General features: G+C 40.2%; 1 protein-coding gene across 7 annotated transcripts; it reads left to right on the top strand.

The window, feature by feature from the left end:
* The first annotated feature begins 26,331 nt into the window (after window positions 1-26,331).
* BTRC (beta-transducin repeat containing E3 ubiquitin protein ligase) lies at window positions 26,332-203,946 on the top strand. Of its 7 annotated transcripts, none has more exons than XM_032882023.1 (15): window positions 26,332-26,627; window positions 89,781-89,888; window positions 127,093-127,170; window positions 142,881-142,970; window positions 178,791-179,022; window positions 182,648-182,834; window positions 187,240-187,336; window positions 188,141-188,278; window positions 188,756-188,874; window positions 190,531-190,780; window positions 191,521-191,639; window positions 193,112-193,222; window positions 194,636-194,714; window positions 201,526-201,718; window positions 203,613-203,688. In XM_032882023.1, the coding sequence occupies exons 1-14, from the start codon at window positions 26,580-26,582 to the stop codon at window positions 201,685-201,687; spliced, it is 1,818 nt and encodes a 605-aa protein (XP_032737914.1). In that variant the 5' UTR covers window positions 26,332-26,579; the 3' UTR covers window positions 201,688-201,718; window positions 203,613-203,688. The 7 variants fall into 7 exon arrangements, with proteins under 7 accessions (XP_032737914.1, XP_032737887.1, XP_032737878.1 ...); XM_032881966.1 differs by lacking the exon at window positions 26,332-26,627 and adding an exon at window positions 27,023-27,039; XM_032881996.1 differs by lacking the exon at window positions 201,526-201,718 and having other exon boundaries at window positions 26,441-26,627; window positions 203,613-203,946.
* Window positions 203,947-228,067: the final 24,121 nt, after the last annotated feature.

Genomic DNA, 228,067 nt, shown 5'->3' with positions numbered 1-228,067 from the left:
AAGGAAGGAAGGAAGGAAGGAAGGAAGGAAGAAAAGGAAAGGAAGGAGGGAAGGAGGGAAGGAGGGAAGGAAGGAAGAGGGCGCCTGGGTGGCTCAATTGGCTAAGCAACTGCCTTTGGCTCAGGTCATGATCCTGGAGTCCCAGGATTGAGTCCCACATCGGCTCCCTGCTCAGCAGGGAGTCTGCTTCTCCCGCTGACCTCTCTCCTCTCATGCTCTCTCTTTGTCTCTCTCTCTCTCTCAAATAAATAAATAAAATCTTCAAGGAAGGAAGGAAGGAAGAAAGAAAAGACTGACTCTCCTCCTTCCTTCTTTCATTGAGTCAGCAAACATCTACTGAATGTCTCCAATGGGTCAGGCATTGTCTCGGGCACTGCGGCCACATCCTAAACAAGTGAAGAAAGAGCCCCTTCCCCTGAGGGATTCACAGTCCAGGGAGGGAGGCAGACAAGCAGATCAGATCCCCTTGGTGCTAAAGCTGTCCTGTGAAAGTCACCTATGAAAGTGGCTCATCTGGGGCCATGTAAAATTCTCCCATACTTTCCCCAGAAGGTTCGGCTACCAGTGGGGTGGGAGGAGAAACAGCAAAAGGGACTTTATGAAAGGGTCATAACTGGAATTTTTTTACTGGTGCTAATAAGGAGCATTTACTGGGAATCAACCATGTGCCAACACCTCTTCTCATGTAATGCTCACGATAACTGTGACACTGAGGCATTATTATCCCTGTTTTGTAGATGAGGAAACTGATGCCAATTGAGTTTCTTTTTTTAAGATTGTATTTATTTATTTCAGAGAGAGAGAGAGAGAGAGAGCACAGAGGGGCAGAAGGAGAGGGAGAAACAGACTCCCCACTGAGCAAGGAGCCTGACCTGGGACTCGATCCCAGGACGCTGGGATCGTGAGCTGAGTTGAAGGCAGACGTGTTTAACTGCTTAATGGACTGAGCCACCCAGCCGCCCTGCCAATAGAGCTTAAATAGCTTGCCCAATAAAGGTCACACACTTGGCATACAAGGGATGCTCAATACATATTTATTGAGTGAATTAATGAATGAACGAGATACTAGTAAGTAAGAGGAGTCAAACCTAGGTTTTCTGACTCCAGAGCCCCTGGTCTTTCTACTATTTATTTTGGGCAACTATTTTTGGACTCTCAGGGTCTGGGGTGTACTGGGCAAATAAACTGAAGTTGCGCTCTAGACCCGTGCTTCCCCCGACCCAGACCCTAGTCTGTCTTCCCGTAGCCTTCCCATAGGCCCAGGACACCTCAGGTTCCAGGCCTGGCCAGCAGGAAGATTTGGTTTAGAGAAGGCCAGACCTGAATCTCTCTGGGGAGATGCCCACCAGGCGAACCCTTCCCAGTCCTGTCCTGTCCTTCCTCTAATGGTGGGACTTGTGTGTACTCGTTAAGAAGTCTGGGGAAGGGCGCCTGGGTGGCTCAGTGGGTTAACGCCCTGCTTTCGGCTCAGGTCATGAATCCCAGGGTCCTGGGATTGAGCCCCACGTCAGGCTCACTGCTCAGCGGGGAGCCTGCTTCCCCCTCTCTCTCCCTGCCTCTCTGCCTACTTGTGATCTCTGTCAAATAAATAAATAAAATCTTAAAAAAAAAAAAAAAGAACACAAAAACCCAATTAAAAAAAAAAAAGAAGTCTGGGGAAGTCTTTGTCAGAGAGGCCACGTCATTCCTGCATGTATGGAATGAACTGTGGCTTGTAATATGTCCCTTTTGGCTAAGCATGTGACCCTTTCTCACCAGTTCAGAGATGAAATGTCACTATGTGGACATGTGTGTAGACACACGTGCATGGCAGAATGCTCCTGGGTCAGTGATCCTGTCCTTTCACTAGCTCTCCCGTGTCCCATGACACCCACTTTCCAAGTACGCAGACCCCCAAGCCTGTACCCTGAAGTTTCCTCCCCACAGACGTCTTGAGATATATGTCTCCAGAGCTGACTTTACCTCTTGCTTCTATCCTCCACCCTACAAATTATGTAACCCTCTGGCTATTGCTGACAAGCCACGGAGCGGGATTCTGTGCCACGTGCTCCCTCTTATTTGGAGGAAGTTCTGCTCCCTGGCAATGGGTAGTGCTTTCCTTCTCAAAGAGCTAATGCATAGATGTATCATCAGGGAGAAAATATATGCCTGGCACACAGTAATCTCTCTGTTCATGTCAGATATTAACATTATTATAGCTCATTTGTTCTCCCTGACCAGAAGGCATCCCTCCTTCTTTCCACAGCCCTCCTAGGGCTGGAAGTTCAAATGTCCCTGTCCACTCCTGCGGGGGAGCCGTGTGAGGCTTCGTGCACTTACAAGGATCTCCTGGGTTTAGAGGGCTCCGGGCCATTGTCATCTATATCTCTCACTAGGACAAAAATCTCACACACCCCTGGCAAGTAGGAGTCACTCATATTTTTAAAGTAAAAGAAGTCTCTAGAGTCTCTTTAGACACTGCATCCAAAACCTTAAACTCCCAAGACACAAATTGTTTCCTAAACCCATTCTTCTGCGGCTAACACCTTTTCTCCTGGGCAGGACCTGCGGCCAGACGACCCCCCACCCCCCACCCCCAGCAGTCTCAGCCATGACTCCTGATACTCCTCACCCCTTTCTTTTGGCCCAGGTGGCTTCGCCTTCTAGCTAGTGATCAGTTCTGTGGCTCTGCCAGGAGCTGACATTCTAAACCAGATGCACTTCTTCAGGTGAAGCAAGATATTGAAGTTGGACGGATACAAAGCAGGGCCTGGGCAGGGGAAGAGTGAGATGGGGAGAACACGGCAACCATCACAGAGAAGCCGGATTCTCCAGACATTATCTGTCCTTCAATTGGCATCAGGCTTTCCTTTCATGGTCTGTGAAAATCGTGGGGTCTGTGCCTAGGGGTGTATTAAGTTTTGTTTGACTGTCTTTGGACAGGCAAGAGGGGGAGGAAGATTCTGTGGAACATATAAACCAGCAGAGGTTGGTGATGGATTAAAAATTGGAATCCAACCCTGCCAATGTGTTCATTGGATTTCCACATTTTCCTACCCCCTTTATTCCCACTCCTCTTTCCCCTTCCCCCAGACTGACATAAATGATACCCTGAGGTCTATTTCAGCGGCAACCCTATATGCCCAGGGAAGTCTGAGCTCTCCAGCTGCTGGCCAACTCTGATCCCCTAATCCCAGGGAGACCAGCTGGTCAGAGTTCTCAGGGATGGCAGACCTCAAATGCAAATTTGGCTTCTGCTACAACAGACGAATCGTGGCCAGATTACCAAACTTCTCCTTGCGTTGGCCTTGATATGAGCTTCCTGCTCCCCCTGCACACACATACCACTCCAGATACAGTAGGAAGCTTCCTGAATTTCTTGAAACACTGTTCTAGAAATTCACCTTTCCATTTCCCATTATGATTGCCCGACCAGAATATAATCCCCATGAGGATTAGCTTGATCTTGAGTGGGCCAGTCTCCTTCACTGTTGGCCTGGACAGCTGCACCGTCATCGGCCAGCAGGAGAGAAAGAGAGTGGGTCAGTGAGCTCGGCCTTGCTGCTGAGTGCATGACCCATTAGGATAATGGCAAAGGTAATTTTCCAGCCTCTTGGCTTGTCTGAGGGCGTTGTGAGTACCTCCAGATACTGCATGGTTTAAAACTGGATCAGTGGAGAGCAACAAAGGGGCTCCAACCTGCTTGGCATTCAGTGTGATAGCGAAGGGATGCCTGACATGTAGATAACACTGAAAGGCCCTCAAAATGGTGACTAATTGATGACTTGAAGAAACAGGCATAAATTCCTGTTAAGTATGGTTCAATTCCCTTGCTCTCCAGGCCCCCCTAAAACCAGAAACTCGGGTTGGTTGGTGGTCATTACCTGTTCAGTGTCATTAAATCCTCCGGTAATCTGGATGGGTGTGTAATTATGCTGTAGTTAGTGGTTGTTGACTAAGTAAACCCTTGGTGTACTTACCATGTAAGTCAACAGTATTTACAGGATATTTTTTCTGCCTGTAACTCAAAGCCTTACCGAAACAAATTGGAATTGCCTTCTGGAGGCCGTTGTTATAAATTACAGACCCAACATCTGTCCACATCTGCAGTGTCTAGACAGCCTGTCTCAGCTACAAGAGAGGAGAGAGATGAACAGGAGAAAGCGAGGGAGACGTGAAGGGTGGCAGGGGAAAATCTCAGATTTGCACAATTTTTCCTCTTCTGAGGTTTACCAAGATGAATCTTGTGCCGACTTCTGAAAGGGACCTGAATCTTCAGCAGCCTAACGCCAAGCTCTAGAGAGTTCGGGACCCGGTCATCACCCCTGGGTGTACTGGTGACGCAGCTACTTCTGTTGGGGTTGCATCTCCGCCCTGACGGGCTCTCAGAGGTCACAGCAGGGCCTGGAAGATGGAGTTACAAATACAGAGACTGACTACGGCCCAGCCCGGCCAGCTCAGGAGATCTGGCTGCTTCTCCCAATTCCTTCCATCCCCTCTCCTGCTCCCTGACTCTTACCCCCACCTGGCTTTTCAGGGCAAAGGCATTCATTTGCCTGCCTTTCCTGAGGTCCCTCTCCTGCACCCACGATAAGGAGCCTGCCCGTCAGCTGAGTGATTGTATTTTTTTACAGTTCCTAGCACAAACCTTCTCATTTATATGTAAAGCAGCCATTAGTCATAGCTCCGTTCCCACACACTGCCTGATGTACAATCACATTTCGCAGCGGATGAATCTTTCCACACAGCTGCTCTGCTATGAATAATCCGTCTCCAGGCCCATAAATCAGAAAAAAATCATGCACCTCGTTCGCCTGATCCTTACACAAAGTCATATATTTTACATGAGGACGAGCTAAATATTCATGAGTCTTAAAGGCTTTTTTCATAGGCACTTGTTGGGGTTGTTTTCTACTATTGGGGGGATACCAAGGTTGTATTTAGGAGAACCAGGGCTTTTGGAGAGGAGAGAGGAAGAGGAGGTGGGAGAGAATGTGTGTGTGTGTGTGTGTGTGTGTGTGTGTGTGTGTGTGTGTGAGAGAGAGAGAGAGAGAGAGATTGATTGAGATTCCAAGCTTATCTCTTAGTCTAGGCGTCATGTGGGACAAAGGATGCTCATGTGAGGTCTTAAAAACATGATAAATACTTGTTTACCAAGCTTCCATCCTGCACAGAGCCATGGTTATTGCCTCCCTAAACTTCAAGGTCATTTCATGAACCTTTGCCTTCTGACCCATGCAGGGAAGGCCTTCCCTCTGTGGGGAAGTGGCCGGGACCCACCTCAATCTGATAAAAACAGAGTTTGGAGTGAAGGAAGGGAACTGGTGGAGTAGGAGATGGCGGGAAAGGCGGGGAGACAGTGGGGAAGGAACAGATGTAGAGGAAACACTCAGATGCTAACAAAGCCTCTGCTCTACACACAACTTCAGGCTTCTAGCAGCTTCCTGCTAATTGTTTATGCTCTATTTTCATTTCAGAGAGCTCTTAAGGTAGCTTTCCTCACCCTCAGGTTTATTTCCCTTCCCAGGTCTACCTCTTTCCCCTCAGACTCTGATCACTGCACTGTCCTCTGCTTAAGACTTTTGCTCAGATGGTCCGTGCTCTGCCAGGAATCCTCTCCCTGCCCCACTCCCCAGACTCTCTTCCCCCAAATGCAAAATGGGACCACTCCAAGAAGACATCTTCCCTTAAAAAAGGAGTTACGTGCTTTGCGCCCTCCCCCCCCATCCCATCTTTCCTAGCCAAGTCACTCATCATAGCAACCCCTCCGCTGGCAGGTGCTTTTTCATTTTTTTCTGGCATTTCGCTCAGCGTATGTGTGTTCAATGGTGCTGTCTGTCTGACTCATTCATGCCGTGGTCTGCGGTGGGGACGGTAAATGTGTCCTCCCTTCCCTTGGAAGGGTAGAAAATTCTTCTTGCTGGATTTCACCGACAAGATTAAGAACATATTTCTAGATATTTCTTGGATTTAACTCTAGTTATGGAAACACAAGGAAGCCCTGAGACCCTTTTAGCCTTTGGTAGGTAGTGATAATCACCAGGTCCCAGGAACTGTTCTCAGAAGAACTGTCTCAAAACTATGGCAGTAACTCCATGGGGGAAAATCAGGTCTTTATTTGACCGATGGGCAGACTGAGGCACAACTCTGGCAAATCACTTTCTCAAAATCAAATCAAGAGGAGAGGATAGGAAACTGCAAGTACGTCCCAGTTAACTTTTGTGATATTGTTGCAAGGCACCAAGCTTTTCCCACCAACTCCCAGGGCCAGAGGCCAGGGATCAAAGCCTTTCCCCATTTCGCTCAGTTCTTTGGGCTCACCTACTACTCTGCTGCCTCTTTCTCCACCTGCCCTCAACCCACTCTTGCTAACGTTCAGAAAGAATTGAGTAAAAAAACCCGCCAGAGAGGAGGAAAAAGTCCAAACAATCACAGATGGCAGTCTCGCAAATTTAATTTAAAATCATTCTTTATTATCCAAAATATTAAAATTAAAGCTATAATGCCCAAAGGAAAACACAGATTAAAACCCCCTATGTTTCACTGCCTCTTCCTCAGGGGGTCCCAAAAACACTGAGTAAGAATGCTTTGAAAAGAAAGCGGGAGTGCAGGAGCAAAGAGCCAGCTGTAGGTCACTGAGCCAAACACTCAGTGACTGACCCAATCAGCTTCCCTTAAAGCCAAACACCAACTGTTTCATATGCAATTAATGATTGCCCTGGCAAATGCAAGGGCATCAAGTCATCACAGGCATCCTCGAATGAGAAGACACACAGCAGTCACAGGTAGCTCGTCCCTGGTATCGACATAATGATATTACCAGGCTAATCTAGGCTCAGAGATTTAATTCTGCAAAACACCATGCACTAAATATTTATATTCATAAGAGGGCCAAGGGAAAAAATGCCCATGTGCTGCCTCTAGGCTCCCCATTTGTCTAGAATAGGTTGCTGGATCATTTACTCTATGGTTGGGGGTCAAGAGCATCAGTCAAGTGTCAGTAGAATCCCAGTGTTTCTGGCCCACAACTTCACCTTTTGGAAAGGGATCATTGCTAGACTGGGCACTGAGGGGCATTTTGGAAGGCGATTGTTGCTAGACTGGGTACAAGAGAGTGCAAAGCTCCTTCCTTCTCTGGAGCTGTCAAAGCCGAAAAGGAGATCTCCTTTCCGGGGGGCTGTCGAATGGATGAGACAGTCCCCCATTTTCTGGCACAGAAGATCAAAGTCCAGGGAGAGACCAGGGGCTGTTACCCTCACCCTCTACCACATTTCAGATTCTCAGTTGTAGATACTTGTCAATTCTTTTTTTTTTTTAAGATTTTATTTATTTGTTGGAGGGGGAAAGAGAGAGAGAGCACGAGTTGGGGGGAAGGACAGAGGGAGGGGGAGAAGCAGACTACCTGCTGAGTGGGACTTGATGTGGGACTTGATCCCAGGACCCTGAGATCATGACCTAAGCTGAAGGCAGATGCTTAACCAACTGAGCCACCCAGGCGCCCAATACCATTCCAATTCTTGATGCCACCATACTTGGAACTCTAACATTGAAGAAGGACTCTTCAAATAATCATAAATAAACCAACACGGATGGCCTTTTGGATTTATCTCTGTTTCATCCTAATTCTGAGCCATAACCCTTACTCCAGTGTTCTAACTGCAGCACACTGCTGGGCTTGAGTGCCTTCAGCAGATGGGGCAGGGAACCCAATCCTGCTTAGCCTCGCCCCACCCCTCATGGGACTGCCAAGATCATTTCTGCATCTCTCTTGGAGACTGCTCCCCCCTCCCGCTGACATCTCAAGCCCAGTTCTTTCAATCCAGCCCCCTCTGCCCTTTCTCTCTCGTTGGCAGAAAATGCAAATGATGGAGCCTGTCTATTTCCTGTGCACACCATGACTTGGAGCCTTCAGCAACTTTTCCAGAGCTTGCGTATTATAATCAAGATGGGATCAGCTAATAAAAATTACATTGGTTACAATCCAAAAAGATTAACCAGCCTTAAGGGTTTCGTGGCTCTGCATTACACTTTTCAATTTTCCTACAATTAAGCTAACAACAAATAATATTGACAAATAAACTGCCAGATCTGCTAACTGAAGCCCCGCAGTGGGAAGGAGGGTTGTTCTCAAGTCCAGCCATTGCCTGCTTGCAAAGTCCAGCCTGTGAGTTCCAGCATCCTGGGGCATTGGCACTTGAGCTGCATGGGTGGAAGGGTGATGAGGAATGGGCGCTGGCCATGCTCCTGAAAGACAATAAAAAAGATCTTGACTCTGACCTTGCTGCCCTCTCTGGTGATTTTTCCTGGTTTCACTGATTTCTTAATCTCTGGCTCGAGAAAAGCCAGGAGGTCTATATTCTCATGAGGCAGAACTATATCAGCTAATTAACCAATCTGGAATCACAAATCCAGGACCTAAAATAAATTAGACCTAATAGCACTAATAAAATTGAGGGGTGTGTGTGCCTTTTTTAGACCAAGAGTGCCAGTGGGAAAGCTCTCCCACACAGATGCTGATAGAGGTCTGTGGAGGCCAGACTTCTCCCTGCCTGGCTGCCCTGGCGCTAGTCAGTGGGGGGAGGCTGCAAGATACTTGGGACCCTGTCCGCTCCAGTTATTTCTATTACTCAGTGTTGGAGAAGACCGGGGGAGGAAGGGCTGGGAGAAGAGGACTGCAAAGGGAATAAGGATAGTTGTTACTATTGAAGGAGAACTTACCAGGTGCCAGGATCTGGGTTAAGTGCGTTTCCTTGGTAATTTACTTAATACTCATCACCTGTGAAGTCGATCCCATTATCTATGCCTGTTTTACAGTTGAAGAAACTTCGAGAAGTTAAATAATGGCTCCAGGGTTCGAGCCCAGGTTTTGGTTCTAGAGCCTGTGCTGTTAACCAGAAAACCAATGAAAACTGCCAGATGATTGTAAGTGCCAAATAAGTGTCCTTCTCCAGCAGGATATAAATTCTGATCTAAGCTAGAACCGTCTAGCCCCAGAGTTATGCTCATTTTGATACTATGTTTGATCTTTAACAAATACTGGACAAGAACCCAGGATCCTGGGCCGTATGGGAGAGTGAAGGGCTGTCCTGTGTTTCTCAGATTATGACTAGAGAACAATCTTTAATGAAATCATCTGGGAAGCTTGCTAAAATGCAGGTTCATGACCCCACCCGACCTTCTGGATCAGAGTCTCTGAACATGGGTCTCAGAGTCTGCTGATTAATAAGCCTTCCAGCTGATTATGCATCCAAACCTGGGAAAGCGTCGGTATAAACTGTGAACACTGGCCTCCAGCAGTTTCTAACCAGACCCAAACCCCTCACAGGTGTGAGGCCACCAGTCTGATCCTAGGCGGCCCTCACCTCCCCTCTTCTCAGTCTCTCCATGTATGTCTTTCATATTGCCAGCTGTGTTCTCCTGTCTTCCTTCTAATACACTCTGGTCCTTGCCCCCACCTCTGCCTTCCCCTCCACTTCTCGCCTGGATTTGAGTTTTACACACCTGGGCCTGGTGTGGCGTCTTTCTCTCCCCCCACCCTCTCTCTTTAATGTAATTTTTATTTAAGTGGAATATACATACAGAAAAGTGCACAGAATAATAAGGTTACAGCTCAATGAATTTTTTCAAAGTGAATATACCCGTGTAGCCAGCATGAAGTCTCTCTCTTTTTTTAAAACACAAATTTGACTCTAAATAGCACTGAAGAGTAATTTAAGTCTTAATCTCTTAAAGGGATAGCAAAAAAAGGGAAATTCCGCTATATAGCACTGCTTAAAGACCTCTCCTTGTAGAAGCTTCTCCCCCATCAAAAGCGTTCGTTCTCCCTTCTTCTGTTCTTTCCTTGCACAAATCCTCATTGACACCTACCGCAGTAGGTGCTGGGTTGAAAATGTCAAACAAGATACACCTGAGACCTGCTTTCGGGGCCCCTACAGCCTCATGGGGGGGACAAGTGAAACACAAGCAAACGGTAATGATCTATTCTGATGAATGCTCTGAAGGGACTAGCTACCCAGTGAGGAGGACCAGTCAGTAGAGGAGAGAAGAGCGGCTCAGGGGAGAGCATGAATAGCAAGGTCAAAGGCTCTCGGGCGGGACTCACCTTGGCTCAAGAGAGAAATTCTTTCCTTTCTCTTCTGACTTTGGTGACCTTTCTTCAGCCTCTCCACCCACATTCAGAATCTGTTCCTTCTCACCAGAACCTCTCTACCCTGTGTGCCTCTTCTACACAGAACAGTTGACGACGTTCTCTTGGTATAATAAAGGTTCAGCACACAGGGTGCCTGGGTGGCTCAGTGGGCTAAAGCCTCTGCCTTTGGCTCCGGTCATGATCCCAGGGTCCTGGGACCGAGCCCCGAATCGGGCTCTCTGCTCGGCGGGGAGCCTGCTTCCCCCCCTCTCTCTGTCTGCCTCTCTGCCTACTTGTGATCTCTGCCTGTCAAATGTAAAAAAAAAAAAAAATCTTAAAATAAATAAATAAAGGTTCAGTACAAACTCCAGTTGCTCAGTGGCCTAGAAACGGGGGAAAGAATGTGGACTTCAACGAAGATTTTTTTTTTTTTTTTTTTTGTCCCAGAAAAGTTTGGGTAGGATTTATCTGCCTACTCTTTGGAATCAACCTTCAGTCCATCTTCGATGGAGTTGTCCCCAAACTAAGCCCAGAGGTGGCGTCTGAGTTGCCCCCTTCCTCAGGTTTCTCATAGTTATCACTGGGAACCTCACAGAGGAGTTCTGCTCAGGTGGAATCGAGAAGTCTCATGGGTGGTCTTAGCAGCTAACTGCTTTGTTCCTGAGGTAACGCTCCACCGATAGATACCCCGGGATGGAAGGGAGGGGGCGGCACAGTCTGTGCCATGCAGGGTTCAGCTGTGAAACATTCAAGTTCTCCCCTAGTTCTGATGTCTTGAATAAAAGTGTTTTACAACCACAAGGAGGCCTGAAGATTCCAGAGTGGCTCAACGGCTCTGTCATCTGGCTTCTCTTCCTGCCCAAGGCTGTGTAGAGCCAACATGTCCTCTGATCCCAGAGAGAGGCAGAACGTGCCCTTCTACTTGCCTCTTCTCCCCCTGCACCCCAAGCCCATCCTCAGATTATCTATTCACCCTTTCTTCCAGGGTCTGACCCCATCTCTGAGGGGCTCCCTCAGTCAGATGCCCTGACAGGTGACTAAATTGGAGAGACTGTTAGGAGATGAGCCCTCATAACAAAAGCCCAGCTGTCCAACCTGTCGCATGTCTCCAGTGTGATGTGACAGAGCGTCTTCTGTTAAATCTCCCATCTTCTGGAGAAGGTAAATTAAAACAAACAAACGACAACCAAAAAACTACTCTGATTCAGGTTAAGTCCTCAAAGCTGAATTTTGGTACATAAATCTTTGTCAAGTCATCTCTGGGCCTGAGTCCTTAACAGGATTTGGTCAGGTCCTTGTCACCACCATTATCGGCAGCCCCCCGTGTAATATTCACTAAGTCCCTGAACGAGCGGGCACCTGGGCACAGTGGTTGATATGCACCTCCTGGCCCTGGTGTGGCTAGCCTGGACTGCTCAGCCTGAGCCAGGACTCAGTTTCTCCAGGGCTCTGCTGTGAATAGGCAGACCCCCGGGGGCCGCACTGGAACCAGCTAGTGGAACCAAGGGCCTGGAGTGAAGTTGAGGCAGGTCATTCTCTCATGGTTGGGACATGGTTTGCAACAGTTACTCTCACAGACACTGGATAGTAACATTCAGTCATGTGTCCATTTATTTTTTTTTCTTAAGATTTTATTTATTTATTTGACAGACAGAGATCACAAGTAGGCAGAGAAGCAGGCAGAGAGAGAGGAGGAAGCAGGCTCTCCACCGAGCAGAGAGCCTGATGCTGGACTCGATCCCAGGACCCTGGGATCATGACCTGAGCCAAAGGCAGAGGCTTTAACCCACTGAGTCACCTAAGCACGCCTCATGTGTCCATTTAATAACTATGTTAGAATGATACTAGCTTAGGATAAAGGAGTTCTAGTCTCCGGAAAGCCTTGAGATCAGAAATCAGGACTGAGCTTTATGACCTTAGACAGTGCAAGCTCTTGACGTATTCACGATTACAACAATATATCCGAGATTTGCATCTGTATAATTCAGGGGATAGAGGAAAGAAGTGGGTGGGGGTACACATGAAACCAAAGTGGCCATAAAGTAACCGGGACGCAGGGGGGCAAGAGTTCTCAAGCAGACCAGGTTCAGCTGCTGACAAAACCCGAAGGCAGAGAGATGAGCGGTAGGGAAACAAGAAAGGGATTTATTTCATTGAGGCCAACCCTGGGAAGAGTGGACTAACATCTCAGAGACTGTCTCCAAAGTGCTGAAAATACTGTGTAAGGACCTATTTAGCCAGAGCGGCCCTACCTCGGTTGAACAGACATTTTGTTGTTTATGCAGTAAAACTTAAATTGACCCTGCTCCCCCAGGGGAACTTACTTAAAAGCAAGTTCGGGAAACCAGTCCCAGGTAACAAAGCCCAAATACAAGGGTGGGTCAGGTCAGGTGGAGACATCCAATCAGTAGAGCGCGCATACTGTCTTCCTAGCCACCAAGGAGTGTGGGCCCCGCCTTTTGGGTACCAATTCTGACCAAGATGATAGGCTAGTTCAAATGTCTACTATAGGGTAAATCATAGTTCAATTGGCCACCCGTGTGGGACCTAGCATGACTGTGCAGCTTTCTTTGTGTGTTACAATCTCATTGGCCACCTATGTGTGGTCAGGCCCAACCACATGGCCTTTGCTCTATAAAAGTTAGTCTGGAAGGCAGGGAGGGGCCGGTCAGTTTGATTCTTGATGCTTGGCGCGAAATAAAGCTTTGCTTGACCTTCGCTTTGTACCAGTCTCACTACTTTGACCATGGACACATTACCAGGGGACCCAACAACTGTACTTTTTTTTTTTTTTTAAGATTTTACTATTTATTTATTTGACAGAGAGAGAGAGATATCACAAGCAGGCAGAGCAGCAGGCAGAGAGAGAGGGGGAAGCAGGCTCCCTGCTGAGCAGAGCGCTGACGCGGGGCTCGGTCCCAGGACCCTGAGATCATGACGTGAGCTGAAGGCAGAGGCTTAACCCACTGAGCCACCCAGGTGCCCTGAAAATACTGTACTTTATATAAGGAAAATGTGGGACAGAGGTTGGTGGGTACAGGTAGGTGGCAGCAAAGGCCAGGTCCATCATTGTCTTAGGGTCAATCACAGGCAGGGTCTTGCTGGCTGGGGGCAGTTCTGATGGCTTGAGAGGGATAGTTTCACTTCCCATCATGGGCTTTGCCTATAGGGTCTTTTGCCTGAGTTCAGAGATAAGCCGGAAAGAAAAACTCAGAAAGCTGGAGGTCAAAATGGAGGTAAAGTCCACTTTACCTCCATTCAATATTTTTGAAGCTGAGTAACAAGTAAAAAGAGTTCATTATATTCTTCTCTTGACCTTTGTATATGTTTGAGAGTTGACATAATTGGAAGTTAAATGCACACACACACACATACACTATGCCTTTTCCCCCTTTGTGTGTGTGTTTACTTCTGGGTGTTTGCTTTTTCTCGGTTATTTTGTTTTTGCTTCGGAAGTAATATATATTTTTTTCTTTTCATTTTAAATGTCAGCCTCTTACAGCTGTGGAAAGGACAAACCAAGTCAGATGGGTTTTATTTGCATTTGGGCCGGTGACAAAAGGGCTCCTAGGATCCAGGCACAGTGGAAGAGAAGATTGTGGGAGAACCCCAAGAAGACACAAATTCTGGGATAGGGAGGCCAGACCTTCTCGTAGAGCTGTCCTTGCACCCTCCCCAACATTCCTACCCTTCTTCAGAACTGTTTCCCTCAAAAATGGTCTCTTCATAAGTGGAGGAGACTGTAGTTTATTTAAGGGGCAATTTCCTGACATCACAGTTCTGCCTTTCCCCTACCTTCTGTGCGAGTACGCTCCCAGATCTCTCTGAGGCTCACAGCCTGGCTGTCTGGGCTGTTCTCTGCCGGCCTACTTATGATGTGCCCCATGTGGAAGTTGCTTCCAGCTGAAAGTCCCTCTGGATTTTTTCCTGGGGCTTCCCTAAATGATCTTCCCTGTCCAGATCCTAGATCTCATCCACCCCTAAAGTAGTGTCATGTGGAGATCTTCCATTTGCCCTTCCTTCCAGAGACCTTCTCCATCCTTTCCCACTCTGCTGTGGACCCAGGGAAACAACCTCCATGAATTGCATCTTGCCCTCTGGCTCCTGTTGGACCAACAGGAGATATAAGAAGATTAGAGGGTGGGAAGAGAGTGATGCTAAGATATGAATCATTCCATATCCTTCTTTGTTGAGTCACAGGGAGGGCTACATCCCCTTGTGAAGGCCATAGCTATTGTCAATGGTCCCTACCCCAAAGCTAGCGTCTTAGTATTTTGGTAACCACCCCCTCCCCTCATCCCTTCAGACCTAAGAGTGATAGAGTCCTTGGTGTTGCAATACACTATCCCTAAATACTGTTCATACCTTGGGAAAAAAAGGCCCTTAATTAATCCCTCCTCAAATTAATCAAGTTTACATGTGCCAGGACCCTGATGGATACAGGCCCATACGTTACTAAGAGAGCCCTGGCTAGTCTATATTTTTATGTTGTGTTTCCTTTACAAAAGAGAAAACTTCTTGAAGGCAGGGTCCACCTCTTATCTACCTACAGAGTGATAAAGATGGAGGGAGGGTTTAATACTCACTGATAGAACTGATCCTGGCCCTGATCACTCTTTTTCCTCAAATGACATTTTGGGGGGGTGGGGTTGCGGGAGGGGGAATTGAATGAAAAATAGCTTTTGATAGTGTAAATGTTTGCGAAATGACAGCAGTCAGATAAAGGAAATCATCATGCTGAAGGAATAGTGGTGATGGGATCTGGACAAAGGCCAGTGAAGGAGAAATCTGCTTGTATAAACTTCAACTGAAACCTGCAAAATCAATTGCGGTAAATACTGTTGGTCAATGTCTAACAGATCTAAGCAAAGACATCATGGGAAAGACAGCTTTGTCTGTACAAAAGGCTGATGAACTCCCGAACTGAGAAAAATATGCAGCAAATATATAAAATATCTCTTTATAACTGAAGTGAATACTTGTTGTCCCTTTAAGACAGGGTTTCTGATTTGGATACTGCCATTAATAAATGAGATATTACGACTGTATTTAGGTGCTGGCGTTGCACTATCTATGGGAGAATCTGTATTGTTGTATACTGCTGCATAACAAATAACCCCCAGACTCAAGAGCTTAGAACAACAAACATTATCTTATGTGGGTCAGTAATTTAGGAACAGCTCTAGCTGAGTCTTCGTCTAGTGTCTCATGATGTTGGAGTCAAGATGTTGGCTGGGGTTGTAGTCATCTGAAGGCTTAACTGGGGCTACTGGATCCTCTCCATGATGGCTCACTCATGTTGTTAGCTATTTGGTGCTGACTCTTGGCAGAAGGCTTCAGTTCTGGAGCACCTGGGTGGCTCAGTGGGTTAAGTGGCTGCTTTCAGCTCAGGTCCTGGGCTCAAGCCCCACATTGGGCTCCCTGCTCAGTAGGGGGCCTGCTTCTCCCTCTCCCACTCCACCTGCCTCTCCTTGCTCTCTCTCTGTCAAATAAACAAAGAAAATCTAAAAAAAAAAAAAAAAAAAGGAGGCTTTGGTTCCTTCCATGTGGACCTCTCTACAGGGCTGCTTGAGGGTCCTCACAAGATGGCAGCTTATTTCCCCCAGAGCAAGGGGCGTCAAGTGAGTAAGGCGAAAACACAAGAGCTTTTTATAACCTAGCCTTGGGAGTCACCCTCATTTCTGGAATACCTTACTGGCTACACAAGTCAGCTCTATTCAGTACAGGAGGGATGTGAAGACCAGGAGGCAAGAATTATTGGAATTACAGGTAACAACCACATCTGTTTTCTTCTCATTGAATTCTATCTGGGGCACACAATTGCAATTTGCCCTGTTCTGAGGTTCACTTAGATCACTTGATCGAAGTTTTGTCTGCCAGGCTTCTCCACTGTGAACTTGCCTTTTTCTTTCTCAAATCATTAAGTATTTGGGGGAGGGAATACTATGAAACGATGTGTCCTTTTGACATATCTCCGTGATTCTTTGAGCACTTCCTTGTGTTCTGGCACGAAATGTTCTGGGCTCATCTTGTACTTTCCTTGTCCTAGCCCTGGAATCAGCCATTTCTCCAAGGAGTATTGATTTATTTTAGTGGAGAATGGCATTTAGAAGCTAAGATCTGGATGCTACATGTACTCATTATACTCATTGTAATTGGGTACTGCTGCTCCAAGGCCCTCTCACTGGGCAGAGCTAGAAACGAGTGTGTGTGTGTGTGTGTGTGTGTGTGTGTGTGTGTGTGTGTGTGTAGCCTATCTTCCATCCCTGATGCTAGGCTTCTTCTTCCACATAGATGCCCTCACCACACCACTGGGGCTCCAGCACCCCATGCCAGACTATCTCTCAGCATAGACATCAACCTTGTTCTGCCCTATATAATGGTTTTAACCTAAATTGTTCGGGAAGGAGAAGGTACAAGTAAATCGAGCCCATCTTGATTGTATTGATGCACATTATGTGAAATTTAGACTTAGTTGCTAACAGTTATTGAGTCCATATTATTGGCAGGTAATATTCCTTTTTTTTTTTTTTTTAAGATTTTTATTCATTTATTTGACAGAGGCACAGCGCAAGAGGGAACACAAGCAAGGAGAGTGGGGGAAAAAGAAGCAAGCTTCCTGCTGAGCAGGGAGCCCGATGTGGGGCTAGATCCCAAGACCCTGGGACCACGACTCAAGCTGATGGCAGACGCTTAATGACTGAGTCATCCAGGAGTCCTGCCAGGTAATGTTGTAAGGACTTTCTATGAATGCTCAGAGCAGCCCAATGAGATAGGAACTATTATGGTCCCCATTTTACTGACTGAGTAATGGTGGGGGGTCATGTAACTTGCCCAAAGTCACACAGTTACCAATGAGATACAGCAGAACTGTTTTATTGGACTTCTAGATTGTATCCTTGAAAAGAGTCAGATATCCTATGTCCTCCAAAACAACCTCCTGCTGCACAGGCTTGGAGCACAAATATTGCTAAATGACCCCTAGGGAACAACATTGCCCCCAACTGAGAACCACTGGTCTAGAGCAGCATTCATCTAATCTAAGACAAGCTACTTTTTGATTGTGCTAATGAATGAAAGAAAGGGGATAACAAAATCTAGAAGAGCAGAAAATGCAAAAAGCTCATTTCTTTATGTGGCAAAGATTGCTAGTTGCCATTTTTTTTTTTAAGATTTTATTTGTTTCTTTATTTGACAGATCACAAGTAGACAGAGAGGCAGGCGGGGGGTGGGGTGGGGGAAGCAGATTCCCTGCCGAGCAGAGAGCCGGATACGGGGCTTGATCCTAGGACTCTGGGATCATGACCAAAGCCGAAGGCAGAGGCTTTAACCCACTGAGCCACCCAGGCACCCCAAGTTGCCTTTTTCAACACCCATCAGAAGGGGACTTCCTTAATCTCTCTCCTATAACTCCATACCAAACCTCATTTTGCACACATATTCTCCTTCTTTCTTTCTGTCACAGGAGGCTAATCCCTCCATCCTGATTGATCTTATTCTGTCTTATCTGCTCAGGACCTAGCTCCATCATTATCCCGTTTCTTTGTCTTTTACCTTCAACCTTTCTTGCTAATGGATCCTTTCCATCAGCAGTTAAATATGCTCAAGTCTCACTTCTTTCTATTCCCTAAGTTTTCATTTTATTATTATTATTATTTTTTAGAGACAGAGGGTGGTTGCATGCATGTGTGAGTGGTTGAGGGGCAGAGGGAGAGGAGGAGGAGAGAGAGAATCTTAAGCAGGTTCCAGTTCTGTGTGCGAAATCAAGAGTCGGTTGCTAAACTGACTGAGCCACCCAGGTGCCCCTTTTATGCCTAAGTTTTTATTTTGGAAAATTTCAAACCTTTAGGAAAGTTGCAAGAAGAGTACAGTGAAAACCCATAACCCTTCACCTAGATTCATAAATTACTTTTTGCCACACTTGCTTTAGTTTTCTCCCTCCCTCCTTCTCTCTCTCTCTCTACACACACACACACACACACACACACACACACACACGCCTGCACGCGCTTCTTTTTCCCTAAACCACTTGAGATTTAGTTGGAGACATCATAACATTTCATTCTAAATACTTTAGCATATATCCTAAGGACCGGGACATTTTCTGATTTTCACAATAAAATTCTCACACCCAGGAAATTTAATATTCATATAATACTATTATCTAATATACAGCCAACATTCTGTTTTCCCTGACTGTCCCACTAGTGTCTTGTACAGCTGTTTTCTCTTCCGTGTGTCTGCGTGTCTGTGTATGTGTGTGTGTTCTTCGATGGTCCAATCGGGGATGAGTCACTGCATTTAGGTGTCATACCTCTTCAGTTTCCTTTGAACTAAAGTCCCCTTTCTTTTATTTATTTTTTTAATTTTTTAAAAGATTTTATTTATTTGACAGAGAGATCACAAGTAGGGAGAGAGGCAGGCAGAGAGAGAGGGGGAAGCAGGCTCCTCACTGAGCAGAGAGCCTGATGTGGGGCTCAATCCCAGGACCCCGAGATCATGACCTGAGCCGAAGGCAGAGGCTTTAACCCACTGAGCCACCCAGGCGCCCCATCCCCCTTCTTTTAAATAAAACAATGAACATGGTCTCTAGACCCTGAGCTTCTACCTCTAACCATTGCGCTCTCTCTTCACTCCTTTCCTTGAGAGCCACTCAGTTCACAACTGTATGGTAACTGCCTCTCACCAAGGAAAGAAAAAAAAAAAAACCACACTTGCTGGTTTTTCCCTTCTAACTCTCTGGCCGCTTCCTAGGCTCTTTGGCTAGCTCCTCTTCTGCACATCCTGCAAACCTCAAGGTTCTGCAGGTCTCTGCCCTGGACCTGCTGCTCTTGATACTGCTTACACTTGCTCTGGGTGATGTCATTCTTCCAGGGCTGGGGGTGGGGGGTTGCTGCAATTACTGGTATATGCTGAAGATCCCGATCTGCAGCCCAGGTCTCTTTCTCCAGTTTCCGTCCCAAATATTCAGCTGCTTCCTCAACATCTGACTCCGCGTGTTAGTCTTGCCGGCACCTTAAAGCATTATGTCCAAAAAAGAACTGATTATCCTCCTACCCCCTGTTCCTTCTATTGTGTTCCTTGTCTCAAATAACGGCACTCCTCATTCATCCTGTTTCCTGGGCCAGATACCTAGAAGTCATCTTTGACACATCCCTTTGACATTGTCCGTAACATATCCAATCTATCACCAAGTCCTATAGATTCTCTCTCCTCAATATCTCTGGAATCTATTTACTTCTTCCTGTTCTCGTCATCTCCCTCATCAGGCCTCCATCATCTCTCCCAGGAGGATTTCAGCAACTTCATCATCCTTTTCCCAGCTTCCAGCCATAAATGATTTTCTAAACATACAAATGTGACCATGCTGTAGCCCTGCTTAAAATTTTTCAGGAGTTTCTTGGGGCGCCTGGGTGGCTCGGTGGGTTAAAGCCTCTGCCCTCGGCTCAGGTCATGATCCCAGGGTCCTGGGATCGAGGCTCGCATCAGGCTCTCTGCTCAGCAGGGGCCTGCTCCCCGCTCTCTCTGCCTACTTGTGATCTCTGTCTGTCAAATAAATAAATTTAAAAAAATCTTAAAAACATTTTTTTTCAGGAGTTTCTTAAAGCCCTCAGGATAAATTCTAAATTCCTTAATGTGACCTATAAACTGGGGTGAAAGTCAAAAATTTTGTAGCTGGTAGGGCATAGGTTATGACCTCAGTTTGAAAGGTTGTGAGCTGGTTCATCTGACCAGAATATGCTTGCATAGAGAGCCTGATGCCATTGTCCTCTGCAGTCTCATCTAGTCCCACTCTTCCCCCAAAGTCACCTGGGCCTGTTTTGATTCTCAGAATGCACCATCAAAAATGCAATTACCTTTGCCTGGAACACTTTCTCGTGGGACCAGCCCCACCCCACGCCATCCCCACTCCTCAGAGCTGCCATGAAGGGGACTGATTGCTCTGTCTAGATAAGGATAACCTAGGACTGTGACAGTGATAACAGTTGTGGAGGGACCCAACTCTGGATCACTTGTAATAGTGACTCCTTTTATTTAAGTATAAGAATATAGAACCCCAATGGGGGTCAACAAACTCAGAAGTCATTGACTCCTGGCCTTTTATGAGAACAAGGAAGTAAGGGGAAGGGAGAAGTTCTTCAGCCCAGAACTAAAACAGGGTCTTTCCTGCCAACTGAAATCAAGTAATCTTTCCCACCTTCACTGGATGTCTTGACCCAGGGTGGGAGGAGAAGGAATTCTAGAGTTTTGAAGAGAAGTTAGGAATGGAGGGGAACTCTCAGTAGCCAGAGGTCAGCAAGAAGGCACTGGGCGTCTGAACTCCACGGCAGTGCTCTCAAATCTGGCTACAGATTACCCTGGGGACCTTTTGCAATTACCATTGCCAAGGTACCTGGGGAGCAGAGCTTCAGCATTAATATTTGTTAAAGCCACATCAGGCTCTTTGCTCAGTAGGGAGCCTGCTTCCGCCTCTCCCTCTGCCTGCCTCTCTGTGATCCCCTAGGCAGCTGGGGAGACTGGATGGCTCAGTTGGTTAAATGGCTGACTCTTGATCTCAGCTCAGATCATTTTTTTTTTTTTTTTTTTTTTTTAAAGATTTTATTTATTGATTTGACAGAGAGAGATCACAAGTAGACAGAGAGGCAGGCAGAGAGAGAGAGAGAGGGAAGCAGGCTCCCTGCTGAGCAGAGAGCCCGATGCGGGACTCGATCCCAGGACCCTGAGATCATGACCTGAGCCGAAGGCAGCGGCTTAACCCACTGAGCCACCCAGGCGCCCTCAGATCATTTTTTTAAAGATTTAATTAATTAATTAATTTGAGAGAGAGAGAGAGAATGTGTGCATGAGTGAGGGGAGAGGAAGGATGGAGAGAGAGGGAGAGAAACTCAAGCAGGCTCTGCGCTGAGCGTGGAGCCCAACATGGGGCTCAATCTCACGACCCTGAAATCATGACATGAGCTAAAACCAGGAGTCGGAGGCTTCCTCAGCTGAGCTACCCAGATGCCCCTCAGCACAGGTCTTAAGCTCAGGATTGTGAGTTCAAGCCCTGCACTGGGCTCTACGGTGGACGTATAGCCTACTTATAAACAAACAAACAAACAAATAAATAAAGCCCCTCAGGTGAGATTAAGAGTCAGACATTCAACAAGCCACCCAGGCACACCGCCCCTCACATGACTCTTAAGTGCAATCAGGGCTGAGACCCCCATTGGGTATAGTAGAAGGGAATGTGATGGAATGAGAAAAAAAGCAAAGGCATACATGGATTATTTCTGGCTTGAGCCTGCTATGTGTTACAATCACACATTACGGGGATAAAGATTAGAAGAGCAGAGCAGTGTGCTTAAAGAAGGGCATAAGCCTTTTGGGCTTGCTTTTTTTTTTTTTTTTTTTAAGAGAGGGAGCATGGGGGCACCTGGGTGGCTCAGTGGGTTAAAGCCTCTGCCTTCGGCTCAGGTCATGATCTCAGAGTCCTGGGATCGAGCCCCACATCGGGCTCTTTGCTCAGCAGGGAGCCTGCTTCCTCCTCTCTCTCTGCCTGCCTCTCTGCCTACTTGTAATCTCTGTCTGTCAAATAAATAAATAAAATCTTTAAAAAAAAGAGAGAGATGGGGCACCTGGGTGGCTTAGTGGGTTAAAGCCTCTGCCTTCGGCTCAGGTCATGATCTCAGGGTCCTGGGATTGAGCCCCACATCGGGCTCTCTGCTCAGCAGGGAGCCTGTCTCCTCCTCTCTCTCTGCCTGCCTCTCTGCCTACTTGTGATCTCTGTCTGTCAAATAAAAAAAAATCTTTAAAAAAAAAAGAGAGAGAGGAAGCATGAAGGTATGGGAAGGGCAGAGGGAGAGAAAGAGTCTTGAGCAGGCTCCACATTCAGCACAGAGCCAATGCAGGGCTTGATCTCATGACCTTGAGATCATGACTGAGCCAAAATCAAGAGGCACCCCCCTGTGGGCTTTCTTAAAGAAGGTAAATGTATAGACTGGCAAATTAAAAAAAAAAAATAGAAAGCTGGATGATGCCGAGTGCAATGGTACAGTATGCTGGAAGTGTAGACTGTTCTGGTCTTTCTGTACTTCAGTTTGGCACTACATGTCCAATTCAGGGTCCTTAATAGCCTATGAACCAGCAAGTGTGATCTTAGATATGTATTCCCACAGATACTCTTACTCAGGGGATATGTAGGAGGCTGATTGCTGCAGCATTATTGGGGGTGACTGGGAACTGTAGGCTTTGCTGGGAGAGTGGACAGGTAACATGGGGCAGACACATCATCATGCTACTATGCAGTGTTTAGAAGCAACAGGTTAGATGTACGCATAACAACATGAATGGATTTTAAAACCATAGGCAAACCCCCCCCCCACACACACAAAAAAACCCAGAGGCACCCGGTGAAAAAAGTATGAAACATAATGCAATATAAAAAATAGTATTACAGGGGTGCCTGGGTGGCTCAGTGGGTTAAGCCTCTGCCTTCAGCTCAGGTCATGATCTCAGGGTCCTGGGATCGAGCCCCACATCAGGCTCTTTGCTCAGTAGGGAGCCTGCTTCCCCCTCTCCCTCTGCCTGCCTCTCTGTGATCTCTGTGATCTCTCTCTCTGTCAAATCGATAAGAAAAAAATCTTTAAAAAAGACAGTATTACACATATAATATAGAATGAGATATATAAACAATATTTAATAGAATTAAAATTGTAACACGTGAATAACTATTTTGCAAGAACCATACACACAAAAAGGCAAAAATTGTCTATGGGGGAAGGAAAAGGGAAAAAGCTATGTACTAAAAGCGAATAATTAATTAGACAACTATTTTTTTTAAAGTAAGCTCCAAACCCAATGTGGGGCTTGAACTCACAGCCCTGAGATTAAGACCTGAGCCCATATCAAGAGTCTGGTGCTTAACCAGTTGAACCATCCAGGTGACCCTAGACAACTATTTTTTTTTTTTTAAAGATTTAAATCGGACCTTGAAAGATGAATAGGAAAGAGGGAGAAAGGGAAAACTTCTAGAAGTCAGAAATGAATACAGTAAGCTAAGGCCCGGGGGCAGGAGTATGCTGAGCAGGTGTGTAGGAGGAATGTCTGATTGGAGCCAAGGGACATACCAATGCAAAGTGGGAAGTAAGGTTGGACAGGGGACTGGGTAAGATTGTGAAGTTCTGAAAAGCGGGATAAGGAATTTAAACAAAGATAATGGAGATGGGAGAGACAAAGAAAGATTGAGTAGGGAAGAACTGTGATGCAAGTGAAATCTAAAAGACAGTATCAAGGGCACCTGGGTGGCTCAGTCAGTTAAGCATACCCACCTTCAGCTCAGGTCATAATCCCAGAGTCATGGGATCGAGCCCTACATTGGGCTCTCTGCACAGCGCAGACCCTGCTTCTCCCTCTCCCTCTGTCTACCGCTCTGCCTGCTTGTGCGGCCTCTCACTTTCTGTCAAATAAATAAATAAATAAAATATTTTTTAAAAAGTGTCACAAGTGGTGGAAGGAGAGCCTGGAGTCACAGAACTGGACTGGAAATAAATATAGAGAAGTAGGCAAAAAAAATGGTGATAGTCGGGAACAGACTAGTATTGGAGGTAGAGGACAGAAGAGACATTTTGATAGATTGAAGACAGACACTAATAGACAAGAATGAGCCAAAGAATACTCTGAGGTCTGAAACCAGGAGGTTGGGATCATTTAAGTCCAGTAGTAGCTGTGATTTCTCATATTGGAAATCCAATTTTTCAGTAAAATGAAGCTTTAAAAGGTTCTAGTGATTCAAGGTGTTCTCCTTGAGCATCTGCCCTGTAACAGGCTCATAAGTGCATCCATTTTAGAGTTGGCAGAGATCTTTGTTTTCCAGATGACGAGAGAGGACCAGAGAGGTTTAGCTAATTGTCCAGTAAACGAATTAGCTGGAGAAAGGATGGGCTAGAACCAGACTTCTTAACATCCAGTCCAATGAACATTCCTAAGCTATGCTGGATAGGAGAGGCTTCAAAACCAAGGCAGTTTATACTTGGATTTCTCAGTTGGACTGACCATAAGCAGTCTATTTTCAAAAAAGAGGATTTACGCTTTCTGTCCCTAGTCCCTGCCAGCTCACTTCCAATCCATACCCATATGAACTATCTAGCTGATTGTGTTTTCAAACAAGAACTCCTTGGATTTATTTTACTAATCCTTACCTCTACGTGGCTGGACAAAGTGAGGACTGTCACTGACTGCCGGCCTTATCCAGCAGTAGTTTCATACTCCTCTATGGATAACAAAGTCAAAGGAATGACCTCTCAACAAAATAGAGTCTTAGGGTTTAAAAGGCTTTACCCTCCCACCCAAACTGAAGCCCTCTAGACATTACTTGACAGTAGTCATCTTGCTTCTATATGTTTTCAGGAATGGGTGGTCCATTCCTTTGCCAGTACAGCGCTGATTATTAGAAAACTTTGAGTCTGTCCTAGGACACTGAACTGTGGTTCAGTGAAAATAGCACAGGCCTTAGGACTCAAGCAGACTTGGGTCAGAATTCTGACATTGTAATTTGCTGTATGACTTGTGCAAGTTATTTATCTTCTATCAGTCTCTTCTGTAAATTAGGGATAACAATGCCTATTTTACAGAGTTACTATGAATATTAGAGATTGTTATGCATATTAGAGATTATGTAAAATTTTAAAACAGATCTTATTCATGTATTTGAGAGAGAAGAAGAGAGAGAGAGAGAGAGAGAGAGAGAGAAAGAGAGCACAAGCAGAGGGGAGGGCAGAGGGAGGAGCCAGTTCCCTGCTGAGCAGGGGCTCAATCCCAGGACCCCAGGATGATGACCTGAGCCGAAGGCAGAAGCTTAACTGACTGAGCCACCCAGGCGTCCCATATTAGAGATTATGAATATAAAATTCCTAGTACATGCCTGAAACAAAGAGCTAATAAAGGGACAGCTGTAATTATTGTCATATACTATCTACAAATGCCTTCCAATACTTTCAAACATTTGAATTTAATTGTCATGTTATTTCTAAGTGCTCTTTTTTTTGGAGTAAGCATCCACCAGTATTTTCTCCTGTGGTCATCCTGGCTTTGGCTATGCTCCTGCATACCACGTCTGTAGGACATGGTGCCCATAACTGAACAAAGTATTCCGGGTGTGGTCTGACTGCTTCGAAACAAAGACCATAAGCCTCTATTCCCCTGACACTACTCTTCAAGCTGCCTAGAACTCCTTTAGCATATTTGGCAACTGTGTCACATACCACTTTATCCTATGAAAACTTGTAGGTAGTTTTCATGTATATGACTTTGAAATCTTCTCCACTTTGCACTTGTGTAGAACTTTTTTAAAATCAAGAATAAAACTTTTTATTAAGTGAAAGCCCATTATGTATTATGTATGCTGAGTTCTGTGGATATAGAGTTGACTAGAACAAAATATCAACATACTAGGAATGTGAGCTCTACAAGGTTGGGTCTATCCTGTTCACCAGTGAATCCCCATTTCTTAGGATCATGTCTGGATACAGTCATGATCTAACTGTTCGTTGAACAGATGAATAAAAGAGTTTACAATGGAAAATGTTACTGTAAGTGAAAAGGCATTTTCCCAATTCACTTATTTTATCAATTTGGATATTCTGTACTAGCCTATCACTTTTAGCCCAACCCTGGTGTTGAGAGATTTAGGGCAGACCCAATCTCCAAAATAAAATCGTACTGTCCCTTTCAAGGCCAAACTGAATACTTAACAAGCTTTATGTGCTGGATGGCCGTTGTATCCGATCACTGAAGGCCCTCAGTGCAAGGCTTCAGTCCCAGGGTTAGCAGTACCAGCCATGCCTTCTGAGCACTAAACACCCAAGAATTTCCTGAGGTGAGTTCTCTTTGGCCCTGACTTCTTGTGGGGGGAGAATAAGGTCCTCAGGAGAGTGTGGGGGTGAAAGGTTAGAAGGACCCTGAAATTCTGCATTGGTCTGTGAGGTGCTGCTCGGACCTCTGAGTCCTCTCACAGTTTTTTCCAGTATTTGGGCTACAGGTGAGGCAATGGTCGCCATCGTGCTATCAAATGCCAGGCAAGCAGCCACTGGCGTCGCTCGGTAACCACGGAGACACCCGTGCCTCCTCCCGTTTCCCATCCGTAGAGGCTGCAAACTACGATTCCCATCAGCCGATTTTCTCCACTTGATGGCGAGTTGTCTAGATTTGGCTTTCGGCCACCGCGACCGTGCCGCAGTGAACCTCGGGAATTGCGGTTCGAGTCGAGGCCTCACTTTTTGCCGCCGGAAACTCCAGCACTACAAATCCCGTGAGCCAGCGGGCTCACGCATGTGCACGGAACAGCGGGTCCTCCCTGGCCCCCTGCCGGTGCCTGAGAGGTAAGGGAGGGCGGGGGGAAGGAAGAGGAGGCGGATCCGGGCGCTGCGTTGGCTGCGGCCTGGCACCAAGGGGGCGGCCCCGGCGGAGTGCAGACCCAGTGGCCCCTGTGATTATGGACCCAGCCGAGGCGGTGCTGCAGGAAAAAGCGCTCAAGTTTATGGTGAGGAGAAGGCGCAGGCCGGGGAGCGGTGGAGGTGGTGGCGTTGGCGACGTCGCGGAGGCTCCGGCCTGGGCCGACCGCCCGCGGGAGGAGGGGGCAACGGGATCCTGGGCCGAGGCGGGTGGCTGGGGCAGTTGAAGGGACGGGACGGGAGCTCTAGGGAGGAGGGAGGGGGTTGCGGAGAGGACCCGGGGGTGGGGGCAACAGCTCCGCCATCTTGTGGATGAGAGGCCAAGTGACAGCGGGAGCTTAATCGGGGAGGGGGCTTTGGGCGGCGCGCGGAGCCCTGGAGGGAAAGCGGGGGCGTGGGGACAGTTACTGAAGAGCCGAGGAAGCGGAGAGGAGAGACGCGGTGAGGTTGCTGGCAGGGCCTTCTCGGTGTCAGGGTTACGGGTAAGGCCCAGCAGAGGAGGTGCGTTCAGGAGTGGGGAAGGGGAGCGCAGGATAGTGGAAGGAGAGATATAGGGTGGGGGCGGGGGGGGGGGGGACGGGCTAGGCGGGATGCAGATGGGATCTAAGGGTGGGGGAGAGAAACCCAGGGCAGGTGGGAGACTTGTAGTTTTGTCGAATGTGGGGGTGGGGTGGGGAGGAGGGGAGATAGCCTTTGCCTTCAGGGTACAATCCCAGTTTGGCCGAACTAATGTTGACAAACTCTGGAAAGGTAGAGACCTTACTTAGGAGGTTAAGGAGACCTAGGACTATGGTGATAGTCTCTAGAGAAGGAAGGGGGTGTTGACGGTAAGCCAGAATTACAAATGTCAGAAAAAGGGATACATACTCTGCTTTGAAAAGAGAGGGTAAATATTGTAGCGAGGACGAAGTGAGGTGATAAAAACCAAGAGGTTGATCTGTCAGGAAAACATGGGTACAGGAGCTTGGGGAAAAAATTAATATCTCATAGGGTAAAACAAAATAGTAAAGAAAATAAAATAAATAAAGTATGGGGGCTTGGTGCTATCACTTTCTTAGAAAGGAAAGGCCATGGAGATTACCATTGCAAGACTCCTAAGAAGTGATAAGATCCGTGGGGAAATTCAGGAGATAAGGGAAGATCTAACTAGTGGGGAATAGGAAATGTCAGAATTGGTGGTAATTTACCAGTTTTAGGTTGAAGCACAGTATGAACTTGGATTGGAATTTGTTGGGTGTATTGAAATCCTTTGGAGCCTAGTTTTTTAACTTTGTATCTGCTTTTCTTTTGCTATGCTTGTTTGGCAAATTTATGTAGGCTGATATTTGATGCTTTTAATCTGATGCTTCTTGTATATCCTAGGTGTAAAACCAGACTTTGTGGTTACAGCTAAAGAATGATGGAATGCCTAGACTGCTATTTTAACAGGTAGCTTTAGGGATATTAATATTATTTACAGTGGAGTCTTACTTTTTCAAAAGTAATTGTAACCTGGCACTCCAAATCTCATTTCTTTGATAGTTATTTTGTTTTTGCCTGACAAAATTGTTTTGCCAAAACAAATCTAAATAAACATGGGCATTATCCTAGTTGAAATTTTGCTTTAAACTGCCCCACTTAAAAGAATATATTCAGAGACTGGTCATATTTACTAAAACTTCATTTATTTTGTATCCGTGCTTTCAAAAACATCTAAAGTTTGAATATATCATTAACAAAATCCCATTAGGTTTGAAGAAGGTTCTTGAGTTTCTGCCAGTGTTGAAATTCTAAAATATTAAATTTTTTTGGACTTTAGGAGTAAGAAGAAGTTGCTTGATATTTTACATTATTTTTTACATGGAATAATCTCTATGCTAAATAACTTGTATTACAGCTTCTCGATTTAAGTCAGAAAATTAGCAGCCTTTTATTTTTGTTTTCTTACTTAGAGGTTGACTAAGTCCTAATCTTGATACTTGTGTCAAATTTATGGAATAATGTGATTTATAGATCATAAAGAGGCATTATGAGATCATCTTCTTTACTCCCCATTAGACTTCAGCCTAGGAACATTCTCAACTACTTGATCTCCACTTTGTACCAGTCAGTTAATGTTTCATAATGGTCTCCTGATTGAGTTAAAGTGGACCTGGAGATGGCCATGTAGTAGTTTGCAGCTTTTAGGGCACTACACATTATTAAATGTTGAGTCACTTTCTATAGGAAGAAACCATTTTTACTTTTATTTTAGTAACTTTGATTTTTGACCTTGCTTGTTATTTTGGCTACTGCTTGAGAAAAAGACCAACTAGAAGAGGGTCACCAAGAAGGACACCTTAATAACTGAAGCAGAGAATGGAGAGTTAGAGATTTTGTATTTTTCAGCTCAGTTAACAGTCTTATTATGAATCTGAGTAAGTTACAACTTGACTTTGGCCCCATTTACCCTGCTACAACATGTCTTTACTCAGTTTTGAGATAGGAAGGTATTTTATTTGAGCTTGTACCAAGTAATTAGTGCATAGTACACAGGGAGGAATGATCCTTTTAATAAAATTGGGATTTTTGTGTAGTATTTGGCTTTGTTTTGGCCTTACCCCTTTCCCCAGTTTCAAATTATGAATGGCAGTTTTTGTACAGATGCCCTGATTTCCATGTTTTAAGAAAATGTAAAATTTATTTCAAATGCGAATATGGAATAGATATTGTCTTTCATGAATTTTGCTTATTACAACATTAATGGGGTGCTTTGATTAGGAATTTTACAATAAAATCTTATTACCAAAACTGCTAATTCATAGTTGACCATAGTTCCCATATGGTCTAGATTTAAAGTTTACCCTTGGATACTTATGAAAAATAGGCAGAATGTTTAACTTCTAGAAACAAATGATATTAGAGCAGTAGTTCACATTAAGTAACTGTATGCTAATATCTTATTTAGCTTTAGCAGGTCCTCAAGCCCCTTCTTAACTAATATTTCCTTGGTCAACAAAATTATAATTCAGAAAAGATAAATGGAAACTGGAAGAGGATCTGAGAAGAGAAATGAAAATGATTGAGGGAATGTAGACACCATTTTATAAGCAGATATTAACAAAATACATTTGGGGGATAGAAGGATGAACTTGAAGTTTATTTTTGAAAACAGGATAAAAAATCACAGAATATTAGATCTGAGGAAACATTTGAAACTTGGATGAAATAATTTTAGGGCATATAAAATTCTTTTTTATAGAATTGATAGATAAGTGGGACAGTATAAAAGGTGACTTGCAGTGTAGCAGACCACTCCACAATTTAGTAGCTTAAACAATTTATTATTTCTCTCAAATTTGTGCTTGACTGATGGTGTGGGCTGGGGTGTTGGCATACATACCTGGAATGTTTAAAATGGCTACACTCATATAGCGGACCTCTGGCTAAGAGTACAGTTAGTCCTAATGACCTTCATTCCTCCTTTATGTGACCCCCCCCCCCCCCAATTCTCCACATGGCCTTTGGATTCACTCGAGCTGGGTGGCTGGATTCTGAGAAGGAGCATTCTAAGAGACAGGAAATAGAAGGCATAACGCCAGTTCTCTTGCTCCTTGGATTGGAAGTCTGAGAATGTCACTGTTGGTCCAAGACAGTTGAGGCCAGCCCAGAGTCAGAGGGAGGGGAAAAAAATATCTACCTGTAGGCAAGAGGAAGGACACGCACAAACTGAGAGGGAAATTGCTGGAGGCCATGTCCTTTTGAGACTGGCTACCAGGGATGCTATTGTAGTTGGGTGTTCATTCTAAAAGTACAAATGGGATTAGCCAAATTTGTGAATAACAACATTGGGTTTACTTTGGCAGCATCTCTTTTGAGGTTAATTTCTTAAGGTGATCTCCTGCATGACTTGCCTTAATACTGTCACTGCAGAAATAATACTGGGTGAATTAATATGATTCAGTAACTTTTCTTACTTGCTTGAGAAATGTGTGTATCTAAAAGCGAGAAATTGCATTTTAAAATAAATACTCAGATTTTTCACTTTTCTTTGAGTCAGTGAGATTGATTACCAACTGGTTGGATGAACATTTGAAACTAGTTCTTGGTTTAAGTTGTTGGAGTTTTTATGTATCTCTTACCTGTTCTCAATTTTAATTAGCCTTCAGTTTCTTTTCTGGATATTCTTATATACCTTATATAGGTATTAAGGTATAAAATTATGAATTAGTGATAATTCTTTGTGCTAATTTTTAAAATTTATGTTTGTAACAGATGTACATATTATCTGAAGTGAATTATTAGATGTAGAGAAAATGCTGCTTTGAATGATTGTCAGAAATTTTTTATTGCTAAATTAGAAAGTGAAATTTCAAAAGAAACCACTTATTATTCTATATTATTTGTGTAGTGTTTAAATCCTGAAAGAAAGGAAGCAGATGTGAATTTTTTTCCCTTGCTGAAGGGAGATGGGACAATATGTAAGATCTTGATCATGTATAGAAAAAATTATTTTATGGTAAATGGCATTACAGTAAAAAAGAGCATGAAGAAAGAAAAATATCTTTGTGCTATTGAAGTATTTTAAAATTACATCTTTTTTTAAAAAAGATTTTATTTATTTGAGAGAGAGCGCACTTGAGTGATGGGGGGAGGGGCAGAGGGAGTTGGGAAAAGCTGGCTCCCCGCAGAGCATGGAGTCTGACTGAGCCTGGAGCTTGATAGGAGGGGGAGTGCTGGATCCCAGGATCCCGGATCATGACCTGACTGAAGGCAGACACTTAACTGATTGAGCCACCCAGGCACCCCAAATCCTATCTATTTTCTAGCAGTATTTTAATATAGCACAGAAAGTGCTTTCTAAGTGTGAATAATAATTCATTGAGGATGAAGCGGAAAATATTTACCAATGTTTAACAAGTTGGTCACTATAAAGAAAACTGATTCTTTCACCAGCATCCGTAAATTGGAAGTAGAGGAGGGGGCAAAAATATGGGAAAGTTTCCCTGGATCTTACCATTTTGACTAGTATTCCACAAGATTCACCTTATACTTTGGGACCCTTTGGATAATTCCCCTTACTTTCCCAAAGCCTGACTGAGACAGAGGTAGAACATTTTACAGAGAAGGCTCAGAGATAACAAGTGGAATAAATACAGAGAGTAAAGTTGACTTAAGACTGTGATTTGTTCTCCGGGTTGCTACCATCATAGTTCTTGGATTGCCTTCATATGTGGCCAGGGTGGGAGTGGGAAGTAAGGGAGCAAAAGCCTCAGAACCCTGAGACAATTTCTTCCTGCCTAAGATGAACCTTCTGAGTTGGAATTTCCTTCTAAGGTTTTGGTCCTTCCTGAGATTTGGCTCTCCCTTCAGGATTTACTTCCCTTCTTAGCTTGTGATCTTACCTGACCTGACTCTGTCAATAATGGGATAAATGGGAGAGTTGTGTTTTTTTCATTTTTGTTTTTTAAAATATAGTTAGCCATGAGTAGATAACAGCTCCCATTTATTTAGTGTTTACTATGTGCTATTCTGAATTCTTTTTTTTTTTTTTTTTAAGTTTCTTTCTTTCTTTTTTTAATCTCTGCATTCATTGTGGGCCTTAAACTCATGACCCCTGAGATCAGGTGATGCATGTTCTTGTGACTGAGTCAGCCTGGTGCCCCTAAATACTTTACATGTATTATTTTATCTAATCCTTCCAATAGTAGATTCAGTATTATTGTTACTCCCATTTTCAGACAAGGAGACTGATTCCAGAGAGAATAAGTAATTTGTACAAAGTCACTCTGTTAGTAAGGAGTCTGACATCAAACCCATGCAGTCTGGCCCAGTACCCTGACTTACATTATATTTAATCCTTGAAGAGCAGAGAAACAATGGACTATGATGGCATATTTCTTTGCAAGTCACATGGTGGCTTGAGTGGAAGAGTTACTTGTCCAGACTTACATGTAGATTTTCTAATCATTTGAATTATTGAGGAAATGGAGTAAGTCTTTATAGTTGTCAGAGTGTCATTTTATCAGTCAGCTGTTGTTAGGTAATAAAACCCACACAGTATTGTGGCATACAATGATAAACATTTATTCTCATGAATATGTGGATTTGCTGCGTTTTGGATGGTATAGACTGGACTTAGTTGGGTGACTCTGGACTTGGCTGTTCACTGTTACATATGATATTCTGGAACTCAGACTAAAGGAATGGTGACTTAATCACGCAAAGCTGTTACAGCTACAGCAAAGGCACAAGGGAGCAAGTCCAGTTATTCACGTACCTTTCAGTCATTGGTTCTGTCACACCTGCCAGTATTCCATTAACCAAAGCAAGTCACATGGGCAAGCCCAGAGTCAAAGGACAAGAAAATATACTCTGCCCATAGAAGGCATGTGGGGAGGGAGTAATTTGTATAATAATGTACTACAGTAACAATTGTCTATATTATAGTCTAGTATACTTGATTTATAGAACAGTGAAATGCTTACTGTGACAGCTGTTGTGCTTTCATTCTGCTCATTGTTGTGCTATCCTGACTAGTGCTTTCTCACTTTGGTTACTGAACAACACCCTTGGGTTGGATACTTTTAAAATCACTATTTAATAAAGCAGGTAGCTTTGCATCATGTTACATAAAATTTTTAAAAAAGGCATAAAGAAACAATTAGGTTCTTGACATTAATCCACAGTGATGCCCTGAAAAGTTCATCAGTATTACAAGCTATTCTTCTGTCCTTGGGAAGGATTAAAGTTGATGTCATTCCAGTGACATTTGTAACAGAATTTGAACTATAACAGAATTTGAATCAAGGTCATACATAATGCTCTAACAACTCCCTTGGTAGTTTTAGAGCTCTTAAATCCCTTCTCTGCACCTAAATTTGAGGCTTCAAAGGTATGGTACTGATATTTTCAGATGTCTGGAGGACAGTCAGGCTTTCACTGAAAAGTCACGGAAACAGACATCCAGGAATTATATAGCACACGGTTAATACTGTTGGAACACAGATGCACAAATCCTTGTACTCAGGAACTAACACATCAACACTAATCTATTAATGTGGTTATTTGTTAGATTATGGGTAATATTTCAAAATATTTAACGGCATTTGAAAATGTGCTAGTAAACACAATAACATTACTTAGGGTGATTTTTCTTTTCTTTAAATTCTTTTAAGTTTTCTAGATTTTCTACAGTGAGTATGTTATTGTTTTTATTCAGAAAAAATTAAATTTAGTATACTGAGTGCATATATTTATAAAATAAGTACCCCAAATGAAGACCTGCATTTGATCAAGGATTGCATTGTAGCCAAGCTCAAGCTCATCTTTTTTCTTTTCTTTTTTTTTTTTAAAAGATTTTATTTATTTATTTAACACAGAGAGCGATCACAGGTAGGCAGAGAAGCAGGCAAAGAAGCAGGCAGAGAGAGAAGGGGAAGCAGGCTTCTCGCTGAGCAGAAAGCTCGATAGAGGGCTCGATCCCAGGACCCCAAGATCATGACCTGAGCCAAAGGCGGAGGCTTAAACCACTGAGCCACCCAGGCACCCCCAAGCTCATTTTCGTAACTGGAAAATGGGCAATTGTTAGTCTTTTTTTTTTTTTTTTTAAGATTTTATTTATTTATTTGACAGACAGAGATCACAAGTAGTTAGAGAGGAAGGGAAGCAGGCTTCCTGCCAAGCAGAGAGCCTGATGTGGGGCTTGATCCCAGGACCCTGGGATCATGACCTGAGCCGAAACCCACTGAACCACCCAGGTGCCCCAGTTGTTAGTCTTACCTACTTGAAAAGGTTCTCTTTTTTTACCCTTCTGAGTTCATTTTATTTTAGTTATTTATTTTTAAAAAAGATTTTATGTATTTATTTGATAGAGAGGGAGAGAACAAGCAGGGGGAGCAGCAGAGGGAGAGGGAGAAGCAGGTTCCCCATTGAGCAGTGAGCTGGATGCGGGACTCGATCCCAGGACGCGGGACTCGATCCCAGGACCCCGGCATCATGACCTGAGCCAAAGGCAGTTGCTTAACCAACTGAGCCACCCAGGTGCCCCTCAGCTCATTTTAAATTGTAAATTGCCATGTATAATATGTTAATTGATCATTTATACCATTAAACTCCTATATGTATCCAAGGTTTTCATTGGAAATTTAGGACTGTATGTTCGTAGATTGTGCTAGACTACTGCATTTTCCTTTTAAATATTACTTGGCAAAATCACTGGGTTGACAGCTGAAAATGAGGCCATGATAATTGGCATGCAACGTGATGTGATAAAAATGTGAACATAAATTGAGTTGCAAAACATTGTGTTATATGTGGAGGGAGGTGTTTATGGGGGCAGGAGGCGATGAAGATTCAAAATTAAATAAAACTGTCTCTTCTAGAACTTCACAATCTATTGAGAAGATAGGAATTTATAATATTTTTTAAGTGATACCAGTAAGTGCCAGAATAGAGGCAGAAGTGCTGTAGAAGTTAACAGAAGGGAAATTAGTTTTAACTGGAGAGATCTTTGGACACTTTGTGGAAGAAGAAAGCTTCATACTGGATTTTGTAGAATAGATAGGTTTTGATAGACTTGTTTTTGAGGTGGGCACTTGCAGGAAGAGGGAGTAGTTTGGGTAAAGGCCAGAAAATCAAGAGATCGGCAGGCATGGGTTGACTAGACAGGTAAAACATGAACATAAGGGGGCATAACAGACAAGAAAGAAAAGAAAGACTGAGGACTAGGGAGTTTGGACTGAATCCAGTTTGTATGGAAAAATAATATTCTGGTGTACTTTGTGAATATATCTATCTATGTAAGCCTTTTAGAGAAGTAATTATACAAAAAGGTATACAAGTCTAAGTATATAGCTTATTAAAATTTCACCTAGTGATCATTTCTGTGTAAGCATTATCTGATATCTATAGGTTGGTTTTATTTGTATTTAGCCTCATATATGGAATCATTCCAGTATACATACTTCAGTGTCTGGCTTCTTTTGTTCTACATTGTTTGTGGGATGATACATTCAGGTTGTTTTGTTGGGTGTAGTTATGTTCATTCTTGTTGATATGTAGTATTCCAATGTGTGAATACATTTAATATTTTTAGCCATTCTATTGTTTTTTTGTTTTTGTTTTTTTGAGATTTTATTTATTTATTTGACAGAGAGAGATCACAAGTAGGTAGAGAGGCAGGCAGAGAGAGAAGGGAAGCAGGCTCCCTCCTGAGCAGAGAGTCAGATGTGGGGCTCGATCCCAGGACCCTGGGATCATGACCTGAGCTGAAGGCAGAGGCTTTAACCCACTGAGCCACCCAGGCGTCCCTAGCCATTCTGTTGTTAATGGACATTTGGGTTATTTCCAGTTTTGGCTACTGTGAATTGTGCTGTTAGGAATAATCACTTTCCCATTTTACACTTCCTGCAGCAGCATGTGGGAGCTCCAGTTGCTGCATGTTCTTTTAACACTCACTTGATACTGTCTGCCTTTTTCAGTTTAGCCAGATTAGTAGATGAATCGTACTATCTTGCTGCTTTAATTTGCATTTCCTTAGTGACCATTGTAATCAAGTACCTTTTTGGGTTTATTGGCTATTTATTTATTTGAGAGTGGGAGGAGGTGGAGTGGAGGGAGGAAGAGGGAAAGAGAATCCTAAGCAGACTCCACAGCCGGACGTGGAGCTCTATTTTACCACCCTGAGACCATGACCTGTATTAGCTCTTTAAATGTACTCTATTGTGAGGTGTCAATTTAAGCCTTTGTCACTTTTTTTAAAAAATTGGATTGTCTGCCTTTTTAAAATAAATTGATTTGTTCCTTATATTCTGAAAAATACAAATCTTTCATCAAGGATACGGTGTCTTTGTAGGAACAGAAATGTTTTCTTTCAGAATTTCATTTGAGAGATCAGTAAAAAATGTCACAAGGTTTTGTATTACTTACATAGTATTCACAGGATTAACAAGGTTTTTTCCCTCTATGTACAAATAGTTTTAAAAGAATGATTGCAATTAACACCATCATTTTGTAAAAGAGCTCTCTAATGCCACAAAAGTAGCAAGGATATAATCTCAGAATAAAAGAAACTCTTTGGGGTAGGCAGAGTAAGTACCCCCTGCCCCACCAATGCCAAGTACCAGTGAATTTGTTAAATTACATGGGGAATTAAGGTAGCAGATGGAATTAAGGTTGCTAATCAGCTGACTTTAAAATAGAGAGGTTATCCTGGATTATTTGTGTTGGGCCTAGTGTTAATCACAAGGGACCCTCAAGGTGTAAGAGGAAGTCAGAACAGGTCGAAGTGATGCCATGTGAGAACTCAGTCCCCTGTTGGTGTCTTTGAAAATGGGAGAAGAGATACGAGCTAAGGAATGTGAGAAGCCTCTAGAAACTTGAAAGGACAAGCTGGAGCCTCCAGAACAGAACGCAGTCCAACCAACAGCCTTGATTTTTGTCTCAGTGAGAACAGTTTCAGACTTCTGAACTACAGAACTATAAAATAATAATTTGATGTTCTTTTAAGCCACTAAATATTTGTTAATTTGTTACAGCAGCCATGGAAAACTAATAGTGTTTCTCAAGAGAAAATAGTTACACCTAATTGGAGTGTGTATATTGATAAACACACACACACACACACACACACACACACACAGTATCAGTATCTTTATTTTTAGTGTTTGGTAACCACCAATGCAGTCCTTTCTCTTTCTCTTAACATTTTACTCTGAATTAATCTCAGAATTACAGAAGAGTTCCAAGTAAAACACAAACGATATTTTTTCCTGAATCATTTGAGTGTAAGTTGTCACATCACCAAATGCTTCAGTGTGTATTTTCTACAAATAGACCACATTCTACATAACAATAATACAATCGTCAAAAATCAGAAATTGACATACAGTACAATAACGTATCTAACCCCAGACCCCTTTTAGATTTTGCCAGTTGTTCCAGTAATGTTCTTTGTAGCAAAAGGATCTAACCCAGAATCATGCATTGAATTTAGTTGTCATGTCTCTTTAGTCTCCTTCAGTGTAGAACAGTTCATTAGTTTTTCTTTGACTATTGTGACTATGGCACTTTTGAGCATTATAGGCCATTTTGTAGTATGGTCCCTCAGTTTGGGTTTATCTGATTCTTCCTCATGATTGGATCCAGGTTATGTATTTTTGGCAGAAGTACCACAGAAGTGGTACTGTAGTTTTACTCCTTGCCTCCTATTAGGTGACACGTGATTTTTTATTTGTCTTACAGTTTTGTTTACTTGATTAAGGTGGTATCTGCCAGTTTATTCTTTTAAAATATGTAATTTTTGTAATAAATATTTTATGGAAAGGTTCTTTGAAACCAGATAACTATCCTATTCTCCATCAGATTTTCAATCTGTTATAATAGAATGGGCTTATGAATTCCTGTTTTATTTGATGGGATATAATCCAATACTGTAATTTATTTTGATGCTTAAATTTTTCCCTCTTTGGTCAGTACTTTCTTTCTCTTTTTTTTTTTTAAAGATTTTATTTATTTATTTGACAGAGATCACAAGTAGGCAGAGAGGCAGGCAGAGAGAGGAGGAAGCAGGCTCCCCGCTGAGCAGAGAGCCCAATGCGGGGCTCGATCCCATGACCCTGGGATCATGACCTGAGCCGAAGTCAGAAGCTTTAACCCACTGAGCCACCCAGGCACCCCTTGGTCAGTACTTTGAAGCTGATTCATCTTTTTTTAAACATTTAAAAATTTTTTTTTAGGGGCACCTGGGTGGCTCAGTGGGTTAAAGCCTCTGCCTTCGGCTCAGATCATGATCCCAGGGTCCTGGGATCGAGCCCCGCATCGGTCTCTCTGCTTAGCGGGGAGCCTGCTTCCCTTCCTCTCTCTCTGCCTGCCTCTCTGCCTACTTGTGATCTCTCTCTCTGTTAAATAAATAAATAAACTCTTTAAAAAAAACTTTTTAAAGAGTTTATTTATTTATTTAACTCATAGAGATCACAAGTAGCCAGAGAGGCAGGCAGAGAGAAGGGGAAGCAGGGTCCCTGCTGAGCAGAGAGCCCAGTGCGGGGCTCGATCCCAGGACCCTGAGATCATGACCCAAGTGAGCCGAAGGCAGAGGCTTAACCCACTGAGCCATTCTCAGTAGAGAATGATATTTAGAAGCTAAGATCTGGGTGTTTGGTGTGCTTATTGCTGTTGGGGTGTCACTGCTCCCAGGCCCTCTTACTGGACAGAGGTAGGGAATATATGTATGTGTAAACATGCACACATGCATTATATCACTATTATAATTTTATCTATATATTTATATAAAACTGTGAGTTCACACTGATATCTCCAGTTCTAGTCTCACACCAAGGGTTCATTCAGTAATTTCCTTTCTGTAATTATAACTCCCTTTTCTGTAATTATAACTCCCTTTTCTGACAGTAACCTCAACATATTTTATTAATCAGCTTCCTTGTATGTGACCAGTCTCTACTATTGCTGCTGTTCCTGACATCTACCACATGGATGCCATCCTCACCTTACCAAGGCTCCAAAATCCCCTGTCAGGTTCCTGCTCTTTGTTTGAACATCTTTCTCACCTAAGGATCTGATACCTTGTACTAGGTTGCTCTTCTCAGTCCATTTGGACCCTAGCACCCTGTGCAGGACTGCCAAGGCTGCCATATTCCTGTATGGACATTTTTTTTTTTTTATCCTGCTAGGGCTCTGACCTGCAGTAGATCACTGCTGATTCTACCACCCCGTCTTGTGTAGACCCTGTTTTGCTTGGCCCTAGCTAAACTGAATACACATTTTTTATCTTGAAAAGCTCAAACTCCATACCTGTTGAACAACAACTTTCTGTTTCCCTCTCCCCCGAGCCCCTGACAACCACCATTCTACTTTGTTTCTATGAATATGGCTACTCTAGATATCTCATAAGTGGGATCATACAGTATTTGTCTTTTTGTGAATGGGTTATTTTTCTTAGCACAATGTTCTCAAGGTTTATCCATGTTGTAACATGTGTCAGAATTTCCTGCCTTTTTGAGGCTGAATAATATTCTACCATATTTAAACATCCCATTTTGTTTGTCCATTAATATCTTGCCAGACACTTGGGATCCTTCTACCTTTTGGCAGTTGTGAATAATGCTATGACTACAAGTCTACAGATATCTCAAGACCCTGACAAGCTTTATTGTTTAATCTGGGATCTATAGTTTATCTGGAATTTTAGTTAACATTTGGTGTGAGGTAGAGGACAGAATTCAGTTTTTGTTTTTTAAGTCCAGTTGATCCAATGTCATTTATTGAAAAAATTATTCTTTGTCACATTGCAGGGTCACTTTTGCCATGTATGAATTCAGGAATTCATACTTATCTGTCTATATGTGTGTGTGGGACTGTTTCTAGGACCCTGTTCTGTTTCATTTTTTTGTTTATTCTTGTGCCAATATCATACTTTTAAAATATATTTGCATACTAGTTCTTTTTTTTTTTTTTAGATTTTATTTATTTATTTGACACAGAGAGTTCACAAGTAGACAGAGAGGCAGGCAGAGAGAGAGAGGGAAACAGGCTCCCTGCTGAGCAGAGAGCCCGATGTGGGACTCGATCCCAGGACCCTGAGATCATGACCCGAGCCGAAGGCAGTGGCTTAACCCACTGAGCCACCCAGGCGCCCCTGCATACTAGTTCTTGATATTTGATAGTATATGCCCTTCAGCTACCCATCCCCCTCAAGATTGCATTGGCTGTTCTTGGCCCTTTGCATTTCCATATATATTAGAATCTGCTTGTTAATGTCCATGAAAGATGCTGCTATGGTTTTTATTGACATTGCATTGCATTTCTATATAAGTTTGGGTAGAATTGAGTAGAATCTGTTTAAGTTTGGGTAGAATTGAGATTGTAACACTATTGAGTTCTACAATCCATGAAAATGGTATATCTTTCCATTTATTTGAGTCTTTAATTTCTCTGTGTAGAGGTCTTTGTACGTTTTTTGTTAGATTAATTCCTGGTTATTTGGTGTTTTTAGATGCTGGGGTTTTATTTTAGATGCTATTTTTGAAATTTAATTTTCTATTTGTTGCTTATTGTTCAGAGGTTTTCTGTCTGAGGTCCCTGGCCCCCATTCAAGATATAAATGCTTGCAGTGCTCTTTTCTGAATGGTCTCTAATTTACATCTGAATCTGATTCCCACTGAGGGCAGTAACAATAAAGATTAAAGATCACTCTAAGGTTCCCCTTAGAGTGGACTGGACTAGGGAGGAGGAAATAGACAGAAGCAAAGAGACCACTTAAAGGCTGTATAATAGTCCGGGCAAGAATCCATGTGGGCTTGAGCTAGGGCAGTAATTATGGAAAGAAGGAAAGATATTTAAGGAATATTCTCAAGATAGAATGAATAAGGTTTGTCTGGAGTAGAGTAAGAGAAATAAAGAAAGAGAAGAATAAAAAAGGTGTCAGGCATGATTTGTGGCAATTAGCTAGAGGGAAGTTTGTTGTAGTATAGGGAAGTGAGTATTTGGTGGGTAAAGATGTTGGAGTAGTCCCTAATTTTAACAAGGAGACTAAATTTAAGATATGTTCAAATAGATAAAAATGGGCATAATGATACACTATTAAGGAATTTGCCTTGGAATTTGGGAGGTGAAAAGCTGAGTGATAGGAATTCGTTGTATAAAAAATGGGCATTGTATAAAAATGGGCATTGTATAAAAATGGGCATAATGATACACTATTAAGGAATTTGCTTTGGAATTTGGGAGGTGAAAAGCTGAGTGATAGGAATTCATTGTATTCTATTCCATACTTTTCTATATGAGTACCCATAATAACAGGTTAAAAGAGAAAGATTTGGGTTCCTGGGTGGCTCATTTGGTTAAGTGACTGCAGGTCATGATCCTGGGTCCTGGGATCGAGTCCCATATCAGGCTCCCTGCTTAGCAGGGAGTTCTGCTTCTCCCTCTGACCTTCCCCCTCTCAGGCTCTCTTTCTCTTTCTCTCTCTCTCTCTCTCTCTCTCTCAAATAAATAAGTAAATAAAATCTTAAAAAAAAAAAAGATTTATCTACATAGTGGGTGAGCCAAATTGAAGTTATCTGGACCACTCGACTCTACTTCCTATGTGATAGAAAGATCAGGATTCTTCTAACATTGTGTTTGGTGTTTGAATAATTTCATGATCACTGTCTCATATTGGGGACACTGTTTTATCAGGATAAGCCAGATAAGGAAGCACAAAGCTACAGAGGCTTTTCATGCTAGCTGAGGTAGGCTAAGTGCTTGGATGTGGCTAGGAGTTAAGAAGAGGAAATTTAGCTAGGCAGATGGAACATGGCATCTGTTGGCAACTCGACCAGATTTGTGGACTCAGAAGTTTAGCAAGGGAAGAATATTCTTTCAGGGGGAGAATAATGACAAGGAATCTGGGTGCATATATTCTGGGGACATCCAGATAGGCAGACAGCATGAGTAAGTACTGAAAACAGGTAGCAAGGACCCTGATTATAAAGTCTGGGATCAGAAGTCAAACTGGAATACCCAGCAAGGAACTGGAGAATTAATTAATTAGTTCATTTATTCATTGGTGCCTACTGTAATTGTCCTATGCTTTACTATGCATAAGAATTATTTGGAGGGGGGTGCCTGGGTCGCTCACTCCGTTAAGCGGCTGCCTTCAGCTCAGGTCAGGATCCCAGAGTCCTGGGATCAAACCTCACACTGGGCTCTTTGCTCAGCAGGAAGCCTGCTTCTCCATCTGCCTGCCTTGCTCCCTGCTTGTGCTCACTCTTGCACACGCGCTCTCTCTCTCTCTCTCTGACAAATAAGTATAATCTTAAAAAAATTATTTGGAGAAAATGTTAAAATACAGTACAGATTCACAGCTCTTCTCCCTCCAGCTAATTTGGTAGGTCTCAAGAATCTGCGTGTTTAACAAGCATCTCAGGGTTTCTGATGCAGATATTTCTCAGATTAGGTTTGACAAAATGTTTAGTCTACTGTGTCCTGGCCAGTGTACCAACAAAGAGGGAGTGAGGGAATATTGTGGCTAGAACCAAAGTAAAAGGTGAAGCCTTGTATTTGGGGAAATAGCAGGAAGGAACTGAGCTAACTGAAATCAGGAGTGAAGGCAGGGGCTAATCATTTTGTAATACAATATATGTATCAAAGCAACATACTGTAAACCTTAAATTTGCACAGTTTTATATGCCAGTTATATCTCAGTAAAGCTGGGGGAAGACAGTGAAGGCAGAATGATACAAACGCCATGGCAGAGGCTTGGAATCTCTTAGAATTCTAGTGGATTAGTAGTAGGTTTCTAAAAATAATTTACTTCTGGGGCTGTTTGCAGCTGGAGAAATTGGTGAGCTATGGGGGCAGAAAAATAAGCAAGATATGCCATTTATAAGAGGTGTGTCTAGTAGAACAATAGCAGAATCCCAAAATATGGACATATATGTTAAAATTACATCATAGTACAACTTGTATTCCCTCCTGTGAAATGAAAATGTTGTGGATAGTTCTGATGTTACTTGTTATTTGTTAATATGGTAATTGTTAATATTTTAATTATAATTGTTAATGTTTTATGACCCTATCACATATTTGAAAATAAATGACAGCAGACTACCTCACCAGTTGTTTTTTTGTTTTTAAGGGTTTATTTATTTTAGAAATCCAGAGAGAGTGTGGGCACAGAAGTGGGAGGAGGGGCAGAAGGAGAGGGAGAGACAGAATCTCCAGCAGACTCCCGGCCGAGCAGCAAGCCTGATTCGGGGCTCCATTTCACTACCCTGAGCTGGTGATCTAAGCTGAAATCAAGAGGCAGATGCTTAACCAACTGAGCCACCCAGGTGCCCCACACCGGTTGTATAGAGCTCTTAAGTAGAATTAATGTCAAGGAGCGAGTTTTGAGGAATCACTCAAGTGTTGCTCAGAGGAACAAGGCATAACTAAATGGGAGGGAGATTTATGAGGAAAGTGTACTCTCTGGTATAATTACATACATTGGAGGTCTTTTGAGCAAGGGCTTCAGCCTGACCTCAAGTGACAGCCACACAGCCACAGGCTGTCTTGATAGTTAGAAATTCTCTCTGAAAAGGTCTTTTTATCTCCATGCCTTGGATGGTCATTACCATCCCCCACAGCATCTAAGACTGGGTGCCTGGGTGACTCAGTGGGTTAAGCCTCTGCCTTCGGCTCGGGTCATGATCTTGGGGTCCTGGGGTCAAGCCCTGTGTCAGGCTCTCTGCTTGGCGGGGAGCCTGCTTCCCCTTCTCTCTGTGCCTGCCTCTCTGCCTACTTGTGATCTCTCTCTCTCTGGGTCAAATAAATAAATAATATAAGAAAATAGAGGAAGACATAATTTAATATAACTAAATGAGGTAAATGTGATGGTGCTTTCTAGGCCATAAGGATATGATGGTGGTGGTACTTTTACAACAAAAATCTAACACAGAATAATTCACACAGACTTTCAAATTTTATTGAATAGGCATTCTACCACTATTCCATTTTACTTTTTAGGCATATATTTATTCATACCTGCTATGTGCAAGTTCAAAAAATTTTTTATTAACATCCAGTAAAATTGAGGGGTTTTTTTAGTGTATAGGTCTCAGAATTTTAATACTGTATAGATTTATGGAACTACCACCACGGTCAGGATACAGAACAGTCCTTACCCCTCCCCAAACTCCCTTATACTATATTTCCCCCACCCCATCTCTAATTTCTAGGAACTGATTTATTTTTCCTTATTTTGGTTTTATCTTTTTGAGAATGTCATGCAAATGGTATCATACAATATATAATCTTTTGCTTTTGGCTTCTTTCACAATGCTCTTGGTATAGATTCATCCAAGCTGTTGCATATATCACTATCCCATTCCTTTTTATTGCTTAATAGTATTCCATTGTATGGATTGTACCATATTTTGTTTATCCATTCACCTGTTGAAGGACATGAGGGTTGTGTCTGGTTTTTGGTGACTCTAAATAGGGCTGCTGTATATACTTGTGTATAGGTTTTGTGCGAATGTAAATTTTTATTTCTTTAGGGTAAATACCCAGGAGGGGAATTGCTGGGTCATATAGTAAGCATATGTTTAACTTTATAAGAAACTGCCAAACTATTTCCAAGCATGACTCTATCATTTTTTTAAAATTGAAGAATGATTGACATAAAATTTTATATTAGTTTCAGGTATACAACATAGTGGTTTGATTTTTAATAAATTACAATGTGGTCAGCACAGTAAGTCTAATTGCAGTCTGTCACAATACAAAGCTGTTATAGTATTAGTGACTGTATTCCCTATGCTATACATACATCTCTGTGCCTTTTTTATTTTATAACTAGAAGATTATACCTCTTAATCCCCCTACCCTACTGCATCTGGCTATACCATTTTGCATTTGCACAAGCAATGTATGAAAGTTCTGGTTGCTCACTGTTCTTTATGTTAGCCATTTAGATAGGTATATAGTAATATATTATTGTGGTTTTAATTTACATTTCCCTAATGTATGCCCCAGTTCTTCTTGATGACTTTATCTGTTGGGAATCAAACACAAAATATAGTCCTCATCAGAAGAATCAGAGGAATGATCATCAGAATATGCCCTAAATTTAGTGTTCTATGAAAGATATTCTATGAATATTTTAAAAAGGAGTTTGTGCTGTTAAATTTTCCTGGTTCTTAAATAAGTGTGGGGTACCCTGAAACCTATCTGTAAAGTCTCAAGTAAGCCCTGTGACAGTGAGAATGAGAGCATTTTTTTCTGGTGGCCTTTGGTCTTATATAGAACACGTGGTGGGTTTTAATAAGCTAAAGAGATAAGCAAATGAAAAATAAAAATATCTGGTCAACCTATAACTTTTTTTTAAACTTGTGGTCATCATGATCAACATTCACCCATCTCCTTATACTGGTAGCATAGGTCAGTGCTATGATTTTGAGTAACTTGCTTATTCAGGGAAATAATTTAGATAAAGGAAAGGAGGATAGTTACTTGAGTAATAATAATTGACCCTCTCTTGCTTCCTCTCCCTTTTTCATAAATCATCCCAAGCAGCAGTCTCTATTATAAGAAGCAGATCAAATGATTGCTAATTAAATGTTTAGTGTTTATTTTAGTTGGTTATTAGCTTGAGGTCAGATTTGTTTAATGAATAAATATGGAAGAGTTATAGGTTGTTTTGTTTTATTTTTTATACATTTTGGACAAATGCTTGCTGATCATTGGTATGTTACTCTGTTTCATGAAGCTGGAATGTTATTTCCTTATTTTTAATGACTGTGGAAGTTTAGTTATTAGCTGTTTGTTTTGATGTTGTTAAGCATGTAAGTCCTTTCTTTGTTACCAAGTCCTCAGTTAGGAAATAGCTTCCTGATTATAACTTGTTTTCCTGGGAAAATGGAGTCTGCTTTGAAGCAGTTTCCAGTAATGCATTGCTGTAGAAATAGACTGTCAAGTAGTGACTCCAGTGCAATTTAGAAAAGGAGACTTAAGTAGAAGAACATTGATGCATCTGTTTTTCAAATTACACTTAATTATAATGACAGCTTATAAGATCTACTTCATTCTCTCTTGGACGCTGCCTAGGTTTACAAATTTTATGTGAGATTTGTGTTAAGAATGGTCAATTTAAAAAATATATATTTATTTATTTTGAGAGAGAGAGGATGGGGAAAGGGAGAGAGAGAAAGGGAGAATCTTAAGCAGGTTCTATGCCCAGTGGGGAGCCCGCCAGAGGCTCAGTGTCCTGACTCTGAGATCATGACCTGAGCTGAAATTTTAAGAGTTGGACTCTTAACTGATTGAGCCACCCAGGCACCCCTATTTATTTATATATTTATTTGAGAATGAGAGAGACAGTGTGTGTGTGTGTGTGTATGTGTGTGCGTGTGCGTGTGCGCATGTATGCGCCCACGGGAGGAGGAGCAGAGGGAGAGAGAGAATCTCAAGTGGACTTCCTCCTGAGCACAGAGCCCACTGTGGGGCTTAATCCCATGACCCTGAGATCATGACATGAGCTCACATTAAGAGTGGGATGCCCAACCAACTGAGCCACCCAGGCGTCCCAAGAATGACAGTTACCCAGATGAATTAATTGAAAAGAATCCTGCTTATCAAATCATATTTGTAAAGGTTTTTTTACAGCCTCCAGTGATATCCAGGTTTGGCCTTTTGAAAATCACATGATTGCTTCACTTTTTATTAAAGTTTGAGAATAGAAACTTTGTATGCAGGTATGTGTCAGAACACTATATGGTAGTGTTCTGAATATCCTTTACCCAACACCTTTGCTGACATATACTGACTGCATCAATAAACTATATGATCCTTGTTATGTTAATTTGTGGTCATGTTAGAAAGTGTTTCCTTTTTTTTTTTTTTTAAAGATTTTATTTATTTATTTGACAGACAGAGATCACAAGTAGGCAGAGCAGCAGGCAGAGAGAGGGGGAAGGGGCTCCCCACCCCCGAGCAGAGAGCTGGATGAGGGGCTTGATCCCAGGACCCTGGGATCATGATCTGAGCTGAAGACAGAGGCTTTAACCCACTGAGCCACCCATGAGCCCCAGAAAGTGTTTCTTTTTTTTATTATTATGTTCAGTTAGCCACTTTATAGTAGTACATCATTAGTTTTTGATGTAGTGTTCAGTGATTCATTAGTTACATATAACATCCAGTGCTCATCACAGCACATGCCCTCCTCAATACCCATCACCCTGTTACCCCGTCCCCCATCCTCCTCCCCTCTGAAACCCTCAGGTTGTTACCCGGGGACCAAGTTAAAAAAATGTTTCTTAAGTGTTCTTAAATGTGTTTTACCAATATTTATGGGAAAAATACTCATAATCTTTGAAAGTGTTCATTAGAAAAAGAATTGGGAATGATGTTTATTTCATTTGGACCGGTTTCTGTTCCAATGTATCATTCAAGTGTAGGCATAGATAGTATATAAGGATTCATACTTACAGGATCAACTGAGACTTTGATTTTAAATATGTTATAAATTATACATGGAAGGCTGCATAAGATGCTACATATTTTTTTTTTCAAAGAAGCTTCTTTAAATGGTTCTGTTAAGTGTAGGAATGTTCTGATGATTATCTTTTTAATTAAAATGAGAAATCTTTGTTTAAAGTGGCATTCTTTTTTTACGGCCTGTTACAGTCTCTGTAACAATCATTTCTTAAGTCTGAACGTTTTATTTCCAGGAATCCATTTATATAAAACTATGTTTAGACTTAATTAAGGAACGATTCTTACAAAGCTTGTAAATAGCCAGGAAAAAAGGGACCGAAAATAAAACTGACATTCACATTTAACAAAATGATTGTTACAAGGTATGTAATAAGCTATAAAAATACAATAAATCCCTTTTTATAAGAGTTCATATTTTTTGATCCTTGTTTTCAAGGGTATTTAAGAAAAATATCAAAGCTCTGCAAAGTGACATCTGGTTTGCTAAATGGACTAGTGATAACTTCTTTTGTCTATAACTGACAGTACAGGAGTTCTACCTGTTTTTTTTTAGTGTGTTTTCTTTGAAATACATTGTAATCAGTTTAGATGTAAATTTTACATTGTGGTATAGTGGAAACAAGACCTGGTTCCCATCTCACACTACTTTCTAGAAGTCGTAAAACATTGGGGAAGTGGCTAAACTCTGAGTCTCATTTTCCTTATCTGGAAAGCAGAGATAATAATACTCTCCCTACTTCAAAGATCTGTGGTGAAGACTAGCTTAAACTATAAGTAGAGAAAATATTTTGGAAATTCTATAGAACTGTAAACATGCAAGCTATGATTGTAGTAGTAGTCATAAAATAAAGTAACAGCAGTAATAATGGCAGCAGACACTTGAAGTCTAGTACGTATCATGCCGGATTCTAGGTACTTGAGATATATTAACTCTTTTGATATTCTCACCTTATTAGGTATGTATTGTTATTATCCCTGATTTACAAATGTGGAAACCGAGGCATAGAGAGGTTAAGTTACTTCCTTAAGATCATACTGTTGGAGGGGCGCCTGGGTGGCTCAGTGGGTTAAGCCACTGCCTTCGGCTCAGGTCATGATCTCAGGGTCCTGGGATCGAGTCCCGCATCGGGCTCTCTGCTCAGCAGGGAGCCTGCTTCCCTCTCTCTCTCTCTCTGCCTGCCTCTCTGTCTACTTGTGATCTCTCTCTGTCAAATCAATAAATAAAATCTTAAAAAAAAAATCATACTGTTGGAGGAATATGGTTTCAAAGAGGGATAAGAATGGTATCAATCTTCTTTCAAATCTATAGAAAAATAGTGAGAAAAGCATAATCATCACTCATATACTCTTCACCTGGATTGGCCAGTTGTTAACATTTTGCCACATTGCGTTTTTTTCTCTCTATATAGTATACTTTTTTATTATATCATTTGAGAGTTGCAGACATTTTGATATTTTGTCTTCCATATATATTTCCCAAGTATAAGAGCACCATCTTTCATAACCATAGTGCAAGATCTCACTTAGGAAATTTAACAGTGGTAACATTTTATTATTAAATATATGGTTCATATTCATATTTCCCTACTTGTCCCAGTAATGTCTTTCATAGCTGCTGCTTCTAAACTTTCTCTTTTTTTTGTGGTATTCAATCACGTTATATATAGTTATGTCTCTTTAGTCTCCTAATTTAATTTACAACAGTTCCCTAATATTTTTTTCATGTTATTGACATTTTTGAAGAGTCCAGGCTAGTTTTACAGAAGGTCTCTCATTTGAATTTGTCTGATTATTTCTTCATGATTAGATTCAGGTTAAAAAAATTTTTGGTAGGAATACATGTTGTGATTTCTTTCTCAGTGCATTCCATGAGAAGGTTCATCGTGTCAGTTTATTTTTTTATTGGTGAAACTAAGTTTGATCATTTTATTAAGGTTGTATTTACCAAATTTTTCTTTGTTAAGGTATATGTGTAATTAGTAAGTGCCTTGTGGAGTGAAATTTGGAAACTGTAAATATCTTGTTTTCCCAGCATTGTTTCTCCCAATAGTTTAGCATCCATTGGTGATGATGATTCTGTGGTAGTTGTAAAATTAGGCCATTTATTATTTATTTATTTTAAAAGATTTTATCTATTTATTTGCCAGAGATCACAAGTAGGCAGAGAGGCAGGCAGAAAGAGAGAGGAGGAAGTAGGCTCCCCGCTGAGCAGAGAGCCCAATGTGGGGCTCGATCCCAGGACCCTGAGATCATGACCTGAGCTGAAGGCAGAGACTTTAACCCACTGAGCCACCCACAGGCGCCCCTAGGCCATTTAATTTTATGCTGTTCCAAATCATTTTTTCTTTATGCATGACTGAAATGGTGACTGTTTCATTTTTGGGGAAGATATTGTGTAGACTTCATCATTTTAATTTTATTTTTGTTTTTGATCTTACACTAATTAAAATGTACATTTTACATTCCAATTTGCAAGTTACGTGTTTTATAATTCTTATCTTTAATGGAAAAGTCTAAAACTGTATAAAGAATTAGGTTCAGTTTTTAAGGGCTTATGGTAGTAAAAACTGCATCAGAATTTCCTGGAAGGTTTGTATTTTCCATTCAGTAGGACTTTAGGGCCTGAAAATGTGCATTTCTAGTTTTCAGATGCTGCTGCTGGTTGTGCAGCCTCAGGTTGAGTACCATGGTGGCATGTATAGGCCAATCAAGCCAGCATTTGCTCATGATAGATTGGGCTCTTTTTTTCTGGTAGACTTGAGAGTAGTGTGGAATTAGTTGAAGTTTGTATTAGTTAATTTCTTTGTTTGTTTCAAGTTTCTATTTAAATTCTAGTTAGTCTACATATAGGGCAATAATAGTTTCAGGAGGACAAATGTTGAATATGTTATTTGTATTAGTTAATTTTTTTTAAAAAAAGATTTTATTTATTTATTTGACAGACAGAGATCACAAGTAGGCAGAGAGGCAGGCAGAGAGAGAGAGAGGAAGAGAAGCAGGCTCCCTGCTGAGCAGATGACCCTGGGATCATGACCTGGGCCGAAGGCAGAGGCTTTAACCCACTGAGCCACCCAGGTGCCCCTGTATTAGTTACTTTTTTAAAAAAGATTTTATTTGCAAGAGAGAGAGCACAATTAGGGGGAGGGGCAGAGGGAGAAGCGGACTCCTTGCTGAGCAGGGAGCCTGATGTGGAACTCAATCCAAGGATCCTGGGATCATGACCTGAGCCGAAGGCATACATTTAATGGACTGAGCCACCCAGGCGCCCTGTATTAGTTAATTTTGATAAATGTTGGGAATATTGTGGGAATTGGCTTCTATTGGCTATAATTGGCTACTGCTATCATTGAATAGGATCTCATTAACCTGGCTAATCCTGAATTGACCTTGTTATAATGAAAATGGCTAAAGGCTGTTTAAAAACTTACTGTGGCATTTATATTTGTTGAGTTTTCTTTATTTCACTTAATGAGACACTGATCCCTTAGTTTTGACTGAATTAGATGTCTGTAGTGGTCTGTTTGGGCTTTCAGTTCTTAAGTGATCTCTACATACATTTCAGTAATTTGGTTCTGTTAAATCTGTATAATTAGTAAAGCAAGTGGAGTATTTGTTATGTCATAGAGATATTTTTGCTTGTACAGAATTTGGTCAGTCAGCTCTCCTCCCTTGCTTCCCACATTAGAAATACTATAAACATCAGAGAGAAAAGGATGACCTTAATATTTGCTTCCCAGACTAAATCCCAGCTTTGAAGCAGTTATTTCCTTCTGAATAAAAAGTTTAATTTCACACCCTGATTAGTGCTAGTACGTGCAGGTGGATATTTATTTTATGCAGCTAAACTGATCTGCTTTTGCAAATTACTTGCCAGTCAGCAGAGCTATAATTTCTTACGAGTAGTTGGCGGTAAATTATAGTTCTCATTAGTTAGTTTTGTGTGTGTGTTTTTTTAAGTATGTATTTATGAAGTGATAGCGAGAATCAGTCACCATATTTTGGCCAGACTAGGATTTGACTAATAGCTTTTTTCAAGGGCTCAGGGATTGATGAATTTGGACTAACAGTTCCAATTAACTATGTAAAGCAGTAGGAAAGAGTGAAATCTTGTTTTCAATTAATGCAAAAAATCTACGCAGGACCCAGAAAGAGTGATGCTTGGTGGAAAAGACCAAAGAATAGATTATCTTTCTTACTGAAAAATGAAATATATTGTAGTTAAAATTTGAGTGTTTAGAGAGGCTGAAAAGTAAGGAAATAAGCTGAAGATTTTGGAATAAGACATTATTGAACTGAATTTTTAATTGTTTAGTTGAAGCTATGAAGTTTTAAACTTTTTAATTTTCATGTACTTTCTTTGTGTGGTTTTTTTATTTATTTATTTATTTATTTTTTTGAGTAGACTCCACACCAGATGTGGCACTTGAGCTCACGATCCAGAGATAAGAGTTGCATGCTCTTCCCACTGAGCCAGCCAGGTGCCCCCAAGATTTTTTTATTTTTATTTTTAAAAATTTAATTTAGTTTTTTTAAAAAATTTATTTTAAAGTAAGACTGATTTTTGTTGTACTTGGATTAAGGGAAAAAGAGCAGTGAATCAGAAGGAGGCAAAGTTCTATTTCCTTAATAAGTGGGTCAGTTATTTGCCTTAACTAAAATGTCACCACATTTGTGTGGGGTCATAGGCTTTAAGAGTCTGGAATAATCACCTAATTAAAGGTTTCATAACCTTTTTTATTCATGGACCTCACAAAAAATCTTCTGTATGTCATGAGATACTCTCCCCAGACATGTGCATGCACATATGTTCTGTACATAATTTTAAGAGATTCAGGGATTAAGGAATCCTGTTCCTGGATCCTCATTTAAGACTCCCTGATTGAGCTTTATTTTAATGTTATTACATGATGTATTTTAATGAAAAACCTTTTTTAGTTGATAATTATTTCAATATAACTAGTTTTGACTGTTTTAATAAGTGTATGACTGTCAGATCTGAGCTTTATCATAAAATGTCATTTTGAGAAGCTAATGAAATGTTGAATATGTTATTTGGTAGTGTTAGGAAAAATGGTACAGAAATGACTTGGCTGGTGGTTATCAAAAATCCTACAGGAACGTCCTGTTCTTAATTTTCTCATTCCCCTAGCCACCCAGGCAAGCAGCCATAATTTATTCCTGTCTGTGATGATGGAATTTTACTTGTCAGGGGTATATGGAGAGACACACTTAAAGCCTTTGATTGCTAGCCTACTGATCTTTCCAGGATCTTTCTATTTTTATCAGTTTTATTAAAGAAATACAGTATGACCAAGCAAATATGCAGCAAGGGCCGTTTACCCCAGTAGTGCACTTTATATCTAAGAGCATATGGAATACACTTTTCTATCAAGGTCAACCTTAAACACTGTCAGTGTGTTCAGTTATTTATATACTGTAGTCCTGAGAGGACTGGAAAACATTTATCATTTTTTTTTTTTCTTCATTCTCTTAAGGTATCAACATTGGGAACGCTGTCCACCTTGTTAGCTCATTCAAGAAGCTGTGGTTCGTGATCATTTTAGATCACTTTGGGCAAAAACCTTGTTTGAATAATAAAGTATGGCTCCTTCCTTTTAAAAAAACTAGCAAACTGAGACTCAAAGAGGTCCTGTAACTTGCTCCAAGTTAACAGTGGATGATAGCCTGGATTAGAGCCCTCCTTTCCCTAATCCAAATCTAGCTGGTGCTCTATTGACTTGTTCTGATTGTGTTTCTTCCACTGGATGTGCTTGTGATTTATATGTGAATTGAAGAGTGTGTGTATGTGTGTGTGTCTTAGTGCTTCTTTGACTTAAGAAAACCTTTTCTACAGTCATGAGCATAATCTCATATTTTCTACTAGAATCTTTATAATTTTGCCTTGTATATTTAGAACTTTAGTCTCTTTAGAATTGATTTTTGTCTTTGATGTGAGGAAGGGATTCCATTTTATTTTTTTCCATGAGTATTTCCAAAGCACCCCCAGCATGATGTATTGAAAGAATTTATTTTCTGCACTTATCTGCAGTTCTCCCTCCATCATAATTCGTGTCCTTACATGCATTGATTTGTTTGTGGACTCATTATTCTGTTCTGTTGTTGTCTTTATCTATTTATCCCTGTGTCAGTACCATAGAGCCTTATTCATATAGCTTTATAATAAGCCATGAAAATATGCTAGTTAAGTTCTCATTCCTTCTGTTTCTCCAAGAGTCTTGGCTATTCGTGGCTTTTTATACTTAACATAAATATTTTACAGATAACATGTCAAAGTTTAGCCACAACAACATAAAGGCAAATAGTAATAAACACACTGGGATTTGAGTTAATTATTGATAGAAGCCAAAATATGGAGTTATTTTAAAAATATTTATTTTTGGGGGCACCTGGGTGGCTCAGTTGGTTAAGTGACTGCCTTCAGCTCGGATCATGATCCCAGAGTCCTGGGATCAAGTCCCACATCAGTCTCCCTGCTCCATGGAGAGTCTGCTTCTCCCTCTGACTTTCACCCCTCTCATGCTCTCTCTCACTGTCTCTCTCTCAAATAAATAAATAAAATCTTTAAAAAAAATTTATTTTTGGATATGTGAAACATGCAGTACAGTACAGAATTCAAAAAGTAGAAAGGATATATAGCAAAAAACCTTTCTCACCCATCTTATCATTCACATTCCTTCCTCAGAGGCCACCACCTTTTCTCATGTCTTATTATTTTGTTAAATTTTATAAGTAGATAAGTAGTTTTTCTAGGACTCACCTAGAAGACACCTACAATGGGTTAAATACTAAATTTTGAGGTCCTTTGGCTAGGGAAAATGGCTTTTTTTTTTCAATGTTAATAGCAATGGGATTTAATGAATCCATTTTGTTGAGTTAGATCATTTAATAAGTGTTTGACCCTTAGATAAATCTATATACTAGAGTTTCTTAACCTTTAGTCCTGGGCCCTCTTCTCTTTCCTGTCACAGTTTCTTCCTGGGTGATTTTATTTGTTTCCTTGGCTTTCCACAGTTTCAGTTACCTGTGGAAGTCGGAAGTTTCTCCTTCTGACATACTGTCAGAAGGTCAGTAGTAGCCCAGCAGTACCTCATAACGCCTACATTATTCACCTCACTTCATCTCATCACATACCCATTTTGTCAATTTATATCATCACAAGAAGGGTGAGTACGGTACAAGAAGATGTTTTGAAAGAGAGACCATACAACTATTATTATAGTGTATTGTTGTAATTGTTCTATTTTATTATTAGTTATTGTTAACCTCTATGCCTAATTTATAAACGAAACTTTATCAAAGGTGTGTATGTATAGGAGAAAGCTTAGTATAGATAGGGTTTCAAGCATACACTGAAGGTCTTGGAATGTTTTCACCGTTTCTAAGCGGGGGGACTGCTATACCATTTGTGCTGATGACTCCTAGTGTGCCCGTGATCGCCAGTTCGTTTTTACACTGACCCCCTAGGTTTATATATTTAACTTACTATCCACTTGAATGTTGCATAGTGATTTCAAACTTTATATATAAAAAATAGAAATCTTTTTTTATTTTATTTTCTTTTTTTTTTTTTGCTAGTCCATTTGTTACCATTTACCCAGTTACTGAAGCCCTGAACTTGGGATCATCTTTCACTCCTCATTTTCCCTTTCTCTACTATCTAATCCCTCATTACCTTTTATCTGTTTTACTTCCAAAATATATCTCAAAAGCTTCCACTTCTCTCTGCAGCTACTACCATCAACTTACTATAGATTTTTACTGCTTTTTTTAAAAAATGATTTTATTTTTATTTTTTAATTTTATTTATTTATTTTTTTAACAATTTTTTTTTTTAAGATTTTATTTATTTATTTGACAGACAGATCACAAGTAGGCAGAGAGACAGGCGAGAGAGAGAGGAGGAAGCAGGCTCCCTGCCGAGCAGAAAGCCCGATTCGGGGCCCGATCCCAGGACTCTGGGATCATGACCTGAGCTGAAGGCAGAGGCTTTAACCCGCTGAGCCACCCAGGTGCCCCTAAAAAATTATTTTATTTTTAACTAGTCCCTATACCCAACATGGGGCTCAAACTCAACCCCGAGATCAGGAGTCAAATGCTCTACTGACTGAACCAGGGCAATCATGGCTTTATAATACTTTTCTAACTATTACAGTCATTAAGTCCCATTTCCATAAGGAATCATAGTGATCTTCCAAAAATCTAAATGTAAAACTTTGTCTTTCCTTTGCACTTAGGTCACACAGGGTAAGACTTTGACCTTTGTTCTGCCAGGCAGATCTGGTCCTTTCCTTCCTACCTCTTTCACTATTCTGGTTACTCTGGCCTTTTCCCAAACATAAGGCTTAATAAATATTAGCATATTCTCAGGACGCCTGGATGGCTCATTTGGTTTAATGTCTCCCTTTAGCTCAGGTCATTATCCCAGGATTTTGGGATTGAGTCCCACATCAGGCTCTCTGCTCAGCAGGGGAGTGTGCTTCTCTTCCTCTGCTGCTCCCCATGCTTGTGCTCTCTCTCTCTTTCAAATAAATAGAATCTTAAAAAAAAAAAAAAAAAGAAAAAGAAACTACAAGAGAGTAAAGTTTTATTTGTTTTGCTCTCCAGTGTATTCAGTGCATGGGACATGATGAGCAGCACATAAATATTTATGAGATCATTTACTTTCCATATTTCTCATCATGTAAAGTGGGGTAATGATAAATGACCCATCCTACCTCATGAAAACTATTTATATTGTAAATATCTTAATATTATTGTTTCAGTTTTGATGTTGGTGGCCAGGCATCCCTTCATTATTAAAGTTTTTATAGGCATTTTGCCTGAAGAACTTTTTCTGAAACTAACCAGCATTTCTTTCTTTTTTTTATTAACATATAATGTATTATTTGCCCCAGGGGTATAGGTCTGTGAATCGTCAGGCTTTCATACTTCACAGCACTCACCCTCCCCAATGTCCATAACCCAACCACCCTCTCCACAACCTCCCCCGCCCAACCGCAGCCCTCAGTTTGTTTTGTGAGATTAAGGGTCTCTTATGGTTTGTCTCCCTCCCGATCCCATCTTGTTTCATTTTTTTCCTTCCGTACCCCACAAACCCCCAATTTGCCTCTCAAATTCCTCATATGAGGGAGATCATATGATAATTGTTTTTCTCTGATTGACTTATTTTGCTCAGCATAATACCCTCTAGTTCTATCCACGTCATTGCAAATGGCAAGATTTCATTTCTTTTGAGGGCTGCATAGTATTCCATTGTATATATATGCCACATTTTTATCCATTCATCTGTGGATGGACATCTAGGTTCTTTCCATAGTTTGGCTATTGTGGACATTGCTGCTATAAACATTCGGGTGCACGTGCCCCTTCAGATCACTACATTTGTATCTTTAGGGTAAATACCCAGTAGTGTGATTGCTGGGTCATAGAGTAGCTCCATTTTCAACTTTTTGAGGAACCTCCATGCTGTTTTCCAGAGTGGCTGCACCAGCTTGCATTCCCACCAACAGTGTAGGAGGGTTCCCCTTTCTCCACATCCTTGTCAGCATCTGTTGTTTCCTGACTTGTTAATTTTAGCCATTCTGACTGGTGTGTGGTGGTAGGTATCTCGTTGTAGTTTGATTTGTATTTCCCTGATGCCGAGTGATGTGGAGCACTTTTTCATGTGTCTGTTGGCCATCTAGATGTCTTCTTTGCAGAAATGTCTATTCATGTCCTCTGTCCATTTCTTGATTGGATTATTTGTTCTTTGGGTGTTGAGTTTGGTAAGTTCTTTATAGATTTTGGATACTAGCCCTTTATCTGATAAGTCGTGTTTTACAAATATCTTCTCCCATTCTGTCAGTTGTCTTTTGGTTTTGTTGACTGTTTCCTTTGCTATGCAAAAGCTTTGGATCTTGATGAAGTCCCAATAGTTCATTTTTGCCCTTGCTTTCCTTGCCTTTGGTAATGTTTCTAGGAAGAAGTTGCTGTCGCTGAGGTCGAAGAAGTTGCTGCCTGTGTTCTCCTCAAGGATTTTGATGGATTCCTTTCTCACACAGGTCTTTCATCCATTTGGAGTCTATTTTTGTGTGTGGTGTAAGGAAATGGTCCAGTTTCATTTTTCTGCATTGGCTGTCCGATTTTCCCAACACCATTTTTTGAAGAGACTGTCTTTTTTCCATTGAACATTCTTTCCTGCTTTGTTGAAGATTGGTTGACCATAGAGTTGAGGGTCTATTTCTGGGCTCTCTATTCTGTTCCATTGATCTGTGTGTCTATTTTTGTGCCAGTACCATACTTTCTTGATGATGACAGCTTTGTAATAGAGCTTGAAGTCTGGAATTGTGATGTCACCAACTTTGGCTTTCTTTTTCAATATTCCTCTGGCTATTCGAGGTCTTTTCTGGTTCCATATAAATTTTAGGATTATTTGTTCCATTTCTTTGAAAAAAATGGATGGTATTTTGATAGGGATTGCATTAAACATGTAGATTGCTTTAGGTAGCATAGACATTTTCACAATATTTGTTCTTCCAGTCCATGAGCATGGAACATTTTTCCATTTCACTGTGTCTTTCTCAATTTATTTCATGAGTACATTATAGCTTTCTGAGTACAGATTCTTTGCCTCTTTGGTTAGGTTTATTGCTAGGTATCTTATGGTTTTGGGTGCAGTTGTAAATGGGATTGACTCCTTAATTTCTCTTTCTTCTCTCTTGTTGGTGTATAGAAATGCAACTGATTTCTGTGCATTCATTTTATATCCTGACACTTTACTGAATTCCTATACAAGTTTGAGCAGATTTGGAGTGGAGTCTTTTGGGTTTTCTACATAAAGATCATATCATCTGCAAAGAGTGATAGTTTGAGGGGGAAAAAAAATATATATATATATGTTTATAAAAAATAAAATTATAAAAAAAAAAAGAGTGATAGTTTGACTTCTTCTTTGCCAATTTGGATGCCTTTAATTTCTTTTTGTTGTCTGATTGCTGAGGCTAGGACTTCTAGTACTATGTTGAATAGCAGTGGTGATAATGGACATCCCTGCAGTGTTCCTGACCTTAGCAGAAAAGCTCTCAGTTTTTCTTCATTGAGAATGATATTCACTGTGGGTTTTTCATAGATGGCTTTGATGATATTGAGGTATGTACCCTCTGTCCCTACACTTTGAAGAGTTTTGATCAAGAAAGGATGCTGTACTTTTTCAAATGCTTTTTCAGCATATATTGAGAGTATTATATGGTTCTTGTTCTTTCTTTTATATAACCAGCATTTCTTGATATGGCATACAATCTGATTTATATTTTATTTTTTTAAAATATTTTATTTATTTATTTATTTGTCAGAGGGAGAGAGAGTGAGAGAGTGAGCACAAGCAGGCAGAGTCGCAGACAGAGGCAGAGAGAGAAGCAGGCTCCCTGCTGAGCAAGGAGCCTGATGCAGGACTCAATCCCAGGACCCTGGGTTCATGACCTAAGCTGAAGGCAGATGATTAACCAACTGAGCTGCCCAGGCATCCCTTTGATTTATATTTTAAAACAACTTTTGGGGGTGCCTGGGTGGCTCAGTTGTTTAGATCTCAGGGTTCTAAGATTGAGCCCAGCATTGGCTACCTGCTCAGTTGGGAGTCTGCTTCTTCCTGTCTCTCTGCTGCTATCCCCTGCTTGTACTCTCTCACTTGTATGCCCTCTCTTCTCACGTAAATAAAATCTTCAAAATAAAACAAAAAAGAACTTGTAGAAGTTACTATTTATCATATATGGCAAGTAGAATTCCTACCATGACAAAAATGTTATAGCACTTGAGTTAGGTTAGGTTTGGAAAATCATGTAGTTTGAAGCCCTTGGAACATATTTTTAGATTAGAAGTATATTCAAGTAGGAGAACTACTTTTTTGAAATTTATTATTTTGGAATGTATAAAGAGACTACCCTTTGGAACTAGAGACTATCTAATCATTTGGAACATCTAGTCTTTGGAACTAGAGACGTAATTTACTAGCAAATGGAATTTATAATTCCATTTGAAACATAGTATTGTCTACATATAATTGTCCCTGGGTCTGTTGTTTTGACTAATACCAAATGGAAAATTACCTTTATTTCTTAGTATGATTTCAGCCCTCCTAATTCCGGCATCAAAAAGTAGTCCTTCTTGTTCACCAAGTGGAGCTGATTCAGGGTCTCTATAAACATGGCAAGATGAGCATTTGCCTTAATTTGCTAAATTCTTTTGAAAATAAATCCAAGTGATCTTAATTGTTCTTGCCACTAGAAGAAATGATAATTATGTGAGAATTGATAGTTATATGATGAGCTAGAGGTGTTAGGTAACACTACATTGACAATCATTGCAATAAAAAAATGTCTCATCAATATTTTGTAGACCTTGGGGCACCTGGGTGGCTCAGTGGGTTAAGCCTCTGCCTTTGGCTCAGGTCATGATCTCGGGATCCTGGGATCGAGCCCCACATCGGGCTCTCTGCTCAGCAGGGAGCCTGCTTCCCTATCTTTCTGCCTGCGGATCTGCCTACTTGTGATCTCTCTCTCTCTGTCAAATAAATAAATAAAATCTTAAAAAAAAAATTCTGTAGACCTTAAACTTACACAGTGTTTTATGTCAGTTATATCTCAATTAACAATAAATAAATCCAAGTAACTTGCTATCTAGAACAATGGCCTCCTAACCAGAAAACAATTTTGAATACCTATCCTAAGTATTTTTATTTGGTTTGTATAAGTTACAAATTGCAAATTGTATCCATGCATTACTATCATTAGCTACTCTATCAAGGCACAGTATATACACTTACGGCAGGGTATATACATTATATATACACTTTATGAATATAAATTATGAATAATGTATATACATGCATATAAATAATATACATAAATTCATATTTTAGGTGGTTGCTTTGATACTGTCTTTGATTATTTTCATGTGTGGCTAGTATAGAATTTTTACCTTGTAAAGTGACTAATGAAAGGCTTTTGCAATTAATTAGAGAAGCATTACTTGACAGTTTATTTAAAATTAGATTATGTTCTTAGATCCTGGGCACACTACAGTTTTTTGCAGTATGCTAAAAGAGAATGAATGGGGGTTGGAGGGCACTTTTGCCAACTCCTTTGTGTTATGGACTCCCAGTCTTCCTTTGGATCGCTTGGTTCACAGTGACATTTGACCATCTAACATCAGATCAAATGAGGGAGTCCATGTCAATCTCTATTATAAAAATCAGAAAACATTAATTTCTTTCTTAAACTAAATTAATTTGAATAAAAGTCTACTCTAACCGCCCTGCATCCCAAAGGATCATCTTGCCTACCCCCTGGCATGTGCACACCTCACTTTGGAAAACAACTGGCCTAACACAACTGGCCTGATTGTGATAGAATTGAGTTGTCTTTTCTCACATTCTCTTCAAATTTCATACATCAGTGAAAGACATTTGAATGAGAAAACTAATCCTTAGAACGAGCATCACCAGTGTAATGCAGACTTCTTACACTGTATAGTATGTCCTTCTAAGACTAACTGTATGCGTAGAAATTTGTACCGAGGTCTTCCTTCATTCCAAGGCTTTAGTAATGGAAGATTTTCTGGAATGTGGACATTGTTTAGCTGGACAAAGGGAGGTATTTTCATCTCAGTCCTATTTGGAAGAACTTTAGAGATCACTGCATTGTATCTTGGAGCATGGGAGTACATATATATCTCTTACATATATGTGAAATTCTTATGCTTTTGTACTTTTTGTAGCAGACACCTGGCCTGGATTGTGGATTCCACTTTGCTTCTAATAAGGGACACTAGATTATTCCTGAGATAAGAGCTTTTGTCTGTTTAAATTTAGACTCAATTATCTAGTATCAAAGGTAAAACTAAAAGCAGGTTGTTCTAACCTCTCCACAAAACAGAGATCATAGACTTAGGTTATGAGTAAAACAAAGCAAATCCCCGTTTACCTCAGGAGCAGAGTAGAAATAAGGAAGGGCCTAGTCCAGACAGAGTAGGGGTTAAAATTCTTACCACTCTTGACAGGCTATAACACATTCCTGAGAAGGGTGGTAGGGCTTGTCCCCATAGCCTTTAAGTCCCTATGGAGTACATGGCTAGACATGTCGAATCAGGGCAGGAATAGCAATTCCACCAGTGAGTTCCAGCAGGTGTAACAGCAGCAGCACAGATCTACATGCGTGTCAGCTCACAGCACACTGCCCTGGAGGTGAAGCCAGAGGTTTTCTTTTAAGGGATATTAGGATGAGTCATAGCTTTTACCAAGAATGCCAGGCCACATGTGCACAAATAATTCACTGATCCTGTCAGAATGCATCACAAAAATCCAGTTTTGAGACACATGATTTGAACAGAATTAGCACCTAAATTCACATTATTGCGGTATAATAAAATTATGTCATCTTGCTTACAGCCTGTGACCTACTGGCTTCAGCTAATTTAGACGTCGTTGCAAGGTAGTGCTTCCTTCGGGGAGTGTGGCTTTACAAAGGACAATTTTCTTGAGGTTCCCTACCGATAAAACAAAGTAAGGAAAGAGGAAAGCAAGGTTGAAGAGAAATGGGGTTGCATACATGATTTTAGCCCAGTTCGCTGGTTTAATTTTCATATGAAGGTCTAGCCAGTTCGCCTAAGATTGGAATCTATTTTGTGCTAGCCTGTCTCCTTTTTTCAGCACCTTCTGTGCTGTGGCTACCTCTCCCTCAGCCTCTCCTGTAACCTCCCTTATTGCTCCAGTGGCTTTATTTTCATTATCTTTGTCTTGGAGTTCATTTTCCAATGTGGAGAGGATTCTAAAGGAAAACTCTTAAGCCAGTTGTTTTTGCTCTTAGTGACTAAAAAGCAAATTGTTAAATTGTTATTTTAGAGTTTGGATAATGAATGGATTTTTTTCTTTGAAAAATGAACTTAAGAAAATGATTGTCCCATGAAAAGCTAAGTTTTTTTCAGTCTTCAGGTTTGGTTAAGTAAATCATATTTTTCAGAGCATTGCAAACTATAAAATTAAGTTATCTCAGCTGTGATTAACATTAAAATGTGTCTTGTTGTGTTAATATGTGAAAAATAGTTCTATCCTGTAAAAATACTATAATATTATAAATAATCTTTTATATGCCTATAGGGAACCAAAGGGGAATTTAATGACATTTGCATATTTTCTCCTTAAATAGTAATATTTCCATGTTTTGTTTGTAAGCAATATACATGTATATATATTCATGGATATTTATGCTGTGGGAGAAATTTTTACTGATATAAGCTATTAAATTAAGATGACCTTTTGCATGTACAGAGTCCTGTTATAGCAGATACTGGTACAAAAGTGTTATAACAATTGAGTTTTTTAAAAACACACATTCATGGGGCACCTGGTGGCTCAGTGGGTTAAGCAGCTGCCTTTCGCTCAGGTCATGATCCCAGGGTCATCAGGTTCTCTGCTCAGCAGGGAGCCTGCTCCCCTTCCTCCTCTCTCTGCCTGGTTCTCTGCCTACTTGTGATCTCTGTCTGTCAGATAAATAAACAAAATCTTAAACAAACAAACAAACACACATTCATGTCCCAGTATGATGGTCCTAATAATGGAGATGGTGGCCCAGTTGCCAAAATACTTTTAAAATTTTATACTGTTGGTTTAGAATAATAAATGCTTTTCTTTGATCTTTTGTATGAATGTGAGTTTTTATAAATACTCAATTTATACTATAAAAGAATTTGAATTGTGTAAACTTCTGCAGGATTCTGTTATCATGGAAAACTTCCCATAAAAGGTAAAGATTTTTAAGTGTAGTTTTTATAGTACAAAGTCTGCTACTCTAAGCTGTTGTATTCAGAACAAGTGATATTGGATTACCACAGCGAAATATGTGCTGTAGAACTATCTTCATTCTTGATTGTTCTCCTTGGGACAGATATTAATGGACACTTTCCCAAGCTCATAATCGTGATGGTTTTGCTGTTCTTTGTGGAAGTGTGTACACAAATCAGTCACTACTAATGGCAGTCTTTAGATTTCAGCAGATACCAAGGTTTTTAATGTTGTTTGTTTTTGTATGATGAAAGTCCCTATCAAAATAACTCTTCCCTTAAAAGATTTTTAAATTGGGTATTATTTAAATAAAATTCTTATGAATTCTGTTATTTACTTTCTTCATGGGAAAATCTAGTGTCCTTAAGATTACAATCCTAAAATAAAGTTGTCACATATTGGAGAAAAGGCAGAATAATTGTGTTGTTATGGCAACTCAAATGGGGAAAATGAAAACAGCACAGATAAGCTGCATCCTGTTGTCATAGCAACCATAGTTGTGAAAATGATTAAAGCTGGTCTAGAAAGGATGTATTGCAGCATTAGTCCGTTGGAAGTAAATAGCGTAAGAAAAGACAGCGAGAATTGGTTTTGGACAAAAGTTAAATCCCTCTGGTGCCACAAGTTGCTAGTACCACTGCATGTAGACAGATACCTGTCCTTTCTAATCATATTTTGACTGTTTTATTGCCTTGGCTCATAATGATGGTATGAAGGAAGATAAATGTAATAACTATATGAAAAGTTTATGATTAAAGATTTTTTCGATAGCAGATTTAGGAAGAAGTTGAAGTCAAAATTCTGTTACTGAAATGGCTTTGAACAGTAGAGTGTTTTCCTTTTCTCCTATTTCCTTCCTCCCCATTTCTCACCCAGTGCTTTATTTCCATTCTTTTCCATAACCCCTTTCCATATCATTTTAGTCTTGTGTTGAACTATAACGTAAACACCTAATCCTGGCAGTTTGTAAAGCATCAAGTGCGGCATTATGATTGTAGATGAACAGATGGTTTGATGATAAATGATAAGCATCCTGTAGGTGTGGAGAAATTTATTTTAGCTTTATCTTTCAAACTTTCTCTGTAATCAAAGCTTCTTAATTGTTCCTTTAAATGCCATTATTTCTTTCCTAACTTCTGGTTGCCCACCATGGCAAAATATTTCATCCTGGTGGAGTGGAGACATGTTAGGAATAAACCTGAGGAAAGCCGTGCTCTTTGTTCAGCATCTGGCTGCTCGCTCAGGTTCTTGTGGTAATGGAATCCGCATCTCTGTATTAGAGTATCGATCTGCTGCTTGGTAGGTACTGTGTAAAAGAAGTATCTCAGTAACAATGTATTGAAGTGGTTTAAGAGCAGTTTATGTTATAAATGAGGTGGAAGAAGATGGAGTTCTGCAAGACTGGACGCATGCTATAAATACCTGTAAAACTGAGGGGCTTATCTCAAAACTGGGGTGTTGAAATTCATATGTTTTGGTCTGCATTTAATTGCAAATCGTCAAATACTGCTGGAGCCTGAATACACTAATGCCATTACCCTCTGCCCTTTTGTAGAGGTTTTTATATTTAATGTTCTTGTGTTGTGGCATGAACATAAGTCACTTATGAGAGTTAATATAATAAGTGATCTATTGACTATTTTCAGTCACAATCCAAATATTAATATTAATTTTCTTAAATATTAGTTTTCATAAATAAGCTCTTCACTTTGAGCATTGCCCAATTTTGCCTAACTAACCAAAGTCTGTTCCTTCATATAGGCATAGGGAAGAAACCTCTTTTTATTTTATTTATTTCAAGCTTTTATTTATCCCTTTGAGAGAGAGAGAGAGACAGAGGGACAAGAGCACAAGCTGGGGGAGAGGCAGAGGGAGAGGGAGAAGCAGACTTCCTGCTGAGCTGGGAGCCTGATTACATGCAGGGTTCAATCCCAGGACCCTGAGATCATGACATGAGCTGAAGGCACATCCTTAATGGACTGAACGACCCAGGTCCTCCAAGAAACCTCTTTTTATTTTTATTTTTTAAAAGATTTTATTTATTTATTTGACAAAGAGATAGATAGCACAAGTAAGCAGAGCGGCAGGCAGAGGGAGAGAGAGAAGCAGGCTCCCTGCTTACCAGGGAGCCCAATGCAGGGCTCTATCCCAGGACCCTGGAATCGTGACCCGAGCTGAAGGCAGCTGCTTAACCAACTGAGCCACCCAGGTGCCCCAAGCAATCTCTTTTTAGAAAGCAGAAAAAGATGGCAGGAAGGAAGAGAGAGCAAGAGGGTTTTTTGTTTGTTTTGAAAGATTTGTAAAATACTCATTCTCTTCTGCTGTTACTTAATGGTCATATATGACTCATATGACTTACATCAGACAACTTCAGCTATTAAATGGTTCAGATACTCAGCAAACCCTTCAAAGATTCCATCAACAAGTTAACTAACATGTCTTAAAGGAGTTTGAAAGTGAAAATGGACCATAAGTGCCAGTATCCCATTGTGCCTAGATACTGTAGCACTACTGGGAGGTAATACATGGATTTTAATCTCCCTTTCTCCTAACTTACCTTGGAACAGATATTTTTATTTTTATTTTATTTATTTATTTATTTTTTAAAAGATTTTATTTCTTTATTTGTCAGAGAGCGTGAGCACAGGCAGGCAGAGTAGCGGTAGAGGCAGAGGGGGAAGCAGGCTCCCTGCTGAACAAGGAGCCCGGTGCCGGACTCGATCCCAGGACACTGGGATCATGACCTGAGCCAAAGGCAGCCGCTTAACCAACTGAGCCACCCAGGCATCCCATGGAACAGATATTTTTAAAGGTTACTTTGTGGGGTGCCTGGGTGGCTCAGTGGGTGAAAGCCTCTGCCTTTGAGATTTACTAGTTTGCATCTTGGCTTGTGATAAATTGGATTGTAAGATCGGTACTTTATTTTCCTGGAAGAAAAAAAAATATTAGGTATATTCATCACTCCCCATTTCACAATTTCTTGTCACATTTCACTTGCTTCAGAAATATTCATTTTGGATCCTTCTAGTGAATATGTAATTCTTAATACTGATGTCCTGAGAGAAAGGAGAAGAATTTCTGAGCTAAACCTAAATAATAACCACACCATCACAGAAAATGTCCTCATAACATATCAAGCAACCGTATAGCCAATAAACCTGTTCTCCTGCTAAATTCCATAAACTGGATGGGGAGGGTAGATAATGTTCATTTTTGTTACTTACCAGGGAACATGACACTTGATCTTTGAAATGGTTCTTTATTTTCATATATTGTAGCTGCCAATCAGCCAGCCATTTGCAAATAGTGGTGTAAACACTGCTGAAAACAAATTTCTTCTCTGCTAGTCTGTGGTGCCTAGGAAGTCAGATGTAATACGGTTCCATTTATTTATGTAGGCATTTACTCTGTGTCTAATGAGCAAGTAATTTTCTTTTCTCTGCTCCTACATGAAAGTTAAATTAAGGAGTACCCAAGAGGGCGGGATACTTGGTTTGCAGTTGTTGAAATACTGTTTGATACCCGGGGACCCTTTTCATGAGGAGAGTTTCCCTCTCAGCTAAGAAGAAAGCTCCAGATAGTTCTCCTTTTGAATTCATTGTTGCAGCAAATACGTCTGTAGAGAGGAGGATAATCTAGAAGTGTGAGGGTTTGTCTCCTCTCCCCTGACCTTGCAATCAAAGGATTTTACTCTCTGGCTTCTTTTGCTCATTTTGCCAGTGAAGTGAGGGACAAGAGCTCTGACCGCTCCTAGGGCAGCCAGCCTGCCTTACTGTGTGGATTGTTAACATGGCACCAGTCTCTGTTGAGTCATAGCAACTCCTGTGAACAAATACGTAAATCCATACTGGAAAGGAAGTGGTTACAGATGCTTTTCTTCAAGATGGTAGACTGCTTCAGCTTCTCTAATTACAACCAAGCTTTTTCCTTTCCTTTTTCCCCCCTTTCTTTTCCTTTTCCCTACCTTCCTCTCCCCTATTCTTCCTTCTTTCGGTCTCTCAGAACTACATAAAGCCTATTTCTTACAGTGAGTGCAGCAGTCATTTGAAATTTGTGTATAGGCCAACCCCACATCATCAAAAAATGTTGCTAATCCCATGATTCCTAGGCCTCAGCTGGTGGCCTCGTTACTTCAAATAATAATATTTAATATAGTATATTGTAGGGCAAAAAAATAATTTGGACAGTTCAAGAGTTTATTACAATGAGATTTAACTTGAATTTAATTCAGTGGAATTCCAATGCAACCATATAATTTCTTTGTGGCATGATTTTAAAGGTCTTTAAGTACAGGTATAGGAGATTGAATTTGTAAAACCTAATCTGAGGTAATTGCAGTTTTACTCTTACTGAGTAAATGAGCACTACAAAAATAGAAGAATTCTCCTTACTTAGCACAAGGTGATTTTTAATAATGTAGCAAAGAAAATCTAAGTGAACATCCTTACTTTTTGTTCTGTTATGGGGAGAATAAAGATACCACCTGGCTGCATGCATAAATTTGTTTACTAAGTTGGTTTTTTTCCTGTAGATGGGTATTAAAAATGACTTTTTCAGTACAGAAAACATGTGGCATCTAGGTAATATGGTACCCTGCTGCCTGCTAATGTTGAATATTTTATGTGATTTTTTAAAACAAAATTGTTCTTATTTTCAAGTTCAGCAGTCTCACAGTAAGATCAACTAAAGACCAAATATTTAGAATTTGTTATATTGATACAAATGAGAGAAAAACAAAACACAAATATTTGGTAATTAAGAAAACCAGAATGTCAGTGTTAGAAAAATTTTGTAATAGTCTTGTACTCTGGAGTTCTCTCAAGCCAGTGACTTTTAAGATCTTTTGTTTTGTTTACTGAAACAGACTAGTGACAGTGTTTTCATAGAAAGTTATGAAAAGAAGTCTATGTATTAATTTGCTTTGGGTCATTCTAGTCTCTCTGGTAAATTTATAATTAGGAAGGCCTTTTAAAGACAATGTTCTAGTCTCCCAGGTACACAGCCACTCCATATCGGGTAAATCTAAATTCATATGTGAGGAGGTTATGTTTTTTTAAAGCATATTATTTACACAATTCACTGGAATGGCTCCTTTGGAAGTAGGGTGACTCTCTTATGTAATTATGTACTTCGTAACCCTGCGCTACACAGCAGTAGAAATTCAAGTAAGAATAATTTACTGCTTATGCATAGTTATTGGAATTTTAAAGCATTTGTTTATTCAAAATTCTAGTTTATTAGTGTTATATTTGACTAATTGCATACTTAATAGATAATAATGAATAAAATTTATTTTAGAAAGCAGCCAAAATTCTAGTTATTAGAGTATTATTTTTGATTAATTGCATATTAATAAATAATAATGAATACAGTTTATGTTAGAAAGCATCCAAGTTTGAATTTTAGCAGTTCTAAATAAGCATCAGGAGCTACTTTCTTATTTCTCCCTTTACCTTACTATATAAAGGGATTTTGAACCCTTTAGTCCAGATTTTGTGGTGGCAGTAGTAATTCCTGAGAAAAATCTGTATTAAAAAAAAAAGAAATATGTATTAGAAGTGTTGTAGATGGACTTAAATCACAGAATAATGGAATTTTATTGCTGCAAGGTACTGTCAGAAATATTTTAATCTACTCCATTTTGCTGGTGGAGAAGCTGAAGTGCATAGAAATTAAGCGAACTTCTCAAGAACTTAAAATTGGTTTGAGGATAAGTCTGCACCAGAACCTGATGTATTATCTCCTGGGTTAGTGTCACATCTCCTTTTAGTTGTTGTTATAATTCAACAGTTCATGTCACCAGAGATTTCTTGAACATTTATGTGTACAGCAGTGGGTTAGGCATCCAGAGAGTATTAAAATAATGTGAGTTTATATGGTCTAACAATAGTGTTATCAAACAAGTAGTGTTTTACATTTTAATTCTAATTAGTGTTTTCCAGTGTTTATAAATATTGACATGATGACTAAACCGTAAATCTAATTATTCACTAGATTATAATCTTCCTTTTTTTAAAAAAAAAGATTTTATTTATTTATTTGACAGACAGAGATCACAAGTAGGCAGAGAGTTAGGCAGAGAGAGAGAGAGGAGGAAGCAGGCTCCCTGCTGAGTGGAGAGCCCGATGTGGGCCTTGATCCCAGGACCCTGAGATCATGACCTGAGCTGAAGGCAGAGGCTTAACCCACTGAGCCACCCAGGTGCCCCTAATCTTCCTTTTTTTAAAAGGATTTATTTATTTGACAGAGAGAGAGAGATCACAAGAAGGCAGAGCAGCAGGCAGAGAGAGACGGGGAAGCAGGATCCCCACCGAGCAGAGAGCCCAATGCGGGGCTCAGTCCCAGGACCCTGAGATCGTTACCTGAGCTGAAGGCAGAGGCTTAAGCCACTGAATCACCCAGGCGCCCCTAGATTATAATCTCCTTAAAGGCAGGAGTGGTTTCGTTCTCATAAAATTCATCCAGTTTCATTTTGGAAGGCTTAAAAAAAAAATGTTCAAGTGTTGATGTCATTGTTGGACTTAGTAGCATCCCATGGTATCTACTCTGGGAATAATAATCTTTTAGAATTGTATTTCTGTCTTCATCAAGTACTTTTGATTTCAAGTAACAGATTGTATCATTCCCCCCTTAAGCAAGAAGGGGCAACTATTTTAGAGATAACCCTGGATACTAAAAAGGAAGATGTGCAGTCAGGTACCAAGAAGACAGAGAGCCAGGCATTAGAACACCTTTTGGAATCTGGGTAGCCACACTTGGATTTCTTGGGTAAATCCCATTTGGTCATGATGTATAAACCTTTATATTGCTGGATTTCTTTTGTGAGTATTTTGTGTAGGATTTTTACCTGTATGCAAAGAATAAGGAGTATTAGTCTGTAATCTCCGTTCTGCTACTGAGTTCATTCGATGAGTTTTGGAATTTGAGTTATTTTTGGTTTCTAGATTTCCATTTGGTTCTATGGTATATCTGTTACTTCTTTGCTGAGACTTTCTATCTTTATGTTTCTCTTAAGAGTGTTTGGCCTTAATATTGTAATGTTTTTATACTTAGTTGAAGTCTTTGTCTCTAAAGGTAATTCTAACATTTGTGTCAGTTTAGAATTGGCATCTGTGGGGTGCCTGGGTGGCTCTCTGCTCAGCGGGGAGCCTGCTTCCCCCCATCTCTCTGCCTGCCTCTCTGCCTGTGATCTCTGTCAAATAAATAAATAAAACCTTAAAAAAAATAGAATTGGCATCTGTTGATGTAAATTGAGATTTTCCTTCTTTTCTTTCTTTTTTTTTTTTTTTTAACCAAGTATTTTTTGGGTTGTATCCTGGACATTTTTTAATATTAAAAGACTGAATTTTGTTAAATCCTATTGAAAATGTAGATGCTTTTGTTTTTTCAGGCTCTCATGACCCAATTGAATTCAGCATGCAAGTTTAAACAGCCTTCTGTGGGTGTGTGATTTCAAAGTGTATTTAATTTTTAAAGCCTTTGCAGCGCTCTTGAAATCTCTTCTAGGTGTATGTCAGTCAGTGGCCAGTCTGCGACCTGGCTGATAGTCTATCAATGTAATTCAGTTATCAAAGTCTGTGGCTTGCTGCTTTGGGTCACATCCACATATGTGAAGCTTGTGGGCTTGCTTTCCTGAGCTGCTTCCTCTCCACGATCTCCCCAGTACTATCTAATTCCTTAAGACTCCCTATTTCAGTCCTCCAGCCAGAAAGCTGGAGCTTTATTTAACTGCTTGCAACCTGAATATGCCACTGTATCTGGGGCTAAGTGATAGGAGGATGAAGATCGAAAAGAAGCAATGAGGTTTCACCTTAGCCTTTTAGGATTACAGCTCCTCGATCAAAGAGAGTTTCCTTACTTCAGGGTTTTAGGCTCCTGTGGGCCTCTTCTTCTAGAATGGCTTTCATCATGTGATTGCTTGGAGGCAGGAGGGAGAGCTTTAAAGAAAGATGGAAGTTTTCCACCATTTTCTCTGAGTGTTAGATATCCCTTTACACTCCATGGGCCAAAACTAGAGGGCTTCTCCTGCAACTGTCTTTGCCTACACTGATGTCTACTTTTGGGTTTCATGCTGTAGTCTAGGCTGGTGGTTATTAGAGGAATTAAAAAAAGAAAGGTAGATTCATAGTTGGTTTGGTGTTGTGTTGAAGTCTTCTTCCCCAGTCTGCCTGTTGCTATTCACTTTTTAGAGGCCTCAAATAGCTGTACCATGCATTCTGCCCATTTTTAGTAATTGCAGTCAATGGAAGATAGAGAAGGACGTGTGCTTATTCCAGTTTCCCTGGAACCAGAATCCCTTTTAGTTATCTTTTTTTGTTTTTTAAGATTTTATTTATGTATTTGACACAGAGGGAGAGAGATCATCAGTAGACAAGAGTGGCAGGCAGAGGGAGAGGGGGAAGCAGGCTCCCCCTGAGCAAGGAGCCTGACGCGGGGCTTAATCCAAGAACCCTGGGATCATGACCTGAGCCGAAGGCGACGCTTAACTGACTGAGCCACTCAGGCACCCTTCTTTTAGTTATCTTTTTGATACTGTTTTATAGCTGGTGAATAACATACTCTATGCAAGTTCAGTCCTCTGAAATTTGTTGATACTTCATGGTCCATCTGAAGTTCTGTTTTGTAGCAAGTGTGCTTAGAAACAACTACAGTTGTTGGGTACAGTGTTCTAGAAAAGTCATTAGGTCCAAGTTCATTAATTGTGCTGTTCAGTTCTTTTTTGCTTATTCTATCCAGTAGCTGAGGGAGGGGTGTTAAAACGTCAAACTGTGTTTGTGTATTTGTGTATTGTCCCTTTAGTTCTGTGTATTTTGCTTGTTATATTTTGAAATTTTGTTAATAGTACAGATACTTTTAAGACTTCTTGGTTAATTGGCTTCTTTATCATTATGAAATGGTTCTCTTTATCCCTGTTAATATTCCTTGATGTTAGTAAAGCCACTTCAGCTTCCTTATGATAAACTTTTGTGATACCCTTTTCAAGCTTTTACTTTTATCTATATACATTAATTTATAGTTGTATCTTTTTAATTTAGTCTAACAGTCTATCAGTGTTTGGACTTGCACTGTCCAATAGAATTATGTTAACCTCAGATCCTAACCAAATATATAATGTACAAATCTCATATAGCCACATCAAAAAAGTAAAAAGAAACCATTGAAGTTTTCTTTTTTTTTTTTTTTAGATTTTTATTTATTTATTTGACAGATAGAGATCTCAAGTAGGCAGAGAGGCAGGCACAGAGAGAGGGAGAAGCAGGCTCCCCACTGAGCAGAGAGCCCAATGCGGGGCCTGATCCCAGGACCCTGGGATCATGACCTGAGCCGAAGGCAGAGGCTTTAACCCACTGAGCCACCCAGGCGCCCCACCATTGAAGTTTTCATAGTGCTTTTTATTTAACTTAGTATAACTTAGGTATTATGTTAACATGTAATCAATATAAGGTTATTAAGATACTTTTTTCTTTTTTTTATATTGAGTCTTCAAAATCTCATGTGATTTTACAGTTAAGCACATTTCAGTTTGGACTAGCCACCATTCAGATGCTCAGTAGCCACATGGGACTAGTGGTCACTAATTGAAAAATGGTGATTTAGACCAATTATAATTAATGTAGTTAATAGTATGACTAAGTTTAAATTTACAGTTTAAAAAAATATTTTATTTATTTATTTCGCAGAGATCACAAGTAGGCAGAGAGGCAGGTGGGGGTGGGTGGGTGGAGCAGGCTCCCTGCTGAGCAGAGAGCCCACTGGGGGGCCGATCCCAGGATCCTGAGATCATGACCTGAGCCGAAGGCAGAGGCTTTAACCCACTGAGCCACCCAGGTGCCCCTCTTTTTACCTTTTGATTAAAATTTCCTGCCCTCTTTTGGATTAGTTTTTTGTTTTTGTTTTAATATTCCATTTTATCTCCTCTATTGGCTTACTTTAAATAAGTACCATTGTTTTGTTTTGTTCTAGTGGTCACTCTAGAGACTACAATATGCATTTTTAAAAAAGATTTTGTTTATTTATTTGACAGAAAGAGAGAGATCACAAGTATGCAGAGTAGCAGGCAGAGAGAGAAGGGGAGGCAGGCTCCCTGCCAAACAGAGAGCCCAATGCAGGTCTTTATCCCAGGACCCTGCGATCGTGACCTGAGCCGAAGGCAGAGGCTTAACCCACTGAGCTACCCCGGTGCCCCTACAATATGCATTTTAAAACACAGTTCACCCTTGAACAACGAGGCTATGGAAGCTGACACCCCTCCCTGCAGAGCTGAAAATCGTGTATAAGTTTTGATTCCCCCAAAACTTAACTACTAATAACCTGCTGTTGACTGGAAGCCTTACCAATGACATAAACATTAGATTAACACGTATTTTCATATTATATATATTATATATTCTTGCAATAAAGTAAGCTAGAGAAAAGAAAATTTTATTAAGAAAATCAAAAGCGAAAATACATTTACAGTACTGTATTATATTTATCAAAAAAATCTGCGTATAAGTTGACCTGCAGAATTCAAAACTGTAAAAGGATCAGCTTATTTATTGAAGTGAAATTCACATGACATAAAATTAACCACTTTAAAGTGAGCAGTTTAGTGTCATTTAGTACACTTGAAGTGTTGTGTAATCACCACCTCTATCTAGTTCCAAAACATTTCTTTCACTCCAGGTAAAATTTCGTTGCCATCAAGCAATTTTTCTCCATTCCCTCCTTTCAGGCCCTGGCAATTAGCAATCTACATTCACCTATTCAGGATGTTTCATGTGTATAGAATCATGTAATGGGATCTTTTATGTCTGGCTTTTTCCACTTAGCAGAATAATGTTGAGGGTTGTCCATGTTGTAGCATGTATTAGTACTTCATTCCTTTTTGGGGTTGAATAATACTCCATGGTATGACTATACCACAGTTTTTGTTTTAAAGAATGTATTTGTTTATATTAGAGAGTGTGAGCAAGCAGGGATAGGAGCAGAGGGGGAGGGAATGAGAATCTGAAGCGGACTCTGCCCTGAGCACGGAGCTCAAACCCAGAACTGCGAGAGGATGACGTGAGCTGAAATCAGGAGTTGGACCCTCAGTTGACTGAGCCACCCAGGCGTCCCTATACTACAGTTTATCTCTTCATTTAGGCTGTTTCTACCTTTTGGTTGTTGTGAATAAGGTTGCTAAGAACACATAAACATACATTTATTCGACTACCTGTTTTCAGTTCTTTTGAGAATATACTCAGTAGTGGAGTTGCTAAAAGCGGTTCTGTGGTAATTCTTTGCTTAACTTTTTGAGGAATTCCCAAGCTGTTTTCTGTAGTGGCTGACTTTTATACTCACCCTAGCAGTGAGGGTTCTACCTTCTCTATATACTCACCACAACTTGTTATTTTCTATGTGTGTGTGTAGTTTTAGTTGTTTTGTTTTTTCATTATTGTAGCTTCAAAAGCTTTTGAGGCTGGATAGGACTTTGATGGTAAAACTTTGAGTCCAGCTTCATCTCCTGGCATGTGTCTCTTCTGAAGTATCTGGATGGTTCTGGTGTTTTTTTTTTTTGTTTTGTTTTTTTTTTTTTTTAATTGCCATCTTAGTGGGTATGAAGGGCACCTCATGTAATTTTGGTTTTCATTTCTGTAATGACGAATGATGTTGTGCGCCCCCTTTTATGTGCTTATCGTCCATTTATGTATCTTTGGAGAAATATCTATTCAAGTCATTTGTCCATTTTTGAATTGGGTTGTCTTTTTTTTTTTTTAAGATTTATTTATTTATTTGAGAGAGAGAGAGAGAGAGTGTGTGGTGGGGAGAGGGCAGAGGGAAAGGGAGAGAGAGAATCTCCAGCAGACACTGTGCTGAGCACAGAACCTGATATGGGGTTCGGTCTTAAGACCCTGAGATCATGACCTGAGCTGAAATCAAGATTCAGATGCTTAAGCGACTGAGTCATCCAGGCTTCTGAATTAGGTTGTCTTTTGTTGTTGAGTTGTAAAAATTCTTTTTTTTAAAAAAGAGTTTATTTATTCATTTGACAGACAGAGATCACAAGTAGGCAGAGAGCAGGCAGAGAGAGAGGAAGGGAAGCAGGCTCCCTGCTGAGCAGAGAGCCCGATGTGGGGCTCCATCCTAGGACCCTGAGATCATGACCTGAGCCGAAGGCAGCAGCTTTAACCCACTGAGCCACCGAGGTGCCCCGACTTGTAAAACTTCTTTATGTATTTTTGATACTAGACCCTTACCAGATATATGATTTGCAAAACAATATTTATTTTTTAATTTACTATACACTCCCTTGAAATAATATTTTACTTCTCAAATATTTCCATTTTCTCCTCCTATTCTTGTGTTAGTTCATGTTTTGCTTCCAAATATATTCTGAATATCATAATTCATTGTTATTATTTAAATTGTTTATTTTTAAAATAAATTTTAAAATGAGAAGGATTTTAAAAACATTTACTCACAAAAGTAAAATATTTACTCATATTTAATATCTTACTTTTCATATATTTAAAAAATTTTTAAAATATTTTATGTAAATATTTGAGAGAGAACACACACACACACACAAGTGGAGTGTGGGAGTCAGAGGGAGAGGGAGAAGCAGACTCCCTACTGAGCAGGGAGCCAAATGTGGGGCTTGATCCCAGGACCCTGAGATCATGACCTGAGCCGAAGGCAGATGTTTAACTGACCGAGCCACCCAGACACCCCCATATATATGACTTTTGATCAAAGTATAATTAACATAGTGTTATATTAGTTTCAGGTGTACAATATGATGATTCAAAATTCTACACATTTCTCTACAAGAAAGTGTACTCTTAATTCCCTTTATCTGTTTCACCTGTTCTCCTTCCCAGCTCTGCTGTGGCAGCTACCACTTCATTCTCTGTATTTAAGAGTCAGTCTGCTTTTTTGTCTCCTTTTTTTTTTTTTGTTTTGTTTATTCATTTATTTTGTTTCTTTATTTCCACATATGAGTGATATCTTATGGTATTTTTCTCCTTGTTTCACTTAACGTCATACTGTTTAGGTCCATCCATGCTGTTACAAGTGGTAAGTTTACATTCTTATGGCTGTGTAATAAATAGTCCATTATGTATATATACTGTATCTTTTCTGTTCATTCATCTGTTAATGGACACTTGGGTTGCTTCTGTATCTTGGCTTTTGTATATAATGCTGCATTAAACATAATGGTGTATATATCTTTTTGAATTAGTGTTTTTGTTTTCTTTGGGTAAATACCCAGTGGTGGAATTACTGCTGGATCATGTGGTAATTCCATTTTTTGAGGAGCGTCATACTGTTTTCCACAGTGGCTGCACCAATTTGCATTCCCACCAACAGTGCATGAGGGTTCCTTTTCCTCCACATCCTCACCAGCATCCAGTATCCTTTTCTAAATATATCTTATGCTTCCTTGACGCCCCCCCACTCCCCCTTCCTTCCCAACTGCCCCAGTTTTGTTTTTTTTTTTTAAGATTTTATTTATTTATTTGAGAGAGAGAGAGTGCAAGTGCATGAGCAGGGGGAATGGCAGAGAGGGAGAAAGAAGTGCACTCCCTGCTGAGCAGGGAGTCCAGTATGGGGCTCAATTCCAGGACCTTGGGATCATGACCCAAGCCAAAGGCAGACGCTTAACCGACTGAGCCATCCAGGTGCCCCTCCCCCAGTTTTCTTTATGGGTCATCAGTTATACATATGTTGGATTTCTTGATTATTTTTCACAGGTCATTGAGATATTCAGTTTTTGCTAGTTTTTTCCTCTTAGTGCTTTATTTGGCATGTTACTGTTTCTTCAAGTTCACTAATCTTTTCTTCTACAGCTGTTGGTTCCATCTCATGAAATTATCATTTTAGACATGGTGGGTTTTTTCCTGGAAGGTATATTTCTCTCTTTCTTTCTATCTATCTATCTATCTATCTATCTATCTTTTTTAAGATTTTAGTTATTTGAGAGAGAGAGCACAAGCAGGGGGAGTGGCAGGCAGAGGGAGAAGCCAAGCAAGGAGCCCAGTGAGGAGTTTGAGCCCAGGACCCTGGGATCATAACCTGAGTGGAAGGCAGATGCTTAACTGACTGAGCCAGCCAGGTGCCCCTCATTCATTTTTTATATCCCACAGTTCATTTATTTCTGGATCTGCTTCTGTTGACTAATATTCCTCCTGATTATAGGTCACATTTTATTACTGCTCGTTTTCTCTAATAGTTTAAATTTAGATATTGTAAATGTTACATTATTTTGGCCAGCAGTTAAATTTCTTACAGATCAACTTGATGATGTTGTGGCTTGATTTTAAACTTTATTAAGGCAGGTTTAGTGTAACCTTTATGCTTGTGTAGTTTATCACTATAACTGAGGTGTGAGCTTTCTGGGTCTCCTATTTGAATGTCCCAAGTGTTTATTTAGCTAGGCTTTTGCAGCCTGGCTGATCAGAACAGAAAAAGGTTCCCCAGCTCTGTGTGGATTATAGGAGTTTATGAGCTTATAGCTTCCTCATAGTTCTTTGCCTGGCCTTGTAGAGTTTCACCTCATGTAAATAGGACTTAGTGTTTGAAATAGACTTAATGTTCAGATATCTGAAGCTTTTTTGTTCTTAATCCATTCTTCAGTACTCTGCCTTACTCTGTTCTTGTCTCTTTGACCTCCCCACATTCTATTCTCTATTTCTTCAATAAGTAGTCCTATTTTGCTCTGCTTGGATTCCTCCTTTTCTTGTGTCATAAACTGGAAAATGCCTTGAGGTGTAAGATTTAGGACACTTATGAGGGTCACCTCATTTATTTCCTGTTTTTCAGGGAATATGGTCTGGCACTGCTCATTGTCCCGTGTCTTCAAATATATGTTTCACATATTTTGTTCACTTTTCTTGTCCATGACGGGAGGCCAGTTTTGGTATTAACTACTCCCTTATGGTGGAAGCTGAAGTCTAATGTACTTTTACTAAGAGTTCTTATTTTATTTAGATTTAATGTACTGGAAGTCCATACTTTATATTATTCTGATACCCACAAATTTCAATTACTACAGTTAAATCATACCAGTCCCCCAGAACATGGTTTAAATTTCAGTTTTCAGTATATTAACTGTAATTTTTGTAAAGTACAAACTTCATTGCTAGCTCTCCAGTGTACATATCACTGTGGATAAAACAGATACATATGGTTAATCACTTCTTCTGAAGTCTGTTGTTTCCTCTCCCAGTGTTAAATCCATGAGATATTTTATAAAAAATGGATATTCAAAGAGGTAATTGGCCAATAAGATGAAAGAAAGTAACAAAACGTCATAATAATTTTAATTGAAATTTGAGTTGAAGGTAGGAATCATAGAATAAATAGCTGACCATGGAAATGTTGATACTGACACCATCTGCTAGACTCTAGATTTGCAACCAGAGGAACTTAGGGAAGGTGGACGTATTAGCCTAAATGAGGAGAGTGGTGTGACAAAAAAAATGAAACTGTCCCAGAGGAAAAACTTCATATACAACTTAAATACAAAAATTTTTACATTAAGGAAACTCTTAGCAATATTTTACATCATTGAAAGTGCAAAGGAGGGCACCTGGGTGGCTCAGTGGGTTAAAGCGTCTGCCTTCGGCTCAGGTCATGATCCCAGTGTCCTGGGATCAGGCCCCGCATCGGGCTCTCTGCTCAGCGGGGAACCTGCTTCCTCCTCTCTCTCTGCCTGCCTCTCCGCCTACTTGTGATCTCTGTCTGTCAAATGAATAAATAAAATCTTTAAAAAAAAAAAAAAGAAAGAAAGTGCAAAGGATAAAGCTAGTCAAACCTAGAGTGACAGTTTGCCAAGGCATAGAGAGGGCATTTGCTTTGCATGTTTGTACAGAGTCTTAACTTGTACTTAACTCATAAGGTTTTGAAAATTGTTCATATCCTGTTAAGGGTTGCTTTTGCCCTATTTTATTTTTTTCTTCTGGGAGCCCAAATATACATGTGTTTACTTCTCAGTGTGTAACTTTTATGTCTTAAAGTCTTTTCGATATTTTTTTCTATCCTTATCTCTTTCAATCCATTGATTTTCTGCTGACTTGTCTTTTGTTCACTAATTCTTACTTGCTCTGTTTCTAATCTGCTCTTAAAACAATCTAAGGAATTCTTAAATTCAGCTCTTGTATTTTTTTAAATAAATTTTTAAAAAATATTTTATTTATTTATTTGACAGAGATCACAAGTAGGCGGAGAAGCAGGCAGAGAAAGAGGGATAAGCAGGGATAAGCAGAGAGCCTGATGCGGGGCTCGATCCCAGGACCCTGAGATCATGCATGACCTGAGCTGAAGGCAGAGGCTTAACCCACTGAACCACCCAGGCGCCCCTCTTGTATTTTTAAGATTAATTTCAGTTTTCTGATGGAACTCTTCATTTTCTCATGTTGAATATCTTTTTTTGAGAGAGAGTGTGTGAGTAGGGGGAGAGGGGGAGAGGAGACAGAATGTCAAGCAGGCTCCACAGCCAGCGCAGAGCTTAACACAGGGCTGGATCTCCCAACCCTGAGATCAATACCTCAGCTGAAACCAAGAGTTGGATGCTTAACCAAATGAGTCACCCAGGCACCCCTCATCTTAAATATCTTAAACATGGTTATTTTTAAGCCTGTGTTTAGGAATTCCAATAGTTACCACTTTGGGAGTCTTTAAAAAAATTGTGTTAAAATATATACAACATAAAATTTATCATCTTAATAATTTTTAAGTGTACAGTTTAGTAGTTTTACATTCCCATTGTTGTGTGACCAGTCTCCAGTCCCCATTCCTCTCTCCCTTCCAGCCACTGGCAACCAGCATTCTTCCTAAATTTGGCTTCTCATGGTAATGAGAAAAAATATTTTCAAGCTTACAGAAAAGTTCTTACCATATGAGTGGAAACATAAAGTATTTTCCTTTTTCTGACTGACTTATTTCACTTAACATAGTGTTCTTAAGGTTCATCCTTATTGAAGAACACGTCAGAATTTCCTTTTTAAGGTTGAAAAGTATTGCATTATATGTGTATGCCACATTGTATTTATTCATTCATCTGTTGGTAGATACTTGGATTATTTTTACCTTTTGGCTATTTGGTTCTGTTTTTATTGTTTTATTTCTAGGCTTTTTGGGGGAGCAACATTTAATCCCTTTTCTTTGAGTTCTTGGTAATTTGTATTGAATGCTAAACATTTTAAAAAATAAAAATGGTGGGGACTGTAGATGGTAACTTCCTTCAGAGCGTTTAATATTCTTTTCATGGACATATCCCTTTGGTTTGATTGAGGCTGCTTTATTTCTGGTGCCTTTCCCTGGAGTCAGCTGAAACCCTAACTTTTTTTTTTTTTTTTTAACCAGGGCATCTTGTCCTTGATGGGCCCTGTATGCCAGTTTTTGGCACCTTAGCACCATGAGATTGCTGAACTATGCTTTAAATTTGGTTTTTCAGATCTGACTCTGCTTGCAAAAAGTAGGACCAAATGTTCAGGGGGAAATTGTATATAGAATGTCAGGTTTACCACAGTGTATTTCCCTTCTGCCTAAAATTTTGGCTCCTAAAGTCTTGGCTGCATTAGTTGTTCCCTGATGCCTTCAAATAGCTTTCTGTATTGTATTTAGCTTTTATAGTTGTTTTTTTCTGAATAACATTTAGCCTGATAAAATTAATATACCATAGCTGAAGCAAAATCCCAATATTATTTTCATTAATTAGATTTTCATATTATTTTAAAAATATTTTCAATATTTTTAATATTTTCAAGCTTACGGAAAAGTTGCAAGTAAAATGCAGATAACATCATTTTTCCATAAATTATTTGAGAGTAAGGTACAGACATGATTTTCATCACTCCTAAATTCTTTGATGTATATTTTCTACAAATGAGCATTTCTTACATAACCTGTTAATAATCATCAAAATGAGGAAATTAATATTGTTACATGACTGCCAACTAGTCTACAGACCCTATTCAGGCTTTTCTAGCAATCCCAATAAATGTCCTTTATAGCAGAAAGATCTAGTTCAGAATAACATGTTGCATTTAGTTGTCATCTCTGTTTAGTCTCTTTCAGTCTGTGATAGTTCTTCAGTCTTTCTTTGATTTCGGTGACATTGACATTTTTGAGGCTTCTAAGCTGGTTATTTTGTAGATTGCTTTTCCGTTTGGGTTTTTTGACTTTTTCGTACGATTAGATACAGGTTGTCTATCTTTTGCAGAATATCATAGCGTTTCTTGTATTCTATCAGAAGACATTTGCTTTTAATTTATTTCATTATTGGTGATCTTAATGCTGACCACTTGCTTAAGATGTCAGCCAAGTTCTTCCACTGTAAAGTTACTGTTTTCTCATTTGTAATAAGTATTTTTGTGGGGAGATGTTTTGAGACTATTCAAGTGTCATGCTCCTCATTAAACTTTCAGTTTATTACTAATGGAGTCATGGGTTTCTATTTTACTTAGTGGCTTATTGTATTAGTTATCTTTTGCTGCATACCAAATACCACAGATTTAGAACCTAATTATAACATGGCAACACACACTTATTATCTTGCCGTTTCTTGGGATCAGGAGTCTGGTCATGGCTGCCCTGGGTCCTCTCTGGCAACATCTCTCATAAGGCTGTAATCAAGGTGTTGGCCAGGGCTGAGGTCTCATTTGAGGACTTGATCAAGGAGAAATCCACTTATGTTTTTTGGCAGAATTTCTTTCTTCATGGGTCACTGGACTGAGAGCCTCAGTTCCTAGCTGGCTGTTGGCTGGAAGCCATCCACAGTTTCTTGCCACATGGACTGCTTGCTTCATTAAAATATCCATGCCAAAAGGCAGTGGTGTCTGCTAGCAAGATGGTAGTTACGATCTCATGTAATGTAGGTTAGGTATGAGCCTGTCCCACACTCAAGGGGTTGGGATTATATAAGGATTATGAATGCAGGAGGTGTGGATCACGGGGGGCCATGTTAGAGTTTGCCTACCCCAGTTATAATCCATTATTGTCATTATTTATTTGAATGTTCAATTTGTCCCACATTTAGCTTGTGAGAGCCTTTCATGCTGGCCCCTGTATCATATTCCCATGTCTCCATCATCCTTTGAGTGCCACAAGAATGTGTTCTATGCTCATCTTAAACTTTCCCTGCCCAAGTCCTGTAATGAGCCATTGTTCTAAGCAGCTTAGAGAGTGATATTTAGGATCATTGAATGTATTCATTGCTGTTAGCATATTACTATTAGTGGGCCTTCTCAGTTGGTAGAGCTAGGGTGTGTTTTTGTGTACAGGTATCCCTTCCTTTATACCACTTTGCTTTTAGGAAAGACCTACACTAGTAACTGTTTTCATTATGCAAAAGAAATCTGAAGGCGATTTTTACTTTTGTGAAAAGAGGAGAAAAGAAGATAGCATGCAGTGTTTGTTTTGTGGTCATCTGTTGTAGAGGCAAAGTACACTGTGAGCAGTGGGTGCATCACCACGCTCCCCTGAGAACCACATTCACATTTCAGCATCAGGTCTCCTTAGCTTGTGCTATGTCTGTGAACATCTATGCTTTACCCCCGTATATTTTGTGTGTTCATTAGCAAGATTTGCCCTAAGGTATCAGAAAATCATAAGAGAGGTTATTTTTTTGGGGTCTGGGAACACTACAAAATGTCTCCAAAGGCAATTCCTTCCTTGCTTTCTGCCATTTTGGATTTTGAAAGGTTTCATAGGAACACTGTACTTTTCTCTCTCTCTCTCTCCCTTTCTCTCTCTCTCTTTTTTAAAGATTTACCTATTTCAGAGAGAGAGAGAGAATCTTTAAGAAGACTCCCTGCTGAGTGGGGAGCTTGACATAGGGCTCCCCATGACCCATGAGATCATGACCTGAACTGAAATCAAGAGTTGGATGCTTAACTGATTGAGCCACCCAGGCACCCCAGGAACACTCTGCTTTTGGATGGCAAGGGAAACCTGTATGTGGGTATATATATATCATTTACCTAGAAATTTCTCTGTGTATTTTAAGTTTTGAGCTCACAATAATATCTTCAATTCTAGTTCAGTAGCACAGCATTCATTCTATTTTTCTTCCTTTCTGTATTTATAACTCTTTTTTGATTAGGAGAAATCTTGCTCTTATTATCCTCAGTATTTGGTCTATCCCCTTATTTGATCCATCCTCCTATATAACTCGTCTCCCATTGCTGGTAGAGGGCTCTTCATTCCCCACTCCATACTCTGTGTGGATGCTTTCCTTACCCCTTTGATTTCCTACTATTTGCACTGGGATCCTCCTACTGGGTATAAAACACTGTTTTGGGCCATTGCCCCTCCACCCTATTTATCCCAGTGGGTGTGAAACTCAGTGCTGGACCAGTATCCATCCTTTCACTCTCAATGAATGTGTCTTCTGCTCACTTTGGGAACCCTAGCTGTCTTGCCCTCCTGCATTGCCCTGCCCGATCCCATTCATCATCCTATTGTTCACTGCCATTCTGGAAGCCTTCCTCATTCCACTGGGACTGTAGTACCCCATGCCAGGCCACCCTCTTGTGCAGATTTTTTTCCTCTCACCAGCTAGGGCTCTAAAACTCTATGCCAGGCCTCTTCCCCCTCAGGGCCACCTTTCTTATAACCTCTTGGACTCCAAAAGCCTGTATTGGGCCACTGCAACCACTTCTACCACTCAGCTTGATGCCTAGTTAGCCTATATTCACTTAATGGTTGTCAAATTGAATTTTTCAAGTAGGAAAGGAGACAAGGGAAGAGGAATAAAATTTTATTTAAAAAAAAAAAGTCACTAGTATTTTCACAGCAAATGCTTTTAACCTAGCGCTTTCCAACTTACACAGATACAGTGATTTCCTTTATCTGTATAATCTTTACAGGTTTATATCCAAGCTTTCATGCCAAATTTTTACTTAAGTACCAGGGGTATATTATCATATTAATGATTTCTGAACTTATCTAGCACACTTTCCTTCCACTGTGTCTATCAGTGCTACCACCATCCTTCTAGTTATTCAGGTTTGAAAACTCATAGTTATTTCGGACTCATCCTCTTCTTTCCTTATAGTTAGTTGTTAAGTCCTATTAAGTCCTTTTTAAGTGCCATTTTTATGGGGCACTGTCCTAGGTACCCAGAATATCTAGTTTTGAATCCCATCTTTACAGCTTGTTAGGTGCCTACCAACTTTTGTTAATTTACTTGACCTCTTTGGATCTTGTTTACCTTGCTAGATTGTTTTGCAGGTGAGTAAGATAATTGTGAAAAGAGCTTTCTCCAGTACTGTTCTAGTAAGCCCTTCTAGTCTGATAAGATTGGTCTTAGTAAAGTACCCATTATTATTTTATCAGTATTCTTACCTATTCCATAAGTAAAAATTGCTTCCTTCTTTTTGGTATGTAGCTCTCTCTGATTTCTCACCATTAAGCTCGCTTTTATTGAGTATCTACTATGACCAGATACTGGAGGTAAAAAAAAGTAAGGTATGTCTCATATCTCTGAGGAATACCATCTGGTAGAGGAGACAGATATGTAATTAACTTACATACAGTAACAATTGCTACAATAAAATAAAGCCTGTGTCTGAACTTGTCTAAATTTTAATTAAACTTATATAGCATCTATTGTCAAATACAATTTCGTATGTTATTGTATTTTCCTTGCAGTTACTGTTTGTGTTGGTTAATTTATCTCGCTAAGAAAGAGTACTTGAGAGCAGGTCTTTATAGTGGTGAGTCTTAGGGTGTAGTGTAGGGGAGACAAACACATTGGGGTCTTCTGTTATTGCCGTGTAGTCACTGTAACTCTTCTGAACTTGAGTTTACTCTACTGTTACAGTGAAAATATTAATAACTCTTTGATAGGGTTTATAATCATTTAACGAAATAAGGTATTTAAAGGATCTAGCACAGTTTATGCCTGACAAATTTTGGTTCTCCTTTCCTTGTACTCCATGTGTATCCATTCTGGTAAAAAACAATACGTATTTGATTCTATGGTCTACAGTTCATAATGGCTTCCCGAATGTTTTGAAATACAATCGACATTCATGGAAGCCTTAGTAATGGCATCACTTTACATTTTTTTCTTTTGGCACTCTTATTTTAATTTTACCACAACTTTGTGCAATGAGGCTGGGCAGACATGACTATCCTATGTGACAAGTGGAAGTTTCATTTTTGAAGTGATTGAACTAAATTGGGATTCTTAAGAGGCAGTCATTGAATTTGTATATGTAGAGTCTGAATATATTACATGGCCTGTGGAATGCTGTAGTTCTCTTGGACTGACTTTTTAGTTGATAGAGTAGTGAAAAGGGAATTCTTCTATTCCATAGCTTAAGGATACACAAACTCTCAATGCAGCTATCTTTTTATTGTTGATTATTATAGCTTCTATTACTCGTAGAAGTTGACCAACAGGGACCTGAGTTTAGGAGATTTTGTCATTCAGCTTTCATGTAGTAAATGCTGAGGCCAGCCCTTTGCCTACAGGGCCCTCTATCATTGAAGAGGAACTGCGACTTTTCTCCAGGCAGCCAAGTAGGGGGAGGAGCCAAGGTTTTCACTGTTCTCTGTGAAAATGAATTTGTGCTGTTGGACCTGAAGGGACTAGGTAGCATATTCTTCTTGAAGCACTGGAGGCCCTTTGTTGCAACATTTCAATCTCTTTCTGATTCTTCCATCTAGTAGAAAACATGTTTGAGCATTTTTTAAAAATGCTGTGTCTATGCTTCTCAAAAGCTAGTGCACTTACCCAATCAGCTAACAAACTTCAATTGTAATAAATTATTATAGTCTTTACCTTTCTTTGATATTTGCAAAGTAGAGTTATCTGGAGTGAGGTCAAGTGGGGAATGAGTTGAGAAGACAGATATGTGCTGTGTAGATAGGATGAAGGCACATGGGTGATCCAGACTTTCTTGTGGCTTTTGAGATTGTGCAGGAGAAACATTTAAGGAATAGTCTATTCACAAGTCCTTTAACAGTTAATAGAAGTATTTAAACATGAGAATATAGTTGCTAGATTGCAGTTTAGTTTAGAATCTGCTTTTTTTTTTAAATTAAAATTTTTTTTAAGTGTAGAGAGAAAACCTTAGAAATTTAAATATTTTCCAGCCTAAACTTTAAGTAGGAAACTATTTGTGCTTTTCAGTTTTTTAAAGGTAGGTTTTAAAGGAGTTATATATTAAACATGGCAGGGCAGAAAAAGTCTTGGATCTTTGTCAGAAATTGATGAATCAGGATGGCCCTGAAATACATAGAATATATAAGAATAGTAACCAAAATGACACTCCTTTTTACCCTGTTACTTCTTGCCCAGATTTCTTTTGATTTCCCCCTTCCTTTAGGATGCTCCTAAATGTATAGAAGGGAAAGAGGTAGAGTAGAAGTTACAGCCTGTTTCATTAATTTTGTGATTATAATTTTTCCTCAGTGTTTTTAAGTGGCATTTACCAGTGTGGGTAAGATTAATTGTTACAATACAAACCAATTTGAAAATTGGTTTTTAAATTGAGCTATAGTATATAAAATCTTATGATAATGTGCAGATCTGACTATCCAAGTGCACTTTTCATACCCACACCAATTGTCTCATAATAATTGAAAATGCATCCTCTGTGTGGTGTTTGCAAGTTAATGCTATTTTGGAAATCATACCAGTGTATCTAGTGGCTTTCCTGGGTGTTTGTAGCTCATTATTGATTATAATTTTATTTTGAAATTTTAGTTTAAGGGGGTGAGGTAAGTCCTTTCAAATTCTTAGGACTTTCGGTGGAGGATAGGAATGAATGAGTAAGGAAGAGCATTAAAATGATGAATCGTAAAGAAAGTCATAATAATCAAGGACATACTACAGCAATAACACAGGATCCAATATAGAAAAAAGGAGATGAAACATTGCAAAGAGGAATACCGAAAGACTTAGCAAATAGTGTTCACAAATACAAACAAATATGCACATTTAATAACAAGGAAGAGATCATGCAGGTGTCTTCAGTATGGCTAAAAGTGCATGAGCCATCTTCCTTTTCTGAAGGGAAGGGGAGAAGCGAAGCCGTCCTGTAGGCCCTGCTGCTTTTTCTTTCTACCATTCCCTTTTTTCTCTTCTGTATTTTCATTCTCTTTTTTAATTTATTTTCACTTCTTCTCACTGTCCTACTTTTCGACATTCAGTCCCACCTTCAGAATGAGACTTTGTTCTGCCTGGCATCTGCAAGAACTTTAACCAGCTGCTTAATAATATGCAGTGTCTCTCATTAACCATGAGAGAAACTCACTAACAACAACTTGTTGCTTTTTACATTAATGATTTTATTTTTTTAAGGTTTTTATTTATTTATTTGACAGACAGAAATCACAAGTAGGCAGAGAAGCAGGCAGAGAGAGAGGAGGAAGCTGGCTCCCTGCTGAGCAGAGAGCCTGATGCAGAATTCAATCCCAGGACCCTGGGATCATGACTTGAGCTGAAGGCAGAGGCTTTAACCCACTGAGCCACCCAGGTGCCCCAAAACAGTGATTCTTATTCTCTTCTCCCTTGCCTTCTGAAAACATGAGCATCTCTCCTTCTGAGAACTACTGGGTAAGACTGAAATTAGTATAAATAATTCTAAGGAGAGTTGAAATAAATGAGAGATGTACATTGGCAGGGTGAAAGGGAGAAGGAAATTACAAGTTCACAGGATGGGACTAAGATGGGTATTTGAATAAAACATCAAGTTAGTTATGAGCTAGAGCATCAGGGCCAATTGGGAGGACAGAGGTGAGTTAATGTAGACAGCTGGGAAAGATCAGATCAATAGAGTGCTTGGGTTTCATTTAGTAGTTAAAGGGAGCCATTAAGAATTGTTGGGAAGGGTGACATGATAGTAAGGTGAACACAGTTATTCTATTTAGCTGCTGTTCATAAAATGGATTATAGCTTGAGGTGAAGAAATACTGGAAACAGTGAACAAAGTTAGGAGATTGTTGTGTTAGTTCATAGCAGTGTAGCTGTTGTGGTTGGTGTGTTATCCAGTGATTTGTTTAGCAAATAACCTTCTTTGAAGTCTGATGTCTCCACATGATGACCTAGGAATGGATGGAGGTAGGAAAGTTCAGCACTTAAGTTCAGCACTTAAGAAGCAATAGGCCAGCATTTCAGTTCCTAGTTCTCTACATTCTAAATTCATGATCACGAATAAAAACCTCGATTTTTCTAGGTCATTAGTCAACATTAACTATAAAATGAGGAAGTAATGACCTCAAAGCACCATCTAGACCTGATCACTTTTTTGGAGTCCTTTGTAGCAGACTATCCTTATATCAGTTTTAGAGTGTGACCAATGAATACCATATTTTGTTTCCTAATATTAATTTCTGTATCTAGAATATTTTAAGAATAAAAAAGTCCCATGATGATATTTAATATTTTAAGACCTACAATTTCAAGTTTAATATTATGTGTATTGACTGCTGTATTTTAAAATAATGTATTGCTGTTTTCATATATGCTATGATCAGGTATTTAATTTTTTTGGTACTGTTAGATGTTGATGGACCAAACCTCAGCCTGGAATACATTTAGAGAAACTTGAAGAATGTAAAAATTCTTCTAAAAAATAGTGTTTTGTAAGACTATAGGAGCAATAACACTAATACTGTTTAACTAGTGTTACTAGAAATCCTTTTTACCCTTTTTGCTACTGAATACATTATTTGTATATTTACACTCACATGTACCTTTTTATTTAGAAGATTTTAATACCAGCAACTTTTGGTTCTCTTTTTCTCTTTCTCTTTTTCTGTCCTTGTCTCTCTCTCTCTTTCTTTGTTGTTGTTTTCCCTTCTGTTTGGGTTGTCCTCCTCCCCACCCCACCCCCCAATCCATCTGGAAAGATGGAAGAGGCAGCTGCTATGGTAACTATGCATTTTGGTTAATGAATAGCAGACTAACAAGATACATAAAACATATGCAAACTGTGCAGAGTTGGCTGCTGTCAGCTGCTGGGGGGGGTATAATACTTTCTCTTTCCCTTTTCCTCACCTTCTAAAAAAAACCCCCAACTTTCCTGTTGTATTTTGTTTTCTACTTTACCATTCCTGATAATGAAATTATCATGAAGTGTTCTTTTTCTTTTTAGTCTGTACAGTAATTCATCCTGTGGTGAATTTATGGTAGATGAGTTGAGGTACACAGAGGAAAAGAATTGATTAGTTGGATTAAGAAGTAGATTTCCTTTAGACTCATACATAAAAGAACAGAGACAACAATTTTTACTATTTTTTGTTTGTTTGTTTGTTTCTTTTGTTTTGTTTTACCTATAACCTCCTTTCTTTCCCCTTGCCTTTTGGCCACTTGTGCCCCTTTCAAGGTTCTCTCCGGGGTTAGAAATAGTAAGTAGTATTTTTCTTGAAAATGTTTCTATCGTAAAGGCCAGCTGCAACTGGAATATTGCATTCAGCCAAGCCTTGAAAGTTCCTGTAATCTGTGCCATCCTGTCTCATACTGTCCCATCTCATAGTTGTCCTCTCTCTGCAGTGCTCTATGCCCAGGTCTCTGTGGCTGGGCTGCTCCAGCCTGGCGGACAGCATGCCTTCGCTGCGATGCCTGTATAACCCAGGGACTGGCGCACTCACAGCTTTCCAGGTACTTTCTCTGTCTCTGTGGGTTATTTGCGGGCATTAGTGTGTGTCTGATTCATGAGTGTGTCCTCCTCCTTTCCTATGCTTTACTTATGTTCACTTTCTCTCCTTCATATTGCTTGTATTTCACATGACTCAGTACTCCTTTAATGATTCATTTTTAATGTATACCCAGACTGATCCACTCTTCAGACATTTTTATTACTGTGATTGGTTTGCCAGAATTGATATAGCACAACTTGACTGTTGGTTTTCATATCTAGTACAAGTATGATAGTGAATTCTAAAGTAATTTCAACCAGTAGCATTTATTATGTAACGTTTGCTCTGGACCTACATAAAGCCAATTAATTACAACCAGTTACCTGAACACCTTCTTGTGTTTTTCTTAGGATTATTAAAAATAAAAAGTGCTCTAATTCAGAGTGTCTCCTCGTTACTATACTCCTCTATATATTTTGGGGTAAGATCTGTGTTTATCTCTTAATTAACAGGTCTAATTTCAAGGTGGAAAGGCCTTTTAAGACCTTGAGTACAATATTCAGCTTGAAACAATCCAGCTGGTCTTGCATGAACTGACAGATTCTAGTTCCCTTTAGCCTTTCTTAGAGGCTATTAGGACAATTCTAGGTTGTGAGAGAAATCTGTAGAGAGAATAGAACATTTGTAGAGAAAAATGTAAGAAAGAGCTTGATGCCCATAGCTTACAAATTAGGGTACTATATATGGTGATTTTCGTGGCAGAAATGTTATCTGTCCGCCTCAGGCATTTGCAGTTTGTGTTTAGCATTTAATAGTAATACGTAGCTTAGCTTTTTCTTTGTTTTTAACCTATGTAGTTCATATTCTATTTAGAAGAATTTCAAACGCAAGCTGTAAGCAAGCATCAGAATGCTTATGTCTATAGTCTTAGTTAAAAGAGAGAAAGTTAAGTATTCTGCATTCCTGAACTGTGCTAACAGTTGTTGTTCCTTAATAATACCATTTTAGTGGTGATAGTGCTAGGTATTTCTGTTTGTCCTTTGTAAAACACAATATTAAACTTCATTTGCTTGTCTTGGGAGATACAATACATGAAAGTGCATAGGCTTTAACATTAGTTAAATCAGGGCTTACATACTGTCTTTGTCACTAGTATGATCTTGAGCAAGTCATTTCACTCTCATCCTTATGTTCCTCATCTGTACATGGGGACTAAGTAAAGGCGTGCAGTAAATGGCCACTGTTGTTATCATCTTCATCATCATTAATATTATTGCTATTGTTATTAGAGAATTTTGCTATCCTAACAGTATCAATTTATTTCAAATATTTAAATTTTTGTTACATGTCATATTGGTAAAGTTTCTGCTCTCCAGGAACTCATGGACTAACCTGTGGTTTTTTAATCTTATTGGGGTTGTAATAAGTTTAGCCAAACTGCAAAGTCTAAGAGAACAGTCACTACAAGACTGTCTTCATTTCAGACACCAATTGCAAGTCTAGGAGCCCCCATGACCCACATTCATGTTTGATAATTCACTAGAAAGGACTCACAGACTCACTGAAAGCTATTATACTTAAAATTTACTACAGGGCGAGAGTGCAGGTTAAAATTAGCCAAAAGAAAGAGACACATGGGCAGATTCTCAAGAGACCAAATATAAAACTTCTTGTCATCATCTCCCAATGGATTCATGACCTGGCCACAGTATATGACAGTACACAAAGGGTATTGCCAACTAGGGAAATTTACCGAAATCTTTGGTGTCTAGAGTATTTTGGGGGCACAATTACAAACTGCCTGCCTGGCTGACTGTTAGTATATCTGGCCCCTTCTGTAGGTCACACTAATGCTTTCTCCCATTTCCTCTCAGGATTGGAACTGATAATGTATGGCTCAAAGCCTCCACTATAAATCACATTTGTCCAATGGCCAAAGTCCTCAGGCAAAGAAAGACACTCCTCTTAGGTAAGAAGTTCCAGAGGCCAGTATACCACCTCCCAGTAGCCAAAGGCAGAGGCCAGACCTGTCTTTGGGTAAGGTTGGTTCTTCACTACCCAGGGGTCATGGACTCCTTTGAGAGTTTGAAGAGAACTGTTGAGAACCCAATAAACTATTGATCTTAGAAAAATGCATATGACATATAGGCAAAATTTTATTTGATAGTTTTATGTATAATTATTTCTATTAAATCACATAATCCCCAGAGTATAAACTCCCAACTGAAAAAGCCTATGAGAGAAATGTGCAGAGAGCCAAAAGAATGTATAAAAGAGGAACCTGATCTAATCCAAGGGTGGGAATAAGGAAGATCAGGTAATAAAGTTTTGAGTTAAGGTCTTGAGGATGAGTAGGAATGAACTAGGCAAACGGGAGGAGGGAGAAACATTTCAGGTCTAAGGAAGAGGCAATGCAAAGACCCTGGGAACAGGTGGAGCTTGGTACATTTAAGGACTCCACTGTAAAAAGACTATTATTTCAAAGAAGGAGGAGAATGGAGCTAGGAAAGACTGGGAAGCTTGATCATGCAGGATTTGTGGGTCATCTTAGCCTTGATGCTGAGAAGAGCAGGATGCTGTTGAAAGGACTTAAACAGAAGTTTGACCCGATCAGATTTGCATTTATTTTCTTATTAACATTTGTAAAGACTTATTTATTTAGTTGAGAGCGTGCGAGTGTGTGCATGAGCAGGGTGGGAGAGGGAAAAGCAGACTTCCCCATGATGCGGAGCTCCATCCCAGCACTCTGAGATCATGACATGAGTAGAAGGTAGACGTTTAACCAACTGAGCCATCCAGGCGCCCCCAGTTTGCATTTAGATCTATTACTCTAGCTATTCTAAGGGTAATTTAGTGATTGAGGAGAGATGGTGGCAGTTTAGTGTTGGTCTAGTACTCCTTTGCATTCTTAAAAATTATTGAGGACACCGAAGTGCTTTTATTTTTGTGGGTTATATCTATTGGTATTTACTGTTTGAAATTAGAACTGAGAAAAAATTTTTAAGTATTAATTTATTACTTCATTTAAAATAACTGTAATAAACCCATTCTGAGGCACCTAGGTGGCTCAGTTGGTTAAATGTCTGCCTTCCACTTGGGTCATGATCCCAGGGTCCTGGGATCAAGTCCCACATCAGACTTCTTGCTCCATAGGGAGCCTGCTTCTCTCTCTGCCTTTCCTTTCTCTTTCTGTGTGTCTCTTATGAATAAATGAATAAAATCTTTTTTAAAAAAGCCCCATTACATGCTAATACAAATTAAATACTTTATGAAAAATAACCTTTCTAAAAAAATTAGTTAAGATTGGCATTGTATTACATTTTTTACAAATTTCTTTAATGTCTAGATTAATAAAAGACAGCTGGATTCTCATTTCTGTTTCTTCATTCAATCTGTTGTGATGTGTTGTTTTGAATATATGAAGACTATCCAGGCACACTGATATATAGTTTAAAAAGAGAGAGGTACTTTAATACCCTTTTCAGTTAGTTGTAATTTCTTAGAAGATTAGTTGCAGTATAGAATCTGAAACTGTATCAATGAACTTTTTGTGCTCTGTTACATTAAAATGCACTGGTCTCAATCTTTTCAACAGATCATGCTGGAACAATTGGACATCTATGTGCAATATAATGAACCTCAACTGTTACATGGCACCATATACAAAAATTAACTCAGACTGGATCATAGGCCTACATATGAGCTAAAATTACAAAACTGATAGGAAAAAATGAGGGAGAAAAAAAAATCACTGTGACTTTGGGTTCAGTAGACCACAGTGAGGTACTACTACATTACTACCACATACTTCTTCTCACCCTGGGATGTAGGAATCTGGAATTTGGTAGAACCTAGGTAGTTAATATATCCTGGTTTAATATGAGAAATGCTGTGCTAGAAAATTCCTTGAAAGTAGAAGCAATATCTTATAAGTATCAGTTGACCTCCACAGTGTTCTGTGGAGTGCTTTTTAGTATTGGGGTCCCAGTAAATACTGATGAATTAAATTATATTAGATCAGTGGTAAAGATAATCATTTGCAATTAAAAATTATACAAGTTAAAATCATCTGACTTGGACACCAATGTACCAAAAAAATTCAAATTTTCATCTCATTTGATCTAAAGCAGTTATGAATCTTAGGTCAGTACAAAAGAATTCTGAAATTACACTGTCACTGTCGGGACTTTCTCTGTTTGTTCTTAATTAAAAAAAAAGTCTATTTAAAAAAATTCTTTTGAGTCTCCTTATAAGTTACTACTTCTAGGATATATTTGGAGGAAAATTGATTTAGAGATTTTGTTAGAAAAATCAGGAATAAGTTAGGTATATGGGCCTTGCGGTATATTGTAGGACTGAAATTGTGTTGCACAGGCAGAAAAGAGCTACTTAAGAAACATTTTAGAAAAGCAGATTGAAGGCTGTTTTATAGTGTAGTGGTTATGAGCTTGGGCCCTGATGCCAGACTGCTTGAGATTTGAGCCTGACTCTGTCTGGGTATGACCTGGGTAAGTATTTGACCCCTTTCTGCCTCAGTTTGCTTATGAGTAAAATGGGGATGGTAATAGTATCTATCTCATTGAGTTAAAGTTATTATTATATTAAGATTTTATTTATTTATTTGAGAGAGGGAGCGCATAGAGGGAGAATGAGAGAGAGAAGGAGACTCCCCACTCAGCAGGGAGCCTGATGGCGGGGCTCGATGCCAGGACCCTGAGATTGCCACCTGAGCCGAAGGCAGATGTTTAACTGACTGAGCCACCCAGGTGTATCCTCAGTTGTTAAAATTAAATGAGTTAGGTTTAGAACAGTGTCTGGCAGAATGAATGGGTTTTATAGTATCAGAAGAATGCACAGAGGATAGGTTTGGAGGCTTTCAGTAAGTATTGTTTTTCACCTTAGTATAAGACAATATGCTATTAAATAAATTTTAATTATTTTCATTCCTGGTAGCCCAATTTTGTATCATAGGGAAGCCTAATTTTGGTTCAGGTATTGATGGGAAATTTTTGCTTTTCTCAATATTATTATAGATGTGAATGTTTATTTTTCTCATCATTATGTCTTCTGTAGCAAAAAATGGAAGAAATGGGCTTATATTCTGGTTTTATTCTATTCAGTAATTTATTCTGTCAGGTACAGGGTGCACAGGTGCTCGGTATTACGGCCTGACTAAATTTATGGATATAGGACTTAAGTCTATTCTTTCCTGCCCACTTCTAGAATTACAAGAATTTTAGTACATTTACATCTTTGTAGTTTGGGTTACCCATTTAGATTTTTGTTAAGGTAAAATTTACACCCAATGAAATATACAGATCTAAAGTGTATTCTCAGATGAGCTTGACAAATTTATGTAACCTCATTCTCAAGATACAGAACATTTTCATAATCTGAAAAAGTTCCCTTGTATGCCCTTCCAGTTAGTACTCATCCCGCTTATGCGATGACTCTTCTGATTTGCCACTGATTTAGTTTTTGCTGATTCTTCTTCTGTGTCTTTTTCTTCTGATCAATGTTTTTGAGATTTGTCCATTTAATTATGTTTATCAGTAATTTATTCTTTTTTATTGCTGAATATGTTCCATTGTATTACTGTTCCACAGTTTAACCATTTGTCTATTAGTAGAGATTTGGCTTGTTTCCATTTTTTTGACTACTATGAATAAAGCTACTATATACAGTTTGTACAAGTCTTTTTGTGGACATCTGTTTTTATTTCTCTTGGTAAATGCCTAAGAATGGAATTGTCGGGTCATAAAATAAAGCATATTTTTAACTTTAAAGGACAGTTAGGGTTCCTAGGTGGCTCAGTCGGTTAAGCATCTGCCTTTGGCTCAGGTCATGATCCCAGGGTCCTGGGATCAAGTCCCGCATTGGACTCCTGCTCAGCGGGGAGCCTGCTTCTCCCTTTCCCTCTGCCTGCTGCTCTGCCTACTTGTGTTCTCTATCTCTCTGTTGAATTAATAATAAAAAATAAAAAATAAAAAATTTTTAAAATTTAAAAAAAAGTCAAATGGAAAGTGGTTCATCAACTGATGAATGGATGAAGACGATGTGGTATATATATACACAATGGAATATTACTCATCCATAAAAAAGAATGAAATCTTGCCATTTGCAGCAACATGGATGGAGCTAGAGAGTGATTATGCTAAGTGAAGTAAGTCAGAGAAAGACAAATACATGTATGATGTCACTCATGTGAAATTGTTCTGTTTCTTAAATTCCACATGAGTGACATCATGAGCAAATGAGCAAAGGGAATAAAAGAGGGAGAGCGAGACAGACCAAGAACAGACTTTTTTTTTTTTTAAAGGTTGTATTTATTTACCTATTTGAGGTAGAGTGAGAGAGTGCATGAGAGGGGAGAAGGGTGGAGGGAGAAGCAGACTCCCTGCTGAGCTGGGAGCCCGATGTGGGACTCAATCGTGGGACTCAGTCCTGGGACTCCGCCGGGATTGTGACCTGAGCCCAAGGCAGTCACTTAACCAACTGAGCCACCCTGGCACCTCCCAAGAAACAGACTCTTAACTATAGAGAACAAACTGGTTACCATAGGGAAGGTGGGGGGTGGTGGGTGAAATAGGTGATAGGGATTAAAGAGGGCACTTGCTGTGATGAGCACTGGGTGTTGTATGGACCTGTTGAATCACTATATTGTACACCTGAAACTAGTATGATGCTGTATGTTAACTAACTGGAATTAAAATAAAAACTTAAAGAGAGATGATCAGGTAGTTCTTCAAAGTGCTTATCCCAGAAGGAATACTCATTTTAGTAATATTACCAAATGTGTTTAAGGAAGTGAGCTGCTAATAGCTTCAAGGTATTTTTTTCTTTGAAACCACTGCACTCCTTTAGTAAGTTTGAAGTACCCTCAAAGCCAAAATTTTATGACAATAGAAAAAGAAGAGCCTTGGAATCATTATTGAGTTTGTTGGGTTATCATCAGTAACTCAGATGGAAATGGCAGTATTGGGATGGTTTGATTATTAACATTTCACACCATACATTTTAAGCTAGTGACAGAAAAGATGCAGAAAATATTATGTAAATAGAGTCTATGAGGACATAGTTAATTTGAACATATTTTCATTTTCATCATTCCATTGGTTTGTCCTGGAAAGTATATGAGTGATTAAGAGGATTTCTGTTGATTAACAGTGGATGTACTATTGTGGAATCATTTGCTCATCCTCAGCAAGTGGTGATCTTATTGTCTATGATATTAAATGAGAATGAGCAGTAGAGAGAAAGTGCCTAAAAATAGCGGAGTAAGATTCTTTATTTTCTTTAGACATTGAAAGAAGAGAAATTCTAACAGTAAGAATATAAGATTTATATGACCTTAGAATATTTTAGGTGTCAAGTGTAGCTATAGTATTTTAGGGAAATCTTGAGCTAAATGAACCATATAATATTTTAATATCAGCAAGGGACCCTTGTCAAAGGTTCAAACTGTTGAAGGTTGACTTTAGGAGGGACAGTGTATTTTATTGTTTAAGAATATTTAGAGGGCTGGGGGCACCTGGGTGGTTCAGTGGGTTAAAGCCTCTGCCTTCGGCTCAGGTCATGATCCCAGGGTTCTGGGATCGAGCCCCGCATCGGGCTCTCTGCTCGGCAGGGAGCCTGCTTCCTCCTCTCTCTCTGCCTGCCTGTCTGCTGCTTGTGATCTCTGTCTGTCAAATAAATGAATAAAATCTTTAAAAAAAAAAAAAAAGAATATTTAGAGGGCTGGGCGCCTGGGTGGCTCAGTGGGTTAAGCCTCTGCCTTCAGCTCAGGTCATGATCTCGGGGTCCTGGGATCGAGCCCCACGTGGGGCTCTCTGCTCAGCAGGGAACCTGCTTCCCTTCCTCTCTCTCTCTCTCTCTGCCTACTTGTGATCTCTCTCTGTCAAATAAATAAATAAAATCTTAAAAAAAAAAGAATATTTAGAGGGCTACTAAATCTTAACCATCTGCTAAGTGAAATGTTAAAATGGAACCGTAGTACTGTACTAAGGATTATTCAGAATGTATCTCTGTATGTAAGTCTTCATTTTACATTTGAAGTTTTAGGGCAACATGTCTTATCACACTTGACTATAAACTAACATTCAAATCTTAATCAGAAAACAATGTTATTAAGGAAAAAGTTCCCATTTTAGAAATGCGTATCAAGCCCTAGGTGATGTGCACCCCTCCCATCATATATGAATAATCTCATTACAGCATAATTTCTGTATAATAAAAATTCAGTTCTTTTTTGTCCATATGTTGACATTTGACCTATGTTTATCCCAGCTGTAGCCTTTACAAAAATTCACGTATAAGGACAAATAAAAAATGCTTTTATTTTGTATGTGTGTGGGGAAACACACATTTCCCCCCGCTTATAAAACTAATTTATTGTTTACTATAGAATATATAAATTATTTGGTGAACATATAAACAAGAAAGTATCACCCATAATCCTTGCCCTTTAAGATAATCATCATGTTGGTTTCCTTTAATCTGGAATGACATCCATTTGTGCATGCATGTACACACACAGACATGTGTGGGCAAATGTAGTTTAGATTTAAAACACTTTCTATTCCATTTAAGGATAAAATTATATAAAAATTAAAATTTTAGTATTGTAGGAAATACAAGAAGAAAGAAGAAATTCTTTTAAAAAGATTTTATTTATTTATTTGACAGAGAGGGATCACAAGTAGGCAGAGAGCAGGCAGAGAGAGGGGGGAAGCAGTCTCCCTCCTGAGCAGAGAGTCCGATGCGGGGCTCAATCCCAAGACCCTGAGATCATGACCTGAGCTGAAGGCAGAAGCTTAACCCACTGAGCCACCCAGGTGCCCCAAGAAGAAATATTTTAAGTGTCCTCCTAGATATTACCACTTTATTGAAACTGATACTTTTGAGTTTAACTATATCCTGTTCTCCAAACTCTGCATTCATCAGTCACTTTCATGGGAACTCATGGCAGTTGCTCACGTTTGTAAATTGAACGTAGTTTGAATTTGGCTTACCATTCATGTAATTGAGTGGTTTGACACCACTTTCTTCTCATGTAATTCTTAGCCATTTCAGATTTGCAGTTCTCCAAAGGTGCTGTGTTCTCTTTGGTATCTGTGTTTTTGCAAATTCTGTTCTCCCTACTTGGAGAATCCTGCAGAAAACACCTTTTCTCTCTAGCACCTACCTCCCACATTTATCTACCTGTCTTCTTAACTATCTCATGATTCAACTCAGGTAGTTTTACCTCTAGGATAAAGGTCCTTGCCGATCTTTTCACCCTCCCCCTTAACCTCATCAGAACATCTGTACCCAGGGCATGCAATAGATGCCTCTGTCATAGCACTGATATGCTATTTTAGTGTTCCCTCACTAGACTTGAATTTCTTGAGAGGAGGACTATGCTTTGCTCATTTTATATTTCCAGTGTCAAGTACAGTGTTTGATAGATAGTACGTACTTTATAAATTTTTGTCGAACAAATGAATGGACTTGAATAATTTGAAGAAAACTATCAACATATATAGAGTAGGAGCAGAGAAAGTATCAAATTGCTGATGGTACCTACACATACATACACATAACTGTTGTGTATTCAGAAAGAAGTCATGATAATTAAACATTCCAAAGACCACAGTACATTTACATGGAAAAAATGAAACCATGCTGAAACTTATGGGCATTCCTCAAATTTTACACATTTGGCTTTCATACGTCTCACACTATGATGATCCCCTCTGAATTAGATTTTGTATGCTGAATTTGGACTCTTGTTGATGAACAAATATACATTTCAAGCTATTAAATAGTGGCAGTGCAAGTCAGTTAACAGTTCAGTTTCAATGATGTCAACATTTTTATTTTCACAGCAGTGTATGTTTGTGCAATTATTTGACTATTTTATTGCATTTTACCCTTATTCTATGAAAGAATAGACACTGGGAAAATTAAAATGATGATAGTAGTGATAAACAACAGTCTAGAGAAAAGGTGGAATTCATTAAGCATACTGAAAGTGACCCTTTAGGCTTGATTAGGCACAAAATTAAAGTACATGTGCAAAATGTTGGAAATATATTATTGAAGAGCATTTCTTTCTTTCTTTCTTTCTTTTTTTTTAAGATTTTATTTTGGAGAGCTAGAGATAGCCACAGAGATAGAGAGAGCAAAGAGGAGAGGGAGAAGCAGGCTCCTTGGTGAGCGGGGAGCCCAATGCTGGGGGATCCCAAGACCCTGGGATCATGACCTGAGCTGAAGGCAGATGTTTAACTGACTGAGTCACCCAGGAGACCCTGATGATCATTTCTTAAAAGGAAAGTATAACTATAGATTTAAAAAACATTTTAGCTAACACTGGAACTTATTGTTCAGCTTCTACCCTTTCAACATTTGTTGATACAAATTTCACTAAGAAAAGGAGAGGTGAACTGAATTTGCTGCATTTTACCTTATCCTGGAAGTAGTTTTTCTTGGAGGAATCGTTAGGACCGATTTATTTTTCAAGATGCCCACTTAGGTTATTTAAATACACTAATTATTTCAAGTTTTGCTGAGTATTTTGACATGCCTGTGATGCTAGTAATGTTCATTTACAGGCTAATGTGCATCATCATCCAGTGTTTAGATTAAACCAGATTATTTTATTGTGAGACAATCATTTCCTTAAAAACTTTTTTCCTAATCATTCTTTTAAAAACTTTTTTATTAATTTTTATGTATTTGAGAGCGAGAACAAGAAAAAGAGAGTGTGAGCGAGCATGAGCAGAGGTGAGGGGCAGAGGGAGAAGCAGACTCCCCGCTGAGCAGGGAGCCAGGTAGGGGGGATGGGGGGGGCTCGATCCCAGGTCGGGTTGTTCTGTAAAGAGGGCTTATCTTTTATGTTAAATAATGTTGGATTTTCCCTAATTGCTTTAAATTCAACATGACCCCTAATGGCCAGAGGAAGAGTACAGGTACCCAAAGGGCCTGGGGTTGCCCCAGGGTTAGGAAGCACAGACTGGAAGAATGGAATTGATGAAAACTAGGGGTGATGAGAGCCTCTGTGGTTGCACTGTCCTTATCAGACAAATTCTTGCTGTGGGTAGTTAAGATGGACCTGTATCTTCTAAGATGCTATTACTTTCTTTATATTCCCAGATTACCTGCTTGTTACTCCCATCTTTGTGCTGAGTAGAGGCCAGAGTATCATAGGAGTTCTTTTTGTGCTGTTCAGGAGTCATTGTTGGTGGTTTTGGACTGGCAGAGCCTTTTGCACCGTCTTTCACTATTGTTCTGCTTTATGTTGTAGTGTTTTATTGTCTTGCTGTCCTTCCTTGTGTTAGTTTCTAGACTTGGTATTTTATGTGGACTGTCAAGATGTGCAATCTTGGTAGATAGGCAGCATTTAGGAAATTTACTTGTCATTTTTCATGAAGAGAGAAACCCAGCTTATTTATGACAGCCTCATTGGGGGAAAAAATTCACTTGTTTAGCTGCATAGGCCTCTTAAGAATTTCAATACTTTCCTATTGGGAAGTGATACCCATGAGTTTTGTTTTTCCTGAGAGTGATGTTGAGTAGCTTTGAGTTTTTCTATATTCTCTGGCCCAGTTCTCTGGAGACTAAGTCTATTATATTTTGAAATAGTTATTTGGGTCTAAGATGTAGTACATCATTATGAAACGGCTTGTTGCAGTGTACCTTCCCCTGCTGGGTTATCTGTCATCTGCCTTTTAAAGTTCTCAGGTGTACCATTCAAATCCTCAAGACCTTTGTTGCAAACCTAGTATCTGTGTCTTGATATGAATTAAATTGGGATTCTGTGCCCTGTAAAACTGACATTAAGAAAGAGTGTATGTATATTATCCTTTAGCAAAAAGTTTGAATCTTAGCTTGATTTGGTCTAATTTTTTTGTGTTAGAGGTCATAAGCAGAAGAGAAAGACTAGAAAGACTAGAGGAATAATACTCATTTTGTTTGCATATTTCGCATGTACACACACAAATACACATAGTGCACTACTTCAGATTAGCAAATACGAAGCTTTTGTATAACATGTAAAGTTTTATATTTGAAAGAAAGCACATAATTAGTTTCACTAAAATACAATTGCTATTGTTCATTGCAGTTTCTCCCCTTTGCATGAGCCATGTTTTTAGGTGAGTGCCTGTTTCTTTACTGATAATAAAACATAAGGGAAATTTCTAATATGATATTTGTATATTTCCTCTAGATTTTCAGATTGGCAGGCCATTAATTTTTTTAAGCATTTCAGTTGCAGTATAGTGCAGTCCTTTGGGGGGAATTGGTAAAATGAGGATAAAATGGGTACAGGATTCCAACAGCTTGAAAATAATGCAGTATTTGACCAGAATCTCTTTTGTATTCCCTACTCTGGTTCTATTCCAGTAGTCCTGGAAATGTGCCTATGCGCTATTTACAGTGAGATTATAAAACTGAATCATGATTTTGGTGAATAGAAGCCAGAGCATGTGGCTCCAGCACCCCAGCTGGCAGTAAGCTCTCCCTAGGTTTATGAATGTAGTTAGATGGCCCCCAACTGTTTACAAGACAGCAGAGGTGAGGTCTTTGATTGACAAGTCAGAAATGCATTATATCATTCTCTCTGCCAGTCTCTGGTTCATGCTGTTAAAAATGTCAGCCTCCAAGTTTGAATGGCAGCCTGAGGGCCTTAGAAGCTTTTTGTTTTCTGAGATGGAAACACAAATTGGATGTGTGCCTGAGCGCTTCATCCTGGGCTGTAATTTCATCTTTTAGCTAAGAACCACAAGGTACACGAGCAAAGCACCCTGTAAACAATAATACTGTGGAAAAAAAAATAAACAAGGTCGTGTTTCTGGTACGTTGATCCGGTGGTGTCCTGACCTCTATCACGTTGAACATCTCCACTCTGATTGCTGTTCCCTTTGGCATTACAATGAGAGAAAGAGAGACTGACATAGGAGGAAAAGATTTAAAGTTGCAGTGTCGTTGCACATTCCTTGTATTGGCTATGAAATATTGAACTGTCAGAATGTGACACTTGGTTTTTTAAGCAACCTTTCTTGTTTGAGGTGTTTGCAGTTCATTCCTTTCTCCCCCATTTGTCTGCTCTCATTGATGGGGTTGGAGGTAGTTGCCTTAAATGCATGAGAAGGGACAATGTTAAAGAGAACTGGGCTGATGGAGCCAAATAAACTTAACCCTGGAACATAAGTACAGGCTGTGAGGCATGGGCAATAGGAGACTGAAGTTGGGTTAGTTCATCAATCTGGGGGTTTATGGAACACTCTGGTGTAAGGAAGAATCAGTTTAGGTCTCTGCTCTGTTTCCGCGGAGGTGGGAGGTTGGGAAAGCAGTGGTGGGTAAAGAGAAGAGGTGGATTAACATAGTTAAACTGATAGCCTACTATATAGATAGCCTCCTATTTAACAGTATTGTCAGTCACCTCCAAATTAACCCAGCTGTGTTATTTATTGCTCTAATTATCCAGTGTCTTTGGGAAGTGGCTCATTATGAAAGACTTAAAATTTTAGCAAGAGGGGCGCCTGGGTGGCTCAGTGGGTTAAGCCTCTGCCTTCAGCTCGGGTCATGATCCCAGGGTCCTGGGCTCTCGGCCTAGCAGGGAGCCTGCTTCCCTTCTTCCTCTCTCTGCCTGCCTCTCTGCCTACTTGTGATCTCTGTCAAATAAATAAATAAAATCTTTAAAAAAAAATTTTTTAGCAAGAAAAAGGACTTTTTTAAATGTGCAAAATTCATATTTATAGTAAAGTTGATGAATATGTCATATGAAGGAACCATTATGTTTGCGTTAGCACAACGTAATGGCACATGAATAGAAAATCTTTGTTGAAAAAGCCAAACCAGAGATTTTTGGTAAATATTTTTCTAGTAGTAGAATGTGTTTTCTGTTGCTATTTGTTTTCAGTTGCAGTATATCTTAAAATAACAAATATTTTATATTTTTAAGATTTTTTTCTTCCTAAGAAAACTCCTCTATCAATAGATGTGTGCTATTATCTTAACTTATTTGGGGGGCATGGACCTTACCAGTAAAGTTTTGTTTTGTTTTGTTTTGTTTTAAAGATGTTATTTATTTGACAGACAGAGATCGTAAGTACGCAGAGAGAGGGGGAAGCAGACTCCCTGCTGAGCAGAAAGCCCTGTGTGGGGCTTGATCCCAGGACCCTAAGATCATGACCTGAGCCGAAGGCAGAGGCTTAACCCACTGAGCCACCCAGGCGCCCCTACCAGTAAAATTTTAAGTGAGAATGACCTTTTGTAATTTTTTTGGAGAATGAAAAAGTAGGAGTTTGTGTTGAAAGTACTTGAATTAACACTGTTGATAGTTGCTGTTTTAATAATATTGATGTTTTTAAAGGACAGCCATTAAGCTTAGCTCTCGTTCACAAACGTGAAAGGCAGGAGAGTTTTAGTCTCTATCATAAATACATAGTGAAATGCACTGGGAAAATGGTGGTAGTCATTTTTGACATTTTTAAATTCTGTCCTTTGAGGTCATGCTGGAAAGAGAGGAGATAATATTTATAAAATAATGCTGTGCTCCCTTGTACCCAGAATTAGGTCCTCACTTAACAAAATACAGTACAAGACCAAAGGGAGGAATACTGAGAATTAGTTACTGTTGACTTAAGTATGGCTCTCTATTTTTTAAAGCATAAATATTGATGTAGATTTGCATTTAAGCTATGAGAACCCTGAGAACCCACTGTCTTGACTCATTTGGGGTGGGGGGGGAGTTAAAAAATCATTGTTAGAGAAAATGATTTCTCATTGTCTGATTTCTTGAGGATGAATAAAAACAAACCATTCTTTTCAATCTTGGAAGAGTAAGAGGTGTGCAAGTGCTTATCAAAGAATTAAGGCCATAAATATGTACTTTTATGAAGTCCCCTAAATCTTAACACAGAGAAACTGTACAAAATTTCTTCTTCTCGGTGTATTATTAATGCATCAGTTACCTTGAAAATGCCTGAGCCCATGGGCTTTTATATAGCCACACCTCCATAATAATGATTAGCTTTATTACCCGAAGTCCAGGCTTGTCTTAAGAACAAAAATCAGTGTATTCATAGAACCTTAGAATTTCAGCATTGGGAGGGATATAAAAAGCCATTTTGTTGCATATAGGAGTCCTTTATGAAATATTTGGCAGGGGATCCTGTAATCTCCGCTTGATCACTGCCAAGCCTAACTTGTTGAGGCATCTTGTTATCTTTATCACCATTGATTCTATAAGAAAGTGTTCTCTCAAGATGGAGTCAAAACTTTTTGTCCATTTAGTGAATAGAATTCTGCCTTTCAGAGTAAAACAGTCATTGTTTTCATGTTCATATATTTATATGTTTGAGCATAGCTATCATGTTGCTTATATTTTCTGTTCTTAGGGTGAATATTCCTGCTTCTTTTAGTATTTCTTTGGAAAATATCAGTATTCATTCCTGCCATTTTTATAACCTCTTATTTTGGTGGAAGGTGTTATCATTCTGGTTGTCCTTCCTTGTGAGTACATTCCACCTTGACAGTGTCCTCATTACAATGTGGCATGCATAACTAGAGGCAGTGCTGCAAAAGTGTGTAATAGTGTAATATACAGGGAAACATCTTGTTTTTGAACATAATTTGGATTATGTAATTTAATTACTGCAGCCTAAAACCGAAATCCTTCTTTGGTATAGGGGATAGAAAAATCTCTAGGAACTTAGCCTGGGTTTGTTTCCTCACCTTTTCTTTGAAGCCAGAAAAGCGTATGTAAGCACTTTGAAAAATGACATAATGCAGTGGCATATCTGGTACAGGTATTTTAAACCTAGCTCCAGTTCCTGAAGATGGTGAACATCTGCTTAGAGGTATTGTAGAGCTCCACAATGCACTAATTGAATTACTCTTTTCTGGAGTTGCCGACTGCACTAATTGAATTAGAGTGTGTGTGTGTGTGTGTGTGTGTGTATAACTGAGATAATTCCAGCCTTAACAGGAGAATCTGTGGGAGATATGACTGATGGTGTGTACTGTGCTGCTATCTAATGGCAGCCTATGGAACTACTACATGGTCTCCAGGGAAGAGAGAATGCAGTCTTCTGATCTGGTGTGACCTCAGTCTAACCCCATGCAGTTTAGTTCAAAAGGTCTCATGATGTATTTTTGTAATTCTAAATCTAAGAAGAAAGAAGGTGATTAATTTCTCCATTAAAAATTAAGATAGGTTTTATTAGGCACAAACATTTTTAAAAGAAGTATTAAGTTGTAAATATTCAACTGAATTTAAAACTTCTAACCTCTAATATAATGGGTGAAAACAAATCCAGTATACTGAGTTAATGGATCATGTTCTTTCTTATTTTGCCTTTCATATGACACAAATGTAAAAAAGAATTACTTTTTTGAAATGCCTTAGCATCACGGAAAAGAAGAATGTTAAATAAATGTTCTTAAATAAAATTTCTTTGTGGTTTTTAAAATACTGAGATCAATGTAAAAGTACTAATAAATTCTGCTATACATGAGTATGCTTTATAAAAATTTCAAGATTGCTATAGGAAAAACATTTTAATTGTAGCAGTATCAGAACAAGTTCTACAAATCTCTGTTGCGCTAGTTCATCATTTAAAATTTAATTTTACCACAAATTTGGGCAAGTTTGAGGTTCTCAGGAGTGAAGTAGGTAATTCTCTTTCTTTTCTAAAAAAAGAATCTGTTAGTTACAATTTAATGCTTTTTGTAAAACGTCAGAGAAGTATAATTCTGTACAACTTTAAAAGCAAACACAATGAAGAGAACTCAGCATGAATTGTTGTTTTGATTCAGTTTAAGCATTCTAACTTGTAAAATAACCCTTCATAGAAAAATACATATGCGTAATCTCTTGATTTATAGAATACCTCTTCACTAATAGAGAAGTGCTATTGGTTACCTTTCTGAGCATTTAAAATGATCTTTTAATTTTACAGTATGAAAGAAACTATATATATAAGTATTATAAAAATTTTAATCTGTTCTATATAATCTTTATTAAAATAAAATGTAAGTTTGAAATAATCCAGTGTTTTGTAGGCAAGTTTGTTTTTTATTTTAAGATTGAGCTACTTAGGTTTTTTTGTATAAATGGCTTTGATGAAAATAACAAATACCTGATATGTACTCTATAGGCTGTCAGGGCATTTTACTGATTTAGAAAATTGTATTTTGACATCATATAGCTCTAAAGCTTTACAAACAACATTGCCATTCACAACTAGCCACAATTCCATTTATTTCATATATAGAGTACCTTCTGCATGCCAGGTACTGTACAAAGTACCGGGCATAAATTAAGAGTCAGACCCTGTCCTCAAGGAGCTTATAGTTATGTATTAGACATTTATTGAGAACCTATGTACCAGACACTGTGCATATAACTTGGGGGACCTACTACTGTGAATAACCATGAGTTTAATGTATTTTTCCCATTTGTTGAACTAGAGGTTTGGCCTAATAGCAGCGTAAGGAAGCTGTATACTGATGTTCCTATCACATATAACTCATCTCAGAAAGAGTCATACCCATATTTCAGACTAGTCTCTCTCCTAAATGACTTTTCCTTATATGCCATTGGATACCTTCTAAGGGGGCAGTGTTGTTTTTGGTAGTTTTATGTTTAGCTTAAAAAGAGATGGGTAATATTTATTACAGTGCCTCCTGCTGGTGGATCATAGATTTTCAGTCCCTGTCTCCAGAAATGGTAATGCCCACTTGTGGTTCGGTAGTTAGTTCAGGGCTTCTTCTAAGGCTCTGAATGGGAAAGAGTCCATTGTATATGAAGTATAAAATGCTTCTTTAAAAAGTCTATTTCTAGCACCTAAATTGTCCTGGGACCAGCCCTTGATATAAAAATTCATAGAAACCTGTTTTTCAGAGTGTGGTAACTCCTTGCCTTAGTGCTGTAGTGTTAAAATTCACATTGGCCAGGTTGTTCTGTAAATTAAACACTGACAGCTACCCTCAGGGGAACAGCCAATGTATTTATGATGATGTGCTGATTACACAAAATACACTGCAAGCAGAAAACAGCTGCAGAGAACAAACCTCTTAAAAAGAATACAATTACAAATAGCACCCTCAGTATTTCTAGCGGTGAGTGTAGAATACAGCATGCTAATGCAGGTTTCTTACTTAGTCTTCCAGAGAACAAAAAATCTGAAGGAGATAAGTTAAATTATGGTTGATTGCACATGTGGTGCCAACATAGCAGTAAACAAATTTTGTTTCTGAAGAACATAGGTACAAATGTACAAATATCAGGTGTAATATAGCCTCTTCCCCTACCCCTCCTTTTTGCTAGTAGGTTTTATTACTGCTTTTCTCATATATAGTAGGGCATGGCCTTATGATAAGGATTCTGGACATTTGAAGGATATTACACAATGAATTGAGCAAGGGAATATTTAAATTGTGTTTTTAAAAATCCATAGAAACTTGGTATGTTGGGGTTTAGATACCAACATTTCGTTTGAAGATACAGCTCTGTATTTTCGTTGTTATTAGTGGCTTTGAAGACTTTTACCTTTGGAATTAATAAAAGGAGTCATGTCTTTGTATCTATGGTAAGATCCTTTTGATTTTTTAGATTCCCTTTTTTCAAAAATACAGTGTTTGGGGACACTGGAATAGTTGGGTAATTGCATATTTCTAGAAGAATCAACTTTCAAGTATGTCCCCTTTCATCCCTGCGTGTTTTTGGTTACATGCAGACAGGTAAGAAGATGAGAAAAAATGTTAGTTTTCCTTGTTTGAGATTGTGTTACAGTTTAGGGTTAGTTTCTATAAAATATTTCAGCTGCTGAGCATGGTACTTCTGTTTAAATCAGTAGAAAATATGTTGATCTTCCAAGACATAAATTTACTCAAGCCAGCTCTGAGGTATAGCAAAGGGGACATAGTGATTGGAAACAGTTCACTTCACCCGCCTGAAACTAAGAATCAACTTTGCAGTGTATGGATCACTGGTATGTAATAATCGACTATTATTGGTCTGTCTGTTGGTCTCTTTTTAAATCAGTTTGGAACCTCCTGGAGTTATTTTCTTGCTCTGCTGACATCAATCCCATGTGGCAGAGGAGTTGTATATAACCAGTTTGGTTTAATCAATAGAATAATTGATAAACCAGATAAGATTTAAACTGATTATGGCCCCAACAGAATTCCCCAGAGGCCTTGGACTCTCTTAATTTTGACATGTGTGTTGTGTACCCTGAGGATGAAGTGCAGTTTGAATTATCTGTTTTTATTTGCTTAATGACGGGGAGGGTGTTAAAGTCAAATGTTTAATTAACCCAGCAATGGGCTGCGTTGTCACTTACACACAGCTGATTGAGATATCTCATGGAGAATACTGAATAGGAATGATAATGTGGCACTGGGACGGAAGATTGCTTTTTCAATCCATTTGCTGGGTCACTGCTTTGAATGTCTTATTGGATGAAAGGCATTCAGCCTGGAGAAAAAATTCAGCATTTAAGTACATTTTGTTCTCTTCTCCCCCTCCAGCCCCCTCCCTGCCCAGAAGTTAACTAAAACAGATATGTTCTAGGTTTAATAAGCCATTCATGTACTAGTAAGAGATCAGGGTAGCCAGTAGCCTCAAGCTACATAATTTCCTATGGAAACGGAAAAATCCTACTAGCCTCCAAGGTATTCTAAATGTGAGCTCTTTTGTCCCTCACATGCCTTGTTCTTGCCATTATTGTGTAGTTGTCTTTGGTTACTTGTCTCTTGCCTCTTTCTGTTGTGTTTGCTTGATATGCAGCCACTCTGAGGCCACAGGCAGACCTTTTTCTCCTAAAGAAGCATATACTTCTGTGCATTTTTACTATTTCATACTGTTGGCTTCTATTTGGTTATATCTTTAATCAAATATCATAGTGAGATTGTTGAACAATATTTAAAAGATGAAAATGTGACGCACAGAGATTCTTGTTCCTTTTGCTACTTTTATTATATAAACAATTGGTTCCTGGTATATATCATTTTGTTGAGAGGCAGTTTGCTTTCTGTATGAACTAAAAAACTAGGCCAGGAAAGATTCTTTTTTTTTTTTTTTTTTTTGGCCAGGAAAGATTCTAATAGCCCACACCATCAAAAATGCAGTCCAGGCAATTGGAGTTTTAATGAGTTGCTGCCCTGACTAACTTTATAATCAAATGTAAAATTCTTTGGAGGCGTATTGAGAAAAACTTAAAAAATTTTTTTATCATGACTTTCCTTCTTTGTGGTTCCTATGTTCTTCTTCTGTCCCCTAAAGATCTAAACCAGGAATTTACTAATTTTTTTTCTTTGCTTTAGTCATTTGTATTCCAGAGAGCACAATAGGGAGAAGGATACAAGATTGATTTTTTTTATGTGTGTCCTCTTGAAAGCATAGTGTGGGGCATGATACTTGGAGGTGCGGGGGGTGGGGGTGGATTTACAAAGCAATAGAAGCATGCAGCTAGTTTTCAGGTGCAGGTTGGACTTCTCCGGGTCAAGGCAGACCAGACGAGAAGCTTATCTTGAGGGACGCAAGTAATAGACCAAATATAGAGCAGCTATTTCAGGAATCATGTAGGTCATTTAATTATCCATTATGATTGAGTGGCTAATGCTCTTTTGGCAATTACATGACCTCTGTTATTCTTGAAACCTTTCCAGGCCCTCGTGGGTCGAATGACCCACCAGTCAGTGCTTGCAGACTTCATTCCACTCAGAAGGAAAAGAGATGCTGGGAACTACTGGCATTTAGAAATGGCTATGCTTTCTTTACCGACCACTATCCAGAATGTCTTTCCTACGGCAGTCAGTGATAGGCAACTGGTTTTGAAGTCAGCTCTTCCTTCATTGTCTTAGGTTGCAAGAGCAAGAGGTACATTGGTTGCCACAAGAAGGAATTGTGGTAAAACAAACTTTAATATCAAAGTTGGCTGTTATAATATTCACAGGTTCTGTGCTGCAAGAGCAGGTACTATGGTATTAAAACTACTGTTGGATCTCTGTTAAACCAGTCATCCATTATAAAACTCTGAAGTTAGTAAAGCAATGTTTCAGCCATAACACAACAACATGTTATTATTGATGATACTAATAATAGATTTTTAAAAATCATTGATTATAATTAATTTTAATTAAATTAGCCAGTTTAAATTGACTGATCATTATAATTCTTATCATTTTAGCATGATCATTTAAGTTGAAAGGTCATTTTAAAAGTGAGATGCTGGGGCGCCTGGCTGGCTCAGTCATTAAGTGTCTGCCTTTGGCTCAGGCCATGTTCCCAGGGTCCTGGGGTGGAGCCCAGCATCGGGTTCCCTGCACGGCAGGAAGCCTGCTTCTCCCTCTCCCACGCCCCCTGCTTGTGTTCCCTCTCTCTTTCTATCTCTCTCAAATAAATAAATAATAAATAAAATTGAGATGCTGATCCAAGACCAAATAATTCTGGAACACATTTGAATTGTTTCTCACTTGTTTTTTCTTTTGTCAACAAAGGATCATTAGTATTTCCAAAGAAAACTTTGCTTTTGCTAAATGGTAGTAAAACTTACTTTTTAAAATTTTGGTGACTTGGAAATACAGATTTGTTGTGATTCTTTAGATTAAGAAGAGTTACAGTATAGAAAGGAATGACAAATTACTTGTAGGATTTGTCAGGAATGCATAAACAAAATTCTGTATACTTATTAGCAAAATGGAAAATTTAATGTATATAACCATTCTCTAGCATTCCAATAATTTAAGGCCGTAGGCTTAAGAGAAATAATTTTGTTAGAATAACACTCAAACATATCCTTTAAGTAGAAACCATTTGCATCGTTACAGAAAACAAATCTATTGGAGAAAAAGAAAATTATTTTTAAATTTGTTATACATCAAAGAGCATTGTTAAAGCAACTACAACAAACCTACAAGGTTATTTATTCCTGGGGCAGTAAAATTAGCCATCTTTCCATCTTTCCAAGTAAATTTGTTAAACTATTCCTGGTAGAACTCCCAAGTTAATCTGTTTTGGTTTTATTTTCATTTTGTTGTTTGGTAATATTAACAAATGAAAAATTGAAGACGTGAATTGGTATTTATAATCTTTGACCCTCCAGAAATAGCACCCCTTGTACTTGAATTTTAAATCCTTCAGGCCAGTATTACCTTGGTATCTGGCTACTTGGAGGCTATGAGAATGTGGTCAGTGTAAATGATATTAGCTGTTTTCTGTTGAAAAACACATTTTTCCCTCATTGTAGTTTTTTAAGCATCTGTAGTGGAGATGAGGAGAAAATGAGAAAGCCAAATTTACAGTAACAGCAGAAGTTACAGCTTAAACTCAAGTATCCTGAGTAAGGAGTGTAGTTAGTCTATTTGGCATTTTAAGAAGAGAGCAAGGGATACAAAACAAAGTGTGATTTTTGATTTCTTATTGATACATTGCAGTTCTTTGAGGCATATCCTTCAAGTCCTATGTTGGACCATGTTTTCCCACCCTTGGGAACCAGAAGTCTATATAAGTCTATGTAAGAGATGATATTTGTAATTTTAAAGACCTGAAAATCCATAAAGATTTTATATAATTAGTGGAAAATCCAGAGGATAATAGGCCCACAAACTAGTAATTTTTTTAATAATAAGGAGAAAAGGAGAGTAATTAGACAAGGGGCAGTTCACGATTGAAATCTACACCTAAACACAAATCTTAACGTAGTCCAGTCTGGTTTTCAGAAATTTACTTATTTATGTTGAATAATTTCATTTTTACTCCACAATATGTGGATGTTGGGTATATTATAGTTTATCAACTTTAAAGGAGCCTTTAATTTTTTTCATGATGTTGAATTGTAATAAAATGGAAACACCAAATCAAGGAAGATACCCAAGGTGACGAGAGTCATTTAGCAGAAAAAAATTCAGGAGCAAGGGTGACAGAAATAACTGATCTGCAGAGAAAAGGGATTCTGGCATGCATCCTAAGGGGTTCTATAGTTCTCAACCCCATTTTGAGAAATCAAAAAGATCTACAGAATGCAGATGTCTTTGAGTTACAAAAATAACCAGATGTCCTTATTAGTAGAAGCAAATGTTTGCCTTTTAATTCACACAAACTATATGCAGAGGATCTCTGGATGAAATAGTATATAAATAGGGCAGGAAAGAAAATTGTGGCATGAAAGGCTCTGTCCTAAACATCTAGTCATAAAGATAATATCTTGAAAAGGAAAACAAAAAAAAAATTCTTTAAGAGTCATGTAGATTTAAAGGTAAGAGAGGCAAAGTAAGCTAGTTACACTTTTGTTCACATGATATGTAAATTTGGTTTCTTATTACGAGTGTCTTTTAATCCCAGTCTCCCTGGTGAATTTTTGTTTATTTTACTATGCTTGTTTAGCTACTTTGTGCATTGTCAATTGTATTTTAAATGGTGAAAGCATATGAAAGTTCTTTTTTCCCCCTGAATGAATGATAGTTGCCTTAGTTCTCTCAAGAAAAACAATCTACTGTAGTAGATAAATGCCCCCCTAGCAAGCCTCTTGGGATTTTTAAAATACCAAGCCACATTGTTGCAAATAGAAGTGGTTTGGTGACCTCACTGGGATGTTAAGCGGAATCAAATAAAAAGTCTACTCGAGAGGACAAGGTATGAAGTTTTTTGTTTTTAAATCAAGCCTTTGGAATCAAAAACCTTTAGAGTTTAGATAGACTGACTTCTGATGTGGAGCATATTAACATAATTACAGACTCTTTTATATACTCACAGTCATTCCTGAATTGATGTTCAAACCTTTGATTAAGCCACAAAGCTGACCGTGTTCAAATGCTGTGTGATATCTCTCCTATTCATAAAACAGGTAACTGTTTTAGCCTTTTTTTTTTTTCATTCCCAAATGTATTGACAGAAATTTGTCCTTCTCCTATAGCTGTAACTATACTTTTAACGGTGAAGTATTAAACTGCTGTAATACAATATATTCTATAACTCGAAAGTTAACAAAAGCCCATTTGCTGCTTCTTCATGCCCTTGCCTTGTCACTCCCTGGTGCAGCTCCGTCTCTTCCATCCTTCTTATCAGAGTATCTCAGTGCTTAGTTGAGCTTGTTTATCTTAAAAGAGCAGGAGGCAGGCTTTTAGGGAGTAAGCTACATGTTCCAGTGTAACAGGCACCAATGCTGTTTGACTTGAAAAACATTTGATCTCTTACATTAACAGTCCATGTCACTGTAATAGAGACTACAGCTGGGCTGTTGTTCAGTTTTCTGTTATTTTAGCTCTGAAATAACTGTTAGTGCTGCTCCAAAATCTCCGTGTTTAAAATTGTATATTGGCTGTCCCCCCAGGACTCGTAAGTAAACAAGGTGATATGTGTGGCCAGAGGGAGCTTATATTGTTAGCTTTGTTTTAAATAAGAACCTTCCCTATCTAAAGGTGGTTTTTGTCTGATCCCTCATGGTGTGCTGCATGAGTTTGCTTGTGTAAATTTGTATATGTTGCAATATTTTAAAGCAGATTTTTGTTACTAATGTGTGAGCTCAATAACTATTAATTATGGACTTACTTCCCCCCCCCTCGAATAATGAAGCATTTAGTTTTTCTCACCAAGCTTAACTTAAGATATCCTGAGTGATTTCCCTAAGTAGAGCAGTTTGTATAGCAGCTGTTGAAAATGGGCAGGCAAGAATTTAAGGGGTACGTTTGTTAGACTTAAATATTACTTAGCTTTATTTTAAGATATTCAGTTATTGGTAATTTCTGTGCCAGGAATACTTTTGACAGTTGGAATCAAGGTTAGCAATATTTAAAGAACAGAAAATAAAATTTATAAAATCAGATTGCTATTTTCTTCCTTTTTTAGAGTATCTCTTATTTTAATAGTGATAGAATGGCGGCTCTTTCTAGTAGTGGTAGAATGACAGCAATTTTACTCCTTCCCTTCTTCCTTTCTCTATTTATTTTTAAGAACCTAGTTTGTTTTCCTATTCTAATTCTCTTCTCATATGCTACAACACTACCAAGCCACCTAGCACTTTCTTTGAATTTAACTGAAAATACATACATCAGCTAGCACAAGTATAATTGGTTGAAAGGCAGCCATCTATCTGGGGAGTTCTTCTAAATACCGAATGTGTCATGTGCTTTGACATGACATATTTGTAATATCTCTGAATACAGAAAGCACTTTCTGTGTTAGCTGTAGGTGCTAAAGCAGTAGTGTGTTTTAAGAATGTGTGCAGTGCAAATTCTGGCTTGTGAGGTAATGACAAGTGTTTGCCTGCATAGACAATATATTTTTTCCCCTTGAGGTCCCCACACACCTAGTTTCCCTCAAGCTCATCATCTCTGTCAGGTTAATCAATAGGCACCGTATGGCAGAGGGTCAGTAATCAGTGTCATCGTGCCTTTAAATCGTGTTGAAAATTTGCTTAAAGCCTGGGCCAATTAACATCGAGATGATGAATGGATGGGAAGATGGGAAGAGCCTGACGCTCAGGGGCTTTGTGAGGAGGAGATGCTCAGCTGTTGAGCAGCAGACACCAGCGAATAAAATCAGCCATTCATGTGAGCTCAGTCCACCCACTCTTAATGATAATGTCAATCTAGCAAAATATATACACATTGGAGTTGTCACGAGTTCATAAATCAAAGGAGTTTGTCAAAGGCATTCAGATTAACGAGGCAGCAGCAATAACAAGTCAAATTTGCATAGAGAATTGCTCGAATCTCAGTAAATTATGATCCTGTTTTTCATTTGATTATTTGCTAATGTCTCAAGAGGGAGAATGATTATATTAGCATGCAAAATCTACTCCAGAAGTAGAAATCTGAAGTATAGAAGACCAGCACACTATGACAATTAATCAGTTTCTGCATACTAGCATAAATGCACAAGGCCCAGAAATGAACTTCTTTTTTATTATTATTTCTCCTTGCTACTGATCCAAATGGTTCAGCTTGACAGAGACTTTATATTGCTTTAACAGTGTTCTGAATTGTGCCTGCAGGCAAGACATAGTTATGCAGCTATAACCAACCTATCCATCTGCCAACCAGATTGGAATTCTCCTATCCAAGGCTTCCATTAACCCCCACTGACAGCTCCAAACAGGATTAAGAATTTGGAAGCATAAAAAATAGTTGTTCTTTGCAAATATACACAGTCCCTTTGCATTTTGAGAAAGGCTACATCTGCAGTGTTTTATAATTAGTGTCGGACAGTGTAGCAGGAGAAAAAATCTAGTTGGTTTTCGTTGTTATTTTTGTCTTTTTGGAATTCTGTCATAGAAAGTAAGGCAGTACTAATGGAAGTCCTGTGTGTTTAGTTGTCTGAGAGTGCTTTCCATTATATCTGGTTTCTAGCACTGTGCTTGCATTGGTATATTGCTAGAAAATACCGCTTCTTGAAAGCTTTAACTGGTAGATCTTGTTGAAATTTAGCAGGATAGGGAGGCTTTGATGTGGTTGTTGTTTAATCGAGTATGTCAAATGATAAACGTGCTAGAGAAGCAGTGTGCATGAAAACATGCCAGAGAATATTATCTTATGAGGACACCTCAGGTCCTCCCTAAAACTGGTCCTTGAGTAGGATTCTTCAATCAACTACTGAACTTAAATGACCTGTGTTTTTTTTTTCCTCCATCGATGCCTAGAACGATTAATTCACACACAGTGTATTATTTATGTCACCTTTCACTGAAGAGTTTAAATGATTTTTATTCCTGTAGTTAAATTGCCTTTAATTTTGTAAAAGAACAATTATTCCTATTTTTGGGAATTGCGAATCGTAGATATTTGGAGGCTATACTTACCCCAAATGATACAAGTTAATGGAAAAATATTAATTCAGTTACTGATTTACCAGTCACGCCTACTGTGTGATGTTTGCAACTAGCTATTAGAAATTGGTCTCTAGATTTTTTTTCTTCACGTGGTTGTCATTCTACATGATGATAATCAAATGACTCCATTTTTTCCATGTGTTCAAAGTCAGAGTTACAATTCACCACAATTTACCCACTTCACTAATGTAACTTTCCTGGTTACAGAATCCTTTGAATTTTCTCAATGAGGAATATAGCATAGGTAGAAAATGTTACTTCTAGTGTTGGAGCTGATTATTTTATTTATAACAGATGTCTATTCAGACAAGCTCAGCCTCTGTTGCACCATCCAACCTTGAGCAAGCTGCTTATTCAAAGATTATGATAAGTCATTATGAGTGGCTTGACTTTTCATCACTGTGTAAATTAGTTTAGTTTTTCATTTGATTATAGAATCAACTCTTGATTATCCATGTCATCAGGAGTTGTGTGTTCAAATAGATAACTGAAAACAGTAAATAAGCCACTTACTAGGTCATGGAGAATATTGCCCTAGCCATAAACCTGCTGTGTGCTATCATCAAAATCTGTCTACTTCTTGTTTTAGACACCAAAAAAAACAACCAAACAAAAACAAAAAACCCAGCTCTGAAGAATCAGGAACGGTTTGCTTATTTACAGGAGAACTTTTCTTTCCTAATCAACGGTTGGCAAACTTTAACTATAAAGGATCAGACATTAAACACTTGAGGCTTTGTGGGCCATAGGATCTCTGTTGTGATTACTCATCTTTGCCATTGTAGTATGCAGGTTGCCATAGATAAAAGGCAAATGAGTGAAGGTGGCTAAGTTTCATTAAAACGTTATTCATAACATAAAGGTGTATCATTAAATAATTCTCTCTTTCTCTTAAAAAAAAAGTTATTTGTAAAAACTGTGTTTGGAGTAGGAGCTTACTCTGAGTTGTCATACCGGCATTATAAAGCGATGGGATAGTAGGACTATGTAGTTCAGCTGTCACTTTGAAGGTTTTCAGCTTTGAAAACCTTTTTTAAAGCTAGCCGGACAGTGTGGGTATAGGGCTTCAATTCTTTTTTTTTTTTTTTTGGTAAAGATTTTATTTATTTATTTATTTATTTGACAGACGAGATCACAAGTATGCAGAGAGGCAGGCAGAGAGAGAGAGAGAGAGAGGAAGGGAAGCAGGCTCCCTGCTGAGCAGAGAGCCCGATGTGGGACTCGATCCCAGGACCCTGAGATCATGAGCTGAAGGCAGAGGCTTAACCCACTGAGCCACCCAGGTGCCCAGGGCTTCAATTCTTTACTAAGCATTTATCCATATATTATGTAATATGTTGCAAAGTAGAGGGAGCCACAAAGGCTTTACCAAAAAAGCTTTCAACATTACTGGGTAGTTGAGAGTAATATGCAAACATTTATCTAACTAAGTGCTAAATTGTGTGGGCCAAGATAAAAATGTTAAGGAATTTCCAGTAGAGAAAGTGGAAATAGTTATATGGTTTCTTAGAGAATATGACATTTGAAATTCATTTCAAGAATGAGAAGGACTTGAATTGATTAGAGTTTTTTCTTGTGTTTTTATAATTGCTGAGTGAATGACACTAAAATTAAGGATCCTCCCAGCCTGGAAATGTTGAGATTATATTGCATGTTTATAAGGCTATGAAGAGACTTGATTAAGTAGGGCAGAAAATGTTTGCTGATGGAATTAACTTGATGTCATATAGAAGAAAATTCTGGAAGGTCTTGGAGTCCAAGCCTAAAACTTAATATTTGATTTCATAGGAAGAAAGGGTCATGAAAATTTTTTGAGGGAAAAGACCACCCTGACACTAGTATTTAAGAAAGATTAATCGGCAATAGCATTCAATTGAACAAACACTTTAAAAACTCACATTATGCTCTCAAACTTTGTGCTGAGCCACTGGAAAATGAAGATGAAAAAAACTGGCCCCACCCAGAAGAATTCTACAGTACGCAGTAGGAGTGGAAAGCTTGTTCCTAGAGAGATATGATATACAGAGATATAAAGCATAAGTGCCAAAATAGAAATAAAATGCTAGTTCAGAGTAATCAGTTCCAGCCGGGGGTTAGTGGGGTGGGAGTAAGGAGAAGGGTTCTCAGAGAAGATACTTGAGTTGAATCTTGAATCAGAATTGTAATGATGTAGAGATCAGGAAAGGAGTCTATTTGTTTTTAAAGATTTATTTATTTATTAGAGAATAAGCAGGCAGGGGGAGGGGCAGAGGGAGAGGGAGAATCTTTTTTTTAAGAGTTTATTTATTTATTTGACAGACAGAGATCACAAGTAGGCAGAGAGGCAGGCAGAGAGACAGGGGGAAGCAGGCTCCCCTCTGAGCAGAGAGCCTGATGTGGGTCTCGATCCCAGAACCCTGGGATCATGACCTGAGCCGAAAGCAGAGGCTTTAACCCACTGAGCCACCCAGGTGTCCCAGAGAGGGAGAATCTTAAGCAGACTCCCCACTGAGCTCGGAGCCTGATGTGAGGCCCAGTCTCACGATCCTGAGATCACCACCTGAGCTAAGGACAAGAGTAAAACGCTTAGCCAACTGAGCCACCCAGGGGCCCCAGGAAAGGAGTCTGTTACACACTGAGGGAATAGAAAATAGGAATAGCAAAAGCATAGGGATGCAAGAGTGCTTTTCATACTGTGGAGAATGATAAAATAATGTCGTGTAAGTAGTTCAGAGACTGATGGAAAGGTAAAATGGCCAGATTGTGGTTGCTATACTAAGAAGTTTGGACTTAATCCTGTAGGGGACAGAGAGCTATAAAAGGGTTTTGGGCAGGGTGTGGGGTAGGGTGAGGTAAATAAATGTCTTTTTAGAACATGGTTCTGATGGTAGTGTATAGAATGGATCACATAGGGGTTTAGGCAAGTGTGTCAGAAGGCTATCTCAATAGTAATAGCACTGGTAATAAGTGTTGGTGGTCTGGTCTGGACTAGAGTAGAGGTTATGGAAATACAAACCGAGGGCTAGAACTCTCTCTCTTTTTTAAAGATTTTATTTATTTATTTGCCAGAGAGAGTGAGAGATCACAAGTAGGCAGAGCAGCAGGCAGAGATAGAGGGGGAAGCAGGCTCTCTGTTGAGCAGAGAGCCCACTGCGGGGCTCCATCCCAGGACCCTGAGATCATGACCTCAGCCGAAGGCAGAGGCTTAACCCACTGAGCCACCCAGGCGCCCCGCAGGGTTAGATCTCTTAAAATAGATGATTGAAAGGAAAATTGGTTAGATACATTCCAAGAAAAAACGGTGGGGGGAAGGATGAGTAAAAATTGGCTGAGGATTTAAGTTTGGGTTGAAAAGAAAAGTTGGGAGGGAAGGAGGTGGCCTAGGATGGGTAAGAATGGTAAAAGAGTGCTTTAAATTTGGATATGTTGATTTTGAGACTGTTTATTTAAATCTGTCATCTGAATACTTTCTTTGAGGTGATTTCTTTGTCTTTTTTATTCACCCCCAAGTTACTTCTGGAAACATTTTATCCAGAATACATCCCTGAGATCTAATGCACAAGCTTTAGCATTATTTCACTATATTCACTTTTTCTTATCCAAATGTCTGTTACTTTGTATTTAGGTGTTACAACTCAAAGCTTCCAGTTTGAATTAAAATTCCAAGTTGTCTGCCAGACTTTTAGTCTCCCTTTTAATTCTAAACTAGTAAATGCTGGGCTAAGAGAGAAATATTTGAGTTAATATGAAAGGTAACAAATTATGTAGTATTTTTTTCAGAAATACTTTATTATGAAGCTGCTATGTATATCATATTGTTACTCCCAGACTACAGATACATTCTGCAAATAAATGTATTTACTATAACTAAATGTTTAATCTGAGTGTTGCAAATGAGTTGTTCAAAGCAGTCAGGTTTTTCTAATTAGGTTAAGTGGTAGAATATAACTTTTATTATTTATATTTAAGGGAATTTCCCCCAAAGTTTATTTTTCACTTATCTGACTTCTATTTTTCCATTTTTAAAGGTATTTTCTTCTAGATGTCATCTATTTTACTTGTTAGTTTTTATTTTTATATAATTTCAGAATTACAGAACAGTTGAAATAGTGCAAAGAATCCCCTTACACTCTTCATACAGATTCTCCACATGTTAACATGTTACTGAATTTGCTCTATATGTACATACATAAATATGATCACATCCATTTACTTTTTTCTGAACCATTTACAAGTTACAGACATAATGTCCTTTTACCAACATAAGTGTTTCATTCTATGTTTCCTAAAAACAAGGACATTCTTTCAAATAACAGTACAAATTTATCAAAATGGGAAAATTAAATGTATAAACAAATGGTGGTACAGCCATATCGTGATAGTACTTGGCAATAAAAAGGAAAGGACTGTAAGGACGCCTGAATGGCTCAGTGAGTTAAGCATCCAACTCTTGATTTCGGCCCAGATCATGATGTCAGGGTCATGCGATTAAGCCCTGTGTCAGGCTCTGTCCTCAGTGTGGAGTCTGTCCGTCCCTTCCCCTGATTGCATATGGCACACTCTCTCTCTAAAATAAGCAAACAAACAAATAAATGAACAAATAAGTAAATAAATTTTTAAAAGGAAATGACTATTGATATATTCAATAACACAAATATGTTAAGCTAGGTGGGAAAAGATTTAAAAAATTATATTCTATATGATTCTATTTTGTGACATTTTGGAAAAGACAAAATTAGTGAGGAAAAAATCTGTTATTATGAGGGAAAGGGATTGACTATAAAGGGGCAGTGCAAGAGAATTTGGGAAATGATGAGTTGCTTTACATCTTGATTATGATGGTATTTACATAACTGTATGTTTTTTGCTGAAACTCACATAATTATACACCAGAACAAGTGGATTTTTCTATATGTAAATTTTAAAAGTGAGGAAACAATCATGAAATTAACATCGATACAATGTTATTAGCTCATCTATAGAACTTACTCAGATTTTCCCAATTGTTCCAATAATATCCTTTATACCATTATGTCATGATGCCCACCCAGTAGTTACCCATCAAAATCAAATGAAACTGGGGATCAGGAGGAAGAAAATTGTGGGTATGGCCTAGAGAGGCACTACTCATCCTGTTAGATGCAGATCACTATTCTTCATTATATAATTCTGTATAGAGAAGTTTATCATCAATTTTGCTTTAACCCCCCAGAATAATGTCAGATTACAGGTTGCATTTAGTTGTCCTCTCTCTTTAGTTTCCTTTCATCTGAAACAGATCCTCAGTCTTTCTTTGTATTTCATGACTCTGACATTTTTTGGTTAAGTACAGACTAGTAATTTGGGTTATCTAATGTTTTCGTATGAACAGATTGAGATTATGTGTTTTTGGCAAGGTTTCCTCAGAAGTAGTAATGTGTTCTCAGTACATCATATCAGAGGCACATAATTTTTTTAGAAGATTTTATTTATTAGAGAGAGAGAGAGAGAGAGAGAAAGTGATCACAAGCAGGGGGACAGGTAAAGGGAGAAGCAAGCTCCCCTCTGAGCAGGAAGCCCAATTCAGGACTTGATACCAGGACACCAGGATCATGACCTGAGCCAAATGCAGAGGCTTAACTAACTGAGGCACCTGAGCGCCCAGGAGGCACATAATGTTAAGGTGGTGTCTACCATATCTCTCCACTGTGAGGTTATTGTTTTTCCTTTTGTAATATTAAATACCTCATGAACACGTGTTTTAAGATCATGTAACACTCCTGTTATTTGTCTAACTCTCACCCACTAATTTGTGGCACGAGTCTTGCTTGCATCAAGTGGTTACCCTTAAAAAGAACTTACTGGACATAATTTAGCTTGATGACCAGTACAGTTATGAACATGACTTATTGGGATGCACCATAGATAAAGATAAGAGGGATAACTGTGCTCCTGAGAGGAGAGCCTGGGTGATGTTGGAGAGCACACAAACTTTGAGAACCACTGAGGTAACCACTTCGGTATACATGGGTGTTTCATCATTTCCTTCCATCTTCCATCTTCAAGACTGTAAACTGTTTATCTGTTTGCTGGCTTTCTGGCTCTCTTCTTCACTATTACAAGGGTGTCTTACTCCTTGCTCCTAATATCATGACTGTTTAATGTCCCTACCTCTATTTTAAGGTAATAAATTTCATGATACCCACTCAATAGTTCCTCATCTAAATCAGATAAAGTAGAGGGTTGGGAGGAGGAATATTGTGGATATGGGCTACATGCTGCTCATTCTATTATGTTCACATTACTATTTTCACTATGTAATTTAGTACATAGTTTACCATCAATTTGGTTTCACCCCATCACCTATAGACTAAAAATGTGATCATAATAACTTCACTATTGCAGACTTCTGCCACTATGTTTCCAAGTTTATTATGATGACATTTTAACAAAACATAATTAACGTTGAAATATAGGACTTTGCATTGAATTAAACCAGGTTGGATTATAAATGATATTGTATTTAAAGGAAGGTGGAACTTCATGGTCTGGGGAAGTTACTTGCATGTTGTAAGTGTATAATTGAATACTGGCTTAAGTTTGTATTACATAAAACACTTAATTTTAGCATTTAAAACATTTATACTTTATTTTTCTTAAAAGTTAAATATACAAGTTGATTTTATGGGTTTATTGTTGACCTTTCCCTTCCTCTGTTTATCTTAAAGTGGCATATATTGCTATTTTCATTATTTGGACTATTTTACAGTCATTACTTCCACTGTGCCTCTAATTTTTTTGTAAATCGACTACATTACTTTTTTTTCAAAATGGAGAGAAAACCCAGTTAGAACTCGCAAGTTATTGAGTCTCTGCGCCTTCCTTTGTAGCATAGCATGTTTTTTCTTCTTTGTCTTAATTTTAGGGACCATTACCTTATAGTGGTCATCACAAATGTCAGATATCAAGTTAAATATCTTTTAAGAGATTTCTGCCCAAAAGGAACACCTTACAACACGGGCCTGTCACACCAACTACAGGCAAGGCACAAGGTATACAGATGTTAGCCACAAAGGTACAGGGTCTTAAAATGACACTGTTTACATGCTGCTTATCCTTAAATATCTCTTAAAATATAATATTTGATAGAAACAACAAAAGGTATATCTAAAATACAGTTATGATCCTATACTAATAATGTCATAGTTGTATGAAAATTTTCACATAAACTCATGTTAGAAATAATTTCTGCATCTAAAAGTAGTTCCCCAGTTAGAATGTGATGAGTGTATGTAATGTAATGAGTATATAAAAATTTTTCTAAACTTGCAAATTTAAAAATATTAACACAATGAATGTAGTTGTGGAAAATAAAACCCAAGTAATTTGTATTTGGATTTTCCGTACTTTGCCTTGCAGGTGGTGACTTATATGTGTTGATTACCAAATTTTTTCCAATTATTTTGTAGTGTGGTAAAATACATATAACATAAAATTTATCATCTTAACTATTTTTTAAGTGTATGGTTCAGTGGTGTTAAATATATGCATTATATTTTGCAACCATCAGCCTCATCCATTTCCATAACTTTCATCTTGTGAAACTGAAACTCTGTACCCATTAAACAATAATTCCCTATTCCCCCACTTCTCCCAGCTCCTGGCAACCACCATTCAGCTTTCTGTATGATTTTGACTACTCTGAGTATCTCATGTAAGTGGACTCATATAGTAATTATCTTCTTGTGACGGACTTAATTCACGTAGCATAATGTTCTCAAGGTTCATATACGTTGTGGTATATACAACAATTTCCTTCCTTTTAAAGGCTGAATACTATTCCATTGATATATTACACCACATTTTATTTTATTTTATAAATAAATAAATAAATTATTTATTTATTTGCTTATGTTTATTACGTTATGTTAGTCACCATACCGTACTTCATTAGTTTTTGATGTAGTGTTCTATGATTCATTGTTTACGAGTAACACCCAGTGCACCTTGCAATCCTTGGCCCTCCTCAATACCCATCACCAGGATTGCCTATCCTCCCACCTGCCCCTTCCTTCTAAAACTGTCCGTTTCTTTTCGGAGTCCATAGACTCTCATGGTTTGGCTCCCCTTCCGATTTCCCTTCTCCATTTTTCCCTTCCTTCTCCTAATGTCCTCCATGCTGTTCCTTATGTTCCACAAATAAGCGAAACCATATGATAATTGACTTTCTCTGCTTGACTTATTTCACTTAGCATAATCTCCAGTCTCATCCATGTTGATGCAAAAGTTGGGTATTCATCCTTTCTGATGGCTGAGTAATACTCCATTTACACCACATTTTATTTATCCCTTCATTGGTCATTGGACACTTGGGTTGCTTCCATGTTATGAACACAGGTGTACACATTATCTCTTGAGACTCTGCTTTCAGTTCTTTTGAATATATACCTAGAACTGGAATTGTTGGATCTCTGATCATTCTGTTTAATTTTTGAGGAACCACCATACTCTTTTCCACAGCAGCTCAATTCTTTTATAGTCCCACTAACCGTGCATGAGAGTTCCAATTTCTCAACATCCTTGCCAATATATATTTTGGGTTTTGTCTATTTTTGATAGAGTGTTCTTAATGAATGTGATGTGGTATCTCCATGTAGTTTTGATTTACATTCCTGAAATGATTAGTGATGTTGAACATCTTTTCATGTGCTTGTTGGCCGTTTGTATATCTTCTTTAGAGAACTGTCTATCCAAGTCCTTTGTACATTAAAAAAAAAAAAAGATTATTTATTTGACAGACAGAGATCACAAGTAGGCAGAGAGGCAGGCAGAGAGGGGTAGGGGGGAAGCAGGCTCCCCACTGAGCAGAGAGCTGACATGGGGCTCCATCCCAGGATCCCCGGATCACAACCTGAGCCGAAGGCAGAGGTTTCAACCCACTGAGCCACCCAGGTGCCCCCTTTGTACATTTTTGAATTGGGTTGTTTGGAGTTTTTTGTTTGTTTAATTTTACAACTTCTCTATATTCTGGATTTTAAAAAAGGTTTATTTATTTTAGAGAGAGTGCACATGTGCACACATGAATGAGAGGGAGGGGCAAAAGGAGGAGGAGAAAGAGAATCTTAAAGCGGACTCCCTGCTGAGCATGGAGCCCCATGAAGGGCTTCTCCCAGGACCCCCAAGATCATGACCTGAACTGAAATCAAGAGTCAGGTGCTCGGGGCGCCTGGGTGGTTCAGTGGGTTAAGCCTCTGCCTTTGGCTCGGGTCATGATATCAGGGTCCTGGGATTGAGCTCTGCGTCAGGCTCTCTGCTCCGCGGGGAGCCTGTTTCCCTCTCTCTCACTGCCTGCCTGCTTGTGATTTCTCTCTCTCTGTGTTAAATAAATAAATAAATAAATTTTTAAAAATTAAAAAAAAAAAAAGTCAGGTGCTTAACCAACTGATCCCACCCAGGCACCCTTATATATTCTGGATGTTAATCCTTCATCAGATACATGATTTGCAGATATTTTCTCTCATCCCATGGGTTGCTATTTTATTACTCTGTTGATACTTAGAATTCTGAACTTGCTTTCAATTGGATTTTTTTTTTTTTCCTCTGTTCTTAAGTATTTAAAAATCCCATTGACATTTATGGTCTTCTAGCTGCTGTTTGAGGTGATAGTGGCAAGAATAGACTGTAATTTTATTTTATTTTATTTATTTTTTTAAGATTTTATTTATTTATTTATTTTGACAGACAGAGATCACAAGTAGGCAGAGAGGCAGGCAGAGAGAGGCAGGGAGGAAGGCTCCCTACTGAGCAGAGAGCCTGATGAGGGGCTCAGTCCCAGGACCCTGGGATCATGACCTTAGCTGAAGGCAGAGACCTTAAACCACGGAGCCACCCAGGCACCCCTGGACTGTAATTTTAAACCATTGATGAAATTATGTTGTTTTGAGCTAAGTACTATGTTATTTTTAATAAAAGAAAAATCGGAGAAGAGGACAAAGAGAAGGAACTATTTATTTTAGGATCCAGACTTTGAGAATTTCTAGTGACTAAACATTTACTATAGTTTAAAACTAATTGTTTAAAATAGAAGTTAATAATCATGGTTTAAGTTATTACCAGCTAAGTATAAACTGGAGCTTTCTCGTGTCCAGTGTCCCCTGCATTTTCAAAGACCAATAAACTAGATTCCTAATGACTGTGATCTGCTGGGCAGTGCTTAAAAATAGATGAAATACTTTCCACCTAAGTCCCTACTTAAATTTATTTATATACATGGGCATATGTTTTCCTTTATGTAAGTGTATGTCTGTATGTATATAAATCTTCAAGTGAATAAATGCATAAATATACATGGTATTCTAGCTTACAGAATTAGAAATGTAATTCAGTTTACTCCCACAGAATAAGATTGAAGATAATGAGAACTGAATTAAAGCTTACTTTCTTTCACAGAATTCCTCAGAGAGAGAAGACTGTAATAATGGCGAACCCCCTAGGAAGATAATACCAGAGAAGAATTCACTTAGACAGGTATGAAATTCAGTCTGTCTTAAAATAAAAAGCTACCAACAACAGAAGAAAAGACAGAAAACCCTCAATTTGCCATTCGTTAAGCACTGGAGCTTAAATTAAGAATACTCTGAAGTTGAGGTGGCTGTAGCCATCAATTTCAATCAGGTAACATTGTTTTTCCAGTCTTTTAAAAATATCCTAGGTGTACAAGTAGAGGAAAGGTTGATTGCTTACGTTTAGTGAAAACAACACCAAAGAAAAGTTTTCTTGTTCAGGAAAAATAACTTGAAATGCTTCTTAAGTGCAGATAGTAGAATAGTTGCTTTAAACTTACTTTCCTTTGAGATTCTTAACACATTTTTTTAAAATTAACAATCAAAAGGGATCTGCCTCTAGTGAAGTTAGCTCCTTTTAGTCTGAGCAGTATTTGTTTGTTTTTTCTAAAAGTAAAGGCCATTATTGATGATGATAACTTTAAAAAAAATTTCTCCTCACTGTACCCCACTCCCCAAAGATAATACATTTTGCTTTGAAAGTTAATTCCATGGTGCCCTCTTTTCTTAAATGAAAATGTCCAGAAACATTTGCTTAAAAAATTTGCTCTTCTCACTGCCTGCAGCAACCTCTAACATCTTTTGTCCCCAATAGCAACAAAAACAAGTTCACTAGAATGTTGCCAGAGAATAGGTATACCACCTCTTCACTTTTAGTGTAAGGTTGGATAAGATGAGCGCCAGCAGTAGCCAAAGTATTTTCAGTTTACTTCACTTACGGTACTATTCTTAGGAAAAAAGAAAAGAGGTCTGATATTTGTCTAGTGTCCACCACAAACCTGGTATTTGTTTCATTCCATCCTCACATTCACCCTACAGAGTTGGTAGATAGCGCCTCCGATTTATAGATGAAGAAAATGGAGACTTAGGGAGCTTAGGTGACTTGCTTATGAGCTTGTCAGTGATTTAAAACCCAGATCTCAATGTTGCTCAAGCGTTTCTACTTCTGCCTTCTGATTCCAAGTTTGTATAACAGTGTTAACATAGGGAAAAAGTACTTGAAACTGTGCTATACTCATTTTTTATTTACTATATGGTAAAAATTTGGGGATGGGCACTTTTCCTTTTTGATAAAAATAATTGTTTAGTAAGTAGAACTGAATCCATTCAGGAAGCTTTTGTAAAAAACCTTTATGATTAGTAATTGATACTATGCAGTTAACAGCTTTATTTGGAGACAAACAGCTGATAATCTAAAACTAAATAAATAGGACAGTATCGAGTAAGATAAATTTAGAGGGAGAAAGTCTCTCCCCACTCTACAGAAACAACTGTCAGAAAACAATGACACGACAAAAAGTTTTGGCAACTTTATTTAAGCTAACAAACGAATTTTCACTCTGCAAAGTTATAAATTAATTTTAATAGGCTGATCCAGATGGTCCATTTGGAAAATGGATAGGCTGATCTGTTGAAAATTAAACTAAATTTATCTCTCTCATACTTCAAACTGAAGCAAGAGAGAGAATCGTGCCTATTAAGTCCAGCACATACAGATGGACCAGCAGGTCACACATGGGACTAATCTGATTCATTTTAAAAATAAATGCATACATTATTGAATCATTTTCTACTTGCAAGATCCGTTGTGTGCAGTATTTGAAAGAGATACGCTGTGGCTTTTTCATTGCTTTTTAGCAGATTTGCTTCACCCTCTCCACTTTAATATAACAACCATTTTGTTTTTGTTTGTGTCTTTCCTCCTAGTGCTCCAAAATGATTTTTCTAATATCTGTCATTCAGTGTTGAGATCCAAGCTCTGGAGATTAATTAGGTCATGAGGCTTTTTCCCCTCCTCTCTTTGTAAAGGGTTTTATCTCTATTCTCTTTATGAAGAGCATGAACTCAGTGTTCTTGGAAAGAGAAATGGCCTTTAGAAACGGGGAAGTAGGAGATCCTCCTGGGGCCCTCTGAATCTTTTAGCTTCTGGGTGTTTTAACAGCCCTATGAATGCAGATTTGTAAATTTATTGCAGTGCCATCTGGTTTTTTGCTCGAACCAGATTACTGTTGGCTTGTGTCTGTCTATTGTGGTGGTCACTCCCTAGGAGCTTGCCCTCTCAATCTTAGGGAAGAGTGATGAATAGCAGGGGTCAATAGAAGCGGGTCACAGGGCAGCTGTCCAGGACTGCCCTGAACTTGATTACCCCACTGCTGATTTTTTTAATGTAGGACATAATATATAAGCTGTTTAAACTCCCTCTTTTCTCTGTTGCATGACAATAATGAAGTGCCATTTGCTCCCTCCCCCCCCTCCCACTTTAGTCAAGTTAATACAGATAAAAAGATGTCAAGGCTGCCTTTTACCTAGTGTTGATGTAAGTAGGATTTGCATCATGTAGGCCAATCCCTTGAGATTCTTTTGCAGATATTTCTAATGGGATTTCAAGGAACTCTTTCACTATTGATTTGAAAATGCTCAGTTAAATTCTAACAAGTTTAGTATTGTTTTAAACTGATTTTATAGTTCACGTATATTGTTCTAAAATACAGTCGCAGGTGATGATAGACTATGACCACTACCTGGTAACTTCCGAGTTATTTAAAAATATGGAGGAGCGGAAAGAAGGGTCATCACTACAATTCTTACAGACATTTAAAGGATAATGAGGGGATATTATAAATAACTTCAAACCACAGTTTTGGCAACTTAGGTGAAATGGACACATTCCTTGAAAAATACAACTTACTGAAACCAATGCAAGGTGAAACAAATTTGAATAGCCTGATGTCTAGTAAAGAAATCACATTATCAAAAGGCCCCCAAATGGTTTCACCAGTGAATTCTATCAGACATTTGAGGAATAAATAGCTCACTCTTGTACAAACTCAGAAAACAGAGAAGGAAAGAACACTTCCTGACTGTATTATGAGGCCACTGTAACCATAATTCCAAAACCTGACAAAGACGTTAGCAGAAAAAGAAAATATTGAAGGAGAAAGTCAGGAGACTTGGTGACTGCCCTCAGTGTCACCAAGCCATTTTGTATACCCATTTTTCCATTTAATTTCCAGTATCAGAAGGCAGGAAGGTTAGTGAGGAAAGAGAAGCAGTGTATCCTTTTAAGGTTCTGAATTTGGGAATAATCTCCTTACTGCTCCACATTAAGTAAAGTGTGAACTTCTGTTTAAAGAATGTACAGTGGCTACAATTTTCTATCTACTTTTGTTTCTAAAACGTGAAGCCAAGGAAACCATAGCAACTGTTTTCAGTGCTTTTATTCATATCTGCAAACAAGGGCAAAGGCCTGGGAGGATACACGAAAGTACTCATTACTTTTTGAAAATGTAGCCTTACAACATGCAACTTCTTCTTTGCTTCACATTGGTGCTAATAGGATCTGTCAGCCCTGCCTTTCTCTGTAATTGAGTAAATTGTGACCTCTGTCTAATCCTTCCCCATCCCCCATTCCCTTTGTGTATGTGTCCACTTACCATCCTGAGAACGTGGGCAGTGATAAATAAAGCATTGAGTAGAGCTCTCTCAACTCTTTGAAAGCAGCATGATGCCAGCCCTCTAGTTATATTTCTTTAAGTGTTTACGTTTTTCTGTATTCTTTCTCTTGTGTAGCTGGAACCCTGGGGATGCAAAGCCATGAGAGAGGCCAAGAAGCTAACAAAGTAGCTGTCTCCCTTGTTAGCTTGTTCCTTTATTCTTTAAAAACAAGATAAAAACCATCTGGCTCAGGGCATTACATTTTCCTCCCCCATGCACCTCTATAGATGGAGACTTCACCTGCAGTGAGGGTTTACATTGATTAGGGAGGGAGCAGTAATTCAAGCTCCCATCCTCTTCAAGGATACTTTGCAGTCTTTAAAGGTGCTGACCCACTGAGTTAAACTGTCAAGGGAGGATAAAAAAGTATCTTCATCCCAGGAGGTAACAGCTGCCAGGTTTTCAACACCTTGCACGCTGCTGGAAAAATGTCACAATTGTCAGCTGAAAGAAAAATGACTCTGTTGTCATCTTCTGTTAATGACTGGGCCTTATAAAGGGAACTACATAAGCCTTTCAGAAGGAATAAGTAGATATTTTCCTTTCCTACCCCCATGCCCCTAAATTCCCGTGTTCTAAACATTACCTTAAACTAGATCCATAAAAAACAGCAGTGAAGAACCTAAACAGCCCCATATCAGCATGGAGGTCTGATTGGCATAGCTCCTTTATACAGTTGGATGAGTAGGAGGAAAAAGCACATCTCTGACACAGAAAATGACATTATAGTGTGTATTAACAAAACAACAACAACAACAAAAAGTCATTCATAAGCCAGTGAACTGAGAGAAAACACACTGTATTTCTGCTCTTTGGAGGACAATTTGTTTTCAAGCAGCATCCAGATGGGTAAATACCACGACATTTCTTTTTTCAAGAGAGCCACTTCTTTTCTTCCTTTAGAAAAAAAAAAAAAGAAACTCACTGAATTTACTTCCTTTAATAGCTCTATAATGTTTGTATATGATGGCATTCCCTTCTTTCTGATTTGATTGATGAGGGGAAAGGTTTAATGAAATCCCTGATATTAGCCAGGCAAGTTGTTTTTTTTTTCCTATTTGTTTTAGGTTAGTCATTTTAATTGTATTGAGTAATTAGAAGGTACACACAGCCAGGGGAGCTTTGTTCTGATAATTGCTCAAGAAAACCCATTCCCTATCTGCCGTTGCTTTGTGTTAAGACATTTCTCCCTCTAGTGGCAATAGTAAGCACTTTGACTTGGCAGTAGGCAAGGTGTAATTGCAATATGACAAACTATGCTTAAGGGACTATCTTGTAAATACTTTAGTTTGGGGTTTGGCATTATTTCATTATATATGTGTGTTTTTTTCCCCTATGAAACTTCCTACCTCTCCCCCCGCCCCCAAAGTGTTTTGGGCTTTGGATGGAAAAAATTGCCTGAGATGTTTATTAAAAAAAAAAAAAAAAATCACAGTGCATCCTGGGTAATGTTTTGCAGCTTGACTTAATTTTAGTCATCTGTTTTAATTACCTATTTATAAAAATGCTTTTGCATTTGTAGACATTATTTACTTTGGAAGAAGCACCTCATTTGAAATAAATAAATAAATTGTATTTATTTTAAATAGTCCATGTAAAAGACCTTAAAGGTAATTAATGTAGGTCTCTTAAGTAAGACAAAAGTGATCTTTCCAAGTCTGATGAAGTGATTTGTTTATTTAACTTCCCTCTTTGGCTGAATCCTTTAGAGTCTAATAAACTTTTTTTAAAAAACATGGTTTGGCAATTTGTGTCTAGCTACAAAAACCCTTCTTCAAAAAGAAGCAATTTAATAACAGGCTTTCTTAAAATTACTTTGAGGAAGGAAGACTGTATAGGGGGTTGGTGTTTTGTTTTATTTTTATTTCAGTGTAATCATTCTTTGATAAATTGTGTAATCACTGACTTAGTAGAAAAAAATATTATTGAACTCCCGGGTTGCAATGACCATAAAATAGTGTATTTTCATATAGAGACTTGAGATATTGTGAATAAATTATAAAGGAAACAGCTTATATGCTGGTCGAAGTCCATATGGACCCAATTCTTTTTGTGTTCAGTGCTTAATGTGGGTGTACCATTTTAAGAAAAAAAGGTGGGGGGGGAGCCTATTGTGCCCTTCTGTATGAGTCTTTTTAAAATCTGCCCTAAGAGTAACTTGGAATGAGAACAGATACAGCATTGCATCCATTGAATGAGATTGGGTAGCATCAGTGTGGCATTCTTAAAGCCCAGTTCCAGCTTCCCTAGATATTGCCTTGTAGTTTGGTTTTTCTATCCCATATTCTTGCTGGGGACTTGATTTGATGTGACCATATATCTGAAGGTCCCTGTCTCCTCCTCTCCCCCGCTTCCTGCCCCCCAATCACTAGCCATTTTCATTATACTATATCTTGTTTTGCTATAGGGCTGCTGAACAGATTTCTTAAGCAGCTTTTTGCAAGGTTAAAAGAAATGCAGCTTGGTAACAAGTTTGTGTCATTTTAAATATATACCTTCTAGTAAATAAGGAGAAGTCTGGCAATCAATCCCTTTTAGTGTGTTATATGTTTCACCTGACAACTAAACCTTCTATTGATTAGCCATTACTTTGTTAGATAATCCTATGTCATTGAATCCATTGTAAAAAATTAAACTCTTTAAAATGTTTTACCCTAGCAGCACTGTGAAAATTGAAAACTTGTTCAGAATTACAGCCTGCTTTCACAAAGAAGGTAGTTTTCAGCAAGGCATCTTCCTGGTTTATGCTTATGTGCTTTATATGCAATATAAAAATGTATTAAAGTACTCCAACGCAAAACTCTCTGCTTCTGGTTCAGCAATGTAAGCTACCTTTTCGAATGTTGCATGGGGACAGGGCCTATCTTGCCAGTGGCAGTTATACTCACTAGTTTAATTTTAGCCTGGAAGGAGTCTTATAATAGTAAAATATTGAATGTAAGAATACTGAATTTTTTAGCCTTTTTATTCCAGAGTGATCTTAGGACTGTGCCAAGTTGTAATTTACTAATCTGTGTGACTTCCTTAGGGTGTAGGCAAGATTGTTTACCCATTTTACAGATGGGATGGCTAGAAAATAAAAGCTTATGTATACTCTTACTCTAAAAACTCTGGCAGGTCTAGAACTGGTTTCCTAAATCTATATAATATTCCCCTGGTGTCTTATACTCACTTCTGAGAGAAAAGGAATTTTGGAGGGAAATAAATTAGTTTTCTAACCTGCCATGACTATTTTTTCCCCCAGAAAATAGCATAATATTTTTATTAATTAACTAGACAAAACTTTAGTTCATTTTCCCCCAAAATATTAACTGTATACCTTTATGTTTTTATTGGAGTAAATTTTTCATACAGTGAACTGCATAGATACTAGTTGTATAAGTCAATGAAAATATGATAAATTTGTCTGCCTGTGTAACCACACCCTTATCAAGCTGTAGAACATTTTCATTACCCAAGAAAATATCCTTGATCTCCTTCCAGCCAATTTTCCCATTGCCCATGAGTCAAACATCGATCAACATACTCTCATAGGTTAGTTTCACTTTTTCTAGAATTTCATGTGATAGAATCATAGATTTTTGGGGTCTGACTTTCAGTGTAATGTTTATGAGATCCACTGATTCCGCTGTGTGTATCAGTAGTATATTCCCTTTTATTGTATATTCTGTTGAATAAATATACTGTAGTTTGTTTTCCATTCTGTTGGTGGATACCCAAGCTACTTGCATTTTTTTTTAAGATTTTATTTATTTATTTGGCAGAGAGAGAGAGAGAGATCACAAGTAGGCAGAGAGGCAGGCAGAGAGAGAGAGAGAGGTGGAGGCAGGCTCCCCGCCAAGCAGAGAGCCTGATGCGGGTCTCAATCCCAGGACCCTGAGATCATGACCTGAGCCGAAGGCAGAGGCTTAACCCACTGAGCCACCCAGGTGCCCGCTACTTGCATTTTTATAAATGTAGTTGCTATGGATGTTCTAATATAAAGCTTTTTTGGTGAGTATGTGTTGAATACTTCTTGATGTGCTTGTTAGCTATTTGGATGTTGTCTTTTGTGAAGTATCCATTTAAGTTTTTTGTCATTTAAAAAAACTGCATTGTCTGTCTTACTGAGTTCTAGAACTCATGATATTGGCTCTTTGTGAGATATGTGTTCTGAATATTTTCTCACAAGTTTGCCTATTTATTCATGGTGTGTTTTGATGAGAAGTTTCTCATTTTTGAATGAAGCCCGGTCTATTAATCCTTACCTCATGATTATACAGATACTCTAAGTTTTCTTCTAGAGGGTTTGTAAGTTTTAGCTTTTACCCTTAATTCTGTGATCCATCTCAAATTAAGGCTTATGTGTGCTGTTCATTATTTTCCCCATGCTTTTTTATTCAGTTGTTTTGATACCATCGTTGAAGACTTTTCCTTTCCCCCATTGAATTACATGAGTGCTTTTGTCAAAAATTACTTGGCTGTACAAGTGTAGTCTGTTTCTGAACGTCCTGGAGAAGAGGCTGCTGGTAGATGCAGAGCAAAGGGTACCAGCAGCTGAGGCACTGACCAACCCCTGCTTTAGATTCAACAGAAGGCAAGCTCAAGTCCTCTTTTTTTAGAAGTGTGTATCAGTAGTGTATTCTCCTTTATTGTTTGTAAATAAGGCACCAAATACTACGCTCTTGATCATTACAGCTTTAGTAAGTCTGATTCAAGTAGTGTGAGTCTTTAATATCCTTAATTTTAATATTGTTTTGGTTATCATAGATACATTTCTGTATAAATTTTAGAATCATTAGCAATTTCTTTTAAGAAGTCTGCAGGGTTTTGATTTGGATTTTAAATACATACTGGGACACACACACATACACACACAGTCTCTCTCTCTCTCATGTATTCATTTCAGTAGAATTAGCCTCTCAATAATATTGAGTCTCCCAGTCTATAAACATAGCATATGTCTCCATTTAATTTTGTCTTTTTAAATATTTCTAAGCAATATTTCTTAGTTTTCAGTATACATTTCTTAAACAGATTTATTTCTTTTAATGTTTTTCAATGTTAGTATAAATTTTTTCATTTAATTTTTTATTCTTGACACTCTTTCCTGTCATTTGTGAATAAAGACAATTTTATTTCTTTTCCAAGTTATTTGCCTTTTGTTTCCTTTTTTTGGCTTATTTCAATGACAATGGCCTCTTCTATAATTTTGAATAGATGTGATAAGGGAGCATCTTTGCCTTGTTCCCAGTCTCAGAGGGACTGTGTTTGGTCTTTTGTCACTAAGTATGATGTTAGTTCAAATTTTTGTAGATGTCCTTTATGGGATTAAGAAAGTTCCCTTTTATTTCTAGCTTGCTGAGATTTTGTTTTATTGCTGTTATTGTCATTATGAGTGAGTGTTTAATTTTGTCAAATGCTCCCCTCCACACTTGCTCTGTTAATATGGTTAATCACATTAATTGACTTTATTAAGAATTTTTGTGTCTGTATTCATGGGGGATATAGGTCTGTAATTTCCTTCCTTCCTTCCTTCCTTCCTGTCTCTCCCCCCCCTCCACTTCCTCCTTTCCCTCCTCCCATCCTCTCTCCCTCCTTTCCTTCTTCCATTCCTTCCTTCCTTCCTTCCTTCCTTCCTTCAGGCTCCACACAGCATGGAACCCAGTGTGGAGTTTGAACTCACAACCCTGAGATCAAGACCTGAGCTGAGATCAAGAGTTGAACACTTAACCAGCTGAGCACCCAGGCACCCCTGTAGTTTTCTTTCTAATGTCTTTGTCAGGTTTTGGTGTCAGGGTTATGCTGCCCTCATAAAATGAGATGAGAAGTTTTCCACTCCTCCTCTATTTCCTAGAAGTGTTTGTGTATGGTCCTGGTGTTATTTCTTCACTAATATTTAATAGAATTCACCAGTGAAACCATCTGGGCCAGAAGTTTTCTTTTTGGAGAAGATTTTGTTTTTTAATTTATGTGGAATAATTTTCACTTACAATTTCAGTTTCTTTAATAGATACAGAGCTATTCAGGTTGTCTTTTTCTTATCATGTCAGTTTTGGTAATTTGGGTCTTTCAAGAAATGTACCCTATTTTATTTTAATTAATTAATTAATTAATTAATTAATTTTTTAAGATTTTGTTTATTTATTTGACACAGGGAGAGAAACAGCAAGAGAGGGAATGCAAGCAAGGGGAGTTGGAGAGGGAGAAGCAGGCTTCCTGCTGAGCAGGGAGCCAGATGTAGGGCTTGATCCGGGGACCTTGGGATCATGACCTGAGCCAAAGACAGCTGCTTAACAACTGAGCCAACCAGGCATCCCAAAATGTATCCTGTCTTATCCAACAGATTATAAACTATTCATATTTTTAATTTTAATATTCAGATTATTCTATATTGGGCTAACAAGAGCCCCTTTGACTTGTGCCCCTGTGACATACCTCTCATTCCCTGTGTATCTCCATGTTTATCTTGTATTTTCCCTGTGCAATCCTGGAATCGGTGTATCTCCAGAGAGCTATGGTTCCTTTCAGTGTAAAATGGTGTTTAGAAGCCAAGTTTGAAGCATTAACTTATATTTTACACCTATATTGATATATTTTCAAAACCATGAATTCATATTTGTATCTGCAGTTCTAATTCAGTACCACAGAGTTTGTTCTAGATCTCTCCCTTTTCATATTTATGATTATTTGTTCTTATAGTAAGAAACCTGTTTTTTTTTTTTTCTTTCAGCAGTTTAATCGTGTTGTTTCTTGTCTTCTAGTCTTCGTTGTTTATGGTGAAACTTTTTATGTCTGCCTTTATTTGTATTGTTGGCTCCCATGTATGGAGCATCCCTTTTTTCTTAGGCTCTTTCTTGGTTTTGTCTTTGATACTGGTTTTCAGCAGTTTTGACTGTTTGTTCCTAGTTCTTGTTATCTTTGTATTTAATCTCCCTAGAGTTTGCTGATCTCAGATCGGTAAGCCAATGGTTTTCACCAAGTTTGAGAACTATTTGATCATTATTCTTATAACTTTTTTTGTGCCCCATTCTCACTTTTCTTGTGGGTTTTCAGTTTACAACTATGTTAGATCATTAACACTTACCCACAGATAACTGAGCCTCTGTTCATTTTTGTTCTTTTATTCTCTCTTTCCTTCAGTTTAGATCATTTTAGTTGATCTCTCTTTAGTTCATTGACCTTTTTGTCTGCCATCCCCAGTCTGCTTTTAAACCCATCTGGTAAATTTTTAAATTTCAGATAGTATGGGAACGCCTGGGTGGCTCAGTTGGTTGGACAACTGCCTTCGGCTCAGATCATGATCTTGAAGTCCTGGGATCGAGTCCCACATCGGGCTCCCAGCTCCATGGGGAGTCTGCTTCTCCCTGTGACCTTCTCCTTGCTCATGCTCTCTCTCACTGTCTCTCTCTCAAATAAATAAATAAAATCTTAAAAAAAAAAATTCAGATGTATACTTTGAAGTCGTAGAATTTTGGTTCATTTTGGGTTTTCATTTTTCTGGTGAAAATTTCTGTCTGTTTATCCATTGTGATTGTATGTTTCATTTAAGATGTTGAATATTATAGCTTCTATAAAGCCTTTATAAGCTGGTTCCCATACTAGATCATCTTAGGACCATTTTCTACTGGTTCTTTTTTCTCTTGACTCTGGGTTCCATTTATCTGCTTCTTAAAGCCAGCAGTTTTTGATTATATAGTGGACATTATAAATTACTCATTGCAGAGACTCTGGATTCTTTTATCTTCTGCTGATTAACTTACTGACTGATCACTGTGACTTCACAGACTGTTGGTTTACATTTGTTAGGGCAGGTATGTTTTGATTTTTCCCATGAAACTAAGGTAGAGGCTTTACTCCTAAGGCCTGCTGTTTACTCTCGATGCAGGGTCATCCCAAGTTTTTAGTGAAAGTTTGAGATGCCTGTTAAGTTCCTATAATTTAGTGGGAATCAGAATCTAAATTCTGTCTCCCCTCATGGGCAACAGCTTCAGTCCCTACCCCAGTCTTTCAGTCTTCTCTCACTTTCCATTGGAATCCTTATAGTCACCCATTCATTTATGTAGTTTGGGGATTAGCCATGGATTAGAGGAGAATTGAGCCTCCCCTGTGGGTCTGTTTTCTATGCTTTCTCAATCTTCAGCCACTGTGGCAGCCCTGAGCTCCATCCTTTGGCATATCAAGCCAATAAACTAGCTTTCTAACTGAATTTTAGTCACCCTGCATCGAGTAGATTGGTGAGTACCCTCAGGGAAAAAGCACATATACATGGATGTTACCCTGTGTGTTGCTCCTCTTTGAAGGTCAGTCTATTCTCAGTCTATTCTTCCCCTCAGTTTCTTACTACTTTAGGTCATTCTCCAGTGCCTTTAAGTAGTTCTTATTAAAATTTTTCCCTATGGTTTGTAATTGTTACCTTATGAAGGTTAATCCCATGTAAGCATCTCTGGCATTATTAGAACTTGAACTCTTCGGCTTACATTTTTTATGTTATTCAGTATATACCAATCACTTCATAAATGTCTTTTAAAAACATAGGAAGTTTCATCTAAAAGCTTTTATGTTGTCTATACCTGAATAATAAATGTTTGTAGTATTAGTAGTTGCAAAAAAGTACTGAACCCTGAGCCCAGAAGATACGTGCACTAATAGCTGCTATACACAAAGGTCAGATGATCCAGTTTATTCCTTTAAAATATGTTTTGGGTATGCCTGGGTGGCTCAGTCCGTTAAGCTTCTGCCTTTGGCTCAGGTCATGATCCCAGAGTCCTGGGATCAAGTCCTGCGTCAGGCTCCCTGCTCAGTGGGGATTCTTCTTCTCCCTCTGCCTGTCACTCTCCCTGCTTGTATGCTCACTCGCTCGTGCTCTCTGACAAATAAATAAATAAAATCTTTAAAATATGTTTTGAAATAATTTCAGCTTAAATTGTGTAAGAATAAAACAGTTAAGTGGTTATAAATTTCTCAAAGTTTAATTTGAATGGAAAACAATTTTATAATACTTTTTCTCCATTTTCTTAAATGTTTTTACCTACATCTTTCCAAAGAATGATAATTGACCAAAATGAATAGCTCATCCATTGCTGACATAAATAATAGGAGAAATCATAGCTTTTCCTCACAGAAAAATAATTCCATTTAATAAATGTGGAAGGAAAGCAGGAAATCTAAAAATCACCATCAGAACACCACAGTGAAAATTATCATAGGCAAGATCCACCGATGGATGCTAAAATTAGCAGGCAGAAGTTGAAGTAGAATCCAAGTATTTGCATCATCTCAGAATATTTCTCCCAATATATTTCGTGATTCCTAAAGGAAAAATAAAAAACTTACAGTGGAGAATCTTGGCAGACATGACCATAGGCATATGATAAAGTCTGACATCACTAGAAATACTTAACAACCTGCCTCCTAACTATATGTGTTGAGAAAAGTGCATCACCTTTGTGGTATCCTTCCCAATAATGTATAACCTTCATCTGATCATGAGAGAACATGAGACAAAGCCAGATTGAGAGACAATATATAGACTAATCAGTACTCTTCAGAAGTGTCATAGTCCTAAAAGATAGGACTGAGAAATTGTCATAGATTAGATGAAACTGAAGAGACATGATAACTAAATTCAGTGTGGCATCTTGGGTTAGATCCTGAATAGAAAAAGGATCTTAGTGAGAATTGGTGAAATTCAGAAGAAATTCTTTATTTTGTACCAAGTTAATTGTTTAGTTTTGATAAGCATTCTGTGGTTATGTAAGTCATTAACATAAGGGAAAGCTGGAGGGAAGGGTATACAGAAACTCATTTTACAACTATTCTGTAATTCAGAATTTTAAAAAATTGATTTTTTCCTATTGTTGCTTATAAGAGATTGCCTATGTCTTAAGATTTTTCTCTTTAATTCCAGCACATATAGTTCTCCAACATTGTAGTTCTCAAAAAGTGTTCCTAAACCAAGAGCATTAACTTCAACTAGGGAATTGTTATAAAAGCATTCTCAGAAGCCTGAGGGTAGGACCTAACAATGTGTACACTGGGGGGGGGGGGGGCCCTTTTTTTTTTTTTTTTTCTTCAGATTTTATGATTTTATTTATTTATTTACTTACTTACTTATTTACTTACTTTTAGAGAGAGTGAGCAAGTAGGGGGAGGAGCAGAGGGAAAGAGAATCCAAAGCAGACTTCATGCCAAAGCACAGAGCCTGATGTGGGGCTCTATCCCATGACCCCAGCCAAAATCAAGAGTCAGTTGCCCAGGGGCGCCTGGGTGGCTCAGTGAGTTAAAGCCTCTGCCTTTGGCTCAGGTCGTGATCCCAGGGTCCTGGGATCGAGCCCCGCATTGGGCTCTCTGCTCAGCAGGGAGGCTGCTTTCTCCTCTCTCTCTGCCTGCCTCTCTACCTACTTGTGATCTCTGTCTTTCAAATAAATAAATAAAATCTTTAAAAAAAAAAAAAAAAAAAACAAGTCAGTTGCCCAACCTACTGAGCCACCCAGGCACTCCAACATTCTGTGTCTTAACAAGTCCTCCTAATGATTCTGATGCATGCTAAACTTTGAGGATCATGATTTATACAAACATGAAGGAAAACTTAAAAACGTTGTTTTACTATATTGGCCAATTAATAATGTTTGCTTACCATGAAGTGTAACCAGTTTTTTAAATTGTGATAAAATACATGTAACATAACATTTACCATCTTAACCATTTTTAAATGTACAGTTCAGTGGATTAAGAACATTCACATTGTTGTATAACTGTCACAAACATCCATCCCCAAAACTCTTCTCATTTTGTAAAACTAAAACCCTCTACCCATTAAACAGTAATATCCTATTTCTTCTCCTAGCTCTGGCAACCATCATTCCAGTTTCTAACTCTCTGATTTTGCCTCCTCTTAAGTATTTCTTTTTGTTTTTTTTTTTTTTAAAGATTTTATTTATTTATTTGTCAGAGAGAGAGGGAGAGAGAGCGAGCACGGGCAGACAGAATGGCAGGCAGAGGCAGAGGGAGAAGCAGGCTCCCTGACGAGCAAGGAGCCCGATGCGGGACTCGATCCCAGGACGCCGGGATCATGACCTGAGCCGAAGGCAGCTGCTTAACCAACTGAGCCACCTAGGCGTCCCTTAAGTATTTCATATAAGTGGAATCATATAGTATTTATCGTTTTGTGACTGGCTTATTTCACCTACCATAATGTCCTGAAGGTTCATTCATATCATAGTATAAGCCAGAATTTCCTTCCTTTTTAAGGCTGAATACTATTCCACTTGATGTATATGCCACATATGTCCCTGGACACTTGGGTTGCTTCCATGTTTTGGCAGTTGTGAGTAATGCTGCTAGGAACATGGATATACAAATAACCTTTTCAAGATTCTGCTTTCATTTCTTTTGGGTATATACCCAGAAGTGATATTGTTAGACCATACGGTAGTTCCAATTTTAATTTTTTGAGGAACCACCACCATGCTGTTTTCCACAGCAGTGTATGTATGCTTATACATTCCCACCTGCTGTGCACATTGGTTGCAGTTTCTCCACATCCTTGCCAACACTTGCTGTTTTCTGTTTTTTAATAGCAGCCATCTTGGGGGCACCTGGGTGGCTCAGTGGGTTTAAAGCCTCTGCCTTCGGCTCAGGTCATGATCTCAGGGTCCTGGGATCGAGCCCCGTGTCAGGCTCTCTGCACAGTGGGGGACCTGCTTCCCTTCCTCTCTCTCTGCCTGCCTCTCTGCCTGCTTGTGATCTCTGTCTGTCAAATAAATAAATAAAAATATTTTAAAAAAATAGTAGCCATCTTAGTGGGTATGAAGTGATATCTCATTGTGGAATTGATTTGCGTTTCTGAAATGGTTAGTGATGTTGAGCATCTTGTCATGTGCTTCTTGGCCATTTGTATATCTTCTGTGGATAAATGTCTGTTCAAGTCCTTTGCACATTTTTGAATAGCACCCCCACCTTCCATATGTAGAGAGAGACCACTGCTGCTTACATACTTGTTCATGAGCTCATCAGTGGCTCTTGTGGGCTCTCACTTTCTTTTGCTTCTACCTGCCTGCCTTGTTTCCAGTACCCATAAATCTGGAATTTATACGTAAGTCTCTTCATGTGTTGATTTTGAGAATAGGACAAAACTTGAAAACTGTATGTGACCACATTTTAATATTTAAACCTGTTTCTAAAAAATTGTCTTTACAGACCTATAACAGCTGTGCCAGGCTCTGCTTAAACCAAGAAACAGTATGTCTAGCAAGCACTGCTATGAAGACTGAAAATTGTGTGGCCAAAGTAAGTAATATTACCCATTAGTAGTATTATACTACATCATAACAATGCTTTATTTATAAACATCTTCACTCAGTATTATTGTTAAAGATTATCACAGGATTTTATATTTAAAAAGGAGTACATCAGGTATCATTTCCAAAGCAGACAGCAAGTTGAGTCTCCCATCTCTTCAGTTGTAAAGGAATTTTTTGGTTATGCATTCTGGTCACACTTCTAACTCACATTTGTTACTTGACACTGGTTATGGATTATTACAAATAAGATTTGTGAAAGAAAATATACAGTTATTTTTATAAGGTTGTTTATGGGTTCTAAATGTAATTAAGTATAGAATAACCATTGTAAGGATTGTGAAGTATGCTATAGAAAATTCAATTATTATATCGCTATTACTATTTTTTGGGTGGTCAATAATAGAAATACTGCTTTTGTTGATTTTGATCTGAGTAGACAGGTATGTTTTATCATGCATATGAGCTGCATTTTCTCATGTATAAAACATGTGCATATATATAGATAAAAAAGTAATCACATGTTAGAGACCTTATGGTCTAATAATTTTATTAAGTATGGCTCTAATCTTCCAAGTATCTCTAATTACATAGGAACTTTGACTTAAATTTAGGTAACAGCAATTTTGATTATTCTAGGAGTAAGTAAAATTCCGGTATGGGCTGTTTCTAGACTTTTACCTTGCATATATGCAAAATTACTGCCTTAATAACTATTCAGGGTTTTGTCACTGTTAGAACATTCCCAACTTTAACTAGTTTAGTCTATTTTATTATACACTAAGGCTCTCAGTTACTTACTGTTATTATTAGAGTTGGAGCTGGTAATCAGGTAGTCTCCATCATTTGCTACAGAAATCAAAGGACATCTCCACATTTTTTATTATTTTTAGTTTATTTCTTAAGATATGCTGTAGTCACCGGACCTACTTAACCAACTGAAAGTATATCATACAAACTATAACTGTTAGAAATGATCCACGTAAGAAATGTCAGTTTATTTAAAATTATAATTTAAAAAGATAGTTAAGTATCTCTTAGAGTTTCTTAGTAATTTGCTATAAAATGTGAAAACAAGAAATTACATATATTTATTTTTTTCAGTCATGTAGTCACAACCAGCAAGTGCTAATTGGCCCTGTTTTGTATCCAGCATTTGTACATTAAAATGGGGTATCAATTATTTGGGCCTTTAAAAATAATTCTCCTTTTTGGCTACGTTGCTCAGTTTCATCACAAGTGGGTGACTTCTGGCTAAACAAGGTAAAATCTTAGCATGAGCACCGATCCAAGGACGGGGTGACAATTTTAATGAGTTTCATTGAGAGCTAGCCAAGTGAGCATCTGTTCCTTTTGTTTTCTCCATACTTTGTAAGCCAGGGTCTCTAAGCTATAGAGTCATGTTGGTGTGTGTACGATGTGTTTTGTTTTGTTTTTTTCCCACCCTCTACTTCAGTGGTGCATGGTTAGAAATCTTCTGGCATCTGGCACAATGGCATAATTTCTTCCATGCTCTTGGGTGAGGAAACAAGTTTGCTCATTGCTGCTCATCTGTCTGTTTCCTTTGCTCCCAGATGGTGACCCTCTCATCCCATTCTTGCTTATTTTAACATTATTCTGACACCACATCCTTTCATCATGTCCTTTAATACCCCAATTTAATAATGATTTCTTTCATTTCCTATTGGAACCCACCTAACTTTCTGGGGTCAATGGCAAATAAAAGCATGTAGCTAAAAAAAATTTGTTTCTTTTAACAGCCTCCAGTGAGGTATCAATAACATGAGAATAGAGAACAAGTTTTCCCTTTTCTATTTACATGTGTTATATGTATCTCATGATTCTGTGCTGTTTCCACTGGCCTCATGTATTGCTTGACCTTTGAAAGGTAGTGACTTGCCATTATTTTTGTAGGTCTGCAAGCTTGTCCCTGTTTCCTGCTCTTCACCTTTAGCCCTTAACTGAAGTGTTTCATCTGCTACACTTGATATGGCTGCAGTAGCTTTTTGTTTGGTACAAGTGTCTATTGTTGATTCAGATTGTACTCCAAAGTGGCCTTGAATGTCTAACCATCTCCATGTGAGAGCAACTATAATATAGTGATATCAACATTTTTGTCCTCTAGTTCAAAGGAGCTAATTCAGAGTGACTTTGGTTTGGTGGAGATAGTCACTATTATTATTGAATATTGTTTATTATGAGTTTTAGAGAAGACATTAATACCAGTCATTCCCTGAAAAACAGCAAAGTTGTTTTGTTCAGACCTTATAGTACGTAGTATGTGTCTCTTCTTGGCCAGAAATACCTTACCATGAATGTTTTATAATTGGTCTATGAAGAGGGACCCTTCTGTACTGTTTAGACAATAACAAAACAAAGTGGTAAGACAAACTACAGTCACTCTAGGTTAATGATAATCTTCTGAATCTCTAACTTGAAGAATGAGACCTAAGAAAAGTTTTAAAACTAAAAAATGAAGGATGGGTCATTTTATCAGTGTTAACTTAGTCTAAGTAATATTTGGAGGCATTGAAACATCTTTTCTTTTCATCCAAAGCCTTCCTTCTTATTAATTATAGCCCTGTAGTTCATGAGACTTGTTTGGAGCATGATGAGCTCTGTATTTATTGTAGCTTTAAATGGACAGTCATTATTGACTACCAACTTAGTCTTTAAAATCAATAATCACATTGTACCTAATTGTCAACCTTGATGATGTTTTTTAATTGGTAAAGAAAACCAATAGAAAAATGAAGAGCATTAATTTTTTATATTCTCTTTTTTGCTTACTTTATTTAAATACTACCAAAAATTTTGGTTTCAGGTTTTTCCCAATTTACTTTTTACACATGCATGCGCAGAATTAAAATTAAGTTGTTTAAATGCATCTACCTAGATTCCTGCCCAGGTAGGAGAAGTTCTGCCTCTTTATGTTGGGAAAATAAACCTCTTCAGTAGTCCTTTGTAGATGTTCTGTATTGTGGTTTTTGTTGTTACTGTTTTTTACTTGAGACTAATAATCTGTTTGCAACTGACTGAGACAGAAAAATGTGATGTTCCTTTCCACTCACTCCAGATTTTGATAGAAGACTTGTTTTATTTATTTCCAAAATTATATCCGCAGGAAACAAGCTGTTTAAATTCAGATTATGCTGAAGCAAAATGGTCCTGGTATGAGAAGCAACGTGCTGTTTTACGAGCACAGAGTCCCTTTTCTCATAACTGATTGATAGTAAATATTTTCCTGAAGAATTATTGCCAACCATGAACAGTGCAACTGTTTCACTTTTTTTCCGTGCTACTTGCTGTACCAGCCATTGTCGGTAATTAAGATCTACAATTCACAATGCAGACGTTTGCACTTCCTCTGGGTCTGTGCTATTTATAAGGCATTTCAGCTGTTCAGAGTTTCTTTTGAGTTTTAAACTACATGTTAACAGGCTTCTTTAATATACTGTTCCACAAGTAGCATGTCAGATGGGCCATTCTTTGCACGGGGCTCTCTTTCAGGTCTAAACATTAGCTTTGTGGAGAATATGTTAAGATTTAACCATGTCATCGAGGCCAATGAGGTTAGAAAAACTCTGGAATGTAACATGTTACACATTAGCATATTGCTATTTCCAAAAGGCAGGAATAAGTTTCAGAAGTACTATTTTTTTTCTTTCATTTTCAAATGTTCATATGATTTTAATGAGTGTTAACGGGACTTACGGAGAACGTCTGAGAAACACTAGTCAAGTGACTTTTCCCAGCTCACTTTGAGGTAATAATCAAGGATCATTGTTATAAACAAGCGTTTGTGTGTTTGTCAGGTTAAGGATTCAGGAACACATAACCTCCTGGATGTGTATTATATTTAGGAATACAGATGTGGGATACCAAAATGGATCAGCAGATGGACTGCACATTTGTTGTATGATCATCTTCAGGAACCCTAAGTAGCATACACCATTGGAGAGGAAAGTGTGAATGGGAATCCTGGTCTGTATTAATTTGGTAAAATTGAAAATCATTTTCAGCTATTTCAAGAGAGTTAATTTCAAAAGAAAAAAAGTGAGTATTATGTCCTTGAGTGAGAGAACTGCTTGCACAGTCTCCTTACTTCCTGCACTCATTGCTAAACATGTAGGAGAAAGAAACAAGAAGCAGAAAGCTGTCAACAAAATATGTGTAAAACTTTGCCATGAGTGGGAATCAGACTGGCTATGTTAAGCCTGAAGTCAGCTGTGTTGATTCTGCATGTCGGCTGCCAGTGTCTTCCAGCAGAGCAGATCTGCAGAGAAAGGCGGACGCGGGTTTCCATGCCGATTCTTGATGGGCCCTTGAATGTAGACAGAGCTTCAAACAAAGCCTTTCCAAGGCAGTTTTATCTGCCAGAACCTGGAGATTTCTGTAGTTCTTTAGAACTACAGTGTTTCTATAAACTTTTTCCCTCAGTGAACTCTTTATGAACCTTTTTTAAAGATAGCAGCAGTGGTTCAACTGTTGGGAACCACTGATCTATCTGACTGAGGCACTTCAAGATGCTAGAACCTATTCCCATTTCTATCTAGCCAGGGAGCTAATAAGATTAAGTTTGTCTTTGTGGATTGGTCCAGATTAGCAGGAGTTGAGCCCAGTCAGTGTTTTCCTCAGTTGAAAAACTGAAAGGTTGGGAGAGAGAGGGATGAAGGAAGAAAGTTCTTCATCAAGAATTGACTGCAGTATTGCCTGCTGATGCATGTCGGATCGCCCGCATCGAGAGATCACATGGCTTCTCCAAAAGTCAAACGATCAATTCGCCTCGTTTTGGCTCTGTACTTAATGCACAAACAGTGCGATCTGCGGGGCTGTAATTGCATTGTTAGGGCCAAGGAACAAGCCTGTGCCTTTTCAGCAGACAGCTGGCAGGGAGAGAGGCATGTTGTTAGGAAAGAGAGAGGCAAGGCAAATAAAATTACTGCTAACGCTCAGAGATCGGCAGGAGTCCTACTTGCCTAATCTTACCGGTGGGAGCAAGCGGCTGTTGTAATCCAATTATAGCAGCATAAGCAATTTGTTAGACACTCCGCATAATGTAACAATTTCCCAATAAACTCTGACTTGTAATAACGTCGGCAAGAGTCCGCATAAATCTGCCCGAATGGTGGGGGCTGGAGCGTTCGGCTGGGGGCTTGTAATTGGCGCCATCAGCACGTTTTGCGGAGTGCAGTATGGTGCAGTCTTTTAGTGCAGGAATTTTAAGGAGAAAAGCATGGCACACGTTTCTTAGAAAACGAAAAGTGGCCATTAAAAGGGGAGCAGCAAGAAGGGCATACTCTTGCCTTCACATTACCTAGGAATCTTAGCGTAGGAAGAAAACAGAAGGAAGCCATATTTCCTTCAATACTAAAGGGGGGGAAGTGGGGGAAGAGTATGTGTCCTAAATTTCTTTATTTAAAAAGCATCAGTTTCTATTATTTATACGCCCCTTTTCCAGCTCCCCAAAATGCTGTTCAGGCAGCATTTAGCTAACATTTTTACAAAATGCTTATAGCCAGACAAGACTAGAAATGCCAAGTTTAAATTTGTTTTCTTCTGGAGTTTAGCATTTTATTTACAACAGGAAAATACATTTTCTTTGTGCTCAGAATAAATCTTTTAAAGATATCATCTCACTGAATAGCAAACCTTTTTGTAGAGTTCTGCCTTCCACTTTAAGAAACGTCTCTTACCGAAGGGTTTAAAACCTAGCTTGTTTGCTTAGCTGGTTTCACTACCATTGCTTATTTTCTGTTCCACAATACATCGTGAATGTCTATGATACAAGGATTAGTACTCTTGTTGAATGTTTACATTGTATGAGAATACAGTTTTTCTTATTTAAAACTATACCTGTATGACCATTATAAAAATAATTTTGATTCCTAAGCCATAAAATTTGTTTTGGAAAAATGTTGTTGTGTGGAGCAAAATAGAAGAATCTCCATTATTTATTGATTGATTAGCATTTGTAGTTGCAGAATAGAGTTTATTTATACAAGGTAGAGAAGGTGAGGAGTACTCATAGATTTGTGTTAATGGACAGATTTTCATGCTACTGAGTGTGTATTAAACATTTTCTACTTTCTTATGCCAACCCAACTCTTCATTGTTGTTAATTTGTGTCAAAACAAAGCTTCTGAAATAAGAACAGGATTATTCAAACTATCATGTTGCTGTGGGTATTATTACAATAAATATTTACTTTGAGTATCAACATTTCCTTCTACTGAAGCAAATGCTGCCTTGTTTGACTGGAGCTACATCAATAAACTGCAGTGCCTCTAATAAAGCCACTCAGTGTCTGGGTTTAACTAATGGCTGATTTTCATGGCTTTGACAGTGAGCTGTGTGCGTTATTTTCTCCTGATATTGTAAAAATAATGAGAGCAAATTAGAACAATCAGTTTACACAGATAGCTCCTGATTGGAGGCGATGGGCAATATGGCAGCAGGTAATCCATCTTCGGGCTCCTGTCACATTAACTTCAGCAGTGTGAAAAGATCAGGTGGGGTAAGCGGGGATCCTGCCCAATCGGAACACTGAAATTAATGAGAAGAGCATTGTTCTGTGATCAACCTTTTAATTAGCAAGATTGGAAATGCAGAGAATGATGAAGGTAGCACCACAGCTGCACAATGCCAGGCACAATTCCTGAAAGGGGAAAGAAAGAAAAAAATCCGTGGGTTTTACATCATACTTTTCTTGCTGCATACAGGCATTATTCCATTCTAGAGCTGGTTTACAGACTTCACTGCCTACTTTCCAAAGTAATGTCACAAATATTGTTGACGTATTAGTGATCTATAGGCTGTAAATCTGTCAGGGGTCATTTAGGATTTTGATTACCAGTATACTTTCTTTGGCATTGCACATAGGGTTTTATTTTTTTATTATTTTTTAATCAAGTAAGCAAAGAAATTAAATGTTTTTTTAGATTTTATTTATTTGACAGAGAGATCACAAGTAGGCAGAGCGGCAGGCAGAGGGAGGGGGGAGGCAGGAACCCTGCTGAGCAGAGAGCCTGATGCAGGGCTCCATCCCAGGACCCTGAGACCATGACCTGAGCTGAAGGCAGAGGCTTAACCCACTGAGCCACCCAGGCACCCCAAGAAATTAAATTTTAAGAGGTTCTGTCTTACTGACCTTCTACCACCCAACCCCTCCAGTTTATAGAGTTTTTCTTGCAAGTAGCATGAAAGTTTTCTGACTTGGAGCAATTTTGTCACTTTGAGTTATTTAAAAGAGGAGCAAAGTCTAGGCAGTAAGCTAAGGCATATTTAGATTGTGTTCCTTCCCTGATTCTGTTTATTAGGAAAATCAGTTTTTCCCCCCTGCCATTGACTTCTCAGTGTTGAGGGCTGTGTTATTTCAATTTATATAATTGAGAATTGAATATCAATGAAGTATGGTGTTTATAGAAGGAAGAGGGGAGGAAAATCTATGCAGTGACAGAGACTAAAGGCTGATTCATCCATTTAAAGCTCAGTTATACTAAAATTGAAACCTTGTTAATTATCCCTGTAATATTGGAAAATGTGGTATAAAGCTATGGAAGATATTAATGAGCCAGATTTTCTCTGCCAAATCAGTGCCTGTTTTCTAGGCCTACTTTGACAGACTTTAGCTTTGGGAAGGGTATGAGATTTTCAGTATTTTAATCTTTGTACCTTAAGCTTAGTTGCTTACTAAAAAAGCAAGAATATAATGTATGCTATGTAAATGAATCCATTTATCCTCCAAAGACATATAAAAGACACACATTTTTTATATTAACAATTAATTGACATGCATTTATTTGAAGTACTAATACATAGGGCCACCTGGGCGGCTCAGTCTGTTAAGTGTCTGCCTTCAGCTCAGGTCGTGATCCCAGGGTGCTGGTGTTGAGCCCCAGGTCAGTCTTCCTGCTCAGCAGGGGACTCTGTTTTACCCTCTCCCCGTGCTTGTGCTCTCTCGCTCGCTCACTCTCTCACATAAATAAATATATTTTTTAAAAAATTAAAAAACATAAATACTGACACATAAAAACGAGTTACCAGATACCCATCTGAGTAGAGAATTAACAGTAAAGAGCCTAAAGTATAGTATGAAATATTGAGGTTAGATGTAAGGTGATCTTTTCTCATCATAGTTAATAGAACCTTTTCTATATTTTTTCATTATATGTATAACTAATGGAGGTTCTAGCCTTGCAGCCCTAAGATTCTATATTTATACAAAGTAAATCCCTGATATTATACCCTATGCAAAACCTATAGAATAAAGGCACTTCACTTCCCCGTAGTACCCATCTTCCACCCTCCTTCCCCCCCAAAATCTTTAGTATACATTTGAAATTCTGTCAGAAACCTGATTTTTGTTTTTGTTTTGGTTTTTGATTGACAGTGAGCTTTTCCTGAAAATACTCATATTCAGCATTTTAGGATCAGTGACTTAATACTAAAGAGTCTCTAGGACTCTCCCCCCCCCACCACCCCATACACACACTCTTAAGAGCATGGTGCTACTGTGCATATTAATATTTTAAAGCCCACTTGTAGAATTTTGCATGATACTTTTCTACATTCCTTAATCTGGAAGAGAGATTTTTATACTTACAGCTTTTATGGATTTTTGTGGCTGTTCATTTTCCTCTCTCCTAGTTTGACAGTTTCAGAAGCCTGGGCTCATAAGCTCTCCATGGATATGTTCTTAGTCATATGGTGTAAATAGATCACTTACAAAGCTTGTGTAACTTGAGCTCTCCTTTTGAACCTTTCAGTTCCCATGAGCTCAGGATCCGTACATATAAAATCTTATTCTTGTGTCATGACTCCAGCTTGTAAGGCAATGAGCTATGAATTTAAATGACTATTCTATCTATACCAACTAATTATAAAATAAAATTGGTGTTTTTCCTTTTCTTCCTATGATTCAGGATTTCCATATGACCTAGTGATCTTGCCAATATTTGTTCTTGTTGTTAGAGTTCTTTTCCACGAAGATGTGCTCTTTAAGATCAGTGTTAAATAAACGTCTCCTTTTTGAGGGCATCTTTTTGTTTATATTAGTAATTACAGAATGTCTTAACTGCTGAATGACCAAGAAACTCCTTTTTTTTTCCTAACAGACCTAGAATTACCAAGTCACCTTCAATTCTACTAATCCCAAATCCCATGAGTAGGGTTCACTTTAGAGAAATTTTCATAGTCTAGTCCTTTGGAGCTCACCTAATACATCTTTATTTAAAGTTCTTACGTATGGAACCAGTTGTATCTCTGATGATATTATAATCCTTTCTAGTTCCCCATCCCCCTGATTTTTAGTTTAGGGCTCTGTTCCTATATAAAGAATTAGAAGGGACTCCTGGGTGGCTTAGTCGGTTAAGTGTCTGCTTTAGGCTCAGGTCATGATCCCAGGATCCTGGGATTGAGTCCTACTTTGGGCTCCCTGCTTAGCTGGGAGTCTGCTTTTTTCTCTGCCTGCCACTCACCCTGCTTTGTGCGCTCTCTGCCTGATAAATAAATAAATAAATAAATCAGTAAATAAATAAAAATATTCTTTTAAAAAGGTTTTATTTATTTACTTGGCAGAGAGACCACAAGTAGGCAGAGAGGCAGGCAAAGAGATTGGGGGAAGCAGGCTCCCTGCTGAGCAGAGAGCCCAATGCAGGGCTCGATCCCAGGACCCTGAGACCATGATCTGAACTGAAGGCAGAGGCTTAACCCACTGACCCACCCAGGCACTCCATAAATAAAGTCTTAAAAATCCTAAAATACTTATTAAAAAATATGAGATACAGGGACTCCTGGGTTGCTCAGTCAGTTAAGCGGCTGCCTTCAGCTCAGGTCATGATCCTAGGGTCCTGGGATCGAGTCTGGCATCAGGCTCCTTGCTTGGCCGGGAGCCTGCTTCTCCCTCAGCCTGCTCTGCCTGCCGTTCCCTCTACTTGTGCTCTCTCTCTCTCTCCCTGATAAATAAATAAAAATCTTTTTTAAAAAAATATGAGATGTAGGGACGCCTGGGTGGCTCATTTGGTTGGACGACTGCCTTCGGCTCAGGTCATGATCCTGGAGTCCCGGGATCGAGTCCCGCATCGGGATCCCAGCTCCACGGGGAGTCTGCTTCTCTCTCTGACCTTCTCCTCATTCATGCTCTCTCTCACTGTCTCTCTCTCAAATAAATAAATAAAATCTTTTTAAAAAAATATGAGATGTAGAAAAGACAGAACAGAGTGATGTGATAGAGAGTGACTGCATAGCTACTTTGTATTGAAAATCTAAGAAAGTCCTCTTTTAGGAGGTGACATTTAAACTGAGATCGGGGGTGCCTGGGTGGCTCAGTTGGTTAAGTGTCAGCTTTAGGCTCAGGTCAAGATCCTGTTGGGGTCTCTGCCCAGCAAGTAGTCTGCTTCTCCCTCTGCTCTACCCCCACTTCTCTCTTCATTCGTGCTCTCTTGCTTTCTCTCTCTCAAATAAATAAAATCTTAAAAAAAAAAAAAAGAATTGGAAAATGGTCATTTTTTACTCACGTATCTTCAGAATGGAAGATCTTTTTTTTTTTTCTTCTACTTTGTACTCCTCAAGACTTTGAGGAGGAAAGAGAATATGTTAGTGTTTATTAAGCCCTATGTTTAGGCACTGTAGTGCTAGCTCTGTTATCTCTTTCTCTTTTTTTAAGATTTTCTTTATTTTTTGATAGAGAGCACAAGCAGAGGGAGAGGGGGAAGCATGCTTCCTCTCAGTAGGGAGCCTGACACAGGGCTCCATCCCAGGACCCTGAGGCCATGACCTGAGCTGAAGGCTGACGCTTAACCGACTGAGCCATCCAGGCGCCCCAAGAATATGTTAGTATTTATTAAGCCTGATGTTGAGGCACTATAGTGCTAGCCGTGTTGTCTGTTTCAAACCTTATGTGAACCTGATAAGATGGATGCATATCCCCTATTTTGTAGATAAGGAATCTGAAACTTAGAGAAGTTAAGCCTTTTCCCAAGTTTTCACATCTCTTAAGTTGCAATGTCAAGTTTTGAACTCCAATCTCTCTGACTTCAGAGTCCTTCCTTACTACACCAGGTTGCCTTTCAAATAGTATTTGGGGGCCTTATATTTCTCCTGCCGTTATACTTGGCTTCACACTATAAAGCACCTCTAGCTTTTCTCCATTTGATTTCTGTAACACTTTTCACATCTAGCAAATGTTATTTCTTCATCTCCCCTGTCTCCCTTATTGCTTGTAAGGTAATGTTGTTCTGACTGAACTGAGCCAAATACTGTACTCAGAAAACAGTCTCTATTCTAGGCTACCTAGTCAGTAATTCTACTGTGTAACTTTAAATGCTTACTCAGTGATAATCACCTACCTTACAAACACAGATCTTTAAAGTGTCTAAGATGACCTCATGGCTCTGTGCTCCATTATTCTACATATAAAGTGAGTGGGACAGTATGAGTCCAATACAGCCAGCTCAAGGTGGTGACTCACACCTTCCTAATTGTTTTAGAATACAGATCTCATCCTACTGTGTCAGGATTTACATTGTAAGTATATATTGGCAATTCTTTTATATCAAAAATTTATTTTTCCTGATTAAGCTTGGTTATTAATTTTGTCAATTTAAAAAAAAAAAAAAGTCCCTTAAGGCTTCCAGGCTGAGGCTGTGATTACACTTCAGTAAACATTTTTATATTTGTTTACCTGCTTCTAGATAGATTGGTGATTGCAAAGACTTGGTAAGGATATCAGAATTAATAGCTGGACCTTACTGTTTCAGAGAGGAGAGAAAAAGCTTGGGAGAGGAGTGAGTCATTATAAAGAAACAGGTTCATTGAAAGCAAATGAAAACAAAAAGCGAACAAACGTGACTATTAGCATATACACGCACATAGAATCTCCCTGCATATTCTCTAATAGAAAGAATAGAAGTTTTTGATAGTTAAGGTTGACATAAATTTCATGCTCAGACTTGTAAAAATATGTAAGGAGTACTTGCTCACATGGAGTACTAAGACCATGACAAATAGGAATATTGAGTGAAATATTTCTAGAAAAGTAAACTAAATGTAATTATGTTTTACATGTCAGACATCATTTCTTTAACTTTATACACCTTTTCTTGGAATATCTAATAGCATAAGGAATTTAATTGTAAAGTGTTGTTTTTTTTTTTTTTTTCAAACCTGAGAGCAGGCCAAAAGGGGAATACACAGAGAAAACTGTGTTTAAAAAGAGATGGTTCCTACAGTGTTAACTATGGAGTGTGTAGCGTGACTCTGTAATGGAATATCATGGCAGGGGGTATAATACTGTAAATAAGATGAATATGCCACTTGTGGATTAATGGGCAACCTAAAGGGTGGCTTTATTTACATCTATGTGTGAGGTTCTTTTTCATATTGTGTATTTTCTGTTACTCCTGTGATTGGAGTGCTTAGAACCTGACAGTTTTATTAGGGAACTTAAAAAAAAAAAAGGTGTTTCCTTGATCTTCCTTTATGTGATTTTTGTAGGATTAGTATAATGTCATTTTAGAGTTTAAAATTGATAGGTTGGAGGAGTTTTTATTAACTTTTTCTCTGGGTGATATTTAAGGAAGAGGAGTTGGGTTCTGAAATTAAGTCCAAGAAATATAGCTACTGTTTATATTTCGTTATGAACACTTAAGGAGCAGGTACAGGCACCACATGTATCCACATTCCAGTAGATCCATTTGCAGTGATAACAGTTTTGTGAATATTGGATGTTTTTGAAAGATTTGGGTACTGAGTAATGTAAATGATTACATCTAGACTGGGACACTTAGAGGAGCCATTATCTCCACATTATAACATGAGAATATGCAGTAAAGGGTAAATCCTAAGTGAGATCTTTTTATAGCTAATTTTTTTGGTATACTCTTTAGGTTGCTGTGGATTGCCAATTAATACTGCTATCTAGTGCTCTTGACAATTCAGAAGTTTGAGACTTACATTGTTACGTACTCGCTGTTTCCCCTCAGTTGAAAATGTATAAAACAGGTTCTTCATAAAAGGCAAATAAATGGTACCCAAAAGTAAATTGCCTTCATCGTAGAGTTTGAATGGAACTGATGTGCACTCACAGATCAGTTCTCAAATTGTTTGTTGAGTCTAATTGACTTCTAAACAAACAAAAAAAATTATAAAACGCTTTTTTTAAGTATTAAGATTGTGTTACTGAATTTAATAGCCTTTGTACCATTATTTATTGAAAGTTTACTGTGTGCCAGACACCGGGTTAAGGGAATTACACTCTCACTTAAATCCTTGCGACAGTTTCCTGAAGCATACGACCCCATTTTGCATACAAATAAATTAGAACTCAGAGAGATGGAGCAACTTGCCCAAGTTATGTTGCAGACCTGGAATTTGAACCCTACTGTACCCATAGCCAAGTACTTTCAACCACTATGGTTTGTGGATTTTAGTACATCGAAATTAGGGTGGGGTGCCTGGGTGGCTCAGTGGGTTAAAGCCTCTGCCTTCAGGCCTGGTCATGATCCCAGGGTCCTGGGATCGAGCCCCGCATCGCATCGGGCTCTCTGCTCCGCAGGGAGCATGCTTCCTCCTCTCTCTCTGCCTGCCTCTCTGCCTACTTGTGATCTCTCTCTGTCAAATAAATAAAATCTTTAAAAAAAAAAAAAAAAGAAAGAAAGAAAGAAATTAGGGTGGTTTTGTGTGGGCAGGGGGGAGGTTAATCTAAAAAAGTTTTCTGTGGTGCCTATTAAATGTTAACAATTTACTAACAAGCAGCCAGGATTTGGAAAACACCAGAAGTATGCAAATTGATTTTATAAAATTGTGATATGGTAATACATTTTAGGTTTGTAAACTTCTCTTGCACTGAGAATGTTTTTCCTTTTCAGCATTCCATGTGAGATGATAAAAATTAAAAATACCTCAATTAGCAACCACAAAAAAGTAAAACTGTTAATTGAACCTTGTAATCTCCTCTTGCTGTCTGTTAGGTTTTTCTTTGCAGGCTTTGATTGTGTGTAATAAAACTATTGCGTAATTAATGACAGGGTTCTGAAGCCTTTGGATCCACAAAAGAGAGTGAAATGCAGAAAGCAAGAGGCAGCATCAAATAGTTTTTCTGTCATGTTAATTTAGCTCTGTCATTCTTGTCCCAGTTCATGATATACAGCTCCCAACAGATATGAGGTGAATTGAAAGAGAAGCAATAGTGAATTGTGTCTTAGGAAAAAACACAAGTCATGACAGAGGCTCTCCGTAGGTTAACGAAGAACTGTTTTCAGACAGTATTTCACCCCTAGTTTGAGCTGCCCTTGGAATGAATCTGGCTGTTCATGTGACCAGCAGACATGATGCAAAACCAAACTAATTGGTGATGTAGGCATCTTGGCTTTGTGGTACGTGCAGGAAGGGTCCAGGACTGATCTGATGTCCATTGCGTACTGTCATTGGCAAAAAGGTGCTCGTGTGTAACCAGAGCACGAGAGAAAACGTCCTACTGACTTGTATTAATTCTGTTTAGAATGTTGAAAAACAAAATGGTAAAAATTTTCCTTGGACATTGGTAAAGTCTCCTTTAATTATGGACACATTTTTTGAGGAATTCATAAGCTTGAAAAGAAAAAAAAAAGGTGATATTTGTTTCATATTATCACTAAAAAAAATTGTTTCTTAGTTTTAGAATGCAGAATAATGAATAACACATAACAGTCTTCACCAAAATGAATTTATTTTTAAGGTGACTCTTTACATTCTCTTCTTTTTCATTCTTTCATCCTCCCTCCTTGATTCAAGAAACTTACTGTGCAAGCCTGGTTTTATATTTGTATTTTAAAAAGAGTGTTGAAAAGCAGTGTTTCTTTCAGGGTGGGAAAGATTTGAAATCCAGTAATGACAAATGAAGTCCCTTTCATTTCTGGCTGCATTCCCAGATAGTTGTGTGTATCATAATCATTGAAATTTTAGAGCCTGCTCGCATTCTTTCTGGATTGCGTAGGATTACAACATCGTATTGAAATTATACTTTCTGGTGATATTTAAAAGTGAAATAGACATTGCTGAGTGGAAGCACTGGTATCATAATTTCCAGTGGTTAAGGTGTCAGTGAAGAAGGGAGTTTACAAGCATGGGAAAAGAGTACAGGCTTCAATTTGAATAGATCTCTATTATCCAGGGGGTTATTTAATGCTAATAAATACTTGTTTTAGAATAGATGGAACTAGGTTAAGTGTTTACAGCCAAACCTTTCTCTTCTCCATTGAAGAGCAAGTTTCTCCCAACACTGACCTACTTTGCTTTTATACAGTACTATAGATAAAATGGTTATGCAGCCATGGAGAGAAAAATAAATGAAGACCAGAAGACTTTTTTAGTGGGAAGTGCTTGGTAGCGTGTTTCTTTGTTGGTAAGACATAGTGTTGCCACAAATCATGAATAAATATTCTGAATTCCCTAATATTATAGCAGTTATAACCATTTTTAAGCCTCCTTTCTAAGTAGATATTTCTCTCCTGGCTTTCTGTATTGTGAACTTTACAAAACTGGCTTAGGCAGCCTATTAATTATTCATATCATAGCAACAATTAAAGCAAATTAAAAATAAAAATCGCCATATTGCATTTAACCGTGGGCAGCGCCAAACTGTGTCAGCTCTGGAAGGGCCTGTGGTGTTTCCTAAGTTAAAAGTGCTAGAGGGAGCTCTAACCTTGTTCAGAGTTGCGGCATATGGGAACAATTGTCTGTATGTGGCCATAGGGTCGCAAGGGAAGATAGAGGCTAAGGCTGCTATGTGGCAAGAATTTAAATCTTTATTAGAATTACCTGTTTTCTTTATATTCAGAAATAAGGGTTAGGACTGTCTCTATCCAATCACATAGGACTTTATTCACCCTTATCCCTCTTTCTATGAATATAATAATCTCTTTCTAATACAGTATTCAGGAGACCCTGAATTTGGCTCAGTGAATTTTCACAAAGTGAACACACTTGGATAGTCACTGAAGGGTTTTTTGTTTGTTTGTTTGTTTGTTTGTTTGTTTTTTAAGAAAAAGAAGGAAAGAAAAGAACATCACCAGAAGCCCATTCCTGTCCTCTTTGTCACTCCCCTCCCAAGGGTAACATTAGTTTTGCCTCCTTTCAAACCTCGTATAAATAGAATCATACAACACATATTCTTTACTGTCTGACTTGTTTCACTCAACATAATGTTTTTTGAGAGTCACATTGCATATCATTATAATTTTTAAATTTTCATTGATGTGTCGTGTTTCCTTATATAAATGTACCACATTTATCCATTTTGCTATAGATGTGCATTTAGGTTGCCTTCAGATTTTGATAACTACAAAAAATTTGTGTATGTTTGTTGGTAAATATGTACAATGAATACATGTATCCTATTGGGTATGTATCTAGGTGGGGAATTAGAATTTCCAAGCTGGTGTACAAATTTATACTCCCGAAAGTAGGGAATGAGAGTTCCATTGTTCCTTTTCCTCACTAACCAACACTTGATTTTTGGCTTTTTCATTGTAGCATTCTGATGGTATATAGTGGAATCACGTTAATGGTTGTTTTGTTTTGTTTTGTTTTTTAATTGTGGTTAAAAAACAAAATTTACAGTCTTAACTGTTTTTTAAAGAATATTTTATTTGAGAGAGAGACAAACAGCAAGAGAGAACATAAGTGGGGAGGAGAGGGAGAAACAAAATTTTATTTCTAATATGAAAAAGGAGAAAAATAAGTATATGCACACTGTCATATTGTGTTTTTTAATTTAAATTTCCCTTAAAAGTTAAAAATTGAGCTTCTGTTTATATGTTGATTGACCATTTAAATGTGAAGAAAGCCTGTTCAGGTTTTCAGCCCATTTTCTATTGAGTTTTATGTATTTTTCTTAATGATTTATAAGGACTCTGGGATCATGACCTGAGCCAAAGGCAGATGCTCAATGACTGAGCCATCCAGGCGTTCCTATGTGTAGGTCTTTGTGAAATCTTGAACTCTGAGAGTAAGCCCTCCAGCTTTGTTGTTATTCTTCAATATTACCTTGATGTTTATTGGCCATTTGCATTTCCATATACATTTTATAATCAGCTTGTCAATATTTACCCTGTGTTTGCATCACCTAGTATAGCACTTAGCACACAGAAAGTCTTTAATATATTTGTTTAAATTAGATAACTCCACACACCGCAAATTCCCGAAGTTGTAGTTTCCCCTGATTTCTGATAAATCTAATCACATCTTAAATTTTCGTTATTTCCTTAACAGTTCTGTCCCCAGTCGTATCAACTAATGGTGGCCAGACAAGTTAGCATATTTTAAAATATTCCAATTCATAATTTCCCTTCCTAGGCAATGTGATACAGAGTTTCATTTAAAATTTTAGCTTCAGAGTTTGGTGGGCAGATCCTGATGCTTCCTGAATTGCCCAAATGGCTTTTATGTACTAGCAAAAGATAACAGCTACCTTTATTGAGTGTTCCTGTGACACACCCTTATATGCTTAGCAGTTTATAGATGATCTCCTGTTATTTCTTTTTACAACCCTGGGAAACGGGTGGTACTATTTGTTCCCCTTTACACGTGAAAAAACTTGAGGCTTTTAACCTCAGGCTGGGTAACCAGCTCATTCAAGCCTACGTACATAGTTTGTACATTGCTGATGCAAGGATTGCACAAGGCTTGTCTAACACTATCTTTAAAAATAGTAAGTTGTTGGGGCGCCTGGGTGGCTCAGTGGGTTAAAGCCTCTGCCTTTGGCTCAGGTCATGATCCCAGGGTCCTGGGATGGAGCCCCACATCGGGCTTTCTGCTCTGCAGGGAGCCTGCTTCTTCCTCTCTCTCTCTGCCTACCTCTCTGCTTACTTGTGATCTCTGTCTGTCAAATAAATAAATAAAATCTTTAAAAAAAAATAGTAAGTTGTTTTAATTAGTCCTTCAGTAATATCCAGGCTCCTTGCTGTTATCCCTAAGAAAGTATCTACCAAAATGTCTTGATTCTGTCTTTTTCTCACCCTCACCCCACATTGTCACTGCTACTCTCTTGGTCCATGTCCATTCTGATACCAGCCCACTCTTGCAGACTTATTTAATTTACAATGTAGGCCTGTTAGATCGATCATCACCAAAAAATACTATCTCCATGGAAGATGTGCTACAAAATCTGTGTGTAATTTCCAGTGAAACTTAATCTTTCAAATGGAAATTAAGGCTCAGTTCTTCTCCATATTCATTTTCAATATGCCACCTTGACCTTGAAGACACTCGATGGCCTTTGGAATCTGAAAGAAAAAGGTCTCTCTGGGACGCCTGGGTGGCTCAGTTGGTCGGACGACTGCCTTCGGCTCAGGTCATGTTCCTGGAGTCCTGGGATCGAGTCCTGCATCGGGCTACCAGCTCCACGGGGAGTCTGCTTCTCTCTCTGACCTTCTCCTTGCTCGTGCTCTCTCTCACTGTCTCTCTCTCTCTCAAATAAATAAAATCTTTAAAAAAAAAAAAAAAGAGGGACGCCTGGGTGGCTCAGTGGGTTAAGCCGCTGCCTTCAGCTCAGGTCATGACCCCAGGGTCCTGGGATCGAGTCCCACATTGGGCTCCTTGCTTAGCAGGGAGCCTGCTTCTCTCTCTCCGCCTCTGCCTGCCTCTCTGCCTGCTTGTTTGCTGTCTCTCTCTCTCTTCCTCTCTGACAAATAAATAAATAAAATCTTTAAAAAGAAAAAAGAAAAGAAAAGAAAAAGAAAAAAAAGAAAAAGGTCTCTAAGATACAGTGAGCTGTGGACTATAATGCAAAAATTAAACTGGTAGAGAACAATAGCCATCTGATCGTGAGCACTATAACCTTGATGAAGCATTAAGATCCCAGTAAGTTTTTCCTGTCTATTGGCAGACTCTTCATGTAGCCCTACTATTTTGATTTGGCCTTAAATTAGACAAATTGGTGTATTGAATTGATATCATTTTTTGCAAACTCAGGAAGGAGTTTTTTGTTTTTGTTTTTGGGGATTTTTAAAAGATTTTATTTATTTATGACAGAGAGAGATAGCAAGAGAGGAAATACAAGCACGCGGGAGCTGAGGAGGGAGAAGCAGGCTTCCCACTGAGCAGGGAGCCCTATAGGGGCTCAGTCCCAGGACCCAGGACACACAGGATCATGACCTGAGCTGAAAGAAGACACTCAATAACTGAACCACCCAGGCAACCCAGGAAGGGGTTTTTAATAGATACATTTCATTTATGGACATTTTTCTAGAAAACCTTTCCTTAAATACTGGGAACTATGGAGAGAGGTGGATGGAGGAAAAGAGAATAAATATGAAAGAAATAAGTTATATTAAGACACAGAAAACTTCAAGATGACATTATTAGGTCTTCAGTCTTTAGTGTCAGCCCTAAGAAAGTTTATCACTTTTAAAATGTTAATTTCTTAATTATGGTGTATTTTAGCATGTAGAAAAGTGAGAGAATAATAATGTTACCTGTGTACCTGTCACTCAGAATGATAGCATTTCTTTACATTAGAAATGCAGTCCTTTTAGAAAAAGCATACTTATTCTTCAGATTCTGGAATATTTGCTTGTCCAAATAATATTAAGAAAATATTTCTCTTTTCACTTGAGGGGCATATGCTTAAATTCTAATATGTTAGTTTTTAAGTAAGAAAATACAAAGAATGAATCCCTATTTTTAAATTTATTTACTTAGTTCTATTTTAATTTACCATGGAACTGAAATCATATAGACTGAAAATATAAAAGCCAGACTGAGCCTTAGATTATCCCGTCCACCCATTCATTTTACAGACGTGGTCGCATGACAGTAGAAACTTGCCCATGATCACGTAGCTACTTAGTGATAGGGCTGGTCCGTCATTCTGCTTCCCTATTGTCGTGGGCCTGTTTATGTCTGTCAGCTATAGGAGAACTTCTCGTGATGGTTTGTTTCCAGAGCATCAACGTTCAGTATGTGTTCCTTAAACAGAAAATAAAAATAGAGTAACTTCAGAACATTTGATACAGAAAATTTCAAGAGAAAAAGTTGGTACCCTTGAGTTTCATATTTATAGTTTCCATGTGAGCTTAAGCCTCACCCAGGTGAGTTTAAAAAGTTGGGTAGTAAATCAGGAAATACCTTTACAGAAACCATTTCATGCTTTAAGAAAGGTCAAGTTCTCCAAAGAAAGGTTGTGATTTCTATTGCTAAATCAAGTGCATAAACATTATGAAGTAACTGTCTTCTTGATTTTCAGTTCTTACTGATTTCATTTCATCTCCCACCTCCACCCCCAACAAATACACACATGAAATCCCTGGTGGAAGTTTGTCCTATTCTGAAAAAAAAAAAAAAATCTGTGACCCTCTTTCCTCAGAAAAATAAAAAATCCAGTCTCTGGCCCACAAAAATCCCATAAAAATAGTGCCCTTTGTGGGGGGTGTTAAACAACCTTGAAACTAAATCACATGGGAACAGTTTTTCTGCCATTTTGTTTGTTTGTTTGTTTGTTTGTTTTATTTTGTTTTGTGTTGAGGGGGAGGAGAAAGAAGCAGAGGGAAAGAGATAGAGAGAATCCTAAACAATCTCCACGTCCAGCATGGAGGCTGATACTGGGCTCAATCTCACGACCCTGAGGTCATGACCTCAGCCAAAATTAAGAGTTGGTCACTTAACCAACTGAACCACCCAGGTGCCCCTTTCTGCCACTTTTTGAGAGAGAAGAGGGTGGGTGCTAATGACAGCTGGAATTTTAGTCTGCTTTCAGCATAGCTCTGTCTTTGCTAATCACTAAAACAAAGTACAAAGTCTGAAGGAAGCAAAATGTGCTCTGTACACAGGATGTTAGCTCTTGGTAGAAACCAGTAAAGTGGATTTTAGATTTTGGAAATTAGAATAATGCATTGAAAGTCTTGTTAGCATTCTAATAATTTCCTTATTGCTCTTCCCTCACTAAATTGTTATGGGAATGTTTTGGCAATTGCTCTGAAAGATTGAAAAAAAAAATCACTGTGCACATGTCTTTTATTTCATGTTGTAGAACTTGTTTCAAGGTCTTCCTTTTGCTCTTCTCTTTCTCTCCAACTTAAACTTAGTGGAAACATCAGTGTAATGGCAAACATCATTCCTTTTGGAACTTCTTTCTTACTTTGAGTCTTAGGTTTTTGCATAGTACTGTTTTATGTATTTTACTATAAAAAACATTGAAACGAAACTTTAAAAACTTAATGGATTAAGGATTGCCACATGAGTACTTATGGCCAAAGTGTCAGTGTACGGATAGTTGACATCCTTGTGGGTGAGTTAAGGGGACTCCAAATAGGTTTTACTATTGTACTCCCAAAAAAACAATATCTACTCTTTGAATTAGTTTGGATTAAAAATTCAGTTTACCAAAATATTTTTGAGCTACCGTTACATAGATGTAAAGGGCTTATATCATAATTTCTATCCTTCAGAGTTTATTTTATTTTTTTATTTTTAAAGATTATTTATTTATTTATTTGACAGACAGAGATCAAATAATGGTGTCTCATATATACCAAGTGACTTATAGCAAACCCAGGCCTCCCCCTATAAGTAGCTATATTCTTTTTTTTTTTTTTAAAACACAGGCTCCATGCCCAATGTGGGGCTTGAAGTCATGACCCTGAGATCAGGAGTCACTTGCGCTACTGATTGGGCTAGTCAGGTACTCTAGCTATTTTTTTTGAGGGGGATAAAAAGGCCCTTGGTTCTTTATTGGGCCATGAGAAGTACCTCCACTATAACAGGGCACAGGCTCCACGTAGCGCCTTGATGTGCTGTAGAAAATAGGAACTTTCTCCAAGCCTCATCCATGTTCTGCCATCTCTTGATAATGAAATGGAGATGTGATAGGAATCATCACGCTTCACTTTTATTTTTTTTTAAAGATTTTATTTATTTATTTGACAGACAGAGATCACAAGTAGGCAGAGAGGCAGGCAGAGAGGGTGGGGCGGGGAAGCAGGCTTCCTGCTGAGCAGAGAGCCCCATACGGGACTTGATCCCAGGACCCTGAGACCATGCATGACCTGAGCCAAAGGCAAAGGCTCAACCCACTGAGCCACTCAGGTGCCCTGTCCTTCAGAGTTTAAAATCTAATGTGAAAGTAAAGGTTTCTGGATGTAAAATTATTATAAAAGCAAAGAAGATTATATTTGATAAAGGATTAAGCTAATTATAATCAGCAACTAAGTGTATTAAAGTCCTCTCTAGTTATTAAAAGCATAATGACAGCCCATGTCCTTACTATGTGCCAGGTACTCTTCTGAATGTCTTTACCTGTATTATTTTATTTTTAATCCTGACATTAACCCCTCAAAGCAAGTACTGTAAGAATCACCTTTTTACAAACGAGGAATTGAGGCACAGGTAAGTTAAGTAATTTATCCCAGATCACACAGATCACACATTGAGTAAATGGTAGAGCTGTCATTGACCTGGAGCTTTATAGTCATTAAAAAGAGGAAGGGCCAAAATTTCATTTTAGAAAAACTGTTCACTTTATGTAACAACTGCATTTTGAAATTTAATCTGAACTCAACTAACTTCTGTGAATTTGAGCAAGTTATTTTGATCACCTCTGCTAAAAAAACAGATGCTGTATCCAAACTAAGCTTCTCCTTGGATAAATTAAGAAAACAATTACCCAAGTATTCCAGAGAGAAATGTCTTGAGTCCCTTGATGCTCCAAGGGTTATTAAAGTTTTACCTGCAGATAACCAAGACTTCCAGAAGTTACAAGTCATTTACCTCATTCACTGCAGCTAAGAGAGGCCTGTGCTGCTGCCTCATAGGATTATTTCTTGCTGCATTTAACATGCATTAACAAGCATTTGGAAAGAGTTGAATTTCTCCTGGAAAGCTGAGTTGACTTCTTAAGATCCTATTAAAAAAAAAAAAAAAAAAAAAAAAGCAAAAAACAAAAAAACAAAACAAAGCAAAAACCCTTGTATTTTTCTAATCCAGGTTTTAGATCTACTTTCTCAAAGGCTTTCTTCAGGAGCAAGTTTTACCAAGTCATTGAGTCCTTTTTTATTGGACTCAAAAATGTAAGGATTAGAGCACAAAGAGGAGGAGGGCAGTATTTTTTTTCATTCCTTATTTAAAACTGGCTATATTTTTCCTATACTTTTTAATTGTGCTCTAAGTGTGTCTCTGTTTTCCTCTGGCAGCCAGTGCTTCCATCCTTCCCTGTTATTTATGGTAGAACTTAACTTTCTAATGCTAAAATAAAGGGAGGATGTGAGGGGGAAGTTGGAGAGAAGACTCTTCGTTTAAACGCTTTCCATCACAGAAATTTTATTTTGGTACTATTAACATTACTTAACATCCAGATGAGCAACCTCTCTCTGAGGAAGTTTACAGAAAGAGCAACCAGATTCCAGACAATTAAACTTTATTACTCTGCCTGAAACATTAAGTAGTGGTTTAGGAAAATGGTTTTTCATCTCCTCTCCTCTTGATGTTTATTGGTTATTGTGTGGGAGAGGACCTGTTTGTCCAACGAGCATATTGCCGGTGAACTTGGTCATGCTAGATCTCTGTTGCACTTGGTTATATTTATTCTTGTCCCCCTCATCCCTCTCCCTCCCTACTTACCTCCCCATCTCTTCCCTAGGTCCTCATCTTTCTCCCCCTCCCCATCTCTCCCTACCCCTGCTTATCTCTCCAGCTCTTTCAGGACCCTTACCTATCCCCTCCCAAGTGCCCAACTGTCTCTTCTCCCCCATTCTCAGGCATTCCTCTCCCTTCTCTCCTCTTCCCTCTCCCCCTTCTCTCACAACCTTCTCTCTTTCCCTGTCTTCCCTTTCCTCCAGCCTTCTCCCCTTCTGACTCCTTATTCCCCCTCTTCCTCCTCTTCTCTCTCCTCCTCTCCATAGTCACAGTGATCTGTAATTCTGTATCTTCGAGGATCAGATCTTGACTTCTCTGAGTCAAAGGAGATAAATTTAGCCTGCTCTGATTAATTTGATGTTATAGACCAAAAAAAGTCCTCTAGATGGCACAGAAACATCCTCCTCCCCTACACATCAAATAATTGGCTGGTACATATTTTTTTCAAGACCAAAAAAGATATATACCCACCAAAATGTAAATGTTCTTTATTTGTTGATTGCGGAAATTATGGGCAATTTTTATATTCTTTGTGCTTCCGTGTTTTTCATATTGTCTATAGTGTGTCTATTATAAATGCTGGTTTTTTTTTTTAAACAAATCAGTCTTTCTCTGCTTGACCTCCCTCCAGATCCTTCTATAATGAAAAGAAAAACAAAACAAAATGAAGAATCAGATTTGACGCTCTTGCGAATATGAATTTGGTTTGCTATTTTGATGTTTAGTTTTCCAGATCATTTTAACTTTCAAAACTGTGGCCCCTTGGACTGCAGCATGAAGCCTTCAAGAATTGACGTTATCAGGCGTCTGGGGGGCTCAGTGGGTTAAGCCTACTGCCTTCGGCTCAGGTCATGTTCTCAGGGGTCCTGGGATCGAGCCCCGCATCAGGCTCTCTGCTCAGCAGGGAGCCTGCTTCCCTCCATCCCCTGCCCACCGCCTGCCTCTCTGCCTACTTGTGATCTCTCTGTCTGTCAAATAAATAAAATCTTTTAAAAAAAGAAGATTTGGCATTATCATAGCACATGGTGGATATTAAATACAGTCTCACAAGTTAGGCTCAACTCAAAGTTCTATAGGACTTTTTCTGCCTTTCTCTCCCCTACCAAAAATTTAGTTCATGTTTTGTTTTTTGCAGTCTTCTATACTACGAGGGTGGTCATTGTGAATGGACTTGGTGATTTGTACATAGATTTGGTTTCAGCACTGTTCCCAGTTTTAGGGGTTAGAGGACACTGGTATTGGTGAGCTGCCATTCTGTTTTTGTTAGGCCTCATTATTGGCCCTTGTTTACTGCCCTTAGTACTGTTGATTATAAAAGGCATAAAATTCATGCGGTACTAGGCTGTGATATCATCTCTGTTACAGTTAAATGTTAAAATTCCAAGTTCAGATTCAAGTTTGACCAAAAGAAAAACTTCTAGACTATTTCCTTCTCATTGGCTAACTGAGGTGTGGGAGTTAAACATAAGATTAGATGGACTGTTTGAGACAAAGTTATGCATCTCCTAGCTATAGTGTGCTCATTTAAGAAAGGGTTAAATGGTGTAGTTCCTGAATGGTTTTCTAGCTGCAGGGGTTTTTGAAAAGAGATCTAGGAATTATGCAGTTAATTGAATTCTTCAGGCATGGACTTACGGTCATTGAAAACATGTGAGTGAGCAAAATTCTCTTGCTTTGCTCCTAGATATAGTTCATACAATGTCTTAGAAGTCCTGAATTCTTTTTTCTTTTTAAGAATTTTATGCCTGTTTATGCAGGTTGGACATTTTATATGATAAATATGACATTTTAAGAGAGTTTACACAGTGTATTTGTTCTCTTGCCTTGCCTCTCTCCCTGTTTGGTTTCTTTTGTTTTGTGGTTTTTGTTTTGTTTTTGTTTTTGTTTTTGTTTTTTTTCGTTTTCTTCTTATTTCCTCACTTCCCCAAGTCTGCAGTACTGGTGCTTTTTCCCGTTTTTCCCCATCTTGTGAGCAAAGTTTTAACAGTACGTAGGAAGTTAACTGCCTGGAGTCTTTTAAATATAAGTAACACGCAACCAGTAATAAGCTGTCGGTTGTTTTTTTGCTGCCTGCAAAGAAACATAAACACAGCGCTCATTTCTGGCAGGTTTTTACTGTCAGAGTTTCTCCTATTATATTTATCTTACAATTTGCCAGGGGGTGAAGTTATTAAGTTTTAGCAGCAGCCATCGATCAAGTTCACAAGTTAACACGATAAAGGCTCTGTGCCGCTCCGATCCGGGGAAATGATGATCCTCACTCGGTAATTAACTAAATGAGAAAGTTAAATCTTACTTGAGAGCTGGGAGAGATGAAAGAGAGGTGTTTGTCAGTTTCTCAGTGGAAATTAGAAGCAGTTTTCTGCAATTCCCTAAGCTGCTGCTCTGTCATATTTTACATAAGCTCTGGGAAAACGTCTTGTAATTAGTGCTGTCATGGAGGATTTTTTTTTTGCTGAAGGATGTTGGAATAATTCATTAGATTATCAAGAAAGGCTTGTGTCCTGAAATGATTAGCACAGTGAAATTTAAACCATTAACGATAACAAGTTTAGAGCTTGCTGCAGTGCAGAGGCACCCGGGGTATGTCTGTGCCTATTTCAATCATTTCTTATAATTAAACATTATGTCCTTTTTCCCCCCCATCAGTAAGACCCATCCAAAAATCCTTTTAAGGTGGCACTGCCTACATCAGTGGGTTTACCAGCCTTGGAGGTGTGTGTAGTTATTAGTAGCTATAATAATGCAGCAGTAAATTAAACTGCTGTGAGTTTTTGGTTTAGAACAAAAGAACCTATTGGCCTGGAAGCTATGAAGTTGCATGAAGGAACCCACTACAGAAACAAGAGCCCCAGTTTTGAAGCCTAGCAGTGTTAAGGGACTATCTTATCTCTTGAACTGCCTCAGAAACCTGGAAATAATCAAAATGGCTTTGTTTTGATTTTGATGAATTTTTTATATGGCTTTTCCTATAATTAGTAAGTTTAAAAAAAAGAATAGAAAAGATTGGCAAGTGTCCAGTCTTTTTAAGTAATCATGTATACTGGGATATTTGTGAGTTTGTTTTTAGTGAGTTTTATTTGAAAGAATTGAAGTGATTGCAGGCTTTTTCTTGTTGGTTATTAGAAACCAGTCAGATTCATAATGCAAACTTTCCTTCTGCTGACAAATCTACCCCTTCCTGTCTTCCATGTTCACTAATCAGATCTGACATATTTATGAGTTCACCTAATATGTAATCATATTTAGTAGAAGCTCTTAAAATATTAATATAATAATCCCACTGAGAAATGTGATGCTTACTTCTGTTGAAATGTATGTCCCATTCTATATGTAGGGCCACCATTTTCTTTTCATTTGCACTCTCACTTCACCCTCCCCACCACCCCCCTCAAAAGAGAATGGAACAACAGACTACTTCTTTGGTTGCTGAAAGTTATAGTGGTTTTTTAACTGAAAATTAGAACAATAAAAGCTGTGATCCCACTTTTGAACACTCATTACCTCTCATTCTTCATGTTCAATTTGTGGCCAGATCCTTTCTTTAATCCTTTAAAATTCTTAAATCAAAATCCTTTAAAATTCTTAAAAAGAAAAAATAATTCAGGACTTCTAAGACACTGTATGAAGTTCAAGTTTTTCTTGAAATCCCCTGTTAAATAAAAGATACCCAGATGCCAATGGGCCCTAACCCTTCTGGGTTCCTTTTTGTTTCTGTCCTAGCTCTTTGGGATCTCTAGAGCTGTTCTGGATCTCCCTGCTATCACCACGTCCCCATCCCTCTGTGTGCTTGCTTATCTCTTTTGGTCCTAATCAAAATGCACACAACACCATTTCCATTTAATTTGGCCAGGACAGTGTTGAACTTCCATAAGAGATGTTTTTGCCAAGAAATCAAGGAAAAACAAAAAAACTTTAAAGTCAGTGCTTTTGAATTTTTATTTAACTAAAACCTGGCAACAGCCAATAGAGAGTATAGTATTAGACCTTTAAAAAATCCTTTCTTCTCCCCCTCAAAGCTCTTGAATGTTTTACCCTTTTTCTTCTGGCCACAGGAACAAGAACCCTGGTTCTGTCACCTTCCAGGTTAATAACCAGATTAAACATTTGAAGGACCAGCCCTATTGAAGAAGTCAATTATTATATTGAAATAAATGTGTATTATAACCCAAACTTAGAATTCTCAGCAGGTCCTCCTTCCTCTAGTGAGGATAAAATACCTTTCTTCCAAATAATTGCTAATCCAGCTCTTCTAATCTTGGCCATGATCTCCTCTTGCCTGGATTATTTTATCCACCTGCTAATTGGTCCTCCTCTGTTCATGCAACTTGTTCTTGTTATCCCCTCACCATTCTCTACATGGCAGCTAGTATAAATATTTCCAAAGGATTAAATCAGATGATGTCATACTTGACTCATTCAGAACCTCCAGGGGTTCTCCTTTACACTTCAGATGAAATCCAAACTCCTTACTGTGGCCCAGAAGACCTTTGTGATCTGGCCCCAGGCCACCTCACTAACCTCATTTCCTGACATTCACTCTGTGCCAGCCATACTAGCCTTCTTTCTGTCTTTCATTTGAACACACACCTTTGACTCCTTTGTATCTGGGGGCCTATTCTCAGATCTTCACAAGACTGACCCTCGTTATTCAGATCTCAGCTCTAGTGTTAACTCCTTTGCATCATTTCATGACCACCTCAGTTACAGTAGGCTGTACTATTCCCTCCCTTTTTTATGTTACCTTATTTTGTTTTCTTGACAATATTTATTGGTTTCTGAAGTTAATGTATTTATTATATATTCTCTCCCTACTCCTCCCTAGAGAAGGTAAAGAACCTGTGGTGCTACATTTTCTCTAGCACCTAGAAAAGTGCCCAGAGAAGTAACTCAATAAATGGTTGTTGGTTGACTGGTAATTCTAAGGTTCCAGCCTTAGTCCAAGTTCTTGTCCTATCCCTCCTAGGCTACAGCCTTATCCCCATTACAACCCTTGCCCATTTTATTCTTAGACTCATCCCTCAGCTTAATCATTATGTCCCCTTTCCCCTGCTATGGGTTTCAGTGCCTGAGTGTTTCCTCAAAGCCATTTTTTAAAAGTTTTTATTTTATTTATTTTATTTTAATCATCCAGTGTTCATCACGGCAAGTGCACTCCTTAATCCCCCATTAACTATATCAAGCCCCCCCTTCTCAAAGCCCTTCTTAAGGCCAAACAGAATCCTTAAATATCATAAATATTACTCTATCTAGTCCTTACATCCCCAGTTCCAAAGGGTGTCCTATGTCTGGAACATTTTTCTTTCTCTACTTAACCCACACCCTTCCCTGTGATTAAAAGCAGGGTTTGATTGCCAGCTAGAAACATCTATCATCATTTCAACATCAAGTTCATCCAGTCCATACTGCATCTTCCAACCTGTACTCAATACAGTTAGCAAAGTGAGCTCACTTGATACTGCAGTGGTGGTGGTTAGGCTAGTTGATGTCTGTATTTTCCCTCCTGGCTCAGCTTCAAAGGAATTCATGGTAATTTTGAAAGTGATGCTTGTAATATTTTTCAGGGGTGGTAGGTGGGAAATGTAAGCCTTTAGCCTTTGAGGACTAAGCTGAGGAGAGTCATATAAATGCTTAAGTCCTTTCATTTAAGTGCCTGTCATCTGACAGCTTCTTTCTTCCTTTCTTTCTTTTGGAACTGTTCGTTGTAAACAGAAAAGCAGAAGATCTGTGCAGTTAGTGTTACCATTAAACTGAGGTTGTTTGTCAGCTTTCCTAGACATTTGAACAGTAGTGGTTGAGTCATCAAGCTTTTGTTGGGAAAGCCAAATCAATTCTATTGCCACCAGTAACTATTATCCTTTCTCCCATACACTCTAATATACAACCATTTGATTTTTTAATAATTGAACTTTTCACTGTGCCCTTGTGGATTTTCAGAGGTTCTCAAATTGAAATTTTGCTACTTTTACTTCAGCCATTAGTAGAAAAATCTGTATGGGAGAATGATAGAGGGAAGAGGCTTGATAACAAAGACCTTTATCTCTGAGCGCTCTATAAATGTAATATCTTAGTTACAAATGAAACTAATATTGCAGTAACATTTATCCTTAGGAATACTCTATCCTTGGAAGTTTCAATTTTATTAAAATATAATTTACATACAATAAAATACACCCATTTTAAGTATATAGTCTGATGAATTTTGGCAAATGTATACAGACAGCTGTGTAACAGTCAAGCTGTAGAACATGTTTATTGCCCCAGAAACTTCCCTTGCACCCTTACCCAGTCAGTCCCATCCCCACATCCAGCTCCAGTCAGCCACTGATCTGTTTTTATCATTACAAATTAGATTGTTGTTCCTAGAGTTTCATATAAGTAGAGTTGTAAAGTATGAGTTTTGGTACCTGACTTCTTTTGTTCAGCATGTGTTTGAGATTCATACATATAATTTTGTGTATCTGTGGTTCATTCCTTTCATTGCTGAGTACTATTCCATTTTACAGATAGGTTTCAGTTTGCTTTTCAACTTTTGGTAGACATTGAGGTTTTTTTTTTTTTTTCAGCTTGGGACTATTATGAGCATATATGTACAAGTATTTGTGTAAAGATGTTTTCATTTTGTAGGGGAGGTAAATGCCTAGCAGTGGAGTTGCTGGGTCATATGATAAGCATGTGTTCAGTTTTTTAAGAAACTGCTTCCTGTGTTCTAAAGTAGTAGTATCTTTAACCATTATTGCCAGCAATGTATGAGAGTCCAAGTTGCTCTTTGTCCTTGCCAGTATGTTCAGTCTTTTTCATCTTAGCCATTCTCATAAGTGTATAGTAGTATCTCGTTGTGATTGTTTTTTAAAGATTTTTATTTATTTATTTGACAGAGAGAGAGAGATCACAAGTAGGCAGAGAGGCAGGCAGAGAGAGAGGGGGAAGCAGGCTCCCCGCCAAGCAGAGAGCCCGATGCAGAGCTGGATCCCAGGACCCTGAGACCATGATCTGAGCCAAAGGCTGAACCCACTGAGCCTCCCAGATGTCCCTCTCATTGTGATTTTAATTTGCATTTCCCTAGTGACTCATGATGTTGAATATCTTTCCATGAACTTGTTGGCCATCCATGATTCTTTTCTTGTGAAATGTCTGTTCAGATCTTTGGTTCATTAAAAAGAAAAAATGAAACAAAACAAAAAAAACTAGGGTTATTTGTTTTCTTATTATCGAGTTTTAAGAGTTCTTTATATATACTGGATACAAGTCCTTTGTCAAAAATAAGTATTGCAATGTTTTCTCCCAGTTTGTGGTTTGTATTTTTATTTTAATTTTTTCTTTTTTAGAAATCAGAAGTTTAAAATTTTGCCACATGCTAATTTATCATTTATCTATTTTTTCCTTAAAAAAAAAAAAAGTCTGTGCTCTAGTGCCCTGTGTATAAAATGCTTGCCTGTCTCAAGAGTACCAAGATTTTCTTCTATGCTTGCTTCTAGACATTCTGTTTTAGCTCTTACACATAAATCCAGAATCCACCTAAGTTAATTTTTGTACATGGTTGATAGTAAAGAACAAAGTCTGTTGTTTCTGTATGGGTATCCAGACGTTTCAGCATCATCTTTTTAAAGGATTATATTTTCCTTATTGGATTTTCTTGGCACCTTTCTCAAAAATGAGCTGGCCATATGTAAGTCTCTTTGTGGAGTCTGTATTCTGTTTCATCGATCTACATGTTTGTCCTTATAGCAAAGTCACACTATCTTGATTACTATTGCTTTATTGTTAAGTCTTGAAATTCAGTTGTCTGAGTCTTCCATCTTTGTTTTTATTTTGTAAGATCGCTTGGCTAACGTTTAGGTCCTTTGCATTGCCATTCAAATTTTAGAATCTGCTTGTTTGCTTGCTGGAATTTCATTGCTACTACATTGACTCTTATCAATGGATCGATTGGAAAGATGAACATCTTAACCATATTCAGTCCCATTTGTGAACATAGTATCTCTCTTCATTTATTGAAGTCTTTTAAAATTTCCCTCAGCACTGTTTTGTTGTTTTCAGTTTTACAGGTATTAACACATATGTTGTTAAATTTATCCCTAAGTATTACATTTTTTAAATGCTGCTGTACATCGTATAGGTAGACAGTTTAAAAAAGTATATTTATTTATTTATTTATTTATTTATTTATTTTTTAATGAACTAAATAAAGTGCTTACCCTTGGTGGGGCTAGTGACCCAACAAAAGGAGCACAAGGCAGGGGTTATAAGGCTCATGGTAATCTGTTTCTTGATCTAGGCTCTAGTTATATTCTGAAAATTCATCAAGCTATACACTTGAGATTATGCAGTTCCGTGTACATTTGCGGCAATGAAAATTTTAAAAATATATATTACACAGTGAGAAAGAAGGATGTGTTTTCAAAAGGAGAAGGAAAGGCCAACTCCAGCGGTGTCAGAAGTTCATCAAGAGTGTTGGTTTATTGAGTGTTTTCCTGTGTGCCAGGTGGTGAGCTAAGCATGGTTTTCTTGGATTATTTTATTTGATCCTCACAAAAACCCAGTGGAATATATCCTATAATTTGGCAGCTGAGGGAAGCAGAGACTCAGGGGGGCAAAAATCAAGTTGTTTATGCCATGACACACAGCTAGTAAATTGAGGGGCTAGAATTTGACACTTTGTATTGTAGGACCAAAGCTCTTAATGCCGTGTGGTGTAGTAGTTAAGAGTAACTCATTCAAAGTGATGATGGCTGAGGTGTGTGTCTTTCTACCTCACAAGAAAATACTCTGTTTAGGGCGTGGTAACTAAAAACTAAACAGTGTCCGCTGGTATAGCCTAGACTGTTGGGAAATTCATGAACTCTCAGTTTATACTTCATTTCTAATAGCCAAATGGTTTAGGTCCCATTTATGATTTGATCATTGGAAATATAAGAAAGTCCTGGGGAGCCTGGGTGGTTCAGTTGGTTGGCCATCAATATTTGGCTCTGGTCATGATCTAAGGGTCCTGGGATCAAGTCCCACATCCGGCTCCCTGCTCAGTGGGGAGCCTGCTTCTTTCTCCCTCTCTCTCTGTGATCTCTCTCGCTCTCATTTTCTCTCAAATAAATTTAAAAAAAAAATTTTTTTTTAAGTATATGTATATGAAAGTCCTGACTGAACTTTAGCTCCTGCAGTGGAATAATCAAACTTGTGAAATCCTTAGGCATTTTTATGTTACTAGTCTGATAACTACTGATCAAGCATGACTCCCTGTGATTATAGAAACATCTGGTTTGTTGAAGGTTATAAATAGAATCATTTCATTACCATTGCTGATTATTGTTCTCTGTTTCTGGCATTTCTGGAAAACAATACCCTGGGTAGCGTCCAACTCCAGTCCATTTCTACCTTTTAAAAGACAAAAGGACAAATTTATAAAAAATGATGGAGTGGGAGGTTTGGGTTGTTGAGGTGAGAAGTGGCATTTGGTCAAGCTTGTACACCCACCCGTTCATTAGCTCACTAAATCTTACTCCATATTTCACAAGTTTTCCTTTTCTGAAATGCAAACAAATAACCTACACAAAAGGCAGCTCTGAAATCCCCCAAGGCCTGTGTCCAACAAGGTTCTTATTAATCATTTTTAGTCTCTATCATAGACAAGAGTGGCACTTGTGCTAGAAAACATCCAGCTCCATACACCAGGGCTTGTTTCTTACAGGTGTTAGCTTTTTCTGTGTAAGCAAAACGGCTAATACCATTCTTGAAAATATACTCTTAGTTCTATCAGGAGTCATTTGTAAAGAAGCCTGTATGAAGGGTTTAATGTTTAGAGATTAAGCCGGACTATCCCTCAAATAGCAGAAGTTGATTATACAAATATGATAGCTTTATGGCACATTCAGCATGTCCAGCAGGTATGAGCTCCATAGTAACATTGGCCTCCCTGCCAGATTGGGATTGCCTCAGACAAATATGCCAAAGATCTATCAGATTACTTTGAAAAGTACCAGTTGTACCACTTTGTGATTACCCTCTAAAGAAAGCCAACTTTTTTCAGAGTAGCAAAAGTTTCTGTTGATTTCTGAATCTTCTCCAAGTGTCTCCACCTTCAAATTTGCACATGATCCTTGTCTCCTTTTTTTTTTTTCCTCATACCCAGTCTGTCAGCAAAACCAGTTTGCTCTGCCTTCAAAATACACATTGAGTCCCAATTATTTCTTACCACCTCTACAGCTACCACTCAAGTCCAAAAGATTGTTCTTTTCCATGGACTACTGTAAAGTTGTCTCTTAATTAGTCTCCTTATTTCCATTTATGTCCCCTATAGTCTGTTCTTCTCACAGTAATGATCCTTTTAGAAGGTGTCAGATCATGTTACTCTCAGGCTTCTAGGTGATTCTCCATGTGACCTTTCTCTCTGCATAGCTTCCCATCTTCCCAACTTCCCTCTCCAGGAGGGTAGCCTAAATCTCTTACAGGGTGGCTCCAGGCTCTAAGAAAAAGTAAGCAGAAGCTGTGTGGGCTTAGGAGTCCTAGAATGTCACTTTCTCCCCATTCTGTCAGCCAAAGTCCAGATTCAAAAGCTAAGATAAACTCTACCTTTTCACGGGAGGAATGGCATTCGTGTTCAGGCAGGGATGGAATTGTCCCAAGCCATCACTGGAGATTAGCTGTCACCACATGAATGATCTGGATGATCTGGCTTGGACTACTCCAACTATACTCTCCACACTGGGCCTCTTACCTATTCCTTGAACATGTCAGAGAGACTGCCACCCAGGACCTTTGCCCTCAAATTCCCTTTGCCCTAGATGTTTCTTCCCCCGTGTAACACAATGTCTAGTCCCCACATTTCCTTTCATGTCTCAGTTTAAATGTCATCTCTTTAGAAAAGCTATCTCTGACCCCTCTGACTTAAATAACTATATTAGTTTTTTGTGTGTTTTTTTTTTTTTTAATTGCTACGTAACAAATTAGGTTAAAATGGCACCCATTCATCAGCTCACAGTTTTCTAGGTCAGAATTCTGGCACAGCATGGCTCGGGTTCCTCAGCTCCTAGTATCACAAGACGGAGGTGAAGATGCTGACCAGGCTGAGTTCACATCTGGAGGCTCTGAGGGAAAATTCTCTTCTCAGATCATTGTTGTCAGAATACAGTACCTTGCCTTTGTAGGCTTGAGGTCCCCATTTCCTTACTGGCTGTCACCTGGATGCTCAGTCAGCTCTCAGAGGCTGACCACATCCTTTTACATGAGGTCCCCCTTCTTCTTCTGCAACCAATTAGAGTGAACTCTCTGCTTTTAAAGGGCTCATTTGATAGGTCAGACCCATTGCAGTAATCTCCCCATCTTAAGGCCAGCCGATTTGGCACCTTAATTAAATCAAAGCAGTACCTATGTGTTTGTTTGAATACCTGAGGGAAGATACGTGTACACCACGAACCGAGAATCTTGGGGTCAACCATCTTAGAATTTTGCCTACTACAATAACATGTAGTTTTTTCCTATTCCCTTATTTTTCTTAATAGCACTATCCACCTTATATTTTCTATTTCTTTATGGTTTTATCATGCTGTACACACTGCAGTATAAGTGCCTGATGATAGAGATTGCTGTTTTTGTTCGGTGTTGTATTCCTAGCACTTAGGACAGTGTTTGACACATTGTAGGTGCTCAGTTGATACTTACTGAATGAACTAATAAATAAAAAGATTTTGTGGCATGTAATTTTGATTTCTTTTTTAAAAGGAAAATGTTAGATTGAGCATATAAATGTTACAGTTAAGCTTTATCTCCAAAGGTACTAGAGTCTCAAATTATTCATCAGCCTTTCTTTGCACAGAACGTTTCTTATTTGACTGTTAAAAAATAAATTGTAATTGTACAAATGCCCAGTAACTGGTGTATACAAGAAAAAACAAATTAGCTTTTTTGCTTGCTAGTAATAATAACTTAGCATGCTTTCAGCTTTCTTCTGTAGATCTCCAAATAATATCTTCCTGTGAACTTTTAGAAATGGATGCCTAGTTGTCCAGCATTGTTCCTGATTTACCAACTTACCGTGGTCTTTGTGTGGCTTTCCGTGTAATTGTTCACAAATATCCAGTTACTAATGAGTAACAGCATGAGCTCCAACATACAGACATAACAAAGCATGCCAGATCAGAAAAGTATCTATTTCCCTCCTTTTCAATACTTACTGTTTTTGTTTCTTTTTAATCCACTTCTTCTACAGACAAAACTTGCCAATGGCACTTCCAGTATGATTGTGCCCAAGCAACGAAAGCTCTCAGCAAGCTATGAGAAGGAAAAAGAACTGTGTGTCAAATATTTTGAGCAGTGGTCAGAGTCCGATCAAGTGGAATTTGTGGAACATCTTATATCCCAAATGTGTCATTACCAACATGGGCACATAAACTCGTATCTTAAACCTATGTTGCAGAGGGATTTCATAACTGCTCTGCCAGGTATGTCTACGGGTGCTTGTGTGTTATTAATTTGCCTGGAAGATATGTTACAATGGTAGTGGAACTGGAGTTTCATCTCTCTTTTTAAAAGTCTTTATTGGCTTGATTTTTATAAACTGAGTCCTTTAATCGTACCTTCTTGGGAGTATAAATACCCAAAATCACTCTCTGGAAATAGAGACTCCTCTTTCCCCTGTCTTCTCTGCATCTCATGCCCTTCTAGTCATCCTGTTCTTACCCACTGAGAGATGCAAATAAAAATATTTTCCGAGGTATTACCTTGATAATGTGTCTTAGTTTTTAAGATATGCTAACTTATGTACTTGGATTTCTATGGGAACTTATCAACAATATTTAAATTATAGGACTGAATAGGAAGCATTTTTAATTGAGTATTTTAGAAAGAAAAGTATCTCAGGAGTCTTATAACATTAAATATGTAAACTCCCGGCTTTGCAGTCTCACTGTTTGCAGACTGCAAAGAGCTCTCAAAAACTATATCTATATCTATATCTATATCTATCTATCTATATATATATATATATATATATATACATATTTAAATACACACACATGCACATATACACTTAAATTTTTTTTTTTCAGGGGAGGATGATGATGTGGTTTTACTGAATGCTCAATGTGATCCTAGGACACTATGTAGACATCAGTATTTGGGGCAAATACTATCTCAAGAAAACATAGGATTGTCCTCTTTGTTAAAAGTTTGTTTTAGAAGAAAATATAGTTCAGGGGTGCCTGGGTGGCTCAATCAGATTAAGTGTCTGATTCTTGATTTTGGCTCAGGTCGTGATCTCAGGGTCAGGTCAGGAGATCAAGCCCTGCCTTGGGCTCCATTCTCTCTCTCCCTCTCCATTTCTTCTTGCCTCACACTAGCACTCTTTCTCTCTAAAAAAAAAAAAAAAGAAATCAAGAAAGAAAGAAAGAAAGAGAGAAAATAGAGTACAAAAGATGAGTGAATCTGTAAAATACCATATCTTCGTGTTTTTTTAATTTTTCCAGTTTCCTGATTATAGAAGTTACAGGAATTTTAGGAAATTCAAAACAGTTTAAAATATAAAAATGAAATTTCCCAGAACCCCACCATTCAGAGAGAGCTGCTGATATGCTGTTAATATTTTGGCCTTACTATTTAACTAATAGCTGATATGCTATTAATATTTGGCCTTAGTATTTTTTCTAGTTGTGTATATTTCCTTCTAAAGCTGGGATCATAAGTATTTGTAACATTTTCTCTCACTGTGTTTTCTTAATGTATTTTCCTATGTGTTCTTTTAAAACATAAATAGTATTATATATTCTTTATGATGGCCAAAACACATATTATTTAACACCTTTTTGGAACATATAAGTAGTTTAAAATGTTTTTCCTGTTATAAACTTTGCTGTGGTGGACATTCTTACTAATCTTTTGGGCATCCTAGGAAAAAACAAGAGAAGTGGGTTTCTTACATTAAAGAATTATGAACATTTTCAAGGTTTTTAATACTTGTGCCAAACTGTCCTCTATGAAAAATATACCAACCCTCTGTAAAACTGTGTATTACTTCTTTGCTTAATCTTTGCCAATTATCTTTTTGTAAATTTGTTTTTCCAAAATTGGAATTTAAATCCCCCTTTAAAACAAAAGAAATACCTATTTATAGCTTAGAAATAGCCATTTTAAAGCTAAATTTGTACCTATATTTTTTGTTAAATAGAATAGACTTCTGCCCCCTCTTCACTCATTGGATTTTGTTTTAGCCATAGGCAAACAGTTTTCATTGTGTGAACAATCTGTGTATACCTCATTACTGTGCTCTCCCCAATTACCAAGACATGCCACTATCTCAAGCATATACCACTAAGAGCTGAACAGGAGTTGATTAGACCTGTGTATCCTTTGCCTAATCCTGATCCCTGGTGTGTATCTGCTGACCATTTTCTAAGATATTAAATCATCAGTCTAATGTTTCATGGCCATTTTAACTTAAAAACCTATGCCATCTGGCTACATTTAGTAAACCAAACTACTTCAAAAAATGCCTATAATCCATTAACGTAATGGGTTTGTTTGGAGTGTTAGGTGAAATTACTTCCAAAGACTTACTGTAGGGACATAGCGAAAGATCAGGAGCAATTTGATGATAGCCGTTAAAAACGCAGGAATGGATTTTGGAAACTTCTGATGGCATAGAAAGTTTCATTTTAAACATGCAGGAACTGTACCATCACTGTTTTTTGCATGAAGAACTTATTATTATATCTTTAATTGGCTTATAGTCATTTTCCTTTAATAAGAATTAGGTGATGGATGCCTCCATCTGCTTATACTTAAATATGAACATGTGATGCCAGTCAAACAAAATCCATTTAATGCTTTCTTTTCCAAATCTGCTGAAAAATGTGACTGATATCCATACAATTTTATAATTAGAATAATGTTTAAGCACATTTGGATTGTTGCTAATGGCGTCCAAGTGTGTCTTTGTGTGCTTCAAGGGAAAGGCACAAAATGAAATGTGGTATTCTCTTTCCTGTTTGTTAAGTTTGTGCCTCAGGGAGTCAGAGTATGAAGGAATCCTTCTGCACTATTTAAGTCTTTAGCAAACCTCTGATATTTAACCTGAAAGAGAAGTAACTTCGAATGTGTTTGTCTCACTTGTGAATTAGAAGAGCAGCCAAAAGCTTTATTAGTATGATCATCCTATTTTATAGGATCTATTCCTCTGAGGCCTCAGTTACAGATTTGGGTGGTAGAGCATTTTAATTGGGAAGCCCATCCAGTTTAGTCAGCCCAAGATCTACTTCCACTGTTCTATATATATATATATATATACTTTTCCTCTATACATCCTACAAAATGGTCTCTGAAATGCCAACCAAGTTGTTTATTGGTCTGGGGTGTTTTTTGTTTTTGTTTTATTTTTTTGTTTTTGTTTGGTGAACTGTCATTTAGGTTTTATAGCAGCAACTACTCTCAAATGTAGTTTTTTTAAACATCTGAAATTAAAGTCATACTTGAACTTAAACAAACCTCTCTGTCTTTCCTCTCGGGATGTTCCTATTACCAGTCTGTATTTCCTTCTTCTCTTCTTTCTACATGCCCCAAATTCTATAACCCAGCACATTCTGACTTAGTGCCTCTCCCCCAGTACATTTAAAGGATATTTCTTTTACTGAACAGCTTTGGAACTGCAGCAGTAATAGAAAGAGAATGAGAAATGGACCTAATATAGAGATTTGGGGGGGGGGGGTCTGAATCACAGACTTTGAGATGCCATCCATAGAACATCCCCTAGTGCTGAAATCCATATAGATAGATGTGAATTGTTTTTCTGGAATCCTTTTTATTTTTAATGTCTTGGGGGGTTTGCTGGTTGTTAGCTTTAACTTCCTTATCTAAAGGAAGATGGAAAATATTGTTCATTTCTGTAACCTTATGGAAAAATTATTGACACTCATTTTACCCAAGTTTCTGTTTGAAAAAGAAACTGGACCACACTAGGGACAATGATGTGCCTTCGGAGCAGAATGAATGCTATTCTGTTTTTAAGGACTTTTTGTAAAAAATCATTCACCACCTATATTCTTCTTCTTTGCCCGCACTCCCCTCCCCCAACAGCTCGGGGTTTGGATCACATTGCTGAGAACATTCTGTCATACCTGGATGCCAGATCACTATGTGCTGCTGAACTTGTATGTAAGGAATGGTACCGAGTGACATCTGATGGCATGTTATGGAAGAAGCTCATCGAGAGGATGGTCAGGACAGATTCTCTGTGGCGAGGCCTGGCAGAACGAAGAGGGTGGTAAGCCTTTTAACTTTCTTACTATTACAGATGAACTTCAGGACCTGGCCATTCAGAATCTTTGGAATAACACTGGGAACTAGTGAGACTGCTTATCATTAATATGTGATTTAGCTGGTTTATAGTACAAAATGTAAAGTAGTTGTACATGTACTTAGGCATTTTTCTTCTGGCCAATCACTGATAAATGACATCATAATGTGTTAATACAGCTTTACAAAAAATTATTAAAAACTGACTTCTGTTGAGAGCATTCTGTTCTCTGGGCAGAAACTAGTGTCCTGACAAAGGGCTGAGAGGCAGTTTGTAAGACAGATGACTTTAAATCACACAGAAGCCATCAGATGCCTGAAATAATCCTGAACAAATAAGTATTTTCTCCTTCGGAAGATTTCTTGTCTTTAATCCATGCCTGTGGTATTTTCTCACCTTTGTAATCAAAATTATTTTTACGCGCAACTAGAATAAGAACTCTAGTCATCAGAAAGAGTGAAGTGTGGGATCTAGAGTGTATCACTTTTTCTTCATAAGATCCATATTTTCTCAAGATTGTACTGCTTAATCCCAAATTCCTTAAGGCATTATATAGTTAGCAGCCTAAGAGACTTCACCAATTTTGTTGTTCTTTTAACATACAGGTACCATTTCATTAGAACTTACAGAAGATACTTTCTGTATGTAATTTCCTCTCAGAGGATATCTCTAGAATGTCACTATAAGAAAGTTAGGTGTGAATATTTCATAAGTAAAATAAAGGTGACATAGTAAGTATTTTAGCTGATAGATATGCACCAGCAGGCATATGTGTGCTCAGGGATCTCCTGAGCAATTAATTTTATCAATTATTTATCTTGGACCATAAAAAGATACAAAACAGTTAAGAAAAGAGGATCAGCTTTTCTTAGCAATTTTCATTAAAATATAGTTGGCTTCTTTTTTTTTTTTTTGCAGCTTTGAAATTCATTAATATATTATAAACATAATGGCCTCTAAGTATTATACTAAGTGCTTCAAGAAATTTTTGTCATTCTGACTATTAAGAAGACTTAAAATTTCTTTCAAATTCAGTTAAAGGAAGCAAACATCAGGCAGTTGTTTGGCCATATAAAAATGAATAAATGAAACCATAATGTTATTCTTCTCAGATATGTTTTTATTTTCACTGTATAGAAAAATCAAAGCCTTTCATACCTTACTTTATACTTTGGAAATAAACTCTTTATAGTTTAAAAAAGCAAGAAAGTATATAGTTATATGGGATTCCAAGTCCATCATTTTGTTAAGCATGTCAGGACCAGCCTTAGATATAGAGCAGTTACTGACATGGGAGAATTTTAGGGTAGCTAGGAATATTCCACTACCCCTCATGGGAAAATAAAAGAAGAGAAAAGAAAAGAACAAAAAAAAGAAAAAGAGAAGAAGGTCCTCCAAATTGGAACTCCTGGCCTGAAATCTCTTATCACAGGGATTCACTCCCATAGTGATAAAGGTTTTCTTCCCTGTTAAAATACACTTTGCTCACATTTGGACTGTAAATAATAGTAAACCTTTATCAGACATTGGGAGTTCACAGATACTTTTTTTGAGGGCAAGAAGAAGAAGTAGATGGGCAGATTTGGGCAGATGCATGTGAAAATGCCAAAAATAAGTGTAGGCTCTGCTTGGCATGGCAGTAAATAGCACGATCTGTTACCGTTAGTTATAAAGAAAGAAAACAAACAAGATCATTGAAAAGATGGCCTTTTGGCCTTTTAAAGGGGTATGTGAAGGGATGGCTAAGGAATAATCTAGGATCCAGTATTAATTTTATTACTCTTTCCACTATCTGTTCAATCACAGGAACCCATTCCTGTTCTTTTGAGTATCCTTCAGAGTTGAGACCATATTCCTTTGTCTTAAGCCACATTTGTCATCTTAGCTTGATAAAGCCCCATGAAATTACAAGTATTTGTCCACCCCATGAAGACCTCCACTAATAGTCCCTTGACTTTTCTCTGGCTGCTTCTATTTTTAAACATTGCCTTATCTTCTTGTGTTAGTGTCCTCCCCAACTTTTTAAAAAATGTAATCTATGATCACTTTCTCATCTTCTTTCAGATTGTTTTACTAAGCCTACTGTGTCAATAAAATCTTTCTGTCATACCTTTCCCCAGATGCTGGCTTTGAAAGTTTCTTCCATTTCCTCCAACCAAAAAAAAAAAAAAAAAAGTAAATATAGTTCTGTAGTGAAACTTCAGGTTTAAATTCTACTCCACTGTTGTATTTTGTATCTACATGAATTTGACAGTTCATGACATGAACTCTTTTCGTTTTCTATCTTGAATAATATTGAATGCGCTCTTTCTGCTCAGTAATGGTAACTCTTAAAAGTGTAATAAAAGATCACTTGGGGAAGTCCATTTTCTTAATCAGCAGATCACATTTTACGATAACATTCTAAATTTAATATTTAGCATTTATCATGTACTCACATTCTCAGAGGTACTAGGCATTTCACATAGAAGTGGTCCCTCTTGTCAGAAGCTTCCATCATAAAAGGTTTTGACTTACAACACAGATCTAGACTGAAAAACTGATTTTTAACACTTTTTTTGTAGCACCTTTAACTTGAAAGAAATTTAGATACTTTAGCCAGGCATGAGATCAGAGATATGGTTTCTTATATGGTTTCTCTTTTCTTGGGATGTAGAGATAAGTTTCATTATGTATGAAGAAAATCCTGGGGTGCCTGTATTCAATTACCAAAGATTAAAAGGGGGGACAGGAATCTATGAGGGATGGTGGGCCCTGGGAGACAATAAAGTAGGTAAGAGTGTAGGCTCTGAAGTTAGACTTAGATTCAAATTCCAGGTCTACTCGCTGGCTATGTGACCTTGAACAAGCTACCTAATCTCCATGACATTTGATTTATTTACCTGAAATACAAATGTAGTGATTCTTACCTCAGAAAGGATGTTGGAATTGAAATTACCAAGTTACGTTTATTAACCAGACTTAAAATTTCTTCATGCAAAATCTGTTGTTTGCTTGCAGTGTGTTTACACAGGATAAGATTGTTCAGGGAAGTGTACTTGTAACCTAGAATTACCTCATAATGTGTCTTGTTTGCCCTTTATGTTGGCATATCATGTTTCTTGCTCCTATTAGCTCCCTTTTAAAAACTGTTATTTTAGCTTCCTTCTCCATTGCAGATTTCACAGAACTGAAAGCCAGTTACCTTCCTGATAGGAAATTTTCTCAACTAATTTTCAAGGTGTATAATAGGAAGAGGGCAGGGGAGAAGCGCTCCTGGAGACACTGAACAATTAATTATATTGTAATAGAGCTATAGAGGGAGGAGTGGATGACTGGCCCAGAGAAAACATGATTTCTCTGGTGCCAGGATTACACTCAGAGGCATTTCTGCCTATCTCCACTTTGCAAGGCACGGTGCCAGTGAGAACAGCAGTTAGTACACCCATAGAGGGGTTTACTAGCTTCCACACCGTGTTTGGTGAGTTCTTAACTTCAGGATGAGGAATTAAATTTTTTACCCAGCAGGAAGTGATTGCCATTTACTGATTTTTTTTGTAGCAAAGATCTAGCTTGGGATCTGAGTATTCCAGAGATGTGCTGTCATAAGGAAGGAGATGCTAACAAATGTTGCTCGCTGGGATCAAGCAAAGGCAGTAAAATGCATGTATGTATGTGCATAGCCAGGAACACACCTGTGAAAGAATGTCAAGCCTTAGACTTGAGAGCACAGTGCTCTTAGGCATTTTTGTCTTCTTCTATACCTGCTGCTGGACACTCCTGTGTTCCCTTTGTTTTCTGTCGAAATGAACTGAATTGCTGCTTTTAAAGCATAGCTGTGCTGATCGTGAACAGCCCGGGCGCCTGAGCTGCCACTCCACCTTACCCTATGTAAGTTCAGACTAGAAAAAATGATCTCCATAACAGAGACATTCTCACTGCCCATGATGCTAGGCTCCACTGACACAGGCACAGACTTACTCAGTGGGGAAAAAAACAAACAAACAAAAAAACTAGGGGCATGTGCCCAGTTCAGAGATAATAGTTTTCATCACCAATAAAACTTTCAAAAGATAAGACCAGTGCATCTGTTACAGAGGTCTGAAAGACGAGTTGATAAGTTCTGATTATACATACTCTGTTGACCTTACAACATTATACTCTGATGGCTATACTGCAAATCATCGTGTTGATAGTATTAACCTAGTTCCTTAGAATCTAGAAAGTTATTCCTTGGCGTGGGACTCCTGAAATCAGGCTTAGCTTTGTGCCTTTCCAGGCTAGTCATAGATATCATATGGAATGGTAACTGTGAAAACACTTTGAAGAACTATGAAGTTCCTTGTAAATGTATAATATTGTGATTTTTTATTGGGAAATATTTGTTTTTTAGGGGACAGTATTTATTCAAAAACAAACCTCCTGATGGGAATGCTCCTCCTAACTCTTTTTACAGAGCACTTTATCCTAAAATTATACAAGACATTGAGGTAAGAATCTATGTATATTTGAGTATTTGCCAAATAAAGTTATTTTTGGTAAATAGGGCAGGTAAAATATAACAAATTGCCAGGCAAAAAATTTTAAAGCTTTTAAAGATTGTTTACTGGGGCGCCTGGGTGGCTCAGTGGGTTAAAGCCTCTGCCTTCGGCTCTGGTCATGATCCCAGGGTCCTGGGATCGAGCCCCGCATCAGGTTCTCTGTTCAGCAGGGAGCCTGCCTCCCCTGCTCTCTCTCTGCCTGCCTCACTTCCTACTTGTGATCTGTCTGTCAAACAAATAAATAAAATCTTTAAAAAAATAAAAAAATAAAAAAAATAAAGATTGTTTACTGGTAGCTAAATGAGAAAGCAGAGATGGTATCTTCATGCAATAACAGTGAGACTGTTAAAGTTGCACTTACACATCTGATATTCAAATATCTTCTGAATTGAGCCTCCGTGGAAGTTCGGTAGTAGAAATGGCCACTACATATGTATGAGGAGCACTGAGCACATAACCTTATGTAGTTTATAGCTTGACCTCTGTTACCCTTTTTCCACCAGTTTATCATTTAATTGAATGAGTTATATGTGGGAGAGCTCTAGAAAATAAATCTTTAATAACTTTGCAAATGGAAAAATGTTATGCAATTTTAAACAGTGGCTTTTTAAAAACATTTTTAGTTTGCCTTAAGGTCTATGTATTTAATATAGTGAAGCATTGAACATTTGTTATTGGTTGCCATGAAAGTCAGATAAGAACTTAGTCCTGGTCCTTTCCTAATTACTTCCTCCTTACCATTCCTTCCCTCAGACAATAGAATCTAACTGGAGATGTGGAAGACATAGTTTACAGAGAATCCACTGCCGAAGTGAAACAAGCAAAGGGGTTTACTGTTTACAGTATGATGATCAAAAGATAGTCAGTGGCCTTCGAGACAACACAATCAAGGTGAGGTTTGTTTAGTTATGGGAAGGTGGGTGAATGAACAAGGCTGTCCGCGTTAATAAGGCAGTCTGAACGTCATACCTGAGCATTATTTCCAGAAAGTAAATGAGAGTTTTAGGTTGTTTCCAGTCCCAAAGCCTGAATCATTTCCTTAAAGGACAGTTACCTGCTTCCCGCCAGAAGCATGTACAGATAGTCCTACGGTTAAATTCTCTTCTTAAAGTGCATTGAATGTGCTGTTGCTCCTTTGGGCCTCACATAATTATAGCCTACCCCTGTTCCTTAATGAAAAGGATAAAGTCTGCATTAGTATTGAAGCCACACATATATATAGTGCTTAGCTATACCTATAGAAAAGAATGCATTCTACGTTGCTCTGGGCTTTGATTCTTTCGGGGAATCAAACACATAATAGAGCCAACAAGTCTCAGCAGCACCCCATTATCACATTGATCAAAAGGATCTTGTTTGCCATCCTAGATCTGGGATAAAAGCACGTTGGAATGCAAGCGAATTCTCACAGGCCACACGGGTTCTGTCCTGTGTCTCCAGTATGATGAGAGGGTGATCATAACTGGATCATCGGATTCCACAGTCAGGTAGAAAATTTCAAATGATCTTTCAAACTCTGGAAAATCAGATCTGCTCTGTTATTCGTCATAGATAGTAATTTTGTATATAGCTGCATGAACACACAGTTCTGAAACTTCCTAACTAAAGAGGAATAAGCCATCAACTCTCCACATCATTGTGTCCACCTAGAAACCTTGATTTAGAAATGATTGAGGCAAGTTTACATTTTTGAACACTGAAGAAAACTACATATTCTGTTTTAATTTGGGGGGAATCATCCATTACAGAAACTTGGTAAACTTTGCATTCTTTACAAAAACCAGCACACAGAGGAATGATGTGAATGGAATAAAGCCTCTTTTCAGGTGGTTATAACTGTGGTATAGGCATGCATTATCTCCTTTAAAATGTGTACAGGTGAGCAATGCTCTCTCTTTGCCAGCCCCTCCCCTGCTGTCCCTGCAGTTTTTAATTGCAAGCTTTACTCAGGGAGGGGCCTTCAATTTCCAGAGGCATTAGTGATTTGATGACACAGCCATTATGCTGCTGGAGTCCAGTGTAGCTTGAGTTTTGGGTACCAGCAACACTGCTGGAAACCTCTGTTAGGAGTTTTGCCTTAAGCTAAAGGATTTAGCAAACATAATGCATCAAAAGTAACTTAAAAAAAAAAAAAAGGAAAAAAGGCAGTTAACTGCATTGTTAGACTCTCTAAAGTTAAATGTTTACCACTCGAAATTATCCTCTGTGAAGAGAAAAGGCCGTTCCTTTTTCTTGTCTTTTGACTTAAAGGCATAGCAAACTCAGTTCTTACAGTTATCGACATTTAACATTTATTGATGCTGTGGAGTGCCTCAAGGAAGCTAATCATTGTAGAGGCTAACATCATTTATAGGATAAGGGACAAAATGATTTTCTAAAAGATGGGGTTAAATTGGAAAAGGAAATAAAATGTGTTATGAAAATCAAAGTAAATAAAATAGAGTAATCAAAGTTAAATATATCATCACACAAAATTCTTAGGCTGTCCAAACCTCCCACACTCTGCTGCTGTAAGTCCACCTTTATAATGGGATGGCTAGTTTTGATCTCTGCCCCATTCAAGGCACAGAAATGGGGCCTTAAACTCAGAGTGTAGTTCATCTTGTGCCTGGCCTGCATATGGTGAAATCGAAGATCCAGGGTAATTTGGCTCAAATCCACAGTACTAAGTCAGTCTGTTACAGAAGCTTCTTGGCCCATGTCAGTTCTGTTTCCTGAAGGCTACCCATGGGACACTAATGCTACTGTTATGGGTCAGATTCCTACTTCAAAATGTATCTCATTAAAGGTACCAGATTGAATGTCAGAAGTTTTATAATTATTTTGAAGTCTGGGCCCAGTTAGTAGGTGATCGTGGTTACATCTTCTTTCCTATTCCCCATAACTCACCTAGATTTCAAGTAGTTTGTCTTAAGGGTTTCACACTGACAGCATCCTGTCTCTTCCTTTTCCTGCTCTCCTAGTCCAGCCTTCTGTCTATGACTTCCCCCATGGTCCATCAGAACTCTTCACCTCAGCTCAGCCTCAAAGCTGCTAATTAGGAAAATGGGGCGGGATGGATGGGGAATGTGGTGGTCAAATAGGATTATAGCCAGGAGCACCATCGAAACCTCAGATAACCTTTTTAATGTTGTTTGTTTCAGGGTATGGGATGTAAATACAGGTGAAATGCTAAACACGTTGATTCACCATTGTGAAGCAGTTCTGCACTTGCGTTTCAATAATGGCATGATGGTGACGTGCTCCAAAGACCGTTCCATTGCTGTATGGGATATGGCCTCCCCAACTGACATCACCCTCCGGAGGGTGCTAGTCGGACACCGAGCTGCTGTCAATGTTGTAGATTTTGATGACAAGTACATCGTTTCTGCATCTGGAGATAGGACTATAAAGGTAATGAGGCATTTTTCAGTAATTCCCCAACTTAGAGTAAGGGAGTTCATGTGAAAATCTGAACAAACAAAATTTCATATTTAAACATCAGTGTAGAGTAATTTAATATTCAGACACTAGTCTATGTGTAAAAAGGCAACAAGTTAGACAAGCTGTATGAAAATCTTACGTATCTTATTCCTGTAAATAATGGTGAGTATGAGAAGGGCAGGGTTAAATTTAGCTTCAAGAAAATTTGGCTGCAGGGCGCCTGGGTGGCTCAGTGGGTTGAGCCTCTGCCTTTGGCTCAGGTCATGTTCTCAGGGTCCTGGGATCGAGCCCCGCATCGGGTTCTCTGATCAGCAGGGAGCCTGCTTCCTCCTCTCTCTCTCTGCCTGCCTCTCTGCCTGCTTGTGATCTCTGTCAAATAAGTAAAATCTTAAAATAAGAAAGAAAGAAAGAAAGAAAGAAAGAGAAAGAAGGAAAGAAAGAAAATTTGGCTGCAAACGAGATTAGCCCCATAAGAGTAAATCAATTGGAAGAATTCTCATGTGATAGCAGCCAACTATAAATTAGCCCTTTGTTGTTGTGAATTAAACTTGTCCATTTTTTCCCGTCTCTGTTTTTGATTTGGTGTGGTTTGAGAAGTTGTCTTCCCCCTATTGGCTCAGTGCTATTTTCTGCTTTCCCAAGACTCCAATTACCATAGATCTTACTAGTAAAAGCACCAAATCAACTGCCAAATGCTATTTCTGTTTCAGGTATGGAACACAAGTACTTGTGAATTTGTGAGGACCTTAAATGGACACAAACGCGGCATTGCCTGTTTGCAGTACCGAGACAGACTGGTCGTGAGTGGCTCATCTGACAACACTATTAGGTGAGCAGCAGGTGCTCTTACCCAGAAGGGATCACTGTTACCCTGCCTTTCATTGTTAGCACACAGAAGTCTGAGTGTGTTATCTTCGAGTGTGTTATGTTTCTAATAAAATGTTTTTCTTTTCTTTTCTTTTCTTTTTTTAAGTTTTGTATTTTTAAGTAATCTCTACCCCCAACATGGGGCTCCAAGTTAAAACCCTAAGATCAGGAGTCATTCCTGTCTACAGCTGAACCAGCCAGGCACCCCAGATGTTTTTCCTTTTTGTAGCTTCTCATGAGTCAAAAGTTGGCCAAAAAAGAAAAGTTTGCCCCAAGCAGAAAGCACAGCAAAGCCTTTTGTTGATGTGTTTTCTTCCTGTAATAGTTTTATTACCAGATAGACCTGTTTTAAAGGCACTGCTTGAATGAAGAAGTGGACAAGAATGATAAGTAGTTGGAGGCTGAAGGCCCTCCTCTTTAAATTCCTCCTGTGTACAGTTGAAAAGTGCTAATAAATAGCCAACGGCCTTTTCTCTCCACCAGTGTTCTTAAAAAAAAAAGAAGAAGAAGAAGAAGAAAAAAGAAAAAGATTTGTTTCCCTGCTACATATTGTGCACTTTTGTTTTCTTCACATTACATAATTGTCCAGGGAGTTGCCAGTCTTTGAAATTATGAAGAATCCACAGATTGAGATACTTTTTGGTGTTTTCTCTTCACAAAGGTGAATGACAGAGATACAAATAGAATTTGGAAGATTTATCAATCCTCTCTCTTCCTTCAGAAAGTACTAGGGTGAAAAGGCCATTTAAAAAATAAAACTGTATTTTATCTAAAGAAATTGTCATTTCATTTGGTTCAGTCTGAAAGCATGCAATTTTAAGATTTTATTTAAGTAATCTTTATACCTAACATGGGGCTCACTAACGCACAACCCTGAGATCAAGAGTCTCACGCTCTTCTGACAGCCAGCCAGGCACTGCCAGCTTTTTAAGTTAGTATATAAATGTTTTTGAGAACTTGCTTTTTGTTTCCATTATAGAGAAAGACTGTCCTGGACAGTGGGTGAAAACAGAGTGTCCTTAGTAACAGAGGTGGACATGCTTTGTGAAGACAGGATATCAGTGGCACTCTATAGCTCGTTCTTATTGGTGATTTCAGGAAGCATTACTTTTCTTGGCTTGGTCATTTCTTTCACAGGGAACTGGGTACATTGAATTCATCCTTTTTATGCCTTGGAGACCCTGGTTACAGGATTGTATAAAGCATTGTGCTTTGAAAATATATACTTCATTTGAACTTAAATCATACATTTTTTCTGCCTGAGTTATAAAGCAGAAAGGAAATAAATTACATTGAAAGCAATACATTTTTGTATGAATGTTGATTGATTTTATTTGGGGGGATTTTTTTAAGACATAAGAAGTATATTATTACGACATGCCAAGCTTAGAAAAGAATACGTGAAAATTCACTTGATTTAATTTTCTCTTCCAGATTATGGGACATAGAATGTGGTGCGTGTTTACGAGTATTAGAAGGCCATGAGGAATTGGTGCGATGTATTCGATTCGATAACAAGAGGATAGTCAGTGGGGCCTATGATGGGTGAGTTTGCTAACAGGGTTTTAAAAAAAAGCACATCTTGATCCCTTCTCCCTGAGAATGTTAAATATAGTATTAACTTGACTCTGAAACATTTGGATCTTACAGAAAGGATCTGCTACAATATTTCTTGTGTCTAATCTATGTGTTCTCCTCTCCTTTGTTTACTTTTCTAAAATGTTTTTCCCAGTCATTTATTTGCACTTGTTTGCTCATGATTTTCATTAATATTTTAGTTATTTGGTTATATATTTGTCTGTTTTACCCTATAAAACAAAGAACTGGGGAAACCCAGTATACCAGCATATGTGTATAAAATAATGACTTAATAAAACTGAAATATTGAAGGCAGTATCTTTGGGGCATAGTGTGATAGGCTCTTGAATTTGGATCTCTTTGAATAATTCCTAAAAGTGCAGCTCTCTTGTCTTCACTTCTCCTAGCATTTCAGTGACAAGTTTAGTAATCTTTATTTTCTTTGGTCTAATTTCCAGTGGTTTTAGAATCCGTTCATGTTGTGAACGGATCCCATGTCCAGCACTGCTAAACACATAGTAAACTCATACAAAAGTGTATTCACTTCTGAAAACCTCTTTATCATTTCTTCTTGTCAGAGTGCCTGATGTGGGGGGTAGAAGGCTGTAGTTCACAAAATGACAGATTTTTAAAAACCAGAAACTACCTTAAAATATTAGTTTAGGAGCTGGCTATAGTGAAGACAACTCACACAGCAGGAATAGACCATTCCCTCTGCTTTAAGTCGGCCATCACTGTTCTACCCGTGGGAAATTGTTCAGGGTATGAGGACATATCCAGCTATGTCATATTTTCTCATTGCCCTGGTTTTGATCTGTTGCCATCTTTATTGGATTTTGTCTGTTACTTACCTTGAGGAGACATGACTGTATGTTTGATTTTCAGAAGGGCTAAACTTTTCTTACTTAAATCAAAATATGAGAATTTGCTTGTATAAACTCCATAGTTCTTCAGTGGGCTCCACTTGTCCTGGTACATGTTACGTGCGCCATTCTTAGAATTGACCAGAAAGAAGATGCCTCAGAATTACAGGTTTCTAGGTCTAAGTAACCTCTTATATCATTAAGACATCTAATGTATAAGATCTCTTCCCAGCCACAAAGTGTGGTGTAACTTTACCCACTGTCTTCGGCTTGGTTAAAGCTAACCTATTTCTCGTGTTTAGGTTAAACCCATACATTTTCCCGTTAAGATCAATAGCCTCTATCCAAGAATGAATGCAAGAACCAAGTCTCCAAAACAAAAAAGTTTTTATATATTCCTGTGAACTGTATTTATCATATAAATCACATTCACCATGCATATTTATTGCCATGACTTTTTGCTATTCTTCCTTAATTTTGCTTTTAATTAAGATATTGTCCCCTTTTTGATCTTTAGAAAAATTAAAGTGTGGGATCTTGTAGCTGCTCTGGACCCCCGTGCTCCGGCAGGGACACTCTGTCTACGGACCCTTGTGGTAAGAGTCTCATTGTTTAGAGGGGGTTGGGAAACAGGAAGGAGAAGAAATTAAACATTGATATGCTATGGAATACAGATCTGGATTTGATACTTAGAAGCTCACAAAACCTACTACTAAGTGGAAAGGCAACCAGTACATGACAATAAAATATGTTTATATAGCGCCTTTCATCCAAAAGTGCTTTGGAGGCTATGTGTGGAGCAGAGCGTGGCAGCTGCTTAACAGCTGCACAGCAACTCCGCACCACAGTTTAGTACAGGAAGTGAGTAAGAATTCTGTATCCACCAGAAACGGTAGGGGGTACTTAGGGAAAGAGAGCATAATTACTCAAATTGGAACCTGTCCAGAAGCTGAGGACCTGCACACCTGTGCGGGCAAAAAGTGCCGTGGGAGCCTGTGGGAGCCCCCGGTCAGCCCCCTAGCTCTGCAGCCTGTTCGAGGCATGCTGCCTCCAGCAACGTGAATCCCACTGCTTTTATTCCTCATATACCCCCTTGCCATGAACATCTTGACATTTGAAGGAAGAAGTGACTCAAAAGGAGGAAAGTCACCTTTGAAAGCACTAAATTCTTTATCATGGTGTTCACCAAACGCCCGGATGAGAGAATGGCCTAAGGTTAAAAGCTGCTGCCATTTGAAAAAGAAGATTAGGTGGGGCACCAGGGAGCTTAACGCAGGAAAAAGATGAGAGCTAGCATTTGAAGCCCAGTATTCTGAATCCTAACTCTGAACATTTGGTGGTCTCTGCTCTGGAGAATCGAGAGAGAGGGAGAGAGGCAGGCATTTCTTTGTCTTCCTTGTTGGATTTAAAGCTCATTCTTGCAGCACCAGACCTGCTTTATTTGCATGTTTCACACATGTTTTTTGAAATGTGTATTTTCATTCATTTACAGTTAGTCTAAGTGAGGTATAATTTATACACGGCAGAATTTACCCTTTTTCAGTGTATTTTTTCTGAATTTTGCAGTGTGTAAAACACCTCAACCGAGATCTAGAACATTTCTATCACCCCAAAAATGATGCCCCTTCATATTAATCCCCTCTTCCCCCACCCCAGCAACTGTTCATCTGATCTCTTCCAGTGCTTCTGCTGTCTCACGTATGTCCTGTAAAGTCAGTCGTACAGTGTGTAGCTTTCATGTATGGGTTTAACCTAAACACGAGATGCGTTCATGTTGCTGCCTGTGTTTGTGCTCTGTTCTTTTGTACTGCTGAGTAGTAGTCCACGGTGTGGATGAGCCAGTTTGTTTATTTGCTCACCAGCTGAAGGACATTGGGAACGCTTCCAGTTTGGGGTGATGCTGAAAACATTACCTTATAGATCTTTGAGTATACATACTATTTTCCTTCCTCTAAGGTAAATACCTAGGAGTGCAGTTTCTGGATCCTATAATAAGTGTGTGTTTAAATTTGAAAGAAACTACAGGCTGTTTCCCAAAGTGGCATTTTGGGAGTTCACAAATGCAAACCATTTTGTATTTCCACTGCTGGAATGTATGAGAGTCCCATTTTTCCTTTTTTCCACATCCTTGATAGCACTTGGTATTGTCAGCTTTTTAAGAATCATAGCCATTTGAGTGGGTGTGTAGTGGTTGTAGTTTTAATTTGCATTTCTGTGATAATTAATGGTGTAGAACATCTTTTTATTTGCTTTTCTTTTATGCAGTGTCTGTTCATATCTTGTCCTCATTCATTTATTGAGTTGTCTGTGTAAGTTTTAAAAACCGACTTATTGAGATAAAATCGACATAAAATATAGAGGACATATTTTAAGTGTACAACTCAATAAATTCTGATAGGTGTACATATCAGTTAAACCATCCACTTCAACCAAGATAATGAACATATCTTCATGCCCCCTCTATAATCTCTCCTTCCAATCCCACCCCACTTTCTGCTACTCCAATCCCCAGGTAACCACTGATCTGCTTTCTGTCAATATTGATTAGATGGCATTTTCTAGGTTTTATAAACAGACTCATACAGTACAGTATTTACTCTTTTTTGTCTGTCTCTTTTCGCTAAGCTTAATTATTTTGAGATTCACCCATGTTGTTGATTTATATCAATAGTTCATTGCTTTTTAAAAATTGCTGAGTAGGTACTGTACTGTATGGTTATACTATAATTTGTTTATTCTTTTGCCGGTTGATGGAAATTTGGGTTGTTTCCAGTTTGGGGCTATCATAAATAAAGTTTTTATAAATATTTGTGTACAGTGAAATGAACATACGCTTTCATTTCTCTGGGGTAATTGATAAGAACAGAATAGTTAAGTCGTATGTTAAGTGTATGTTTTGTATTTTTAAAAACTGCCGAACTGTTTTCCAAAACGGTTTTATCATGTGACAGTGCATGAGAGTTCCAGTTACTCCACGTCCCCCGATACTTAGTACAGTGTTTTTGAGTCATTCTAATAGTGTGTCCTGAGACCTCATTGTGATTTTAATTTGCATATACCTAATGTTAATAATGTTCAGCATCTTCTCATGCATTTATTTGCATCTGTGTATCCACTTTGGTGAAGTATCTGTTTGAATCTTTTGCTAATTTTTTTTTAAAGATTTTATTCATTCATTTGACAGAGATCGCAAGTAGGCAGAGAGGCAGGCAGAGAGAGAGGAGGAAGCAGACTCCCCTCTGAGCAGAGAGTCCGATGAGGGGCTCAATCCCAGGACCCTTGGATCATGACCTGAGCTGAAGGCAGAGGCTTAACCCACTGAGCCACCCAGGCGCCCCTGCTAATTTTTTTAATTGGTTGGATTTCTTACTGAGTTTTAAGATTTCTTTCATATATTCAGGATAATATAAGTCCTTTCTGAGATTGGTGATTCACAAATATATTCTCCCAGTCCATGTTTTGTTTTTCATTCTTTTAAGAGTACCTTTTGGAAATTCTTGATTTTTGTTAAGTCCAGTGTATTAGCTTTTTCTGTTATGGATTGTGTCATTTGCAGTTATATCTAAAAAAAAATCTTTACTTAATCCAGAGTTGTGAAGATCTTCCCCTGTGTTTTCTTCTAGAATTTTTATAGTTTTAGGCTTTACATTTTGGTCTGTGACTCATTTTGAGTCCATTTTTATAGATGGTACAGGTATGGATCAAAGTTATATGGATATCCAATATTCCAGCACTGTTTATTCAAAAGACTATCTTTTTTCGTCTGAATTGCCTTCTGTAGCTTTGTCAAAAATCAATTGACTATATTATGTGGGTCTACTTATGGACCTATTCAGGTCCATTGATCTTTTTGTCTGTCATGATGCCAGTATCATACTTTCTTGGTTTACTGCAGCTTTTTATTAATTCTTGAAGTGTACATCCTTCAACTTCATTCCTTTTCAGAGTTTTTTGGGTCCTTTGAATTTTCATGTGAATTTTAGAATCTGCCAATTTTAACAACCCCAAAAAATAATAATAATAAAATAAAAGATGAGATTTTCACTGGGATTTTGATGGATCTAGATCAGTTTGGAGAGAAATAACTTAACAACACTGTCTTCTGGTCCATGAACAAAGACATTAAAAACAAATGGAGCGTTTTTGTTTAGGTCTTTAAATTTCTCAACAATGTTTTGTTAAGAACATTGTTTAGGTCTTTAAATTTCTCAGTGTTTTATAGCCTTCAGTGTAAAGGTCTGAGACATCTTTTGTCATATTTATCACTAAGTATTTCATCTTTTTAGTGCTGTTGTAAATGATATTTTAATTTGGGGATATTTAAAATTTTTAATTTCTGATCTGTGCATTACAAGCATATAGAAATACACTCATTACTTCTTTTGCAATATGTGTACCTTTCATTTCCCTTGTTTCGTTGTACTGACTAAGACCTTCAGTACAATGTTCAAGAGAATTGGTAAGAGTGGTTGTCCTTATCTTGGGGAAAAGACGCTTGGTCTTTCACCATTTTCATATACATGTATATAGATACATGTTAGCTGTAGATTTTTTTGTAGATACCCATTATCAGGGGATTATGAAGTTTCTTTGTATTCCTTGATTGTTGAGAATCTTTATTAGGAATGGATTTTGTTAACTAACCTCTTTTATGTACACCCAAATGTTAAACCCAATTTTACGTCTCTATGGATCCCATGAACATTAAAAAGAATAGTAATCAAGGAATACTATGAACAACTCTGTGCCCCCAAATTTGATAATGTAGATGCAATGGATCAATTCCTTGAAAGATACAATCTTCTATAATTCACATAGGAAGAAATAGACAATCCGAATTGGACTATACGTATTAAAGAAATTAAATCAATAATTAATAACTTTACAAAACAGCACCAGGCCCAGATGGGTTCACTGGTGAATTCTACCAAGTGTTTAAGGAAGAAATTATACCAATTCTTCACATCTTTTGTAGAAGATAGAAGCAGAGTGAATACTTCCTGACTCATTCTATGAGGCCAGCATTACCCTCATACCAAAAGCAAGCAAAGGTGTTAAAAGTACAGATCAGTATGTCTCATAAACACAGGTGCTCATCTCTGAGCTCATTTACTTCTTGTAAAGATTGTAAAATGCTACAACTCTATGGAAAGCAGTATGGGGTTTCTCAAAAGATTAAAGGTAGAGTTAATGCTATGATCCAGCACCCTCAATTCCGAGTGTATATCCCAAAGAATTGAAAGCAGGATCTCAAAGTAATATTTCCACTCCCATATTCATATCAGTATTATTCACAGTAGCCAAGAGGTGGAAGCAACCCAAGTGTCATCAGCAGATGAATGAATTGGAATACATGTACAATAGAATATTATTCAGCCTTAAGAAGGGAAATACTGTTACATACTCCAACATGGATAATACTTGAGGACATTATTTTAAGTGAAACAGATGAGTCACAAAAGACAAATACCTTAATATTCTACTTAGAAGAAGTAAGTAAAGTCTACAGTGATCAAATGCAGAAAGTAGAATGGTGGTTGCCAGGGGTTGGGGGCGAGAGAAATAGGGAGTTGTTGTTAAATGGGTATAGAGTTTCAGTTTTGCAAGATGAAAAAGTTCTAGAGATTGATTGTATAGCAGTGGGAATGTACTTAACAATACTGAACTATACAACATTAACAGATAAAATGGTAAATTTTATGTGGTTTTTCCATGATGCAAATTAAAATATTTTTAAAAATAAGGTAATAGGCAAACACAATTGTATAACTAATAAAAGTTTATTAGGCAGGATTTTTTGGTAATATTTTAAACACTTTGCTTAAAATCTAAGTGTAGTCTTGTCACGGTCCTTATATTTAGTGATTTCACAGTAAAGAAAATACCTATACTTAATTAAAAGGTAGCAATATGCCAGGAAAATGAAGTAACTCTTTAAAGAAATCCTCATCAAAATATTAGCAAAGTGAATCCAGTGATGTTTAGTGTATATATGTGCATACACCATGACCCAAGTGGTATTTATTCCAGGTATACAGAACTGGTTTAATACTCAAAAATTCAACTGTATAATCCATCTTATCAAAAAGCTAAGAAGAAAAATCACATTGTTATATCAGTACATGCAGAAAAGGCATTTGGCAAAATCCAGTGCCCATTTATGATAAAAACTCTTCAACAAGCTAGAACAGAGGAGGTACTTCCTCAACTTCATACAGAAAAATGCAAATTGAAACTCCAGTAACATACCAAAATGTTTAAAATTAAAAAGATTGATAGTATCAGTTGGTTGGTAAAGATGTGGAGCAACTGAAACTCTGATACATTGCTGGTGAGAGTATCAATTGGCACAACTTTTATAAAACTGAAAAAATATAAAACTGTTTCCCTGTTCGTACTTAAACTAAACATATACCTGCTCCATCTGTGGCCCCACAGCACTACTAGGTGAAATGAGAGCATATATCCTTCAAAAAACATGGAGATAAATGTTCATAGCAGATTCACTAAATAGCCAAAACTACAGTCAACCCATATGTCCACCACAGGAGAAAAGATTAAATGTGTTTTCATTTAATGGAATGGCAACCAGTAATTTTACAAAAGAACATTACACGCAGTAACAAAGAGGTATCTTGCACTGTTGAGTAAGAGAAACCAGGCACAAAATAATACATGCTATATGAGTGTATTCATATGAAATTCAGGAACAGAAAAAATGAATTGATGCTGAAAGCATTGGGGTGAAGGTAAACTTGAGAAGTAAGGAGCATGAGAGCAATTTTCAGGATGCTGGAAATACTCTACATCTTGAACGAGGTGGTAGTTAATGCCAGCGTGCACTAGAGCAGGCTTGAACCTTGCTTATGAAAGTTCTCAAATTTTCATGAGTTTTGCAAGTTGGTTGGTCTTACATGGATAGTTTGAGATTAGCCACTGTAGCAGTTTTTACGCCATAAAAATGTATGCATGCATTTACAAATTGGGGAGAATTCGTTGATAAACATTTAGCAGCACACCTCGTATTACTGGTCATCAGTCTTGGCCTCTGATTTTAAAGGAATCCAACAGATACAGAAAGAAGGTAAGGCCAGGGAAGTACTGAGGAATGTTCTCATTCAGCCTAAACCAAGGAGAGTTAGCAGTAAGAAACCAGCATACTCTTTGTCATGGCTCAGCTCTAGTGAACATAACTTTGATTGTACAAAGTCAACTGCCCAGTGTTTTGACATTTTCCATTTTGCCCGTAATCCAGATTGCTTTTTCTCTGTGTTCTTGAAACAGCTAAATATTAGAGATTATCGTCATTCACATACATAGTCTTTCCATAGACTTCTTTGACATGTTGCTGAATCTGTGTCCTTTTGATTTTGAGTAGTTCAAAAGTTTTTGTTTCTGCTGCTTTAGGAGCATTCTGGAAGAGTTTTCCGACTCCAGTTTGATGAATTCCAGATTGTCAGTAGTTCACATGATGACACAATCCTCATCTGGGACTTCCTAAACGATCCAGCTGCCCAAGCTGAACCCCCCCGCTCCCCTTCTCGAACATACACCTATATCTCCAGATAAATAATCATACAGTGACCTCATATTTGCCCAGGTATGAAAAAAAATTGTGTACATAGCACTGTGGGTAGGAGATGGAATATTGTCTATTGCTAGCTCATGGAGCCTTCTCGTACCCTTTATCTCCAATTCCTGTAAAGCAGGTGAAATACCGGCTTGAGACAGGGCTGGGGCTGCACCTTGGACACTGTCTTTCATCAAGGTAGCTAGCCTCAGTTCTAGATGATTCTTGATCTAGATTTAGATGATCCTTATGTAGTAGAATGAATCCTTTCTGCCCCAGTTATCTAATAGGATTGTTAAGAAAATAAAATGAGAGTTGAATCCGTTTCAAAGCTAAGAGTAAGCTTTAAGGCCCATGACTTTGTAGTTGGCAGATCAAACCAGTTCCTGTAACAGAGAGCCTTTAAACCAAGTAAATAATGTGTAGGTAGAAAAATTTTTGGTGACATCTCTTAGATGACTTCTCACAGCTCTGCCTTGTCAGGGTCATTGGATTATAAAACATGGCTTTTTTATCCTTATCCCCAACCACCCCCCTCCAAAAAAGACCTTGAAAGTCGCTCTGGGGTTGGTGACAACTCCTTGTATTCTCCCACTTAAGTCTCCAACCTCCCTCTGAGGCAGGAGAACATCCTACATTTCATCTTTATCTCTGTGATGATATATTCAGATCACACCCCGTGTCAAATAGTTCAGATCCGTTAAGTAGGTCATCACCGGGCTGGGGAAACTGCACTAGTGGGGAATGTTGCTGTCGTTATGGTTTCTTATTTCCCAGACTTGCCTTAGTTCTGTGGCAGAGGTTACAGATTTAGTACACTTTTCTGCACGTCTTTCTGCAGTGGTTCTAAAGGGGGTGGTCCATGCCCTGCTGGACTCACTTCAGCGCTCACTGTTCTCATAGAGAACACGCTGCTTCCTGTCCCTCAGCCGGGTCACATAGGCAGGCTCAGGTGAGAATCCTAGATATGTGTCCCCGGGCAAGCAACTTCCATAGCCTCGTATTCCGTCTTAGTAAGATGGGTTGCAGTCCCTACCTCACAGAGCTGTTGTGAGGATTGCATTGAAATGTCACATTCTTATGTCAGAATTCTTAGAGCCTAGCACAGAACAAGCCCTCAGTAAGAAGTGGTCATTGTTAGTAATACTGTAATCATCATGTACCTATCCCCTCCTTTGCCAGATGAGATTATTATGGCATTTCGCCATATTTAATATTTTTCCTGGCTCTCTGTTTGTGTCTCCTTTCTCCTCTTCACCCCTGAAACAAAAACATTCCCTCAGAGTGTATCTCAGACTTTTTTTCCTTATCAAAGCTTCCTTTTTGTCTTCCTGAGGCTTCAGCTCTTGTCTTAACGTAGGTGACCCTCAAACTTGTATCTCTAGTCCTAACCTCTGTCTTTATCTCCAGGCCACATTACAGCCACCACCTATACATCCGTCCTTGACGTTCTGAGGAGTGTGTCTGGTGCACACTTCCAACACTCAGATTTTCCCCTCGTCCACTCTGCCAGGGCCCTCTGCCAAGTGGCCAGACAGCTTCATCCAGCTGCCCTACTTCTGCTGGTGGCACAACTGTGCTTCTGGCCACTGAGGGCCAGCACCTCAGAGCTAGCCTCACCTGCTCCACCATTACAGAAAGCAGGTGAGATCTTGGCAACCCATCAGAGTGACTCCTAATCTCAAGATATCAGAGTCACTCTGCACGGGCGCTGCTGCCCTGAGCATGTCCGTGAGCCCCACTGTGTCCCCAGGCAGGCACCGCAGCCCTTGACAGAAGCTCCTGCTTGGCGTGGGCAGGGAGCAGGTGTTAGGAAGGACCTCTGAGCCTTTCTCCCAATTGACAGCTAAAATTCTTCTCCTCTTAGAGCAAGTGAGAAATGTAGGGAAAGGGACTAATGACTCTGTGCTCTGTTTTCACACAGGACTCATTAAAGTTGCGGTATTTAACATATCTGCCAATACCAGGATGAGCAACAACAGTAACAATCAAACTACTACCCTCTTCCCCGGACTAGCCGAGGAGTGGGGCTCTGAGACTCCTGTTGGGACACAGTTGGTCTGCAGTCAGCCCAGGATGGTCTGCTCAGCACAGCTGACTGCTTCCATGCTGCTATCAGAAGATGTCTTTTATCTTTTGTGAATGATTGGAACTTTTAAACCTCACCTCACCTCCCCTCCTCTCCTCTCTGCACCTGTTTTTCCTCATTTGGTTCCAGACAAAGATGACTTATAAATATATTTAGTGTTTTGCCAGAATCTCTCTTGCTTTGCCGTTAAGCAGAAGAACTAGTTTCCCTATATAGCCTTCTGTGAGACCCAACTTCTAGGGGACAGGGGGTACAACTTCAAGCCAGACAGCACCCAGTTTCTCCCTGTGAACTCCAGGAATGCCCAGCACCTGGCAGGACCAGCCAAGCCCCACTGTGCTTAGGAGAAGACAGCTGTCGTATGGCCTTTGGGGCGAAAAAGCAAGAAAAACAATACACAACTGGAAGATCTGGGCCTCTTGCCTTTCATCTCTTTCTGTTTCTGTCCCTCCTCCCCTTTCTCCCACTCTCCTTCAACCTGTTTCCCTGCTGCACCTGCGAAGAAAGCATATGAAGAGAGGTTCTCAGTTAACATGAGGCAAATCAGCGAGAAAATGGCCAAACTCGGAGGAGTTAAATGCTGTCCAGTCAAAATTTCAAAGCCAGGCTTTTGCTGCAAGTGACCCTGTGTGGCAGCAGTGGGTTCTTAGAAGGTACTCTCATCATATCTGCAACTCTTCTCTCTCCTAACAACACCCCCTCCTCCAAAAAAGGTGGGGGCAGGGGCAGAAATTGCCTGGGCTCCATCAATGGCCACATCTTTTCTGGACTCAGCAGTCTCCTCGATTCCATGTAGAGTGTGGAAAGGAGTTGCTGATTGCATTTCCTCTCATTAACAATTAGATGTGTAATAAAAAGCATTGTACTTCATCTTAAATCACTGGTAAGGCTCAGCCTCAAGAAAGATTTGAAATGGCCAGAGCCAGTCCTGGGTACATTCTGCATAATAGTTCACATCTCTGACTTGCTCATCAGGGTCTGTGGGCACCCAGCTCCTGTGTCTTTGCCAAGACCACAATCAAAGTAGCTGAAGAGGTGGTCAGAGATAAAAGTGGATTTCTCTCTCATTTAGAACAGTAAATATCATCTCTCAGAAAGCAAGCTAATCACCTCAACCTTGCACTGCAGAACCTTCCTCCTGCTTTTCCCAAACCCGATATTTACAAAAGGGCAAAGCTGCCAGAAAGAGGATCAGGGTGAAGTTTGGCACACAGGGTTTACTAATGGGGCAGAAACTGCCTTCTCGTTCCTTTTCTTTCTCCTCTGGCCTTATTTAACTCTCCACTCTCCCCAGCCAATAAAATTTCTCTGGAAGTTGGTAAGCAACATAAACAAGTGGACTTCAGCAAGGGCCAGGCCACCCTGGCCACTTAAAAGGCAGCTGTATGAGCGTCGGGCAGGGTGCACGCATGTGCCTCCCCAACTCGGGAACGCAGGGAATACTACCAGCATGGGCTGTGCCAGCTTGTTTCCCGGCAGAGACACGATGCTGCACCAGCCCTCTTGTGTGGCTTGGGCACACCCATCACAGGTCCAGAGCCACACTGCAGTCTCTAGCTTCCCTCGGAAGCTGAGCGGTCAGTCAGGCCTGCTGTTTCTGTTCCTAAGCAAAGCAGTTGAGTAAAAGAAAAGCCTGCTTTTAATCAGCTGCTGTAAAAACATCAGAATGGAAGCCAGTTGCAGATGACCTCAAAGCCAGACCACCTTTTAGTTCAGCAAGGGGGAGAGGGAGAGAAAGCCATCTTCACCTTTCCCTTCGGATTTGAGTGAATGTTGTTACTATGTATTGAGAGGCAAGTTGTGCATATGCGTTTTTCCTTTCCAGCTTTAGGAGTGCTTTTAAGAATTTGGTTCCAGATTACATTCAGAAAATATTTTGCAGTGTGATATGTCATTGCCTGGGAAATACTTCCTGAGTATAATTCCCTTCCCAACCACTCAAATGCTACAGAGAAATGTTTTCTATTCAGCTGTCCTCAGAGTTCCTTGTCTATTGTGTTGATTGACTATTTTTGGCTTTTTGATTGGTTAAGGACTTTGCTACAGGTGAGGCAGAGGGCTGTCCGCCCTGAGTAACATACAGGTCAGGCATTAAAGAGGCATGGATTTCAAGCTGTTTGAAAATGTTGTCCAATAGCCATAACTTTACTAGCCCTTCTGTTATATGCTGCTATTTAAAAGTGGGAGCTGTTGAATATTCATTGGTGCCCGGGGTTTTGCTCTCCCATCTAGGTTCAGTTGAAGGTAGATTATTTCTAAGATTGTTTTGAAGCCTGTCCAGTACATCATAAATGAGATCAAGGGTGGACCCCACAGTCTGGAGCCATTAGCTCCATCGAGCATGTTCTCCAAGTTGTCCTTTGCTGCTGATGGAAATGGGAATGAAGTTAAGTGGTCTGAAAAACTGAGTCAGTCACATTTCTCAGCTCTGGGGGTCATTTACCAGTTCATTGTAGAAGAAATAATCAGGTAAGTAGAAGTTCATTTCCAGAGAAGGTAAACCCCACTTACCATCTCTGCATGATTTCAGTGGGAATTGATTATCACTAATCCCCAACTGGGCTAGAATAAATGTAAAGTTTGACCTTTTTAAAAAGAAAAGAGAAACAAAGAAAGTCTCAATATATTGAAAGGAATGGTAGAAAAGGAGCTGAAGGAGTCTCTTGGCTCTGAAATGGCATGTCTCCATTGTAGATGAGTCTCTTCTCACTAAAATGCCTGTGTGGGCCTGAAAGAGATGTTTCTTAAAGATGGGAGGAAGCCCCTTCAAAGGCAGACACACAGCGAGCGTGTGCATGCGCCTGCACCCGGGAGCTCTCTGGGCACGCGGGAGCTCTCCAGTCACACCGGGGCTGCTCGGACAAAACCAGCATGCCTTGCTGCACGTGTGTGTATTTTCACTGCTGAGAACATCCTTTTCCTTTCTTATGGGCAGTTTGAAAGTGGACGTGAATTATGAATGGAGGCCTTTTACACTTGTCCCTTGGCAAATTTTTTCTGGCGACTCTTCACCAGAAACTTCAGAGACCGGACTCTCTGGAACTCTTTTGACAAGTAATAAAGTCTGGCCCTCATAACTTGTTTCTGAACTGGAAAAAAAAAAAACAACAAAAAAAAAAACCCTGGGACCCCTAAATCATTCTGTTTTCTGCTTGAGTAAGAAGAAGCCTTTTTATTTTTCTTTTGTAAAGTCATAAGCTGAAGAGAAGAAAATATGCACTCTTCTCCTCTGCCATCTCCTGGTACCATTGGTCGGAACAGCTGTGGTTGGTCTACTCCTTACTTAGCATTTGATTGTATCTGGAAACCAAGGGCTTGGGGTGGGGCAGGGGGGATATTGGAAATAATTAAGGTGGTTATTTTCTTTCCTAGAAGTAGATTAGATACCTTGGTACTGTTGACCTTCTTGGCATCTTCCATTTATTTTAGATGATAATACCTTCCTGGCTGACGTGTGAGCAGTCCAACCCAGAATAGTGCAGGCATGAGAGCCTAGGCTGCAGGCTTAATTCTGGAGGAATCCAAAGGTACTTCCTAGTATAAAAAGTGATGCTTAGATACCCACCACCTGTGACCATCACACACACTGCTGATCAGGTTTACCATACAACTTTAATTCACATTTCTGATCTTCCCTGTTTGGATGAGCTGAACAGATTTTTCCAGGAGCTGGAGAACATGAAAAGGTGCCCTTGCTTCTCCTTGCCTTCCTCTTCTCCCTTCTAGAATAACTCTTACTTGTAACCAGCACACCCAAAGCCTGCAGGCTGAGTTCATCTCCCTGGGTTTCATACAGCTGATCACTGAAAGACCAGAGCCCCTTACTTTACGATTGGCTCAACATAATCAGTGCCAAAAAGATAGCCATCTCTTAGGGTAATAAAGCTGAGTTTTGCTTCTGCTATTTTTATCTATAGTTCATTTGTGACTTCATAATACTTGGAACTGAGGAGAGAAACCAAAAGAGCACAATTATGGGTGCCTGATTTCCGGTGGAACTTAAGGCATTGATATCTGGAAACCTCTTCTGTTGGAAGTTGAGTACCTGTGATCTAAAATTTCCTGGAGGCAGATGACCTCTAAAACGTGTTCTCCAGCCCACCCAGCTCTTAGCTCGTGGTTGGTTATGTGTGTATTTAAGGATCAGTGTGGAAAATGGCATTATAAAGTGTCCCTTCCCTTCTATGCCTTTCTCTTCTTGGACACTGAGGGAAAAGACCAACAAAGGAGGGTGAGACCTTTGGGTACCAAGGGAACGAACACTTTCCCAAATCAGTGATCGCCCAAGCCCACCCAGACTGTTGTTAGGGATGTTCGCTGGACTCCAGCTATGGGGCAGGCCTGGCAACGAGTGTGAGCTTCCCTGAGAGCTTTTAGTTGGCTCAGCCCTCTGTTCTCTAGACTCTAGTACTGACTGCTTTGACTTTTGTGGTTATGTTATTGTGATGTGTAGTCAAGATACCAATATGTTCACAACCTAGGATCATGGTAAAATAGTGTGTTCTGGTTTTTTTTTTTTTTTTAACTGTTCAGAAAAAGTAACAAATTACAAATACAAGATTAAAGAGTTTTCTAAGTGTCTTGTCTCTTTGCCCCAACATCAAGAGGACAACGAATCTCTATATATAAATTGAGGGAATGAACCTTCTAAGATAATCTGACGTGAGAAAACAACATTTAGAGAAGTCAGGGCCAAATGATGTGGAAAAATGTGGGGTCCCTGGCAGACAATGTTGCATGTTGAATTAAATCAAAGCCAAAATGATGTCTAATTTGGGAACTGGTCAAAATAGCCTCAGCCTGGCACAACCCAGCCGGGCCCCAGAACTTCGATTTTCCTCTGCCTCCTCAGTGACTGAGAAGATGGGTTACCTCTGCATCCCGTTTGATAAGTTTCTGGAAAGGTGAGCTCATATTTAGGAACAATTTCCAGAGAAACTCCACCAAGCTCCAAAAATTAAGGGAGCTGGGCACCTGGCTGGCTCAGTAGGTAGAGCTTGCAGCTCTTGATCTCGGGGTTTTAAGATGGAGCCTCATGTTGGGTGTAGAGATTAGTTAAAAATAAAATTATTAGGGTTTTTTTTTTTTTCTTTTAACAAAGGGTGCGTTGACCATCTGAGGGAAAACACTGCTACTAGAGGTAAACCCACCCCCTTCCCTCCTTAAACCAAACCTTGGCCAAACCTTGGAAGATGGATACAAGGTTATCAGCATTGACAGACCCCTTCCACTCCCTCTTGTTTTCCATCTATGGGCTTTCAGTGGTGGTGCTCCTCCCTGCTTGACCAGATTCCTTGGATCTGTCACCTGTGGTCTCAGGGCCGCAGTGCAAAACTATCCTGCTAAGACTGAAGGCACATCAGATGCTCAGGCGCACCTAGCATTTTGCAGGTGGGGAATCGGAGCTGCAATAAAGGGGGTCTCCTCGCATTGCCTGAGACCACACCAGAGTATCCTCCCTAACAACTAAGGACAGGGAGGGAGGAGTTAGCAAAGACCACCCAAGCCACTGACACCTACTCAGTTATCACTCACCAGCTAGCCTCCCGAGCCCAGAATTGAGCAGAGGCTGGGCCTGGGTTTTCTGGGTCCCACCTTCAAGCCAGTGTCAGGAGAGCTGACAGGTAGGGCATGCCCTTGGAAGAGTCAGCCCTGAAGTCACTGTGTCCTAAAACAAGGCTGGCCTGGAATCCCTCTCCCCTTGAAACCTAGAGCTGCACAACCATGGCAATGACTAAGGGAGGAGACCTCTCTTCTTCCTGATTGGCTCTTGCCAATTAAGAGCATTTTATTAGGCTGCTAATTAAAGGCACTTCGTTAGCAGCGGGAGAGGCCGGGTGGGTGCCTGGTGAGGTGGAGCTGAAGCCAGGAGAAATTGTTTTCCTCCGCCCCCCCCCACCCCCCCATGGAAGCAGAGCCTCTCAGGGAGCCCTCTCAGTCCCCCAACATTTCCTGCTGCGCCTGCCACACCCCTTGCTTTCAATTAGCAGCTCTGAGGGGAGTGAGGTCATTACCAAGCCCAGGTGGAGAGCCCTCCCCTGCCTAAGGACCCAGGAGGCCCCAGGGGCTGCCCCAGTCCAGCTTCCAGTCTGTCCATGCACCTTGTTTGGAGTGACCCAGTGAAGGAGAGGCTGGGCCACCCAAGGGTTTGTGTTTGTTCTCCCCACTGAGGAATGGCCCACAGGTGCCCATCCCTGAGGCTGTTGTTCGGTAAACAGGATGACCAGTCACTTGATCACATGCTGTGAATCCCCATGGCCCCTTCCTCACCAAAGGCTCACTATGTTACTAGGAAGTATATATAACCTTCCTACCAATCACTTTAGAGGAGACCCAGAGTGGGCCCTCGAGAAGGGGCTGATGGGTTACAATCCCAGCCACAAAAGACCCTGAGAGGACTCTGGTCCTGAGCTCATCACACATGGAGGCCCTTCCCCTGCATGGGGCTCCACATGAGCCCTGGCGAGTCCCCCTCCTCCAGCAAGAGAGGAGGGCCTGGCTGTGACTTAGTACAGGAGGCTGGCACGCAAGGTCAGATTTAGCCCCTCTCCCGAAACCTCCCTGTCCCATCCTGCTGCCCTCCTCACCCCCTCACTTAACTGTAGAATTAACACCAGCCCCGACCGGGAGGGCGGATTTATGGCTAGCCTGCCTCCCTCCATTTAACCCGAGGCCGGCCCGGGCTCCAGACACTAAATTAGATTTTTGACAATTAGAGAGACTAATGGGCACATAGCCATCCCCAGAGCCAGATATCCAGCAAGACCGTCTTTTAATATCCACCACTGCCCAGCCAGCTTCTCCTGGCCGCCCTCCTCCCTTCCCAGAGGGGCATTTCTCTCCCATGCCCTGTACCTCTCCGCTGGGGCTCTGCATGCACTTCTGAGGTTCCTCTGGTTCCTTCTCTCTCAGTTTTCTTATGTCCACCTTCCCGCCCCATGCCCAGTGCCAGCTCTGTTCTAGGGCTCTGCCCCTCCTCACCCTCAGGACACCTCTCCCATCTCCACCTTCCCCAGGGCCCGTCCCTCTAGTCCTCTCCATCCGCTGCCAGCGGACTGCAAGCCCCTTGAGGGCAGGGGTCTGTGCCCTGTCTGTACCCTCCATGCTCAGCCACCAGTGCGTTCTCAGTAAAGGTTTTCCAGAGCCCGCCTCCCATCCTCCTCCCCCAGGGCCGCTGGACTTGCAAGACCGCCCACCTGCCCTCCTGGCCCCAGGCCCAGCCCTGGCCCTGGCCTGGCTCCGCTCCAGCGTGGGCTGGATCCCCCTTCCCTGCCTCCCCTCAGCTCTGGCCAGTCTTGGGCTGGGCGGGTAATGAGATTGCAGTAAGTGGTGTTGGGGGGGGAAGCTGCTCACATTCACTCAGGCAGACTCATAGCTCTGTCAGGCTGATTGGTCCTGAGTGGAGGCGCAAACGGCCCCCCACGGACACGCTGAGATTGGTTATAAAATTACAAGCATTTGTTCTGCTGTCAGTGGCCTTCCCTCCCTCCCCTTTGCCTGCCTGCCTGGGCTCCCCACCCTCCCCGCCCCCAGCTCTCTCTCCCCTGGGGTCAGCCCACACACCCTGAGGGACCCTGGCCAGGGGCCACCACAGCAGACGGAGCCAGGAGGCTAGGGCCATCGAGCTCCCATCCAAGCAGGCCTTCATGCCTTGGCCCTAGGATAGTCACAGCTCAGGCTGGCCTCAGAGTGACCTGACCCTTTTCTCAGTGTTTCCCATTCCCTGAGGGTAAGTGAAGGTGGGGGCCCAGGACACATAGTTCTTGGAATCCAGATGCCTGCTCAGATCCCAAGCGAAGGAAGATGTCCTGAGCTCAGGCCTCCCGGACGGCCAGTGCCCACAACTTCTGAGGTGGGTCTGTGAAGTGGCCCTGGACAGGGGTAAGGAGTATGGAGGGGTTAGTTGGAGGCCTTTCTTCCTGAAGGGAGGAGTAGCAGCTCCTCAGGTCTCTGGGAGATCACTGGGAGGAGTCCCCCTTTCTTCTCTTCCTGTGGCCAATCCCCTGCCCACTACCCTGACCCCAGATAAGGATAAATCAGGCCTCAGGATAGTACCCCCACCCCAGTCCCTGAACCTGGGCCAGACCCAAAAGCCAGTATGGACCACCAGATCCCCCACTGGAGTTACCCTGTACAAGCTGAGTCTCCTTGGCTTGCCCTCTGCATTCACCCTCAAAGGCCAAGGGTCAGTGGCCATGGGTCCTTCTGGCCTTTGCAGGGCCCCAGTTCCCCCCAAGCTGGTATGCCCTGAAATGCAATTTTGTACTCCGGTGATACTCTCACAGAGATACCCACTCTTCACTGGCCCTGCTCCCCTGCCTGCTGCAAACCAGCCCAGTCCCCCTCATGCTGCCTCTTGACCTCCTTCCACCCTCAGTCCTCCAGCAAGACCCCAGCCCCTGGCTCTTGCCTGGCCCTTCAGCCCCAGGCTCAGTCTCTGCCTGTCTGTCCAGAGGCACCAGGACATCCTGTACCCGGCTGGGGACCGCTGCTGAGAGGACGGTTCCCCAGCTTGGAGTAGAGAGATTTGGGGGGCAGCATGTCCTGGTTGTGGGCTACAAGGTGCTTTCCTGCCATCCCATCATTCATTCTCAGCCTGGAATGTATTTGCTGTAATTACATCTTTAATTAGGGTGGTGACGGCTCATTGTTCACCAACAATGATGGATCAGATCCTCCTGCTTGCCATCCTCCCTCTGTCCAGCACCCTCCAGGTCAGCTCTCCCCCAACTCTGGGGCTGAGAAGAATATGAGAACCTGCCGTTATCTCACTGAGGCCCAGAGCAGCCATGAGCTCCGCCCCAGTAGTGATTACTTGCTTTTAGACCCCTGGGGACTCCCAAAGGACTGGTTGGATAGACCCTGATTCCTCCACCCAGGGCTCCCTACAAAAAGGCAAGGCCACCAGATATCTCCTTGGTCCAAACTGGCCACGTTGGGCATGGGGTGGTGCTATGTTGCCCATCACCACCCCCAGGCCGGGCCCTGGGCCACACATTCTTCATTCACAGGGCTGACAAGCGCAACTCTAAGCTGTGGGGTATATGCGTGGGCAGTCCTATCTCCAGGCTCTCCTGTGCCTTAACCAGGGTCTCCAACCAAGGCCTCCACTGCCATGAGCTTACACTAACCCAGGCGATATAGGTCCAGGCCCAAGTCTGCACGTGGTGGGTGCTCAGTGACTACGGGAATGAACATCGGTCAGCAGAGATGTGTTCTGGGAGGGCAGGGCTTAGAGTGCCTCATTATATGCCATGGGGTGGTTGGAGCTCAGGCTTTGCAGAGGGGCCAGGATGGGCAGTGGACCCTTGAGGAGGCCTCCTGAGGAATAAAAACCCTAATCTGGGTTAAAATTCCAGCCTGGCACTTACTGGCTCTATGATGTTGGGTGAGTTCCCTAACCTATGTCTCAGTCTACTCATTTATAAAATGGAGATGAAAGCAGTGCCCTGTTCCATAAGATGATTGCAGATTCACTCCGCCGCTGCACATGCAGTGGGGTCCAGGCTAAGGTGGTGGCAGCTGCAGGGAAAGGTGGCAGCTGAGCCTCTGCAGAGAACCTGCCTCTGCTGTGGCTGGCTCATGGCACCGGGAGCTAGGAGGTGGGCTCCATCTCAGTTTGAGGAAGGCCTTGCCCACTGCAGGCACTGTTGGGCACAGTGCGGGGAGGGGCAGGGCTGTGATCAGGCTGGTGTAAGGTAAGGGGCACAGCAGTTGCACAGGACATGCTTGCTGATGGGAACTGGCTGACCACCTTTCCCGACTACAGGGGTTCTTCCCCAGTGTGGTCAGAACCTAGTCCGAGTAGGAGCCCTGGTGGGAGAGGCCACCGTGCCCTGTCCTCATGTGGTGGTGGGGGGGTTGCTGGGAGGGAGAGCCTGGGGGCCCAGCAGGGGAGCCTAGCCTACCATATCTTTAAGGGTACTGAGCCTCAGGAAGGGAGGAGGGGGAAGGAAGACAAGTGGAGACCACCATCTGCCCCTTCTACCTTCCAGCTCTAAAATTCCATGACTTCCCTCCCTCCATGGGGCCTTGTCATCTTCCCTACTCCCAGGGGTGTCTCCCTGCTCAGTCCCTCTTCCCCAGTGACCCTCTCCACCCTGCAGGGACCACCCTCCTCCCCAGGGTAACTCCAGGGCCCAGGCTGGAAAGATGAGCCATACGTAGCGGTAAGTATGCGCAACATTACATATGTATATTGGAGAGTAAATAACCCCAAAAAGCGCCTTGTAAATAGACTCCGAGTTTATCCTTTATTAATGAGGCACCGAGTGCCCTGCTGTTTTAGAGCAGCGAGACTTTCATAATATCAAAACCTAAATTACACTTGTGTCTCTCATCCCAGGGATGAGCATCTTTAGGCTCTGTTTGCAGAGTGAGGAAGCAGGGATCCCTCCCTGCGGGCCTGGGATTTGTGGGCACCTTTCTCCTGGCTGGAGGGGGTGGGGAAGGGCGTGCACCCACACCCAAGTCCCCAGAGAGCTCTGTGTCTAAGGCTTCAGGGTCTGGTGGGTGAGGGCTGCTTGGGATGCTGACCTTCATTCTGTGGACAGCTTACAAGATCAAGGGGTGGCCCCTGGCTCTGGGGTTTGGAGGCATCGGATGGGACAGTGGACACTTCCCTGCACCCTCTGTGACCAAGTTACTCCCTGTCTCTCAGCTTCAGTTAACACATGTGTAAAATGGGGATTGTATCTTCGTTGTAGGATGGTTGTGAGGAGTCAGAAGTGGGGGGGGTGTCACTGCACACTAGGTGCTTGGTAGAAGTGCTGATGGTGATCATGCAGACAGCAGTTAGCTCCCCTCTTTGGAAGTGGACACCACTGTCTTCATTTGCTGGATCAGACCATGTGTGGGGCCACAGAGCTCCAACCTCACCCTGACACCAAGGTCCTGTGCTTAGAGGGCATTACCAGGGCCTTGACCTGCCCCCCAGCATGATCAAGATGTGACCTGCCAGTGGCCCCCACTCAACCCTGAGCTCAGGCAGGGCCAGGAGCCTGCACCCTCTTGGCCCGCATGATTGTCCAGGTCAAAGACCTCTCTCAGGCCCCTTGGGGATTGTGCTCACCAGACCCTAGGCCTGGGCCAAGCCAGGCTAGGTCGGCAGGTGGACAGACAGGCGCCGTGGGCAGGATTTACAGCCTGACCAGCCAGGCTCCTGGTGCTCCGGTGGGCATCATGTCGAATCTGTCCCATTATATGGACAGTTGAGTTTAATAGTCATTGTGTGCTTGCTCAGAGCCCAGCAAACATCGCGGGGCGACACCCCCTCCATGCGAGCAGCCTGCTCCCCAGCCACACGGCCCATCCGTACAGTAAATTAAAAATATGAATCACTTCTCCCCACTGCCTCCCCAAACGCTCATCTTGTCAGCCTCTATGTTGCCTTCATTTGTATTACCTTAATTTAATGTTAATTATGGTCTTCATTTACAAGGAACAAGCAAGCCCTGCTCTGCCAGGGGAACTTGCCCCTACCCCCTCCCCCTCAGCCCAGGAGGGAGAAGCCAGGGAAGAAGGGGAATTTGGGGGGCTACAAAGGAGTGAGGAAAGGAGTTGGGGGTGGGCAGGAGATGAGATCTGGGCCATTAGTGGCTGGTGGCCACTCAGGGAGGACCAGGGAAACTCCCCACCTCCACACACCCTATCTTCAATCATTTATTCATTCAGCAGTTACTTATTGAGCACCTAATATATGCCAGACAGCAAGGGACCAGAATGACTGGGAAAGGAGACATCTCCCTCCCTGATGAGGGCTAGTGGAGTCCCCAACACCATCCTGAAGGGAATATGCCAGAAGGCAGCACCAGGAACACATCTTCCATGCCCCAGTTGGGCTGGTACCTGAGTCAGTCCAGAAAGCTAGGATATGGGCAAGAGATCTCTCCCTTCTGAGCTCCCCCTCTTGGCTACCAGTGTCATGCCTACCCCAAACTGCTTAGTACCTGGTCCAGACAGGAAGTTCTTTCTGGAGTCTTTCCTGAGTCTCTCTCGCAGCACATCAACCTAGGCTCAGAGCCTGAGTATGGCCAGGAGCGGAAGGGTGACTCCCAAGCTACACTGCCTCTGGAGGGTTGGGAGGAAGACATCACGGGGACTGCCACCATCACCCCACCACCCACCATCCCACCACCCAGCCCTGCAGACTTGCCCAAAGTCCTTGCGTCTGAGAGGCCATGTGGCTGTCCCTGCGCTGTCACACTCTGCCGATAGAACACACAAGCCTGTAGAGCCTGCAAGCGGCTCAGTAAATGGTGGCTGATGTCACACGTGTGCACACAGGGAGCTGGCAGAGGGCCACCTGCACTCAAGCTGCCATTAACCACGAACCAGCCCCTCCCCCAGCACACGTCTCCTCGACTGGGGAAGAGGATCTCCAGCTGGGAATAGCTGCTTGACAGATGAGGCTGTTCTGAGTGTGTGTCTGCATGTGTGTCCGTCTCCGGGGACCTTTGATCCACACATAGGGGCTTGCGCCCCTCCAGGTTCCGTGTACCCCCCTCGGGTTCTGTGTGCCTATTTGTATGTGCAAGAGCTTGTGTCCACCAGGCCCACGCGCATGTTTGTGCGCGCCTGTGCTCATGCACACGACACTTCCCCCCCCCCAACCCCCCCGCCCCGGCTGTCAGCGGCGCTGATGACATTGGCGCAGAGGAAAGTGATGACAAATGCCCGTTATCAGCGAACGAGGCCGATGACAAATGGGCGGGCGCCCGAGCAGCCCCATTACGCTGTAATAACAGAAGATGGATGGCCTGGCGCCCCCCACCACCACCACCCCTACCCCCTGCGCCGGTAACGGGAGCCGATCCGGCTCCGCCCGCCCTGGAGGGAGCGGAGCTGCCCACCCGGCCGCCAATCACGGCCGGGCCCAGACGCCCAGGCCCAGGAGCCAGGAGCCCACGAGGCCGCCCGCGGCGGAGGAACAAAGCGGTGAGCTCAGCGGGAGCTCTGGTCGCACTGGGCTGCAGGCCTGCCTGCGGCCAGGACACGCAGCTGTGCACACACATGGCCAGTACACGCGCCAGCCGCCTGTGTCCTTGCACGGTGCACCTGCAGCTCCTGTCCAGGCACAACCCCCCACCTCTCGGCCCCACGCACACGTGTTTTTGTGCCATGCATGGACATACATCTGCCACCCAGATCTAGGTACACACCCACCAACATAAATCCATTCACACAGAGCTTGCATACCCATGCACCTGTGATTAGTACACATCGCTACAGAAACAGCCCTTATGTCTGTGCACATGTGTGCTCCCAACATTCCTGTACATGTGTGGATATGGAAGTATGTGTACACATAAGAAGAAATGCTTGTTTGTGGACACAGCCCTACATACCTCTGCACACACGATTCAGGGCTTCCAAACGCACCCCCCCCCCCCCCCCCACACACATATACCCACAGCTGTATCAATAAATATTTACTGAGCCCCTATGTGTCAGCCAGGTACTGTGGAGTTACAGTGATAAATATGACACCATCCCTGTCTTCCAGAATTTTAAGTATACTAGAAGGAGCAGACAAATGGCTATGAGTGAAGGCAGAAGATAATTTGTGCTTTGACCCAAGTACCTAGTTGTAATGTGAGATTTCCAACAGAAAAATCAGTAAAGTCTTCCCGGAGGAGGTGGCTAAAGGAAGAATAAATTCTCAAAAGGAACTGAATTCTGTTTAAAAAAAAAGGGGGGGGTATGAAATTGGGAACCTATAAGAGGGAGTATTTGGGGCCAAGGAGTCTAAGGGGTCAAGAGTCCAGGTGAAGGGCACGGGGTGAGACTGTGGGAATGAGATTTATCACACAGATTAGGGCCAGGATGCTGGAGCTGGGAAGAGTCTATTCACTACCACACATCAGAGACCTATGTACTCCCTTTGCTAGAATATAAGCTCCCCAGGGCATGGCACATGGTTGCCACTCAAGACCCGTTTATCGAAGGAATAAGCGATAGTGTGAATGAATGAGCACACAAGTCCACACATGTATATACTCTGGGCATCCAGTCCCCCAACTTAAGGGGTACATGCAAGCCAAATATGTTCTCCTATCCTATTGCCACTGCCCTATACTTTCTCCAGGGTTGCTCTGTTACCCTGTCTACTCTGGCAGAAGAATGCCCTTGCCTCAGTGGTCCCCCCACATTGGGTGTCTCCTTTGCAGACAAAGCAGGACAGGAGTTCAGGATGAGCTGATTGGGGAGGAGCCCAGAACCCTGGGGTGACAGGGTAAGAAGAGGATATGATTTGGACCCAGAGGAGCTGAATTCAAGTCTCAGCTCCTCTCTCTGCTGACTATGCCTCTGAGCTTCAACTTTTTCATCCACAAAATGAGACTATAAGGTGGAAAAGCACTTATCCAGGCACCTAGATGCCCACAGAGGTTTTTAGGGAAGATCTAATCTAGAGGTCAGGTATTGAGAGAGTTGCTTCTTTCCTCTCAACTCTGGGGTTCCTGGGGTGTCAAAAATAGACTGGGGACTCAGAGGATGACCCAGTGACCTCAAAGAGGGGGAAGGGACTCGCCAGACTGGGAGGAAAAGGCTTTGGTCCACTATCAGTAGGAACCAGATGACCTAGGAGTTGAGACTCAGGCCCCTCCCTGCCTCCCCAGACTACCTACAAGCAGGGACATGGGCCAAATATTAGGTGCCCCCAGACTAAAGTAAACACTCTGACTTTGGGTTACTTGGAGTGAGGGGAGACAGAGGACACCTCCAAAGATATGGGTCAGGGGAGGGACCTAGGTGGAAGGGATGAGGGGGCACCAAGGTTCCTCCCTATTTCTCTCCCAGGGTGTCCTGCCTTCTGCCAGACAGGAACTGACCTGCTAACTTTGGCTCCTCAACATGTAACTTTCTCCTGTCTACAGAATGCGAGGAGTGGGAAGGGTTTCCAGGACCGAGGCACCTTTCTCCCTCACTGTCATGGGACCCACTTGGGGTCTCTGCAGTTCCTCCTCCCCCTCTCTTATTTTAGCTGTGTTACCATCACCTTTCAGACACATCAAGAGGCCTTCAGGGAAAAACCCCCAGCAAGGAGACTGCAGTGAAAGGCACCAGGATTAGAAAGAAAATGCCGGCTAATGGGCTTCCTCCCTCCTCCCTTACCAGTTCACTTTTTCTGTAGCGTTATTGACCCGTCATTAGTTATCCATCCAAGGTCGCTGGGCCTGGCCCAGCTATAAATCTTGGCGGCTGGAGCGGGGCTCCAGGCAGAGCGATGGTTCCTGGGATGCAGGGGAGAGCTCAGCCCCCAGCACCGCCTGGAGAGTCACAGATTGCCTAAGCCCTGGGAGGGCTTCCGCTGCGGGGCTAGGCCCCTCTTCCTACCCACCCTCGCCACTACCACCCTCCCACTCCACCTTCCCTTCCATTTGCTTCTCCAGCGCCACCTCTTCCTTCATAACTCACTCTTTTCTCCTCTCCCCATCTTTCTCTTGTTTTCCCCCAAGCTTAGAGTACAAGGTTGGGAAGGGAGGGGGAATGGGAGGGAGCGGGGAGGTACTGGTCTAACTGGTACCCTCTTACTGAGTCATCTCACCCCACCTGATCTCCCAGTTTAGAGCTTCCAGGAGCAAGGACAGAACTCACCCAGGGGGAACCTGAGGCACAGAATCCGGACCAGAGGTGAGCCTGGGGAAAGGGTCCCACCCTAATCAGCATCTAGGTCACCAGTCCAGGACCTTGCTAGGTGATGGGGAGGGTCTACCCACCCAAGGAGGGGCGTTAGGCCACATCCCCAGTGGCTGCCTCCGGAGGAGGAGCGAGGGGCTGCGTAACGGCAGCGCACTCTGGACCCTTCCAGCCCTATCCTCCTCCTCCCCCCGCTTTTCCGACCCCGGAGAAGCTCCGCTGGGCGGTTCCTCCCAGTACCTGGAGCCCTCTCTGCCGCACCCCCAACCCGCCTACGCACACTGCGGGCCTTCTTCGCGGGTCCTCTTCGTTGGTCCTCGCGTGCCCTCTGCTGGCGCATTTCGGGAACCGCGCCCTTCGGCCTCAATATCTATCCGGTCCTGGCCCTGTACACCAGGCTGCGGCCACCCAGCCCACCCTAAGGCCCGCCGGCAGGATACCCATTTGCGACGACGCCCCTGTCCTTGAAGATGACCCCTGGAGCATTCCTCCGTCTCGCCATCACCCTGCGTCAGAACAGCCGCTCCCATTCCAGATCCCAGAGAAGCCTGATTTTCTGTTCCTGTGGGGTGGAGGGAATGAGGTCCCGAAAAATAGAGCTTGAAGCATGGAGAAGAGAGCTTTCCTCTTGCCTCTTGCCAGGCTCCGGGGGGAGGGGGGGGCATCTGTGGTCTGAGTCTGTACCTCACAGTAGGGACTGTGAAGCCACATGGTTGGATACTACAGACTGGGCAGCAAGTAGGACTTCTCTAGGGTGCATTCCTGAGCCCCGCTCCTTCACTTGGTCCTGCAGCTTCCATAGGCACTTGGGTGGGGGAGGGTCATGGAGGCCCTTAAGGTGGGGGGGTGGGGAACCTTGGCTCTCAGAATCTCTGAGGTGGGGACTGCAGTCCTTGGCCCCTGAGGTGAGAAGCTGGAGCTGCCCAGAGTTCCAGGACGGTTCTCTGTCAGGGACAAGAAGGGAATGGCCTCTAGAGTCCTCTCTTCTGGGGTCAGACACTGAGGGTCCTGGGCTCTTTCCCCATGAGGCTGCTTAGGGGGAAGAGCGACAGGCCAGGGGGTGATTCCTTTCCAGTGGGCATGTGGCCTTGCAGGTAGGTAGGGTGGCCTAACTAGAACCCCCTGTCAAAGTGCTCCCATGCATCACTGAGTCCAAGGTCACAGTGAAGAAAGAAGATTTGTCAGGGGAACTCTGGAGCTGGGGGGAGGTGGGGTCTCAGGCCAGGCTGGGCACCCATCAGTCCCTGTGTGGAGCCCATGTAAGATGAAATCAGGCATGTGTGGGGCTGACCGAGAGGGGTTGGGGTATACAGGGACATGGGTGGGGGCCATCTGTCAGGCATGTACAGGGATATGTATGAGCTCCTGAGCCAGGACCCCTGCTTCCAGAGGGGTTGGAGCTTAGAGTCCGTGCCCCCACGCCACTAATTCCCTAAGGGAGGTTAGAGGTCAGGGACTCCCATCTCAGGGCAAGTGGGCGTTTGCTGATTCAAAACCCCACGTTTCAGGGCCAGGGACTCTGTCCTTAGGAACCCTCCACAGACTAACAACTTAGGCCTCTTTGTTTTAGATACGTGGGAGAAGGAGAGAGAGAGAGGCTAGAAACAAAACCCAATGAGATCTGGCTATTGAGGAGCCAGGGAAACCAACTGGGCTTTCTGGGTCACAGAGACCAAGGCTGAAACCCAGCTCTGTTTCTTCACGTGCTGCGTGACTTAGTTCAAGTGAATGCACCTCTCTGGACCTCACTTTCCTCATCTGTAAAATGAGGGTAATGCCACAACCTGTGGGGCTGTTGGGAAGGTTGCAGGATATAATCCAAATGCAGGCCTAGGTTAGAGGTGGACTGGCCAGGCTTAATCAGTAAACACTGCTAAAATCTTGCTGAAATAAACCAGAAATATGGTACACCTAACCTAGGTCTCCTCACTGAAGACTTGCCAGAGCTTGGAAAATAGCAACTGGTCTTCTCCAACCTACAGAGGAGCTAGTGCTTTCCAGTAGGAATCAAAAATATCTTCTTCTAGGACCCATCCAGGCTCCATGTATAAATATATTTTAAAACTCTGGTTTGGAAATAGGGAGGGGATCTCTGGCTTGCAAGTATACTGAATTATTCAGCCCGCCTCTACCTATATCCTAGAAGGCTCTGCCTGACCCCATTCCATAGAACTTCCTCCTGTCAAGGAACCTTTCCTGTGCGAGGTGAATCCCTACTCCTCATAACTCAGGGGTCCAAGCTTCACCTGGCAGAAGTTACAGATTTCAGTGCTTGTAAGAGTTGGGTCCCAGGTAAAACAATAGGGAGCACTGAGGACTTTGGCAGCTGGGAGCAGCTCCAGTCAATTGTTGCCTGGTGGGAATACGGGGGAAGGGAAATGGCATGAGGATAGAGCCCCAGACTTCTTCCAACTTCATCTCCCTCCTTGCCATCATAGAAGCCTCCTAAGACACCCTTCCCCTAAGTCTCCGTATTAGTTTTCTATTGCTGCGTAACAAATCATCACAAATTTAGCCCCTAGAACCAAAATCCATTAATTCTGTCAGTTCTTTAGGCTGGAAGTGCGGGAGGTCTCAGCTGGGTTCTCTGCTTACAGCCCCACATGGCTGAAATCGAGGCGTTGGCTGGGCCGAGTTCTCACCTGGAAGCTGTGGGAAAGGTCAGTTTCTTTGCTCCTTCTCACTGTTGGCAGAATTCGGTTCCTTGTGGTTGTAGGACTAAGGTCCCCATTTCCTTGCTGGCTGTTAGCTGGAGGCCACTCCCAGCTGCCCCCGGACTCTCCCTGGTCCTCGAACGCAGCCTCCTCCATCTTCGGAGCCAACAAATGTGTATTGAGTCCTCCCCATGCTTCAAATCTCACTGCCCCTTTGCTACCAGCCAGAGAAAACTCTGCTTTTAAAGGGCTCATGGGGTTAGACTCGGCCCACCCAGATATCTCCCTTTTGTCATACAAGGTAACATAACCATGGGAATAATACCTCATCATAACTGAAGACTCCGGCCACACTCAAGACAGAGGGGATAAAGGTCCCTGAGGGTCTTCCTTCGAATCCTGCCCACCCCAGTCTTGGGGGCTGGTGGTGAAATCATCCCTCTCTCCTAGTCCCACCCCCCTGACTTCTGTGAGACCCTAGCTCGGCCAGTCACCTCCCACCTCTCAGGGATCAGTTTCCTCATCGGTACAATAGGGCAAAGATACAGTCTAAATCCCTCCCAGTTTCACATACTCCTTGTGAGTCAAGAAGATGGAGAATTCTGCTCCTTTGGACGGTGGGGCCCCACTCAGAAGAGCAGGCCCTCAGTATCCACCCAGCAACCTTGCTGCGGGCCTTGGGAAAAGGGCCTCACCAAGGAAGAGCAGTAGTTGGGGCAATCACGTGGCCTAGCCAGGGTACGCAGTGTCAGAAGGTCAGCCACCCAGCTGGCCTAGGCTGCAGAGGCGCCACTTCTGCTGGCCAGAGCCCATGGCACCTGCGAGGCCCCATAGAGGAGGCCGGGTCCCCAATGGAGTCTGTCCAGGGGAAGGTGGCCTGCGCCTCGTCAGCAGGACTGTGGGACAAAGACCAGGTCAGGTGGGGGCAGCCAACCCTCTTCCCCTGCCTTCTCAGCTGGAACTAGCCTCCAAAATCCATCTCCCGAATCCATCCTGTCTGCCCCCAGTCTGGGCCTCTGGGTCTCCAAAAGGGCCTTTGAAGACTTTTCCTGCCCCTCCCGCCTCACCCTCCCTGGGCAGGGGTACTTGAGCCTCACACCCTAGACCCTCTGGGCTGTTCCTGCCCAAGAGCCAGCAGGGGGCATCGGGGCCCCTCATTCGGGAGCCCCAGTCAGTCATATCTCACACACCACACACACACACACACACACACGCACACACACCCCATAACAGAGCTGCCTCTTCCCCCTCGCTCCCCTCCAGTCCTCCCCAGGCTCCACTTTCTTTTCTTCACACAAGCTCCCCTTCAGGGCTCCCGCCAAGGCCTGGCCGAGGGGCTGGAAGGAGACCCTCCCCAACTCCAGCCAAGCGCGGGAGCTGGGTAAGAGGCGGGGAAATGAATATTAATTTATCATGATTAGGCAAATCCGGCAGGGAGAGCCGATTCCGGAGGAGGCTAAAAAGATGAATTTCAGCAATAAAATTAAATAAGGACGGACGGGCAGCCCCTCCTCCCTCCCGCTTTGCTGATCTCTCTCTTTCTTACAATTTATGAGGCCAATTATGAAGATGAGGTTGGAAGTTCCTGGAACTTCACTAAATGCAAACGGCGGTCCCTGCTGTTCCCATCAAATTAATTAACCGCGCGCTATTGATGGCCGCTCAAGGCTGACGCAGGCGGCCCGCCCTGCGGCCGCCTCCCCGGACACGAGGACCCGGGGTCCAGAGCCAGCCAGGGCCCCACCACCTTCTGCAGTCCCTGCCCAGCGCTGCAGGGGACTCCAGGGACTGCCCTTCCAGCCCCCAGGCCCTGCCTGAGCTCTTGACAACATAGGGGCATGCCCGTGGAGGTCTGGACCAAGTGCGCACACGGACTCGTATGTGGGGCTGCCCACATATACAGATACAAAATCCTGAACGCGCAGCGCACAGACATGCGGCCTGGAATGCACATTAGACACATGGCAAAAGAACATGCAGTCGAACAGACACAGGCACGGTGACAGCTCAGCTGAGGGACCGGAGCCCAGTGGGTGAGGGTATCTGGCTGTAGCAGGACCACTGTGCCTAAGGTCATGGACCAGCTTGGTCAGGGCAGGCTGGAGTCCTGCAGAGCCTCGGGCCAGGTGAGGTTCCACAGCCACTCAGGTAGCAAGCGATGGCCCCCTTACATGGTGCTGCTGGATTTGGGAGATGTCCTCCATGGCATCTTCAGACTCCTTCAACCCCTGGGTCCTGTCCTCATCTCCAGGCCCTTCTTCAGGAATGTTCCCTCTGGGTCTTTCGCTGGGGCTCAGCTTCTGTACTGACCTCCAGTGTGGACGACCAGGGCTTCGGAGGTCCCCATTCAGATGACAGGGATGAGGCTTGGCCCAGAGTCTTCAACCCTGAGGGTTCTCCTGTTCCAGAGCTCAGAAGCAGGGCTGCCCAGTGGCTTGGGAGTTCTAGAAAACTAGCTGGCTGGTGCCTGGACTGAAGGGCAGAGTGGACATGGGGCTAAAAGTCTTGGGACTGGGCCTCAGGCCCAGGACAGCATCTAGGTGTCTGTGAGTCTGGGGGGCAGCGGGTGCCCCAAGAGCTGTAGCTCCCATGCGAGGCTGATCCCTGAGATGGTGGGAGGAGATGAAAGGGGGTCTCCTGAGGAGTGAAGGAGAGTGAGAAGGAGAATGAGGCTAATGTCTTCTCCATGCTGTAGTCCCTAGTCCTGCAAAAGGCAGCCCATCCCGTTCACTCATTCATTCATTCCTTTCTTTCTTCATTCATTTTTAAGCATTTCATTTGAGAGACAGCACAAGCAGGGAGCGATGCAGAGGGAGAGGGAGAAGCAGGCTTTCCACTGGGCAGGGAGCCCAAGGTGGGCTCAATCCCAGGACCCTGGGATCATGACCTGAGCCAAAGGTAGATTCTTAATGGACTAAGCCACCCAGACTCCCCAGCCCATCCCATTTAAAGGGACAGGAATCTTGTAACTCTCCTGGAGAAGCAAGACGAAGGGCCTGGGTTTTCCATTCGCAGTCCTTGAAACCTGGAGAGTAGGACATGGCTGGACTTGCCCACCTTGCCATGTCCACTCCAGGCCAGGAGGCTCCTGGCCCTGTGGCTACACCTACTCCCCCATGAGCAGCCAGGACCCAGGAGGAGAGTGTGGCCTTTTCTTGTCCCACTTTCAGTGCAAGTCTGGGGTCAAGATCAATGTCATTCCCTCATCCCCTGGGAAAAGATGAGGCTCCCAGCTTGGCAGGGTTGGGACAGAGCAGTCTAGAGAGGTCTGTATCTTGGGCACAAAGTGTCAGGGGAAACTGAAAGTAAGGGAGGCTCACACTGACCAAGTGGCAGCCAGCTGGCGAGGGCTGGGACGCAGGGCCTTGCCCACCACCTGACCTTCCCCCACTCCAGGCATATGAGGCTCCCACCCTTCCCCACAATCCAGCTGCACTTGTGGGGGGGACCTCCTCTGCCTCAAAGCAGGTCCCACCACACACCCAGGTTACTGGTCCCCTACTGATGCAGTAACACACTTAGTGGTAAAACAACAAAGTTATTACCACACAGTACTATTGTTTTGAAGTCTGACACAGGTCTCAGTGGAATAAAACGGGTGTTGGCAGGGCTGTGTTCCCTTACGAAGGCTCTGGAATGGAATCTGTTTCCTTACCTCTCCTGGTTTCTAGAGGCTGCCCACATCCCTTGGCTGGTGGCCTCCTTTCTCTATCGTCAAAATCAGAAACATTGCATCTCTCTGACCTTCTTCCTGTTGTCACATCTCTCAGTGTAGGTTTTCCACTTGGAAGGATTCATAATTAGATTGGGTCCACAGATAATCACATTTCAAAATCCTTTACCTTAACTACATCTTCAGTGTCTTTGGCTGAGCAGTCACATATTCACAGGTTTTAAGGATCAGGATGTGGACATCTTTGGGAGACCATTATTCTGCCTACCATTCACGTGGTCTGGCCATGGACAACTCTGGCTCAGGGATAGAGTGACAACAGCCGGGCTTGGGGCAGAAAGTAGGCCTGTGGGCCCTTCTCCTCCCCGTCAGGACCATGTGGCAACTGGGTGGTAGTTTTGGGGTACTCAGTTGCTAGACAGGATGCCAGTTCCCACCAGGTCTCCAGAATTCAGTCTCCCTTTCCAGCAGAATGGGGCACAGGGTGGCACGCTTAGTCAGAAACCAAGTCCAGACTCTGAAGTACCTGGAGAACTTTCCAACACACCCTGCTTAGTTTGGACTTAGAGAACAACCCCAAACTGGGCAGCCTTTCTCAAGACAGAAATCCCTCCATCAGTTCTTCTCCTGGGCTCCTGAGTCGGACTGAGCAACCAAGAGGATACCACCTCCAGAATGGGTCTCTCTGGAAGGTGCAGACATGCTCCCTTTTTATCCCAATTTCCTGTTGTCCTTTCCAGGTGGTGGGACCAGGAGTTTACATGGATTGAAGGTAATGTCTGGAATTCCGAATCTCCTGGGAGGAGGAGAAGGTGCCCGGAATGGGGTCAGGTTTCTGTTTTTAGACACAGAAGTCGGCACTATCATTCTCTGTGGTTCTGGGGACTTCCTGTGTGCGGGAAGGGGTTAACTGGTCAAGTTACCCCATGACCCACTGGTTCCCTCTTGTAGCCCTGGAGGCCCTATTCCTCTGGTCCTGGAGAGGCTGCTGAGCAGGTCAGGGCCCTGAAGTGGGAAGCAAAAGGAGAGGAGAAACAACTTCTACATTTGGCCGTGGACCCTCCAGGCTTTGGGTTTCTGCCAACTCTGACCCTTACTGGGCATGAGGGCAGACACTGGGGGGGGGTCTAGTCTGGAGTAGAACTGGTGGAGCTTGTGAGTAGGGGCCAGAAAAAGCCCGGGGGGCCCAGTTTCTTCATTCCAGGCCCCAGCCAGCCACACAGCCCTGGGAATAGAAGCTCTGAGGAACTCACCCTTCACAGAGGCTTCTGGGCCTTTGATGTGAATGTCTCTGGTTGGCACTAGGCTGTGTAAGAGGGCCCCGGTACTCCTTCCCCAGTATGACCATGCAGGTGGGGCCCTAAATTGGGACTTCAGGGTTCTGAACTAGGGTGTCTACTCTGAGGCTACCAGGATCCTGAGACTAAAAATCAGGCCAACAAAGGCCGGCTCTGGGATTCTCGTTACTGACGGAGAGGCAGGACTCAGCACCTGTGCCCCAGCCCTGCCTGCCAGCCACTGTGCTCCATCTTGAGCCCATCTCTGAAGCTTCCAACCCCCGCCCCCCATGCCATCAGGCTTTTCCAGCCTCCTCCAACAGAGCCACCTTCTCCTGCCCTGTGCCCATTATTCTTCATAGTTGGTATGCCCAAAACTTCTTCCCCACTCCTCTCCTCCCCTCCCCAAATTCTCCATCCTGCGAGGTCCAACCTCCAAGCACCATCCTGGTCCCTCAGCTGGACCTGCTCCTATCTGCTCTATCAAACTAAGCCTCTTAGCCTGACTCCCAGTCCTCCACACCTGGCCTCCTCCCGACCTGGCAGAGGCATCCTCTCCAAAGCATGTTTAGTTGTCCCCAAACTGGCAGGCAATTTCCCTGCCAGCCTGCCCCTCCCTTCCTTCAGGCAACCTTCTCTGACTGCCTCAGCACTGTTGGTGGCACACAAGCCACCATTTGGTTGTTCCTAATGAGTCTCATCACCTCTGTTTATGTCCTGATAGCTTGTTCCAGGGCAGGGCCAAGAGCTGCTGATGGGGAGACAGGCGCTCCTAGTGCCCAACTCCATGAATTCTCCCCTTACCCATCCCCCCATGCCCTCTTCTGAGCTCAGGAGCTGACTCAAGCCAGCCTGTCTGGAAAGCTGTTAACCTGCCTTTCTGGGCTCCCATTCAGGTCCCATCTCCTACCCCACCCAGGTGGAAGGCAAGCAGCGGCTGGGGCAGCTCACAGACACCAGGCAGTCGAAATGTCGAGTGCACTTTACTGGGCCCCTGGGCCTTCAAATGCTGTCCTTACGGAGCCTCGGTTGCCCCCTCCCCACACC

Source organism: Lontra canadensis, unplaced genomic scaffold, assembly GCF_010015895.1.
Source record: "Lontra canadensis isolate GAN:19392208 unplaced genomic scaffold, GSC_riverotter_1.0 scaffold3, whole genome shotgun sequence".
Classification (NCBI taxonomy): Eukaryota; Metazoa; Chordata; class Mammalia; order Carnivora; family Mustelidae; genus Lontra; species Lontra canadensis.
Note: the sequence above shows the minus strand (reverse complement) of the source record. Positions and strands in the feature narration are given on the sequence as shown.

What these genes read in the sequence shown, in the direction of transcription:
- BTRC (XM_032882023.1), top strand. Translation starts at nt 26,580, where the DNA reads ATGGACCCAGCCGAGGCGGTGCTGCAGGAAAAAGCGCTCAAGTTTATG. An exon ending in AGAAGAATTCACTTAGACAG is followed by an intron (nt 127,171 to 142,880) that starts GTATGAAATTCA and finishes TTGTCTTTACAG; the next exon opens with ACCTATAACAGCTGTGCCAG. An exon ending in TCATCTGACAACACTATTAG is followed by an intron (nt 191,640 to 193,111) that starts GTGAGCAGCAGG and finishes TTTCTCTTCCAG; the next exon opens with ATTATGGGACATAGAATGTG.